The 262,188-nt window shown below is 43.9% G+C and overlaps 1 protein-coding gene across 9 annotated transcripts; it reads left to right on the top strand.

The window, feature by feature from the left end:
• Positions 1-80,224: 80,224 nt before the first annotated feature.
• Positions 80,225-230,390, top strand: TENT4A (terminal nucleotidyltransferase 4A). 9 transcript variants are annotated; one of them, XM_048839540.2, is made up of 14 exons: positions 80,225-81,252; positions 99,370-99,493; positions 102,247-102,293; positions 103,391-103,511; positions 106,358-106,465; positions 132,366-132,494; positions 134,237-134,450; positions 137,635-137,761; positions 148,029-148,129; positions 148,713-148,882; positions 160,724-160,838; positions 161,025-161,082; positions 161,552-161,710; positions 179,438-179,570. In XM_048839540.2, the coding sequence occupies exons 1-13, from the start codon at positions 80,486-80,488 to the stop codon at positions 161,688-161,690; spliced, it is 2,220 nt and encodes a 739-aa protein (XP_048695497.2). In that variant the 5' UTR covers positions 80,225-80,485; the 3' UTR covers positions 161,691-161,710; positions 179,438-179,570. The 9 variants fall into 9 exon arrangements, with proteins under 9 accessions (XP_048695497.2, XP_048695496.2, XP_048695491.1 ...); XM_048839539.2 differs by lacking the exon at positions 179,438-179,570 and adding an exon at positions 168,416-168,548 and having other exon boundaries at positions 80,226-81,252; XM_048839534.2 differs by lacking the exons at positions 160,724-160,838; positions 161,025-161,082; positions 179,438-179,570 and adding exons at positions 168,416-168,580; positions 230,282-230,390 and having other exon boundaries at positions 80,227-81,252.
• The last annotated feature ends 31,798 nt before the right edge of the window (positions 230,391-262,188 follow it).

The raw sequence follows: 262,188 nt of genomic DNA, 5'->3' as shown, positions 1-262,188 counted from the left end.
AACAATCATTCATAACTTTGCTCAATTACAATCTATTTTGATCACCTATAGCCAGAGCACAGGTTTTAAAGACAACTTAACTAGGTGGAAAGTTTGAAGAGGTAATAAGCCCCTTTTGAGCAAGAGGGAGAAGCAAACAACATTTAAAATCAATGTAATTTTTAATTATATGTATTTCAACAATACTTTGAACTACATTGAAGCTTTCAGAAATACTCTCGTCTTTAGTGTAAATTATGCAACTCTTAAGCCACTCCAATTTTCTATGCCAAAGTTAGAAGAACTAGAATTGGGCTTTACAATGGAAACAGGTTGCAGCTATCTCTTCTCTGTAATAATCTGAATGCTGGAAAGGTAAATGTGATTGTCATAGGTGGGACTGCTCCATAGCACCTCCAGGGGAGCCAAATGTTGTACTGCAGCCATGCCCTGCCTTAGTCCAAAAAGTTACAGCTGCCTGCTTGAAACTGGGTGGCCTGTGCTGTAAATTCAGCATCAGTCTCTAAACAGTTAAATAAAGAGAAGATCAGAATGTGGCTGCCTGCACTTTTAAATAAACACAAATCCTGAAAGGCAAGGGCTTGGTTGAAGCACTTGAAGACAAGACCCTGACCTGACTCTGGGGTTCCAGGTTAGCACTCAGTTGCTCCTTCTCTGTTCCAGTCTCACACAGCACTGCCCTTGAGAAGAAGCAAGCATGCCTTCTTAACTGGCCTGCTAAGTCCCAAGTGGTCAAGGTCTCCTCCTGGCCCTTCTAGGCCTCTGGACGAAAGTCTTATTGGTAGCTCAACTTGAGTAGGTGGGCATCAGGGTGCCAATGCCTTCAGCAGGTGGCAGAAAAGCTCCAATAGACTCCATCACATTGGTTTTGTTGAAAGAACAAGCTCCTGAATAGCCACTGGCTGATACTGTGAAACCATAGCACTCCAGTTTAGATTGAAGAATCCTTAGGAATTGGACAAAGAGTCATGCCAGGGATGCATGTCCACAGTCTTCCTCCCGTGAAAATGTTCTATATATTTAACCATTGCCAGGAGTTCCTTTTGGATGATGCAAAGATTTCTCTCTGGAGAACTTACATTTTTTCTGAAATAAGCCACCACTCTCTCAAGTCCTTTGTTCTTGTGTCAATAATGTCCTAAAACGATAAGCACTAGCACATGCGATGTGTCCAACATGACTAGAGTTTTGAAACATGGTGTCATAAATATAAAGGGAAGGGTAACAACCTTTATATATGCAGTAACATAAAATACCTTCTGGCCAGAAGTACAGACAGAGGTACAGAATCATTTTACCTGTAAGGGGTTAATCAGTTCAATTAACCTAGTTGGCACCTGACCAGAAGGACCAATGGGAAAAGAAAATACTTTCAAATCGGGGGGAGGGGCATTGTTTCTGCTCTCTTTGTTGGTTCCCTCTCAGAACAGAGTGAGAGACCAAGCAGGTAAACCAGCTCCTAAAAAGATCCTGGAATGATACATCTAAAATTACAGAAATTGTAAGTAATAGCAAGGAAATCATAGAATATCAGGGTTGGAAAGGACCTCAGGAGGTCATCTAATCCAACCCCCTGCTCAAAGCAGGACAAATCCCCAACTAAATCATCCCAGCCAAGGCTTTCTCAAGCCTGACCTTAAAAACTTCTAAAGAAGGAGATTCCACCACCTCCCTAGGTAACGCATTCCAGTGTTTCACCACCCTCCTAGTGAAAAACTTTTTCCTAATATCCAACCTAAACCTCCCCCACTGCAACTTGAGACCATTACTCCTTGTTCTGCTACCACTGAGAACAGTCTAGATCCATCCTCTTTGGAACCCCCTTTCAGGTAGCTGAAAGCAGCTATCAAATCCCCCCTCATTCTTCTCTTCCGCAGACTAAACAATCCCAGTTCCCTCAGCCTCTCCTCATAAGTCATGTGTTCCAGTCCCCTAATCATTTTTGTTGCCCTCCGCTGGACTCTTTCCAATTTTTCCACATCCTTCTTGTAGTGTGGGGCCCAAAACTGGACACAGTACTCCAGATGATGCCTCACCAATGTCGAACAGAGGGGAACGATCACGTCCCTCGATCTGCTGGCAATGCCCCTACATATACATCCCCAAATGCCATTGGCCTTCTTGGCAACAAGGGCACACTGTTGACTCATATCCAGCTTCTCGTCCACTGTAACCCCTAGGTCCTTTTGTGCAGAACTGCTGCCGAGTCATTCGGTCCCTAGTCTGTAGCAGTGCATGGGATTCTTCCGTCCTAAGTGCAGGACTCTGCACTTGTCCTTGTTGAACCTCATCAGATTTCTTTTGGCCCAATCCTCTTATTTGTCTAGGGCCCTCTGTATCCTATCCCTACCCTCCAGCATATCTACCTCTCCTCCCAGTTTAGTGTCATCTGCAAAATTGCTGAGGGTGCAATCCACTCCATCCTCCAGATCATTTATGAAGATATTGAACAAAACCAGCCCGAAGACCGACCCTTAATCATAGAATATCAGGGTTGGAAGGGACCTCAGGAGGTCATCTAGTCCAACCCCCTGCTCAAAAGCAGGGCCCATCCCCAATTAAATCATCCCAGCCAGGGCTTTGTCAAGCCTGACCTTAAAAACTTCTAAGGAAGGAGATTCCACCACCTCCCTAGGCAACGCATTCCAGTGTTTCACCACCCTCCTAGTGAAAAAGTTTTTCCTAATATCCAACCTAAACCTCCCCCACTGCAACTTGAGACCATTACTCCTTGTCCTGTCCTCTTCCACCACTGAGAATAGTCTAGAACCATCCTCTCTGGAACCACCTCTCAGGTAGTTGAAAGCAACTATCAAATCCCCCCTCATTCTTCTCTTCCGCAGACTAAACAATCCCAGTTCCCTCAGCCTCTCCTCATAAGTCATTTGTTCCAGCCCCCAATCATTTTTGTTGCCCTTCACTGGACTCTCTCCAATTTATCCACATCCTTCTTGTAGTGTGGGCACAGTACTCCAGATGAGGCCTCACCAATGTCGAATAGAGGGGGACGATCACGTCCCTCGATCTGCTCGCTATGCCCCTACTTATACATCCCAAAATGCCATTGGCCTTCTTGGCAACAAGGGCACACTGTTGACTCATATCCAGCTTCTCGTCCACTGTCACCCCTAGGTCCTTTTCCGCAGAACTGCTGCCTAGCCATTCGGTCCCTAGTCTGTAGCTGTGCATTGGGTTCTTCCGTCCTAAGTGCAGGACCCTGCACTTATCCTTATTGAACCTCAACAGATTTCTTTTGGCCCAATCCTCCAATTTGTCTAGGTCCCTCTGCATCCTATCCCTGTCCTCCAGCGTATCTACCACTCCTCCTAATTTAGTATCATCCACAAATTTGCTGAGAGTCCAATCCACACCATCCTTCAGATCATTTATGAAGATATTGAACAAAACCGGCCCCAGGACCGACCCCTGGGGCACTCCACTTGACACCGGCTGCCAACTAGACATGGAGCCATTGATCACTACCCGTTGAGCCCGACAATCTAGCCAACTTTCTACCCACCTTATAGTGCATTCATCCAGCCCATACTTCTTTAACTTGCTGACAAAAATACTGTGGGAGACCGTGTCAAAAGCTTTGCTAAAGTCAAGATACAAGACATCCACTGCTTTCCCTTCATCCACAGAACCAGTAATCTCATCATAGAAGGCGATTAGATTAGTCAGGCATGACCTTCCCTTGGTGAATCCATGCTGACTGTTCCTGATCACTTTCCTCTCATGTAAGTGCTTCAGGATTGATTCTTTGAGGACCTGCTCCATGATTTTTCCGGGGACTGAAGTGAGGCTCACTGGCCTGTAGTTCCCAGGATCCTCTTTCTTCCCTTTTTTAAAGATTGGCACTACATTAGCCTTTTTCCAGTCATCCGGGACTTCCCCCATTCGCCACGAGTTTTCAAAGATAATGGCCAATGGCTCTGCAATCACAGCCGCCAGTTCCTTTAGCACTCTCGGATGCAACTCGTCCGGCCCCATGGACTTGTGCACATCCAGCTTTTCTAAATAGTCCCTAACCACCTCTTTCTCCACAAAGGGCTGGCCATCTATTCCCCATGTTGTGATGCCCAGCGCAGCAGTCTGGGAGCTGTCCTTGTTCGTGAAGACAGAGGCAAAAAAAGCATTGAGTACATTAGCTTTTTCCACATCCTCTGTCACTATGTTGCCTCCCTCATTCATTAAGGGGCCCACACTTTCCTTGGCTTTCTTCTTGTTGCCAACACACCTGAAGAAACCCTTCTTGTTACTCTTAACATCTCTCGCTAGCTGCAGCTCCAGGTGCGATTTGGCCCTCCTAATTTCATTCCTACATGCCCGAGCAATATTTTTATACTCTTCCCTGGTCACATGTCCAACCTTCCACTTCTTGTAAGCTTCTTTTTTATGCTTAAGATCCGCTAGGATTTCACCGTTAAGCCAAGCTGGTCGCCTGCCATATTTACTATTCTTTCGACACATCGGGATGGTTTGTCCGTGTAACCTCAACAGGGATTCCTTGAAATACAGCCAGCTCTCCTGGACTCCTTTCCCCTTCATGTTAGTCCCCCAGGGGATCCTACCCATCCGTTCCCTGAGGGAGTCGAAGTCTGCTTTCCTGAAGTCCAGGGTCCGTATCCTGCTGCTTACCTTTCTTCCCTGTGTCAGGATCCTGAACTCAACCAACTCATGGTCACTGCCTCCCAGATTCCCATCCACTTTTGCTTCCCCTACTAATTCTTCCCGGTTTGTGAGCAGCAGGTCAAGAAAAGCTCCCCCCCTAGTTGGCTCCTCTAGCACTTGCACCAGGAAATTGTCCCCTACGCTTTCCAAAAACTTCCTGGATTGTCTATGCACCGCTGTATTGCTCTCCCAGCAGATATCAGGAAAATTAAAGTCACCCATGAGAACCAGGGCATGCGATCTAGTAGCTTCTGCGAGCTGCAGGAAGAAAGCCTCATCCACCTCATCCCCCTGGTCTGGTGGTCGATAGCAGACTCCCACCACTACATCACTCCTGTTGCTCACACTTCTAAACTTAATCCAGAGACACTCAGGTTTTTCTGCAGTTTCGTAGCGGAGCTCTGAGCAGTCATACTGCTCCCTTACATACAGTGCTACTCTCCCACCTTTTCTGCCCTGCCTGTCCTTCCTGAACAGTTTATAACCATCCATGTCAGTACTCCAGTCATGTGAGTTATCCCACCAAGTCTCTGTTATTCCAATCACGTCATAATTCCTTGACATCACCAGGACCTCCAGTTCTCCCTGCTTGTTTCCAAGGCTTTGTGCATTCGTATATAAGCACTTGAGATAACCTGCTGATTGCCCCTCATTCTCTCAGTATGAGGCAGGAGCCCTCCCCTCACAGACATTCCTGCCTGTGCTTCCTCCCGGTATCCCGCTTTCCCACTTACCTCAGGGCTTTGGTCTCCTTCCCCCGGTGAACCTAGTTTAAAGCCCTCCTCACTAGGTTAGCCAGCCTGCTCACAAAGATGCTCTTCCCTCTCTTCCTAAGGTGGAGCCCGTCTCTGCCCAGCACTCCTCCTTCATGGAACACCATCCCATGGTCAAAGAATCCAAAGCCTTCTCTCCGACACCACCTGCGTAGCCATTCGTTGACTTCCACGATTCGACGGTCCCTACCCAGGCCTTTTCCTTCCACGGGGAGGATGGGCGAGAACACCACTTACGCCTCCAACTCCTTTATCCTTCTTCCCAGAGCCACGTAGTCCGCAGTGATCCGCTCAAGGTCATTCTTGGCAGTATCATTGGTGCCCACGTGGAGAAGCAGGAAGGGGTAGCGATCCGAGGGCTTGATGAGTCTCGGCAGTCTCTCCGTCACATCGCGAATCTTATCCCCCGGCAAGCAGCAGACTTCTCGGTTTTCCCGGTCAGGATGGCAGATAGATGACTCAGTCCCCCGGAGTAGAGAGTCCCCGACCACCACCACCCGCCTCCTTCTCTTGGGAGTGGTGGTCGTGGAACCCCCCATCTCAGGACAGCGCATCTCATGTCTTCCAACCAGCGGAGTCTCCTTCTGCTTTCTCGCCCCAGACATATCATCTGGTCCACTCTCCGCAATGGTACCTGTGGAGAGAACATGAAAGCGGTTAGTTACCTGTGTCCGCGTTGCTGGAACCCGGACATTCCCCCTTCTTCTTCTGGAGGTCACATGTTGCCAAGCTTCTTCACTGGCCTCTTGGCTCCGCTGTGCAACCTGCTCTAAATCTTTAGAGCTTTGTGCCCGTAGAAGCATAGCCTGACTTTTGTCCAGAAAATCCTCCGTTTCTCATATGCAACGCAATCTTCAATCTTCTCTTCCAGTATGGAGACCAGCTTGCACTTTGTACACACAAAGTCGCTTCTGTCCTGTGGAAGAAAGACAAACATGGCACATCCAGTGCAGGTCACAACAGCTGAACCCCCCGCTTCCATATCACCTTCTTACTATGAGCTTCCTCAGAGAAGTTGGCAAGATGTAAGCCTCACTGGGCTCACTCCAGGCGAACTCCCAGGCAAACTCCTGCTGTGTGCTGCTCTGCTGTCCCCCGCTGCTCAGCCGCCGCTCAGCTGGTTCGCGAAGCTCTGGCTATTTTTGAACTGCCAGGCTCCCCTGAAACAGACAAACAGACAGCCCCAGTGCCCGCCCCCTGCAGGCTACCAGCCAATCAGACACTCGCTCAGGCTCTCACACTGCCCTCCCAGCAAACACACACTCGGATACTTACTCAGCAAACACGCACTTGGATACTCACCAATCCCAGGCAAACTCCTGCTGTGTGCTGCTCTGCTGTCCCCCGCTGCTCAGCTTGGGGCACTCCACTTGATACCGGCTGCCAACTAGACATGGAGCCATGGAGCCATTGATCACTATCTTAGATTATCTTTTGATTTTGTGTGTGAATTTTCCCTATGCTAAAAGGGAGGTTTATTCCTGTTTTTGTAACTTTAAAGTTGAGCCTAGAGAGGAATCCTCTGTGTTTTAAATCTTTTATTACCCTGTAAAGTTACCTTCCATCCTGATTTTGCAGGTGTGATTCTTTTACTTTTTTCTTTATTATAAAGTTCTTCTTTTAAGAACCTGATTGGTTTTTAGTGTCCTAAAAACCAAAGGGTTTGGTCTGTGCTCACTTTGTTAATCTATTCGTTAGTATATTATTCTCAAGCCTTCCCAGGAAAGGGGGTGAAGGGCCTTGGGGGAATATTTTGGGGAAATAGGGACTCCAAGTGGTCTTTTTCCTGAATCTTTGTCTAAATCACTTGGTGGTGGAAGCAATACCGTCCAAGGACAAGGAAAGGATTTGTGCCTTGGGGAAGTTTTTAATCTGAGCTGGTAGAAATAAGCTAGGGGGGTCTTTCATGCACTCTCCACATCTGAACCCCAGAGTTCAGAATTGGGAGGGAACCCTGACAGATGGGTAGGCTAAGAAAGTCACAAAAGCCTCTTTGCACTGAAAATTCTAAATCACTCTTTCAACCGCTGAAATGGTTTCCTTTTCTCACCCAACCTATTCAATGGTTTTGCAGTATTGGCAAACCCACAAATGAGCCTTCTGTAATAGAAACAGGGCCCTACCAAACTCTACAGATCTGAGTGTGGGGAGTCAGCCAGTTTTGTACAGCCTTTTTCTTTTCTTATTTTGAGTGGAAATGTCCCCCTCTCTGACTCTGTACCCAAAGTTAATTACCTCTTTTTGAAAGAACTCCCATTTCTTTTGGTTCAATTTCAGACTGGCATCCTTAAATTTATCATGAACCATTTGTAAATGTACCCTTCCTGTTCAAAGGTTTAGCATTCACCAAGATATCTTCTAGGTATAACAAATAGGCTGAGGGTGGAATGCAATAAAATACTCTCCTTTAGCCTTTCAGACATGGCTTGTGATTTACACAGGCCAAAAATAAACATGTTAAATTGCCACAGGTTTTTGTCCTGCTCTGAAAGCAGCTGTCTCTCTCATGTGGATCTACTTGCATTTGCCAATACCCACTAAGATAAGTATGGAAAACCAGATTGAACCAACAACAATATCTGGATGACCTTGTAAACTGGAGTAATAGGATGAAATTTAATAGTGAGAAGTGTAAGGTCATGCATTTAGGGATTAATAACAAGAATTTTAGTTATAAGCTGGGGACGCAGCAATTAGAAGTAACGGAGGAGGAAAAGAACCTTGGAGTATTGGTTGATCATAGGATGACTATGAGCTGCCAATGTGATATGGCCGTGAAAAAAGCTAATGCGGTCTTGGGATGCATCAGGAGAGGTATTTCCAGTAGGGATAAGGAGGTTTTAGTACCGTTATACAAGGCACTGGTGAGACCTCACCTGGAATACTGTGTGCAGTTCTGGTCCCCCATGTTTAAGAAGGAAGAATTCAAACTGGAACAGGTACAGAGAAGGGCTACTAGGATGATCCGAGGAATGGAAAACCTGTCTTATGAAAGGAGACTCAAGGAGCTTGGCTTGTTTAGCCTAACCAAAAGAAGGTTGAGGGGAGATATGATTGCTCTCTATAAATATATCAGAGGGATAAATACCGGAGAGGGAGAGGAATTATTTAAGCTCAGTACCAATATGGACACAAGAACAAATGGATATAAACTGGCCACCAGGAAATTTAGACTAGAAATTAGACGAAGGTTTCTAACCATCAGAGGAGTGAAGTTTTGGAATAGCCTTCCAAGGGAAGCAGTAGGGGCAAAAGATCTATCTGGCTTTAAGATTAAACTCGATAAGTTTATGGAGGAGATGGTATGATGGGATAACATGGGTTTGGTAATTAAATATTCATGGTAAATAGGCCCAATGGCCTGTGATGGGATATTAGATGGGGTGGGATCCGAGTTACTCAGGAAAGAATTTTCTGTCGTATCTGGCTGATGAATCTTGCCCATATGCTCAGGGTTTAGCTGATCACCATATTTGGGGTCGGGAAGGAATTTTCCTGCAGGGCAGATTGGAAGAGGCCCTGGAGGTTTTTTGCCTTCCTCTGTAGCATGGGGCACGGGTCACTTGCTGGAGGATTCTCTGCTCCTTGAAGTCTTTAACCTACGATTTGAGGACTCCAATAGCACAGATATAGGTATGAGGTTTTTTGCAGGAGTGGTAGGTGAAATTCTGTGGCCTGCGTTGTGCAGGAGGTCAGACTAGATGATCATAATGGTCCCTTCTGACCTAAATGTCTATGAATCTATGGTATCATCTACTCATGGTGATGGATAAGAATCCCTTAAAGCAAGGATCTCAAACTCAAATCACCACAAGGGCCACATGAGGACAAGTACATTGGCCCGAGGGTCACATCACTGAAACCTTTTCATACAACAATACAAAAGTATAGTGAAAAATGAAGAGTAATATAGTATGCTATTAAAAGTCAATGTATTAACTTTTTAAAAACTGTAATGCAAAGAGGGGTTTTAATAAAATATAAACACTCAATAATGCACCTCACTCAAATGACAAAACATGCATTTACTTTTAGAATTACTTCATTTAAAGCCCCCCCTCTGATCCCAGCCCCACCCCCACTCCATCCCTCCATGAGGCCCAGCCCCTGCCCCACCTCGCACCACCCCTTCCTCACCCCCATTCCAACCCCTTCCCCAAAGTCCCTGCCCCAACTCCGCCCCCTCCCTGTCCCTATTCCCCAAATCCCCGCCCTGGCCTTGCCTCTTCTCCACCTCCACCCCTAAGCGCGCCACATCCCTGCTTCTCCCTGCTCCCTCCTGGAAAGTCCTAAGTGCCGCCAAACAGCTGTTTGGCGGCGGGAAGCGCTGGGAGGTAGACGGAGGAGCAGGATGTGGCGCGCTTGGAAGGGGGAGGACAGCTTGGCTGTCAGCACCTATGGCAGGCCGCATGTTTGAGACCCCTGCTTTAAAGTGACTTCATTTAGTTTTATATGATCCACACAGAATCTGCTGCTGCCATTTTTTTCTTAACAAGAATTATGGGTAAGGCCCCATGACTGGTTAAAACCTGAATTATTTTACTTATTTTACATTAAATTCAGCAAATATACATTATAAACAGCAAATAAAAAGCTTATTTCTACCAGCTTAGGTTAAAAACATCCTGCTTCAGACCTACAAGGTCTCTAGCAACTATGATTTCCCCCAAGACCCTTGTTCGTAAAGTAGGTCTTAACCCTTCCTAGCTTTCTATTACTGGAAAGCTACTACAGCATATAGCTGTTATAATCATCTCTGCTCCGGGGCAGGACAATTTGTTCACCTGGAACCAATTACCCACAAATCACTTGCTTCACCTGGGTCACATCTTTAAAGGAAATAGCCATAGACGGAATTTGTCAGACAACTTTTCCTGGCATGTATTATACATTTACTAATCCTAATGAAATTCAAATGGACCATTAGCTCATCCACTACCTTGGCTGTCCAGACTTCTTTCTCAAATTCCAGAGATCACTTTCTGTATTTGAGACCAATTAGGTGGTTCAGTTTTGGATCCCTTATTCCCTAGAATTTTGTAACATGTCGCATATAATGTTGATGTAAGCAGAGTCTGAATAAGCTTTCCCCTGACATCTAGTGGCAAGCTGTGGAAAAAACTTCAGGAGCTGATCTCGTCTGCATGGTCACACCCACCCTGCCTAGGTGCTCAGCATGATGGGCTGGGATGATTTAGTTGGGGATTGGTCCTGCTTTCAGCAGGGGGTTGGACTAGATGACCTCCTGAGGTCCCTTCCAATCCTGAAATTCTATGATTCTATGATGGGATTGCTTGCCCAAATTGTCACTTTTAGCTTGTGTGGGATCCCCAGTCTCCTGGTTATTGGGGCAGGAGTAATAAAGGGTTGCAATCCTTGTTGTATGAATCAAGGGCAGCAGAACCGTACTTGGCATTTCCTGATTGAAGGACCCACCCTCAACTAAACAGCACTCGCTAGGCAGGGGGCATGGATTCCAAAGCCCAGTGAGTTGAGAGAGGAAGGGGAAGTGGGTGCCTTTTGCCCCAGATGCTATTTGATCCTTTCTCTCTCCACTGTATAACAACAGAGCTAATTTAGACTCAACTGAGAGTCTTGTTACATACTGCAGAGCTGAAATCACTGATACCTAGTTTAAGTATTAGACCTGCTTTGGGATAGTGTCTCTGATGCAAGAGACTTTCCAGTGTACACCAGCAGTGAGGCTCCTCCACTAACAGCTGAAATCACTAAGCGTTATGTTAAGTGGGCGGCCCTGAAGACATCTTGGCCCAGGCAGCTGGTGGAGAGTGCCAGAGGAGAGCCCATCAGAGAGTGGTGCTGAATGAGAGCTTGAACAGCAGAGTGAGTAAGGTGCCTCCTAACTGCCTGCCCCCGCTCCATCCAGGGTGGGAGGCAAACTCTGCAGATGCACCTCTAAACTCTGGGTCTGCACTGTCCAAGGGCAGCAGTTGGGAGAGGGGTGTAGAGAAGCGATGGGCATGTTGTCAATGTTCCTTCCCCATGCTGAACTCTAGGGTACAGATGTGGGGACTTGCATGAAAACCTCCTAAGCTTACTTTTACCAGCTTAGGTTAAAACTTTCCCAAGGTACAAACTATTTTACCTGTGGACTTCCACTGCAACCACCAAACTTTATCAGGGTTCCTGAAAACACATAGTTTGGACACGTCTTTCCCCCCAAAATCCTCCCAACCCTTGCACCCCACTTCCTGGGGAAGGTTTGGTAAAAATCCTCACCAATTTTCATAGGTGACCATAGACCCAAACCCTTGGATCTTAAGAACAATGAAAAAGCATTCAGTTTCTGAAAAGAAGACTTTTAATATAAGTAGAAAAGAATCACCTCTGTAAAATCAGGATGGTAGATACCTTACAGGGTAATTAGATTCAAAACATAGAGAATCCCTCTAGGCAAAACCTTAAGTTACAAAAAAGACACACAGACAGAAATAGTCATTCTATTCAGCACAGTTCTTTTCTCAGCCATGTAAAGAAATCATAATCTAACACATACCTAGCTAGATTACTTACTAAGTTCTAAGACTCCATTCCTGTTCTGTCTCTGGCAAAAGCATCACACAGACCCTTTGTTTTTCTCCCTCCTCCCAGCTTTTGAAAGTATCTTGTCTCCTCATTGGTCATTTTGGTCAGGTGCCAGCGAGGTTACCTTTAGCTTCTTAACCCTTTACAGGTGGGAGGATTTTTCCTCTGGCCAGGAGGGATTTTAAAGGGGTTTACCCTTCCCTTTATATTTATGACACACGTTAAAGGGAATTTTGGGTTGCTGGATTTAAGAACATGAGGGGAAAAGGACACTGCCCAACTTACTTGGTGGTGGGTCTTTTGCTCATGGTTTATGTTTATAAACCCTGTTTGCAGTGTTTCCCCCAAATTAATGCTGCATTATTTCCCTCCTTTTATGAAAAGTTTTGTGCTACACTCAGACTCTGTTCTTGCAAGAGGGGAAGGCACCCTCTTAAAGGCGCCCAGAGGGTGGTGTGTAATTGTCCCAGGTCACTAGGTGTGCGCTCGAGCCGGTTTGTGTTGTATTGTTGAAAAGGAACCCCTAGATGCTGAACCCAGCCCTTGTTGCTGCCAAATCTGACTGGTAGAAGGGTTACATTATGTTTGAGCCAGTACCCACTACTTATTTCCTGTACTCTTTTTTCAAATTGGGTGAGAGCCTTTCACTAGACACTTGTGACATTCTGTCCTGGCCTACCTTATATTTATAACAATCCTATTTATGCCATTTTTTTTTTCACAGTACCAATATTTAACGGAACTGCTTTCCCTTAGTTTTTGCATTATTGGCTTTTTTAATAAAGTGAATTTCACTTTTTGTAATAAAAAAATATCATGGATGAGATTAGAATCCCCTCTTGCATTCTACATATTAGACACAGAACTGTACTTGCAGAAAGCTGATCACCACAAGTCCATCTTCCTCAATAGTGACTGCTTCTTCTTCTGGTGCACTGCTGCCAAGAACATGTGTCTTTGCAGGTCTTTTGCCAGTGCAGGTGGCATCTCCTCTTTCCCACTCTTTCTAGCGCTGGGCTCTGCCCTGGCCAGCTCACATTGATGGCTGGCTCCAAACTGCACATTAAGTACTTGTACCAGATCTGAATAACTGAGTCTCTTTTTGAGGATAAGTTTTGCAGCACCATCAGAGCTGGGCCACTCAAGCTGGCTGCTAGAAATCCCCCTTTCTGTTCACCTTCTCAACCATTTATTTGGGCTATGATTTTGAACTGAGCCAAATAAGTGTCCAGGGGAGTTTCCCACTGAAAGACTGTGGGGTTTTGCATTATTTGAGCGGGGAGAGATTGACGTCTCACCTCTGGGCCTTGGGGTGGAAGTTTACAAATCAGGTAGAAAAGTTTGTAAATGTCTGGTCTTAACCAAGTCCTCTGACTGGCCAGTTCCACATCCAGGCAGCTGACCACTGTGGTTTCTGATTCTGATTTCCTTCTCTAGGTGATATCTCAGCTCTTTAAGTCCCTGCTGCAACTCATCTCTGTTAGCAAGTTCCAGTTTAGCTAAGGCCTTCCTGACCTCCTCTCTTTCATAGAAAACCTTCTGATCTCATGGATCCATCTTGCTCATCATCTTGCTGAGATCTTTGTAGCTGGGCTTCCCAATCTGTCCAGATACTTTGTAGTTGCTGCTCCAACAGAGATTTTTCTTCGATTAGTGTGCCTGTAAGTGCTCTACTCTAGGTGTATCCACGTCCTTGCATCTCAGATTGAGATTGTGTCCGTTTGGCCCACACATGCGCTCTTCTCATCTCATGCCCTGCCTCAGGGCTATATAGAGCTGCACAAGCTAGCAGCTTTCAGTACCTTCTCAACCGCCTTTGGCCTGAGATGGAGCCTCAGCAGGGTCCGATTTGAGAATTCCTCATCTATATCTTGCTTTCTGTTCTTGATTAATAATGTTAGCTCATAGAGTTTCCATTAGTTAGTTGTAATACACCTCCCTTCAATACTCGGCACCAACACAATCTCAGTACCTGCCACATCTCAGTCCCTTGACATACATATAGTACCAAGAGAGTCTCACTCAGCATACATGATGGCTCCACCTCTGTCAAGCAGCTATAAAGGGGATGATGATGACAATTTATATTCAGTCTCTGTGGAAGGTTCTCCATTCCAATACCAAGGAGCGAGCCAACCAGTAACCTCTAAAGAACCAATTTACCACCACGAGAGAAACCCAGTTGGTACAGACACCCTTGGATGCCCCCACACATGCCACTCAGTGGCCATAGTGGGACCTCTGGGTGGCCTATAGGCACCAATTCTCAAGGGCCCCCAGTGTCGCTCATTGGGATAGCGGAAGACAATCTCCTTCAGCTTCTCTATCAGAGCTCATGATCCACAAGAGGAGATGTTTGAGGAACAGGAAGTGAGGCTAGACAAAGATTACTCAAACAACTAACTTCATCCTCTCCTGATGAAGCCATTATATCTTCTCCACCAACCTTGGCAGATGACTTCAAACAGTTTCAAGATCTCATTAAGAGTAGTAGATTTTCTACAAATTCCAGCTGAAGAGGTGAAGGAACACAAGCTGCTCAACATCCTACATACACCATCATGGACTCGCATTGCACTCCCTATCAACGAGACCTTGCTGGACTCAGCAAAAACGCTATGGCAGACATCAGCCATAATAACTCCTACATTCAAAAGACCAGACAAAAATTATTATGTTCCCTCTAAGGACCCAGATGTTTTATTTTCCCACCCATCCACAAATTTCCTTGTTGTCAATGCTATGTGGCAGAGAGCACCACACTAAAATCAAAACCCTATGATAAGGGCTAGAAACAACTGTATTTATTTGGACAAAAATCATATTCATCGGCAACCCTACAATTTAGGATCACTAATTACCAAGCATTTATGGCAAAACACAATCATATAATTAATTTTTCTAAATGAAGCACCTTCATTGAACACCTTCCAGCTGATCAAAAGGAACAGTTTCAGGCGGTCATTTCTGCGGGTCAGCTTCTCACAAAGACATTGTTGCAGGCCTTTCTAGACTCCACTGACACAGATGCGTGCTCCATCTCAACAGCAGTGGTCATGTGCAGAGCTTCCTGGCTTCACCCTTCTGGCTTTCCGAGAGAGATTAAGACTACCGTGGAAGAACTTCCATTCAAAGGATCCAAGTTTTTTACAGAAAAAATTGATGAATCCCTCCACACACTAAAAGACTAGAGCCACATTGCATTCCCTGGGAATTTACACACCTACACAAAAAAGGAGATATAGTAAATCCCAGAGCACAGAGATCATAGAAGATTAGGGTTGGAAGAGATCTCAGGACAACCCCCTGCTCAAAGCAGGACCAGCCCCAACTAAATCATCCCAGCCAGGGTTTTGTTCAGCTGGGCCTTGAAATCTCCATCCTTAAAGGTTTTACCACCCTCCTAGTGAAAAAGTTTTTCCTAATATCCACCCTAGACCTCCCCCACTGCCACTTGAGACCATTGCTCCATGTTCTGTCATCTGCCACCATGGAGAACAGCCAAGCTCCATCCTCTTTGGAACCCCCCTTCAGGAATTTGAAGGCTGCTAACAAATCCCCCCTCACTCTTCTCTTCTGCAGACTAAATAACCCCAGCTCCCTCAGCCTCTCCTCATAAGTCATGTGCTCCAGCCCCCTAATCATTTTTGTTGCTTTCTGCTGAACTCTCTCCAATTTGTCCACATTCTTTTTGTAGTGAGGGGATCAAAACTGGACGCAGTACTCCAGGTGTATCCTCACCAGTGCCGAATAGAGGGGAATAATCACTTCCCTCGGTCTGCTGGCAATGCTCCTCCTAATGCAGACCAATATGCCATTAGCCTTCTTGGCAACAAGGGCACACTGCTGACTCATATCCAGCTTCTTGTCCACTATAATCCCCAGTTCCTTTTCTGCAGAACTCTTGCTTAGCCAGGTGGTCCCCAGCCTGTAGCAGTGCATGGGATTCTTCCTTCCTAAGTGCAGGAGTCTGCACTTGTCCTTGTTGAACCTCACCAGATTTCTTTTGGCCCAATCCTCCAATTTGTCTAGGTCCCTTTGTAACCTATCCCTACCCTGCAGCATATCTACCTCTCCCCCCAACTTAGTGTCATCTGCAAACTTGCTGAAGGTGCAATCCATCCCATCATCCAGATCATTAATAAAGATGTTGAAGAAAACCGGCCCCAGGAATGATCCCTGGGGAACTCCGCTTGATACCGGCTGCCAACTAGACATCTAGCTGTTGATTAGTACCCGTTGAGCCTGATGATCTAGCTAGATTTCTATCCATTTTATAGTCCATTGATTCAATCCATTTTTTTTTCACTTGTTGGCAAGAATACTGTGGGAGACCGTATCAAAAGCTTTGCTAAAGTCAAGGTATATCACATCCACCACTTTACCCATATCCACAGAGCCAGTTATCTCATCAGAGAAGGCAATCAGGTTGGTCAGGCATGACTTGCCCTTGGTGAATCCATGTTGACTGTTCCTGATGCTGGCCTGCTCAAGTTCCTCCTGCCCACAGGCATTATGAACCCCAAAGAAAAAGACTACAAAAGCGGAAACCAGCTGCCTCACAATCATCAACATCACAGCTATCTACATCTAAACACCAATTTTCATGTGTTACCACCCCCACATTTATTTGCTGCAACAATCCAAACATCTTTGGCAACCGCCTTATTCTTTTTCTTCAAAACTGGGAGCATAGAACAACAAACAAGTGGGTATTGGAGATCATCTTCACAGGATAAGCAATCTACTTGACCTCTCTTCCCATCCCACTTCAGGGACCCTTCCCATGAGCACTTTTTACATCAAGAAACAAACCATCTTCTGAACCTAGGTGCTATAGAACCAGTTCCCACTAAACACAGAGGGAAGGGCTTCTATTCCAAATACTTCTTGCTATATAAAAGGAACGGTGGTTGGAGAACCATTCTGTATCTAAGGTCATTCAATAGATTGGTAAAGATACAATGCTTCAAGATGGTTACTTTGGCAGCAATAATCATATATTTAAACCAGGGGCACTGGTTCTTGGCCCTTGACCTACAAGATGCTTACTTTCACATCACAATCCACACATCCCACAGGACTGTTAGCATATAAGCCTATTTGTCAGCCTGAGATAGAATTTTGGGTTTGACCTTTTGATACTCTTATATCTCATACTAATATATGTAAACAAAGGACAAAGACACTGGGTTACATCTGCCCACAAGCAGATGGGGTGAAAAGAGATAAGAGATGGAACTAAAGTGTTACAGGTTGTCAAGGCTGAATCCCCACTCTGGCACCTCAAGTAAAGCAAGGTAAAGTAAGTAGAGAACAGACATCAAGAGGGATTTTACAGCTAATTGGCTGGCCATAAGGGAGCTCCCCCACTTCAGTTATCACACAGGGTATGGTGGGAGTGTAATATATGAGTCAACAGTGTGCCCTTGTTGCCAAGAAGGCTAACGGCATTTGGGGCTGTATAAGTAGGGGCATTGCCAGCAGATTGAGGGACGTGATCATTCCCCTCTATTCGACATTGGTGAGGCATCATCTGGAGTACTGTGTCCAGTTTTGGGCCCCACACTACAAGAAGGATGTGGAAAAATTGGAAAGAGTCCAGTGGAGGGCAACAAAAATGATTAGGGGGCTGGAACATATGACTTATGAGGAGAGGCTTAGGGAACTGGGATTGTTTAGTCTGCAGAAGAGAAGAATGAGGGGGGATTTGATAGCTGCTTTCAACTGCCTGAAAGGGGGTTCCAAAGAAGATGGATCTAGACTGTTTTCAGTGGTAGCAGATGACAGAACAAGGAGTAGTGGTCTCAAGTTGCAGTGGGTTTAGGTTGGATATTAGGAAAAACTTTTTCACTAGGAGGGTGGTGAAGCACTGGAATGTTTTACCTAGGAAGTGGTGGAATCTCCTTGTGTCATAACCATACAGCAAAGGGTAGCCTAGAATTCCTCCTTACCTGTAAGGGGTTAAGAAGCTCCAATAACCTGGTTGGCACCTGACCAACAGGACCAATGGGGAAAGAAGATACTTTCAAATCTTCGGGGGTGGGGAGGAGAGGCTTTGTTTTGTGTGTCCTCTTGGGAAACAGAGAAGCATCAGGTCAGAAAACTCCTTCTCATATAAACCATCCTAAAAGTCACTCTTATTACAAAAATTGTAAGTAAAAGCCAGACAAGGCGTGTTAGATTATCTTTTGTTCTGCTTGTGAATTTTTCCTTTGCTGGAGGGAGGTTTATTCCTGTTTTTTGTAACTTTGAAACTAAGCCTAGAGGAAGTTCTGCTGTGTTTTTGAATCTTTTGTTACCCTGTACAGTTATTTTCCATCCTGATTTTACAGAGGTGATTTTTATTTTTTTTTTTTAAATAAAATCCTTCTTTTAAGAACCTGACTGATTTCTCTATTGTCCTGAGACCCCAGGTTTGGGTCTGTGATCACTTTGTAACCAATTGGTTAGGATATTAGGAATTATTCTATTATTCTCAAGCCTCGCCAGGAAAGGGGATGTAATGGCTTGGGGGGATATTTTGGGGGAATAGGAACTCCAAGTGGTCCTTTCCCTGATTCTTTGTTAAATCACTTGGTGGTGGCAGCATACCCTCCAAGGGCAAAGAATTTGTGCCTTGGGGAAGTTTTAACCTAAGCTGGTAGAAATAAGCTTAGGGGGTCTTTCATGCTAGTCCCCACATCTGTATCCTAGAATTCAGAGTGGGGAGGGAACCCTGACACCTATCTTTGAGGTTTTTAAGGTCAGGCATGACAAAGCCCTGGATGGGATGATTTAGTTGGGGATTGGTCCTGCTTTGAGCAGGGGTTTGGAATAGATGACCTCCTGAGGTCCCTTCCAACCCTGATATTCTATGAAAGGCTGCCTGGCTCCTTTCTCAAGCTAAGGTCAAGCAACCAGTTAGGAGGGGAAATGGGGGAAGCAGGAGGCATAAGAAACACTAAAAGGCCAAATAAATGCCTGGCCTTCACCAGAACACAACCTCACTCCTTACCCCTCCCATGGGGTACAAAAGAGGTGGGATGAAGACCCTAGACTCATGACCCTCCAAAGCAGAACATAACCATAAATTTTAAGGGGTGGGACTGTGGGCGTGCATTGCAGGTATGTATGGGCCTGCTAAGAAGGAGGAAATGGGAATGGGGAGAGGGGGCAATGGGGACACAGGCAAGGCTCTGTGGTGTCAGAGCTGTGAATCGAACATGGGAAAACAAGACTTTCATAGAATCATAGAATATCAGGGTTGGAAGGGACCTCAGGAGGTCATCTAGTCCAACCCCCTGCTCAAAGCAGGACCAATCCCCAATTAAATTATCCCAGCCAGGGCTTTGTCAAGCCTGACCTTAATAACTTCTAAGGAAGGAGATTCTACCACCTCCCTAGGTAACACATTCCAGTGTTTCACCACCCTCCTAGTGAAAAAGTTTTTTCTAATATCCAACCTAAACCTCCCCCACTGCAACTTGAGACCATTACTCCTTGTCCTGTCCTCTTCCACCACTGAGAATAGTCTAGAACCATCCTCTCTGGAACCACCTCTCAGGTAGTTGAAAGCAGCTATCAAATCCCCCTTCATTCTTCTCTTCTGCAGACTAAACAATCCCAGTTCCCTCAGCCTCTCCTCATAAGTCATGTGTTCCAGACCCCTAATCATTTTTGTTGCCCTTCGCTGGACTCTCTCCAATTTATCCACATCCTTCTTGTAGTGTGGGGCCCAAAACTGGACACAGTACTCCAGATGAGGCCTCACCAATGCCGAATAGAGGGGGACAATCACGTCCCTCGATCTGCTCGCTATGCCCCTACTTATACATCCCAAAATGCGATTGGCCTTCTTGTCAACAAGGGCACACTGTTGACTCATATCCAGCTTCTCGTCCACTGTCACCCCTAGGTCCTTTTCCGCAGAACTGCTGCCTACGCATTCAGTCCCTAGTCTGTAGCGGTGCATTGGGTTCTTCCATCCTAAGTGCAGGACCCTGCACTTATCCTGTCTAGGTCCCTCTGTATCCTATCCCTGCCCTCCAGCGTATCTACCACTCCTCCTAGTTTAGTATCATCCGCAAATTTGCTGAGAGTGCAATCCACACCATCCTCCAGATCATTTATGAAGATATTGAACAAAACCAGCCCCAGGACCGACCCCTGGGGCACTCCACTTGACACCGGCTGCCAACTAGACATGGAGCCATTGATCACTACCCGTTGAGCCCGACAATCTAGCCAACTTTCTACCCACCTTATAGTGCATTCATCCAGCCCATACTTCTTTAACTTGCTGACAAGAATACTGTGGGAGACCATGTCAAAAGCTTTTCTAAAGTCAAGAAACAATACATCCACTGCTTTCCCTTCATCCACAGAACCAGTAATCAGAAACCAGAACTTTGCCAGCATGTAGAGCTATAACTATACTTGCTTGGAATTAACTCTAATAAACATTGCATTGCCTGCACTTTGGACTTCTGGTCTTCTGCTTTCTGTCTGCATGACAAGAACCAGGGAAGACGGTGAAGGGAAAGTCCTCTAACAAGGAGGTTTCTAAGATTCATTCTGGGTCAAGACCACTTTCACTACAAAGTGCTCTCATTCAGTCTATCATCTGCATCCAGAGTGCTCTTAAAGGTCATTTCTGTAGTAGCAGCACACCTTTGCAAACAAGGAATTAGGATATTCCCATATCAAGATGATTGCCTGTTCAAAGCACATTCCTTCAACAAGGCCTTGAGAGCTACACAAAACACTACTGATTTATTCCTACATATGGGACTACAACTAAGTGTCCAAAAGGCTACTTTAACTCCAGTACAACGTCTGGAATTCATAAGGGCCTACTTAGATGCAGTAGAGGCCAAAGCCTTCCTCCCCTCACAGAGTTTTCAACACTTAGCCAACTTAATCTCGATAGTCCAGGCCAGTCCTCAGACCTTCACCAACAACTGTCTTCAACTACTGGGACACATGGTGGCTGGCACCGTTTTAATAAGTCTCATGAGACTCCACATGTGCTGCTTTCAAAAGTGGCTCAGAACGGTGTATGTACCAAGCAGACAGGCTTAAACAAACTTCTATCAATGCCCTCAACAGTCAAAAACTTCTTCTACTGGTGGTAAGAGCCCCACAATGTCTGGGCAATGTCTACCCTTCACTCAACCATCCCCAACATTAAAATTGGCAACAGATGCTCCCCTCTTCGGATAGGAAGCCCACCTGGACACCCACACTACTCAAGGCAAATGGTCCCTGTTGCAGGGCAAGTGCACCCCATCTCCCCTTTGGCACGGGGAAGGAGCATTATAGCTCTGTGGCTGAGCCCACCTGACCACCCTTTGCCTCAAGGCTCTATGGCCTAGTGGTCAGAGTCAATATGGCTGCCTTTCTTTGCAGGGCTGTGTGGACAAGTGGCCAGAGCCAATAGGCTGCCCTTTGCAGGGCTTTGTATAGCTTAATGGCCAGAGTCAATATGGAAAAGAAGGAGCCAGGTTATTCTTTTAGCTCCCATGTGGCCAAAACAGACATGGTTTCCGTTATTCCTCACCTGACTCCACTACTGTGTTCCCTCTAAGCTGTACAGTTAGGCAGCCACCCAGGAGTGATTCAAGTGCTGTGCACTTGATTAGTGGAGCTGAACACATCTGGCAGTGTGTGGTCAGGTGCCCCTTCCCCCGGTGCTTTTCAGCCATGTTGCTCCTGCAGCTGCTCCTGGGACCCTTCTGCTGGCTGTGCAGAGCGTGCGGGATCGTGATATCAGGGTGTCCCCTTCCCCCACCCCTGCATCCCATCTTCACAGAGCAGGGGACAGGGCTCAGGACTTGGAGTAGGAGAGAGCTTCTGAGGTCTGAACAAACCTTCCAGGTGGTGAGTAAATGCCTTAAATAGACAGCGCACAGTCTCTCAGAAACTTCCCCAGCACCAGTACACACACTGTCTGTGTGTGTGTCTGTCTCTCTCTCACACACAGAGAGAGAGAGAAAGAGTCTTTCACACTCACCTCCCAACACACACTTGCTTTATTGTTGTTACTTGGTACTTCCTACAATGCACATATATTCTCTGTAATTTTATTCTTTCAAAGTGTGTTATTTTAGTGTTTTGACTGGTCTATGCATTTCATAATTTTTATTTCTCTCTTACACTTAACTTTAATTCTTTGAGTAGTGAATTCTAAAATGCCTAACCTGTCCTGGCTGGAGTAATTATCCCTATGGAAACTTTTTAAAAATATATATATTATATCTAAGTTTTTTGTTTCTACTGGTGGTGCACATCCACATGTTACCTCAGTGAACACAACAAAATTAATTCTGCACCATGGATGGAAAAAATTGGAGGGAACATTGCTCCACTAGTGATTTAACTGCCAATCACTCTCCAGCCTGCTCCTCATCTTCTCTCTCAGGACACTGACCAGATCTGTCACCCTAATCTACACGTTCTTTGATTTAAGGCATGGCTCCTCAATGGTTCCAAAGTTTAGAAAATACCTGCTCTGAAGATGTACAAGAGTTGGTGTTGCATAGCAGGAAACAAACTACTCGTCACACGTATATTCAGAAGTGGAAGAAATTCCAATTCTGGTGTGACTCAAGACACATTAATGCTACCATCCTCTCCAGTACTGCTTGTGCTAGATTACATCCTAGAACTAAAAATATCAGGATTAGCTCTAAGCTCCATAAAAGTGCCAGTTGCAGCCATCACTGTCTTCCATCATAAGATAGATGGTTATTTTGTTTTCGCTCATCCTACAACAAGAAGGTTTCTCAAGGATATGGGTAACCTCTTCCCACAAAGCAGATGTCCTACATTGGCATGGGACCTCAACCTTGTCCTCAAGTTCCTTACAAGGCCTCCCTTCAAACCCCTGGCCACTACTCTCTTCTACACCTCTATGAAAACTACATTCATACCTCTGCTTGGAGAGTAGAAGAGATAAGAGCTCTAAGGTTGTACCGTCCTATACAATCTTTTTCAAAGACAAAGTTGCATTATGATCCCAAATTCCTACCAAAAATATCTTTAGACTTCCACATAAATCAGCTTATTCTCTTCCCTGCTTTCTTTCCCAAACCACACAGGGACAGAAGGGAGGTGGCATTATACACACTCAGTCAAGAGAGCACTGGTCTTCTTTTTGGATAGGACAGGACAAAACCTTTTAGAAAATCTCCTAGACTATTCCTCTCCATTGTAGACAGATGCAAGGGATCTGCAATCTCTAATCAAAGACTCTCTAGTTGGATATTGGACTGCATCACCTTTGCTATCATGCTCACAATCTTCAACCTCCTTCTGGAGTTCAAAATCACTCCACGAGATGTCTTTACACTTCCATAGCCTTCCTCAAGAATGTTCCGATCCCAGAAATATGCAGAATCACGACTTGGACATCTGCTCATACATTTGCTCAACATTATAGAGTATTGTGATTAAATTGTACAAAACTATTATCAATGTTAGGCCTCAAACTTCCAGATGCTTCAAAAAGCAAGCCTTGCAAAATTAAGCTTAAACTTGTAGTCAGGATGCGCTGCAACCAGATAACATTTTATGCGACTCTCAGGTACTTATCAAACCCACATTTAAGACACAATTGGCTACAGAAGATAAATAGGCCTAAATTATACGACTAACTGATAATTGCCTACAAGGAAATAAATATGCATCAATTATACGATTAAGGCAACCACAATAACAATGTGGTCCACTCTGATTGGCTGGTCTGTTTTAAAACACGGCCATCAGACCAGATAAAAATTACTAAGGCACAGAACCAGTGTGTGTTTTCGGTCACAAGGAAAACCTGACCCACACCTCCTGAACCGAAGGGACGTGCACTTCTCGACTGTCTGTACCTGGCCAGTGCGGAAAACGGCCGACTGAAGGGTAATATATTTTCAGACAAATGCAGGGTAAGATTATGGAGTAAAGAAGTCTGGTTGCTCAAGCTGATTTGATCTTAATAGTACTGATACTGTAGTGTAAAACCAGTGATAGGTAACTGGTGGATAATAGCTTTACTTATGCTTGTCTTCAGGGCTTCTATTATAACCTGCCAGGACCAGCATATGTAGGGTTCCTAGTCATTAACTCCCAAATGGTCCACAACTTTACATGTACTTCTGCTTGTCTTCAGTATAACCTGCCATTTATATTTATTATTCAATGCTGGTATTTTCTTTTGCTTTTCTTATTTTGCCTGTGTTGCGTTTATAGTAGAAAATCATTAAAAACCTTTTCGAGGAATAACCAGTAGTTCTTGTTTATCTTATACGGACACTACTCGACCTCATTACATCTGTGTTGGGTGGTGGGAAGTAGCAAACACCTAGGGCTGAATTAGGGCTCTGAGGCGTGTCTCTTTTTTCCTTTATCTCCCCAAGTATCACATGACTTAGTTTCCAAAGCCATATTTGGCTTCACAGTCTTATCCTCAATTTTAGACTTGTCTCTGAAGCTCAACCTCTCCATTAGGGGGGTACTACCGCAGAGTCACTTAGAGTGAAGCATCCATGGGATACAAGAAGAAGAAGAAGATGAGTTACTCACCTTATGCAGTAACTGTGGTTCTTCAAGGTGTGTCCCACTATGGGTGCTCCACTAGCCACTCTCCTTCCCTCTGCTTTGGAGTTGCCTTGTTATTCACATTCTAAGATGAAATGATGCTCACTACATGAGGAGAACAGGTATAATCCTTTCTCAAATGGTACCTTCATGGTAGATGGGCATGCATAATCTAAAGTCAACAGAAAAAGAGTACTTGTGGCACCTTAGAGACTAACCAATTTATCTGAGCATAAGCTTTCGTGAGCTACAGCTCACTTCATCGGATGCATAAAGTGGAAAATACAGTGAGGAGATTTATATACACACAGACCATGAAAAAATACACATTGTAAGGAGAGTGATCACTTAAAATGAGCTATTACCAGCAGGAGAGTGGGGTGGGGGGAGAGAAAACCTTTTGAATTGATAATCAAGGTGGGTCATTTCCAGCACATTTCCAGGAGTTAACAAGAACTCTGTCTGAGGAACAGTTGGGGGGTGGGGGGGGGGAAGAGGAATAAACAAGGGGAAATAAAGAAACTACATCATTTGCTCAAGAAACTCCCTGAAAAAGCACAAAAACAAATCCGCACAGACACACCCCTGGAACCCCGAGCTGGGATATTCTATCTGCTACCCAAGATCCATAAACCTGGAAATCCTCTCAGGCATCATCTCAGGCATTGGCACCCTGACAGCAGGATTGTCTGGCTATGTAGACTCCCTCCTCAGGCCCTACGCTACCAGCACTCCCAGCTATCTTTGAGACACCACTGATTTCCTGAGGAAACTACAATCCATCGGTGATCTTCCTGAAAACACCATCCTGGCCACTATGGATGTAGAAGCCCTCTATACCAACATTCCACACAAAGATGGACTACAAGCCATCAGGAACACTATCCCCGATAATGTCACGGCAAACCTGGTGGCTGAACTTTGTGACTTTGTCCTCACCCATAACTATTTCACATTTGGGGACAATGTATACCTTCAAATCAGCAGCACTGCTATGGGTGCCCGCATGGCCCCACAGTATGCCAACATTTTTATGGCTGACTTAGGACAATGCTTCCTCAGCTCTTGTCCCCTAATGCCCCTACTCTACTTGCGCTATATTGATGACATCTTCATCATCTGGACCCATGGAAAAGAAGCCCTTGAGGAATTCCACCATGATTTCAACAATTTCCATCCCACCATCAACCTCAGCCTGGACCAGTCCACACAAGAGATCCACTTCCTGGACACTACAGTGCTAATAAGCAATGGTCACATAAACACCACCCTATACCGGAAACCTACTGACCGCTATTCCTACCTACATGCCTCCAGCTTTCATCCAGACCACACCACACGATCCATTGTCTACAGCCAAGCTCTACGGTACAACCGCATTTGCTCCAACCCCTCAGACAGAGACAAATGCCTACAAGATCTCTATCAAGCATTCTTAGAACTACAATATCCACCTGCTGAAGTGAAGAAACAGATTGACAGAGCCAGAAGAGTACCCAGAAGTCACCTACTACAGGACAGGCCCAACAAAGAAAATAACAGAACGCCACTAGCCGTCACCTTCAGCCCCCAACTAAAACCTCTCCAATGCATCATCAAGGATCTACAACCTATCCTGAAGGGCGACCCATCACTCTCACAAATCCTGGGAGACAGGCCAGTCCTTGCCTACAGACAGCCCCCCAACCTGAAGCAAATACTCACCAGCAACCACACAACAGAACCACTAACCCAGGAACCTATCCTTGCAACAAAGCTCGTTGCCAACTGTGCCCACATATCTATTCAGGAGACACCATCATAGGGCCTAATCACATCAGCCACACTATCAGGGGCTCATTCACCTGCGCATCTACCAATGTGATATATGCCATCATGTGCCAGCAATGCCCCTCTGCCATGTACATTGGTCAAACTGGACAGTCTCTACATAAAAGAAAAAATGGACACAAATCAGATGTCAAGAATTATAACATTCATAAACCAGTCAGAGAACACTTCAATCTCTCTGGTCACTCGATTTCTGATCTAAAAGTGACTATTCTTCAACAAAAAAACTTTGAAAACAGACTCCAACGAGAGAATGATGAATTGGAATTAATTTGCAAATTGGATACAATTAACTTAGGCTTGAATAGAGACTGGGAGTGGTTGAGTCATTATACAAAGTAAAACTATTTCCCCTTGTTTATTCCTCCCCCAGTGTTCCTCAGTTAACTCCTGGAAATGTGCTGGAAATGGCCCACCTTGATTATCACTTCAAAAGGTTTTCTCTCCCCTCACCCCACTCTCCTGCTGGTAATAGCTCATCTTAAGTGATCACTCTCCTTACAATGTGTATTTTTTCATGGTCTGTGTGTATATAAGTCTCCTCACTGTATTTTCCACTTTATGCATCCGATGAAGTGAGCTGCAGCTCACGAAAGCTTATGCTCAAATAAATTGGTTAGTCTCTAAGGTGCCACAAGTACTCCTTTTCTTTTTGCGAATACAGACTAACACGGTTGCTACTCTGAAACCAATCTAAAGTCAGTGTGCTATCCTTTTGATATTCAGTTATAACAATATGTCTATTTGGGCCAAGAAATTAACATGCACCACCATCAGAAAGGTGAACTTGCGCAAAGAAAGAAAGCTGGTTGACGCACATGCAAGTCTATCAAGGATGTCCTCCAAGGAAAAATCAACAAGGCAATACACGCCAACCTCTTCAACTTAACAGTGCTGCCGGCTATGTTGTATGGCAGCGAAACATGGGTGCTGACAAAGATAGAGGAGTAACAACTGAATGTTGTGGAGAGGCCAATGGAAAGAAGAACTCTGAGGATTTCAGTACGTGACTGAGTGCTCAATGAAGTGATCAGACAGCAGAGTAGAGTGCAGGATGTTGTTGTTGAGAGCAGGTACAGTAAAATGTGATGGGCTGGGCATATAGCCAGGCTCACTGACAATTGATGGACTATAGCTGTCACCGAGTAGTACCCACAGGAACTGAAACCACCACTCGGCCAACCTCCAAAGAGATGGGAAAATTTGATCATGAAAAAAACATGGCCACACATGGAGAAGGAAGGCCAGGATAAGAGAAGAATGAAAGATGTGTTGTAATCAGCGCAATCCATATGAGGACTGAAGGACCGACTGATAAAGGTGATCAAGGTTATAACAACACCCCCTTAATAATTAACATTAAATCCACCTTTTACCATAGCTATATTCTTGTTACAATAATTAAATATTTTGTACTTTCTCATTGGCTATTCAACATTAAATTTGATCCTAATTAAAATCAGTGTAAATTCCAACCAGTAGAGATAGCATTTTCCAAAACATTAACATTTTATCTAAGACACTTGTAAAAACCATTTAAGACCAAAACATGTTTACAACATGAACTGGGGTTATGATCTGCCTTATCTTCAACTTGCTTCTTAACTGCCTTACTTCACTTTACTCATATTTTACCAGGCCTCACTTGACTATTGTCAAACCTATTTTTAGGAAATAGATTTTGGGCCTACTTACATTTCATAGATTCATAGATATTTAGGTCAGAAGGGACCATTATGATCATCTAGTCTGACCTCCTGCACAACGCAGGCCACAGAATTTCACCCACCACTCCTGCAAAAAACCTCTCACCTATGTCTGAGCTATTGAAGTCCTCAGATCGTGGTTTAAAGACTTCAAGGAGCAGAGAATCCTCCAGCAAGTGACCCGTGCCCCATGCTACAGGGGAAGGCGAAAACCCTCCAGGGCCTCTTCCAGTCTGCCCTGGAGGAAAATTCCTTCCCGACCCCAAATATGGCGATCAGCTAAACCCTGAGCATATGGGCAAGATTCACCAGCCAGATACCCAGGAAAGAATTCTCTGTAGTAACTCAGATCCCACCCCATCTAACATCCCATCACAGGCCATTGGGCTTATTTACCATGAATATTTAATTACCAAACCCATGTTATCCCATCATACCATCTCCTCCATAAACTTATCGAGTTTAATCTTAAAGCCAGATAGATCTTTTGCCCCTACTGCTTCCCTTGGAAGGCTATTCCAAAACTTTACTCCTCTAATGGTTAGAAACCTTCATCTAATTTCAAGTCTAAACTTCCTGGTGTCCAGTTTATATCCATTTGTTCTTGTGTCCACATTGGTACTGAGCTTAAATAATTCCTCTCCCTCTCCGGTATTTATCCCTCTGATATATTTATAGAGAGCAATCATATCTCTCCTCAACCTTCTTTTAGATGGCTAAACAAGCCAAGCTCCTTGAGTCTCCTTTCATAAGACAAGTTTCCATTCCTCGGATCATCCTAGTAGCCCTTCTCTGTACCTGTTCCAGTTTGAATTCATCCTTCTTAAACATGGGAGACCAGAACTGCATACAGTATTCCAGGTGAGGTCTCACCAGTGCCTTGTATAACGGTGCTAAAACCTCCTTATCCCTACTGGAAATACCTCACCTGATGCATCCCAAGACCGCATTAGCTTTTTTCACGGCCATATCACATTGGCCGCTCATAGTCATCCTATGATCAACCAATACTCCAAGGTCCTTCTCCTCCTCCGTTACTTCTAATTGCTGTGTCCCCAGCTTATAACTAAAATTCTTGTTATTAATCCCTAAATGCATGACCGTACACTTCTCACTATTAAATTTCATCCTATTACTATTACTCCAACACATTTCTATATAACATAAGCAAGAACCATCTCTATAGGCTACATAGCTGGTCACTAATTCAATTACCTGGCTTATTCTTGACTGTTCATCAGTCCTGGATGATCATCATGAATCCAGTAACTGATCCTTCAGTACTTTGGGGATGCCATAATTTCATTTAAGATCGTGTCAATTTCACCACCCCCAAGATTTTCAGATTTTATCAGCTCCTGATTATGAGTATATTCCGGGAAACTTTAAAGAAAGTTCTTTTTTGTAATCTGTCATATAGACTCTTACTATCTTATTCTGATCATAAGACTCTCTTGGATATGATCCTAATTGCTCTCCTCAGACTCACAAGAATCAGTTACTTTATACAGATTTGTAGCAAAGACTTCATATGTCTCCTTGTCCTTTAGCCAATGCAGTTAAAGTCATGCTCTCCCATTTAGTTCTCTTTGGGACAAAATACACATTATATTTTGGTACAACTTCATCATTATCATCCTCATTCTTTTCTAGTGAAGTGTATTGATATTAAAATATACTTCCCTTCATATTGCAAGAGGTGCAAGAGCTTATCTAAGCAACTCCTGTTTCTTTGTAAATGGATTAAAGCTGACCAATCTTTGTTGCCATCCTAGCCACTCTGAAGGATGAGAAAAAATGAAGGATTTTCAAAATTCTCTTTAGTCTGTCACCACAGGCACCAGGCCACGGGGGAAAGAAAAAAAAAAAGAGGTACTCTGTTTTTTAGCAACCATAGCTTTCTTGCAGTACAAAAGATTCTTCACACACACACACACACACACACACACGATTGCAGCATATAACCTCTAATTAGCTATACTGTAAACCATCATTTGATGGCAATCATTAGTACAGCATATGGTGCTTTTATTGACTAGGTCCTATTTGTCTGATAACACAATTCTGAACTGCATGAATCCAAGAGTTAGCTATCTGAACAAAAGTGTGATAACATGACTTTGCCACAGGAGTTTTTTCTGAAGTATTCCATTGCCCCAGTGTTCACTATTGAAACATTTTATCACTCAGGAAATAAAGCTATAATAGTTTTTTCAAATATTGGTTATCACTTCAGCCCTTAAATGATGTTGGATGAGAGGGCTTTCTGTGATGCTCCAACTCGAAAGGTCACTACTGATTTTCATTCAGAGTGGAGGTTGGATGGTGTGCAATGAATGAAGCTAGGTCCACTCCCTGAACAGAAAGGATAAACATAAATACTGAACAGTTTCTTCATACATTGCAACTTATCAATCTTGTGCCTGGAATGAGGTAGGGGTCTGCAGAAATAATAGAATGATCATTCCTTAAAGACTGCATCCTAATGCATATGCATAAGGGGGCAGAATTAAAGTCACCTATGCAGTTTCAACTTAGGCATTTTCTGCTTAGCCATGAAACCTTACAGTTCTTTTAACTCAGATATTTTTAAAGTCAATTTTAAACAGTCCCCTACAATGGTTTGTCACTTACTGAGGATATTAAAAGCCTGATTTTTATATTTAGATCTATATTTTCTTTGTGCATCTAGTTCACCATCAGCTATGAAGGAAAGGCCTGGGTTGCTTAGTTTTTGTTTTTTTAAACACAGCAATTAGGTAATGAGTGAATCTCCAAGAGTCTTCACGTGATGTAATTTTAAGGGCTTCGGTGATAACCCATCTGTGGATAATGATGTTTTTATTCCCCTCAGATAAACAGAATAACCTGCTTTTAAAATCAAAGATCACCTCCTTTTAACAACTAAACTATATAATTACAGCAAGGCTTATCAATACACTCTTGTTTCAAAAGCATCGGTTTTCTTAGCTAATCCTACTTTCTAATGAAGCTAGAAATAAACAAACAAACTTAGGATCCAACTAAAAACTGCCCTCTCCATGGTTCCCATCAAGGGCATCATTTGCTATTGGAGGGAGGGGGTCAGTTGCACACCAAAGACTTTGATTTGCTCTCCCCTCCCAGACTTTTCATAGGTCTATACATTCCGCTCCCCTGACTTAGCAGGATATAATATAATCACATAGAATATTATATGTGCTGACAACTGCCCCCTCCTACCCACCAAAAAGATCTGAAATGGCAATGCTGGTTCTCATAGATCTCATCTCTTCCAACCCATTTTCCCTCTGCTCATCTAGCTCTAAACTCCTCTCTGTTCCTTCACACAGTCTAACCACTGTTCGTGCAAGACCCTCTTCCTCTAACCTCCTTTCCTTTTGGAAATTATCCCCATCTCTCTCTGCTTCATTAATTTGCCAACTATTTTCAGATCTCTTTGGAAAACATTTCTTTTCTCCCCCATCTCAACCACCTTAATCTAGGTTTTTATACTACCCTGGTCACCATACAACTTCAGCCCACCATCAGAGGTCACCTTCAAAGCTGATTGTTTCATGTCTACACCATGCCCTGCCTCCACTGTCCTATGCAGGCATCCCAAGTTAAAATCTGGATTTCCAACACAGCATAATATGCAGCTGCTAAATAACTAGGTTACTTTTGCTACTTATCTTGAATATTTTCTATTTCTGATGTAGAAACAAAAAAGTTGAAATCACAGTATATGAAAAAGCAACAACTTCCTACTGTGCTGCTAAAAGCAGCACCTTTTAACACTTGGTGTCAGCACTAGTAGCAGGTCCGTCAGGAAGCCAGCAATGGCTATGAAATCTGCAACAGATTTATGGCTCCCAGAAGGAACAACATTTATCACGTCTACACATCTTGAACTACTCTACATTAAAATTCACATGGATCTGTTCATCCTGTTGTGACCCTAGGCACCCCTGTATTCACACTCTACACATTACTGCAATGATTTTTGTACAAAATATGCCTTGTGAGGTATAATTTGAAAATAACAAACTTGTCAATAATATCACTATTTATATATATATATAAATAAATAAAATAATGCTATATGTGAAATTATGAATACTCACTTATGCCCTGACGTCTGTGGCTAAAAGATTTTTAAATCAGGCTGTGATGGGATATCCACCACACATAGGACTGGAAGGGGTTAAGATGGCCAGGTGGGCCAATAACTTAACAGGCTGTACCTGGAGGAGGAGCCAGGGAGCAGGGAATTGATTGAAAACCACCTCAGCTGTAGGGGCCTATATAACCCAGGAAGCTGGCAACATAAGGGGGTACAAAAAGGTGGGTAGTAGTCACCCCTGGGAAGAATGTTGGGATGATAGAGGTATTCTACAGTTGGTCCCTGGGAGGAGGAAGTTAGAGGCTAGCAATCCAAAGAGGAGGGGAAGCTAGGAGAAGGCTCTGGGGAATAGCAGCAAGGACTAGCAGTGCAGTCCTTGGCTGCTAACCAGAGGGCCCCTGAGCTGGAGTACAGAGTGGGCCTGGGTTCCCCTATGAGCCACTGGGGATGTGGCAAATACCAGGCAGAGGACTGCCTGGGATGATTTGATTCCCCTGCCTGTGATAAGGGGGAACTACGTTGTGACCTGGCCAGAGGACTGAGTCACGAAAAGGTGGTTGTAGTTTCTTGAGAAAGAGGGGCTGCAGGATGAGAGGATGGTGGGAGAGATACCACCCATAGAGGGTGCACCAACTGGCCAGAACTAATCCTCAGAGGGACCAGGAGGAGGTCTCACCTGCAGTTAGTAGAACCCATGACATAGGCATGTCCGCAGGAGTCCGATAAACAGGTTTTCTCCAAAGGAAAGAGGCCAGCACCTCAACCAGGTGTGGCCCAAAGTCAATGGGCTATTGCTTTGTATCAAAGGTTGCAGCAGGAAGAGATAATTTGCATAGTAGCAACAACTAGCAGGGAAGGAGCCAGCATTGAACTTTATCTTCCAGACCTCTTGGCTCCTTTATTTGAGGATACCCTTCAGAAGAATACATTTCAAAGGTTCACTGTACTATAAAAGAGAGGGTCAAAGAACCCTGTTATCTTTCACCTAAGAAGACAAAGGAACTGAGCACCTTGGACTTTGTGAGAGATACTGACCAAGGGATTGGTCAGCCATCTTGATGGTAGGAGGTGTTGTGAGAATCTTACCTTGAACCAAGATTAGTTTTCTCAAGTCTTGGTCAGTAAAAAGCATTTTTCACTTGTTTGTAACTATTTCTGACTTTATCCCCTTATAGAATCATAGGACTGGAAGGCACCTTGACAGGTCATCTAGTCCAGTCCCTACACTCAAGGGGAGTCACTTAAAACCACTTTATTATTAAATGAACTTATTTTGCTTTTATTCTAAATCAGCCTAGTGCTGTGTTTGACTTGCAGTGATTAACTCCAGTAAAAGCAACAAGCTGCTGTGTTTTTTCTCTTTAAAGGAGTAATGGACCTTTATTACTCTTTTTCGAATGTTCCAGGAGAGGGCTAGACATTTCAGGGCAATGGTTTTGGGAAAATTCAGGACTGGGAGTGTGTTGGAGTCATTTGGTTAGTGATTAACCAATGCTGGTGGAGACCAGAGTGTGGCTGTGGTGTAACAAGCAGGCTGCTAGAATAAAAACTGCTGAACCAGGGCTGCCCAACACACAGACACTCAGTGCATGCTTTATGCTGACTAGGAGCATCCAGAGAGGGAGCTACAGGAGCAGTGGATTTTAAGGCACGAAGGGCTACAGAATAAGCAGTGACACAACCTCACACTGGGTTGAACCCCCATATGCAACAGCTGTGTTGTATACAAAAGCTTTACTAGAGCGTTCTGCTCAATCAGTGAGATCCATCCCAACATCCAATATAAAAAAGGTTGATTTGTATGCTGTGTTGGTGAAACATTCATGGTCTGTGTATGTTGGTAAGAATAACAGTGTGTATACATGTGTACAGTAAGGGTCAATACATTTATTATAATGCTAGTCAAATGAACTGTGACACACAAAAACAAGCGTAAACATTACATGTGGTGGCCTTTTTGGAAACAATTTGCTTCTTCTCTTGGAATGAGACACTAGTACAAAACTAAAATGGTAGGCATGTTGCCAGAAATTTAGGCATTTTATTGGTCTCAAAAGAAATGTTAGAAGTATTGTCCCATTTTGTTGACCTCTGAAGCTGTGTAATACATATATTTTTCACTTTCCAGTCCGTGAGTGAAATAAAATAGAGTGCACTCTACAATCTCAGATCACATCTGTTTAGATAAATAAATGCTGAATTAATAAATGTTAGTTACTACATCAAGTGTTTGTTTTCTTGTTTCCTAATGCCTTCTCTAATTTTGTGTTTCTTAAGAAGAGATTGATGATGGCATGTCTAAGAACAGCTTCCACAAACACCAGAGGTTAACTCAGTTGTTTAGGCTGCTGGAAGTCTGCTCAGTTTAGAATAACTGAAAACAAGGAGAGAATGACTCTTACAAGTTTTTAAGAACAAATCTCTTGGAAGGAAAAAAATAATCTTGGTAAGTTTGAAAAATACCTTAAGTAGAAATTGAATTGGCTGTTTGGGTCATAGGACTGCAAAAGTGTGGCCAGAATTTTAATTGTGAAAGATTATCCAATCAAGATTCTCAGGCAAGCTTTTTGGCATGAGGGAATGTCACACTGCAAGGGTGAAACTGGCTTGCTCATGAAACAGAGAATGAATATGTATTTGGAAGAAGTTGTTTGACCCCAATGGCAAATACACAACAAGCTGTTTTCTTCACATCTGTAGTGTACTTTCTCCCACCTAATAAGTGTTTCCAAAAAGCAATAATACTTCAAAGTATCCTAATGTCTAAGGAGTTTATTCTGGACTTTCAGATCTGGCCTACATAAGGTATTTGGATAGAAGAGGTGCTGCAGAGGTGCTCTACCCAAGCAGGTGTACTTTATCAGGGGGTATCAAAAGGAATGCAGTGCATTGGGGTTTGTGACTTTCAAGGGTATCCTCCTTCCTACAGAGTGGGTTTTGAGAAATCTCCCTTCTGGGCTTCTAAGTCAGGTTTAGTCTGTCTGGCTCACTTTGGGAGTTCACTGCATTCTCCATAGGGTCAGGATGAAGGTCTCCTGCCTAGGAATTCTCTCCATGGCTTCAGGAGTCACTCCTACAGTCTGCTGTTAAAGGCAATCCTGCTCCTCCATCTCCCCCTCTCCAGCTGACTACAGTTACCTCCCTTTTTAATAGTTTCCCTCCTATCATGGGTGATTGACAGGGCCAGGAGGTGGGGCTAGCCCTGCCCCAAGCACCTCTGGCACCTTCCTTGTCTGTGTGGGATCTATACACCCCATCACAGTAATGTTTAACACCAACTTTGTACTGGTGTAAGTGACTCCAGAAGGTGCAGAGTAACGGTAAATTAGGGTCTTATGAGCAGCAGAATAGCAATTGCTAGTACAAGAGATACTGCCCTTTGAAGGGCTGTGCAATGTGGGCTATGAGCATGCACAAACAGCTTCTTACTGCATTTTGATCTACTCTTGTTTGAAAGCTCATTTGGGAACTGTTAGTGCACATCAGTAGGGGCCACATGGACAGATAATTTGAAGCAGGGTTGTGTGGGGTAAAATTACAGCTTGCCGTGAACTAAATGGTCATGTAGACAAGCCCATATATGTCTGCCCAGTTGTGAATGGTTAATGCAGAAGGGGATAATTTAAACTAAGTGTATTAAACCAAACAATCTTATGTGTAAAATAAGATAAAGCAATAATGGTTTAGAATAAGTTAACAAATAGTAATGACCCAGCTCCACCCTACCTATGTTACTCTTTCACATTATATGAGCTAGACACACCAATAACCATGCTTTTAGAGTGTCTCTCTCAACATGCTAGCCCAATGAGTATTTAGGCTTGACCTCCATACATGGTAATATTTATCCTGACTTCACTATGAGCCCACAGAGCAAGGCATAAACATTTTGTTCCAAGACTTTTCAATTACATTTTCATTGCAACTAGATCCTTATCCTCTGGTTTGATTGCTTTACACTGAAGAACCAAAGAACAACAAATCTGTGGTGTTCATTTTTATCAATATGAACTGTAACAACTTTACCAGATAGATTTGGTGCTAATTAGAGATGGGCTTGAATTAAATCTCCAGACCAAAACAAATGCAGACTCTGAATTTTGGACTCTACATGGCATTTTGTAGCTTGAATCAACCCCTCTTATTGATCTTCTCTCTCATCTCAAGAAAATTTAGATGCTAACTCTTCTGCCAGTCTGGCCCTAGGATATAATAAAGCTATGCTTTTTTTTTTTAAAATAAATAGTTTGCTTACTGTTACTATGCTGCAATATCATTTAAGGTCTGGTAACACCCTGAATTTGGTCAAACACTACAGATGGGTTGTCTGTTTTAGGCATGTCGATGCTCTGCATGAAAGGAAAGGTCTGAGTGCAGTCCTCACTATACTCACCCCATTGAGCATTTGCCCTCACCATTTTTTTATTATGAAGATTAAACAACAAGTGATACTAAACATTCTGTATTTAATGTTGTCATGAAAAAAGGTACCAGGAAAGACTTCCTCTTCTGTTCTTTTTTTTTTTTTTTTTTTTTAAGTAGTGCTCCAGAAAAAGCCGAAGGGTCAATCATGATCACCAACACATTTTCAGGAGTGTGGAATCCTGTCTATACTTGTGTTTTAAAACATTCTGAAAGCCATTAATCATACAGGATCGACTTCGGAGTATAGGATTCTCACTAATGGCTCTGGCAAGAAGGTAACATCTATATTTTTTATAAGACACTTAAGCCTGGATCCTGCAAGTTGTTCAGTGTAGGCAGAACCTTGCACTTGTGGTGACCTCATTAACTTCAGTGTTGCTCCATCTGGGCATAGAGATTCATCTAAGTTCAGGGCCAAAAACTGTAGCCCTCTTCATGCCCTGCAGATCTGTCTTTGAATTAGTTTGTGGGAAGTCTGGGGGAGGATTTCAAATTAATGTCTAGTTTGCTGGAAAGCAGAAAATGATCCCCTTTAAAAAAAACAGATTAAATCATAAACTCAGATAAAGCCATGGTGCTAATATATTTAAGAAAGATTCATGATGGGCCTACATAAAACCTCACCATCTTCAATGTGCACTAATTCTATCATCAAATTTTAAAAGGCACAGGAAGTTATTTGGCATCATCATCACCCTTTCCCCATCAATTTTGTCAGTGGGATAGAAAAAAAATAATGTTCAGCCAAGTCAGTCCAAAACACATCCATCATATAATATTAAGCAGGATATTTGCACTTTCAATAAAAAAATTTGTCCTCTAAGCCTACCTTAAAAAAACCTGAAGAAAAACCTGGTTGATAAGAGTAATTTTACACATATCAGGAAGGCCTCAGGGTGTGACTTTATTTCAATGTAGGCACACCTCGTTGCCTCCGGGCTACCTCTCTGTGCCCAGAGACAGCTTTGCTGGCCGCTGGCCACCCCCGCTTCCTCTACGGACCACACATTCAGTCTCAAGGATAAGCCCTGGCCCAGCCATCCTCTGGCCTCTCTGCCAGGGTCTTCTGCAGCTCAGCCCCCTGGCCAAGTCACATACAGTTCAGTACCCTTCAGGGTTAATTAAAAGGTCTAATGTAAAGTCCAAAACCAAATACCCCAAACTAATGGTCTTTCTGCCTGTGTGGCTCCACCAAAATCTCCTGTTTCTTCTCCAGTAGGATTCCCCTGCTACCTCCCTTCCCCAGGGATTCCAACTGTTTTCCTTAGTGTTCTCCCTACTGCAAAGATTCTCTTATAACTACTAGCTATTCTGCCCCATCTCAGCTGCCCTTCCAGTCTCTTCCCATTTTAGGCCCTAGCTCCAGGAGCCTACTCTGCTCCCTAAAAGTTTCTCAACCTGTCTTCCTCAGGCTTCACCAAAGGGTCTCCTCCCTTCTGCCAAGTTCTCAGCTCTATTTAAGGCATAGCTCCATCTCTTCTGAGCAGGAGGCAATTAATCAATTGACAGATACAGAGCATGACTAAATGGGGTTAGTTTCTAAATAGGCCCCATTACACTCAGCTGGAGTCACTAATTAGCTCCAAGGCTGCCAGCTCATGGGGGAGGCTGAGGGATAGCTGCTAATGAATTTATGATGACATGGGTCAGAGCAATTCCCAAAGTCTGTTAGGTACCCATCATGGTTATTTGCATGTTATGGGCTTGCTGGCCCTTTGAGGCAACCTGGGCTCAGCCTGGGCCATAACTTAGTAGCTATCCCTCAGCCTCTCCCATCAGCTGGCAGCCTTAAAGCTAATTAGTGACTCCAGCTGGATGTAATGCAGTGTAAATTCAGCTTCAGTCTCCAGTGTCCCCAGATTTGTGACATTTGGTATTGGGGTCTGAGCATTCTCCCTCTCACATGCTGATGTTATGATTTCATATATCTAGAGATATGCATTGGGGATCTGAATTAAAAACCTAATGATGAGTTAGTCACTAGCCAGGCCCAGTATTGATTTTGTAAACACATAACTTTGTGGTTTCAAATCAATTTTCTTCAAGCAAGTCAAGGGTTCCAATCCTCATCAAAATGCTGGATCTAGTGCACTGCTAACAATTTGCAATAAACAATGTATATTTCTGTTCACAAATTATCTCTAAACATACTATGTTTTTTTTTTTAAAAATTGTTTACAAATTGCATGCATTCAGCAAATAACATTTGGAAAATATTTTCCAAAAATTAGCTTATGGATTTCTTGTAAACTGTTCGCTACAAGTATTCCTTCGAATATCTGATATTTGCAAGTCACTTTGTGTGCTTGATCAGCTAAAATATTATTTTTGTTTCGTCCCTGGAAAATCTAACCCAGATTCTTCATTATTGGCAAGCTTTAAGTGAAGAATGGGGGGAGGGATAGCTCAGTGGTTTGAGCATTGGCCTGCTAAACCCAGGGTTGTGAGTTCAATCCTTGAGGGGGCCATTTAGGGATCTGGGGCAAAAATTGGGGATTGGTCCTGCTTTGAGCAGGGGGTTGGACTAGATGACCTCCTGAGGTCCCTTCCAACCCTGATATTCTATGATGTTTTTCTAAGAGATAAAGTTCAAACAGAAATTAATTCAGGGAATTGCCATGGCATGTTTTACTCATGAGGATGTATGATCACAGTGGGCCAGATCCTCTGAGTAAATACTTCTGAGGATCTGGGCCAATGGTCACTTCCGGCCTTATAATCTATGAAAAATATTTTTACCCAAAATGAATTTCATTTTGTCACAATGTGTTTCAGTTAGTGATTATTTGAATCTCAGGGACAAAGTTCACTTTCTGCAACCATTCCGATAAACCAAATTATCTGATGGTGGCCACTGATAGGAGCTTGTTTGCTTGGATGTGGGCTGAAGGGCTGACAAGTGCCCACCATTAGACTTGAGCATTTGTGCTAGCTGCCCTCTTTGTTTGCAGTTCTAGCCAAGGCTACACGAATATTCATTAAAAGGAAATCAAAGGAGGCATGCAAATGATCAAAACAAAATGTAATTTAGAAGTTACCCAAATGTTCTCAAATAATTTTTCCATGTTCTCCTAACTGAATCTATAGCTTAACCCTGAAGAGATGAAGCTTTACTGCTGCTAGAGTTATAATAAGTTGTTGATATCATGCTTTTTAAAATCAAAGTGATGTTTCTGCAGGGATGTTACTGTGGGAGAAGACAGCAATGTTTATATGAGGCATTCAAAGGGAGTTGCCAGGTACTTAGTTGAAGAAGAATTTGGCCTTACATTTGATAATAATTTATTTTTAAAGTATGTTCTGGAGGGCCAGATAATGGCTCAAGACACAGCTTTTTGAGCTGCTTTGTTGCCATAGGGGCCATAAAGCAAATCTAATTGGCCAGCCAAGGAATCTCCAGCAGGTATACAGCCACCTCTTACCTTTACTCCACTTTTTCCCAGCCTCTCGCTCTATCAGGCATGGCCCAAATACTGCTGAATAGTTCTCATTCCTCATATATGGAGATGGGGTGTCATCTGTGGCAGTGTCCCCAGCCCCTTCCAGATTTTTCTGAAGAAATACTTGGGGACTGTTGTTTTATATTCAAATAATCAAACGAAAATTCATTGCTAGCAACTTAACAGCCACCTTTATTAGAGATGTAATTACCACGTATACAGAACATCTGAACTTGCTCAATCTAACCTAAAACCAAGAGCATCCTCCAGCTGTCAGCTCCCACACCCTGGAGATTCTAGTCCAGCTCTTAAAGCCACAGTAACACCACAGGGACTTTTTCCTTGGTCATCTCAAAAGGTCTCCAGTCCAACATCTCCCCACATAGAGAAAGGGGATTTCATCAATGCACAGTTCACCACAGTCACTTTATAGATGTCCGAGTAAACAGAAACCCTGAGTATTTCTCAGGATAGGTCTCATGCCGGCATCCATGTATAGGTCCAGACAGCTGTTTCGGTGAAGCTAGTATTTTTTTCCCTGCCAGTTGCAGGAAGACTGGGAATGAAAGAAAGAAGGTGGCAAGCGAATCAACTACTGTGCAGCTTTGATGGCTGATGATTTATTTCCAATAGACATTAATCCATGCTTTGAGTTTACTCCAAACTGTTGGTGGCAAAGATCCCCCTCTCCCCCCAGACACACACATAAGCCAATCCTCCAGAAGAAAGCTCACATTCCCAGGCTGTGATTGGTATTTTCTGCCTACCTGATATGGCCCTCTGCAGCTGGTGGTAACATCAGCTCTTATTATTCACTTGCACAACTCAAATGCATGTTTTGTAGAACTTGGACAAATATACTGAAGATCATCTTCTTGAGGCAGGGAGAACATTGATGATTGCTGGGGGAATTAGGTGAGGGTTTCTGTTGCCTTTTAGTCCATATGGACATATACTATGCATCAACATAAAGATTGAAAGAATTGGATATGTTTAGTCTAGAGAAGAGGGACATGACAACAGTCTTCACAGTGAAGCTGGAAGGGCATATTGAATGGGGTCCCATAGGAATCTGTCCTGGGGCTGGTTTTAACCAATATCCTCAAATCACTTGAATAATGGCATAGAGAATACACTTCTAAAGTTTGTGGATGATACCAATCTGGGAGGCGATGCAAATGCTTTGAAGGACAGGATTATAATTCAAAAAAGATCTTGAAAAACTGGAGAAATGATATGAAATCAACAAGATGAAGTTCAAGGACAAATGAAAAATACAATACTTAGGAAGGAACAATCAATTGAACAAATACAAAATAGTGAATGACTGCCTAGAAAGGAGTACTGCAGAAATGATCTGGAGTTATAATGGATCACAGACTAAATGAGTCAATGTAATACTGTTGCAAAAAAACAAAACAAAACAAAACAAAAAGATCATCATTCTGGGATGTTGTAGTCAGGAAGCAGGGTCTCCTACCTAGTGGTTAGCACAAATGGCAGTGGTCACCGCTAATGGGTGTGGTTCAGGTGGCACAACTCCACCTAGTTGTGGGGTAGGGAAACTCAGGCCCTCTCATTTCATTGGGTTCCAACCCAAGGCACTGGAACACTGGTTTGGCTCCTCGTCTGACAGCCTCAAGTCAATTTCCTTGAGGCACTTCCTGCATCGGTCTGCACCCCCTCTAGAGACCGCTTATCCCTAGGGAGCATTGCCTTTGGGTTTCCAGCTCCAGTCCCATATCTGGGTGCTTGGCTCCTCTGCTCCCCAGCTCAGTATGGGCTCAACTCATGTTCTACACTGGAGCTCCCAGGGCATGCACTTCCCCCTGGCTTGCCAGCCCCTGACTGAGCTGCCTGGCTGGCTTTTAAACTCCACCTCCAATTTCAGCATGTTTGGCATGGGCAGAAAGGCAGGGCCTCCTTGGCCCAGAATTGCTCCTTAACACCTTCCTGTCCAGTGAAGTGTTTATACACTCCTTCAGAGATGTATTAGCAGAAGTGGTGTAAACAAGACAAGAAATAATTCTTCCACTCTACTCAGCACTGATAAGATCTCAGGTGGAGTACTGTGTTCAGTTTTGGGCCTCACACTTCAAGAAAGAGGTGGACAAACTGGAGAAAGTCCAGAGAAGAGCAACAAAACTGATTAAAAGTATATAAAACATGAGCTATGGAGAAAGATTGAAAAAACTGGGTTTGTATAGTTTAGAGAAGAGAAGACTGAGGAGGGACATGATAGTAGAGACACAAGTGGGTGAGAGTGACAAGCATTCAAGCTACACAAAGCTCTCTTTCACCAACAGAAGTTGGTCCAACAAAAGATATTACCTCACCCGCTGCCTTTCTAATGTCCTGGGACCCACATGACTACAACTACACAGGGGACATGATAACAGTCTTAAAGTTGTTATAAAGATGATGGTGATAAATTGTTCTCCTTATCCACTGAGGACAGGACGAAAAATTATATGTTTATATGCAGGAAGGGAGATTTAGGTTAGAGATTATGAAAAGCTTCTTAACGGTAAGGGCATTTAAGCACTGGAACAAATTACTTAGGGATGTTGGGCAATGTCCATCAGTGGAGGTTTTTAAGAACAGGTTAGATAAACACCTGTCAGGAATGATCTAAATATACTTAATCCCACCTCAAAACAGGCGAATGGACTAGACAACTGAGTCCCTTCCAGACCTATATTTTTATGAGTCTACATCTCTCATCTCTTCCATCTGCCAATGAAGTCATACAGTAAAGATTATGCTTATATTAATAAATTAAGTCTCACCTTTGTACAGAAGTACTTAATCCCAGAGCAGAGATAGGTTACTTTCTGCAGCTCTTCCATAAGATTTGTGAGAAAAATTATCTGTAAACATTTCTACTCTAGCAACAAACCACATAAAAATAATGAAAGGCACCATTAATTTTGTTGTGTCTGTCAAGGATTCAGGAAACAACTGAAAAACAGAAAAACCCACACCCACATACAGAGAACCAGAGTGCCAGAAAATTACTCAGGGTCATGAAATTCAATGGAATGCAAGCTCTTAAGTCACGTAGGACCAGATCTGTAAAGGTATTTAGGCACCTAACTCTGGAATTAGTATTTTTAAAAAGTTAGTACCTTAAACATCAACTTATTACAAGTAGATCTTTTCTAAAAAAAATCATTTAATGGTAAAATTCAACATTTCAAAATTACTTTCCATTCTAAATTAGAACAAAAAGTTTTAAATTTTCACATGACAAAAACTGAACTGAAAATGTCAAAATGGAAATTTGAAACAGAACATTTCAACATCTTTGAATAAAGTGCTTGTTTGAAATCAACATTTCAAACTTGAGATTGTTTTGATTCACTCAACAGGAAGATTGAAAAAGTTTATTGAAATTGACATTTCCCCCTGGAAAACCACATTTGCTCTCAGGGAAAAAAAAGTCATTTAAAAAAAATTCAACCAGCTCTAATAAGAATCCTAGAGAAACACTACTACTCTACTGTCACAAATCCTTCTGAAAATGCTAGTTTCCCATCTGCTCAGTTTCTGCCCTCACTGTCACTGGTATATATATATATTTGTGTGAATTTGCAAAACAGATAATTGATTAAAAACACCCATAAACATTCCTAATCAAAACTTCATCTGGAAAACTCTGCACACATCTAGTGGTTTAGGTGTAGAGAACTATCATTTTGAAAATTGTCTGTATGTTCATTTGATGGTATTATGTGTTATCATTTAATTTAATCTACTCTCTCCACAAGAGCCTGCAATTACTATATCTGCAGTGGTTGATATAAGGACCTTCCAGCCCACTTTTCTGCCCCAAACCTATTGGGACCAAAGGATTTCACCCATGGTGCCTAGCCTTACCCTACTCCCTCAACATAGAGAGGAGCAGCAGAAGAAGACAGGAAGAGCTTTCATAATTTTGATATAAGATTATATTTCAATGACATCAGTTTGTTAGTATCATTTAGTATTAACCCTTTTCATCCTTGTTTAGAATCTTTAGGATATTAACAAAGAGCATGTTGAATTCTAAGGCCCAGAACATGGTCCTTGACCAATAAGTAACCATACTCAAGAATTCGATGTGTTAGAATGTATTTAACAATCTTGGGCATCTCTATGTCCATAGAACTCTAGATAGACTGGGAAACCATTCCTTTAATGTATATATTGGTTACATAAGCATATAAACCTGGGAAACTGATAAGGGATAATTGTTACATCAGATAGAGTAATTATGGGACAAGAAAGACCCACTGAAATATATTATCTTGATAGTCCTCTCAGCTGTAAATAATTATGCTTTAACAAATAAATCAGGTAAATGGAAAACAAATAGAAACGACATCAAAACTTGGGTTTCTTTGGCAACAGAGCTTTTCTTTGTTTGGAAACCCTATATAATTAGACTGGAATAGCAATTTAGTTGGGAAATTGATCTGCTGCATCCTTCCAGCTTCAGTGAAGGAGAGACACAGACACAGCTCTTTATCATCATTACATCAAAGGGTGGTAATGTATCTATTATTTCTGTATAATGCTGTACTAATCTCTGATTATTCAATCAAAGATTATCAATTCCAATTGAGCCTGTTATTTGACAATCTTGAGTTGTAATTAATTCAGACATGCAACAAGTTTTTAAAAACTGTATCAATAGATTTCAGAGTAGCAGCCGTGTTAGTCTGTATTCGCAAAAAGAAAAGGAGTACTAGTGGCACCTTAGAGACTAACATGAAGTCTTCATTGGACATCCGATGAAGTGAGCTGTAGCTCACAAAAGCATATGCTCAAATAAATTGGTTAGTCTCTAAGGTGCCACAAGTACTCCTTTTCTTTGTATCAATAGAATGCATCTTGCAATCATTTTCCAAACAAATGTCATCTGGTAAAGAAAACGTTGTAAGTAAGCTTTGAAGGACTTGACTTTATCAGTAATTGTCAGTAAATGTTGATTTCACGGTAAAACAAACCAATGAAAAATATTTCCATAAATAATCAAAATTTAGAGATAGGCAAAGTAAGAAAAATGCCACCTGAGAATTTAGAATTTGATGTACAGTAGAGATCCATTTACGCGTGAATCTGCTTAACACACGGTAGCGCCATGCCTCCCAGTGCTACCTATTTAAAAAGTGAGACTTGTTAACACGCGATACAGGAACTTGCTATGTAGCGCTACAGATTTGCTCACTAACTCACTGACACAGAAATCGACAGGAAGTGCGGAGCGGAAGCGCGTTGTCCATCTTTACCAATATTGGTAAAGACGCATCATGCACACTTAGTCATTGTCACGCTAGAGAGATGTATAATATACAGTAGTTATATAGTAATATATATATATACTACATTAGAAAATTTTAACCATAGGCCTAATATAATGGCAGAGGGCAAGTGTCAGTGTTCCTATACCGTAGAAGAAAAGCTAGCTGCAATAGATTGAGTAAATAGCAGAGAAACCCAGTCCAAAGTTTCAAAAGATACTGGGATTGCCGAATCTACTCTGCAAGCATGGCTAAAAAATTAATCTAAACTGAATGGCTTTGTACAAAATATTGATTCTGCTGCAGGGCTTAAGTGAAAACGTGTGCGCTATTCAGCAAAACCCACAATAAACAAAGCCATGCGCATGTGGTTTGCTCAGGAAAGGCTGAAAGGAATGCTGCTAAGTGGGCCAATTCTTCAAGCACAGACGACAAAATTTGGAAATTTAATGGGGGATGAATCATTCCAAGCCAGCAAGGGGTTTATAAGTCATTTTAAAAACTATCATGGCATAGCACAGGTATCGATTTCTGGAGAAAGCCGATCAGCTGATGAATCGGCCATGAACGCGTTTCATCTGAGGTGAATGACAGACTTCATAAGAAAGAAAAAAAAATGTGAGCCAGAAAGAGCAGAAAATAATGGCGTTTTTTTCTAAGAGAATCTTAGATACTTTTTTCAGCATGGACCTCTTAACCCGCAGTCTGTTAACATGCGATCGTGACGGCTTGACTCCTGACATCGGCGCGTAAATGGGTCTGTACTGTAGTGCCCACCTGTGTGGTTCCAAATGCAGTCTGTGTCTCATGACTGGTTTGTTTTTTTGTTTGTTTTTGTGGGCTTTCCTAAAACACAAGGCAGGCGCAGCATAAATCGGAGAAGAGAAACCCATTAGCTACAAAAAGCCGTAACATTGTTACTGTTCTTTTCCCTCATTATCCTCACCAGAGACTCTCAGTAGGTTTGTCAGGGTTCCCTCCCCACTCTGAACTCTAGGGTACAGATGTGGGGATCTGCCTGAAAGACCCCCTAAGATTATTTCTACCAGCTTAGATTAAAAACTTCCCCAGGGAAAAAATCCTTTCCTTGTCCTTGGACAGTATTGCTGCCACCACCAAGTGATTTAGACAAAAATTCAGGAAAAGGACCACTTGGAGTCCGTATTTCTCAAAATATCCCTCCAAACCCCTTTACACCCTTTCCTGGGGAGGCTTGAGAATAACATACCAACCAATTGGCTTTAATATAAGTACAGACCAGACCCTTTATCTTAAGACACTAAAATCAATCAGGTTCTGAAAAGAAGAACTTTATTATAAAGAAAAAAGTAAAAGAAGCACCTCTGTAAAATCAGGATGGAAGGTAACTTTACAGGTTGATAAAAAAGATCTAAAACATAGAGGATTCCCCTCTAGGCTCAGCTTCAAAGTTACCAAAAAAAAAAAAAAAAACCCAAAACAAAAAAACCAGGAACAAAACTCACTCTTAGCATAGGAAAAATTCACAAGCTAAAACAAAGGCTAATCTAATGCATTTCCTTGCCTTACTTACAATTTTTGTAAACTTAGATGCTCATTTCAGGTATGTTTCTAGGAGATGTTTTTCCTGCCTGGACCCTCTCTCTCTGTCCAGAGAGGGAACAAACAAAGAGAGCACAAACAAAACCTTCCCCCATCCCAGATTTGAAAGTATCTTCTTTCTCCATTGGTCCTTCTGGTCAGGTGCCAACTAGGTTAATTGAACTGATTAACCCCTTACAGGTAAGGCAATTCAGTACAGCTTCCCTGTGTATATTTATGACAAGGTCCCTCACCAAAGGCTCTTAAGCAAAGTAAGCTGTAACAGGATAAGAGGGAAGGTCCTCTCATGGATTGGTAACTGGTTAAAAGACAGGAAATGAAGGGTAGGAATAAATGGTCAGTTTTCAGAATGGAGAGAGGTAAATAGTGGTGTCCCTCAGGGATCTGTGCTGGGACCAATCTTATTCAACATATTCATAAATGATCTGGAAAAAGGGGTAAACAGTGAGGTGGCAAAATTTGCACATGATACAAAACTACTCAAGATAGTTAAGTCCAAAGCAGACTGTGAAAAACTACAAAAGGGTCTCTCAAAACTGGGTGACTGGGCAACAAAATGGCAGATGAAATTCAATGATAATAAATGCAAAGTAATGCACATTAGAAAACATAATCCCAACTATACATATAAAATGATGGGGTCTAAATTAGCTGTTACCACTCAAGAAAGAGATCTTGGAGTCACTGTGGACAGTTCTCTGAAAACATCCACTCAATGTGCAGCGGTAGTCAAAAAAGCAAACAGAATGTTGGGAACCATTTAGAAAGGGATAGATAATAATACAGAAAATATCATATTGCCTCTATATAAATCCATGATATGCCAACATCTTGAATACTGCATGCAGATGTGGTCACCCCATCTCAAAAAAGATATATGGGAATTGGAAAAGGTTCAGAAAAGGGCAACAAAAATGGAACAGCTGTCATATGAGGAGAGATGAATAAGACTGGGACTTTTCAGCTTGAAAAAGAGAAGACTAAGGTAGGATATGATGGAGGTCTATACAATCATGACTGGTATGGAGAAAGTAAATAAGGAAGTGTTATTTACTCCTTCTCATAACACAAGAACTAGGGGTCACCAAATTAAATTAATAGGCAGCAGGTTTAAAACAAACAAAAGGAAGTATGTTTTCACAGAACACACAATCAGTCTGTGGAACTTTTTGCCAGAGGATGTTGTGAAGGCCAAGACTATAACAGGGTTCAAAAAAGAATTAGATAAGTTAATGGAAGATAGGTCCACCAATGCCTATTAGCCAGGATGGGCAGGCATGGTGTCCCTAGCCTCTGTTTCCCAGAAGCTGGGAATGGGCTACAGGAGATAGATCACTTGATTACCTGTTCTGTTCATTCCCTCTGGGGCACCTGGCATTGGCCACTGTCAGAAGACAGGATACTGGGCTAGATGGACCTTTGGTTGGACCCAGTATGGCTGCTTTCATATTCTTATATTCTAAGAGATTAAGGGGGAATATAATAACAGTCTTCAGATACTTGACAGGCTGACGTAAAAACGATGGAGAAAAGTTGTTCTCTTTTCCCACAGAAGGCAGAGCAAGAGGCAATAGGTTCAAACTACAGCATAACAGATTTAGATTAAATCTCAGGAAAAACTTCCTAATTGTAAGAACAGTAGGACAATGGAACAGACTGCCTAGGGAGGTTGTGGAAGATCCTTCACTGGAGATTTTCCAAAGGAGGCTGGATCGCCCTCTATTTTGGATGGTTTAAACACAACAAATCCTGCATCTTGGCAGGGATTTAGACTGGATAACCCTTGCAGTCCCTTTTACCCCTATGATTCTATGACTTTGTCAAAGACTTTCTCTAAGTCCAAGTTCTCAACACCACTGGATCACCCTTATCCACATTTGTTGACACCCCCAAAGAATTCTAATAGATTGGTAAGGCATGATTTTCCTTTACAAAAGCAGTGTTGACTCTTCCCCAACAAATCATCTTCATCTATGTTTGATAATTCTGTTCTTTACTATAGTTTCAACTAATTGGCCTGGTACTGAATTTAGGCTTACTGGCCTGTAATTGCCAGGATCATCTCTGCAGCCTTTTTAAAAAAAAATAAATTGTCATTACATTAGCTATCCTCCAGTCATCTGGTACAGAAACTGATTTAAGTGACAGGTTACACACTACAATTAGTAGTTCTGCAATTTCATTTTTTAGTTCCTTCATTACTCTTGGGTGAATACCATCTGGTCCTGGTGACATATTACTGTTTAATTTCTTGATTTGTTCCAAAACCTTCTCTATGGCCACCTGAATCTGAGACTGTTCCTCAGATTTGTTACCTAAAAAGAATGGCTCAGGTGTGGAAATTTCCCTCACATCTTCTGCAGTAAAGACCAATGCAAAGAATTCATTTAGCTCCTCTGCAATGGCTTTGTCTTCCTAGAGTGCTCCTTTAGTACCTCAATCATCCAGTGGCTCCACTGTTTGGCAGGCTTCCCGCTTCTGATGTACTTAAAAGAAGCCAAACACTGGATGTTAAATTACCAAGCGATTCAGCTATATTCAGCTCTTGGACCAGATTCTATGCTCCACTTAGGACTAAAATCAACAATTGCCTCCCCTTTTGGGTTCCAGGACTAGTTGTTTCAAGATGCAGTCACTAACGGTGTTTAGAAATTTTCTCTCTGCATCCTGTCCTGAGGTGACGTACCCATTTCAATATGGGGATAGTTTAATTCCCCCATTATTACTGAGTTGTCTATTTTTATGGCCTCTCTTATCTCCCAGAGCATTTCACGGTCACCATGACCATCCTGGTCAGGTGGCCAATAGTATACTCCTACTGCTATATTCTTATTATTCAAGAATGGAATTTCTATCCGTAGTTATTCTATGGTACAGCTTGATTCATTTATGATTTTAGTCTATTTTATTCTATGCTTTCTTTTATATATAGTGCCACTTCACCCCCAGCATGACCTACTCTGTCATCCCTATATGTTTTGTACCCTGGTATTACCATGTCTCATTGATTATCATTGTTCCACCAAGTTTCTGTGACGCCTATTATGTAACTATCCTCATTTAATACCAGGCACTCAAGTTCACCCATCTTAGTATTTAGACTTCTAGCATTTCTATATGAGTATTTACAAAATTTGTCACTTTTTAGCTGTCTACTATATGTTATGCAATTGAATGGGACTCGTTTGAATTTTTCTCTTCAGTTCCTACCTGTACTTTATCTCCTCCTTACTAGGATATAGAGAATCCCCATTGTTAGATTCTCCACAACGGATGTCTCTGTTTGAACCAAGTGCTCCTCTGCACCTGTCGACTTTCTCCCAGCCCTTATTTTAAAAACTCCTCTACAACCTTTTAGATTACTACAATAGTGTGTAGGACGTGAATGTAGTGTTGCATTCTGTCACATTGGAGCTTGGATAGGAGGGGAGGTGATAAAAGAAAAGAAAAATAGGAGAATAAAAGTAGGGGACTGGGAAGTGAGAAGGAGGAAAAAAGGAAAACAGGAAAGGTTTCAGAGGACAAGCAGAAAAAAAAATAGACTTGAGCATTTGAGCAGATACTGTTAGAAAAGAGAAGCAGAGGGAAATAAAATCTTCAGACTTACCAGAGAGCTGATATCAATGGCAAAAACTGAAAGGAAATATAATTGGTGACAAGGGAGATTGATCAAAAAGCTCTGGACAGAAGCGGTAAATGAAAAGCCCATCCACAATGGACCTGAAGATTATGAACAGAGAGAATGACTGAACATCTATTGACAGAATACAATTCAAAGGTGCCTAATGGACAAGGGAGGGCCCACTAAATGAAGAAACCGCACTTGTGAATAAACTTGGTGAAGAGGTACAGCCACAGGAACATCAGATCTAAGGAGCACTTCAAGCTGAAGAGAAGCAAAGAACAGGACAGCAAGAGTGGAGCTGGACTTACAACCAGGGACAGGAAATATTGATTCTTCTGAAATGACAGAATATTGTAGAGCAATCTCTTGTGTTCTTGTTAATCACAATGCGTTTGGTACTAATTGCATAGCGTGCACAAGCTCACAAAGGTTAATGAGTTGGTAACATATAGCTTATTATTATGAACAGTAAGTCTTTGGTAATGTTCTATATCATTTACGCTCCTGTTACAATTTGGGGGTTTTCTCTTATAAAGTACAAAAAAATTAAAATGTTCCCTTTTGTCTTGGTTTGCCTTTCCTCAGAGTTAATATAACCTAGCCTAGCTGGGCCACCACCGTTTCACTAGCATATCAGATAGACCTGCTACAAATCACTCTCACAGTCACTGTTTAGACTAGAATGCACTTTAAGAACTAGAGGTTGTGGAAGTGTAGACTCATCACTGGAATGCCCCCTTGTGGCTAAGCATGGCATAATAGGCTCTTTCATTTCTAGCAATCCTTTCCAAGGGTCACTCTGGTAGTCTCTCTTTGTGTGACTTGGCCCTCCAGCGAGGTCAGGTTTTGTCCCACTCCTTCCAGGATAACAGAAAGTCCAACAAATAATTTCAAAACATTGTGTCAGGTCTCTGGCTCCTGACACACTCCCCAGCAGTCTGGCCCCACACTACGGTCCCAGCAGTCATCATGTCCTTTGGTCCAGGTTCTGAATTGTCCTTATCCCTTTACACCAGGGAGCTTCATGCTACTTTCCTAATGGCTGATAGGGGAAACACAGGCCCACCTGCTACACTGAGTTCCAGTGCAGGGATCCTACAACAAGTAGCCAAGGTCTGCTCCATTCAACACCTTGCTGCTGCCTCCCTGGACTCCTTCCTACCATTAACCTTTCTTCAGGCTTTCATCCTTTCCCCCTTCCTGGGCTCTTTAGAGTAAGCAACGCTTACCCAGGCTTCTCCCCAGAGGTTTAGTTCCTACCCTTGTATCAGGGCCAGCCACAGAATTTTATCCTAATCCAGAGGTTCCAAAACTTGGTTCGCGGCTTGTTCAGGGTAAGCCCCTGGTGGGCTGCGAAATGCTTTGTTTACCTGAGCGTCCGCAGGTATGGCCGCTCGCAGCTCCCAGTGGCCGTGGTTCACCATTCCCAAGTTTGGGAACCCCTGCCCTAATCCTGTGTGTTCTAAGCATCTTCCCTCATGAGCCTGTCTATTCCCCACAGGTCTCTCCACTTTTAACTACTCTACTTCCCAGAAAGTGACTGCAGAGTTCTTCTTCCTCTCCCTGCAGCCCTTCAAACTTCAATCCCAAATGCAACCTTAAGTTTTATCATCACAGCTTTGTGTGCATTACTGCCTGCAGTTTCCTATGACAGAGGGCCTCACTAGCTCAGGCTTCTCTCTGCCTTTAATTCAAGTGAGGAAACTCCCAGCTGCCCCTCTCCTGAGTTTTCTCCCTGGTCTTTGTCCCGATGCTCTGTGCTCTTCCCTTTATGAAGACCCAGCTCCTGCCACCACTACAGATGCCACCCAGTGGCCTAATTGGGCTCAAGCTCCTGTTAACCCTTTCGTTGCATGTGTGGGATACACACCCTATCACATATGTTAATAATACATTTCCATTCATACAATAATTCTTGTTCAGCTGTGTACATTTAGGCTCAGCTGTGCAAATGAAACCCCAGTGTCCTTGGGTGAGAGATGCGGTATTATTGTCTTTGAGTGGAAGGAGTACACAGGTAAATAAATGAAGAGTTTTTTCCTGCTGTCTTTTCAATTAATGGCCTTCATGTATTTCTGCAAATATTTTATTGGTTATAACATTTTATTAGGAATAATTTTTAAAAATAGAAGCAAAAATATTGTAGTTAGACTTCTCAGAAATTTTATCACTGGAGATGGCTGTTTTCTTGGGCTTCTTTTAGGAAAAAAGGCAAAATGAGAAATTATATTAAAAGGTTACTTTGACATAATTCTATTTGGAGTTATGCCACAAGAGTCTATTGTGGGGGAGGGATAGCTCAGTGGTTTGAGCATTGGCTTGCTAAACCCAGGGTTGTGAGTTCAATCCTTGAGGGGGCCATTTAGGGATCTGGGGCAAAAATTGGGGATTGGTCCTGCTTTAAGCAGGGGGTTGGACTAGATGACCTCCTGAGGTCCCTTCCAACCCTGATGTTCTATGATTCTATGTATTGTTGATTCTCCTATCATACATATAAATGAAAATATTTAACTTATAATCTGTATTCCCTGTAGAAATATTTCACTGACTATTGAAGGGAGCCTCAAAGTATCATCTTGGGACTCACAAGGGAACTGGCATAATGACAAACCATGTTGTGAATATGAATGTGCTTTTTCTCTCCAATTTGTATTCTTAAAATATGGATTCCTAAGTAAGTGTTGTATAAAGTCCCCTCTAAGGAATCATTATAGTGGCACTGCTGCACTATAAAGTTGCATCACAACTTCTGTTTAAAGGTTGATCTTTGTAAATTTGGGGTCATTTGAGCTTGAGGTTGTGGAGATATAAGTCATGAAAAAAGGCATTTTTCAAAAAGTTTCTAGGTGTTTTTTGTTTTTGTTTTTTGCAGAGCTGGAGATCAAACTAAAAATGTGATGTGGGTAAAAATAGTCTCAGTTGGTCAAGTTTTATGTAAGATAGTGCATGGCACTCACTAAATCTTTGGGGAATCCAAGAGAATGGTATTTATGAAAATGTATATTTTATTGCTTGCATGTGCCACAATTAAACAGCTAAAAGGTCTTCCTTCTAGACATTTTATATGCTTTAAAGCTTGACTTTTGTAAGTGCTCTAAAATTTAAATGGTTACTCAGATTGCTTTGAAATTTGCGGTGCTTCATGGGGGCACAAGATAGCATTATTGATAGAACCCTCAGGGGTTCCTGAATTCCATCCCCCCACTCCTCTCCAAAAAACCTGGTTCCCTTCTGCTACTTTCTACTGTTAAATTGAGAGGTACTAATGACTGGATAAATCACAAGACCTCTTGATGCCTTTGAACTCACCCTTCAATCAACATAACTAAGAATAAAGTAATCATAACCACCCACTAACACAAAAAGAATTTTGGACTTAAGGTATGTCTATACTACAATTAAACACCCATGGCAGGCCCATGCCAGCTGAAATGGGCTTGTGGGACTCAGGCTAAGGGACTGTTTAATTGCCAGTGGGCTCCAGAGCCTGGGCTCCAGTCTAAGCCTGAACTTCTATACTACAATTAAACAGCCCCTCAGCTCAAGTCCTGAGTCAGCTGGCATGGGCCAGCCCGGGGTGTTTAATTGCAGTATAAACATACCCTGACTGGCTGGTGATTTTTACAATTTGTGAGTCATGGGGGGTAATTTTAGTTTGGGAGGAATGTAATCCAAGTCTTTGTGGGGAAATTGGGTGGGTGACTGCTTCCTAGGAAGGGATGGGTATTAGGGGGCAAAGGAGTTGGGAAATAGGGGGAGAGGGATTTGGGGCTTCAGCAAGGGAAGGGAGGTTATGGAAAGGGAGGGGGATAAATGGAGATGGGTGGTAGGGGAGGGGAGAGAAGTTGGAGACTTGGCATCCCAAAGGTCTCCCAGTGCTCGAGAGCAGTCCCTGGCCCATGTCCCCACCCCTTGGGGTGCACCACCCAGGACAGGTGGAAGGTTCGGGGCTCCCTACAGTGGCCTGGGCTCCCTGGGCAGCTCTTACCACTGCCCAGCTCCAACTTCTGACCTGGCCAGGGCATGGGGTGAGAGGGCGGGGGAGCAGAGGTGGGGCCATGGAGAGGGGCCAGGCCTCATGGTGAGGGGCAGCTAAGGCCCACCTCATTCCCACCACTGGGAATTAGCTCCCCCACCATGAAGCACAGCCCCTGTCGGCACCACTCTGTGCTAGCCTGAGGCTTGCAGTTTGAGGGGGCAATGTGGCCCCCTGTCCCCCAAACTACACCCATGTTAAAAAGTGGATGGGCATGGCCCCCCGGTCCCAACACCCCTGTCTGCAGCTAATCCTGGAACTGGGGGTTGCTGATTCAATAAGCTGCAACCCAAGGCTGGAGCTCTGTCAATCAGGCTTCAAAGTGAAAGTGGAGAAACATAGCAGGGGCATGGAGGAGTGGAGAGGAGTGGGGAAGGAAGCAGGTCTTCTGGATCTTTTCTCTACAAAGCACTGACCTTTCAGGTGACTAAAGGGAGCTAGGCAGGGAGAGGAATAAAAATAATAAAGTGGGAAAGAGGATAGTCAAAGAAAAGTAGAAACATTAATTGTAGATATAGCTGATATTATTGCCTATACTTACAGTTGCCCAGCATTTTTCATTATAAGACCCTATTTTCAGTTGCTTATAATTTTGCCAAACTGTAACTATTTTGTGCTGAAATTCTCCATGCTGGGTGTTTGTCTCCCATTGAATTTATTATTTGTTTATTGTTGAATTCAGGTAAAATGGTTCACCCATTTCCAAGGAGAAGACTTGGGGAAAATACTGTTTTGCCAAGGTTAAAAAAATTCATTAATTATTTCACAGAGAAGCTCTAGCACTTCTGTGCTTTGGAGCAGGGACTTGAAATTTAGCAGTACGGTTGCACTGTGTCAGGGATATGCCTTAGTTGCTCATATGAACAACTGCCAAATTTGGTTAAGCTATAAATTTCAAAGAAAAAAAATCTCTGTTCACTCATGCTCAGTAGAGACTTGTTAGAATTTGCCTGTTAAATCCCCCAAAGATTCTATGCACACACAGCATGCTCCAGCCCTTCATTGTTCCCATCTTCTGACTGAACAGAGTATGTGCCACCCTCTCAGAGCAACTGAGGAACACCAGCATCTGTGATGCTCTGTACCTCGGGGGAACACCCTACACACCCATGTTCATCTTTATAAAATGATGGTGTGATATCCAATACAAAGTTTGTCATGTTGGGTGTCTTCGGAAGGCTCATAATGCACTGAGCATGGTTGTTATAGTGATGTTATCGTAATTGTTACAGTAATGTTGTAATAAGGTTATAATTTCATGTGTTATGAGGCTAAAAATGTATCCTCGTGGCTTAAAGCAAGCCCAGACAAAAACTCTCCAAGAGCAGAGAGGCGGTTCACACCTCGGCAGGGCAGGTATGGGAAAAACCCAGCCCAGCTTCACAGGAACAAAAGATGCTGGCCTAGGCAGCAACAAAAGAATCCGTTAGACTCTCGAAGGAGTCATCCCCCTTCCTTTGGTCAATTTGGAACTGCAATGAGATAATGCTCACCTGACTCTGAAAGAGGGGGGCAAAGCCAAGAGGGAAGAAAGGACATAATAAAAGGGAGAGACATTTGCCATGCTCTTCCTCTCTATTCCACCTACCTCTACAGACACCACACCAAGCAACTGAAGGGCTGATCAAAGGGGAGATTCTGGCTGAAGTGCAACCTAGGGGCAAAGAGGCAGAATGTTCTATGTTGACTAGAATACATTCCCCTAGAGAATCTGGAATTCAACCCAGGAATCTCAGTCTTGACATTCCTTTACTGTCAGCAAATAGCTGTGAAAATCACTGGCAAAGTGCCTCTCTCTTGCTCTAGTGACTGGTCCACAAGGTGAATAACAGGTACCTACTGTAGTTCTGGGAGACAGCAGGCCTAAACCTGTCCATAGCTAAAGTCCCTCCCACAGTGGAGCTGACAGACAACAAATGAAAAAACAGCGATGTGAGCGATGATCACAGGGCAAAAATCAGGTAAACAGCTGGAGAAACTGAGCAGAGAGGCCCCAACAGCACCCAATGCTCCTCAAAGGCTTCTAGGGAGTTAGTGGACACTGCCCAGAGGAGCTCTACTCACAGGAGTGATTGGACAAGAAAACAGAAATAGACCCCACAGTCACAAAACCAACTTCCTCCTCCTGGTGTGATGGATGGCCATCTTGGCCAGCACCAGGAGGAGGTTGACGAAGAGGTCCCATGATTTGATGGGCCCATGGATGGGGTATGCCAGGATGAGGAGCTGCAGGGAAAAGTGAAGCCAGAACATTAGTAAAAGATTCTGGAGAAGCTGGAAGAGGGGCTGCAACCTGATGCACTCTATGTAAATCTGCACCAGGGTCTTCCTCTCACTGCAAAAGGGACAAGTATCGGGTGAGTTTGTGAACTGCCCCGGGTACATCCCCATGCTCATAGCTCCATGAAGGAGCTGCCAGCTGATGTCCTCTGCAGGCCATGAGACCAGAGTGGAGTACAGGCTGTCCCACTGGGGATCCTCTTCCTCCTCAGGTTGCAGCAGGTCCTGCCACTTGGGGTGGGACACAAAGGTGAGGAAATGAATAGAATGAAGCATGAGTTTGTATAGATGTTTCCTGGGTGCAGTTCAGAGGTGGATCATCTGGATGACATTCAGTCAACTTAGATTTTGTGTTAGGGCGGCTGGGGAGGCTCCAGGGGCAGGAACCCGACGACAAGTTCCCAGAAGGCCTCAGGTAAGAAGTGGGTAGGGAACACCCTCATGCAGGACCCTCTAGAGGAAAATAAGAGAGGAAGGAGGCAAGGTTGCCCTCCCCTCCTGGAGCACACAATGGGGGATGTACAAGGTGGGCAGCCCCATGCACTGGCTAAGTGCCATGGGATCCACCCAGTCCCTCTGACCATAGTCCAGGAGGTCTCCAACTCTGGTGGTACCAGCCCTGACCAACCTCCAGAACACTGGGATTATTTTTCCACCTGCACAAGTAGATGGGCTTGTGTAGCAGGGGTTCTGCAAGGAGGTCCTCCCCCTCAACAGCTGCTCTAGACCTGGTCTCTGAGACTAGCTTCCAGGTCCTGAGGAGGTCCTGGTAGAAGACTAGTGGCTTAGGAGAGACCTCTCAGGTAGTGATAAAAGAGCTGCTGGTCATATTGTAGCCCGTGGAGGTGGTGGAGGAAGGCATGCACCAGCACACTCAACACCAGACTACCTGCAGGGTGAAGGAGCCACTGAAGGGCCTGAAGGCAGAAGGCTTGGACCTGGCTGCGGATGCGACCAGGCCCTGTTTGCCCTCCCACCCAGGGGGAGAATCAGGAACTCCACAAAGAATCAGTGCATTCCTGGCCAGAAAAACTCCAGGATTTTCTTATGGAGACTGGCCAGAGCTTCCAGGGATGGGCTCAGGGTGTTGGATAGGTACCAGAGCACGGACAGGACCAGCTGGGAAAGGCACCAGAGCATCCCTGTCCTCTTTCGCAATCAGTCATCCACCCTGGCCTCGAGATCACTCCAGTTCTCCAGCCAGGAAGGATTGGTGGCAGAAAAGTAGATGCTCAGATAGAGCAATGGACCTGCACCCAACTGGATGGCCTGGTGCAGGTGGGAGGGAGCTAACCTGTCACCCATCCCCAACCATCAGGCCAGAGCTTTTGACCAGTTGACCCAGGTGGAGGAGGCCACCAAACAGATAGTTTGGCAAGCCTCCATCCATATCAGGTCTCCTGGGCCATGAGGAGCATGCTGTCAGCATACACCAACAGGACCACCCACAAGCCAGTTCTCAAAGCATCAAACACATCATCCTCTTACAGTAAAGATAGAGAAAGGGCTCCCTTGTTATGGTATAGAGCTGGCTAGACAGCAGACAGCCCTAATGCACCCCTCGACCAAAAGTGACGAGTTCGCTCAAGGCCCAGTTGAGCTTGACCAGACACCCCACAGAGGCATACAGAACCTGGAGAAAGCCCACGAACAGGGCCTGACGCCAAAAGCCCACAGAGTGCCCATGAGATACCCATGCTCCATCCTGTCAAACCACCTTCTTCTGGTCCAGAGAGAGGAGGGTGAGAAACAGACTATCCCTACATGCTAGAAGGAGTATGTATTGGACCGGAGAGAGGTTATCAAAGATGGTCTGATCTGGGATGATGTAGGTCTGGATGGGGTAGATGACATCCACCAGCACAGACCCCAGATGCTGTGAGATGGCTTTCACTATGACATTGTAGTCCATGCTGACAAGCAAGACTGGGTGCCAATTCCTTAGTCACATAGGTCTCCCTTCTTAGGCAGCAGAGCAAGCACAGCCTACCAGCACAACTCCCTATGGACTCGGCCCTGTACATGGCAAGGTACAGGCTGAGGATGTTCCAGAATATGCCATAGAACTCCATGGTCAGCCCATTGATGCCCAGAGATTTATTAGTTGGCATCATACGGAAGTCTTCCAAGAACTTGGCCAGAATGAAAGGTTCGTCTAGCTGGTCCCCGTCACCCATACGGACCATAGCGAGTTCATCCCACAGAGCCCCACAGGTGTTGGTTGGATCCAGGGAGAAGAGGCTGTCATAGAAGGTCCTGGCTCTTCCCTGTATTTCCACTGGATCCGTGAGAGAGCGGGGCGGTCCTCTGGTAGGTGATGTGCTTTTTGGACCCCATCTTTTTCTTCATGGCATAGAAGAAGCAGGACCTGCAATCCATCTCCTTAAGGATTGGGCACCCTGGGCCCAATGGTCATGAAGGGCCCAGAGCTCATCCCACTTCCCCTGATGCTCTCTGCAGAGGAATGGATCATAAGGTGAGTGACCAGTTCCAAAATCTCCCATTGCAACTGCTCTATCACCATGTCCTTCCTTCAGCTAGCCACCCCCCACTCCCAGTGTAGTTGCAGCAGAAGAGCCAGGCACATAGTTGCCCCACGTCCCACCACCCCCTCACTGAATGAAAAGCATACCTCCACCTCTGCCAGGCCACCCAGAATACCTGGAAGGATGCCACAAAGCCCACATCCTCCATCAGGCTGTTACTGAAATGCCAGTAGGCCCACCCCAGCCTCTAGGGTGTTAGCAAGGCCATCATAGTCACCAGATAGTGGTCTGAGAAGTTACTCACCTTGTGCAGCAGAGATGGTTCTTTGAGATGTGCGTCCCTATGGGTGATCCACTGTAAATGTGCTTGCATCCCTGTGCTACAGATTGGAGAACTTTGGTCCCAGCGTCCATTGGGCCTGCACATGTGCTGTCTCTCCTTGTGCTCCACCATGAGGCTAACCAGTGCATGTGAGCTAACCCCCTTTAGTTCCTTCTCTACCACAGAGCCAAAGACAAGAACTTCCAAAGTAGAGGGGAGGAGGGTGGGTTTTGGAGCACCCACAGGGACACACATCTCGAAGAACCATTGTTACTGCACAAGGTGACTTCTTTTTCTTTGAGCAGTGTCCCTTTAAGTGCTCCACTGTATGTGACTCCCAAGCAGTATCCCCCACTCTATCTGGAGGTGTCATGTTGTGAAACTGGTAACATTGTCTAATGCAGTTTGAGACCCACTTGGAGAGTCTCTGGGCTCATATTGCTTAGGGGACTTCTTAAAAGCCTTTCTCCTGTCGAGATAAAAGGCTAGGGCTCTCCTAACATCTCGCTTGTGTATAGAATAGCCTCCCTACTATCATGAAAAGAAAAGGAGTACTTGTGGCACCTTAGAGACTAACCAATTTATTTGAGCATAAGCTTTCGTGAGTAACCTACAGCTCACTTCATCGGATGCATTCAGTAGAAAATACAGTGAGGAGATTTATATACACACAGAACATGAAAAAATGGGTGTTTATCATGCACACTGTAAGGAGAGTGATCACTTAAGATGAGCTATTACCAACAGGAGAGTGGGGGGAGGAGGGGAGAAAACCCTTTGTAACCAGAGTGCTAATTTGATGATTTTAAATATCATTGATGAACAAAGAGATAAAGAACGATTGATATGTGGAACCCAGTAATTGTTGGTCATTGCGTAGCTTGACCAAAAGGAGGGATTGTGAAAGTAGAATGAATTATATTGAAATTATAATTCATTAAAGAAACGCTGCTTGAAGGGTTTGTTGAAATATAGTTGTCAGGAAGAGAAACATTAAAGAGTGTGAGACAATGGGTCCTCAAACTAATTAACTTAGAGCTCCTACTGAGCTAGGACACTGGTAAATGTTAGTATGCAAATACGATATATATGTATATTTGTCAGTTTCTGCTTCCTTTTGTCTCTTATGTTAAATTGGCTTTCCCTTATCTGTTTAAATAAGTTAGCTTGAGCTTTTGCAGGAGGCTCACATATCTGGGTGCATTGGCAAAGCGCTTTCCGAATAAACAGAGTGGTCTGACAAATTTTGTGAGTCTTGAATCTGACTTCCTCAGACGTTCTTGTTAACTGCTGGAAATGGCCCACCTTGATTATCACTACAAAGGGTTTTCTCTGCCCCCTCACCCCCCACTCTCCTGCTGGTAATAGCTCATCTTAAGTGATCACTCTCCTTACAGTGTGCATGATAAACACCCATTTTTTCATGTTCTGTGTGTATATAAATCTCCTCACTGTATTTTCCACTGAATGCAGCCGATGAAGTGAGCTGTAGCTCACGAAAGCTTATGCTCAAATAAATTGGTTAGTCTCTAAGGTGCCACAAGTACTCCTTTTCTTTTTGCGAATACAAACTAACACGGCTGCTACTCTGAAACCTGCTATCATGGTGAGCCTTGGGATAAAAGGTCAGAAGATGTATCAGCTGGTTCATGTGAAAGAGGAGGGTGAATTTCAAGTGTAGCCTGAGTGTGATTTTGTCCTGTAAGAATACTGTGTAGGGGTTATGTACCATCATAGATGCTATTTCCCCTATTCTCCTGGCCGAAGTGATCTCCACCAGGAAGGCTCTTTTCATTGACAAGTATGTAAGAGTCACCATGGTTTCAGAGGGAGGTCTAGTCAGGGTTTTCAGCACCAGGTTATGTCCCATGTAGGGATGGGAAGTTAGGGTTGTGGAAAAAGGTTTACTATACCCCTTAAGAATCGTTTTGTGATTGGGTGTGATAGCACTGAGTATCCCTCTACTGATTGGTGGAAGGCTGTTATAGCTACTTAGTGGACCCTGAGCGAACTGAGAGACTGTATGGACTCTTAAAAAATCAGGACTTAGTCTAGGATCTTTGGAAGAGTCACAGATATCTGATAAATTTGTTGAGAATTACACCAAACCTGAAACCTGGACCACTTTTGTATGTAAGTATGATGTGTTGAGGACTGTCTACAGTGTAGTAATACCTCTTGTACCTCCTTCATGCTTTCTATGCACTTGAACCATGAAGGAGCCAAGCTTTGAGGCAGAGAATCCCTGGGCTGGGATGTAGAGTGCATCCTTCATTCTGGGAGAGGAGTTATCAAGTGGATAGGAGAGAGATCAGTGGGCACCTCACAAATTGTGACAGGTAATGGTACCAAGTCTGTCTCGGCCAAGTGGGAGCAATCAGTATGATGTGTACGCCTTCTCTTTTTAATAGGACTTTCAACAGTGGGGAAACAAGAGGAAAGCCATAGAGAAAGCCCCTGTCCCAGGGAAGATCATCGCCCAGGGAGTGTTGCCCAATCCCAGCTCTGGAGCAATAGCATGGACATTTCTTGTTCAGATAAGTAATGAACAGGTCTGTGGTTGGTGTGACCCAGTATCTGAATAGGTTGTGAAGAGATGTTAGGGGGCTTATTCCTTCACCCACTTACTTCCCTGGTCCTTCTCGCATGAACAGAGAGCAACAATACCCGAAGTCCAAAGGTGCAAACAATTCGATGTTTATTGGGGTGAACTTCCAGCAAGCATGATTCCAGTTTCCTTCCTTAGTATCCTCCTTCCCAGCTCTGACACCACAGAGCCTTACACCTGTGTCCCTGTTCCCATTCCTGCCCTTAGCCAAACATGATTCCAACTTCCTTACTCCCATTCCCTGTTCCCATTTCCCCCTTTAGCAAAACATGATTCCAACTTCCTTACTCCCATTCCCTGTTCCCATTTCCCCCTTTAGCAAAACATGATTCCAATTTTCTTACCCCCATTCCCTGTTCCCATCTCACACACCCACATGCCCATCCACACCCAGTCACTTCCTCATTGACTACAGATTATATAGTAAAACTTGAGTTCTGCTTAGCTATACCTTAACCAATCATTTTCCTGAAATTTAACTAACCAATCCTAACATATTGTAACATGATTATGTAACCAATTATATCCCACCACCTCAATTAGTTTACACCCAGCAAAATTAATTATACAGCAGACAGGAACAATCACAGAACCAGACAGAGATTATACAGACAAACAACAGCAAAGTGGGAACTATAATGACAAAACAATACAGAAGTGAGGATTTCACATCCCAGCTATTGATAAGCGAGTTCTTGCCAGACAGGATGCTATCAAACTAAGTTTCCTTTTACATTTTCTAGGCACTTCCCTTTCTCTGGAGGTGATAGGAATACAATCCTGTCCTGATAGTGCCTAACAGCCCAATAGCACCTTATTTCAATGTGACTAGTTTGGAATGTGAGGATGTGACCGTTCGCTTCCCAGCTTATGGCTGCCTCTGCTGCTTAGCCAAAGGCCTGAGCCTAAGCACAGGGCCACAAACTGTCACAGTAAGAGAAGGCCCTTACACTGGCAGACAGTGGTTTTGATTCTTTCTTTCTTTTATACCTCTATCACTAGCCAAGTGATAAGAATACACCTAAATTCTTAGAGTATAGGCCTTTACAGACAGGCCTGAATATCTATATCCTAACAGTGAAGTACTGCTGGGTTTATCTCATATTTGTGATCGTGTGGGAACTTGCGACTGAGACTGTCTGCTATCGAGCATTGTGTGCCCATGTCATAAATATAAAGGGAAGGGTAACCGCCTTTCCGTATACAGTGCTAAAAAATCCCTCCTGGCCAGAGGCAAAGTCCTCTTACCTGTAAAGGGTTAAGAACTTCAGGTAACCTGGCTGGCACATGACCAAAAATGACCAATGAGGGGACAAGATACTTTCAAATCTGGAGGGGGGAAAAGGCTTGTCTGTCTGTGTGATACCTTTGCTGGGAACAGATCAAGGATGCAAGCCCTCCAACTCCTGTAAAGTTGAAGAAAGACCGAAGGAATATGAAAGACAGGTAGAACTCAGACAGATGGAGATTGATGCACAAGCAGCCAAAGAAAAAGCAGCTAGGGAGGCAGAAGCAGCCAAAGAAAAAGCTGCTAGGGAGACAGAAACGGACAGAGAAAAAGCCAGGGCTAAGACAGAGGCTGCCCACAGGAGAGCTATGGAGACAAAAGAAATGGAGAAGAGGGAAAAATAGAGGAAGCATGCCCTGGAGATAGAAAAGGCAAGGGCTCAGCAGAATATACCGAATAACCCTAACAATCCTTCCCCAACAATCCACAAATATCACTGGATATCCACAAATGGGAGCGACTATGTCATAGAATCATAGAATCATAGAATATCAGGGTTGGAAGGGACCCCAGAAGGTCATCTAGTCCAACCCCCTGCTCAAAGCAGGACCAATTCCCAGTTAAATCATCCCAGCCAGGGCTTTGTCAAGCCTGACCTTAAAAACCTCTAAGGAAGGAGATTCTACCACCTCCCTAGGTAACGCATTCCAGTGTTTCACCACCCTCTTAGTGAAAAAGTTTTTCCTAATATCCAATCTAAACCTCCCCCACTGCAACTTGAGACCATTACTCCTCGTTCTGTCATCTGCTACCATTGAGAACAGTCTAAAGCCATCCTCTTTGGAACCCCCTTTCAGGTAGTTGAAAGCAGCTATCAAATCCCCCCTCATTCTTCTCTTCTGCAGGCTAAACAATCCCAGCTCCCTCAGCCTCTCCTCATAACTCATGTGTTCCAGTCCCCTAATCATTTTTGTTGCCCTTCACTGGACTCTCTCCAATTTATCCACATCCTTCTTGAAGTGTGGGGCCCAAAACTGGACACAGTACTCTAGATGAGGCCTCACCAATGTCGAATAGAGGGGAACAGTATGATGAGTCCACAGTATGATGAATCCAGTGATATTGCTGAATATTTTCTCACCTTTGAGAGACTGTGCACACATGCCAGAGAGTGTTCCTTTCAAGTAGGAGACCAGGTCATGGTCTTGAAGGCACTCCAGGCCCATAAAATGGAAGCCTCGTGGGAAGGGCCATTCACGGTCCAAGAGCGCCTGGGAGCTGTTAATTATCTCATAGCATTCCCCACCTCCAACCAAAAGCCTAAGGTTTACCATATTAATTCTCTAAGCCCTTCTATTCCAGAGAATTAAAGGTTTGTCAGTTTACAGTCCAGGGAGGAGATGATGCTGAGTGGCCTGAAGGTGTCTACTACAAAGGGAAAAATGATGGTGGCGTGGAAGAGGTGAACCTCTCCATGACCCTTGGGCGTATGCAGCGACAGCAGATCAAGGAGCTGTGCACTAGCTATGAGCCGACGTTCTCAGCCACCCCAAGACTGACTGAGCGGGCATACCACTCCATTGACACAAGGTAATGCTCACCCAATTAGAGCCCAACCTTATTGGGCGTCTCCTCAAGCTAAAACTGCTATAGAACAGGAGATCCAGGATATCCTACAGATGGGTGTAATCCGCCCCTCTGGCAGTGCATGGGCATCTCCAGTGGTTTTAGTTCCCAAACCAGATGGGGAGATGCGTTTTTGTGTGGACTACCGTAAGCTAAATGCTGTAACTCGCCCAGAAAACTATCCAATGCCACGCACACATGAACTATTGGAAAAACTGGGAAGGGCCCAGTTCATCTCTATCTTGGACTTAACCAAGGGGTACTGGCAGGTACCGCTAGATGAATCCGCCAAGGAAAGGTCAGCCTTCATCACACATGTCGGGCTGTATGAATTTAATGTGCTCCCTTTCGGTCTGCGGAATGCACCCACCACCTTCCAAAAACGTGTAGATGGTCTCCTAGCCACAGGCAGGTGCAGTATAAACTCATGGGGCATTGCCCTATTAAGATGTTTCCAAAAGTTAAATGATTTATTCCAAGTTTGGTGAATTGCAACAAGTAAGTAACCTATATTACAGAAAATAATCTAGATTTTTCTACAATTGTTTCAATCGTTGTATTCAAAAGTTGGTATAACGAAGTAAGAACATACTTTAAAATTTTAAACTGAAGCAGCATCCCTTAAGTGACCTGCCACAAGATGTCAGAATATGTTAGAATTAGAGTTGAGTGGGTCTAATATTTATTAAGGCTGTCAACTAATTGCAAGTAACTCACACAATTAACTCAAAAAAATTAATCACGATTAATTGCAGTTTTAATTGCACTGTTAAATAATAGAATACCAATTGAAATTTATTAAATATTTTTGGATGTTTTTCTACATTTTCAAATGTATTGATTTCAGTTACAGCACAGAATACAAAGTGTCCAGTGCTCACTTTATATTATTATTTTTGATTACAAATATTTGCACTGTTAAAAAGATAAACAAAAGAAATAGTATTTTTCAATTCATCTCATGCAAGTACTGTAGTGCAATCTCTTTATCATGAAAGGGCAACTTGCAAATGTAGGGGTTTTTTTGTTACATAACTGCACTCATAAACAAAACATTGTAAACCTTTAGCGCCTAAAAGACCACTCAGTCCTACTTCTTATTCAGCCAATCGCTAAGAGAAACAAGTTTGTTTACATTTCCAGGAGATAATGCTGACTGTTCCTTATTTACAATGTCACCTGAAATTAGAACAGGCGTTCGCATGGAACTTTTGTAGCCGACATTGCAAGATATTTACATGCCAAATATGCTAAACATTCGTATGCCCCTTTATGCTTCGGACACCATTCCAGAGGACATGCTTCCGTGCTGATGATGCAAGATAAAAAAATAATGCATTGATTAAATTTTGCCTGAACTCATTGGGGGAGAATAGTATGTCTCCTGCTCTGTTTTACCTGCATTCTGCCATGTATTTCACATTATAGACGTCTCAGATGATGACCCAGAAGGTTGTTCGTTTTAAGAACACTTGCACTGCAGATTTGGCAAAATACAAAGAAGGTACTAATGTGAGATTTCTAAAGATAGCTACAGCACTCGACCCAAGGTTTAAGAATCTGAAGTGCCTTCCAAAATCTGAGAGGGATAAGGTGAGGAGCATGCTTTCAGAAGTCTTAAAAGAGCAACACTCCGATGTGGAAATTACAGAACCTGAACCACCAAAAAAGAAAATCAATCTTCTGCTGGTGGCATCTGACTCAGATGATGAAAATGAACATGCGTCAGTCCACACTGCTTTGGATTGTTCTTGAGCAGAACCCGTCATCAGCATGGATGCATGTCCTCTGGAATGGTGGTTGAAGCATGAAGGTACATATGAACCTTTAGTGCATCTGGCATGTAAATATCTTGTGGCGTTGGCTACAATAGTGCTATGCGAACACCTGTTCTCACTTTCAGGTGACATTGTGAACAAGAAGCAGACAGCATTATCTCCTGCAAATGTAAACAAACTTATTTGTCTCAGCGATTGGCTGAACAAGAAGTACAGATGAGTGGACTTGTAGTCTATAAAGTTTTAAATTGTTTTATTTTTGAGTGCAGTTTTTTTGGTACATAATTCTACACTTGTAAGTTCAACTTTCATGACAAAGAGATTGCACTACCATACTTGTATTAGATGAATTAAAAAATAGAATTTATTTTGTTTTTAAGAGCGCAAATATATGTAATAAAAATAAATATAAAGTGAGCACTGTACATTTTGTGTTCTGTATTGTAATTGAAATCAATATATTTTAAAATGTAGAAAACATTCAAAAATATTTAAATAAATGGTATTCTATTATTGTTTAACAGTTTGATTACTAAAGCTGCCTCACAGCATGATTTTACATGTGGTTTAGCTATGTAGAGGCTGGGTTACTCTCTGTTTCCATATGTGGTTTGGCTAGGGTGAGGTTAGTTTAGTGTATACTCTTACATATAATGTAAGGTTGACAAAGGAGGTGCTGTTGTCATCATGAATAGGTCGGAATATGAACAAGAGGCTGCTCGGCAGCTCTCCAACACCACTTTCTACAAGCCATTACCCTCTGATCCCACTGAGAGTTACCAAAAGAAACTACAGCATTTGCTCAAGAAACTCCCTGAAAAAGCACAAGATCAAATCCGCACAGACACACCCCTGGAACCCCGACCTGGGATATTCTGTCTACTACCCAAGATCCATAAACCTGGAAATCCTGGATGCCCCATCATCTCAGGCATTGGTACCCTGACAGCAGGATTGTCTGGCTATGTAGACTCCCTCCTCAGGCCCTACGCTACCAGCACTCCCAGCTATCTTCGAGACACCACTGACTTCCTGAGGAAACTACAATCCATCGGTGATCTTCCTTATAACACCATCCTGGCCACTATGGATGTAGAAGCCCTCTACACCGACATTCCACACAAAGATGGACTACAAGCCATCAAGAACACTATCCCCGATAATGTCACGGCTAACCTGGTGGCTGAACTTTGTGACTTTGTCCTTACCCATAACTATTTTAGATTTGGGGACAATGTATACCTTCACATCAGTGGCACTGCTATGGGTACCCGCATAGCCCCACAGTATGCCAACATTTTTATGGCTGACTTAGAACAATGCTTCCTCTGCTCTCGTCCCCTAACACCCCTACTCTACTTGCGCTATATTGATGACATCTTCATCATCTGGGCCCATGGAAAAGAAGCCCTTGAGTAATTCCACCATGATTTCAATAATTTCCATCCCACCATCAACCTCAGCCTGGTCCAGTCCACACAAGAGATCCACTTCCTGGACACTACAGTGCTAATAAACAATGGTCACATAAACACCACCCTATACCGGAAACCTACTGACCGCTATTCCTACCTACATGCCCTCAGCTTTTACCCTGACCACACCACACGATCCATCGTCTACAGCCAAGCTCTGCGATACAACCGCATTTGCTCCAACCCCTCAGACAGAGACAAACACCTACAAGATCTCTATCAAGCATTCTTACAACTACAATACCCACCTGCTGAAGTGAAGAAACAGATTGATAGAGCCAGAAGAGTTCCCAGAAGTCACCTACTACAGGACAGGCCTAACAAAGAAAATAACAGAACGCCACTAGCCGTCACCTTCAGCCCCCAACTAAAACCCCTCCAACGCATTATTAAGGATCTACAACCTATCCTGAAGGATGACCCAACACTCTCACAAATCTTGGGAAACAGGCTAGTCCTTACCTACAGACAGCCCCCCAACCTGAAGCGAATACTCACCAGCAACCACATACCACACAACAGAACTACTAACCCAGGAACCTATCCTTGCAACAAAGCTCGTTGCCAACTGTGCCCACATATCTATTCAGGGGACACCATCACAGGGCCTAATAACATCAGCCACACTATCAGAGGCTCGTTCACCTGCACATCCACAATGTGATATATGCCATCATGTGCCAGCAATGCCCCTCTGCCATGTACATTGGTCAAACTGGACAGTCTCTACGTAAAAGAGTAAATGGACACAAATCAGATGTCAAGAATTATAACATTCATAAACCAGTCGGAGAACACTTCAATCTCTCTGGTCACGCGATTACAGACATGAAAGTTGCTATATTACAACAAAAAAACTTCAAATCCAGACTCCAGCGAGAAACTGTTGAATTGGAATTCATTTGCAAATTGGATTCAATTAACTTAGGCTTGAATAGAGACTGGGAGTGGCTAAGTCATTATGCAAGGTAACCTATTTCCCCTTGTTTTTTCCTACACCCCCCCCAGACGTTCTTGTTAAACCCTGGATTTGTGCTGGAAATGGCCCACCTTGATTATCATACACATTGTAAGGAGAGTGATCACTTTAGATAAGCTATTACCAGCAGGAGAGTGGGGTGGGAGGAGGTATTTTTTCATGCTTTGTGTGTATATACAAAGATCTTCTACACTTTCGACAGTATGCATCCGATGAAGTGAGCTGTAGCTCACGAAAGCTTATGCTCAAATAAATTGGCTAGTCTCTAAGGTGCCACAAGTACTCCTTTTCTTTCAGTGTATGTTTGTTTTTTACAGTATTCTCCTTCTAGTTATAGTTCACATGAATCAGCAATGCTTTGGAAACTGATGTAGTCCTAATGAGAAACAAGCTGACTTATCTAGTACCACAAAATGACCAGCAACAAAAAACATTATAGCCTCAACCTCGCTTCTGTTGCTCATAATTCTGGTTTAAAGCCTCATATTCCTTAACTTGCAGGTGCAAGCTCTGATACAAACCACTGTCTTCTTTCTGCAGGTGGAACCAGAGGGCATCCATCCATCCCTGCCAGTCCATTTCTGGGAGAGACTTTTCAAAGGCACAAAAATCAGTTCAGCTCCCAGTCAATGTGAGCTGGGTGCTTCAACTGCCATTTAAGTATCTTTGAAAATTCCTACCCACCCACCCACCGCATTTGCATCGGACCAGATATGTCTGTGTATGATTATATATTATAAAGTATCTGACTACGGTGACTTCAATTTCTTTATGCTTAGAGTATGTTTTCAAGACTGTTTATAGGAAGAGCTGTGGATTAGGACTAGTGATTTATTTTGTTTAATAAAATCAGAGTCACAGAAATTGGTCAGAATTGACCCTTTGCCACAGAAGGGTCCTCTGAGAGGAGTGACTTGTCCTAGTCTCTTCAATGGGGAAACCTAAAGATATCAATTTAAATGTCAGCATTGCTAACTATAAGTTCTGATGATTGTAACAGGAACATCCAGCTAATGTGTTTATCCCACAATCCCAAATTGTCTACATTACTTCTCAAGAGGTAAAAACCTCTGATTGTTGCTCCAATCCTAACTGCTTCTATCTAGCAGCTGTGTGTCAACCCAAAAATCTGCAGAGTTTTAAAAAAATGTGTGGACAGCATAAAATAAATTGAATCTTTTATCAAAATAAATAATACAGTATTAATTGTATTTAATATTTAATTCAATAAGTATAGATTTCTTAATTTAAATGAAACCCCCACAGAACATTCTGTATGCTGCAGAAACCAAAGGTGCTTGCAACAAAACATAGGTCCAGCTCACTATTAAGTATGCAAAGCCTTGAATAAAAGTTATTTTAAAAGGATAACTTGAGTAAATGGACAAGCTGCAGGCAAAGCTCCTCAGGACTGAGGGATGGAGGACTCTGAATTCCATTTAGTGTTGAAATAATAAAATTAAATAAATTTTGAGTAGGGAAGGGAATACACAGGTGTAAACCCCAGTTGCTCATTAAACACTGACCATATTTGTCTTCAGCGTAGTTGCAGCTAAGTCAGTCATAAGAACATAAGAATAGCCGTACTGGCTCAGACTAAAAGTCCATCTAGCCCAGTATCCTCTCTTCTCACAGTGGCCAATGACAGGATATTAGAGACACAAAATGGGTGAGGTAATATCTTTTATTGGACCAACTGTTGTTGGTGAGAAAGACAAGCTTGTCTGATACACAGAACTCTTCTTCAGGTCTGGGAAAGGTACTCTGAGCCTCATAGCTAAACGCAAGGTGGAACAGATTGTTTATCATAAGTAGGTAGTACATATTCTAAGGGACTTTTCAAGATAGAGTGGTCTGTTAACCCCTCTGCAGTCATAGGACAAAAAGAGGTGGTTAGTGGATTACAGGTTGTTGTAATAAGCCATAACCAGTGTCAGTTCATTATTTTAGTGTCCCGAAGAACAGCTCTGTATGGCTTGAAAGCTTCTCTCTCTCACCAATAAAAGATATTACCTCACTCACCTTATCTCTCTCTTGGAAAGAGAAATGGGATCTAATAAGGAGTTTCCTGAATTATTAACTCTCTATGAGTAAATGGAACAAATTTCAAAGGAAAAATTGACCTATCTTTTTAGTTTTTTGCAAAGTCTGTATGAATCTTTGTATATATTTTTACTTCAGACAAATAATTCAATACTGTTCCCCTACATTCCCCCCACAAAAGAAAACAGTATATGTAGCTTAGCACATAAATACACAACAGACCAAACATATTTCAACAAGAAAATCACTGTATCAAGCCTACAACTACAAATTATTCAGAGTAGAAAAAAGGACTATAAAAATCTTGAATATTACATTGACTGTAAACTTTTATAGCTGAATTTCTTCACCTACTGAAATGAAATCTGAGTACAGCTGTCTTATTGAAGTCAATGTGGGTTTTGCCTTTGGCTTCAATGAGGCTACAATTTCACTATGACCTTTATAGCTGCTGAAATTGTGGAAGGGGAAGCAGATGTTTTCAGGAAATACGTCTTCCTGATGCTTAGTTTCCCTGTCCCTCCAAAATGTAGGTGACTCAGAGTTGGTAAGCTCCTTAGAGAGGAAAGCTCATATAAATATCTCTCCGCTTCCCCATAACCTTCTAGAACTATAGGTTGCTGTGAACAAAGTAAATGACTATGTAAGATTTCCTCTCTTTTAATGCAGCCCATCAAGCTATTCTCTTCTTCAAACTCCTCCCCCAAATCCACTTTGTTCTCTTCTCAGAGAAGGGAACGCCTACACAAAATAATCCCTCCAAAGAAAATATTCACATGTGATAGCTCCATATTCTTCATAGAAATATTGTTATGATATGAATATGGGATAATTAAGATATGATCTATGCAAGATTGGTCATATGAGATGTCATTGGAAAGGTTGTGATTGACTGACTGTGATTATACTATTTGTATGCATGCATTATTTATCTGAAGTTATGAATATGGACTATGTATCATTTACAAAAGTGCTTGCACGCCCACCAGACAGTAAGCAATCAGCCTGGATGGGCCATTAGGAAGGGCACTAGGACTTTGAAGATGCTAATCTCCCTCCTTCCTAAGAAGTTTCCTGGGATACTGCTTTAACAGGGTCAGGTCATCATGTCACCTGGTACTGGACATCATTTAGGACTTCTGGTATTTTTTCACTGACGGGGGTGAGGGTAAAATTAGGAAACAAAGGATTCCCGCCACATGTAAATCCTATTTAAGGCTGGGGAGTGAGTTAATCTAGGCTCTTCTCCACTGCCTCCCCGTCAAGATGGAAGACTGCTGAAAACACATGAAGAAACAAAGGAACTAAGCTGGTGGGGGGTGAGGGCAGGGGCTGAGCCAAGGCAAGAAATGTCAGCCTGTGAAGGGAATACCTGGAGATTTAAGCTGCAAGCAGTGCAGTTTACCTTCAAGAAACTCTGCAACCTGCATAAAACAACATTTAGGGTTAGAAATTAATATTTATAGCCAAATTCTTTAAATTATTAAGGCTAGTTTGCATGTTTGTTTTATTTGCTCAGTAATCTGCTTTAATCTGTTTGCTATCCCTTATAATCACATAAAATATATCTTTTGTAGTTAATAAACTTGTTTTTTTGTTTATTCTAAAACCCAGTTTGTACTACTCATAACTCGGGGTTGGGGCGGGGGAAGCTGTGCACATCTTCCTCCACAATGAGGGAGGGAGCCAACTTCATGAGGTTACGCTGTATAGGTCTCTGCAAGACAATATAATTTTGGGTTTACACTCCAAAGGGTGTGTGCACTTGAGTGCTAGGCAATCCCCGAGCTCAGACTTCCCACACAGAGCTGATTGCAGACTCTGTGTGATTCTACAACTGGATGTGTCCCTACCTGTGTCTGTGTGCCTGGCACAGCAGGACACGGTGAGGGAGCCCAGGCTGGTGGAACGGGCGGGCTGAGTGGGAACCCAGCATATCAGGTGGCACCCTGAAAGGGGGGTCCAATCCCTCATAGCATGTTGAACTAACAAACTGGCTGCATTTTAAAGAAGCCTTATTGGGAGCACAGGAACATACCATCCCGATGTGCAGAAAGAATAGCAAATATGGCAGGCGACCAGCATGGCTTAACAGTGAAATCTTCAGTGAGCTTGAACACAAAAAGGAAGCTTACAAGAAGTGGAAACTTGGACAGATGACTATAGAATATAAAAATATTGCTTGAGCATGCAGGGGTATAATCAGGAAGGCCAAAACACAACTGCAGTTGCAGTTAGCAAGGGATGTGAAGGGTAACAAGAAGGGTTTCTACAGGTATGTTACCAACAAGAAAAAGGTCAGGGAAAGTATGGGACCCTTACTGAATGGGGGAGGCAACCTAGTGACAGATGATGTGGAAAAAGCTGAAGTACTCAATGCTTTTTTTGCCTTGGTCTTCACAGACAAGGTCAGCTCCCACACTGCTGTCCTGGGAAATACAGTATGGGGAGGAGGTGAGCAGCCCTCAGTGGTGAAAGAACAGGTTAAGAACGATTTAGAAAAGCTGGTCATGCACAAGTCCATGGGTCCAGATCTAATGCATCCAAGGGTGCTGTGGGAGTTGGCTGATGTGATTGCAGACCCATTGGCCATTATCTCTGAAAACTCGTGGCAATTGGGGGAGGTCCCGGACGACTGGAAAAAGGAAAATATAGTGCCCATCCTTAAAAAAGGGAAGAAGGAGAAACCGGGAAACTACAGACTGACCAGCCTCAACTCAGTCCCTGGACAAATCATGAATCAGGTCCTCAAGGAATCCACTTTGAAGCACTTGAAGGAGAGGAAGGTGATCAGGAACAGTCAACATGGATTCACCAAGGGCAAGTCATGCCTTACCAAACTGATTTCCTTCTCTCATGAGATAACTGGCTCTGTGGATATGGCGAAAGCAGTGGATGTGATATATCTTGACTTTAGCAAGGCTTTTGGTATGGTCTCCCACAGTATTCTTACAAGCAAGTTAAAAAAGTACAGATTGGATGAATGGACTATAAGGTGGATAGAAAGCTGGCTAGATTGTTGGACTCAACAGGTAGTGATCAATGGCTCGATGCCTAGTTGGCAGCCAGTATCAAGCAGAGTGCCCCAAGGGTCAGTCCTGGGGCTGGTTTTGTTCAACATCTTTATTAATGATCTGGATGATGGGATGGATTGCACCCACAGCAAGTTCACAGATGACACTAAACTGGGGGGATAGGTAGATATGCTGAAGGGTAGGGATAGAGTCCAGAGTGACTTAGACAAATTGGAGGATTGGGCCAAAAGAAATCTGATGAGGTTCAACAAGGACAAGTGCAGAGTCCTGCACTTAGGATGGAAGAATCCCATCAGATTCAGGCTGGGGACCGACTGGCTAAGCAGCAGTTCTGCAGAAAAGGACCTGGGGATCACAGTGGATGAGAAGCTGCATATGAGTCAGCAGTGTGCCCTTGTTGCCAAGAAGGCAAACGGCACATTGGGGTGCGTTAATAGGAGCATTGCCAGCAGATTGAGGGAAGTGATTATTCCCCTCTATTCGGCACTGGTGAGGCCACATCTGGATTATTGCATCCAGTTTTGGACCCACCACTACAGAAAGGATGTGGTCAAATTGGAGAGTGTCCAGCAAAGGGCAACAAAAATGATGAGGGGGTGGGGCACATGACTTATGAGGAGAGGCTGAGGGAACTGGGCTTGTTTAGTCTGCAGAAGAGAAGAGTGAGGGGGGATTTAATAGCAGCCTTCAACTACCAAAATGGGGGTTCCAAAGAGGATGGAGTTCAGCTGTTCTCAGTGGTGGCAGATGACAGAACCAGAAGCAATAGTCTCAAGTTGCAGTGGGGGAGGTCTAGGTTGGATATTAGGAAACACTATTTCACTAGGAGGGTGGTGAAGCACTGGAATGGATTACCTGGGGAGGTGGTGGAATCTCCATTCTTAGAGGTTTTTAAGGCCCGGCTTGACAAAGCCCTGCCTGGGATGATTTAGTTGGCGTTGGTTCTGCTTTGAGCAGGGGGTTGGACTAGATGACCTCCTGAGGTCTCTTCCAATCCTAATCTTCTCTGTATCCTATCCCTACCCTCCAGCGTATCTACCTCTCCTCCCAGTTTAGTGACAACGGTGTCATCTACTGCCTATCAACACCTAGAAATGGTGCAGTATCTGGGGTATTTTTATTTTAGGTTTACTTGTTTATTGCCAGGGAACCTATTTGGTTGGGCCTGGGTTTTAAACTCAAACTGTCAAACCACATCTCACTGTTGTTTCTTATTAAGTTACCTGTTTAAATAAAAGCTGTTATCTGTTTACTTTATTCTTCTCTCTTCTCTATCCAATTGCATCATGGGATAGGGAGGCACACTATCTTTCCCTTCTAACCCCCAGGTGATAGATACTGGATACAGGTCCAAGATCCTGCTAATTAGCTGCAAGGTATAGCTGGCCTATACCATCCTCACCAACATAGTTAACATTGCAGGGTTAACACTTTGCATCCCTAGTTTTGAACCTATGACCCCTCACTCCTGAACCTATTATTCCTTAGTTGTTCCCCATCATCAGTTTAGTCCTAGGTCCAGTGGCTCCTTCCTCAAGGCTGGGGGAGGGGCCTTTAGACACGGGTGGGCTTGCACCTGCCTGCCTCCCAGAATTTCAATAAGGCTGAATGAAGTCAAGGCTCCTCTCACCCACCTGTGTGTGTGTCACCACTCTGCAAAGATTGCTTCCCCAACCCCCATGGAATAAGCCATGGTCTAGCTAGCCCCTTTAAGTTCGTAAAAGTTCTGCATTGGTAAGGACTGTGACATTAGGTCAGCAAATTGTTTTAAATATAAATTTAGGCTGATACCATAATTACAACTTCTGATTTAAAGGAAAGACTCATTTATGCTTACTATGGTGCAATGCAGGAGGAACCTGCTCCTGGCTAATGCACCAGTCTCTTCCGGGGGCTCTGGCCCTGCCTCTCTCCCACCTCAGCTAGCAAAAGCTGGCGTGGGGCTGTAAGGTGTTTTTGGTACATGGTTATATTCTGTTATGAATGTTGCTACAATTCAAAATGGAGTTTAGAAATTCAAGATGGCGCATATGATAGGAAGGGTTTGAACTCCATCTTGGTACCCTTCTTCATGGCATTTTCCCACCAAAGCTCTGATTCCCGCCAGAACTTGAGGGACTGAGAACTGGCTGGAACTGGTTGGGAGAAGTGCCTGTCAGAGTGTGCCTCAGGAATATGTGCCACAGAGAGCATATAAGGGACTGTCAGTAGTGATGCAGGTGCTGTCTACCATCGAGGCAGCCATGTCCAGGTTCTTTGTGCAGCATCGGATCAAGACTTAGGCTACGAACATTTGTTAAGGACTCTGATACTCACCTGACTCCTGTAATCCACCAAAGTATCCAGTGAAGACTTTGCTATCAGCCCAGATCTGTTGATCTCCTGCTTTGGCAGTAGAAAGACAGATCCTCCGATGTTCCAGAGATCCTGAGACACACCATCCATTGCCGCTGTCCTCCATCTGCAGCTAGAAGAGAGACAGTAATTATTTTTTGGGCATTTATTAGTTCAACCAAGGGACAGTTTAAGGGTCTGGGCTTTATGCCCTCTTGCTGGAATCTATTTGTGGGTATTTGTAGTGTTCCCCACAGTGAATCTTTCCCCAGTTGTATCTATCCTTTAATAAATCTTCTTTCTGTTTAAGGTTATATTCTCTCTATCCTTTATTTCAATGCAACATGGGAAGGAAGCACACAGATTTCTAATTCTCCCAGTTGATAGATGCTGGTAGGAGTTGAACCTGTTGTATATGTCACCTCCTTATTATTCTACTCAGAGATTTTGGGGTAACAGGGCCATGAATACACTTATATGTTGCCCCTATGAGATTTGTACAGCATCTGAACTCCCTGAGGACTGGGGAAAACACTGAGCCTACCTTTCAGAATTGCTGCAGACCTCTGCAAACCAGCCCGTTGTGACTGTGGGAGGCTCAGTGCCTCCAAGAGCTGGTGCTGAAGGGTCATCGCCCCTGTCTGCAGGCTGCAGCTTAAAAGGCTGTTTGACTTAAAGTATGACAGGTTTCAGAGTAACAGCCGTGTTAGTCTGTCTTTGCAAAAAGAAAAGGAGTACTTGTGGCATCTTAGAGACTAACCAATTTATTTGAGCATGAGCTTTCGTGAGCTACAGCTCACTTCATCGGATGCATACCGTGGAAACTGCAGTAGACATTATATACACACAGAGACCGTTTCATGGTTGTTGTTTTTTTTCCCCCCCCCCGGGGACACACACACACACACAAACTCACTCTCCTGCTGGCAATAGCTCATCCAAACTGACCATTCTTCAAGTTTAAATCCAAGTTTAACCAGAACGTCTGGGGGGAGAGGGGGAGGAAAAAAAATAGGCTACCTTGCATAATAACTTAGCCACTCCCAGTCTCTATTTAAGCCTAAATTAATAGTATCCAATTTGCAAATGAATTCCAATTCAGCAGTTTCTCGCTGGAGTCTGGATTTGAAGTTTTTTTGTTTTAAGATAGCGACCTTCATGTCTGTGATTGCGTGACCAGAGAGATTGAAGTGTTCTCTGACTGGTTTATGAATGTTATAATTCTTGACTTCTGGTTTGTGTCCATTTACTCTTTTACGTACAGACTGTCCAGTTTGACCAATGTACATGGCAGAGGGGCATTGCTGGCACATGATGGCATATATCACATTGGTGGATGTGCAGGTGAACGAGCCTCTGATAGTGTGGCTGATGTTATTAGGCCCTGTGATGGTGTCCCCTGAATAGATATGTGGGCACAGTTGGCAACGGGCTTTGTTGCAAGGATAAGTTCCTGGGTTAGTGGTTCTGTTGTGTGGTATGTGGTTGTTGGTGAGTATTTGCTTCAGGTTGCGGGGCTGTCTGTAGGCAAGGACTGGCCTGTCTCCCAAGATTTGTGAGAGTGTTGGGTCATCCTTTAGGATAGGTTGTAGATCCTTAATAATGCGTTGGAGGGGTTTTAGTTGGGGGCTGAAGGTGGCGGCTAGTGGCGTTCTGTTATTTTCTTTGTTAGGCCTGTCCTGTAGTAGGTAACTTCTGGGAACTCTTCTGGCTCTATCAATCTGTTTCTTCACTTCCGCAGGTGGGTATTGTAGTTGTAAGAAAGCTTGACAGAGATCTTGTAGGTGTTTGTCTCTGTCTGAGGGGTTGGAGCAAATGCGGTTGTATCGCAGAGCTTGGCTGTAGACGATGGATCGTGTGGTGTGGTCAGGGTGAAAGCTGGAGGCATGTAGGTAGGAATAGCGGTCAGTAGGTTTCCGGTATAGGGTGGTGTTTATGTGACCATTGTTTATTAGCACTGTAGTGTCCAGGAAGTGGATCTCTTGTGTGGACTGGACCAGGCTGAGGTTGATGGTGGGATGGAAGTTGTTGAAATCATGGTGGAATTCCTCAAGGGCTTCTTTTCCATGGGTCCAGATGATGAAGATGTCATCAATATAGCGCAAGTAGAGTAGGGGCTTTAGGGGACGAGAGCTGAGGAAGCGTTGTGGAGGGGGGTGAGGGGGTGAGAGAACCTGGATTTGTGCAGGAAATGGCCCACCTTGATTATCATGCACATTGTGTAGAGAGTTGTCACTTTGGATGGGCTATTACCAGCAGGAGAGTGAGTTTGTGTGTGGGTGGGTGGAGGGTGAGAAAACCTGGATTTGTGCTGGAAATGGCCCAACTTGATGATCAATTTAGATAAGCTATTACCAGCAGGACAGTGGGGTGGGAGGAGGTATTGTTTCATGATCTCTGTGTGTATATAAAGTCTGCTGCAGTTTCCACGGTATGCATCCGATGAAGTGAGCTGTAGCTCACGAAAGCTTATGCTCAAATAAATTGGTTAGTCTCTAAGGTGCCACAAGTACTCCTTTTCTTTTTGCGAATACAGACTAACACGGCTGTTACTCTGAAATCTGTATAGCTGCACTCCATTAAATGCTTAAACAGCTACTATGCCATTGAAAAACTTCAGCCTAAATAAGCACATGGTTTGGTAAGTTCGAGACAAAGAACTGGCTGGAACTGGTTGTTCCAGACAGTTCCAGCCTCCCTCCCTCACCACTTAAGCATCTCACCAAATAAAGGGACCCATCCTGCTTCCTTAAAGCCAAAGGAATGTTTGCAACTACTTTATCTGGGATGGGGGTGCGCCCTTATTTATCCAAATCTCAGAGTGGGGTTAATCTGGGAGCTCTCTCCAACATACCAGCCAGATTGCCAATGCACCTTCCTTTACTCACAGGAGGTGACTGAACAGATCGGACTGAAAAACCGTCCTTGCGTGTGGGAAGTGCAGTATAACGCCGACAGGCCGGCCTGGCAGCTCGGGCTACAGTGGGGCTGTTAGGCAGAGCGCTTGGTAGAGATGCTGCAGAAAGGCTCTCGTGAGTAGGGCGCATGGACCAGCCACGCTGAGGCTGCTGCTAGGGCCTGCCCTTGCTCAACACTGCGGAGAGGCTGGCTGTGCAGGCGCGCGCCACACCGCTGCCCCTCAGGGAGTCAGGGGAGCCCACGGCTGGAGCAGAGGAAACCCCGCAGCAGCAGCACGACAGGCCGGACTCCCTCCGGAGCTACATAAAGTTCCACGCGGCAGTGCGCAAGCGTAGTGGGGCAAAGACCCTCGGATTTTCTGAACAGTTCCAAAATTCCACGCGCCGGGAGCGCGCGGGGAGATGCTGAAGGAACGTTCCGAGCCACCTCCCTCAGCGAGGCAGCGCTGCTCCCAGTGCGCATGGTCGGTTGCCAGGGCGGCCGTATCCAGTGAAGGTTTAAAATCTGCTGCGCATGCGCACTACTGGTTCTGGCTCCGGCGAGGGGACGCCACATTAGGACAGCGACCGCCGCGCTTCAGGCAAAGCCGGGCCGGGCCGTTCCGCGCGGCCTCCCCTCTCCCGGGCACGGGGCGCCAGAGCCAGGCTCTCCCTGCCGAGCCTCCCTCCCGTCCCCTGCCAATGCCGCTGCCCGCGGCGCGTGTCTAGCGCCGCTCCGGACCCGGCGCCGGGCAGAGGAGCCGCGGTGAGCGGGGCCGGCCGGGGGCGCGGGCGGGGTGGATGGATCCCCGCGTGGCCTGGATCCAGCCCGAGCAGAAAGGCCCCGCCAATGCGCTGTGGATGCAGATCTGGGAGACCTCGCAGGGCGCGGGTGGCCGTGGCTTCCCGCACTACCTCTGCCTCAACTCCCCGGCGCTGGACCCCGTCGCCTCCCCGCCCACCGCCTGCAGCCACGCCAGGCTTGGGCCGCTCGGGGGCGGCGGCCTGTGCTGCTCCCCGCCGCCCTCACTCTCTCCCCCGGACCTGCTGACCGGGCTGGTCCCCGCCGCCGGCTCCGCGGGGCGCAGCAGCGAGGGAGGGAGGCGGCTGCAGAAATCCCCCTCCGTATCCTCCTCGTCCTCTTGCTCCTCTGTAGAATCGGGCACCGAGAGCCCCGGCTTCTCCTCCTCGGGCTCCTGCAGCAGCGGCTCCTCGTGCGGCCGGGCCGGGGCTCGCGATAGCGGGGCTGGACCCGGGGAGTTTTTTAACTTCAACGAGAGCAAAGTGAGTAGCCAGCGCCCCGCGCACCAGCCCCCGCAGCCCGCGGCGAGCAGCCCGCACCAACCTCCGCCCGCCTCCCCGCAGCAGCAGCATCAGTATCACCCGGGCCGCAGGAAACGGGAGAATAAAGCTAGCACGTATGGGATGAATTACCTGCTATCCGGCAGTCGGGGGGCTGCGCTGAATAACTGTCCCCGCCAGCAGGCGCTTCGGCAGCCGCCACAGACAGCGCCGCAGAGCCCCGGCACACCCTGGAAAACCAGGCAATACAGCTCGGGGGTACAGGGGTGAGTACCCCCATCCGGGGGAGGGGATCAGCAGCCCCCCTAGGAGGGGAGAGCCTGGAGTGGTGGAGAAACGGGGCTCTGCCTCTTGTCGCCATAAACTGTAGGAAATGGCCTCTTCCCCTGTTGTAACCAATTCGGGGGGAAGAGAGAAGAGTGTTGGCTCCTGCCAGGGGTAGGAGTGGGAGGCACAAACTAGTCTGGAGCGGGCTCTGAGCCGGCTGTAAAAATAGTAAAAGGGCAGGAGGATTAAATGAACCTCTTATAAAAAGCATTTACATAAATTACTGGTTTGGGCCCTGTATTGCGATTATACGGATTTGAGGAGCTCCATGCTGGCAGGACAGCCCCTGAGAGGAGGCAGAATTAAATTTGTATGGCCTTCTTTGGCCACAGACATGAATATTGTAGAGTGGGCATTGGCAGCCAACCTGCGTATTGGCAGCCAACCAGAAGAACTGTCACAGTAGAAGCTGGGCCCCGTTTTCCAAATCCATGAAGGGAAAGGTTGAGATTGAAATGTCATGTCAAACCCAGTTTTGGATTAAAGGTGCATTGTAAGGAAATAACGGCAGTGTACTGAATGATTTGAAAAGCCATTCTGAGTTATGAACAACAATTGTAGATTATATAAAATAATTCATTATATTGCTTGAACAGTTGAATTGATGAATGTTTGAATGGAGTTCTCTTTTTTTTCCCCTTCAAAAATAGGAAAACACTTTAGCTAGAGAAGTCTCTACTACTCCATAATGCATATTTCTCTTAATAGGTTGATATTGCCATTGATAGGTTTTAAGGCAAGAAAGGGACCATTCGATCTTCTGGGCTCCTGCATAACTAGCTGTAGAATTTCACCTAGTTACCCTTGCCCTGAGCCCAGTTACCTGTTGAATTAAAGTATACAATGCACATAAATTAATCTTTCACTTCATTTACTCAGCTTTCCTTCTCTCCCATCAATACTTTTTGTACAAATACATACATTTTTTCTGAACACACTTTTTTCATATCAGCTTCGGAGAAAGGGAATGAATAGTCTTTCATAAACTTACTTTTGGAATCTATGAAATCCAGAGCTGTTGAATGTAGATAGAAGTAACAGATGCAATTCATTTTTACAGAAGATTTAGAAAATAGATAAATGTCTCTTATTGTGGTTAATATACAATGAGAGACAAGGAAGGGGTGGCTGAATGCAATTTCTAGAGGTACAAAAGATTACTCATTAGTAAAGTTAGCAAGATCAAATTAATCTAGCAGCAAGAATAACATTTCCTTGGTTGTGTTATGACTCAACAAATTATGCATCTTGGCAGGGGGTTGGACTAGATTGCTCAGGGTTCCTTCTAACCCGATGATACTATGACTCAAAGTAGGAGGTTCTCATAGTGCTATAGTGCTTGTCAAAAATTGTGAAAGGACAACCTTAGGAGTGTTATTTCTTGTAACTTTAGAGAAGAGCCATACAACTTAATTAAATTGAAATAGTTTCACTTATTTAATTTTCTGGGCCAATTTTAGATTTCTACTGAATGATGTTTATCAATGTTACTAAAACATGTTCTTCCTCTGTACCACCCACACTGACACTTGAAAAATAAAAATTCATTGCATGCACTGAAAACAGATAAGGGTGTTTCAGAAAGTATTCAGTTGTGTTCTGTGTTAGAGCTTTGGGTTTAGTTCAGACTTTCTTCACATTGAAAATGCAGTTAGCTTCTATTTCAGTATTTCTTTTTACTCAGTCTCACCATTTAAATGTTTTCTGTCTTCGGGCATGTCTACACTTGCCGTTTAAAGCGGAAAAAGTCCTTTTTTGTGAAAAACTGTGGGAACATCCACACTTGCCAATGACTTTTTGTGGTGAAACGCCGAAGTTGCACCACAAAAAGAAAACCACTTCCACGAGAGGTGTGCACTTCTTACCAGTGATGCTTTTGTGGTCCTGTGCAAGTGAAGACATGTCCTTCCTGTTTACATAGCTTTTAGCCGCTGGAGGATATCCCATAGTGCCTAGGTGACCACTCTGGCCAGCAGTTCTGGTGCTCTGATGCCAGGTAAACAGACATTCACTCCTTCCTCCATAAAGCCCCGGGAACTTTGAAACTCCCCTTCCTGTTTTCTTGGCAAGTGCTCACTTATCTGGCCAGTTGACAATGCCTGCTCCACTGAGCATAGGGTCCCCTGCTTGGAGCAGTGCTGAGCTACTGGAGCTGATCAGTGTTCCGGGAGAGGAGGCTGTGCAAGGACCACGATGCCCCATGATGATTCCCCCCCCCCCACCACCACCGCCACTTTCCACAAGACCCATCCTCAAAATGGAGAGAGCTGCACTGTGGGATAGCTGACCTAGAGCGGATGGAAGTGCTGCTAATGTAAACACAGTCTGATGCTTGAGGAATTAAGTGAGTACACAAACCAGCGCTTTACTTTCAGTGGTTCCCTAACACCAGTGAAACTTACACTTGCAGAATTTTTGCACTGTAGACATACCCTCAGGCTTTAGCTACACTTGCACGTTATACTGCAATAAAGCCTCCCAGAGTGCTCTACCTTACTTCCCGTCCACACTGGTAGAGTGCTCTGACTCCCTGGCTGGAGTGCTCCTGGTACTCCATCTTCCCGAGAGGATTAACAGCTATTGCTCATTGGTGGAGATGCTCCAGTGTAAATGGGGAGTTACGTTATTATGCACTGATTGTCCTCCGGAAACTCCCCATAATCCTTTTAACTGAAGCGTCCTGTCTTGTTTTGTGAACTCCGGATGCGGAAGTGCCCTTTCAGAGCTTCCTTTCAGGGGCTGCTTATCAAACAGCTACTGTTTGCTTTGAATGTGTGAGAGGCAGTCAGGGGACAGCTAATGTTCACTTGAGGGGTGGGAGGGGGAAGAATTGGGGTTTGTTTCCAGGAGTGGCTGCTTATCTCATCTATGACAAAAAAAGTGGCTGCTTATCTCATCTGTGCCATTTGCTTTCAGTGAGTGTGTGTGTGTGTGTGGGGGGGATGTCTGTACTTATGAGACAGTGTGTTGACACACTCGGTACCCCAAAAACCCAGTCTCTCTCCCCTCACGCTCCCTGTCACACTCCACCCCCCCACCCCTCTATTTGAAAAGCACGTTGCAGCCACTTGAATGCTGAGATAGCTGCCCATAATGCACAGCTCCCAATGCAGCTGCATATGTGGCCATGACAGTGCGCTCTCAGCTGTCAGTGTGGACAGACTGCAGCGCTTTCCCTATTCAGCTGTGCGAAGGCGGGTTTAACTCACAGCGCTGTACATCTGTAAGTGTAGCCAAGGCCTTAGTGTTAACTGCCTTATACTCTTCTTTCCCTCTCTTCTGGGTAATTCACTTTTATTCCTTGTGGGAGTGTGTGGTTTTTTTGGAAGAACCTTGTTAAGTTGACACTGATTCTTGAAAGGATGGGTGAGATATATTGTAACATCCTTTATGTCTGTCTCTTCAGACTTACCAGTACTGTGAATACTATGCATGTAAGTAGGCATTCCACACATTTGAACAGTCATATTCATGTAATATAGGATGTCTATAAAAACTTGTTAACTTCTATCAACATAATTTTTTAACTAGGAATAGTTCTTTGACAGGCGGTCAACTCTCCTTGTAAATAGAGAAACCACTACAGTAAAAGCTTTTTTTTTTTTTAACTGGCATGCTGGGGCAAGTGGGGGTGCTGGTAAATTAAAAATGTGGGTTAACTCAGAGGGAGGAGTATGGAGTGTGTGGGGGGATGTGGGTCACGGGCAGTGTGTCATGGGCTCTAGGAGGGAGTTTGGGTCTGGGAGGGGGCTCGGGGTGCCAGATGTGCGGGGGGGGGGGGGGAGTGCTCACCTTCGGTGGCTCCCTGTCCCTGTTGCTCCCGGCAGAGGCGCAGCTAGGCAGCTCTGCAAGCAGGCATGCTGCCTCTGTCTGCACCGCCCCCCGCAGCTCCCATTGGCTGCGGTTCTCGGCCAATGGGCTGGGAGCCACAGAGTCTGTGCTCAGGGAGGTGGGATGGAGGCAGCTTGCCTGCAGAGCCTCCTGGCCGCGCCTCTGCCAGCAACAGCTGGTATGGGGAGCTGCTGGAGCGCCCCTCCCCACCATCCAGCACCCTGAGCCCCTCCTACACCCCAATCCTCTACCCCAAGCTCCCTCCCAGAGCGTGATGTGCCGCTCCTCCCATGCTCCAACCCCCTGCCGGCCCCGCACCAACTGCACTATAAACCAGACTTTTAGTGCAGATCGGAAATGTTGGTTTATAGAGCTTGCTGGTTGAAGTGTTGGATAAAAGAGCTTTTACTGTATTTATCTTACAGCAAGAGTGGATTAGGGCTGGTTCTAAAGTCTAGTGCAGACGGAAATCAAGTATTTTTACCAGTACAATAAAAATACTGCCCAAGTGAAAAAATATCTGAACCCTTTCTCTATTGTTGTTTACACGGTTGCCAAGATCGGTGCAGCTGCACCATTGGTGACAGAGGCTGTAAGACCGTTACTAACATTTGCTGTGTAGACAAAGCTATTGAATTCAGTGTGTGTTGCATTCTAAGTATCTGAAGGTACAATTTGTCCTTTAATCTCTTTAAAGCATTGCAGTGATAGACTGGACCTATTTTGAGAATAATAGCATTTTACTATATAAATATTGAACATCCAATCTGCCTAGTTCATGTTTGTTTTCATAAATGGAGAATGGAATCACTGCAAGTGATGCAGCCACAAGTCTGGTGAAAAGCAGTACACAACTATATTCAATTTATGAAACAATACAATGAAATGTGAACACTAAAACTAACTTAAACATGGTCTGAAATTTTGAATTTATGTCCATGTATTGTAATTGGAATAATCTCATTACTAGTAACTGAAAAGTAGCAAATGCCTAGCAACAATTCTTACAATTTCATAGTTGCTCTTTTAAAATTAATATTTGATGCTTTCATTTATAAGGATAGGCATAAAGTTCTCACCAGGCTGAAAAAGATCTAGTAGACTGCCCAAGAAAAAGCCAGGTTTCAGAGTAACAGCCGTGTTAGTCTGTATTCGCAAAAAGAAAAGGAGTACTTGTGGCACCTTAGAGACTAACCAATTTATTTGAGCATAAGCTTTTGTGAGCTATAGCTCACTTCATCGGATGCATACTGTGGAAAGTATAGAAGATCTTTTTATACACACAAAGCATGAAAAAATGGGTATAAAAAGATCTTCTATACTTTCCACAGTGTGCATCCGATAAAGTGAGCTGTAGCTCACGAAAGCTTATGCTCAAATAAATTGGTTAGTCTCTAAGGTGCCACAAGTACTCCTTTTCTTTTCAAGAAAAAGCCTTTCAGCGTACTCTGCCACTCCTTATTGGAAAGAAAGACTCATTAGGTAAGGTTCTATTAATTCAGATGCCACTACATTATTATTTTTAACTGTTTATAATTAGGGCCTTACCAAATTCACGGCCATGAAAAACGTGTCACGGACAGTGAAATCTGATCTCCTCCCATGAAATCTGTTTTTTTGTGTGTGCTTTTACCCTATACAATACAGATTTCACAGGGGAGACCAGCATTTCTCAAATTGGGGGCGTTTCCCAAATCTGAAGGTGGCGCCCTGCTAGCAGCTGTGCAGAATTAAAGGTGGCAATACCATGCCATGCCATCCTTACTTCTGTGCTGCTGCTGATGCACAGAGTAAGGATGGCATGGCATGATATTGCCACCTTTTCTTCTGCGCTACTGCCTCCAGAGCTGGGCCCTCAGTCAGCAGCCACCCCTCTCCAGCTTCTCATCTCTGAAGGCAGCAGCACAGAAGTAAGGGAAGCAGTACCGCAAATCCGCCCCTTTCTCCCCCCCTCTTCTCCCAATAACTTTGCCACCGCCCCACAACTCCTTTTTGTGTCAGGACCCCTACAGTTACAACACTGAAATTTCAGATTTAAATAGCTGAAATCATGAAATTTATCATTTTAAAAATCCTATGACCGTGAAATTGACTAAAATGGACTGTGAATTTGGTAGGGCCCTATTTATAATGGTAGTCATTGGTCATTTAAGGATTGCTGGTTAACCAGTAAGATCAGAATTTAAGTGTAAGAGTTCCAGAAAACTTACTTGTAACATTGTAAGAACTTCTGTTGATGACATTGAAGTTCTGGTGATGGAGAAAGTGTCCGGTTTTCTATTTTACTATTTTAATCATCTACTCTTACACTTCATTGGTTTGCATTTAATAGGATTTACTTGTGCCATTTATCAAACTTGTGTTTTAAAGAGAACTCATATAAAGTTTACAGTAAATTGGCCTAACTAAAGCTTGTAAAAATATTCAGTTGCATTTCTCAGATTGCAGTGTTCTAGTCAGACAACTTGGATGTTTCAGCGTTAATTTAAAATATTACATGGCAAGGCCTAGAGGCGTTAACTTAATTAAGTTAAGGGAATTAAGTTAATCAGAAAAGTTTAAAAAATTAAAAAAAAGATAGGGCCTAAAAGTCTATTTACTTACCCCTCAAACATATAAATTCAAAAAGAAAATCTTCAGCATCATGCAGAAGGTGTCCCAATATTCCTTTTCTTGTGAGTACACTCCAGAGTCATGAGGCCTTCAGCTGAAGAGTCTGCCTTGGTACCTTCTGTGAGGATGATCAAATTGTCCAAATACTATTGACAGGAGGAAGGTGATTCCTTACATAGGTTAGTCTCCTACTGTTTAAGGCATTATGAGGCCTCTAGTGCAGTGGTTTTCAAGGTTTGGGTCGCAACCCAGTACTGGGTCACGGAATGCAAGGCACTGAGTCGCCTTGCCCAGCACCCAGGGACCCTGGTGGCCGGGCAGTAAAAAATAGTAGTAAAACTAGTAGTCCCTACCCGGAAGCAGACAGTGGCAGGCCCAGCTTGTAGGCAGGGGACCATGGGGCTCCATGCACTGTCCCCGCCCTGAGCACCGGCTCCACACTCTAGGGGAGCTGGGGATGTTGGTGCCTGCGGGCAAGAGCTGTGTGGAGCTGCGTGCACGTCTCCACCCCTCCAGCTAGGATCTGGGCTTGCTGGCCGCTTCCGGAATGCAGCGCAGTTCGCGGTGCCAGGACAGGCAGGAAGCCTGCCACTGCACCCTGGCTGCACTGCTGACCGGGAGCTGCTGGTGGTAACCCCGTGCCCCAATCCCATGGAGCCCCTTCTTGCACCCCAGCCCCCTCATCCCTGGCCCCATCCCAGAGCCTGCACCCCCAGCCCAGAGTCCTGACCTCCTCCTGCACCACTGCCCCAGGCCTGAGTACCCCCAAACCTGGAGCCCCCTCCTGCACCCCAAACCCCTCAGCCCCACCCAGAGCCCTGACCCCCTCCCACACCCTGCCCCAGCCCAGGCAGGGCTCCCTCCAACATCCCAAACCCCTCATCCTCAGCTCCGTTTGGTCATGGGCATCAACAATTTTCTTCAACTGGGTCGCCAGAAAAAAAGTTTGAAAACCTGTTTAGTGCATTGAAGTTAACCAGTTAAGTTCAGAATCACCGAGTCCTGCCCTTCATAAGCATGTGAGAAACTCAGCTTTTGCACAATGCAATGGTAACAATCTACAACTAGTTTTCAAGTCATTTTATTTAACTTTATAAAATGTAGATAATTGAAGCCCCTGGTAGAGGCTGTGGTGGTAGTCTAGCCTAGAAGTCATGAAAACAAGGATCACCATGGTGCCTAGAAACAAAAGCTGCAACTTTGGAGCTGAGAAAAAGCTGCTTTGGACCACTTTTGAAGCCTAAGCCTACATATTTTGGCTTGTAGTTTAAAACAGGCACTAAGTTACTGTCTGCTTTTATAGGCTTTGCTTTAGTAAATGGAAAGCAGATACTGAATAGACAAGAACCACCAGTGCTTTCCCTCAAACCTATTAACAATTTTCTCAACCAGTATTAGTCCTGGAAGAATTCTGCACAAGTGTAGAATTAATGTTCCCTGCTTATTTTACTCAATCCCCGCAGAACAAATGATTCACATGCCCCTCCTGGGCAGTGGTCCGAAGCATGTGTCTGCTTCTGGTGTCGGGAGCAGCCAGGGGAAATGTAAATCACTGCTTTGGGAGGCAGGGCTGGCTGGGTGTGCATGTGAGAGACTGTCCCTTTGGCTCACTATTGCGGTGTGCTAGGGGTGCCCTGGCCGGTAGCTCCTAAAGTGTGCCAGGCTCCAGACCCAGTGTGTCAGACCCACCCCCAGAAACCTCCCCCGACTGCAGTAAGCTCCACCCCCCCACTTCCTGCCCCCCTTGATCCCCAGCTGTAGGGAGAGGGGTCACTGTATGGGGAGTGCACTGAGCCCTGCACTCGAGCCCCAACCCCACTAAGCCCCAACATTTTGCACCCAGACGCTCCCTCTGAGCCCCAGCCACCTTCACCTGGACACCCCTTTTCCTTCCCCTTCCCCCTGCAGAGTCCCATTCCCCTGTACCCAGAACCTTCCAACAAACCCCTGCGTATTCAGATTCCTGCTCCCCCACTGACTTGCCCACACCCAGATTGCCCCCCACAGAACTTTCTTACCCCACACTTGCGGCACACCTGGATTGGAGTGTGGGGGGCAGGGGTGGAAGACTCTGTCCTCGCTATTGTGGTGCACCCTATGTGGAGGGGCAGGGCCCTGGGATGTTTCTGGGGTAGGCCCGGCCCTTGTGCTGTGTCAGGGTTGGGTGCAGCCGCACTGCCAAGCCTGTGTCCTGGGGGAGGGGAAGGGGGCTGCAGGGTGATCCCCACCCTCCTCCACCTCTGTGCTGCCAGTGGATCCCCATTACCATGCTGGAGCCTCCACTCCCATTGCCCTTCTGATCTACTGTCTGTAACAATTTCAATTCTAGTCAGGTGACTATACAGTGTCATATACTTAGCCATGTCATTCACTAAGGTCCCATTCTGGCAAAGCATTAGTTTCAGTGGGGATACTCAGGTGCTGCATGTTATGCACATATTTAAGTTCTGTCAGATTATGGCCTAACTTCATTCCTAAGGATGTGTTGCTCTTCAGGATATGTCTGCACAACAAAGAAAAACAGACGGCTGTCCCCTTCCAGCTGACTTGGACTTGCTGGGCTCAGGCTGTAGGCAGTTTCATTGTTGTGTAGACTTCTGGACTGGGGCTAGAGCCCAGGCTCTAGGACCCTTTTGGGCGGGAGGCCCAAGAGCATCAGTTCTGCACCACCTGACTGGAATCTACGCATACTAACTACTCTAAAGCAATCCTATCCAAGCAGTTGGTACAATATGCTCTAATAGGATTAAAAGCAATTGATGTAACAAACCAGTATGGAGCGTTGTCTCCTATTCATTTTAGATCAAGGTTCAACTTTTTTCTTCACTAATTCATTTCTACTTAAAAACAGCTTTCTGATTTAAGATACTGATATCCTCTGCCTGAGGTTGATCAATGTTTGCCTTCTCCCTTTTCCAGAGTGGTTCGGTGTCCAGAGTGTGTTAGGATGGGGTGGGGTGAGGAGAAGGATGGAAGCATATCTTTCTAATTCCAGATCTTCAACTGACTCATATGGCAATAGCGGAAGAATTCTTTACACAGTTTCCCATGTGCCTTCATATTTGATATTGTTACTTTCAGCCGTTACTACAATTGTGGAGAAACAATACAATATATGCCACTTAATAGAGAAATGCCTAACTGAGAATCACTTTATTGGGATGTGCCCAAGGGCAGTTCTGCCTTTTAATACCATTAAGATATGCTCAGGACAGTAGTCGCAAAAACTTCACTTTCATAGGACACACTTGGCCAGTGCCAAAGGGTTATGTAATGTTTAAACAGCTGTTGAATCTTAAGATCTTGTATTCTAATGCATTAATAGATAAAATATGTTGACAGTTCACAGAATTTAATCTTTAAAGTGTCTGTAGAGATTTAAAATGGTCTTTTTGCTTTATCTAGAAGTGAAAGTAGGATGATACGCTCTCCACAAGATGTCCCAGTTAGAACGATTCTCTTGTAACATGCTAACAAATTGGCTCATTGTTTCCTTATTAATAATTTTAGTGCCAGACTTTGATGGTATCTGCTGCAAGAAAGAGTAAACTTGAATGAATAAATCAATTTGCTTTTCAGAGTCCCTGTCTTCTGAATGGTGAACTGATTTTAGTAGGTGTGGATTTTAAAGATTTAATGCTGTTTACACAATCCAATAGTAAATATAAGTGTTTAGTTTAAATTTAAGTGAACAAAGAACTAAGGTTCTTTTAAACTCTAACTCTGACTTTAATTTACTACTTAATTCCTCCAGAAACTAAATTTACATATGCTCTAGTCAATTGAATTAGACTAGAAGTCCATGTCTGAGCACTCAAATCTATCTTTGCACTTCAATTTATCTCCTTCCAATTCATCCCACATTTCAGTCTGTCTTTGACAACCTTTTAATGTGGCAAGGTGCGTGAGGCAATCTTTTATTGGGCCAACTTCTATTGGCATAAGACAAGCTTTTGAGCTACACAGAGCTCTTCAGTTGCTTCTTCAGAGCTCTGTGTAGCTCAAAAGCTTGTATCTGTCATCAGCTGAAGTTGGCCAAATAAAAGATTATCTCACCCACCTTGTCTCATATGACATATTAAGCTAAAACCTTATGGCTTTTTTAATTTATTATTATTTAATCTTCTTCCCAAAATCTCTTCTCTCTAAACCCAGTTCTGCCAGTGTTGGAACATACCATCTCTGCTGTCACTTATTTTAGTAACCCAGGAGTTATTAGGTTCCTTCCTCTCCCCACACATTCCCACTTCCAAGATGACTACCGTTCTCTCCATTTTTATACTGTTGAAATTTGTGTCAGACCTTAATTTCCTATTTTGATTACTCTGACCTCATCTTGGCTTCCCTGACATCTCTCCAGTTTGCTTGAGGCACAATTGCTAAGGGGCCAGATCCATAGAAGGACTTAAGTGCTTACTTGCCATTTAAGATGTCTATGTCCAATCTTTAGGCGCTTGTGAAATCCCAAAAACCTTTGCTCAGCTGCCGCCCAACCCTAGAAGTGCCAAAAATCCCTAGATGCTTGTGTTCTTGCCAGCGAGCACATGTGCAACCACCTCAGTCTCCACTTCAGCCCCAGGGGCATCCTCACACTAGGGTCTCCCTGCTTATTTTGCCTGCAGGGCCTGATTATGGTAGGTGTTGTTAGAGCGTGCCTAACCCCCCATGATAGCAGGGTGGATGGGGGTAGGGAGTTGCTCCCCAGGAAGCTTTAGCCCATTGATTAGAGTATTCAGGATGTGGGATACCTGGGTACTGTTCCCCACTCTGCCTAATGTGGAGAAGGGATTTGAACTTGCGTGTCCTACCTCTCAGGTGAGTTCCCTAACTCACTGGACTATAGTCATTTCTCTCTGGCCCAATGCATGTTTAGTTAATTATACAGTGTGGAACAGCTTCAGCAGTAGAGGGAGAAACCCACGCAAGAATATCCAGTAGCCCTGGTTTGGGTACTCCCATGAGTTGGAAAACCAAGGTAAAATCCCTTCTCCACATAATCAGTGGGGAAAATGAATCCAGGTTTCCTGCATGCCAGTGAGCACAGTGCTAAAAGTTGAGAGAAGCTATCACCATCTCCTCCCTTCCCCCCTGCGTTTATTGCAAAAAAATGGCTTGGATGCTGAACTCCAGGAGAGGTTCCATGGCTAAGAATACCAAGCAGAGGTAGGCACCTCCCTTCTGCTTGGATTTACGTACTTAACTCCCTAAGAGGGGTGGAGCTTAGGCTTTACCCTTCTCCTTGGCTTTTTCTATTGGCTGTCTTAGGTGACTCCCCATTTAGCATGCTGGCTTTTGTGGATCCCATTCTTAGGCACCTATCTCCAAGCACTACATAGGGATCCCGAGTGCCTAAATCAGGATGTAGATTCCATTTTGTGGCAAGTGACCTAAAAGTTAGGTGTAGTAACACCTAAGTCCTGTCGTGGATCTGGGTCCAGATCATTTTCCTACGTGGTTACTTTAACCATGTCACTCTGTTTAAAATTCTCTATTTCCTTCTTTTCTACCATATCCATTTCTTTGCTTTATGTTCCTGCTTTCAAGATCTAACTCTATCGTTCCCTACTTATCAACCTACATCTGTTACTTTGCTACTCTCCTTTGCAATGCCAATGGTGCCAACTTCTGTGCCACCTAAGTAAGGGATATATCCTCCTTGATCTAATTGTACTGTTTGCATATTCTTACTTGTAGAGGCTTCTTTAAAGAGAAGCTACTTAACAGCAGCCCTGGTTCTTGAGGTGTTTCTTTTGCATATTCATATTACCTTAGCTTCCCCTCTGCCTCAATTTTGCTTTCATAGGACTCTGGGGTTTGGTTGAAGGAATTTCAAGTTTTGGGTCTGCATGATCTGTTTAACATCTGCTGAACATTCAGTGCCTTAAGAGGGTACTTTAATTCCAAAGGGCACTTTTCCTGGAGCTCAACAGCACAGTTGTGTGTATTCCACAAGTGTGAATAATCAGAAATAACTCTATGGACAACAGTTCATTAACATGATGGCTTCATTGTTATGATAATGTTGACACACCAATGAGGAGTGAGGTCCTGTTGTGTTATACAGAGTCCCTATGCTTTTAGGCCCTAGTCTAGGGGCATGTCTATACTTGCAGTGCTGCAGTTGTGAGCTGTACTGATACAGCTGTGCTGCTGCAGCGTATGTGGTGAAGACTCTCTATGCCAATGCGGTAGCTTTTCCGTCTGCAAAACCATCCTTTTGAGTGGTAGAAACTGTCAGTGGGAGAAGCTCTCGCACCGTCATAGCTCTGTGCACATTAGCGCTTATGTCGGTGTAACGTATGTTGCTCAGGGAGGGTTGAATATTCACACCTCTGAGCAAGGTAAGGTTTGTTGACATAAGTGGTAGTGTAGACATAGCCCTTAAAGGCAAACGGGGTTGGAAATGGGGATATAGTGTGAGTTATTGAATATGGTGAAGAGTTAGTACAGCCTTGTTATATATTTTGTTGGCTTATGCATTATTTGGGGGGTAGAAACACGATGAGAATGGGATAATTAGTAAGTGATGAAGTAGGGGAAGGAAGGAAGGCAAAGAAGGGACAGTCACAGCTAGCCACATCCCTTGTCAGGATCAGCAGGTAAGTTTTGTTTTTGTTTTTTGTAGGTGCCTTGGCAGAGGTGAATTTTAAAGAGGGACTTGGAGGAGGTGTGCCGAGTTAGTGGCTGAACAGATTTTGTCTGAGTCTTTCCCAGGTGTGTGGGAAAAGGTGGTATGGGAAAAAGCACACACTGTCTGAGGGGGAAACTGATTAGTAGGTAGGAAAGGCTGGGAACACTGGTAGAGCAAAGATAGCATTTGATTTGGTGGTAACTCATTAGGTTCTTTACTGTCATTCTTACCTAGCCAAACTTGTATTTGCAGAAGTGAAGGGGCAGCCCATGTAGGGGCCGAGAGAGGACTGATGCACTCTGAGCTATGAACCAGGAAGAAGATGTTAACAGCAGCATTTTGAATAGGTTTGAGAGAAATAACTTGGTGGTCATAGTAAAGACTGTAAAAGAAGATGCAGTAGTCAAGAACATGAAACGAGGGGGACTTGGGGGAGTTGTAGGTGTGTGGACAGGAAAAATGCTTGTTTGGAATGAGTGTTTAGGGAGGGCAAAGTCATAGAAAATGCCTGGGTGAAGAAATATCTTCCTAGTCACTGAGGCCATGTTCTAGTTGGTTATGCAGAAAGGAGGGTGTGGTGGTAGAGGGTGCAGTAAGATGAAGAGCTCAGTTTTTGGGTATGTTGAATTATTGGTGTACACCTCTTCTTGCAGTAGAGCCATGATCTTTTTTTCATAAGCATTGCAATAGAGCTTAACAGCTGCAATCAGGGACCCATTATATGAGGCATAGTATACAAACACATAGGAAGATCTTAAATGGAAGCATATTATCCATTTTGTGGTGTATTAACCTGGTGCTAAATTGTTATCAGGGTGGATTTGATTTAAATCACTAGCCAGGAAGACTCAATTTAATAATGGATTTCTACATAAAAGTACATTCTTGTTGTTTATAACCGTAATACATATTCTTCACAACTTGGAGATAGATGTAGGTTTCATTTTTAGAAGGTACACAATATACATTTTTAAAGTGATTTGTTTTGAAAACTTTTCAGATTAGTTTTACAGCTATATTAGAAAATGAATGATTGTTTGGTTATTTCATTTACCAAAGGTAATTGAAGCAGATATTTATGAAGTTATTGGGAGCTGAACTATCTCCAATTCAAGAGGTTAATCATCAATATTTGGAGGATTTTTTTGCCATGCTGTATTAGGAGGAGAACGTCACCAGACAGACATTTAAAGTGTTTTATTTAACTAAAACAACGTTATGTATTCTGGATTTTTTTTCTTCAACAGCAAACATATAATATTTTAACAAAACAAGCATATGAATTTTTGAATTTAGTTAAAGATTAAAGTTTTTAAAATCAGGTTTGTTTTTGTTAAAATTGTTTAACTAAAATAGTTAAAATATTTTAAAAAAAAAAAAACAAAAATTAAATAGACTGTGTCAGCCAGGTCAACATGAGGAACTTAAAATACTGGCTTCTGCAGCTAACTCAGTCGTCTTCACCTTCATTTTCCTGTTTGTTCATAATCTGGAAAAGAAAAACAAGCTTTCCTGCTTTTTCAGGTCCCAAACGATTTCTCAATTTGGAATGAATTAGTCCAAAGGAAGAAAACAGTCTTTCCACACCAGCAGAAGAAGCTACTGCTGTTAAAAGTGAGATTATCACTTCAACAGTCTCTGAATCCAAGTGCTTAAGTGACTTCCACCAGTTCACTGGTGTGACTTTCTTTAAAATATCATCAGCAAACAAACATATTTCTTGAATGGTTCACACTTAGCTCTGAAGTTTATTATAGTTGGCATTATGGAAGGATGATTGCTGGATGTCCATGTCATAGCCAACTCCTCTTCTTTAGCAGTTAAGGTTTAACCCTGCTACCGAGTATTGAGAATATTTGCAAGAAAATGAGCTGGGGGTAGTGCTTGTCCTATTCATTTTTGTAATGCTTGTAATTTAACTCTGTCATTGCATATTTCTCTCTTTAGGATCTCACTCAGTTCCTTCCAAATTTCAACAGTGTCAGCAATATAACCGCTTTTTCCCTGCATTTTGTTCAAGGCTACAGAAATAGGCTTCAGGGTGTATTCGGCATGTGTTCAACATTTCTCTTAAGCCCAATGTTGAGAACTTTGGCTGTGCCAGTGCCATCTATTTTTCAGGATTTTGTTCAAACTGTCATCCGATTAGGCCAGTTCTTGATATAGTGCTCAAAACTGTCCACTACTGAGTTCCATTGCACGTCTTGTGGGAGAGTTAGCTTGGTTCCTCCCACTTTTTTCAGAGCAGCTGCTGCAAAGTGGTTATTACCGAAATATTTTGCAATTTGAACATTAGCCTTTAGTTCTGGAACACTGAAGTCTTTGGCTAGGAGATGCATCAAATGAGCACTGCAACCATATGTTATTAGCTTGGGACTCTCTTCTAAATAATTTCTTCTCATCTTGAATACATTTGCAGCGTTGTCTGTGACAAAGCTGCGTACTAGACATTTGAATTTTTTTTCCACAGTTTGTTATAGCTTTTGCTGGTACTTCTTGTAAGTATTCTGCTGTGTGTGCATTTCCTGGTGTATCAGTTGTTTCTGTAAGGAAGACATTTCCTTCTGTTGTCACACAAGCACATACAACAGGATCGTTGTGGACATTGCTCCACCGATCAAGACTCAGGTTAACAATTTTATCCTCTAGACCTTTTTCACACTGCTCAATTTCTCTTTCATACACTTTATCCAGGAATTTGCCTGCGACATCTGCTCTGTTGGGTGGTCTGTATCCTGGTCTTAATGACTGAACCATGTTAATGAAGTGTGGGTTCTCAATCATACAAAAAGGAGAGTTTGTTGCATAAACAAACTGGACAATTTTTCCATCAATTACCTCTTTTTGTAATCTGCTGGTTCTTATCACACAAACTTACCTATGGTTGTTTCCGAATGATGGAGATTTTTTTTTCTTTTTGCCACAGGTGATATACTGTGGCTATGTGACATACATGATGTGACTGAAACACTATCGTTGGCTGATAACTCTGAAACTATAGAAAATGATAGTGATCTTGAAGGTGGATAGTCTTCAGAATCCTGTATGTTGAGGATGGATTCTCCTAAATAAAATAAGTCAGTGCAGTTATTTAATTATTATTGCCATACTGCTCATTTAATATTGTTCATTGCATTCACTGACACTGAGTACTACTTTAAAGGTGAAATTATAAAAGGAAGATCTGCCTATTTCAGCTATTTATTTTTTTTATCACCACTGCATCTAAAATGATAGTACCATAGAGTAACAACTATATTTTTTGCTCAAACATGAGAATTCAAGAATAGTCCAGAAGGAAGACAGGCAGTCATTAAGAAAGAAGTATAAAATAAAAGTTTACCAACCTGAAGATCCTGCATGTTCAGACATGTTCCTTTCATCATCTTCAACACTGCTTCCTCCTCAGAAGGAACACTTCTCATGATGTTGTTTCATTCAGGAAACCAGGCCTTGCATTTCTTTGTTGCACTGTTTTCATTTTGCTCTCATGCCTGTCTAACCCACAGGTAGAGGAACTTCATTAAAATATTCTCAACTGGGTCTCTCTTACGGCCTGCTGCCATTGTAGGTTTTCCCTTCTAGTGAGAGACTGGTATGGTAGATCTCAAATCAATGAAGGCTACAGTCAGAAAGACCTCAAGACTTCTGGAATATGCTGCTCAAACAGTTTCACTTTTGTTTCTACTGCCTGTTTCTCCCTTCTCACATTTATCTCCAGACTTCTTCTCCGTGTCCAGATCTATTCCGCCCCCAACAATCATCTATTTATTTAACTTTTTGAAGCTTTGCACTTCTAGAGAGAGGTAAGGGATTGACTCTGTGTACTCAAATTTGCAGAGGAACAATAGGGTTGAGGTCTGTTATTTCTCTCCTCTATATATTATTTATTATTTATTTAAAAACATTTTTGCTGTTAACAAGCATGTTATCTCTGGCGACACAAATCAACAGTTTGAGAACTGCAAAACTAAGCACCCCGATAGTATTTTCTAGACTGAGCACTGAATCCCATTGGATAGATAGAAAGATTAACCTAAATAATCTATACAGTAGCCCCTGGAACCTACAAGATTGGTTCCCTAATCCATGAACTATTGGAACTCATTTACAAAACTTTTCTTAAACATTATATGAATATATTGTCTCATGGTATAGAATTAGAATTTATAATCCCTATTCCATGATGAGATATCTTTTAGCTATAATGTATGTTAATTAAAACTTTAGGCTTTTTTCCTCAAAAAGCTTTTCAGCAAAAAAAAAATCATATTTAAATTAAAAAAATCTGATTTAAAAAAAAAAAATTGTAAATAATTGATCTTTTCCACCCTGGTGAGAATCCTGCTAGATGCCTTTAGAGAAGCCGAATTTACAAGGCAAGTACAGGAGAAATTTACATTTCCCATGCACAAATTAGAATCTCTGTAAGACTAAAACTAGCTTAAACTCTGTGGAGCTCACCATTTAAGAACCCCATTGTGTAATACCCAGGATTTTATGCATCTTGCCATTTCCCCCTCATTATTTTGAAATAAATAACTAGCCAAAGTTGATCAGGCTTAAATTAGTGAGCTAACGGGAATAGAAATAGGAATGTCTACCAACAAAAGTATTTGTTGTAACTTGCTTCTGTTAAACTTATACATGTTTCTGTTCTGAATGTATGGAGGCTATATAAACTATAAGGTACCAATACCTTGTGTCTAGACTGTTAGCGTACATAATTAAGGTGATAAAATACACATCAACTTAAATAAACTATTTTTGAAACAAGGGGTCTTTTTTTGGAGAGTAGTATCATAAAACTTAATTCCTAAAAATGATTTTTGGTTGAAAGGTAATTGACTTAAAAACAAAAATGCATACAAGTATGTGGTGTTAGGGTATAAACCATTTTGTTTATTTGTATTGGATAGAGAAGTTCTGTCACCACTGTCATAGCTGATGCTACTGTTTTATTCCCCACCCTCACCTTTAGGCTCCATGAAGAAATAATTGACTTTTATGACTTCATGTCCCCTCGTCCTGAAGAAGCAACGATGAGAAGAGAAGTGGTGAAAAGAATAGAGACTGTCATCAAAGATCTTTGGCCTACAGCTGATGTGAGTATATCTCAAGTTTCAAATCAAATTTACTAGTACGCTGTAGAACAGAGTTCATTTAAGTTACATTTTGTCTTCCTAATGCAACCTTTTTTGAGTTCTCTCTCCATTTAACTTTTTAAAGATGAACTTGTCACAACTCTTGTATTACAGTGTAATAACCATTGCTGGCACTCACAACAAGCTACTCTTAATTGACACAATCAAAGGAGTTAGAAGCTTAATACAAGAATTTCAAACCTAGTAGTTATCTTGCTCTCTAAATCTTCAACAATAGCCAAACTGACTAAAGCAAAATTACATCCAAATAAGAAATTCTTGTGTGTATCATTTCTTGAGTAATAGCTTATGATTAAGTTGGTTACCGACATATGAACTTAATTCCTGATATTAGAGTGTAGACTTGCTTTCGCAACACTAACTAAATGTTGGACATTTGTTTTTTAGAACTTTTTAATTTTTGCAGGATTGGTATTGTAAACTATAAAAGAAACATGTAAAACCAAGCACTGATAGGCAGATAATTTTTATACACTATGTCTTGAAGATCCCCACAGATCTTCCTACATTATGGGAGCAGTAGGATATCAATATCCTGTGGGGAAAATGTGATACAAAAGTATGACTAAAATATGCTTAAGGATTATTGAGGGAAAAGGAGGTCAGAGGAACTAAATCACAATGTATAACCTCTACCAAGAAGTCTAAAGAAGGAAATTAGTAACACCAAGGTGAGATGCTCAATTGCTTGAGGCCATGTTTTGGACAAAATTCTAGGTCCCTTTCTTTTGCTTTTCAATAGCTTAAATAGTAACATTTTTACAAGCCCTTTCTGGAAGACTGTTCTTACTTTTTGTAGTTCCTTTTGCTGTTACTTTTGCCTACTATCGGTGAGCCTTATAGGAAGCAGCCTTTAATCAGATTTATTTGCAGCTGTGATGGTCCGCTGAAATGACCAAACATGAAGCAGAGAGACATTTTTATATAAAGTACATTAGTGTAATGGCAGGGAATGCAGGAAAAGTTAAGTGGCATATGTCTGAGAGAAGTTTGTCTCAGAAATGGTATTACACATCTACTGTTTGTCTAAGTTAATTATCCCTCTAAACAGATGGAGAAAATTTAACTGCTGTTGACTCTTCTGAATTTGATATGACAAGGTGGGCAAGGTAATATCTTTAATTGGACCAACTTCTGTTGGTGAGTGAGACATTACCCATACACCTTGTGTTTCTAATATCCTGGGACTGACACAGATACAACTACATTTCATACAACAGTTGAATTTGCTAAGTCAGTCTTACATTATAGGTGATTTATTTTGTTTCTGTTAAACTGTTAGCATTCATGTATTGTGTTTCCTACTTAATACTCATGTGTATGCATAAAACTTAGACACAACTACTTATTAGACAAGAACTTGTTTTTAATGTCTGTTTAAATTGGTTGTGTTTTCAGCATGTCTACAGCATTCTGAATTAGCTTTACACAGAAGAAATATGATCCTTAGAGTAGTTTCAAAAGAGATCCTGGTGAAAGTTAGGTCTTGGATACTATGTTCTTCATTGGTTTCACTTAAAGCCCATTTGAAGTAACCCCATTTACCAAAAATAACCAGTAACATATCCAGTTGATTAGTTCAACCCCAGGAATTGCCATAGCAGATCGGTGGTCCACCTAATCTAGTCTTGCCTTGCTCGAGATTCTAGTGGGGTGGCTTGCATATTTCAACCAATAAATATGGAGCTATAATGTGGATGTTTGAAGTCTTTCTACAGTTCACTGGCTATAGAATTAGTGTATTTACTTTGCTCAAGGTATTTTAAATATCTATTCCAAGACTGGCTTCTTCTCTTGTTTTGTCTTTAAAATTCATTACTACTGTCTTCAGATTCTAGCATCACTGATTTAAAAGTAAAGCTATCCCTGAGACCTGTTTTCCTCTGACTCTCCAATTATGCTTTTCTAAAAGGAAGGGATTGTTCTTCATTAGCATAAACCTCTCTAGGTGGGGTTGAGAGTTAATGTGATAAATAACTTAGGCCAGGTCTACACTACAGATTTCTGCTGGCATGGTGTTTCTCAGGGGCGTGAAGAAGTCACCTCTGTCTGATGTAGCTGTTATAGCAGTAGTTGCTACTGTTTTTACAGTAATACTGGCAAAGCCACACTTTTACAAGTATAGCTTACTTTGCATGTAATGGGTGGCTTTACTGTAGTGGTACAAAGTACAACTTTGCCAGTGTAGCTGTAAGCACACTAGGAGGGCTTTGCTGGTGTAGTATACTGGTATACCTATACCATAAAGTGCTTCTGGAGTAGGCATGGCCTTGGTTGCACTAGTCTTTGTTCTGCTGCTTATGGTGCTAGGCATGGTTTTCCTGAACAGAAGTGACCACGCTTTCCTGTTAAGTCTCCTTACTTTTAAGTCTAAAGATAATATCAAAATTAACATTTTTAGACTTACTGTATTAAACTGCAAACTTCTCTCAACACTTGAGTGGGTTAGGTGGGGGACAGAGTGAGGCTAACTCCACACCACCTCTTCCTTTATGATGTATTAATCTAAACTTGAGAGAACTTGAGCTGGGGTGGGTTAACATTTGTTTACATTGGTCAGATGGAGTCTCAAGGAATAGTTTAAGTAAACTCATGTTTTTCTGGACCTATTAACAGTAAGACTTGTTTGGCTGCATTTTGCTTTAATATTAATCATTGCAGGATGTGTTTTAGTATTTAACTTTTCCTTTCAGGTTCAGATATTTGGCAGCTTTAGTACAGGGCTTTACCTTCCAACTAGGTAAGTAACAAGTTACTTTGGTACATAACCTTTTTGGTCTGTCTTATGAAAGTGGTGATAAACCTCTAGAAGAGAATTGGTTTATTTTCAAATATTTGCAAACCAGAATGTGAAAGTGTAACAAACATTACTCAAAGTTTGTATCTAATGTCCCACCTAACCAGGGAAAAACCACTGAACATACTATGAACTTTGGGAAGTACATAAACATTTTAATATTCTTTGTGCCAGTATCCATACCCTCCACTGATTGCTGACTCTTGATTGAAAAAGCTTCTCCTAGATGCACTCTGGGATAACACTTGTTATCCTTTGAGATAATTCATGTCACTTACCCATACAAATTGAGCAGTATTGTGAAATATTTCATACTTGGTGGGATAGCTAATATTTACTGTCTAAGCCATATAATAACTGAGGTAATCATTGAACATTAATCATTAAACAATCATTGAAAATTAATTTCCCTACCTCTTACCAATATATAAATCTTTTTAAAACTGAAATTTAGTTTGTAGAAATTATGCCATTTATCTTTTGCAATTCAGTCAACTCAGTGTTTAAAATTGTCTAGCTAGTTTCACTCGAGTCACTAGCACAATGCACTTGTATCTTTATTTACAATATTCCAGGCTCGTGCATACTTCCAAAGCTGCTGCTTCTAGTGTTTGTTTAAAACCTTTATATTCATTTCATATTATTTTTTATAAAGTCACATTAGTTCTTGAAAACATTTTGGACTCCACAATTCTGTAAACTGCTTGCTTAACAGCATAATTAAACCTGAGTCCGCAGAGGTAATGAACCATATCATTTTTATAGAACTGTATTGTTTCTTGTTTTCAAGTAGGCTTCAGTAGGAAACCATTGGAGAAATTGACTTAATTATTTTTATAGACTTAATTGACCATTCTTATATCCACTTAAGTTGCAGTATGCTAGAAAGTATTGCAGAACTACCATACTTAAAGATTTGAGCTTTTTGGGAGCTCTTTCAAAGTATTGTGCAGAAGGTTAGTGTTGCCATTTATCTACAGGGGAATATGACTCTCTCATTTCAGTGGACTTTATTGTTATATTTTGTTTCCTGTCTATAGTGATATTGATTTAGTTGTTTTTGGGAAATGGGAACGCCCACCTCTACAACTGCTGGAACAAGCACTAAGGAAACACAATGTGGCTGAGCCATATTCCATTAAAGTACTTGACAAAGCTACGGTGAGTAATGAGAAACAAAATTCCTATTTGGAAAAATAAACTGCTTTGATGATAAGGTGACATAAATACAACATAAAGAAAAAAACTTGTTAAAGATGGCACATGTACCTATTTTGGTGCTTCCTGCATATTGACTTGCTGTGTTCATTTATCCCATGTTTTCCTGTTTTCTGGATAATGCTTTTGTAGAGTATGTGTTTGACAGAATCCAGCTAATAATGACATTCATAACCACTGTTCCAGAGATCTAGCTTCTTAGGAATTTTATTTACAGTGCTTGAAAGTTGTTAAAGGACTTCCTCAATTACTGCTTGGCAGCTTGGCTTGCTATCATGTTGCCCTTGTTAAACTCCCTGTCTCTGAAGGTGGACCATTGTGTACTGATGGCACAATGCTCTTTTACTTCAGCAACCACCTTGTCTCTGGTCATAACTACTTGGCTAACTAATCTGCAAAGTCTTCTAGAATTCAGAGAACTGTGATCCTATAGACTGTACAACCTTGACTTTGTGGGCAGAGGGGAAACTGGACCAAGAGAAATGTGATAATGGTTCTAGGTGCTGATTAAACCTTTTTAGCACTACTACATTGGTTGTGTAGCACTTAGTGTGGTAAGCAACTCAGAGAATACCTTGGGGATGGATAACCATAGGCTCACTTCTTTTCCAATGTAGTTTGGTTTTAGTATAGCTGTCTCTTGCAAACCAGAGAGACACAGAAGGTGAGATAATATCTCTTACCAGACCAACTTTTTGGCTCTGCAAACATCTCTAAACACTAGTTCTTCATTGCCTAAGTTTTGAAAGCTTTCACAAGAGTGAGTTAAGCTTAAGATGGAATCTTTGGTACAGTTATTCTGGCATGGAATGTTATTTCTTGAACTGATTTGAGAAACTTAACTAGTTGCCTCTCAAATGTTCCCTGTTTGTGGATAGTGGTATGGTCTACAACATGGGTGGGCAAATTTTGTGGCCCTTCGGCCACATCCGGGTATAAAAAGTGTATGGCAGGCCATGAAATTGAGGGTTGGGGTGCAGGGGGAGGGGGTATGAGGGCTCTGGCTGGGGGTGTGGGCTCTGGAGTGGGGCTGGGCATGAGGGGCTTGGGGTGTAGGCGGGTGCTCCGGGCTGGGACCAAGGGGTTTGGAGGGTGAGAGGGGGATCAGAGCAGGGAGTCAGGTGGGCATGTCCCCCCTCTGACTCCTACGCGGAGGCGCGGCCAGGTAGCTCTACGTGCTGCCACGTCTGCAGGTGCTGCCCCTGCACCTCTCATTGGCTGTGGTTCCTGGCTGCGGGGAGCTGCGGGGGCGGTGCTTGGGGCGGGGGTACCATGCAGAACTCCCTGGCCGTGCCTCTGCATAGGAGCCGGAAGGGGGACATGCCGCTGCTTCCGGGAGCTGTGCGGAAAGCCCCCAACTCTGCTTCCCGGAGGGAGCTCAAGGGCCGGATTAAAAGTTCTGATGGGCCGGACACAGCCCGCGGGCCATAGTTTGCCCATCTCTGGTCTACGGGGCTTCTGTATCTAGTGCCTTTCAGGAGATATAAACTTACTGGAAAACACCTAAACGTCTAATACTATTTGTTTAGATTCTGTGTAGCAGATTTGAAGCCACTCAGTTTTAGATGCAGTGGTTGTTGTGTCTTTGCTATTTATGCAGGACTACAGAGTGGCCTTAAGCAAGGACACTTAGCAATCTTGTAATTCCAGGTGAAAACACTAAAATCAACAACTTATTTTTCAGAATGCTTCCTAATACCTATGGAATAGACAGGTGTTCCATAGTGATGGTTTAGCATTTCAGTGCATGATAATTTCTAGCAGCCAGCTGTTTACAAGGCATGTGTCTCACACTGTTCTTATAACCCTGATGAATCAGGTGTCATGCATGCAGAGAGACTTTCTGATGGAAATTATGTAATTGCATGATTGGACTGACTTTAGGGAAATACTGTACAAAAGTATAGATTAATTCTTCAGGGGATAAAATGTGAACTCCTAAATCCCCTCTGAAAATAAATGAGTTGGCAGTGTCAAAAGCAAATGCCCAGAAAGGTGTTATTACTGTACTGTGATAGCAGAGCTAGTGTAGCCCACTGAGGTTGTGGCATGTTATCTTAGTATTTTGAAACACTTTGGAAACTGTTAGGACTCCTTTTGCTGGTTAGAGGTGCTAAAGCTCCACCACTGCTTGGCATTTAGTAATCTAGAAGCCACTCTAATCTGCATGAGCCCTTCCTTAATTACTTCCTTCCACTATTAGTGTGGATTAATGAGGTTATAATTGAAAACTGGAAAATGATAAACCTCTAATTGAAAATGAACACATGTAAAAAAAAAAATTCATTTTAGCATAGGAATGTTTTGTTAGTCTGGATTTAGTTGGTCTTCTAATCCAGTCATTTCAAGAAGTAATTGTCCACTTTAATTTAAGATAATAGTTCTCTATGGGTGTGTCTGCACTGCAGTCAGAGGTGGGACTAGGAGATGTAGACATACTCAATATAGCCAGTTTGAATCACAATAGTAGTGAAGCTGCCACGTCTTGAGTTAGCACTGGGTACCCAGGGAACCAGGTGGAGTTGTACAGCCTGTGCTGCCAGGGTTTCACTGTTTCTGCTTGAGCTAGCTAGATCAAAACTGTCTTAGTAATTTTTACATGTGCTGCATTCATACCCTCAATCAGCCCCTTGCAGACCTCCACCTGATGTTCAGTAACATAGTGTCTGTTTAGGCCTGTTGTGTCTGAATGTTGTAAATTAAGGAAATGTGTAACTAATCAAATATAGAAAAGCTTCAGCCTAGTGTTTGGGATGTATAAAATGTCTCTCTTCTACAAATATTTGCAGGTACCAATAATAAAACTTACAGACCAGGAGACAGAAGTGAAAGTTGACATAAGTTTTAATGTGGAAACTGGTGTGAAGGCAGCTCGATTTATCAAGGAGTACATGAAGGTACAAACTGCATAATTGATGCTACTAATCAATAAACATCAGTATACTGTTTTGTCCTTTACTTTACTCTAGGGCATGTAAATTTGTGTCTTAAGAACTCTAAAATATTTAAACACAGGGAAATGTTATGGGTCTCTACCTGGAAGAGAATAACATTAAATTCCATTAACTTTAACCAGTCTTGTGTTTTATAGATTGGAGATCAGCTGTGGAAACAGTTAAACTTTTAAAGGGCAGTGAGTTTTATGAAGGGGCCCTAATAAAATTGGACTAGAAACTGTTGGCTTTAGTTTTCTGGCTGTGTTGTTCTAAGCATTTGCCAGAGGTGGTTAAGAACATAAGAATATCCATACTGTCAGACCTAAGTTCCCTGTAAGCTCTGCAGCTACGCAGCAGCCTATTTAGTTCTGCACAGGCGCTCAGTGAACCCACCTGGCCGGGACCTGCTGCGACCGGGGGAGAGGTGCCACTCCCCCTGCTGGGACCTACCCCGGCCCCTAATCTGCTGTAGCTGGGGAAAGGGTGGCCTGAACTGAGCCCTAGCCCGGACCTGCTATGCCTGGGGTGCCCAGTCCCTACTCAGCCCTGGACCTGCTGCGGCTGGGGGAGGGGTGGCTTGAATTCAGCCCTGGCCTGGACCTGTTGAGGCCGGAGCGCCCCTTCCCCAGACCGGCCGGGGCGCTTATCCCACGCCCCAGCCCTGGAGCTGCTACGGCAGGGAGAGGCACTTCTCCCACCCAGCCCAGGTGCTGCTGCGGGGAGAGAGCTGGGAGAAGTCCTCTCTCCCTGTTGTAGCCCTGGAGCACTCCCCTGCACCCCAACCCTCTGCCTGAGCCCCTCATCCCCTCCCCCACCCTGGACCCTGCACCCCAATCCTCTGCCCAACCCTGAACCCTTTATCCATGGCCCCACCCCAGAGCCTGGACCCCTACTCGGAGCCCTCACATCCCTGCACTTTAACCTTCTGCCCCAGTCCTGAGCCCACTCCTACACTCCAAACCCCTTGGCGCCTCCCCCACCCCACACATGCATTTTGTTATGTGCACCGATATGAAGGTGATGTGTCACACGTCACCTCCATATTGGTGCATATAACAAAATTCAGTCCACGCACGGGTGGTAAAAATGAGAGGGAACACTGTGTCAGACCAATGGACCATCTAGCCCAGTATCCCATCTTCCAACAGTGACCAGTGCCAGATGCTTCAGAGAGAATGAACAGAACAGGCCAATTATTGAGTGATTTATCCCCTGTTGTCCAGTCTTAGGTTCTGGCAGTTGGAGGTTTAGGGACATCCAGAGCATGGGTTTGGATGTCTGACCATCATGGCTAATAGCCATTGATGGACCTCTCCTCCAAGAACTTATCTAATTATTTTTTGAACCCAGTTTTACTTTTGGCCTTCATAACATTACCCTGCAACAAGTTCCACAGGTTGATTGTGCATTGTGTGAAGAAGTACTTCCTTAGGTTAGTTTCAACCTGCTGTCTATTAATGTCATTGGGTGACCTTGTGTTACTTACCCCTTCACATAACACTTCCCGATTCACTTTCTCTATACCATTCATGATTTTATAGACCTGTCATATCCCCCATCCTTAATCATCTCTTCTCTAAGATGAACAGTCCCAGTCTTTTTAATCTCTCCTCGTATGCACACTGCTCCATACCCCTAATCCTTTTTGTTACCCTTCTCTGTACCTTTCCCCATTCTAATATATCTTTTTTGAGATGGGGTGACCAGAGCTGTGCACAGTATTTAAAATGTGGGCATACCATGGATTTATATCATCTGCCTTGTCCTCATCCATCTTTCCACGAACGCAAGTCGATGCTACACCATTCCATTTTGTTGTGAGCATGTTCTTTCCATTTTTGGCCAAAGAGTTTTGCCATGTGATCCGCCCAACTCGTTTTCGTTCTGCCCAGCGGTCGCTTGTGGTCTCTGGGGATCCAGTCACTGATGCAGGTTGTTCACCTGTTGTCTTGCCTGTGGACTACATGACCCACCCATCTCATTGATCACCTCTGTACGCCTTCTGATCTCCTCATTTGTTGTATGATCATGGAGCAATGTCTTGCACATTTGCCTTTCCATTGCTCTCTGGGTGACCATCAATTTTTCTTCCTCCCCTTTTGTCGTTGACCACCTTTTTGCTCCATATATCATTGCTGGCAGAACAGTGGAGTAAGAAATGATCGCGGAGCATCTCTGGTTGCGTTCGCAGAGGCAAACCATCTCCATGTAATGAACATGTTTCAAAAAGAACAAAGGCAGTGGACATGGAAAAGCTGGGATGGAGTCTCACTGAATCAGATTGATTATGTATTGACAGATACTAGAAGAATCTTCAACGATGTACCAATAATAGGCGAATGAATCATTAGCACAGGCTCAGACCATCATATTTATATAGTAGCATTATGATATTTTATGTCTTCTCTTTCCTAATGATGCCTAGCGTTAGCTTTTTTGATTATTGCGGCATGTTGAGTAGACATTTCCAGAGAATTATCCATATTGACTCCAAGATATCTTTGAGTGGCAGAGCTAATTAGAACCCATCATTTTTATAGGTAGTTGAGATTGTTTTGCAATGTGCATTACTTTGCACTTATCAACATTGAATTTCATCTGCCATTTTGTTAACCAGTCACCCAGTTTTGTGAGATTCCTTTGTAACTCTTTGCAGTCTGCTTTGGACTTAATATATTAAGTAATTTTGTATTGTGTGCAGACTTTGCCACCTTGCTGTTTACCCCCCTTTCCAGATCAGTTATGAATGTGTTGAACAGCACAGGTCCTAGTACAAAACTGACCATTTATTCTGACCCTTTGTTTCCTATTTTTGAACTACTTACTGATCCATGAGGGGACCTTCTTTTACTGCCAGGGCCTGGGAGGACTGTCCACAAACATTCATTCTTCATATAATGTAGAAGCACAAGACCCTGATGTAAGACTATCAAGCCAGCTCCTTTATAGTGGAATCTTGTTACACAACTATAACTTTAAAATAAGATGTCCTAATTGGCTTGTAAGAGCTACCTTAATCTTATCAGAAAGTTTCAGTATAGTAGAATAAGACTTCTATCACAGTGAAAAAGTAGCCAACTTGAATATTATACTTACCTGAAAGTTTTGTGTCCCCTATGGTTACATGTAACATGTAAGGATACTATAAAAAGAAAATGAAATATCTTTCCCATTCTGTTTTGCTGTGCTTTGACAGCACTTCTTGTTTAGTCGGTTATTTGCTCATGTGTAGTCAATGTCTCTATTGCAGAAGAACCCTTAAACATAAAGCCTTTCTGCTCCACTGTTTCTTTAAAAAAAACAAAAAAACCCAAACTTTTCAAAACGAAAGGTGAACACTTTATACCATCTTATCAGAAATCAGATTTTTTTCTTTAAACTGGTAATTTGAAGGGACTGTGCCAACTTGAATGTTAATGATGGGAGGTATTAGGTTAGCTAGAGGGAAAATACGTACACTGAAGAGATTTGCATGGTCACATTTTGATCTGCAGTCTTTTTTTACTTTGTTTAAAAACATTAGAGAACTTGAATCTCACTAAAATACTTGACTATTATATCTTAGATTCTAAAATCACATATTAGAATATTATTGTAATAGCATTCCCAGTGAAGGTTAAGAAAGTACTTCCTTGCCAAACCATATTTTCTTCTTCAAGTAGCGTCCCCATGGGTACTCCACTGTAGGTGTGTGTCTTTGAGTGCTGTTCCCTATGTGGATTCCAAATATGGGTACGCTTGAGTGCCGTGCGCCACAGCTGGAACTGTTCGTAGTAGTGTCCTCTGACGGGTTGGATCACAGAAACCCCTTTGGGACTGCCATCTGATGTGCCTAGACTACATCTGAGCCCGTTTTCCCTGCCAGCTTGGGACTTCAATACCTTGCCTTGTTTAAGCCAGACACGCTTTCCTGTTGCAAACAGAGGTCCAAGTCTGAACCACATCCCCCACAAGCTGCAGGCTTAACTGAAAACGGCTTAAGAAGAGCTTCTGTCTCCAGCATTCAGATACCCAGCTCCCAATGGGGTCCAAACCCTAAATAAATCCGTTTTACCTGTATAAAGCTTATACAGGGTAAACTTGTAAATTGCTCGCCCTCTATAACACTGATAGAGATATGAGCAGCTGTTTGCCCCCCCAGGTATTAATACTTACTCTGGGTTAATTAATAAGGAAAATGATTTTATTAAATGCAGAAAGTAGGATTTAAGTAGTTCCAAGTAATAACAGACAGAACAAAGTAAATTACCAAACAAAATAAAATAAAACACACAAATCTAAGCCTAATGCCGTGGGAAACTAAATGCAGGTAAATCTCACCCTCAGATGTTCCAATAAGCTTCTCTGACATATTAGCCTCCTTCTAGTCTGGGTTCAGCAATCACTCACTCCCCTGTAGTTACTGTCCTTTGTTCCAGTTTTTCAGACAGCCTCTCCACCCCCAAAGGATATCTCTTGAGCCAGCTGAAGACAAAATGGAGGGGTTTCCCAGGGGCTTATATAGCCTCCCTCTTGTGGGTGGAAACCCCTCTCTCCCCCTCTGTAGAATTACAGCTCCAAGATGGAGTTTTGGAGTCACATGGGCAAGTCACATGTCCATGCATGACTCAGTTCTTTACAGGCTGACGCCATGTTAGCCCGAACATTCCCAGGAAGGATCTGATGTGGATTGGCGTGTATCAAGGTCCATTGTTGGCCACGTACTCCCAGTTACTTGAATAACCCCTTCACGCTATGTTGAACAAGTCTGCTGTAGGTACTTTCTACAGCAAACACTTGAAATACAAGCATAGAGCCAATACTCATAACTTCAGATATAAAAAATGATACATGCGTACGAATAGGATGAATACATTCAGTAGAACATAACTTTTGCAAAGATACGTTACGTGGCATATGTAGCATAAAACATTCCAGTTATGTTACATTTACAGATAGCTCAGTGGTTTGAGCACTGGCCTGCTAAACCCAGCGTTGTGAGTTCAATCCTTGAGGGGGGCATTTAGGGATCTGGGGCAAAAATTGGGGATTGGCCCTGCTTTGAGCAGGGGGTTGGACTAGATGACCTCCTGAGGTCCCTTCCAACCCTGATATTCTGTATTTCTGTAAAGCATTATGGGGTGCAATGTCACATGTCCGTTGACCCGCATGGCTTTAAGAGGCTGTGCAGGTCGGCACCGCTCTAGTTCCTTCTTCCTGCTGAATGGCCGGAGTTGGAACCACTGTCCCTTAGTGCTCTTAGCTCGCTAAGAGAACTACTCTTTTCGTTGTATATAGTTTTCCCCATAGTTCTTAGTTGTCTGTTAGTTGTACCCCTTAGTTCTTAGGTTTCTGTTGGACTTTTCCCTTCCGGGGACCTTTCCCCAGCTCAGGGACTGTGCCCCAGTAAGCCGGTTTTAAATACTGTGTTTCCTGTCCATGCTCCATCTCTGTGAGTGACTAGCACCAGCACTGAATCTACTGTCTTGGTGAGAATCACATTTCCGCCTGCTGATCATCTGTCGCTCGTTCCCGCCACATACCTGGGAAGTCAGAGAACTTCACCTCTGCAAATTCCTTATTGGAATTGCACCCATGTGCACAATCGGATCTTGCAACCATGGATCTGTCAGCGACGCCCAGTACTGGCAGTCAAGTGCCTCCCCAGGCCTTTGCTGCCCGGCTTTGGTGACACTGGCCCATCTAGCCAAAGCCGACTGTGTGCACGAGAAGCATGCTCATGGGCAAAAAGGCAGCTCCCTGATGGGGACTACCTTTAAGCACAGTATTGCCTTCTTGAGCCATGCCAGGTTGGATGAGAAATTGTGCATTGATCCAGATGCTCCTGCTCCAAAGAAGCCTCGCATGGAGCTCAAGTCCAAGCACTATGCCCCATCGGTGCCACCGCTGGCCTTGGTGACTGATCCACCGCCAGAACCATTGGGACTTACAGCTCTGCCTACGCCAGGCAATCTTTCCCCTCTTAGGCCCACAGCTGAGTTCATGCTGCCATAAGCTAGGGCACCTCCATGTCTCTGTCCTTCAGGTGTCTTTTGTCTGCTGTCTTCTGAGGATGACGCTCCTGATCTAGCTCTGTTCCACCTTTCTCCACAGTTGCCCTCAGATGCACCCTGGCTTCTCTTGGACTGTGCGTCCTTCGCTGCACTGATGGTACCACTGGGTCAGACAGCCCCACCCTTACCTGACCAGTCTTCAGGCCTCTAAACCGGACACTACCTTCAGGCCAGCGTACTCATACAGCCCAAATCCCCAGCACCAACCGTATCCTCCAATATATGCTCTGCCGGCTGATCCATGGTTCCACTACCCGCGAGCTCTGTCAGTGCCTACTGGGTCACTTGGGACCCCTGCCATTCCTGCATTCCATCCCTCCACCCTTATCGTCGCCTTTCTCTAATGCATACCACTTCTTCCCACTCTACCGGAACCTCTGACCATTCCCACTCCTTTCGCACCGGTGGTACCAACAGCGCCATCGTCTCCTCCAATTTCTCATCCACATCTGTCCCCTGATAAGCTTAAAATCATAGAATCATCGAATATCAGGGTTGGAAGGGACCTTATCAGGTCATCTAGTCCAACCCCCTGCTCAAAGCAGGACCAATCCCCAACTAAATCATCCCAGCCAGGGCTTCGTCAAGCCTGACCTTAAAAACTTCTAAGGAAGGAGATTCCACCACCTCCCTAGGTAACCCACTCCAGTGTTTCACCACCCTCCCAGTGAAAAACTTTTTCCTAATATCCAACCTAAACCTCCCGTACTGCAACTTAAGACCTTTGCTCCTTGTTCTGTCATCTGCTACCACTGAGAACAGTCTAGATCCATCCTCTTTGGAACCCCCTTTCAGGTAGTTGAAAGCAGCTATCAAATCCCCCCTCATTCTTCTCTTCCGCAGACTAAACAATCCAGTTCCCTCAGCCTCTCCTCATAAGTCATGTGTTCCTGTCCCCTAATCATTTTTATTGCCCTCCGCTGAACGCTTTCCAATTTTTCCACATCCTTCTTGTAGTGTGGGGCCCAAAACTGGACACAGTACTCCAGATGAGGCCTCACCAATGTCGAATAGAGGGGAACGATCATGTCCCTTGATCTGCTGGCAATGTGCCCCTACTTATACATCCCAAAATGCCATTGGCCCTCTTGGCAACAAGGGCACACTGTTGACTCACATCCAGCTTCTCATCCACTGTAACCCCTAGGTCCTTTTCTGCAGAACTGCTGCCGAGCTATTCGGTCCCTAGTCTGTAGCGGTGCATGGGATTCTTCCGTCCTAAGTGCAGGACTCTGCACTTGTCCTTGTTGAACCTCATCAGATTTCTTTTGGCCCAATCCTCCAATTTGTCTAGGTCCCTCTGTATCCTATCCCTACCCTCCAGTGTATCTACCTCTCCTCCCAGTTTACTGTCATCTGCAAACTTGCTGAGGGTGCAATCCATACCATCATCCAGATCATTAATGAAGATATTGAACAAAACCGGCCCCAGGACCGACCCTTGGAGCACTCCACTTGATACCGGCTGCCAACTAGACATGGAGCCATTGATCACTGCCCGTTGAGCCCGACAATCTAGCCAGCTTTCTATCCACCTTATAGTACATTCATTCAGCCCATACTTCTTTAACTTGCTGACAAGAACACTGTGGGAGACCGAGGCCAAAAGCTTTGCTAAAGGCAAGGAACAACACTTCCACCGCTTTCTCCTCATCCACAGAGCCAGTTATCTCGTCATAGAAGGCAATTAGATTAGTCAGGCATGACTTTCCCTTGGTGAATCCATGCTGACTGTTCCTGATCACTTTCCTCTCCTCTAAGTGCTTCAGAATTGATTCCTTGAGGACCTGCTCCATGATTTTTCCAGGGACTGAGGTGAGGCTGACTGGCCTGTAGTTCCCAGGATCATCCTCCTTCCCTTATTTAAAGATGGGCACTACATTAGCCTTTTGCCCGTCGTCCGGGACTTCTCCCGATTGCCATGAGTTTTCAAAGATAATGGCCAATGGCTCTGCAATCACATCCGCCAACTCCTTTAGCACTCTCGGATGCAGCACATCCGGCCCCATGGACTTGTGCTTGTCCAGCTTTTCTAAATAATCCCAAACCACTTCTTTCACCACAGAGGGCTAGTCACCTCCTCCCCATGCTGTGCTGCCTAGTGCAGTCGTCTGGGAGCTGACCTTGTTTGTGAAGACAGAGGCAAAAAAAGCATTGAGTATATTAGCTTTCTCCACATCCTCTGTCACTAGGTTGCCTCCCTCATTCAGTAAGGGGCCCACACTTTCCTTGACTTTCTTCTTGTTGCTAACGTACCTGAAGAAACCCTTCTTGTTACTCTTAACATCTCTTGCTAGCTGCAACTCCAGGTGTGATTTGGCCTTCCTGATTTCACTCCTGCATGCCCGAGCAATATTTTTATATTCTTCCCTGGTCATTTGTCCAATCTTCTACTTCTTGTAAGCTTCTTTTTTGTGTTTAAGATCAGTAAGGATTTCACTGTTAAGCCAAGCTGGTCACCTGCCATATTTACTATTCTTTCTACACATCGGGATGGTTTGTCCCTGTAACCTCAATAAGGATTCTTTAAAATACAGCAGGATCTCCTGGACTTCTTTCCCCCTCATGTTATTCTCCCAGGAGATCCTGCCCATCAGTTCCCTGAGGGAATCAGTCTGCTTTTCTTAAGTCCAGGGTCCGTTTTCTGCTGCTCCCCTTTCTTCCCTGTGTCAGGATCCTGAACTCGACCATCTCATGGTCACTGCCTCCCAGGTTCCCATCCACTTTTGCTTCCCCTACTAATTCTTCCCGGTTTGTGAGCAGCAGGTCAAGAAGAGCTCTGCCCCTATTTGGTTCCTCCAGCACTTGCACCAGGAAATTGTCCCCTACATTTTCCAAAAACTTCCTGGATTGTCTGTGCACTGCTGTATTGCTCTCCCAGCAGATATCAGGGTGATTGAAGTCTCCCATGAGAACCAGGGCCTGTGATCTAGTAACTTCTGCGAGTCGCTGGAAGAAAGCCTCGTCCACCTCATCCCTCTGGTCTGGTGGTCTATAGCAGACTCCCACCACGACATCACCCTTGTTGCTCACGCTTCTAAACTTAATCCAGAGACTCTCAGGTTTTTCTGCAGTTTCATACTTGAGCTCTGAGCAGTCATACTGCTCCCTTACATACAATGCAACTCCCCCACCTTTTCTGCCCTGCCTGTCCTTCCTGAACAGTTTATATCCATCCATGACAATACTCCAGTCATGTGAGTTATCTCACCAAGTCTCTGTTATTCCAATCACATCATAATTCCTTGACTGTGCCAGGACTTCCAGTGCTCCCTGCTCCCTAATCATAGAATTTTAGGGTTGTAAGAGACCTCAGGAGGTTATCTAGTCCAATCTCCTGCTCAAAACAGGATGAACACCAACTAAATCATCCCAGCCAGGGCTTTGTCAAGCCGGGCCTTAAAAACCTGTAAGGATGGAGATTCACCACCTCCCTAGGTAACCCATTCCAGTGTTTCACCACTCTCCTAGTGAAATAGTGTTTCCTAATATCTAACCTCGACCTCCCCCACAGCAACTTGAGACCATTGCTTCTTATTCTGTCATCTGTCACCACTGAGAACAGCCTAGCTCCATCCTCTTTTGGTACCCCCATTCAGGTACTTGAAGGCTGCTATTAAATCCCCCCTCACTCTTCTCTTCTGCAGACTAAATAATCCCAGTTCCCTCAGCCTCTCCTCGTAAGTCATGTGCCCCAGCTCTCTAATCATTTTCGTTGCTCTTCGTTGGGCTCTCTCCAATTTGTCCACATCCATTCTGCAGTGGGGGGACCAAAACTGGACACAGTACTCCAGGTGTGGTCTCACCAGTGCCGAACAGAGGTGAATAATCACTTCCCTTGCTCTGCTGGCAATGCTCCTACTAATACAGCCCAATATGCCATTAGCCTTCTTGGCAACAAGGGCACACTGCTGACTCATATGCAGCTTCTTGTCCACTGTGATCCCAAGGTCTTTTTCTGGAGAACTGCTGCTTAGCCAGTCGATCCCCAGCCTGTAGCAGTGCATGGGATTCTTCCTTCCTAAGTGCAGGACTCTGCACTTGTCCTTGTTGAACCTCATCAGATTTCTTTTGGCCCAATCCTCCAATTTGTCTAGGTCACTCTGGACCCTATCCCTACCCTCCAGCATATTTACCTCTCCCCCCATCTTAGTGTCTTCTGCAAATTTTCTGAGGGTGCAATTAATCCCATCATCCAGATTATTAATAAAGATGTTGAAGAAAACCGGTCCCAGGACCGACCCCCGGGGCACTCCACTTTATACTGGCTGCCAACTAGACATCGAGCTTTTGATCACTACCCATTGAGCCCGACAATCTAGCCAGCTTTCTATCCACCTTATAGTCCATTCATCCAGTCCATACTTTTTTAACTTGCTGGCAAGAATGCTGTGGGAGACCGTATCAAAAGCTTTGCTAAACTCAGGATGTATCTTATCCTGCCCACTCTCCTCCCAGCGACTACATGCAGCACCAGGACTTGCTTTAACACATGGCTACAGCCCTCAACCTGCCTGTCGAAGATGTCCATGATCCAGAAAACCAATTCCTGGACATCCTGCAACCCCCTGGACTCTCCTATACCGCCTTCCCTGTTCATGGTGCCCTCATGCAGCCAGCCCAAGCTATTCGTCCTAGCCCAGCATCTTGTTCCCCTATCCCAAAACTGGCAGAGCACCATTATTTCATCTTCTCTAAGGGCACAGACTATGTTTACAACCCTTTACCCCCAACTTGCTGGTCTTGCAAGCTGTGACCGAGTGCTCCTGCCAACAACATTTCCGCTCTACGCTGCCTGACCAGGCTGCGAAGAAGCTGGACCTGTGGGCTGCAAGGTCTACTCATCTGCTAAGCCTCTAATTTCATATTGCCAGCTACCGGGCCATCCTGGCGAAGTACGAATTCCTTTCGTACTCTAAGCTGGCAGACTTTCATGACTTGCTTTCCCTGGAAAAACAGCAGGACTTCCAATATCTTGTGGATGAGGGCAGGCTGGTAGCTAAAGTGTCTTTCTAGGCCGCGGTTTATGCCGCCGACACCACCTCCTGCTCCTTGGCATTTGGGGTCGTCGTCAGCTGGCTCTAGTTCAGCGACTTTCCTAAGGAGGTCCAAACTACTCTGGAGGACCTTCCCTTCGAGAATAATAATCTGTTCAGTGACAAAATGGATTAAATGCATTCTTCAAGGATTCTTGCCCCTCTCCAGTCCCTGGGCCTCTACTAAATTCCCCCACCCCCCACAGCTTACCAACAACAACAGTTGTCCTTCAGACCCATGCCATGTGCAGCATTACCCCCAGCGCCTGCCTGACTCTTCCCGCCATTGCCCATATTCACAACGGCCACGCTCCTCCACCACAGCTACTTCTTCCACATCTATCTTCCCGCATTGTCCTCCCAAGCAACCCTTTTGACTCTTTACTCAAGAGCTGCGAACCTTCCCCCAAAACCACCTGTACTAGGAGGGGTGGAGGATCACCTTGCCCCCTTAGCTTGCATTTGGGGCCAGAGTACCACCGACCGCTTGCTGTTGGACATTGTCCAGCAAGGCTATATTATTGAATACTTCTCCTTTCTGTCCCGCTACCCTACCCCAGCATTGCCTGGACACTCCCTTGTAGTGCCACCTTTTCAGAGAGGAAGCGGATACCCTCCTGCGGAAAGACTCCATAGAACTCGTATTGCACCGCTATTGGGGACGGGGCTTCTATTTTCTGGTACCAAAGAGAGGGGATGACCTACGCCCTATTCTGGACCTCAAAATCTTGAACAAATTTATCTGCAGATTCCATTTCTGGATGGTCATTCTTCCCCTCATTCTCCCCTCCGTGGAGCCTGGTTTGTGGCTCTCTACTAAACTCCCCCACCCCCCACAGCTTACCACCAACAACAGTTGTCCTTCAGACCCATGCCATGTGCAGCATTCCTTCGATTCACAGTGGGTCATTCCCACTCTCCTTCTGGGTCCTCCCCTTCGGGATCAGTACTGCCCCCTGCATGTTCACAAAGGTCTTTGCTGTTGTGGCAGCATACATGTGTTGACTGAGTCACTCGTTTCCTTATCTGGACGATTGGCTCCTTTTAGCACTATCCTGAACTGGCCTTCTGACTACCATTCAAACCCTATGTTCCCTCCTCGATGCCCTAGGAATCCTGATCAATGAGGACAAATCTGTCCTCATCCCTACCCGCCTTCTTACCCTCATAGGAGCTTGTCTGGACTCTGTCGCGGCACCTGTCTTCCTTCGTACTGCTCTCACCACACTCATTGCTCCGCTGCTGCCCGCGCATGCATCAGTGCCTTTCTTTTCTGGGTCATATTACAGCGTGCACCTCAGTTTTGCTGTATGCCCACTTCCATGCGCTCTGCCTCCAGTTGTGGCTCCGCTCTGTTAACAACCTAGTCAGACCAAGTCAGCAAGCTGGTTCTTTTCACCCCCGACTGTCCTTGCCCCTCTCACCTGGTGACGCAACCTGTCTTACAGCAGCCTCACGAAAGGCGCCTCCCTCATCGGCTGGGGAGCTCATCTGGACGGCCACACAGCTCAAAGCCTCTGGTCATCCGGGGATGACCATCAAGGCAGACAGCCCACAGTTCCAGGAAGTTATCTGCCAACGCTTTCTACCCTTTCTCCGCTCTTACCACGTCCAGCTGCTGTCCTACAAAATGGTGGCAGTCATTTGTATAAACAAAGCAGTGCTCCATCCCTCTTTTTGTACAGAGGCCATCCTCCTTTGGAACTGGTGGCTCCAACGCAACATTACAGTACATGCCGTTCACCTTCCATGCACCAGCAAGTCCCTGGTGGACATGCTCAATCGCTCCTTCCATGCCAACCACGAATGGGAACTCCACAATCCCATTCTCTAGATTCTCTTCTGTCTCTGGGGCACACTGTGCTGGCAATTCTTTTGCCACTCTGGAGAACCAGAAGCTGGGGCTTCCAGGGCTACTCTCGCCTCTTGTCCTGGACCACCGGCCTCCACTATGTATGCCCGCCCATTCCCCTGCTTCCCCAGGTGACCACGTGACTCTTCTCCTCATTGCCATCACCTGGCCTCGCCGGTACTGGTACACAGATCCCCTACATCTCTCCGCTTGCTTTCTGCTCCGTCTCCTGGATCTTCTTACGCAAGCTAGCGCCTAGCTATGATACCCCAATCTGGGCCCTCTCCAGCTCGCAGCCTGGTATTTGGATGGGGCTCATGCATAGATATTGCGTGCTCCTCCCCTGTCCACGACATCCTTACCCATAGCCTGTGCCCGTCCACTCACGTGTTACTGAGCCAAATGGCTCCGCTTTCCCATCTGGGTGCAGCACCGCTGACACCACCTGCATTCCTGTCATCCTCAACTACCTGCTCTCTCTCCGGAGATCAGGCCTCATCCACTCCCATCCACATCCACCTGGCCATGCTTAGTGCCTTCCTTCCACCTTTGGATGGGTTTTCCATCTTCACCCACACTACTAGCTCCTGCTTCCTTTGTGGCTTTCTCAATGCTTTCCCTGCCGTCCAGAAGCCTACTCCTTCCTGGCACCTTAACCTCGCCCTTTGCAGCTCACCAAGCCGCTCTTTGAACCACTTGCCCCCTGCTTCCTTGCTCATCTTTCCAGGAAGGTGATCTTTTTGGTGGCCATCACATCCATGAGACGCATTAACTAACAGACTGCAACGATAGCAGATACACCTTTCACTGTCTTCCACGAGCCAAGGTCTCCCTATGCCTCCATCCCAAATTTTTGCCCAAAGTGGTCTAGTCATTCTACCTTAATTAGTGCGTATGCCTCCCGACCTTCTACCCCAAACCGCATGTCCCCCTCGAACATGCGCTCCAGACTCTTGATGTTTGGCGGGCACTAGCCTTTTATCTTCAGTGTACCTGCCATTCTCTTCACAGTGACTCTCTCTAAATAGGGGTAGTCAATTATACTTTGTCCAGGTCCAAATTTCTTGGTCAAGGTATAGCTAAGGTCTAGACACCAGAGAATAAAATAAAAAGATTCTGGGGTCCATTCAGAAGCATCTGGTGGTCCAGATTTGGCCCAGCATCCACCTATTGACTGCCCTGCTCTAAATGGATCACCTAGTGATTTGCCAATTGCTAGGCGCTCTCCTCCCCCATTATGACCAGGGGGGTCACGACCCACTCAGTGTGGGCATATGTTGCTATGTCTGCCTTCCTTGCAGATGTCACATGGCATAAGATTTGTAGGGCAGCCACCTGGACCTCCATCCACATCTTTTCTGCCCATTATGCTATCGTCCCTGACACTGCAACGGATGTGGCAGTTTGTCATGCTGTCCTACAGACTGTCTCTTCTCGTGAGCCCCTGCTTCCACCTTCTCACTGCTACTCTCCCACCTTTGGAGTCCACATGGGGACCAGCACTTGAAGGAGAAGAACTTACTATAAGTGGAGATTCTTCGAGATGTATGGTCCCTATCTGGATTTCAATCCAACCTTCCATCTCTTCTACTCTGGGCTCCCCTTGCTTCTGGGTGGGAGGGAGTTGGAGCATTGTCAATTTGCACAGCTTCTTAGATCCTTGGACGTGCCACACAGTCAACACGTGTGCGGGTCAACAGACGTTACTGTGAACAGTTCTGGCTCCGGCACATGGCGTGCATGTGCACTCACGATTGGAATCCAGATAGGGACCACACATCTTAAAGAACTTCCAGTTACAGTAAGTAACCTCTTGCGTCCCTGCACTGTTGATCAGAGAACTTCGGTAGCAGAGTCAATTGGGCCTGTACATGTGCTGTCTCCTCGTGCTGTGCCAAACTGTCCTCAGTTCCTTCTGAACCACCCTGGCTAGAGACTGAACCATTAGCAGTCTGTTAAGAGTATCATCTTAATCTATTTACCTATAGTTAGCCTCAGAGTTATAGTTGTAGTCCGCCCCCCCCCGCCTTTTTTTTGTTTTTAATGATAAAATAAACAACTTTTTTTTTTCTTCCTGCCTTTTTCTCCCCCCATCAGGGACCCTTTCCCCCAATGGGGTATGCTCGGTTTCTGGGCTTCAAGAAGTGCCTCAATTGTAAAAAGGCAATCCTGATTGTGGATAAGCACTCAGTGCATTTGCTGCTTTGGGGAAGGCCGCATACAACAGAAGTGTGGTCTTTGCCCACAGCTCCGTCCAAGATCCCGCAACGACAGAGAGCTCTGCTAGAAGATTATCTTAATGGAGGCAGCTCTTCAACCCCAGTTGCCTGGTAGACGCGAATCTTCCCCACCGCCTTCAACCCACAATCCTTAGACGTAGAAGAAGCAGGCTGCAGATCCCTCTCACACAAATCTTCTCAGAAGAGAGCGGGAATCTCCCATAGTGAGCCCCAAGATAGCTGCAAGCAATCACAATCTCACTTGGAATCTTCGGCACTGAGGCCATCTCAGTCCGGCACCCATAGTTTACAGAAACTGACAGTAACCGATACCACTGATTTGCATATGAACCTGATAGGCACCAAGTTCGGCGCCAAAGGACAGGAGTAAGCACTTTTCTAAAAAGACATTCCCGGTATGCAAGCCTGCATCATTACCTCCAGCGGTGGCTCAACCGGCGCAAGAGTGACTGGTACGTATCAGATTCCTGTCCCCCTGGCACCGCCACCAATGCTGGGACAATCTGTAGAGGTGGAACTCTGCCATTCAAGAGACCTCAGCATGCCAGATGCACTGGAGTCCCCTCCTCTCGGTACAGAGACCTCTGCACCAAACCATTACCAAACACAGGAAATATCCCTGTTGCCATGTCCTGCCCCTCCGCTCTTTAGTGAGAGTTCAGACAGCAAGCTTGAAGAGGTAGTGTTGCTGTACTCCTCCCAAGCTCCATATGGTGCGCGCTACCAACAGAGCCCAAGGATATACCTGCAGATGGCCCAACCACCACCATCCTGGTATGTCCACCCATGGGCGCCACCGCGGGGCGGCACACTCCCTTGGCCACACCATCCAGGGCTTTGGGACTGCCTTGAGACTTAAAGGATCAGGAAGCCAGTACCAATGAGGGAGTGACTTCGAGGACCATATTGTCTTCCTCCAGACGAAGTTGCCATTCTCCATCATCTTGGGGGATACCCATCATCAACTCCTTAATATCTTCTATTCTTCTACCTCCTCAAAGATCACCCTCCTGATTAATGAGGCCATTTTAGACCTGGCAAAGACCGCGTGGCAAACCCTGGCATTAGTGGCCCTGACCTGCAAGCGGGTAGATAAAAAATACTATGTCCCTGCAAAAGAATATGAATTTCTATTCTCCCACCCGCCACTTAAACGCCATCATGGTGGAAGCTGTCAACTTTTGCGGCCCATATCAGTCAAGGATTTCTCCTACAACAGGGATTGGAAGTACCTTGATCTGTTCAGCAGAAAAGCTTACTCCTCAGCCACTCTGCAAGTTTGTATTGCCGACTACTAGTCCCTCATGGCTAAATACTATTCTATAAAACGACTCAAAGCTGAATGACTTGATTGAAAAGATGCCAGAAGTACATCGTGAGTCATTCAAAGTGAAGACATTGCTACAATTTGCCCTCAACATGGCTGCTAGGTCCATCTCCATGGCTGTGGTGATGCTACAATATCATGGCTTCATTTGTCGGGATTCCCGAAAAAGGTGTAGTCCGCGATTGAGGATTTTCCCTTTGATGGAACAAAACTCTTCGCCAAGAAGACTGACACCTCTCTTCACACCCTGAAGGTTTCTAGGGCTACCGTCTGTGTCACTGGGTATTTATACACTAGGGCAAAGACTAGTCCCCAACTCCAGAATAGATCACATGGATCTCAGTACCAACCTCAGCACCACTACAAGCCACAAAGAGAGGGAAACTCCCTAAATTAAAACCATCTTGCCCACAATCTTTGTCTATATCTAAACACCACTTTTGTCGGGCAGGTCAAGGTGTCATTAGACCACTCCCCCTGACTGACATGGCTGACCATCATACCACATCCATTTGGCCACTGATTTGGCAGTGTTCCGCAGTGTCTGGGAATGCATAACATCGGACCAATGGGTCCTAGAGATTGTCCGAACCCAGTATTCCATTCAGTTTTGCCTCCCTACTTCCTGCACAGCACCCTTCCCAATCCCTTTTGTGGGGTCTTTCTCATGAGACTTTATTATGAGACCAGGTGGATTGCCTCCTCAAGCTGGGAGCCATAAAACCAGTACCTCAATATCTATGAGGCAAGGGGTTCTATTCTTGTTACTTCCTAATACCTAAAAGGAAGGGAGGATGGAGACCCATACTAGACCTTGGAGCTCTCAACAAGTTTGTCAAGGCTCAAAATTCTAGATGGTTACCTTATCAATGATCATTGCAGCACTGGAACAGGGAGACTGGTTTTCCACCCTTGACCTCCAGGATGCCTATTTTCACATCTTGATGCTACCAGCTCAGACTGTTTCTCAGGTTCACTCTGGGACATGACCAGTACCAATGCAGAGTGCTCCCCTTCAGGCTAACATCAGCCCTCAGGGTATTTTCCAAGGTTCTCTCAGTGGTGGCTGCTCATTGACTCTCTCAAGGGATAATTTACCCATATCTGGATGATTTTTCTCCTCAGAGCCCGATCTCTCTGGGAGGCTCACCAAGTAACCAATACTATGATACATTTGTTTACAGAACTGGATCTACAGGTCAATGCCCAGAAGTCAACCCTCACTCCAGTGCAATGCCTGGAATTCATAGGGGCCAACCTCAATGCATTATAAGCCAAAGCCCTAGTACCTCACAGGTTGCTATCCTTAGTCACACTCAGACACCGTTCAGAGTAGCCCACAAGTACCAGCCAGGCTTTGTCTCCAACTATTGGGACCTATGGCAGTGGGCATGGTGGTGCTACTTCATGCCAGGCTCTATGTGTGATGCCTCCAGATGTAGTTTGGCTCAGTTTACAGACTGAGCAAGGATAGGTTGGACAATTCTGTCACTACCCACCAGGATAAACTCCTTAAACTGGTGGAAGGACCCAGCCAATGTTTGTAAAGGGATCCCCTTCTTGCAAACATCAGTCATTGCTCCTCACAACTGACACATCACTCATAGGGTGGGGCGTGCACCTAAACATCCTCGTGACATAAGGCAAATGGTTGCCTGTGGAGATATTCCTCCACATCTGTCTCCTCGAGCTGAGAATGGTCAGGAATGCCTGCGCCTCTCCTCCTGCTGACACAGGATCTCATACAACGATCCTGACAGACCGCATTGCTTGTGTTTACATCAGTCAGAGGGGGGAGCCAGATTGCCCTCCCTTTAAGCAGAAGTGATGAGATTATGGAATTGGTGCAATCTCCCACAACGTTACACTGTCTGCGGTGTACCTCTCAGGTACACACAACTTAAAAGTAGACCGTCTCAGTCAGAAATTCTCTCACAACTGCAAGTGGGAGATACACCCGTCAGTACTCGCAACCTATTCAGATGACACAGTCTGCAGATCTGTTCGCTGCTCGCCTGAACAAGAAGTGTCCACGCTACAGCTCTACAGAGGAGATGGGACAACACTCTAGGTGAGGCTCCCCCAATCCTCTGGCACACGGATCTTCTCTACGCCTTCTCTCCCTTTTCTTACTTTCAAAGGTCTTGCTGAAAATAAAAAGGGACAGAGCTAATGTAATTTTGATCGCTCCTACTTGGCCAAGACAGACCTGATACCCTTACCTGTCACAGCTTGCGCTGATCTCTCTCCCGGCTATTCTGCACCTCCTCTCACCGAACAAAGGACATACCTTACGTGCAGAAATGGTCTAGGTTTCAGATTTGGTGCACGTCCCAACAAATCTCCCCAGAATCTGTGACTCTTCCACATATCCTAGACTGTGCTTTACCCTAAAACGGTCTGGATTATCTCTAAGCTCAGGGTCCACCTAGCAGCTATTAGGGACTTTTACCAGCCTGTAGAGGGGTCCTGAAGGCCAAATAGAGGCTGCTAGGTAAAAGATTGAAGTCCAGGACCTCTGTGGTAGCATTCTCTGAAATACCTCCAGTTCCATGCGCAGGGGCATTACAGGCAGAAGAGCAGGGTCTCAATGTGTGGATGAGACGATGGTGTAGGGAGGAGTTTAGATTTATTAGGAACTGGGGAAACTTTTGGCAAAGGGGGAGCCTATACAGGAAGGATGGGCTCCATCTAAACCAAAATGGAACCAGATTGCTGGAACTTAGTTTAAAAACTGTTCTGTGACCTTCTTAATTTTAAGGGCTGGGGGAAAGCCGACAGGTGCAGAGGAGCACATGGTTTGGACAGAGACATCCCTTAAGGGAGGATCTATTAATGGAGTTTCCCTATGCCTTAGTAAGGAGGAGAGGATGGAAGATGATAAAATACGGGTAGGATCTGATGAGTAACAGTCAAATGAAAAAAGTCCCATTCAATTACATCATGTAATGGCACGCAGCTAAAAAGTGACAAGTTTTTAAAGTGCTTATATATAAATGCGAGAAGTCTAATTAATAAGATGTGTGAACTCTAGAGTGTCTTGTATTAAATGAGGATATTGATATAATAGGGATCACAGAAACTTGGTGGAGTGAGGATAATCAATGGGACACAGTAATACCAGGGAACAAAATATATCTGAAGAATAGAATAGGTCATGCTGGTTAGGGATTGGTGCTATATGTGAAAGAAAGCGTAGCATCAAATGAAGTAAAAATCTTAACTGAACCAAACTGTACCATAGAATCTCTATGGATGGTAATTCCATGCTCTAATAAGAAGAATATAGCAGTCGGGATATACTACCAACCACCTGACCAGGATGGTGATAGTGACTGTGAAATGCTCAGGGAGATTAGAGAGGCTATAAAAATAAGAAAATAGGGGATTTCAGCTCTCCCCATATTGACTGGGTACATGTCACCTCAGGACGGGATGCAGAGAGAGTTTCTTTACACCTTAAATGACTGCTTCTTGGAGCAGCTAGTCCTGGAACCCCCAAGAAGAGAGGCAATTCTTGATTTAGTCCTTAGTGGAGCACAGGATCTGGTCCGAGAGGTGAATATAGCTGGACTACTTGGTAATAGTGACCATAATATAATTAAAATTAAAGGCCCTGTGGCGGGGAAAACACCACAGCAGCCCAACACTGTGTATCATTTAATTTCAAGAAGGGGAACTACACAAAAATGAAGACGTTAGTTAACTGGAAATTAAAAGTTACAGTGCCAAAAGTGAAATCCTTGCAAGCTGCACGGAAACTTTTTAAAGACTCCATAATGAGGCTCAACTGAAACGTATACCCCAAATTATAAAACATAATAAGAGAACCAAAAAAGTGCCACTGTGGCTAAACAACAAAGTAAAAGAAGCAGTGAGAGGCAAAAAGGCATCCTTTTAAAAAAATGTAAGTTAAATCCTAGTGAGGAAAATAGAAAGGAGCATAAACTCTGGCAAATGAAGTGTAAAAATATAATTAGGAACGCCAAAAAAGAATTTGAAGAACAGCTAGCTGTTCAAAGTAATAGCAACAAATTTTTAAGTACTCCAGAAGCAGGAAGCCTGCTAAACAGCCAATGGGGCCACTGGACAATCGAAATGCTAAAGGAGCCCTCAAGGATAAGGCTATTGCGGAGAAACTAAATGAATTCTTTGCATCAGTCTTCACGGCTGAGGATGAGGGAGATTCCCAAATCTGTGCCATTCTTTTTAGGTGACAAATCTGAGGAACTGTCCCAGATTGAGGTGTCAGAGGAGGTTTTGGAACAAATTGATAACAATAATAAGTCACGAGGACCAGATGGTATTTACCCAAGAATTGTGCAATTTCACATCTGAATTCCTTCAGAAGTACTAACTGTAGTCTCAAAAAGAAAAGGAGTACTTGTGGCACCTTAGAGACGAACAATTTATTTGAGCATAAGCTTTCGTGAGCTACAGCTCACTTCATTGGATGCATACTGTGGAAAATACAGAAGATGTTTTTATACACACAAACCATGAAAAAATGGGTGTTTATCACTACAAAAGGTTGGGGGGCTGTCTTGCCTACAGGACAAGGAACCCTAACCCAGGAACCTATCCTTGCAACAAAGCCCGTTGCCAACAGTGCCCACATGTCTATTCAGGGGACATCATCACAGGGCCTAATAACATCAGCCACACTATCAAAGGCTCGTTCACCTGCACATCCACCAATGTGATATATGCCATCATGTGCCAGCAGTGCCCCTCTGCCATGTACATTGGTCAAACTGGACAGTCTCTACTTAAAAGAATAAATGGACACAAATCAGATGTCAAGAATTATAACATTCAAAAACCAGTTGGAGAACACTTCAATCTCTCTGGTCACTCGATTTCTGATCTCAAAGTGACTATCCTTCAACAAAAAAACTTCGAAAACAGACTCCAACGAGAGACTGCTGAATTGGAATTCATTTGCAAATTGGATACAATTAACTTAGGCTTGAATAGAGACTGGGAATGGTTGAGTTATTATAAAAAGTAACCTATTTCCCCTTGTTTATTCCTTCCCCCCCACACCCCCACTGTTCCTCAGGCGTTCTTGTTAAACCCTAGATTTGTGCTGGAAATGGCCCACCTTGATTATCATACACATTGTAAGGAGAGTGATCACTTTAGATAAGCTGTTACCAGCAGGAGAGTAGGGTGGTGGGAGAGAAAACCTTTTGTAGTGATAAGCACCCATTTTTTCATGGTTTGTGTGTATAAAAACATCTTATGTATTTTCCACAGTATGCATCTGATGAAATGAGCTGTAGCTCATGAAAGCTTATGCTCAAATAAATTGGTTAGTCTCTAAGGTGCCACAAGTCCTCCTTTTCTTTTTGCGAATACAGACTAAAACGGCTGTTACTCTGAAACCTAACTGTAGTCTGTAACCTATCATTTAGATCAGCTTCTGTACCAAATGACTGGAGGATAGGTAATGTAACGCCAATTTTAAAAAGGGCTCCAGAAGTGACCTTGGCAATTACAGGCCAGTAAGCCTGACTTCAGTATCAGGCAAACTGGTTGAAACTATAGTAAAGAACAAAATTGTCAGACACGTAGATGAAGATAATTTGTTGGGGAAGAGTCAACGTAGTTTTTATAGAGGGAAATCATGCCTCACCAAATCTACTAGAATTCTTTGAGGGGATCAACAAGCAAGTGGACAAGGGGGATCCAGTGGATATAGTATACTCTAGATTTTCAGAAAACGTTTGACAAGGTCCCTCACCAAAGGCTCTTAAGCAAAGTAAGCTGTCATGGGATAAGAGGGAAGGTCCTCTCCTGGATTGGTAACTGGTTAAAAGATAGAAAACAAAGGGTAGGAATAAATGGTCAATTTTCAGAATGGAGAGAGGTAAATAGTGGTGTCCCCTGCAGGTCTGTATGGGGCCCAGTCTTATTCAATATATTCATAAATGGTGTGGAAAAAGAGGTAAGCAGTGAGGTGGCAAAATTTGCAGATGTTGCTCAAGATAGTTAAGTCACAGGCAGATTGCGAAGAGTTACAAAAGGATCTCTCAAAACTGGGTGACTGGGCAATAAAATGGCAGATTAATTTCAATTTTGATAAATGCAAAGTAATACACATTGGAAAACATAATCCCAACTATACACATACCACTCAAGAAAGAGTCATTTTGGATAGTTCTCTAAAAACATCCACTCAATGTGCAGCAGTAGTCAAAAAAGCAAACAGAATATTGGGAATCATTAAGGGATAGATAATAAGAGAGAATATCATATTGCCTCTATATATGAATCCATGGTATGCCTACATCTTGAATACTGCGTGCAGAAAAGATTCAGAAAAAGGCAACAAAAATTATTAGGAATATCGAACAGCTTCCGTATGAGGAGAGAATAAGTGGAAAAGAGATGACTAAGGGGGGATATGATAGAGGTCTATAAAATCATGACTTATGTGGAGAAAGTAAATAAGGACGTGTTATTTACTCCTTCTCATAACACAAGAACTACGGGTCGCCCAATGAAATTAATAGGCAGCAGGTTGAAAATAAACAAAAGGAAGTATTTTTTCACACAACACACAGTCAGTGTGTGGAACTTTTTGCCAGAGGCAAAACTTTTTGTTGTGAAGTCAAAGACTATAACAGGGTTCAAAAAAGAACTAGATAAGTTAGTGGAGGCTCTGCCCATCAAAATTAGCTAGGATAGGCAGGGATGGTATCCCTAGCCTCCATTAGTCAGACGCTCGGAATGGGTGATGGGATGGATCGCTTGATGAGTATCTGTTCTGTTCATTCCCTCTGGAGCACCTGGTATTGGCCACTGTCAGCAGACTGGATACTGGGTAGCTGGACCTTTGGTCTGACCCAGCATGGCCATTCTTATGTTCTTCTGCAAGGAGAATTGTTTGTTTGAAAAGGTCTGCTTTAAAATGGCATTTAGATGGTTGAGTAACAAGTGTAGCAAGAAGTCTCACTTGTTGAAATTTTGCATATATAGTACTCGTGTGTGCTTAGCCAAGTTTGTTTGGAGAAAACACTGTAATAAACTGTTCATTTCCAATGTTTGAAAAATCTAAACATGGACATTATCTCAGTTCTGTACAGAAGTGTAATTTGGAAAGGTGAAGGACAAATTTGTGTCAGTTTATTAAATCTTTGTGACCTCTTCTGCTGATGCCTTAAAATATGGTCTTTGTACTACATATTTGCCAAATTATGCAAATAAAAATTTCTTAATATACAGTAACTTACAGTGCAGTACATAATATCTTTGAATTTGGCTTAAGTTTTCATTAAAACTTTAAAAATAAACAGACCCTCCTCCCCCCCCCCCCCCCCCGAAAAAAACCTCCCCAAGAATCTGAACTTGTAGAAAACCGCAGTAGCTTTTAAGTTAAACATTTCTGACCCAGAACTTGTCACAATCCAGTTTGAAGTCACACTGTCTTTGAAGGTGCCTTAACTTTAAGATTTGAAATATCAACAATATCGGGCTTTCACTTTTTTCTTTATTGATGATCTGAATTGTGATGTCCCCTGACTTAACTAGGGGTGCTGATTTACACCCACCTCTTTAGGCTTCAGAGCCTGAGCTGAACCTTGGAAGAGTTGTCCACACGGATACTTCTAGAGCACTAGGATGACCTTCAGTAGCCTGAGTCTGTTGCTCCAGGGTGGGAGGTTTGCTGCCATGGGCTATTTAGACGTACCCTTAGTGTTTTGTCTCTAAATCTTCAGTGCCCCAGTATTCCAAACTCCTGTAGGTTTTTAGGTTAATATAAAAAATTGATTGCAAATTTCTTTGATATAAGTTAGTTTGATGACATTTTTGGTTTAATGTTTCAGTCAAAAATTGAGTTTTTTGTCAAAATAAATTTTCATGTGTTCAGTTTCTGATGAATTTTTGTTTTTTGATAAGCCTTTCAAATTTGTAGAACAGTTTCTAGAAAACCATTTTTTATTTCTGTTGAATTTTTCCCAAGAAGGGGAAACATTTCCCAACCAGCTCTAGTTAAAACTACCAAAACCAAATTAGGGTTTTTAATGCATTCAAAACTCAAACAGCTGAGCTGTCTATTCAAAACTAGCAATTGCTTGTAGCTAGAGAGCAAGCTTGGAAACTGTCAGCCCAAAATGAATTTGATAAAATTCCGAAGAACTTAAAAGGTGTGCTAGGATAGAAACTATAGCTCAGGATTTTTGTTGTTTGTTTGTTTGTCATTTAAAGAAATGGGATGGGTGTTTCACCCAGAATTGAAGTGAGCTGCACTGAAGTTAGTCTTAAGTGAGGCAAGGCTCCACATAATATGCTGCTTAAGAAACTATTAGCTAAATTAAGCATGTTGCACAGTAAAGATTACCATCATTCTGAACATTAATACTTTATTTCCCACCTTTCCATGAATGACATGCAAAAAGCCTAGCTTTTACAGAAGTGAATAGCTTCTGTATATGAAATATGTAAGGACTGAAAGGCAGTTCTTTCGTGCTGAAAAGCAACTTTTTTGCATGATAGGTACTCTTCCTCTGTCTGTTAAAGAATTCAGCAGTGTGCCCACTGCGGTGCACCTTCAGTGTGCTAGCATGCTGCTTTAAAGTCTCTACCTTAATATGGTATCAGAAGGGTAGCCATGTTAGTCTGGATCTGTAAAGGTGGCAAAGAGTCCTGTGGCACCTTATAGACTAACAGATGTATTGGAGCATAATCTGTTAGTCTGTCTATAAGGTGCCACAAGATTCTTTGCCGCTCCTACCTTAATATAGCCCTCCTTTGTATGGTGTCAACACAAGTCCTTAGGAGCTTTTATACTCCATGAACTGAACTGTTTTCCTGGAGAGCTTAAATAAATGTGAAGCTGGTATACTTTAATGCATTGTTTCTTCACAACTTTGTTACGATGCATAATAACTAACCAACTTTAGTGAAATGTTTATATTTTTGATCTGGTTTGGATTATTAGTTATACCTATACAGCAAAGCGTTAGCTGTCATCTAACTATTACTAAATCAGCTGTTGTAGTAGTTATTGCTGTTTATATCCCTCCTGCAATATAATTTGATGATCACTTTGGATAATAATGTCTTGGCTGATAAAGGAGTTTAAAAAAGTAGCTTTCTCTGTTATGTTAGGAAGATACAATATGCCAAATTAAATACCGTACTTACACAGAAATAAAATGTGAATAGAATAAAATAAAGCGTTAACTGTTCCTTTGGGTAAAGGGCTAGTAAAAAGACTTTTAAATAGCCTGATTAAAAAGTCCTATAGTCATGCTTTTGAGGATAGAATTTGACATGTTAATGCATCTTAAAATCTTTATAGAATTTGTAATAGATTATAACAGACCTATTTTTCTTATTTACAGAAATATTCATTGCTGCCTTACTTGATTTTAGTATTAAAACAGTTCCTTCTTCAGAGGGATTTGAATGAAGTTTTTACTGGTGGAATTAGCTCTTACAGCCTAATTTTAATGGCAATTAGTTTCCTGCAGGTAAGTTCTCTATTTTGTTTTAGTTACGCTGTTCTTAAATTTTAGTCTCTGCAGTGAATTCCCCAATTTTCAATTGGCTTTTAGTGACACACAGCTCTCCCTTTGTTAAGGCTTTGTGATCTCTATTCCCTGCAGGCTGCCTCTCGTAGCTCTGAGAGCTCTCCTCAGAGTATGGATGAGAACAGCAGCAGAGGCCTCTGAAAATATTATATGATATGATCAATGTGGAGAGTGGCATAATGGCCCTCTCTACATGTCCTTTTTGTCGAACCTGCTGCCTAGAACTGTCCCTTCTTCTGGCAGAGGCTGCCAGTCGTCTGCCCCACCCCCTATCTGGTTGGGCTGCAAGCCAGCAGGCCACCCAACATGGTAGTCATTTCGCTAGAAACACTGGAAACGAACTGTAGTCAAATGAGGGTAATGTTAGAGAGCCTCACTGAGTTCTCCACGACTACTCCTCCCTGATCTCTTTGTTACTCCTTCCTCCCTGTTACCAGATCGAGGATGGATGGAGGGGTTTCCCTGAGGGTCCTTGCATGCCCCTGAATTCCTTTGGAATCTTCTCTGCATCCTTTGCTTTCTTGCTTCCCTTGTCAGCAGACCTCCTGCTGTGCTAATGGGAGTAGGGTTGGAACCAGGACAGCTGGGCCTGGCTGTTCTCTCACCCAAATGCCTGTTGTGATAAAGGCTACTTCTGACATACAAAGATGTATGTTTATGGAGCACACACAGAATTTTGATACCTTGTTAAAAAGGTAAATTTTATGTGTGAAACTTGTGTTCAGTATATTATAGGTGAGTCCGGTTGCCAAACACTTTCCATTATAAGACCTAGTTTTCAGTTGCTTATAGCTTTGATTGGGCTGAAACTTTTCCATTCTAGGGGTTTCCTTCAGACTGGCTCATTGCAAATTTCAGCTAAAATGATTTAAGCAGTTTCTTAGAACAAAGCTATGGAGAAATACAATCATAATTCAGTCCCTTTGTGTGGATGCACTATGATAGTCTTTAATTACATACTTTTTCCATATGGCCCATTTGTAAATGTTTGCAGAGTTTCTGGATTATTATAAAGACTAACTACAGTGAGTTGGCAGTCAGTTAACTCAGATTAAAAACAGGGCCTCACTCTGATCTAGGCATATGCTCCAGCATAGGCGTTCTTTATGGGTAGCTTTGAAGTTTAGTTATTGGCTAGTTGTCTGCTGTGTGAGGTGTCTTCAAGTGTGTACATGTGGTAAAACATGGGGATGATGGTGAGAGGCCAGCATTGCGTATCTGCTCTAGAATGCATAAGCATTTGCAGGGGAAACACGGAGTTCTATTTTCTGTCCACCTTCTGAAAACTGCCACCACTGCAGAATCCTTATGAAAACTTAAACCAATATTCCTTCATTAACTACGCATCAAATCTAAGCGGCAATTCTTCTCTGTTGCTTTTGGACTAGAAAACTAGACTAAGCAGAAAGATTCAGTTAAGTACCTATAGGTTCCATATAGTATTCAAGTGCTGCCCACTGTTGGTTACATTAGTGAAGCGAAGTTTAAGGAAAGCTTAGGAGAATTTAGTTGGGAAAGGTAATAGAATTTCAACTTTTAGGTTCATTCTGAGCTTTTTAATGAAGTGGCTGTAATGGACCAGTTTTATGTCTCACCGTTAGTACATGGCTTGTCAGTTTGCTAGTATATGCCTATCATCTACCCTCACTCTTTTAGTAAGTATCAGACATTCTTCTTTACAGTTGCATCCAAGAATTGATGCCAGGAGAGCTGATGAAAACCTTGGAATGCTTCTAGTAGAATTTTTTGAACTGTATGGAAGAAATTTTAATTACTTGAAAACTGGTATTAGAATAAAAAATGGAGGTGCCTATATTGCCAAAGAAGAAATCATGAAAGCCATGACCAATGGATATAGACCATCCATGTTGTGCATAGAAGATCCTCTCCTCCCTGGTAAGATTACATAACTTTTTTTAAATACTTTTTTTTTAAATCAGAAATGTAGCGTATGATAAAAAGATCAAAGTTGTTCTTTGTTATGTGAAGGAACTACATTGTGTTGCTTTAAGATGTCCACGGGGGGAGGGAATAGCTCAGTGGTTTGAGTATTGGCCTGCTAAACCCAGGGTTGTGAGTTCAATCTTTGAGGGGGTCATTTAGGGATCTGGGGCAAAAATTGGGGATTGGCCCTGCTTTGAGCAGGGGGTTGGACTAGATGACCTCCTGAGCTCCCTTCAAACCCTGAGATTCTATGCTTCTATACCTTGTATTCAGTTAAGTTTACAAAGTGCTAGACTAAAAGCGCACACAAGAAAAAAATTATATATGATATGTAACATTCAGAATTATGTTGGTATATGTGAAGAAATGAGCTTACAATTTAGAATATTTACCTGTGTATGAATTTTACCTGAATTGTAGCTTCATCTGTTTGGTTATTGTATTTGTCTATTCAGTTTACCTGTTTCTGAGTCACTGACAAATCAGAAAATGACTGAATGTTTATGGATCAATGTCCTAAAAAAAGCACAAGATAGTCTTTTTGGGAGTACGCTACATACCACCAGATCACACTAGAGAAGATGATGACTGGTTCCTTAAGCCCCTATCTGCAATATGTAGGAAAAAAAGATTATGGGGGACTTCAATCTGAGTGACACCTGCTGGAGATCTTGTGCTGCCAGTGCTAAACATCGTTGAAATTTCTAAATATTAAAGATGACAGTTTCCTAACTCAGAAAATTTTGCATCCAACTTGGGTGGGGGAATTTTATATCAGACCGTGCTTGACAGATAAATAGGAATTAATCACAAAATTAAATAGTGGTAGTTTAGGTACAAATGATCATGACTTCATTACATGTCATCACTACATTACTTAGTCTGCAGAAGAGAAGAATGAGGGGGGATTTGAGAGCTGCTTTCAACTACCTAAAGGGGGTTCCAAAGAGGATGGATCTCGACTGTTCTCAGTGGTAGCAGATGACAGAACAAGGAATAATGGTCTCAAGTTGCAGTGCGGGAAGTTTAGGTTGGATATTAGGAAAAACGTTTTCACTAGGAGGGTGGTGAAGCACTGGAATGGATTACCTAGGGAGGTGGTGGAATCTCCTTCCTTTGAGGTTTTTAAGATCAGGCTTGACAAAGCCCTGCTGGGATGATTTAGTTGGGGATTGGTCCTGCTTTGAGCAGGGGGTTGGACTAGATGACCTCCTGAGGTCCCTTCCAACCCTTATATTCTATGATTCATTCTTTATGCAAACAGAATAAAGTCCAAACCAGTTATGTATGTACAAAGGGGCCAGTTTCACAGAGCGGTAAATGATTGAGCCAAACCAGGTGAGAGGATTTAAATGTACAATTAGTAATGATTTATTAGCAACTGTTCTAGAGTATTTCACTAAATGCCTAGCAGGTCTGTCAAAAGAAGGCCATGCTAGTTAAAAACCAACATGGGTTGGAGGGGAAGTGAATGCAGCTATAAAAATTTAAACATATATAACAAATTGAAGCAAAAGGAAATGGATAGTAATAAATAAATTGGTAGCTACGAATTGTAGGAAAGTAAGAAGGGAAGCAAAAAGAACACATATCTGCCAACAGAGCTGAGGATAATATCAGGAACTGAAAAGAATCTTAACCGTCCTGTTACTCAGTGGAAATGGTAGAATTGTCAATAATGCAGAAAAGGCAGAATGATTCAATTTGGGGAAAAAGCGAGATATATTTGTATGACAATATTGAGGGTACACTTTATTTGAACAGTAACTTTGAAGAATGTTAAACAGTAGCTAGAAAAGTTAGACATCTTAAAACTAACTGCTCCACATCCAAGAGTTGCATCCAAGAGTTTTAAAAGAGCTGTGAGAGGAGTCTCTTGTTCATTAAAGTTGACTTTTAATGAGTCTTGGAACACAAAGTAAAGTTGTGCCAATATCTAAAAATGGTAAACAGGATGACATGGGTAATTATAAGCCTGTCAGCCTGATATTGGTCCTGAGCAAAATAATGGAATGACTGATATGGGACTCTATTAATAAAGAATTAAAGGAGGTTAATATAATAAATGCTACTCAATATGGGTTTATGGAATATAGGTCCTGTCAAAATAATTTGATCTTTTTTGACAAGATTACAAGTTTTGTTGATAAAGTAAAAGTGTTGTCATATACTTAAACATCTGTAAAGTATTGACTTGGTACCTCATGACCTTTTTTATTTAAAAACTGGAATGCAAAATCAACATGCACATTAAGTGAGTAAATAAAATATAACTGCAAATGAGGAATAGTCAAGTCGGGGATTTCTAGTCAGGGTTTCATAGGGATCAGTTCTTGACGCTACACTATTTAACACTGTTTATCAATGATCTGGAAGACAACAATTTCTAGTAACAAACTCTGAAGTTGCAACACTAGTTTACAGGCTTTTCTGCCTTTTTGTAAGGTTCTAATTACAGTGCATATCATTCCTTTCTTGGGTCACAAATAACTGAGGTTGTGTTGGTTTGGAGTTTTCTTGCTACGACAGTTGGCGGGTGATGGCAGTTCCCCATCTAACTTATGGACAACTACTAACCTTGTTTTGCTTTTCAATCTCTGCAGCATATTGAGTCTTCTGGTTAGTGTAGATGAGGTGAGAACAGGAGAGGCAGTGAACTCCAAAGTAACTAAAACTGTTAATTCAAAAAGAGAAGAGATTAGTCATGGGGGTGTTCTGGTGTGCTTTATTATTCACATTAATATATAACTTATTTTAAGAAATTTCAGATACCTTCCCCATACAAATAATGCAGGGTAGATTGAAATTACTTTTAACAGGGATTACTTGAAATTTATTTTATAGATTTTATTCTAATCCTCTTTATTGGGATTGAGTTTTTTTACGTTGCCACGCTTAAAAACTGGCATTCGTAAAGTGCCAGACGACAGTTACCTGACTGGCTGCCCTAATTCAGTTTGGCAGTTTTGTTAGCACACTTTGGTGTGCAAGAACAAATTTTCAGCATGAGATCCTTCGGATAATCAACTCATACCATCCGTGGTGAAGCTTCTTTGGTATTGAGCTTTCAGGCTGACAGGATTTTCTGGTTACTAGTTTAAAAATGTGTTAATCGATAATTGTCACATTGTTACAGGAAATGACGTTGGCAGAAGTTCTTACGGTGCCATGCAAGTGAAACAAGTTTTTGATTATGCCTACATTGTTCTTAGTCATGCAGTATCTCCGCTTGCAAGATCATATCCAAATAGAGATTCTGAGAGGTAATAGCCACTTCTTAAATATGCATATGTTTATGTAATCAGATAGGAATATCTAAAAATACTTTTTAAAATCTTCTCAAATATAAGAAGGGGTATTTATTTGTTGTATACTACCATTCTATTGAAATTTGCACAGATTTATTCATACTAAACTTTGTGTTGTAAGAATGCATGTTTTGGTGCACATGACTTGAAGTGTCTGTTTAGGGAAATGTAGCAGACTGCCTAACAAATCTGGTGGGAGGTGGGGGCTTTTATTCCTTTATCTCCCTTTCCTCAGCATGGATGGAATCTAGTAGGTATGCTGGTCTCTGTTCTGGATACATCCTCTTCTTTTCCTCAAGCAATCTATTTTAAACATTACTCAACAGTGTGCACTGCTTTCTTAAGTTCAGTGGCATATTTGTGCATGTGTAGCTATAAGATGCAAAGAATGAGGAGTGATGGCTAAAACAGACCACCTGAACAAAGCCAGGCTAGTGTTTACGCAGTTTTTAAATATTGCTTTAATAAATCACTAAGATAACACTATTCATGCTGTATACGTAATTTTCAAATGGCCATAAGTTTACATGTACTCATTTTTAAGCTTTGATATTTATAATGCATGTAACCTATATAGCATTTTACAGCAAAGTGCTGATGATTCGTCTAAGCTCTCTGCATTTGCAACTCCAGATGGACCTTGTATGTGTTAATGTGTTGAAGTAAATCCCTTAGGCCAGATTGGAGGCAGCTCTGCTGAAGTGTCTTGCTTAAGGCTTACCTATATGGGGAAACTTGTTGGCATAATTATGAGTATAATTATACCACTAGTTATGGAATAAGTGTCTATGTGGGGAGTTACCCCTGTATAACAAGTGGAATCATGGTGGAAAATTTCCCCATGTAGTTAAGCTTCTTGATTGCAGTGTTGGTATGCTCTGAAAGGCTAGACGTGGCAAAATGCCTCTACTGTTTTGCTTTCAGCAGAAAGTCTTAGCATCTCTGCTGTCTACCACAAAGTGGATTCAGTCTTTCACATTTCTGGGCCTACTGCAAGTGGCCTAATTCTTGCTTTTAACATGGTGACTGTGGATCTCCAGGCTTTCTTTTCTGTCATCTGATGTGCAGTCATGACCTCCCTGCTTACTTGCTGCTAGACTGACCCAGCTGGTACTCAGATTAGACTTTCCCCTTATCACTAAGGCAGAGTCTGTCAAGGAGGGGAAGGTAACAAGAGTAGTGCATACACAGCTATACAAAGTTAACCCCTTTGTATTTCGAGGTAATTCTGGGAACTAGCTATCAAAGACTCTGCATCCAACAATCTCTCACTCCCTCTGCTTCGGTAGCAAGGGATGGAGCAATTGAGGGGTCCTTGAGGTTTGTTAGGCCTTTGTGTGGTCATGTAGGGAGTTGCGTTCTGTTCTTGTGCTGCAAGCTCTTCCGATAATCTCTTACTTTGCCAGTGCATTTAGGCATACATGATAGAGGCACTCTAGACAAGGAAGCTTTAGATATCATTTTGTATTTCTTGGTCCTTTCAACTTCTAGCTGGAGAGAACAAATCACACAACCCATCCCTCTCAAACAAAGAACTGACATTTCTGAGGAAGGGCTAACTTCTTTGAATGCAGAAGTCCCGGATTTGGGAAGCACATGAAGGCTCTCCAAACTCAAACAAGACCTATAAGGCTTTGATTATGGGACCAAACTCTAAATCCTCAAGTCCATAAGATCATCTGTTAAAAACAAGGGGGTAGCTCAGTTTCCCTATCCCTAACTTCCATTCCTTAAGGCTTCATCCAGTTTTCTTTCCTAGGACAGAGTATCAGTATGGCTTTTCCTGCATTGTTTTTAGTGTGTTCCTCACTGTCTTGCCTTATCTTCCCCGCTGTTTATGGTATATGCTCTATCTCTTTCCCTTTCCAAATCTATCTCAATAGTTCTCTTAATTCAGGCCACTCTCCGTCCCCTATACTCCTGCACATATTATCGTCCCAGTTTGATTAACACGCAAGCTTGCAAAATTTGCCAACATTAACAACCAGAGAACTAAACTTACTTACTATGTTCGATATTGAAGGACAAATGGTCAACCATTTATATAGAAGGGAAGCTTAATGTCTGAGCAGACTTGGGAGTGAGACTCAAAAGTTGGACCAGATTCTGAAGCTAGGCAGACTCTACCAGACAACTAGATCTCTTCAGATATTTGGATAAGATAAATACGTTTTTTATTGTCGGACATCTTGGTATGCCTTCACCTCTCTTCTCTGGGCCATGGTGGAGCGAAAAATTTATTGTGCTTTGACATACCAAACAAGGTATGCCTAGCCAACTTGTTGGTTTTACCACAGCTTGTGTATGAAAAGTGTCTCTGTGTCACCTAGTGTGGAGTCCAGTCTTGTTTTATATCCCAGGATGATTCTTACATGTAGAACTGAGTGCAGAAGAGTGAATTTAGTATACTTCAGGTAATTCCTTGGTTGATAGACACTCCAATGTTAGTAATTCTGTTACTACATACAAGTAGGTCTGGATAGTGTCTGATGCAAAGAGAGTGGATCTCAAAATTGCACACATTAGGTAGCCTATCCTAGTTCTTAAATTCCAGAAAGACCTTAGTCACAACATCCTGAGTAAAGTTACCAGCAGTGGGAACACTACCTTTTCAGGAGGCGGGAATCTTCATGTATTCTGCTTTTTTAAAAGAAGTCTTCGTGAACAGGATCTGTGAACCTGGTTTTTCAAACACTGACTTTACCTTTCAAATGACTAGGTATGGTTTCCTTTGTTACCTGTAAGGAAATATCTTTGGTGGTCATATCTGCCCTCAGGGTCTCATTTGTTAAAAGGACATTACATTCCTTTGTGCATGGCTGAGACTCAGTTGCTCCCCCTCCAAGGGCAATCATCATCTGAGGATATACCAGTCTTGGGAGAAATAAGATTTCAAGGAATCCCTGTTGAGGTTACAGGGACAAACCATCCCGATGAGTCGAAAGAATAGTAAACATGGCAGGTGACCAGCTTGGCTTAATGGTGAAATCCTAGTGGATCTTAACCATAAAAAAGAAGCTTACAAGAAGTGGAAGGTTGGACATATGACCAAGGAAGAGTATAAAAATATTGCTCGGGCATGTAGGAATGATATCAGGAGGGCCAAATCGCACCTGGAGCTGCAGCTAGCCAGAGATGTTAAGAGTAACAAGAAGAGTTTCTTCAGGTATGTTGGCAACAAGAAGAAAGCCAAGGAAAGTGTGGGCCCCTTACTGAATGAGGGAGGCAACCTAGTGACAGAGGATGTGGAAAAAGCTAATGTACTCAATGCTTTTTTTGCCTCTGTTTTCACTAACAAGGTCAGCTCCCAGACTGCTGCGCTGGGCATCACAAAATGGGGAAGAGATGGCCAGCCCTCTGTGGAGATAGAGGTGGTTAGGGACTATTTAGAAAAGCTGGACGTGCACAAGTCCATGGGGCCGGACGAGTTGCATCCGAGAGTGCTGAAGGAATTGGCGGCTGTGATTGCAGAGCCATTGGCCATTATCTTTGAAAACTCATGGCGAACCGGGGAAGTCCCGGATGACTGGAAAAAGGCTAATGTAGTGCCAATCTTTAAAAAAGGGAAGAAGGAGGATCCTGGGAACTACAGGCCAGTCAGCCTCACCTCAGTCCCTGGAAAAATCATGGAGCAGGTCCTCAAAGAATCAATCCTGAAGCACTTGCATGAGAGGAAAGTGATCAGGAACAGCCAGCATGGATTCACCAAGGGAAGGTCATGCCTGACTAATCTAATCGCCTTTTATGATGAGATTACTGGTTCTGTGGATGATGGGAAAGCAGTGGATGTATTGTTTCTTGACTTTAGCAAAGCTTTTGACACGGTCTCCCACAGTATTCTTGTCAGCAAGTTAAGGAAGTATGGGCTGGATGAATGCACTATAAGGTGGGTAGAAAGCTGGCTAGATTGTCAGGCTCAACGGGTAGTGATCAATGGCTCCATGTCTAGTTGGCAGCCGGTATCAAGTGGAGTGCCCCAAGGGTCAGTCCTGGGGCCGGTTTTGTTCAATATCTTCATAAATGATCTGGAGGATGGTGTGGATTGCACTCTCAGCAAATTTGCGGATGATACTAAACTGGGAGGAGTGGTAGATACGCTGGAGGGGAGGGATAGGATACAGAAGGACCTAGACAAATTGGAGGATTGGGCCAAAAGAAATCTGATGAGGTTCAATAAGGATAAGTGCAGGGTCCTGCACTTAGGACGGAAGAACCCAATGCACAGCTACAGACTAGGGACCGAATGGCTAGGCAGCAGTTCTGTGGAAAAGGACCTAGGGGTGACAGTGGACGAGAAGCTGGATATGAGTCAGCAGTGTGCCCTTGTTGCCAAGAAGGCCAATGGCATTTTGGGATGTATAAGTAGGGGCATAGCGAGCAGATCGAGGGACGTGATCGTTCCCCTTTATTCGACATTGGTGAGGCCTCATCTGGAGTACTGTGTCCAGTTTTGGGCCCCACACTACAAGAAGGATGTGGATAAATTGGAGAGAGTCCAGCGAAGGGCAACAAAAATGATTAGGGGTCTGGAACACATGAGTTATGAGGAGAGGCTGAGGGAGCTGGGATTGTTTAGCCTGCAGAAGAGAAGAATGAGGGGGGATTTGATAGCTGCTTTCAACTACCTGAAAGGGGGTTCCAAAGAGGATGGCTCTAGACTGTTCTCAATGGTAGCAGATGACAGAACGAGGAGTAATGGTCTCAAGTTGCAGTGGGGGAGGTTTAGATTGGATATTAGGAAAAACTTTTTCACTAAGAGGGTGGTGAAACACTGGAATGCGTTACCTAGGGAGGTGGTAGAATCTCCTTCCTTAGAGGTTTTTAAGGTCAGGCTTGACAAAGCCCTGGCTGGGATGATTTAAGTGGGAATTGGTCCTGCTTTGAGCAGGGGGTTGGACTAGATGACCTTCTGGGGTCCCTTCCAACCCTGATATTCTATGATTCTAAGATCTTCAGTACAGAGGCTATGAAGTAGAACAGATTCTTCAAGATGACCATTTGAGGAGAGGAGATTGTAATAGAGGCTTGCAAAAGCATTCCTCTGATGTGAGAACTTGCAGTTTATTCTATGTTAACTTGATGGGTAGTAGAACCAACATCCCCTGTATTTGTATGCCAGTAACACTGGTGTTCCTAGGCTTTCCCCAGTCATTACAAGATAGGCTGCTATTTGTTGTTTAAGAGTTTGGGTTATACAAGCATAATGTTTAATTACATCTAAGCTTGGAAGGATTAGATTTATTTATATCTAAATCTGGATAACTGTCGATTTCGCCATACACAAACTGATAAATATTTCCATCGATGATCAAAATTTACACGTAGGCAAAGAAAGAAAATGCTGCTTGAGAACTTATTTGAGTTTGATTTAAGGCTATTTATTTTTTCTGTTTGGACATGACTGTTTGTGTTTTAATAGTTATACAGCGTTTACTTTTTGAATCTGTCTCTATTGTCTGACCCTCCCCCCATTATTTTGGGCCACCATGAAAATTTAGGTCAATAGAAAATTGGACTTCCTACTCTTGTCTTAATTTGTCACGAACCTATATCCATTCTGAGGTTACTTGCTGCTATCTGTTTTATTTGCTTAGCTTTACATGTTGAATTCTCTGGAAGCATTATTTGAGATGTATTGAAGGTCTAGTCTAAGCTCTATTCCCTTTGGAAAAAATCTTCAGAGCTGCCACAGATTGGTACTAAAGAACAGCTCTTGTTCAATAATGACATCTAATCCATCAATTGTTTCAATGTTGGAAATAACACACCAGGGTCTAGGCATAAATAGTAGGGTTTTAAAAACTATATTCTATTCCTTCATAAACACTTAAGGAAACAAACAGGGTTCCATTTTTCAATGACCACACCGTGATGTAAATGTTTCAAAATTTAAAAGTAGTACTTTAACACTCCATCTAATCACTTTAAAAACACTAATGGATCACCTGGTGTAGGCCTGATCCCTATTTTAATGATGAGGAAACTAAGACCTACTCTACACTGCGTGGTTAGGTTGACATAAGATGCCTTGCATTGACCTAGCTGTGGAAATGTCTTCACTTTAAATTTGGCTCCCACCATGTAAATGCCTCTGTCGTTTTAGTAACACCACCTCCCCAAGCAGCATAGAGTTACAGTTGATGTAACTACATCTATGCGGTATCAGTGCATACACTGTTTTTTACATTGACAGTTACTAGCTTTCAGGAGCAGTCCCACAATGCCCACACTGACCATACACTTGATACAAGCGCTCTTGGTGAGGACGTGCATCACAGAAACAAGGAGCCAAGTCTGCGCACACAACAATTTTATAACTGCATGGGCTGTATGCTGATGTAAGTTAGGTTAACATAATTTTGAAGGTTTCTGAGTAGCAGCCATGTTAATCTGTATCCAGAAAAAGAAAAGGAGTACTTGTGGCACCTTAGAGACTAACAAATTTATTTGAGCATAAGCTTTCGTGAAATACAGCTCACTTCATCGACACAGCCTTAGGAATAGACTTGCCCAGTGCAACACATGGAGTCAGTGCTAGAGGAAAGATTTGTCTTTGGGTTCTGCTGTAGCTCATGCTTTGAGTCTGTTTTTCTAAAATACTGTTCAGTCTTCTAAATTAGAGGGCTAAGTGACTGTGGACTGCTGGTAACTGAATCTTCTTAGTAAGATTGTTTACTCAGATGTATTTTTCCCCCTTTTCTCTAAACTTAAAAGAAAAAGCTACCACAAAAAGGTATGAGGATAGAGGGCAGGTGTGAAGTAGGGAGGACAAGCCTCTTGTATAGTACAGTGGTTTTTCAACCTTTTTTATTTGCTGACCACTACAAAATTTCAAATGATGGTGCAGACCCCTTTAAAAATTCAACTTGTGGCCCACAGACCCCTACTATAGAAGTCTTACTGTAATAGGGTCAGAGTCCACCTCTTGTGAGCACCCCTCTGGTTGGGTGTGTCTGCGTTCTTTCAGTTGTGACGACCCCTTTCGGTGGTTCTCAAGTGGCTTCCCCCCTGTCGCGTCTCAGCTTTCCAGCCGAGTCTCTCCCACACTGTCTGCATGAGAACCAGATCAGGCCTCTTCCAGGGTATACAGTCCACCAGGGCCTATCTCAGCACCCCTCTGGTGGTGTCTCTCTAGCCCTCCCTGGGCTCAGTCTTTAAGTAGTCACAGTCCTGGTATGGGGCCATATCCCTAGGGCTTCCTCCCCAGAGACACTATCTTCCTGCGGCCCTCCCCATGCTCTGTCCCTGCTTAGTCCCAGCAGCTTGCCAGGAGCTCCTTCATTGCTCCCCCAACCCCTGCCAGCAAATTGTCTTTGGCTCAGTCCTAGCAGCCAGGTAGGAGCCTCTCACTTCCCCAGTCCTTGCCCCAATTTAGCTGTCTGTGGTCCTGCTGCTCTTCCAGCCAGGCACTCAGTCCTTTCTTCTCCAGCTCCAAGCAGCAACTAGTAACTGCTGCTCTGTTGTGCTGCTCCTTTTATATGACCCTCCTGGCTCCTGATTGGCTGTTGCAGAAGCCCCTCTGATTGGTTGCTTCCTTGCAACCACTCTAGGCTGCTTGGAGGACTTCTCCACTGCTCCTTTGCTGGGATGGGTATGGCAGAACCATGAGGCCTCCAGCAGGGAGCCTTTGGTCTAGTCTACTCCGTCTCACCCCTCCCCTCCCCAGTAGGATTTGGGTGGCAGTTGTACTAGTCTCTTGCCCCACTTTATCAGGGTCTTCTCTCTTCCTGACCTCTCTATCTAGAGAGTGTTTTTGTGTGTCCTTTTGCCCCCTTTAGTCAGGGTCTACTCTCCCAGGTCTCTCTTACCTGAGAGCATTTAAGAATCCTTTCAGTTCACCTTTGCCTCCTGGACTTCGGGGTCTCTGCACGCCACAGCTTGTCCATCCCTGTGTGCCGAGCTGTCTCGAGGTCGTATACCAAGTGGAGCAGGTGCTTTTCCTCCTCCTTAGCGAACTGGAGATCCATGGCCAGCTGCTCCCTTTGGCACTTAAGATCCTCTATTTCACTCCCTGTTGACTCCAGCCATTTGGTTAGCTCGTCAACACCTAGGAGGGAATTTGTAGAACTGGCCTGCTCTACCTTTTTCCCTTGGGGCGACCCTGTCTGAGACCCTATGCTAAACTGTTCACTGTGAGGTCCAGCTTGGGTTCCCACCATAACTGGTGACCTTGACAATCCGTTGGGGTCCCAACTGTATCCTGTTGTTCCTGAGAATCTGTCTGGGTCCCTATGTTATCCTGTACTTGAGGCTCCGTCTGAACCCCTTTTGCCATTCTTCCTCTGGTTCTCAGCTCCTCTGCCTCCTTACTTAGTTGGTTCCAAACCCTTCTGGTCCTAGGCTGCCATCTTGGCCTCTCCTGCATGAGGGCTGAGAAACCCACCCAGTCTCTCTTTTGACTGTCTCTGTCTTGCCTCAACCTTGGATATCCTTCTTTTCCCTTGTTGCCCCTCCTTTCTCTAAGAGGGCAATATCTCTTTAAATGCCCTGCTATCCTGCAGGCAAAACACACTGCCTTTTCCCTTGCTTTGGCCATGGGGTGTGTATTTCTTGGGGCCCTTGCAATAGCCCTACTGTCCTGCTGCCCAGAGTCACCCTTGCCTGGTTCCCCTGTCAGTTCTGGAGCACCTACCGCTAACTCATAGGGATTTGCACCCAGCATCCCCTTTTCATCTGGTCTGTCACTGGGGTTCTTGCCTTTCCCCTTGCATTGAGCCCAGCTCTTTAAAGGGCAAAATCTTTTTATGTGGCCCAACTCTCCACAAAAGCAGTTAAACTTTGCAGTTCCTGCCAGGGCAAGCCCTTCTTAAATTCCCCAACTGTCCACACCCTAACATCTCAGTGGCTGGGCTTCAGGCCTCTTGCCTGCTAAACCCACTAAGTTACCAGATGTGACGTGGCTGAAGTCTCTCTTTCCATTCCTGCTTCTTGGAGTGGATCTCACACCACTGCTGTTGTGTTGCAAACTTGGCCTCCTTTTGCCTCTGCAGGTGCTCGATCAAATGCATCAGCAGGGTCTGGGTGCACTGCTGCTGTTCTTGCTGCTGTTGCATCGCAGCTATCTGTAGTCTGTTGGTCTGCACCAACAAGAGGATCACCTACTCCATGATCATGCCCCTTGTTAATCAGGGGTTGGTCCGAAGAATCCCACTGCTGGTACCAAATGTAACAGGGTCGGCACTCACCTCTCCTGAGCGCCCCGTCTGGTTGAGTGTATCTGCTTTCTTTCAGGTCTGGTGACCCCTTTCAGTAGTTTTCAGGTGGTTTTTTTCAGGGACTCAGCCCTCCAAAAGAGTGTCTCACACTGTCTTCATGTGAACCAGAACAGGCCTCTTCGGGGATATACAGTCCACCAGGGTCTCAGTACTCCTCTGGTGGTGTCTCTCTAGCCCTCCTTGGGCTCGGTCTTTAAGTAGTCCTGGTCCTGGTGTATCCCCGTGGTCATCAAAGAAGCTTGTACGTGTTATCTCTGCAGTCTGAATCTCAAAGATTTAAGATTCATTCTAATAAATGTAAATAGTATAGTTGCCAGAAATATAATTCTGCTTCTTGGAGTTCAGTAGCCAGGCAATCCCACACCACTTGTACCATTTTTTCCTCTATTCCTGATGTCTCCAAGCAACTGTATGCTGAACATTGTGCATTTTTTGTAGGGATTGAATATCCTTTAATTCCCCCATTTTTTAAATCTACAGCAAAAGATTGAGGGTCTTTCAGTGTCAAAACCAGTCTGAGACCAAGATGTGTATTAACTTTGAGGTTTCTATTCCATGAATTCCTTATAGTCTAATTGAGAGTCCATGAAGGATAAAAGGAAGCCATGATTATGTAGTTTCCCTAGGGAATGCTTGTAACCTCTGAGGTGCTCTTATTATCTAGTACAATTATTTTAATTATTAAAGGTGTTACTACGGACAAGTTTGGTTGAAACTTGTGCTTCTGACAGAGTCCATTTCAACTATAGTGTCACTAACACTAGTAAAGGTAGAAAGTGCAACAAATTTCACTTAATAGCAAGTCTGCATTTCCAGTGCTTAAACTGAATAGTAAGCAAACTAAGTCATAGAAGTTAAGATAATGCCTTGGTTATTTTTTTAAATCTTAAATCAATCTAGTTCACTTGAGTAGTTGTACAAGTAGAATAGAGTTTTTGAATATCTAACCTCTTTGTTTCCACACTAATTTTTTTTTTTTTGGTCTACAAGTATAACTTTGTTTCTAGTACATTAGGTAGAATCATCAAAGTGACACAGGAAGTGATTGATTACAGAGCATGGATTAAAAAGACATGGGGAGGCAAAAGTAGTCTGTCACCTGATATTGGTAAGTACAGGAGTTGATCTCAGAAGCTTCAAATTACTAAAATACTTTCCAAGAAACACAGAACAAGAACTTTCTTAGACTGATCCAATTGTAAATATGTTTTCTGTACTGAGCTATTCACGAAATTCAGGTGCATGAGACCTTACTGCAGAATTTTATTTCAAGATGGAGAGCTTGTGTATGTGGCTATGTATATTTGGACTGTGGGGGTTTGAATAGCCATGCGCACCACAGTGCTGCACTGAAACTCCCCTGTGTGGATGCTGCAGGCATGAATTAAAAGGTTTCCAGTTCTCATTATTGTAGCCTTTGTTAAAGGTGACTGTGGTAATGTGAACTAGGAACCTTTTAGTTCATTCCCTTAGTGTCTTCATATGGAAGTTACCATAGCACTTTTGTGCGCACAGTTATTCACTCCCATGTAGTCCAAACAACAGGGCATCGTAGACGTAGCCTGAGACTCTTGCTGTTGAAAACTTTTAACATTAGCTAGTTAATGAAACTTTGCGAGATACTTTTTTCTAAACTACAAGGTGATGGGGTTTCATGTGCTTCTAAATGATGATCCTGTTTTTATCAACAGACAATAGAATGAAAGTAAGAGAGCACATAACACCGTGCAGTGCAGAACAACACAACAGAGGCTCTGAATCACCCTTCAACCAACACTTGGCTTTGTCATTAACTAGTACCCAACAGTTGTCCTCTGGTTCGTCTGCCTCTTCTGTATCATCACTCTCTGGCAGTGATATTGTAAGTTGTTTGGGTTTTTCTTCCTTAATAGATTAAATTACCAGAAAGTTCCTCTACAAAGCTACAGTGGTCTATTAGCTAAAATGGCAGCACTTCGTGCACTACTTTATTTTTTTTAAAGTAAAGTTTCAATATATCATTCTAACCTGCCATAAGAAGTTGATATTCATTTGTGTTCTTGTGACTTCATCAAACTTACTAAAACATAAACTAGTAGTCAGTAACAAGCTGTTTTCCCCCCTTTTGTAACTAAGAATTAAACAGACTATCTGAAGCTCTAGGCACTCTTTGCAGTTTTCTTTAAAACATCAGCAGATATAAAACCCCAAATCCATCAGTAAACTGTAAAGCAAAAAAGTGTGGGGAAAGTACCACTTCCTGATGTTGCCCATCAAGCAATATCTTCCTCATAAAACCCCACATGAGGAGATGAGCCTCACAGCATGCCATGAAAGTGAATAAACTTACTATTTTTGGACCAAGGGGTGGGGTGTAAATTCCAAAGCCAAGGGGCCCTCATGAATATAGCCATGCTATCTGCACCTTCTCATATGGAGATTTTGTGCAGCTGCTGAACTTAACTGCAACAGTATGACATGAAAAGAGATGGTTTGTCATTAGATAGCCCCTCATCCTTTTATGACTCTTTAGGTCAATAACAGTGCCTATAAACTCCACACCAAAACCCACAGGTGGACAGTATAGCTTATAAAGCAATATTGTAATATGCTCATAGTGAGATGCTTCGCTCAAGCCCACTGCAGCATTCTGGGCGAGGTACAGATTTTGAATGGATTAAAGATGTAGTGCTTAAATAGAACACATTGCAGTAATCTAGTCTTGAAGTGTCAAAACCATGAACCATTGTAGATCTGTAGCTAGAGAGATGATTCAACCTCCTGGCCAGAAGCAAATGAAGAGCACCTATTCTGACTACCCCTAAAAGCTGCTAAAACAAATTTGGAATTTAGTGAGACTCCCAAGTTGCAAAAGAAATTAACACCTAGCAGACAAACCCCACTTCTCAGAGGTTCATCTAACTTCACTATATCTTCTTGTCACCATTGCCAAACAGAAATTCTAGAAGGCATTCTGAGATGGTAAGAGCCACAAAGGGCAGCACCATCCTTCTGCCTTGAGGTACATCACCTTGTCACCAACTGTATAAAAGGCAACTGATCTACATATCAGCAGATACTTGATCTTCATATGTTGTTAGGAGACTAAAGTAGTTTCTGTATCCTGTCCAGATTAACACAGATCAAGGAAATTAAGGCATCTAAGACAGCTGTCTTGTCACAGTCATCAATCTTAATCACACAGGAAAGATTAAGCACACAGCAAGTTAGTCAGGTTGTCATCAAATGGATGGCTCCCTTCAGCAGTAGTGCCAACCACAAGCATTCAGAAGCAGATGCCAAAAAATCAAACTTCAAAAAGTTAATACATGGTTTTACATTTTTTTTTCATCTCAAGCGTAAATAGCCCATCCCAGATTTGTGTTCATTTCAGGTTCAAAATTCAACCTTAAATTTATACACAACATGTATCTCCCTACTCTGGCCGCTTGGAATATTCCTTTCATTTTGGGTTTGGGGAAGGGGCTATACCTATCTTTCTCTCATTCTCTTGCCTTATGACTTCATAGTCACTTCTTCCCCTCAGTTTCCTACTCCTCACCTCGCCTCTGCAGTTTCCTCCCACATTTCCCTGTTCCCTTACCTTGCCTGAGTGCAGTCTGTTACTTTAAATGTGAGACTGAAGTCAGAGCCCATTTTTAAATAAGAACAAAAATTCACAAGGCTTCAGAAGATCATGAGACTTAAAAAACCCCAAATAACATGATTCACAAGTAAACAGGTAATTCCGCAGCAGCATAGGATGTACTTAAGAAGTTGGCAGCCTGCCATTATTGGATGCACTGACAGTTTCCACTAGAAATGGGCTAAGCAATACACCAGCCAGGAAAGTTGTGGATCCAGGTGGTAGCACCAAACTTCCTCAATCCTGTGGAGCACTGCTGGCTGGAACTAAAATCAATGAAGAATTTGTTTCGTCTTCTCATGGACAGTCTGGTTGAACCCAATCAGTTTTTTTTCTCTGCAAAATAATAGGTATTTTCTTCAAAATAGGAGGTAATGTAATCTGCTAATGAGCAGGGGCATCCACAATGAACCAAGCTGTTCACCTGAGATATATCTGTTTTAAGATCTGACAGAAGCTGTGGTGAAAGGCAAAATATTTCTCTGTCTTCCAAAAAACCACAGGAATTTTAAAGAACTTTTAAACAATTGATCACTGGATATTTTCAAATCAAAATTGGATGTTTTTCTAAAAGACATGCTCTGTTTTGCGCAGGAATTAACTTGGGGGAAGTCCTGTAGCCTCTTATGTAGTCTGACCTCCTGTATGATCAGTCATCTCTGGCCTTATCTGCAAGTCTGAGATCAGATTCAAACAGTTCTGCTACCCTGGCTCCACCCACCTTCCCTTCAGCTTCCTTGGTTGCGGATTAATTTCTCATCCAAGATGACCTGTGATGACTGAGCCTGAGAAGAGCGCTCCTGGGGATGGAGAACAAAAGGGTTTTTTTCATAAGCCCACCCAAATAATTGATTGTCAAAAGAACTCTCTCTCCCTGTTGGTGATTAAACCATAGCATTTTTAGAGTGCTCTGAGGGCAGACTCTCCAATAGGTTTACTGCCCTGACACAGATGTGACCTAGCTTCAAAATAAAAGGTAGTGACCACTTCAGGCCATGGAAGAAATCCAAGTGCCTCACCTCAATCCCATCCCAATCACTATAGATCAAGAATGTGGCTGGCCATAGGAGTTGAGCTAATAACCACCTTGAGTACTCAATAATAGTCATGGTTTGGAGAGGGGTTGGGGGAACCACACTTGTCGTCTGGGGATGTTAATCAACAAGCAGAATTATCCTGGGCTATTGCAACACCATTGCAGTGAAGAGCTCACTAATTTATAAGAAGTCTTCGTGTCTTTGAGGTAATCTGAATGCCAAAACTACCTTCTTTTCCACCCTGTATCAAGGACACATGAGAAGGACACCATCCATTTCAGGGTGGGCAAGCATCTGCACTAAATGTACACCTAAATACATTACATTAAAACAATATTAAGCTTGCATTCAGGAGGTAGAGGTGAATTCTCTGTAACTTGAAGTCTTTAAACCATGATTTGAGAACTTCATTAACTCAGCCAGAAGTTAGGGATCTATTTCAGGAGTGGGTAAGGTTCAGTGGCCTGCAATTTGCAGGAGAGGGATACTAGATGAACACGATGGTCCCTTCTGACCTTAGAGTCTGAGAAGTTAACACTTGAACGGAAAAAGGAGAATGTGATACATGCAACACCTGTTGTAAACTTAACTAATTGAGTTCAATTGTACAGCTGTGATATTGGAATATGGCATCTTTATTCATTTTCTGTTGGTTTGTTCTGGGCTCTGTCTTCACAATGAAACATAATTTACTTGAATTAAAGCATAATATTTACAGAATATTGTGTAATGCAACAAATTGCAGAAATCCTTAAATTGAGGTGCACTGTTTTCCATGCCTGCAGATCTTTCCTTTTCCTAATATTAAGGTTGTTCACATATGTTGAATGTCAACAAAACAGCAGATGAGCTTAACAGCCCACATTCAGAACTGACAGAAGAGTGTGCAGTGAAATTAAAGGAGTATTATGCATATTTTTAAAATCTTAGTAGTGGCCAACTTGGTATATTCAGTAAACTTTCAGTTTAGTCTTCTTAATAATCCCCCCCACCCCACCCCCAAAAAAAACCACCAAAAAACAAAGTAAAGGCACTAATCCTCAATGACTGACCAATTTCAGTCCCCAACTCTTGCTCCAGCCCTGCTACTTTTCAAAGTACTTTTTTCTTACAATGGTCCTTCCCGTAATTTAAAAAATGACCAAAATCTTGTCCATTTGTCAGAAATTTACCTACAGGCAGAGAATTTACCTACAGTTGCAGTCCTAAATATGAAGGCTTTGTAAAATTGGGGGGTGGTTGTTTTTGTTTTTATTTTTTTTAAAAAGCATTTATAATGAAAACCATACAACATTAATGATAGCATATGTTCATAAAATCCACACCTCATAACTTACTGTGGATAGAAAAGCTTTCTTGGGTATCTCTCCTTCCCACTTTGCTCCAGTGGTGATTAGACAGTGTTATGGCTCCACTTACCAAGAAGGAAAGAGACATGATGATCCTGTATATCTCATAGAAATGATCCCTCAAAGCATATCTGAAGGAGAAATCCAGTGCAGTGGCTAGTGCACTGAACTAGGAGTGAGGCCACCAAGGTTCTATTCCTGCTTGTCAGTGAACTCTTGTGAAGTAAATTGCCCAAAACTGCACATTGCTGCCTTGTAATACTTACCTTCCTCTATCAAGCACTCTGAGCTCTTGATATGAAAAATGCTATGTAATAACCAAGTATTAACATATAAACACCGGTGTGCTTGCTTTCTTTCCATTTTTTTTTTCCTCCCCCTTTCTGGGCTGGTAGCATGAAGTGCAGCCCTATGCCTCAATTAGCTCCCACTTGGCCTCTCTGGCTACTTATCACTCCTGTAAATAAGGGAAGAGGGAGGGAGGGAAAAATTCCAGTTCACAGGGTAATGTGGGCAATGGGGAAAGAATGGAGACGGGCAACAAGGAAAAATCCTTTGGTACAGAGACCTCCTACCTATTCAGCCACTAAAAAGGGCCTACAGGGAATCAATAGGAAAATTCCATTTTCCCCAGTATATCTTCTTTTCTGGATCCTGACTTCTCCCTGAAGTGCACACATGAGCTGTACCCTTTTCCTGAAAACAGGCAGTCCCGTCTAGTCCACAGGACTCAAGGGCTTGACCATACTCCTTTCACCCTCAGTCCAGATTATTTTCCTCTGGCAGCACAAGCAGCTTGGCAGTTCAGCACTCCTGGTTTTATACATTGCAGTGTTAGCTCTTACAGCTGATTTTTTTTGGCGCAGCAACACATGAAATCTCCAGTTCCTTTTAAGTGACCAAAATTTACAGATCTTAGTCCTTTTGGGAAATAAAGCAAGCTAAAGGTCAGTTCACCTGCAAGGAGTCCCTTTCAGGAACTGTGGAAGCGGGGAGTGTTGCTATAACTTCTTGACCACAAAAATCCACAATATTGAGGGGAACAGGTTTGGTCTGCATAGCTTCCTGGGGATTTTGTATTCTTCTACACCATCTGATACTTCACAAGATGGTAATTTATCCTCATCTTTTGGGACTCAACAAACAGAATTTTCTGTGACAATTTGAAGACTTCTCAGGATTGGGTTCAAAACTATTTGTCTAGTCTACCTTTTAAAGGTCGAGCATCTCATTTCAGGCTTAAGTGGGTATTCTAATCATGTTTCAAGTACTCAAGCATCCTTTCTTTCTCTCATTCTCAACAGGAAGACCTCTGAAGCTCTTAACAGGTGTTTTTCTTAACTTTTTCTCCAAATATTAGATGAGGAATGCTGGGATTCAGGACCCCTTCACTAGGCTATTGGCTAAAACCCAAAAGCAGATTTTAGATAGTAAATTAGTCTTCTGCTGAAGACAGCCCCCCTTCCCTCCCCCCCCCCCTTGAAAGACAAGGGAATAAAGATCTCCAAAAGCTAAAAATTTCACAAAGTTCTGGAGGCTACTCTGAAAAAATTAAACCATTCAAATTTGGATCATAATACTGAGACAAGGAAACAGGAGAGACTATTTCTCTGTTTCAAACCATGGAGGGGAAGTGGATGATTGCCATTGAGAGCTTGGCAGAAGATGAGAATGGCTGAACAGACTAACACAAAAGGCAAATATCTATCATCCAAAATCGAAGCGGAAGTTGCCATCCTCCCTTCATTTATCTTTTGAAGAATTTACTCAGGAGGGTGAGACACTCCCACCAAAGAAGATGGCTTACTCAAGCCCATAAGTCTTGCAGGGTACTAGGTCAAATAACTTTCTTGTCCTACCCAAGGTGGTTGTAGTAGTGGTATCCCTTTCAGAGACATGGTAATTCCCGTTGAGGGCATTCCTTCCCAGAAGGCTGTATGCAAAAAGCACCTGAGAAGGGACTTTAAAGCTGCTTTGGTCTGCCAGTGTACTTGCACAGCTGCAAGGTCCCAGTAAAAAAAACTAAAATGCCTACACTCCCAAAACCAGGACAAACTTTTTTCCTAATTACTGTGGTGGTGGGGGACGAATCTATGGACTACATGGCCACATCTCACCAGGCAGAAAAGTGTGCTTTTTTTAAAATCATGTTAGCCTACATCTTAAACATCAAGAGCTTAACACAATTGAAAAACTAATATAATTGAAAACCTTCTTTTTCTGCCAGTCAAAGCAGGACTCCTGAGGCTGGTTGCAAGACCTGTTAGCTAACTCAGTAGCCAGGCACCAGTTCCAGAAAATCCGATGTGCCTCAGAATTCAGGTGGGATCCTGTCTGGAAGAAGTTTGACACAGTCATATCAGATAAGACAAGCCAGATTGTCTTCCCTACTCTTTTATAAGGGAAGATGCTCCTTTTTTGTTCCTTGTTACAGATAAGGGACACTTTCCATAAAGGAAAGATCTGGAACATGAGGGAAGTCTGTCATGGAAAGGATTCAGCCCTCCATCTAGTCAAAGTAGTTAGTATGACTATAACAAAGGGTTTGCCTTTGTCCAGACACAAGGACAAGTGATACCACATTTTAAGAATAAATACATTCTGGAGCTCCATGATCCTTCCTCCAACTGCAAGAGTAATAAAAATCAGAGATCACGCTTCCTTGAGCCAAGAGCAAAATAGAACTTGTCCCTCCAGATGATAGGTGCTTAGGGCCCTGTGCTTAGTCATAAGTGGCTGAACTGGTTGATGAAAGGTGAAATTCAGGCTGAAACTACTCTAATATTGCAGTAGACCATCTGACAGAAGTTTTATCCATCTATTCTGGTCAGGCCCAGTCCCTGGCAACTTCTGTTCACCAACAAAAAAAACTCAGACTAAATAGTAGTGTTTTATACTTTCTGGACTACCAGTGTTCATAAATGTGTTATTTTTTAATAAACTGACTGAGGGTTTAGGGACTCATGTATATACCTGTTTTTACACTGCATTCATCACAGCAAATGATGTGCAAGAAAAAACTTGCAAGTAGCAACTTAAAAGGCTCCTCTCCATGCTTCAGGAACATAAGTTGTGTTAGACTGAGTTCCTCAGGTTTTTTCTCCACTTAAGCTTGAGAGCCAGTGTCTTCCAGGCACAGGAATGGTTTGACAAGATCTAGGCATTGATTTGACGTGTCAACACAATATTATCCATATATCTTTACCTGCAGCTCATAGGCTATTTACACTAGTCTAGTGTCAAGTCAAGATGGCACATGAAAGCTTCAGGGATTTTGCTTGTGTCTAGAACTGTTCCCAGCTGAAGTTGTAAAACAAAAGGGAATATACCATTCAGAGCTTCAATCCCTCAATTAATGGTGACAGCCCATGCAATAGGATCCTCCCTCTACAATCCAGTTCCCAGTAGTCTGACCACAAATGTCAGCCTTTCAGATTGAGGAAGACAATTGAAGTAACACAGTACCTGGGGAATGCAGTCAGTGCTGTAGGATCCAGCACATCAACTTCGTAGTGATGAGTACAGAGACAAGGTGGGTGAGGTAATATCTTTCATTGGACCAGCTTCTGTTAGAGATGAGTAGTCAGGTTGGCACTCAGGATCAACTGAGAGGGAATTCAATCACACAATATGAGCATGTCTTACATAAATCACCAAGGGGTCACAAGAAGTTGAAGTTTAAACATTGAACCAATAGAGTTTTTTTTCTCATGGGCTGATAGTCAACACAATCATATAAGGATGGGGACATTGTTTGGCCAGACTTTTTTTGCATTTAGCTGAAAACTTGAAGCGGCCCTTGAAAGATTAACTGTTTTAGCAGATACCTGGGGAGCTAGGCTACCTTAGATATTCTTGCATCCACAAAAGTGAGATTCTTTTTCCCCAAGGAACAGATGCTTTGGCTCACATGTCTATCTGCTGCTTGGGTTTTCTCATCTTCTGCTTAAAGATAAAAAGCTCATTGATTAGAAACCAGGTGCTCCAGCTCTTCTAGATTCTTAGCATAGATTCTTACTGAATCACCTAATCTTGGGATTACAACACGTCACAACTATTTTTTATGTCCCTTTGTTAAACTGAGTCAAAAGTGCAGGCCTGTTTAGGTGTCTTGTAGGTCATGTGGTGGTAGCCTCTGGTAGGGTAGTGTGTTGGTTTGGATCTGCCTATAGTGCTACAAGTTTGAGAACTCTTCCCTTCAAATTGGTCAGCTAACTCCCTGTACTTCCTTTGCATAAGGATGTGGTTCCTGGTCACAGTTGTTTTAGCAAGAATTCCCAAAATTTCTGCTTCCAGTCTAGGTTCTTGCCCTTCATCCTAATATCTGAGTGCTTCTGACACTAATGGGTTTATCTTCACAACTATGTGAGCTTTAGTATAGTCCCATTTTACAGATGAGGAGCTTAAGCAAAGTGACTTGCCCAAGGTCACACAGGAAGTCTGACAAAGCTGGGAATTGAACCCAGATCTCAGAATAAGGCCAGAAGGGAATCTCAAGAGTAACTCTAGCATCTTAAGGTGAAGTCAGTCTTTTTAGACAATAGAAGACTTAAGCCCTCCTACATCTTTCATGAGCACAGGATAGTTCTTCTTCAGAATCCTTTGTGAAAGGTAGATTCTCTTGCTTCTATACTTAATGTGGAATATTCTTGTTTTTGTTCAAATTAACATCCACACTGTTATGTTACTTGCTATATATGAGAAGCAGTAAAAATATATCTTATGAGAGAGCTATATTTTATTAAAACATCTTTATTTCCGTTCAACGTATCTGGGCTTGAAAATATCCAGTCTTCCATAGCTCGCTGAGTCAAGTGCTGTGTCACAAGCCTTTTCAGCTGCAGATAAACTGATTCCAAATGGCATAAGACCTCATTCAACAAACTTAACTGCAGCCTTCTGAGCAGAAAGGGCCTGGACGCCACAGTGGAAATCCTATTAAACTACTATATGGTCATCCACTAATCCCTAATAAAGTGCTACAGACTTTACTTTAATTCCTTGCAGAAGCATCCTGAGCAGTAAGGTGCTTTAAGCAGTGGTCATGACTAAAGCCTGATGATTTGTTGGTTGGGTACTTTTTACCTCCTGGTCTCTCTCTGCCTACTAATCTTTCTTTTATTACATCCCAAATATGTTGGTTTGGGAGAGAAGTCAGGATCAAAGAAAACGGGATGACAAATTTTCATTCCTGGAACCAATCTCTCCTCCAGTCTGTCTCACCCAGATTAAGTGCTTCAGGAAACTTACAGATCTCAGCCCATGTATTTAGTTAAGTTGCCAGTGTCTTTTAAAACAATTTCCATACAGCTTTGGAATAACTATTTTCAGCACAGAGGTTGAAAGTGATGTGAGCAGGTCCCAGAATCCCATGGATAATTCTGAATGGCCTCTGAACTGATCTCTCCTCCAATTTGAAACACTTAGTCTGTGCCTTCCTGCAAATACCAAAGGGGAAATACTTATTTTCCCCTTCCCCCAACCCCTGTTGGGCTCTAAACTGACTGCTCAGAATCAGTCTTCTCTCATTCATAAAGTACTGTTCCAGAGTCTTGGCCTCATCTTTCTGCGTTGTCTGGTTTATGTCTATGTAACATGCTATGATAGCTTGAGAGCTCTTCATCTGGCTAGACCCCTCTGGAGCCTATAGATTTGAGTCTTGGCCACCATTAGCCACCAGTAAGACCCACTGTAGTGGCTCTGTTTTTGGAAGCTTTGTGTTTCCATATATTCCTTCTCTTCTGTATGTTGTCTGCAGTCTCTTTTGCCTCTCTCAGGAGAATGGGGCAATCTTTTTGGATTCCTGTAAGCCAAACAGCTGCCAAAATTTGGGAAACTCCCCTTTTGGCCATGGAACTACGTATCCTTTTAGTAGGCATTCCTGCATTGCTACTGGCTCCTCTCTCTCTCTCTCATCCCTCAGAGGTTGTCTGACTTCAAAAGGATTTCAAAGGAGTGTTCTAGTCCTGAGACAGGCTGCTATTTCTGTCCACCACTATTCCTACTTGATGGGTTGACTGCCCTGGAGTTTTGTTTCAGGTCCTCCCTTTGGAATGATCTGGCACTGACTGCAACTAGAACCTGCAATAGCACAGAGTTCAAACTCTGCATATCTTTTAAGGGTTGCAGGTCCAACAGTATCCATCCTCCCACCTGCTGCTTCTGCCTCTCTACCTAAATTAGTGTGATTTATGGTAGCTTCTGGTCCTTGCTTGGACTTATTGTCCATTGAAATTCTTCCACTCCCCAACACACACACACACCGCCTCTAATGCAACACCAAAGCTACACATTGTGGGGGAGGGGGGAGTGTGAAATTTCATCTACCCATCCATATAGTCTAGCTGTTTTACCCGTTAGGATTATAGTGCTACATCACATAGGTTGCATGTTCAAAACTGCCTGAGAATTTCAGACTGCATTTGTTGCATGGCAGGTATCCATTACCATGTCTGTGATCTGGTAGATAGCCATCTGTGCACTGACTTATCACTAAACTATCTCCCTGTGGAATGCAAAGATCTTTCTTCAATGAGTGAATTCCTTCTGCCACTTTGCCTCAAGATGCAAACAGACCTGAAGATATAGCGGTTTTCTGTGCCTTCAGAAGTCTGCAACAGTAACTTCTTCCCACTGCTCAGAGGTGCTTGGGGAGTGTCTCTATTTTCCACTCCTTTTTCTGTGGCAGCCCATTCTTGTAGATAAGTGCTTTGTTCAATACATTCTCATAAAGAGATGACTGTACTCTTGTTCTGGATGTTGATAGGCTTCTCATCTTTATTTCCACGCCACCCAACATTGGGTTTTGAAGGTCTATTTTTATATCCCAGTCCACCCAGCTCATTGGCACTACTTTATATTGCCCTGGGATATGCTTGACTTAGTTCTGTAAACTTTGTTCCATTCTCTGTCAGAAGGGGATCAGCATACTGCTTAATTCTTATGTGGACAGCATTGTCATTCAGACCTCTCTACTGCAGAAATCAAAGGAGAGGATTCGTCACTATCTGGATTATGGAATTCTCATCATTTGGAGAAGATACATCTCTGACCCGCTTGATAACTTTCCAGTTGGGAATTCTTTTTAAACAGACTACTGGGGAATTTTTGCCTCCTAGCAAATCATCACACACCAGTCTTCACTTTAGTAAGCATGTCTGTCAGCCAAGAGTCTCTGGCTAATCCTCTCCTCACTCCAAGAAAAATGTGTTAGCATTATACTCCTGGAGCATCTGGTTATAAGACTGATTCTTCAGTCTGGGAACCTTTCAGTTCTTACAACATCCATGTGAGCTTACAGCTGGATAGTGACCCATGTTAAGAGGGAGTCCACTGCCTTGTTCACTTAGTCTGGTGTATCTGATGCACCTATATTTGTTTTCTCTTTTGAAATGGAGGAAGATTTTTTTTCCCCTGGATGTCAAGTAAGCCCTGAATTAAACCGTCTTACATTAACAATTTTAGAAAAACTACCTGTTCATTCTTTTTAACATTTGTCAAGACATCAGTGGATTAAAGATAGTCTTTTATGTCCAAATGACTAAAATCTTCTGTAAGATGCATGACAGTTTCTTGGACTCAAAGTAGAAGAATCAATCATTAATATTTGAGACAGCTAGCTGGCTGTCTCCTCACATCTTCATCTGATATTAATAGGTGGAACTGTGCTTGTCTGCTTATTTTGTTGGCAGTTAAGTGCTCCAAGCACCATAGTAGTAAGACCACCGCCTCTGGCTCACCACTTGTCTGTAATTGATGTTGGTCATGATGGGAGAAGAGGGCATATGGAAAGCAAATTACTGACAGGTAATTGTCATAGTATTCCTTTCTATCAACCTTAATGCTTCTCTCTTCCCCTAGTACAGTGTCATTGTCTTCCAAAGGAAAGTAGTAGATAAGATTAGAGAACTTTAACCAGAAAGGAAGTGGATGATTTGGTTCTTGTATTTTAGTCATGACTGGCAGATCGTCTGTCTCCTTGTTTCTTGGTAGGTGGAGCCCTAACTTTGCTGTTGCTGGGTAGGATGGGAGAAGACTATAACAATTACCAGTGAGTAACTTCTCTGTACAGATAAGTACAAATAACTTGAATTACCAGCAAACTGCTCAAAGTTCTGATCCTATACCAACGATTAAAATTCCAGATCCTGTGTATCTACCAGTGCTGCTCTCCTTGTTTTCTTCTTTCCTACCTTTGTCCCCATGACTTTTAACTTGGGAGAGTAGAGAATTTAATTTCACATATGGCTGTAGTCTGAGCTGAGAGGAAATTGATCTGAGATCACCACTGATATTGTTAAACTGTTTTTCTCAATGCAGATTTTTAGAGTTAACTCTTAAAACTGCTACATAAAGTAAATATAGTGCCAGCGTGTATTTAATTTCACACTGGCTTTAACCCAGATCTTACAGTATTTACACTATCAGTTATTGAATCATTGCATTTACAGATGCATAGTCTGTGTATACTGTACTTTCTGTAAAGTTGCTTTTCTTTTCCCCTTTTTCTTTGCCAAAAGGATTCTGATACGCCACCTTGCACAGCTCCTAATGTTTACCAGTTCAATCTGCAAGCACCGACTCAGCTTATGGCCAGTTTACCACCAGCATTGCCTATGCCAAGTGGTAAACCTCAGTCTGCACCTACGAGAACCTTGATAATGGCCGCCAGTAATCAGGTATGAGCCAACTAATTGGAGTAACTTTTTTAATGAGGTAGTATTCAAACCACAAGTATAGGCCATTTGCACTGTGCTGTACTAGTCTGATTTTAAAGAACTCTGAACACTGTAGAAGCATTTCATAAAAAGACTCGTTGGGCTTGCTGAAGGTGTTAACAAAAAAGTGCATTTCTAACAGCAAAATGAAAAGAAATGAATTATTTTAAGATGCGTCCCAATACGTGTGGCCCATCTTACAACATGCTCTTTGACTTTCATAAGAATAAGACTAAAATGGAAAGTGTCAAACTTCTTATTGCTTTTTGCAAGATCTGGGATTACCTGTGAGCTCTCCAAATTTTCAAGGCTTATTAACTTCCTGTTTTTAAAAATTGCAATTCTTCCTCCATACCACCTTTCTAAACTAGTATTTGGCTTATCTTAAGAACTATGAGTCTTGGAGTCTTGTTCTATCCAGGACTTGAGTGGTGTTCCTGAGAATTTTGGGTCACTACAAAAACTTCATATTTTCTATACTAAGTTTTGGAAGATGACTGCAAAGTTGTATGCTTGTCAACTGTTCTTTCTTCAGGGGGTTATTTGTAAAACACATTCTGGGTAGAACCCTTATCGGTTTCTTGTTTGTATTAAATCTATGCCAAAAATGTTGTACTGACAAGCAGACGATCACAATATGTGAAAACATACTATGTCTCCCCTACAGCCCAGTGCCCTCTAGTAAGGAGTAAGAGCTAATATGCTGAAATGAAGACTGCCCTTCTAATGCTTGCAGTTATGGGCTAGTTGACATTTTACAGTTTTATGGGTTGTATTGAAAGCTGGTTGAGTGGTTGAGAGAGAGGAATCTGAAACTGTTGCAGAGTGGTGAACTTCAGGGATAGTATATTTGGCTGTGTAGTTACCTTTTCAGGGAAGAAGGGCTTTTGTGGTTTTTTTCCCCTTGGTTTTTGTTAGACTCTGAAGCCTGGTCCCAGTTACAGGACCACATCAGATAGTGTTTCTTGACTCTCTAGCAGGGATGAGAGGTCTGCTGTCTGTGGGATTTTTATGGTCGGAGGATAACTTTATCAGGGTTGAGGACATTAATTGGATTCATCTTGACAGTTCAGGTTTGTATTTCATGGCCCTGGTGTGTAATATATCTTGGTCTGGTATGACTCGGGTGGGAAGATGGCCTATGTGTTATGCTTTCAAGTCTACTTGTGCACCCAGTTATGCCACATGTTATGTGATGTTTATGGCTCTTCAGTGGCAATCACATGGTGACAGGGCTGATATCACTGTGGTCGCTTGGAGATATGAAGGAGCATAACAAGTCTGTAGTAACTACACTGAAACCATTTCCTTCAAATGGCGGGTGACCTAATGAGTACACCTGCTTGGCAGTGATGTCTATAGAAAGTACTCTGTAGATTAGACCGCTGTAGATATCTTTGTGAAATGAATCATTGCCCTCATAGCTCAAATGTGAGAGTTGTGCATAGTTGCACATTTCCCAAAGTAAATGCAGTGATCCAGTTTCTCTCAAACACGTTCCAGATTGAACAACTGCCAAACTACCATCTTTTCTTGAGCTTGTTTTTGTCAGTTTCTTGAAAGATTCTGCTGGCAGTCCCTAGACTTTAACTCTTGGGCATTCCAGAGTCAAGGCATTCTCAATTAAATGACTTTTGCTTTTTGGTCTCACGTGGCAGTAATTAGATCACATTCTTCGAGTGGTGTCCCTGTAGGCGCTCCACTTCATGTGTGCATTCACCTCTCTAGCCCTTGATCAGAGACTTTCCATTAGCAGTGTCAGTTCGGTTCATGCATGTGCTCTATACAACCTTGTGCTGCACACCGAGTGTGTAGAGGGCTGTTAGGGCAAATCGCTCTGTTCCTTCTCTACCACCTTCGCTTGAGGTGGAGCTCTATCATGCCAGCCTTGTGCATGCCTTAGCATGTTTTGCAGTTGTTCTGTAATTAGTTCAGTGTTTTTAGTTAGTGTTGGTTGTTAGTATAGAATTAGTTAGATAGTAGTGAGAGGTTTGGGATTTTTCCTTCTTCCTTTTTCCTTCCCTTTTTCCTAGGGAGCTTATTTGGCCTGGCTGGGCATGCCTGGCTTGCCAATCTTCAAATGCTGCCTCTCTTTTCAGAAGGCTAACCTGGTCAGCAGTGGACACACTGTGTATCTGTTGCTTGGGAGGGCCCATATCTCCCAAAAGTGTAACTTTTTTTGCCTGGCTCTCAAATCTAGGGCATGGAAGAATCAGGAGACCAAATTGATGCTTCTGATGATGGAGTGCTCACTTTGACCAGCTAGGTTAGGAGACCCGTCAGTACATCTGGTTGTTGGCTGATCCAGTGCCCTTTCGACCTCAGCAAAGGACTCCCTTAAGATGGGGAGGACTACAGAAGGCTCCAGAGAAGAAGAGCTCAGTCTCCTACCACAAGGAACCGCCTCTAAAAAGATCCTGATCTCCCTCCAGGTCTATGATGTTGGAGGCCTCGATTTGGCAACTTGCTACCATGGAGATGAAGGACTCTTCTTCCGGTACCAGCAAAGATCCCGGAGTATTTCAGAGAAGCACAGTTCCAGCAGACCCCCAGTGATGTCTGTGAAGGACAGGAAAGCCTAGGACATACACTACTCTAGAAAGGCAACATCTAAATCAGACTTATCAGTGCCTTTGCTTCCACTTGTCTCCGTCAATACCAGCAAAATTGAAGTGCCAGATACCTTCATACCTGGCACATACGCGCTCCAGATCAGTAGTACCATTCACTTCAACTGCTGAGTTAGTATCAACCTGCTTAGTACCGCAGGAATTCTGCAACTCCAGAGACACTTCCGTGTGAGATGAGTAGGACCCTACCAAATTCACAGTCCATTTTTGTTAATTTCACAGTCATAGGATTTAAGAAATTGTAAATTTCATGTTTTCAGCTATTTAAATCTGAAATGTCAGTGTTGTAATTGTAGTGGTCCTGACCCAAAAAGGATTTGTAGCGGGGGTTTGCGATACTGCTACCCTTACTTCTGCACTGCTGCTGACAGCGGCGCTGCCTTCAGAGCTGGGCAGCTGGAGAGCAGTGCCTGCTGCCTGGGATCCCAGATCTGAAGACGGCGCCACCGCCAGCAGCAGCACAGAAGTAAGAATGTAATGGTATGGGATTGTTACCCTTACTTCTGTGCTGCTGCTGGTAGGGCATCTCCTTCTGAGCTGGGCGTCCAGCCAACAGCCACCACTCTCCAGCCACCCAGCTCTTAAGGCAGCTTAGAAGTAAAGGTGGCAATATCACAACTGCCTAAAATAACCTTGCAAACCCTCCACCCTCCCTCCCCTCCACACCTTCCTTTTGGATCAGGACCCCCAATTTGAGAAACGTTGTTGTCCCCTGTGAAATCTGTATAGTATAGGGTAAAATCACACAAAAGACCAGATTTAATGGGGGGAGACCAGATTTCACTGTCCCCTATACGGAGAATACAATTAATAGGGGCATAAATGGATTAATTGGCAGCCAGGACTTTCATTCCTTTCCACAGACAGATTCATAACTTCAGTGAATCTGGTGGAGGACAATTAAAGGGAATCCCTCATACTTCAGTAAGGAAGTGATTGCAGCTCCTGGTTCATATGGCAGCTTACATCTTCATGACCAAGCATGCAACACTCTACCTCCACTGGTTCAGAAGGATCTATTTCTCAACCAGAGAGAGTTTGGACAAACAGTTCCCTTTCTGATGAAGAGCTCCTTAGATTGGTGTAAAAATCAACTCTGCGTGCAGGTGTTGATTTCATCTATCTAGTTCCAAAAATATCTGTAAGAATGGACATGTCACTGTTGGGGTGTGGAGCACACCTCAAAACCCTCACAACTCAGGGCAGATGGTCACCTCAGGAAGTCTGTTTCCATGTTACCCTGTTGGAACTCAGTCAGGAACACATGCCTTCAGTTCCTATCACTTAGCAGGGGCAAATCAATCAAGATCATCACAGACAATATAACTTGCATGTTTTATATCATCAAACAGGGAGAAGCAAGATACCCCTTCCTGTGTGGTAAAGCTATGAAATTGTGGGACTGGTGTATAGCCCATCAGATTCAGATCTCAGCTGTTTACCTTCCTGGAGTCCAGAATGTCTCATCTGATATGCTCAGCAGGTGCTTCTCTCAGGACAACAAATAGGATTTGGACTGTCAAATTTTTCACGGGATGTTCCAAAGGTGAGGACTTCCAGAGGTGGACCTATTTGCCCCATTCAGCAACAAGAAATATCCCTTATTCTGATCAACAGAAAGCATAGGTCATCACTCTTTGGGAGATGTTTTCTTCTTTCCTTGAATGAAGAGCCTGTTCTACGTATTCCTTCCAACACCACTAACTGTAAGAGTGATGAACAAGATCAGACAGAGCAAGGCCAGGGTTATCCTTGTAGTATCAACCTGGCTGGGGCAAGCTTGGTATCCTTACCTGTTTCACCTGAGTGTTCAATCAGCATTCAAGCTTCCAACCATCCCTCATCTCCTCTCTCAGGATGCAGGTTGTGTGCCTCACCGCAACCTAGGGATCTTCTGCCTCCAAGCATGGCTCCTTGATGGTTCATGGGATTAGACTCTGCCTGCTTGGCAGGTTTACAACAGGTATTACTAAACAGTAGAAGGGAGTCGGCTCTAATTGCTTACCTTCAGAAACGGAAAAGGTTCAACCACTGGTGTCGTCATTGTCATCGCCTTGTGCCTGAACAGTCTCCATTCTTGGATATCTTGGGTTATCTGCTGAACTTGATGAAATTCAGAGCTATCTGATAACTCTGAATTTCTCAAGGTTCATCTGGCAGCAATATCCGCAATTAATTCCCTTTTAGAGGGGTTTTCTATATTTGCTTATCTTGTGTCATCTAGATTTATTAATTAATTTGGGAACCTTTTTCCCCAGGTTGAGGATCTTACTCCAACTTGGGATTTCAACCTTGTACTTAAATGGGACTTCCATTTGAGCCTGTGGCAACCTGCTTCTTGCTTCACTTATCTGTGAAGATGGCCTTTCTAGTAGCAATTTTGTCTGCCCGAAGGGTTGGAAAGGTTGGTGTCTTGATGGCAGACTCCCTGTTTATGGTATTTTTCAAGGACAAGGTCTTCTTATGGCTTCACCCAAAATTCCTAGCTAAGGTGTTGTTAGATTTCCATCTTAACCAGTCTGTTCATCTACTGGTATTTTTCCCTAAACCACATAAATCTCAGCATGAGACTTCCTTTATAAATTAGATGTGAGACAGGCGTTGACCTTTTATCTGGATAGAACTCAACAGTTTCAGAAATAAGCCTTGCTTGTCTCCATCACAGAAAGATCCAATGGGTCCACAATTTATTCAGTGATTTTTGAGGGGGATCTCTGGGTGTATTATTTCTTTGCTACAATGCAGCTAGTGTTTTACCTTCCCAAAGGATAATAGCACACTTCCACATCTTTGTTCAAAAACATTCCAATATCTAAGAGATGCAGAGTTGCTATGTGGCCCATAGTGCATACTGTTTCTAAAGCACTATACCTTGGTTCATGCTATCAGATCTTATGCAGCACTTGGTTCTGCTTACTCAATCTTGGACTTGATTCCGAAGCTCCCTCCTCCCTGTTGGGGTACTGCTTGGGAGCTACTTGACGTAGAGCACCCATTGGGAAGCTACTCGAAGAAGAGGAGGTTACTCCTTTTGTGCAGGAACTGTGATTCTTTAAGATGTGTCCCCCTATGGATGCTCCACTACCTGCCCTCCTTGCCTTCTGCTTTGAATTGCTTTTTGTTGCATATTCAGATAAAGGATCTGAAGGCAATTTGCCCATGCAACCACCTGTAGCTTCGGTGCACAGCATGAGGTTGTATAGAGCACATGCACAGTCCAAATGGACACGGCTAGTGTAAAATCTCCAATCAAGGGCTTGAGATTCACATGTATCTTGAAGAAAGACAGTTACTGTGAAAGGTGAGTAACCTCCATTTTCTGAGTGTGATGCAAGGCTTGTTTTGGTTTCAGTTTGAGGAGGACTGCTTGAGTATTTTGGTTTTGTATTTAGCTTAAGGGACAACTCTCTTTTCAGGTTTGTTTCTGTCAATTTGACTGTTATAAAGCTCACTAGTAATGTGTCCAGAAACTCTAATGTCCGCACTTCTGCAAATTGAAAAATAGAAACATACAACCCTGTAGATCAGGTGTTGGCAACCTTTCAGAAGTGGTGTGCCGAGTCTTCATTTATTCACTCTAATTTAAGGTTTCGCATGCCAGTAATACATTTTAATGTTTTTAGAAGGTCTCTTTCTATAAGTCTTTAATATATAACTAAACTATTGTTGTATGTAAAGTAAATAAGGTTTTTAAAATGTTTAAGAAGCTTCATTTAAAATTAAATTAAAATGCAGAGCCCCCTGGACCGGTAGCCAGGACCCAGGCAGTGTGAGTGTCACTGAAAATCAGCTCGCATTCCGCCTTTGGCACGCGTGCTATAGGTTGCCTACCCCTGCTTTAGACACTGGAAACCTTAAAGGAAATTGTGAATGAATGCCAAGAAATGTGTGTTTAAATGCGAGATGTAGTTAGTAGTAGTATTGGGTAATTACATATAGTATGCCATACTTTTTTAAATAGAATCTGTGCATTGAGTTCCTGTATAGTGTATTCTGGCCACTTCACTGACATATTTTTCACCCCTCTTTCACTTAGACAAGGTTTACTGTCCCTCCACCTACCATCGCTGGTCCTCCACTTCCCTGCAGACAGGTTGACAGTGAAGGGGCACCATCTCTGAAAGCTGTTCACCACATGCCCTCTCCTGCTGTTCCCTCTGCATCCCCCAATCCTCTGCCAAGCCCCCACTTGTATCAGAAGGTACGTTTTTGTTTTACTTTAATTTTAATTTGATTCCATGAATTCTTTCCTTAAACTATCCTCCGCTGTATCTGGTGTTGGTCCTAGCCTGTGTAAACAACTTTCCTGATGGTGAATTCTTCATATCTTAACAAGAATGTAATAAGTATTTTGCTTTTTAATTAGACTATATAATTGATAACCCATACTGCAAAGTAAGACCTGTGATCATATCAAGTAAATTATTTATAAAAAAAAAAATAAAATGAGCTATTTTAAGTAGCCCATTCTGGTTAATACATAAACTGCAATCCAGCCGGCCTTTTTCCTAACCATTCTTTTTGATAAAAGTAGATTAACATCTTAACCTTGCCAGCAGAGGATATAAATCTGAATCCAGTTTCCAAAGGAGCAGTTAGTGGTATAAATGTGGGTACAAGAGTTCATCTTTCAGTTACCAAATACTTGGAGGATTTTGTGCAAGACTGCAAAGAACAATTGTAAATTTTATGAATAGTTACCTCAGTGTCTTCCAGTAATTCAGGTATTCATGAGGCTATCCCCTCAAAACCATCTGTAATTTCTCCTTGCGCCTTAATTATAAGGAAACAGTTCAGACAATAAAATCCTGAGACTACTTTTTGTGCCTTTTTTTTTTCTTTATTGAGAAGTTTGAGGGCAGTTGTTACCTAGATTCTGTTGAGATCTGAAGGATTTCCTGCAATAATTTGCATTCACAGTTTTTCACCTGTGACCAAGGACTATTAATCGCAGATACTCAGAGCTATATAGACTGACTAACTTGGGAATGTCTCTACAGATGTTTGCTCGTGTTCTATGAGTCTTTTTTTAAAGGATACTTCCTGTGGAAAATGACTCCTTTATTTTTTGGGGGTTCCCCCAGCAGTTTTCTCCCACTCAGTATAGCTTGGCCTCCATCTGTAGAGGAGAGGGTGTTCACCAAAGCCCCAGGGTAGATTCCCAGCTCTTGTCAGTAGATAAGCTCCAGCAGCAGCAAAGGTTTACTGTTCCTGTACTCAAAAGAAACTTTGCACTTGGAATGAAAAACAGCTGCCCTTGGGGCAGATTTTCTTGGCACCAGAGCTTTCGTCTCATTTACCCCCTCTTGGAAAAACCTTGGTGCACTTCCTCTTATAACCAGGGGCATAACTGCTCCTGCTTTGTTGTTTGTAGATTGGGGTCATGCCAAGGATTTAGCAAGGCAGCTTTATTCCTGACATAGGCCTACCTCACTCTCAGGAACACAGTCATGCCTCTATTGCAACTAACTCTTTCACTTCGCTGGAAAACAGTTTGGAGATGCAGTTGGGGACAGCAGCAGACTGGCCTCTGAACCAACATTGTCTTTCTGATCACTGATGGAATCTGTATCAGAGCAAAAATCCTGCAAGCATGTTCAGATCAGGGGAGGAAAACTCCCTCAGTTGTCACCACAATGTCAACTACAACTCATATTCCCAGCTCCTGCCCATTTCCCTTCTCTCCCCAGGGCAAGATACACTTGCCTTCCATGTGCTCTGTCCTGAATCAACAGCTTACTGACTAGTTTTAATCTAGTCAGGAGAGGAGATGGGAGGAATCTGTCTGACTGTGCTTGGATGTGAGCTAGGATTCCATGGTTTCCTTAAAGCAACAGGTCCCTTCTAAATCTTTGACTCAAAATACCGTGAAAGGAAGCAGGACTATTAGAAAACTCTAACTCTTAATTTTTGTCATATTCACATCTGGCCTGCCTCAGTCTTTCCAAATACAATGATGTGAAAAGACAAACTTGAAAGGACTTTGCTAGTATGTCTTTTGATTGAGCCCTCCTCTAAGAAAGGAAAATGGGAGAGGAATTGATACCTTAAGCTTGATTCTGAAGTAATTAATTGAATTGTTTTTATAATTGCAGACCAACTACAGATTGATTTCTTCATATAATTTATTCTGGCCTTGTCTGGCATCTGCCAGTGCTTCATTGTGCTAGTTACTCATACCATCAGCCCAGCAGTGATATTGCTGCTTTTTCCTAGGATAAACTCTGGCAGTAAAAATCAGGACTGACCAAATAAAATAAAATGATTCTGGAACAGTTCAATAGAGTCTGAAGCAGATGAGAAGAATTACTTTTACCAATCTCTTCCATTCTTAAGGCAGGTTTTAGTGGACATTGCCATCAGTCTTTCTTGGGCTTCTCCCAACAAGAGTTTAAAAAAAAAAAAATCCTACAAAGATACCAGAGAAGATAGGTTTGAATTGGGGCCTAAAATCTGGGTTAGGATTGAATATATGTAAAAATGTTCTCTTCAAATGGTGTAGACATGTTAAATGTTTGTCAAGACTGTTTTGTGGGCTACTGTACAAAACATCACCTTTGAAAAGACCAAGAGAGTTGAGGCCATACCTTTCCTTAAAGATGTTGGAAAAGCATGCAGTACTTCAGAATTCCTATTTATAAATAAGTGAACATCAGTCAAGAAGTACTCTTGTTTCTTTCTTCAAGGGTATTAAGTTGTTGGGCAAAGACAGACCTCTCAGAGCCCACCAAGATGTATATGATTTCTAACTTAGTCCACTCATCCATCTGGGATGAAATGCCTCTGTACAGTATTTAGAGTTTCCTTTACTTTCCTATACCTTGTCAGGACAATGTCCTTCAGCCACCTTGTTCATGTGAATGCAGGGTTTCACTTTGACCTACAAAAGACTCTGAATTGATAGGCGACCTTGTTAAATGCAAGGTGAATCTTCTGGTTTGGGATTCCCTAAATCATTTTTTAAACTCTAATTCTGAGTTTTTCTCCCTCTTCAGACAGGTGCTTTCCAAATACTCTAATATAGTAGCTTTTACATTTTGCTGACATGGAGAACAGAAGGGAAGGGGAAAAGATGTAAAAACATATCAGAGTTTCAAGGGCATCCAGTGTCTTAAATGCCATCTAATATGGCAGCAGTTCTCAAACTTCAGCAACTCGAGGACCCCCATTTTTATTTTAAATTTTTCGCAGATCCCCAAGGCCCCACCCCAACTCTTCCCACCCCTGTCCTTCCCCTCCCCCGAGCGCACCCTGTCCCCACTCCTCCCCCTCCTTCCCAACACCTCCTGCATGTTAGGGGACCAAGTGTACTCCTGTGGGTCTGCGGACCCCAGTTTGAAAAACAATGTAATATGTCATAATCTTAGGGTACGTCTACAGTGCGAAATTATTTAGAAATTATTCTATTCGAATTTCTGGAAGCCTTTTTGGCGTGCAGATGGTGGTGTTGGGCCAGGTTCATGCCGTGGAATGCTGATTCTGGCCCCGGGAAACAAGCACAGATTGGTGGGACTGCGTAGTGTTGCAGGTATGGGATGATTCCCAGTGGCTGAGAAACTTTCGTATGCGTAGGGCCACTTTCATGGAACTTTGTGACTTGCTGTCCCCTGCCCTGAAGCGTAAAGATACCAAAATGAGAGGAGCCCTCACAGTTGAGAAGCGAGTGGCCATAGCTCTGTGGAAGCTTGCAACGCCCGACAGCTACCGATCAGTCAGGAATCAGTTTGGAGTGGGCAAATCTACGGTGGGGGTTGCTGTGCTGCAAGTAGCCAACGCAATCATTCACCAACTGCTATCAAGGGTAGTGACTTTGGGAAATGTGCAGACCATTGTGGATGGCTTTAATGCGCTGAGGTTCCCTAACTGCGGCAGGGCAATAGAACGCATATCCCTATCTTGCCCCCGGAACACCGGGGTGGCCAGTACATAAACCGCAAGGGGTACTTTTCCATGGTGCTGCAAGCACTGATGAATCAGAACGGACATTTCACCGACATCAACGTGGGATGGCCGGGAAAGGTGCATGACGCTGGCATCTTCAGAAACTCTGGTCTGTTTGAACAGCTGCAGGAAGGAACTTACTTCCCAGACCAGAAAATTACCGTTGGGGATGCTGAAATGCCTATAGTTATCCTCGGGGACCCAGCCTACTCCTTAATGCCATGGCTCATGAAGCCATACACAGGCACCTTGGATAGTAGTAAGGAGCAGTTCACCTATAGGCTGAGCAAGTGCAGAATGGTGGTAGAATGTGCTTTTGGATGTTTGAAAGCACGCTGGCGCAGTTTAGATCTCCGCATAACCAATATTCCAATTGTAATTGCTGCTTGTTGTGTGCTCCACAATATCTGTGAGAGTAAGGGGGAGACATTTATGGTGGGGTGGGAGGTTTAGGCAACTCGCCTGGCGGCCAGTTTCGCACAGCCAGACAACAGGGCCATTAGAAGAGCACAGTAGGGCACGCTGCACATCAGAGAAACTTTGAAAGCCAGTTTCATGACTGGCCAGGGTACGGTGTGAGAGTTGTGTGTGTTTCTCTTAAAGTTACCCGCCCCCTATATATATATGAAAGGAAATAAAGTCACAATTGTCACAAAAAACGTTCTTTATTATTTGTTGCACAAAAGATTGAGGAAAATCAGAAGCTAGACGGGGGGGGGGGGGTATTGTGTTAGGGGGTGGAGGAGGAGGGAAGGACAGGTCCAGAAACCAAATCAAAATTTAGGATATGTCAGCTTTCTGCTGCTTGTGCAATCCTCTGGGGTTGACTGTGTGCGTCCCCGTAGCCTCTCCCCGCCACCTCACCCCACCCTTGTGTTCTTGGGCGTCTGGGTGAGGAAGCTGTGGAACTTGGGGAGGAGGGAGGGCAGTTATACAGGGGCTGCAGCGGCAGTCTGTGGTCTTGCTGCTTTTCCCGCATTAGATCCACCATACAGCGGAGCATGTCAGTTTGCTCCCCCATGAGCTTGACCATAGCATCCTGCCTGCTCTCATCACGCACATCTCTCCTCTCTTCGTATTCATGTAATGGTTTACGCGACTCCGCAATTGTTTGCCACCGCGCATTCAGCTGGGCCCTATCCGTGTGGGAGGACTACATGAGCTCAGCAAACATGTCGTCCCTAGTTTGTTTTTTCTGCCTTCTAATCTGGACCAGCCTCTGGCACGGAGTAGATAGGAGCCGCGTTGAAACATTTGCACCTGCTGCGGGAGGAGAAAAAGGGAGGGTAGTATTTTAAAAGATACATTTTAGAGAACAAAGGGGACACTCTTTCTCAGTGAAACAGGCAATTCATAGTACACAGCACATGTTCTTTCTGGACAAGGTCTCATTTTGCCTCTTATACTGAAGTGCTTGCCACTTTGGTGTGAGTAAGCCATCACATGCAGCTGGGCAACAGAATTCAGCTTGCAGGCAGCTATGGTAAGCCCTAGGGGCATGCGGGGTTCTGCTTCTTCCGCATTCATTTCAGTGCTTTCAAAATGCCCGGCCCCTTTCCCATAGCAAGCAATGCCTGGTGGGTTTGCCATATAAAAGGAGGGCCTGTGGGCTCTCTGGGATGATCACTTCACACAACACCCTCCTCTCCCTTCCCCCCCCACCCTCCTAACACATACACCCACCCACCACGTGACTCCGATGAGGCTCTGAGCAGGGATGAGTCCTTTAAACTAAACACGAACAGCGCAGCGCGGCTGGGTTTCCCCCCACCGCATGCCTCCAATTAAGCTATCATTCACCAGAAGTGCCTTCTCCAGGGTCATGGTTCGGGAGCATGCCTTGGGAGTGGAGGGAGGCTATTGGCTCCAGTGTTAAGCATAGTTCCTGGCTAGGGCGGGAAACAGCTTCCCCACTTGCCACCTTTGCACTGTCATCGTCCTCCTCCTCCAAAAACTCATCATCCTCTCTCTGTGCTACTCCCCCTTGCAAAAAGAAAAGGAGTACTTGTGGCACCTTAGAGACTAACCAATTTATTTGAGCATGAGCTTTCGTGAGCTACAGCTCACTTCATCGGATGCATACCGTGGAAACTGCAGCAGACTTTATTTATACACAGAGAATATGAAAAAATACCTCCTCCCACCCCACTGTCCTGCTGGTAATAGCTTATCTAAATTGATCATCAGGTGGGCCATTTCCAGCACAAATCCAGGTTTTCTCACATCCCCCCTCCCCCATACACACACAAACTCACTCTCCTGCTGGTAATAGCTCATCCAAACTGACCACTCATCCAAGTTGATTTAAACTTGGAGAGTGGTCAGTTTGGATGAGCTATTACCAGCAGGAGAGTGAGTTTGTGTGTGTATGGGGGTGGGGGGGATGTGAGAACCTGGATTTGTGCTGGAAATGGCCCACCTTAATTATGCACATTGTAGGGAGAATGGTCACTTTGGATGAGCTATTACCAGCAAGATAGTGAGTTTGTGTGTGTGGTTTTTGGGAGGGGGGTGAGGGGGTGAGAGAACCTGGATTTGTGCAGGAAATGGCCCAACTTTATTATCATGCACATTGTGTAAAGAGTTGTCACTTTGGATGGGCTATCACCAGCAGGAGAGTGAATTTGTGTGGGGGGGTGGAGGGTGAGAAAACCTGGATTTGTGCTGGAAATGGCCCACCTGATGATCACTTTAGATAAGCTATTACCAGCAGGACAGTGGGGTGGGAGGAGGTATTTTTTCATATTCTCTGTGTATAAATAAAGTCTGCTGCAGTTTCCACGGTATGCATCCGATGAAGTGAGCTGTAGCTCACGAAAGCTCATGCTCAAATAAATGGGTTAGTCTCTAAGGTGCCACAAATACTCCTTTTCTTTTTGCGAATACAGACTAACACGGCTGTTACTCTGATCCCCCCTTGCAGGTGTTCACGGACAGTGGTGGGGTAGTGGTGGTGTCACCCCCCATAATTGCATGCAGCTCATGGTAGAAGTGGCCTGTATGAGGCTGTGACCCAGAGAGCCCATCCGCCTCCCTGGCTTTTTGATACGCTTTCCTGAGCTCTTTGATTTTTGTACGACACTGCTCTGTGTCTCTGGAGTAGCCTCTTTCCGTCATGGCCCTGGAGACTTTAGCGTACGTATTTGCGTTTCTTTTTTGGAACGTAGTTCTGCCATAACAGATTCATCCGTCCCACATGCAATGAAATCCAGTACCTCCTGCTCGGACCATGCTGGAGCTCATCTGCGAATCTGGGACTGTGTGGTCGCCTGTGATGGTGGACTCTGCATGGTCGCCTGTGCTGATGGTGACCAAACAGGAAATTCAAAAGTTCTCGGGGCTTTTACTGGCTACCTGGCTAGTGCATGGTTGGTTGGTTGGTTAAGAGTGTTGTCCAGAGCAGTCACAGAGGAGTATTCTGGGAGAGCTCCCGGAGGCCAATTACGTCTAATTGTGTCCACAGTACCTGTAATCCAGAACTGTGATCTCTATTTTAGCGCTACTCCACTTGTCGAGGTGGAGTACAGAAATCAGAGTAAAGAGCCCTTTAAATCGAAAAATCTGGTTTGGTGATGTGGACGGAATCAGTTTTATTTTGAAGTAACTCGGCTAATTCCAAAATAACCACGTACTGTAGACTGGGCCTTACTCCGACCTGATGCGTTCATTCGTGCCTTATATTCACTTCCTCAATTTGCAGTTTCTCTTTGGTGGAAACTGGATAGCAACTTTCTTGGTGATAAATGCCATTGTTGTTGCGGCAAAGAGTCCTGTGGCACCTTATAGACTAACAGATGTATTGGAGCATAAGCTTTCATGGGTGAATACCCACTTTGTCAGATGCATGGTGTTTGTTTTGTTTGTAATGACCATATGTTCACTGTTACCGTCCCTAAATGATTAGTGTGCTATGGTTACTGTTTACTATTTCCCATGAGTACGAACTTCTGTACAGAGCAGTGAGTTTATCATGGGAGAACAACAAACAGTTTGCCTGTAATTTTGATTACTCCCGTATGAATCTACTGTACTAGACAGACGTATGTATACATACAGGATATGAAATACTAAGTTTGGTTTAACATGGGATTTGATTATCTTCCAGCTGTGGCAAGAGGGGATGGAGCCTGAAGTTAAAATGCCGCACTATCATAATGTCTCAAATTGTGTTCTAGTTTTCTCTTTAGTTTTGGCTGTATTAGTCTGGGGAAGAGAGTGGCCAGTTCATGCATATTGCCAACAGGCTTTTAATTTAAAAGAAGAGAAACTCTGCTTCCACTCAATTAGACTGGATAAGTGAACATGAATGAATATTTCTGTCCAGGGCGATGAATCTAAAGATGCCAAAATTACAGATAAAATTGATATTTTGTCTTTATCAAGCTACAAAGAAGGGACTTACTTCCTGACTTCTGGTCACTCTGTAGCCAGTACCTAATCACATGAGTCTTAACGTTTTCCATCACTCTTCAGCCCCTCTTGTGACACTAGGAGGCTTGCTTTTTAGGGGTAAGAAGCTACTCTTCAGGCTGACTGAAGACAGCAAGCTGTTTGTGATTAAGAGCCCAATACAATTACTCTTTATGACAGAAAATCTAGATTAACTTTGCATCTATCCATGATAAGATTTCTAGTGTTTTATATAGATCTTGGAAATGCTGTGAGAAGGACAATTGTGCCTGCCTTGGATCTCTCCAAACACTGCTATTTTTAATCTATTTGCATCTATAGCTCATTATGTAAATGCAGCAAACTTTGTACAGGTGAGGCCAAGAAGTGCAGCTAGCAGTTGTCGTCTTAACTTTTTGTAGGATTTTTCCACTCTCCAGCTAACAGAATTGCTATGTTTATGGTATATACTTTGGGTTTTTCCTTCAGCCTCAAGTCTTGGTGCTTCATTACCAGAAGTATTTCCTAAAGAGCCAGGATGAACTTTCTGCTCTCTTCTTGAGGATCTGTCTAGAGGGCAACTTTACTAACAAAAGAAACGGATTCATTTATTTACAAACTTTTTTAGAACAAAAGAAAATTTACTGTGTAGGAGCCAAGAGCCTTGGCTTAATTCCTAATAAAACATTACCTTGAGTTTGCTACTAATGAGAACACCACTGAACAGCATGACTTCTTGCTTCAAAAGCAAACCACTAAAAATTTAGTGTCTCAGAAGCTGTCTGTTTAAAAAAAAAAACCCTAAAATTCACATGGTACGTTAGTAAAGTTCAGTGTTTGAGCCACAGTCCTTAGATTGATGAAGTAATACTTTTGGCAAATGCTTGATCTTTTGGTGATCGTATATTTGGGTAAACATTTGTTCACTCCAGTCTTCTCCAGAGTTGGTGCTTCAGGAGTTCTGTCTCATCTCCCTGTCTTTCCTGATTTTTTTAAATAAAGTGTAACCATTTCTAGTCTATGGATTGCCAAAATGTCTTGTGCAAATAATAATGGGTGTATTATCAAGGTCAGGCTTTATTTGGCTAACTTAGGCTGAGACTAATATGGTAATATCAAGCACCAAGTCACAAATCCAAGAACAAAGCTTTCTAGCTGCCTGATTAGGTTGACTCGCTTTTTTTATATCCTGAATTTTTCATGACACACAGACTTATTCTTTGTATTATCATAGCACCTAGGCCGGTGGTCTGAATGACTACTTCTGGATAAAGGCAGGAATATACATACTGCACCATAGTCCTACACTAGTTCCAAATGAGTTAGTTTAGATTAGGTAAAAATGTGTTTTCTGTTGGCATTATTAATGAGCCCTATCGTGCACTCATTGAAGGAGTCTTCCCATTTACTATTGACCTCAACAGGAGATGGAATGAGCTCTGTACTTCCTGCTACAGTTGCTTTCTTGCCACCCTGCAGCTCATTTTAAACTGCAGCTCGTTAATTTCCCCTGAGGTTTCTAAGTTCACTTTTTTCATCTTTTTCTACTAGATGCAGTCATGTTGGCCTCTCATCTATTTTAATATGTTGTTTGAATAATAAAATACGAGCTAGATAAACTTGATGCAGGCTTAGTTGTACAAATAGACACCGTTTCTAAGATTTACACAATTGCTGTTACTTCGGACTGATGTGGAAATATGTCGTCAATTAGTTGAAGAAACTTAATTATTCTAAGAAAGTAATGGACTAAGTCTTGTAGATCCTGTACACACATGTATGCAGGTGATTTATACTGGTAGTTAAAAGTCTCTGCAATTATGAAAGCCTGTTGTGAAGATTTTCTTAAACTAAAATAGGTGGTAATAAAAGGTACTGAATAGATTTGATAACTTAGATTGATAGTGTCCTCCTTTTGAAGATATCCAAATGCACTATAAAATTATTTGTCTGCATGAAAAGGAGCCTCTGGTCATGCTTCATAGCATACTTATTTCCAAGGCCTTGTGATAAACTGACTTGAGCTGACGGTATTATCAAAAGTAATACCTTATTTTGTTTCAAGGCCTCCTTATTCAAGCAATATCTCACTTAACGTGGACACCTGTTCACAGTTAACTTACTATAGGTGAATAGACTATACCCATGTCACCCGAGATGGTAGCAGATTTACACTGGCTGCCATTAAAACTTTTGCCAGCAGTTACTATGCCATGGTATCTGAGAACATAGTTAACACCTATCCCAGGCACAGGGACTTTGTGTGGTATCTCAGATACCAGTGTGGTAACTGCTAGTAAAAAGTAAACATTTCACCAGCAGTAACTGATCCTATATTTAACATTTACTTGTATTCGTACTAAGTCTCTACAAAAAACTAACTAAATGTGAAACCAATTAATCACATCTCTAGTCAATATATTGAGATGAACTGTATATTTAATGCAAAACTAAAGGGTGCTTAGGACACTTGCCTTTGACCTAGTACCTTTACATTTGAGGAGTATACTTCAGAATACACTCCCTTCCGTAATGGTGGTAGTGCAAGCTAGTTTCCACATTTGACTAAAATATACAAGAAACACCCCATTGGAGAAAGATATTGTTACTTGTTTTGATACGTGTTCTGACAATGAGTAGCACATTGAGAAAGTACAGCTGGTTAGAGAATTGATGCACTTTGTTTCAGCTGACTATAGTACTAAACTGAACACTTCTGTATTTTTAGCAGCACAGTGGAATGAAATTCTCTATGAAAGGAGCTCATAATCCTAACCAAGGGAATGGCTACAGTCCAGTCAGCAGTGGAGGTGTGAGGCAGCCAGTTGGCAACAGAGGACACCACCAATATAATCGTAACATCTGGCGAAGAAAAAAACACAGAGACAGTTTGCCTATTAGTCTCAGCAGATAATGGCTAATGCCAGGATGATCTTCCCCCATTTTACAAACTGAAGCTGAGTGAACGATACTAGACGAGGGAATGGAGACCAGCATTCAGCACATCAGTTTGTGGGTGTTGCCAAATATCTGCAACTGACTTTTTGCATGTTTCTTCATGTGGTGGTGAAGTCCATCTTAAAGTAGTTGTGCTTATTTGTGAAGCCTTATTAAATGTGGAAGGGGTTTTTTGTTTTTGTTTTGGTTTGGTTTTTTTGCCTTCCCATTAATACTCAGACAGTGCTGAAGCAGCTCTGGCCTTAGAACTGCAAGGACATTATAAATACTGTAGCGTTTTTTCCGTAGCTACATCTGTTCCTTTGTGGGGATTTTGTTTTGCTCTTTTGTTTGAGGAGCAAAGGAGCTTCAGTCCTTGACATTTTTTTTTATTGATGATAAAATAGTTTTGCTGCCCCTCCTGTTTTAATTTCAAATTTCAGAACTTTTTTGCTCTGTAAATATTGAAAAAGTATAATTTGTGCAATAACTCAGAATTTTTAATTTAATTTCATTTTGTCACATAAGTTGTATCTAAAGGGAGGAGGTGGTTTTTTTTGTTTAATTTACAGATCCTTTCCCAGGTTGTATTATCTAAGTTGGGTTCATAGTTTGGCAGTTTGTCTGAGCAGTGTTGCGAACATGACATCATTTTTGGTACTATTTGAGGCTTCTTGATTCACAATGAAAGTGCTGATTTGGCATATGGTTTTATGAAGGTATTAAGCTCCAAAGTGTTTTGACCATGCATTTTAGCTCATTGTCTGGCCTCTCTCAGTTGTCTTGCTCTGACCAGTGGGTTTTAATTTATTCCTTGTAATAGACAACAAATCCAGCATTTAAAGTGCCAGAAATGTAACCTCTTGAGGTTGAAAAGGGGTTAAGTCCTGACATGAAATTTAAGAATTGTGAACTATATGCTTCTGTCGGATTTAGTAATGTAACCCATTAATGGTTGGGGCTGAACATCATTATTAAACAAAGGTACCCAGCTTGAAGAATGTGGAGAAAGGAAATATGTTGATTCCATTAAGGAATCTGTATAGCAGTATGCATTCGTTCTGTTAAGAGCAAATATATAAAGTACTTCAGCTGCTCTAAGCATTGCAAGAAGCATCTTTTAATGTATTGGAGGAGAGCACAGCCCAGTGTTGGACACAATCTGTGGCTGGCACTTAATTTACAGATGCATACAGGTATACTATGCAAGTGTGTATTGCCATGACAACCACTGTCTTTGTTAACTTTTTTGAACAAGGAAATATGCATCCTGCCTGACCCTGAGTTTTTAGAGCACCACAGTTGTCCTGGGGGTTAGTTGCATCTCACATGCCCTCTGACTTCCCATTTTTAAAATGAGGGTTCTTAATCCTGCTGGACACTACAGGTTAGTTATCTAAAGTCTAGTTAGTGGGGAAAGCTGAAAAAATTCTATTACCATGACATCCAAATGTATAGAAGTGGAATATTTTAAAACTGATATCTGAATGTTAAGATAAAAATGAGGCGTCTAACATGATGAAGCTTTATAAAGTGCAGTTTGCCTTTGAAGCAGGACTAAACCATATTGTTACTACATCTGTCAGTTGCAAACAGATCTCCTTGAGACAAGAGGGGGCAACATTCCAAAGTAGAGTAGCACATTTGTCTGCAGTACTTAATGATCCAGATTTACCACAAATTATTTTTAAAAAATTGTGAACATATTCATTAACCAATATTTAAGGGCTGATACGTAGGCCTGTACTACTAATCTTTACACACTAGCAATATTGAGCATAAACCTACATTACGGAAACTTCAGAGGCTTTAGTTGGTGTCTTAACTAGCGTTCGTTTTAAAGCAAAATTCATTTAAAAGGAAACAGGTATCATGTTCCATGTCAGTCATGGTGTACCAAATAAATTGGCCTGGCTACTGCTGTGGTTATGTGCTACAGGTTTAAAAAAAATCATGTTTAGATTTTTTTTGTGTGGACAACAATGTGGAAGCTAAAATTGACATATTTTTATGTAAAATTTTCTATTCTTTGATTTTTAATAAACTTTGGAGACCAGTTGTTGTTTTGTGTGTGTGTGTATAGCTAGGTAGATATTCACAAGAAATCTAATGGAAGGGTTTAATTCACTCTTAACCCCACATTTTAACCTTTATTTCAAACATCTGCTTCAAAATGCTCCTATAAAACAATACATCTATTGTCTTTTAAATGTCTCTTTTAAATGTCATACACCTTCCAAGAACAGTAGGAAGGGAAGATCTGGCTCAAAGGTGCTGAAATGTACTAGCACAGGTGTGTTACAGCATTGAACACTTAGTTGTATTTCAGCGTCTGTAGTGACAATGGTTTTTCATTAAAGCAAACCATATATTATAACTTTGGCAAACTGTTCAGTAAATCTTCAGTTAAATTTCAGCTCTGTTTTCTTTGTCCCACTTCATTTGCATAGAATTATTTTGAAGGAAAAATACCTTGCTAACATATAGGGTTTTTTTAGCTTGCCATTTTGCTCTCAGCAACTGGTGCAAGGGTAGGGTTGTCCTGGCAGGCTAAAATAAACGTCAAAGAGAGGTTGCATGCTTAAGGTAAGGATGAAACACGTAGGGAAGGAGTATGGAAGGTATCTTGGTTTCTCATCCAAAGTGTTAACTTAAGATTCCACTGATCTAATGGAGATGGTGTTGCTGTAGTTTATCACATCACCTGTTCAGATGAAAATGCTTTTTGAGAGCAGGAAAATAATGTAATAGTAAATCTCATCAACCCATCTTGTGGTGGTAGCATCAGTGATAGCTATGATGGCAGTTCGAGTTAATTCTTCCTGCCATATGTCAGTTTGTTGCCATACACTCTTTTCTAAGTAAGTTGTCAGTTCTACTTGGAGCTGCAGCTAGCCAGAGATGTCAAGAGTAACAAGAAGGGTTTCTTCAGGTATGTTGGCAACAAGAAGAAAGCCAAGGAATGTGTGGGCCCCTTACTGAATGAGGGAGGCAACCTAGTGACAGAGGATGTGGAAAAAGCTAATGTACTCAATGCTTTTTTTGCCTCTGTTTTCACTAACAAGGTCAGCTCCCAGACTGCTACGCTGGGCATCACAAAATGGGGAAGAGATGGACAGCCCTCTGTGGAGATAGAGGTGGTTAGGGACTATTTAGAAAAGCTGGACGTGCACAAGTCCATGGGGCCGGACGAGTTGCATCCGAGAGTGCTGAAGGAACTGGCGGCTGTGATTGCAGAGCCATTGGCCATTATCTTTGAAAACTCGTGGCGAACCGGGGAAGTCCCGGATGACTGGAAAAAGGCTAATGTAGTGCCAATCTTTAAAAAAGGGAAGAAGGAGGATCCTGGGAACTACAGGCCAGTCAGCCTCACTTCAGTCCCTGGAAAAATCATGGAGCAGGTCCTCAAAGAATCAATCCTGAAGCACTTGCATGAGAGGAAAGTGATCAGGAACAGCCAGCATGGATTCACCAAGGGAAGGTCATGCCTGACTAATCTAATCGCCTTCTATGATGAGATTACTGGTTCTGTGGATGAAGGGAAAGCAGTGGATGTATTGTTTCTTGACTTTAGCAAAGCTTTTGACACGGTCTCCCACAGTATTCTTGTCAGCAAGTTAAGGAAGTATGGGCTGGATGAATGCACTACAAGGTGGGTAGAAAGCTGGCTAGATTGTCGGGCTCAACGGGTAGTTATCAATGGCTCCATGTCTAGTTGGCAGCCGGTATCAAGTGGAGTGCCCCAAGGGTCGGTCCTGGGGCCGGTTTTGTTCAATATCTTCATAAATGATCTGGAGGATGGTGTGGATTGCACTCTCAGCAAATTTGCGGATGATACTAAACTGGGAGGAGTGGTAGATACGCTGGAGGGGAGGGATAGGATACAGAAGGACCTAGACAAATTGGAGGATTGGGCCAAAAGAAATCTGATGAGGTTCAATAAGGATAAGTGCAGGGTCCTGCACTTAGGACGGAAGAACCCAATGCACAGCTACAGACTAGGGACCGAATGGCTAGGCAGCAGTTCTGCGGAAAAGGACCTAGAGGTGACAGTGGACGAGAAGCTGGATATGAGTCAGCAGTGTGCCCTTGTTGCCAAGAAGGCCAATGGCATTTTGGGATGTATAAGTAGGGGCATAGCGAGCAGATCGAGGGACGTGATCGTTCCCCTCTATTCGACATTGGTGAGGCCTCATCTGGAGTACTGTGTCCAGTTTTGGGCCCCACACTTCAAGAAGGATGTGGATAAATTGGAGAGAGTCCAGCGAAGGGCAACAAAAATGATTAGGGGTCTGGAACACATGAGTTATGAGGAGAGGCTGAGGGAGCTGGGATTGTTTAGCCTGCAGAAGAGAAGAATGAGGGGGGATTTGATAGCTGCTTTCAACTACCTGAAAGGGGGTTCCAAAGAGGATGGCTCTAGACTGTTCTCAATGGTATCAGATGACAGAACGAGGAGTAATGGTCTCAAGCTGCAGTGGGGGAGGTTTAGATTGGATATTAGGAAAAACTTTTTCACTAAGAGGGTGGTGAAACACTGGAATGCGTTACCTAGGGAGGTGGTAGAATCTCCTTCCTTAGAGGTTTTTAAGGTCAGGCTTGACAAAGCCCTGGCTGGGATGATTTAAGTGGGAATTGGTCCTGCTTCGAGCAGGGGGTTGGACTAGATGACCTTCTGGGGTCCCTTCCAACCCTTATATTCTATGATTCTATGATTCTATGATTGCTTTTCTGTTCTCTTAATAGTTTTCTAATAGTACTGTAGATAGTCCCCTAAGAGATTTAGCCCAGGGGTGGGGCATGTCCCGATCCTTAGGCTTCAAGCATTATGATTGCTGCAAAAAGCCTATGCTGATCAGCAACCCTCATCAAAGCTGCTTGAAGTATTTGGGGGAAACCCATGTTAGCTATATGTGTTGTATCTGCAAGAGCTTAAAGCCAAGAAATAGAAAAGGAGCTGGACATAAGACTAAGAGTGATCCTCATGGAGTTGGCCCTCCCACCAGTCTCCGAGCCGCTGAGATCAGACTATGCAAGGAGCACAGCAGCATTGGTGCAAAGTGCGCTGCCAGCACTGCCCTTCTGATGCTGGTCCCGGTCCCTGGTACCTGCTAAGAAGCAGAGGAACCACACCAGGAAAGGGTGTTCCCTGACATCCCATATTGGAAAAGGAAAGTCCAAAGAGGAGCATAGGCCCGTGCTGGGCAGCACGTCTCTGGAGCCCAGTCAGGCACCTGCATCGCCAGCTAAGCTATCTACCGATGCACCATCAAGACATAGTCATCTCCAGAGAGAAGCCAGCACTGGGGCCCATGCAATGCTCTCCGTCTGTGCAGCATTGCTCCCTCGAACCGCGGTGGTCAACGCTGAAGCAGTGATCTCCAGGGATGCGCTTCCAACCTGCCCCATACCAACCAGAGTTCCCAGCACCGTTCGCCGGACTCTTAGCACTGGTCCCCTGTGGCATGGCATCGCTCACCCAATGGTCAGCGCAAAGCCATAGTACGCCACCAATCTCCAGAATCATAGCACCGGTTGTCAATGCAGGCATCGCTCCTCGGGGCAATGAGGTTCACCGGGACAGTGCTGATCCTGAGGACTTTGAGACCGGTCAGTCCCTAATGCCAAGACGTAGATCGCTGGACTCACAGCATCGATCCCCAGGGTCGAGGCAGTGTTCTCTGCCATCTCATTCAGTTGTCAGAGTTCCAGCACCATTCCCAGAGCGCTAGGTGTCAATCGCTGATGTACTGTCGCTGATTCGCTGAGCTCCACCCCCAGTCCCTGGACAGGCAGCACCAGGACCCCGAGCCCCAGCCGAGCCAAGCCGCAGACACCGGGATGGTAGGCGTGGAGGGGATATGGACATAACATTGGCACCACAGTGGTCCTCAAGGCAGGAATTTTCCTCCTCTGTCTCTGAGGCTGAGGAGATAGTGGGTCCCTCAGGTCAGGCACACCCAACCAGATCTGGAGGGGCTCCTCCAGGGCCATCAGGCAGAGCATGGCCCCAGGGCCACTGGCCTACCCCATGGCACTTTTGGAACCCATGGGGGTTCCCCCAGGTATTGAAGAGCCAGATGCAGTGTTTAGTGTCAGGGCCGTCAGGCAACAGACTCCCATCCCGCTCTGGACTCAGTGGAGGTCTCCCATACGCGGGGGATGCTGAGCCAGACCCTTCCCCGCCCTCATCTCCTCGTCGTCCTCACCTAATGAGGCAGTAGTGGGACCGTCCCAGACAGTGCCACAGGACGATGCTAAGGCACACCAGGAGCTGCTAAAGCGGGTGGCGGCACACCTAGGATTGGAGTTGGTAGAACCCTCTGACGCTTTTTGACATTCTGGCCACAGTGGCCCCGTCTAGAGTGGTGCTCCCGGTACACTAAGGATTAGTAAAGCTGGTGGAAGCCTTATGGCAGACGCTGTCCTCTCTCCCACCTGTTTCCAAGTGTGCAGAGAGGAAGTATTACATCCTGGCAAAGGGGTTTGAATATTTATATTCCCACCCAGCCACAAACTCTTCAGTGGTCTCTGTGGCCAACGAGAGGGATGGGCAGGGGCCACCCAGCCCAACTCCCAAAAACAAAGATGGAAAGAGACTAGATTTATTTAGCAAAAAAGTTGATTTGTCAATTATTCATCTGACAGCTTCCAACTATTGAGTGGCAAACCATCAGGCCTTACTCAAGAGGTATGATTTCAACGTGTGGCAGTCTGTGGGCAAGTTCGTGGACTCGCTGACGGAGGATTCCAGGCAAGAGTTCCTGGCTGTTTTAGATGAAAGGACAAACGTGGCAAGGGCCTCCCTTCAGGCCGCCTCCAACACAGCAGACTCAGCAACCAGATCCATTGCTACGGCCGTGTCAATGAGGCGAGCATTGTGGCTGCTGTCTTTCTGGCTGTCAGAGGCTCAACAATCAATCCAGGTCCTTCCCTTCGATGACCCAGCCTGGTTTGCAGAACAAACATACACAAGGTTACATGGGCTTAAGGACTCTCAGTCCTTGGGTCTCTATACACCGGCGCCTGCTAGAAGGAGGGTCAAGCTGCAGCAACATCAAAGACCAAGCAGTCAGGTGTGACCAAAGCCCTACCACAAGAAGGGCAAGGGCTATAAGCACCATAAAGACCAACAACCAGCCCCTTCTTCCTACTTCGGCTCTTCTCACTACTCTCCTGGAACAACTAGGCATTTTGAGGATGCACCAAAGGGTGACCTCCCAATCTGCAGCCAGGACCCTGCACGCCTCTTGTTTTCAAACCGCCTTTTTGCTTTCCTCCCCACTTGGGCTGCTATATCCTGCAGTTTATTTCTATGCCCCCACCCCCGACCCCGCCTTCCCTGTCCCTCTACAGCAGGGGTGGGCAAACTTTTTGGCCTGAGGGCCACATCAGGGTTCCCAAACTATATGGAGGGCTGGGTAGGGAAGGCTGTGCCTGCCTAAACAGCCTGCCCCCTGCCCCCGACTGCCCCCCTCAGAACTCCCAACCTATCGAAAAAAAAAAAAAAAAACCTCCCTCCCCCCGCTCCTTGTCCCCTGACTGCCCCCTCATGGGACACCACCCCTACTCTTTGTCCCCTGACCACCCCTTCCCGGGAAACCCCGTTCCTAACTGCCTCCCCCAGGACCTCACCCCCTATCCAAACCCTCCTGACCCCATCCACACCACTGCTCCCCAACAGGCCCCCCGGGACTCCCACACCTATCCAACCGCCCCCTGTCCCCTGACAGGCCCCCTGGGACTCCCACGCCTATCCAACATCCCCTGTTCCCTATCCCCAGACCGTGCCCCCCCCAAAACCTCTGCCCCATCCAACCACCCCGACTGCCACCTGGGACTCCCTGCCCCTTATCCAATCCCCCTGCTCCCTTGCCCCTTACCATGCTGCTCAGAGCAGCAGGACAGAGCCGTGCTACCCAGAGCGCTGTCGGCAAGGCAAGCTGAGGCTGCAGGGGAGGAGGGACAGTAGGGGAGGGGCTGGGGGCTAGCCTGCCCGGTTGGGAGCTCAAGGGCCGGACAGGACGGTCCGATGGGGCCCACGGACTGTAGTTTGCCTACCTAGATTCATAGATATTAAGGTCAGAAGGGACCATTATGATCATCTAGTCTGACCTCCTGCGCAATGCAGGCCACAGAATCTCATCCATCCACTCCTGCAATAAACCTATCACCTAGTCTGAGCTACCGAAGTCCTCAAATCATGGTTTAAAGACATCAAGGTGCAGAGAATCCTCCAGCAAGTGACCTGTGCCCCATGCTACAGAGGAAGGCGAAAAACCCCCAGGGCCTCTTCCAATCTGCCCTGGAGGAAAATTCCTTCCCAACCCCAAATATAGCAATCAGCTGAACCCTGAGCATGTGGGCAAGAGTCACCAGCCAGATACCCAGGAAAGAATTCTCTGTAGTAACTCAGATCCCACCCCATCTAACATCCCATCACAGGCCATTGGGCCTATTTACCATGAATATTTAAAGATCAATTAATTGCCAAAATCATATTGTCCCATCATACCATCTCCATAAACTTACTCAGTTTAATCTTGAAGCCAGACAAGTCTTTTTTGCCCCCACTGCTTCCCTTGGAAGGCTATTCCAGAACTTTACTCCTCTGATGGTTAGAAACCTTCGTCTAATTTCAAGTATAAACTTCCCAATGGCCAGTTTATATCCATTTGTTCTTGTGTCCACATTGGTACTGAGCTTAAATAATTCCTCTCCCTCTCTGGTATTTATCCCTCTGACACATTTATAGAGAGCAATCATATCTCCCCTCAACCTTCTTTTGGTTAGGCTAAACAAGCCAAGCTCCTGGACTCTCCTTTCATAAGACAGGTTTTCCATTCCTCGGATCATCCTAGTAGCCCTTCTCTGTACCTGTTCCAGTTTGAATTCATCCTTCTTAAACATGGGGGACCAGAACTGCACACAATATTCCAGGTGATGTCTCACCAGTGCCTTGTATAACGGTACTAACACCTCCTTATCTCAACTGAAAATACCTCGCCTGATGCATCCCAAGACCGCATTAGCTTTTTTCACAGCCATATCACATTGGTGGCTCATAGTCATCCTATGATCAACCAATACTCCAAGGTCCTTCTCCTCCTCTGTTACTTCTAATTGATGCGTCCCCAGTTTATAACTAAAATTCTTATTGTTAATGCCTAAATGCATGACCTTGCACTTCTCACTATTAAATTTCATCCTATTACTATTACTCCAGTTTACAAGGTCATCCAGATCCTCCTGTCTGATATCCCAGTCCTTCTCTAAATTGGCAATACCTCCCAGCTTTGTATCATCTGCAAACTTTATTAGCACACTCCCACTTTTTGTGCCGAGGTGAGTAATAAAAAGAATAAATAAGATTGGTCCCCAAACTGATCCCTGAGGAACTCCACTGATAATCTCCCTCCAGTCTGACGGTTTATCTTTCAGTATGACCTGCTGTAGTCTCCCTTTTAACCAATTCCTTATCCACTTTTCAATTTTCATATTGATCACCATCTTTTCCAACTTAACTAATAATTCCCCGTGTGGCACGGTATCAAACGCCTTACTGAAATCTAGGTAAATTAGATCCACTGCGTTTCCTTTGTCTAAAAAAATCTGTTACTTTCTCAAAGAAGGAGATCAGGTTGGTTTGGCATGATCTACCTTTTGTAAAACCATGTTGTATTTTGTCCCATTTACCATTGACCTCGGTGTCCTTCACTACTTTCTCCTTCAAAATTTTTTCCAAGACCTTGCATACTACAGATGTCAAACTAACAGGCCTGTAGTTACCCGGATCACTTTTTTTCCGTTTCTTAGTTCCTATTTTTATGTTAGCAATTCTCCAGTCATACGGTACAATCCCTGTGTTCACTGATTCATTAAAAATTCTTGCTGATGGGCTTGCAATTTCATGTGCCAATTCCTTTAATATTCTTGGATGAAGGTTAACTGCCCCACCCCCCCAGATTTAGTCCCATTAAGCTGTTTGAGTTTCGCTTCTACCTCAGATATGGTAATATCTACCTACATATCCTCATTCCCATTTGTCATGCTACCATTATCCTTAAGATCCTCATTAGCCTTATTAAAGACTGAGGCAAAGTATTTGTTTAGATCTTGGGCCATGCTTAGATTATCCTTAACCTCCACTCCATCCTCAGTGTTTAGCGGTCCCACTTCTTCTTTCTTTGTTTTCTTCTTATTTATATGGCTATAGAAGCCTTTACTATTGGTTTTAATTCCCTTTGCAAGGTCCAACTCTACTTGGCTTTTAGCCTGTCTCACTTTATCCCTACATTTTCTACATACCTCTGCTCTACAGGGACCCTTCTCACAAGCAACTTCTCACCCGACAGGTGCAAGCCCTCCTGCGAGTAGGGGCCGTACAGGAAGTCCCCCATACATTAGATAATGGCATAGAGAGTACACTTATAAAGTTTGCGGACGATACCAAGCTGGGAGGGGTTTCAAGTGCTTCGGAGGACAGGATTAGAATTCTGAATGATCTGGACAAACTGGAGAAATGGCCTGAAGTAAATAGGATGAAATTCAATAAGGACAAATACAAAGTACTCCACTTAGGAAGGAACAATCAGTTGCACACATTCAAAATGGGAAATGGCTGCCTATGAAGGAGTAGTGCGGAAAGGGATCTGGGGATCATAGTGGATCACAAGCTAAATATGAGTCAACAGTGTAACACTGTTGCAAAAAAGCAAACATTCTGGGATGTATTAGCAGGAGTATTGTCAGACAGCATGAGAAGTAATTCTTCTGCTCTACTCCATGCTGATTGGGCCTCAGCTGAAGTATTGTGTCCAGTTCTGGGTGCCATATTTCAGGAAAGTTGTGGACAAATTGGAGAAAGTCCAGAGAAGAGCAACAAAAATGATTAGCGGTCTAAAAAAACATGACCTATGAAGAAAGATTTGAAAAAAAATGGGTTTGTTTAGTGTGGAGAAGAGAAGACTGAGAGGGGACATAACTGTTTAAGTACATAAAAGGTTGTTGCAAGGAGGAGGAAGATAAATTGTGCTTCTTGACTTCTGAAGATAGGACAAGAAGCAATGGGCTTATGTTGCAGCAAGGGCGGTTTAGATTGGACGTTAGGAAAAACTTCCTAAATGTCAGAGTGGTTATGCACTGGAATAAATTGCTTAGAGAGGTTGTGGAATCTCCATCATTGGGGATTTTTAAGAGCAGGTTGGACAAACACCTGCAAGGGATGATCCAGATCATAGTTAGTCCTGTCTTGAGTGCAGGGGACTGAACAAGATGACCTCTCGAGGTTCCTTCCAGTTCTATGATTCTATCTAAAGGGGAAAGGATTTTACTCTTGGTACTTTGATACCGAATAGCAAGAGTGGTCTGCACCCCATATTGGACCTGTGAGGCCTCAACAAATATCTCAAGATGTTGAAGTCCCGTATGGTCTCCCAGGCCTCCATTATCCCTTCCCTGGAGACTGGTATGCCGTTCTCAAGTAGAAGGACGCATATTTTAATATTTCCATTTTCCATAGACACACAAAGTTCCTGCACTTGTAGTGGGACAAACCCACTTCCAGTTCGCAGTGCTTCCATTCGGCTTGGCTACAGTGCCAAGGGTATTCATGAAATGCATGGCAGTGGTCGCAGCCTGCCTGAAGTGTCAGGGTGTTCAAATCTAACCAGACCTAGACGTTTGGCTCATCGAGTCGTTTGTGGACACAAGTCCCGTGCAGTATCCGGTTGGTGCAAACTACATGTCAAGCACTGGGTTTTTTGATAAACGAACAAAAATCCACGTTGGTCCCAGCAGAGTTCATCGGGGGCAGTTCTGGACTCTACCTGAGCTAGTGCCTTTTTCCCAGGACCCAGATTCAAAGCAATGGCAGGTCTCATTGCCCAACTCACCCACCATTCTGTCACCGCAGCCAGAGTATGCTTCAGGCTGCTAGGGCATATGGCGGTGTGCACTTATGTAGTTCAATATGCATGACTACATCTCAGGCCCCTACAGATGTGGCTGGTGTCGGTCTATACCCTAGCCAGGCAGAGTCCTCACAATTCTGCCGCAAGTACTTATCACTCTGGAATGGTGGTCCAACCCAGTATGCTCAAAGGAATACCTTCTGTGATCCCAAAACCCACAATGGTTCTAATGTCACATGTCTGACCTGGGATGGGGAGCCCAGCTCTGATCACTCAAGACCCAGAGGCTGTTGTCCCAGAAAGAGCTGGCACTGCACATCAACATCAGGGAGCACAGAGCCATTCATTTGGCCTGCGTAGTGTTCCTTCTGCAACTATCCCATCAGGTGGTACAGGTGTTGGACTGTACAACCTCCATGTTCCATTTGAACAGATGAGGAGCACAGTCCTCGGCCCTCTGTCAAAAAGCCTTCTGACTGTGGGACTTCAGTGTCCAGCACGCCATACACATCGAAACCCTACATCTCCCCAGCATCCGAAACACGGTGGTGGATTGCCTCAGCAGGTCATTCTTTTTTCACCACGAGTAGTCCCTTCACTCGGACGTCGTCAGAATGATCTTCAAGAGGTGGGATACTCCTCAAGTGGACCTGTTTGCCATCAGACAATGCCATTCTCGCATGACATGACTGACTATCTGGTTTCTTAAGGGCCTTGAAAGGCTTTTTCCGCTGATCTGGGATCTGGTTCCCCAGTTGGACCTCAACCTAGTTTTCTTCTTTGAGTGCTTGTTCTCTTCCATTCCACTTTAGGTGTGCGCGCGCCATGTACACGAGTGTCGGAAACTTTTTCCCTTAGCAATTCCTGGCGGGCCCGCCGAGTGGCGCCACTGTGCCCTACATATATACCCCCACCAGCCTGACCCACTCCAGTTCCTTCTTACCGTCCGTGGCAGCGTTGGAACAACTCTCTCTCTCTCGTAGAAGAGCAGTCCCTTAGCCTTAGAGTAGCTGTTATCAGTTTGTTTACATATAGATTGTGAACACTTAAGTGATTAAGTCCTTGGAGGCCTCCAGCACCGGCCCCGGGCCGCGGGGCATGCTGCAGGCCCACAGCTTCAAGGCTTGTGCCATGTGCCGCAAACCTATGACAGTTAGTGACTCCCACGACTTGTGTCTACGTTGCCTGGGGGATGGACATCAAACTGAAAAATGTAGGATTTGCAAGGTGTTCAAGCCAAGGACAACGAGAGAAAGACTTTTGCCTAAAGCAACAGTTGATGGAGGCCGCATTGCAGCCACCGGGCCCGGAGCGTCCAATGCCAGCTCAGGTTACCTTGGTGCGTAGTGCCCCGGAGCCGTCGGCAGACCCAGCACTGGCGAAGCACTGTAAACTGTTGGCCCTGGAGCGCTAGGCGAGGTCCTGGCACTGATCGTCCTCCCCGGTGCGGCCCCCGGTGCAGCCTAAGGGAAGGTGTTGTTGTTCCCCACACAGGAGGCTGGCGCCTCCCAAGGCACCAAGCAACGACAAGAGCGGGAAGGCCACGGTACCGGTGCTGACACAGGCGGTCCCAGCGGCACAAGCCCCACTGAGCCCAGACCTAAGTGAGCTCAGTGCGGACGATGGGCTTGAGGGCATAACAGATCAGCCCTCTACACCTGGCACATTTGAGGCCGCAAAGGACCTCATTGAGCTGTCGGCGGCAAGCCCCCTCCCGTATGGGGAGAGCCCTCCGGCACCCATGCCTTGGGTGCCGTCAATGGGTAAGCCGACAATGGTGTGCTGCTCGAAGACACCGTCCTGGCACCGCTCCCAGAGTTGGTCCCGTTCGAGCTCCGACTCCACAGACTCGCACTTGCCAGCGGCCCAGAAGGAGGTTGCGGCACCAGCAGCGGGTCAACGTGAAGAAGCGCCAGGAAGGGCACACCCCTCTCTGGCACTGCCCAGAGACCGGCACCGGGAGGAGTTGAGACGGCCCTCACCAGAGGTCTCCCGCAGATGGTTCTGGTCCAGGGAAAGCTGATCCCGCTCCCAGTCCCAGGGGTTCCGGTACCACTCCCGGTCCCACTCAGCTAGGAGCCGCTCATTCTCCCACCAGCGCAGATCATTGGCATCGCCATAGCCTTCGTGATCGGCTTGGCCACAGTCCGGCGCCAGCTCCGGCCGCTATAGCTACCCGCACCGGGGCCTGGACAGTAGGGACCTTCAGGGGAGCTGGCAACCTCAATGGGGGCTGCCAGGCCATTGGCCCTTCTGGACCCTCTGGGCCTATCAGGAGCACCAAGGGGCCCTTTCCAGGGCAAGTTACTCGGTGCAGCGGTCCCGGTCCCTGCACCAACGCCAGATGGTGCCAGAGACAACAGTATCCAGGCCTCCAGCATCTCTCCAGCTTAGACTGGAGAGTCCGGCACCGAGACCGGTGCCGTCCCATGGACTCCCGCCCCGGCCTGAGCCGGGGGCCTCTGCCACGGGAGATGGGGAGCAGGAGGACCAACCAGAGGGGGTCGAGCAGCAGCTAACCTCCTCCTCTTCCCCCGATGAGGTGGTGGCGGGTACAGAGGTATCCGGCCCTTTGCCAATAGACCATAGAGCCCACCAGGAACTGCTGTGCAGAGTTGCCCAAAATTCGGGCTTGCAGGCCGAGGAGACTGTTGAGCAGGAGGACCCCATGGTGGACATTTTGAGCCCCAAAGGGCCATCCAGAATAGCGCTCCCGCTCATTAAGACTATTCAGTCTAACTATAAGACTATATGGCAGACCCCGGCCTTCAGCGCTTCAACAGCTAAAGGAGTGGAGCGTAAATGCTTTGACCCATCTAAGGGCTATGAGTTCCTATTCTGCCACTTGAGTCCATGCTCCCTAATGGTTTCGGCGGTGAACGAAAGGGAGCGCCATGGATAGCAGGCCCCGACCCCTAAGGCCAAGGAGGCAAAACGCCTGGACCTTTTTGGTAGAAAGGTGTACTCATCTGGGGGCCTTCAGTTGAGGATTGCTAACCAGCAGGCCATCCTCAACAGGCACAATTTCAACTCCTGGGCAGCGGTGGGGAAGTTTAAGGACAACCTCCCGCAAGGTTCCCAACAGGAGTTCATGGCCCTGGTGGACGAGGGCAAGGCAGTAGCCAAGACCTCTCTCCAGGCCTCCTTGGATTCGGCAGATGCGGCGGCTAGAACAATCGTGTCAGGGGTGGTCATGAGGTGCTTGGCGTGGCTCCAGGAGTCAGGCCTGCCCCCCGAGGTCCAGAATACGCTCTAGGACCTCCCCTTCGAAGGGTCCACACTCTTCTCGGATCAGACAGACACGAGGCTGCATAGCCTCAAAGACTCGCGGGCTATGCTCAAGTCGCTGGGTATGCACACCCCAGCGACCCAGAGGAAGCCCTTTAAGCTGCAGCCTCCCCCTCAATGCCAGTACCAGCCTCGCCATAGGCATGAGCCTTACCATAGGCGAGGCAGGGATAACAGGCGACGGGGCAACAACAATAGCAATAATGCGCCGGGCCAGAACCAAGGCTAGCACAAACCCCATCCGGGCGCTAAGCCAGGCTTTTGAAGATGCATTTGGGGATAGCATACCAGACCAGTCACTGGATCCACCCCTTTGTTTCCTGAATCACCTGTCCCGTTTCTCCTGTGCGTGGTCCACCATTATGTCGGACCGTTGGGTCTTACGCATGGTGCGGAACGGGTACTCGCTGCAGTTTGCCTCCACCCCCCCCCCTTCCCTCTTCAAGGACCCCTCTCATGAGCATCTCCTAAAGGAGGAAGTCTGCTCACTGCTACGGGTGGGGGCAGCAGAGGCAGTGCCTCACAGCCTAAGGGGAAAAGGGTTCTACTCCCGGTACTTCCTCATCCCCAAGGCCAAAGGGGGCCTTCGCCCAATCCTAGACCTGCACAGGCTCAACAAATTACTGGTCAAGGCCCGGTTCCACATGGTCTCTCTGGGCACCATCATCCCTTCCCTGGATCCGGGGGACTGGTATGCCGCCCTCGACATGAAGGACGTGTACTTTCATATCGCCATTTTCCCAGCACATCGGCGATTCCTACTCTTCACCATGAGCCGAGAATATTATCAGTTTGCGGTTCCCCTGTTTGGTCCAGCCGTGGCCCCAAGGTTGTTCACGAAGTGAATGGCAGTGGTGGCGGCCTTCTTATGGAGGAAGAGAATCCAGGTGTACCCCGTACCTCAGTGACTGGCTCCTGGTGGGCTGATCCGAGGCGGAGGTGTGGAACAATCTTAGGGTCACCTCCACATGGCCCTGAGATTGTTCCGCGAGCTAGGGCTCCTGGTCAACATCCCCAAGTCCACGCTCGTACCCACACAGACAGTGGAATTCATAGGGGCGGTCCTGGATGTGGTGCAGGCCAGGGCAAGCCTTCCGGTATCCCAATTCTGGGCTATCCAACAAGCAGTGGCCTCTCTGCGCCAGTTTCCAACAATGGCCAGGTGCTGCCTGCAGCTGCTGGGCCACATGGCAACATGCACGCACGTAGTCAGGCATGCCAGACTGAGACTCAGAACTCTGCAGGTGTGGCTCTCTCAGGTGTACCGCTTAGGCAGGGACCCCCTGGACTTGGTAGTGACAGCCCCAAGGGACGTGCTAGACTCCCTGCTGTGGTGGCAGTCCCAGCCTGTGGTTTGTGAAGGCATCCCCTTTGCTGCCCCACTTCCAGACCTGATGCTGGTGACGGACGCATCAGACCACGGATGGGGGGCTCACCTAGGGGACCTCATGACACAGGGGTTGTGGTCCGAGGCAGAACGGTCACTCCATATCAACGTGAAGGAGCTCAGGGCAGTTTGTCTCGCCTGCCGGACCTTTCACGCCACTCTGAGTGGTCACATCATGACAGTTCTGACAGACAACACTACTGCCATGTTTTATATAAACAAGCAGGGCGGGGCTCATTCCTTGCCACTCCGTCGCGAGGCTCTCCTCCTCTGGGACCTTTGCATAGCCCATGCGATTCACCTCGAGGTGTCCTATCTCCCGGGGGTGCGGAACGAGCTGGCAGACTCCCTCAGCAGGTCGTACCGCATGCAAGAGTGGACGCTCAGGGTGGACGTCTTACTTTCGCTCTTCCGAAGGTGGGGGTTTCCCCGGGTAGATCTGTTTGCCACCAGGGCCAACACCAAGTGCCCATGGTTTTGCTCGTTCCAGGACTGCAGCCCTAGCTCACTCACGGACGCATTTGCGATCCCGTGGAGAGGGGGCTTGATGTATGCCTTCCCCCTGCTCCCCTTGGTGCACAAGGTCCTGCTCAAGGTGTGCAGGGACGGGGCGGCAGTGATCCTCATCGCCCCAGCCTAGGCCTGCCAACACTGGTACACATCACTCCTAGAGCTGTTGGTGGACACCCCAGTAGTCCTGCCCCTACACTGGGACCTCATTACACAGGACGGCGGGTGGCTTCTCCACCCTGACCTGCAGTCACTGCACCTGACAGCATGGAGGCTCTGTGGCTAAATGCCCTGGAGAGCCAATGCTCCCTTCCTGTGCAGCAGATTCTGCTTGGCAGTAGAAAGCCCTCTACCAGGGCGGCCTATATGGCCAAGTGGAAAAGGTTCTCGTGTTGGTATGAACCCTGACAGGTGCGGCTAGGCCAGGCCATTCTGGAGTACCTCCTGCACCTCAAGCAGCAAGGGCTAGCCCCGTCCTCACTCAGAGTGCACCTGGCAGCCATCTCCGCCTTCCATCAGGGGTTCTCGGGGGGCTAGGTGTTTTCCCACCCAATAGTGGGGCGGTTCCTTAAAGGGTTGGAGAGGGTGTTTCCGTACTCCCGCCCCCAGTTCCTCCATGGAACCTTAACCTGGTCCTTTCTAAACTCATGGGACCCCCTGTCAAGCCCCTCACTACCTGTTCTCTCCTCCACCTTTCCTGGAAGGTGGCATTTCTGGTTGCCATTACCTCAGCCAGAAGGGTGTCCGAACTGAGGGCCCTCACCTCTGAGCCACCATACACAGTATTTCACAAGGACAAGGTGCAGCTCCAGCTGCACCCCAAGTTCCTCCCTAAGGTGGCCAGGACATTTGTCTGCTGGTGTTCTTCCTGAAACCCCATACGGACCCGAGTCACGGCAGCTTGTACATCTTGGATGTGCGTTGAGCGCTGGCATTCTATCTGGAGCACACCAAGCCCTTTTGAAAATCCATGCAGCTGTTTGTGGCTGGCCGAGAGGTTAAAAGGCCTCCCAGTGTCCGCACAGCAGATTTCGTCTTGGATTACAAGCTGTATCCAGGCGTGCTATGAGCTCGCAGGTGTTCCGGCCCCGGCGGTCACAGCCCACTCGACCAGGGCGCAGGAGACTTCCATGGTGTTCCTGGCACAGGTCCTGATCCAGGAGATCTGCAGAGCAGCCATCTGGTCCTCGGTGCACACCTTCACGACCCACTATGTGGTCAACCAGCAGGCCAGAGAGTACGCGGCAGTTGGCAGAGTGGCCCTCCGAGCAGTTGTTCTGTGACTCTTACCCTCCTCTAGAGGTAAGCTTGTAATTCACCTAATGTGGAATGGACATGAACAAGCACTCGAAGAAAAACGGTTACTTATTTTCTTGTAACTGTTGTTCTTCGAGATGTGTTGTTCACGTCCATTCCACCACCCACCCTCCTACCCCTCTGCTGGAGTTGCCGGCAAGAAGGAACTGGAGGGGGTTGGGCCAGCAGGGGTATATATGCGGGGTGCAGTGGCGCCACTCGGTGGGCCCGCCAGGAGTCGCTAAGGGAAAAAGTTTCCAATGCTCGTACACACAGCGCGTGCACACCTGATGTGGAATGGACGTGAACACCACATCTCGAAGAACAACAGTTACGAGAAAGTAAATAACCATTTTTTCTCTAGGCTCACTGGCCCTCCTTTGAGCCTCTAGCCTCCTGTTCTCTTTCCCATCTGTTGTGGAAAGTTGTTTTCCTTGTGGCTATCACTTCAGCAAGGTGAGTCTCCGAGATTAAAGACCTTATTTCGGAACCCCCATATATGGTGTTCTACAAGGACAAGGTTCAGTTGCGTCCCTATCCTGCTTTCCTGCCAAAGGTGGTGGTGTCTTTTCATATTAACTAGGACATTTTCCTCCTGGTATTCTGCCCAAAGCCTCATGTGTCCAATGAGGAGAGGTGCTTTGCACACCCTACATGTCCCAGGGGCTCTGGTTTTCTACATAGAGCATACTAAGTCCTTCTGTAGATCAATTCAACTCATCGTCGTGGTGGCTGACAGGATATCTTCTCAAAGGCTTTCATCTTGGATTGCTTCCTGCATCCGTACTTGCTATGAGTTGACGCAGGTCTTACCTCTACCGATAGTGATGGCCCATTTAACTAGAGCTCAGGTGTTGTCAGAAGCCTTCCTAACACAAGTCCCTATCCAGGACATCTACAGGGCTGCAATGTGGTTCTCAGTACACACCTTCATAACCCACTAAGCCATCACCCAGAAGGCCAGAGCTGAGACTGCTTTGGCAGAGCTCTGTTGGAATTGACATGTCCATGAACTCCTACCCGGCTCCAGATACTGCTTGGGAATCATCTAACATGGAATGAACACGAGCAAGCACTCAAAGAAGAAAAGACTGTTAATAACCTTCCATAATTGTTGTTCAAGTCCATTCCATGACCTGTCCTCCTTCCCCTCTGTCGGAGTTCTGGCAAGAAGGAACTGGTGTGGGCAGCGGCACCCCTTATACGAGCTCATATATGTACCATTCTAGAGGGCACCAGAACCAATCCCCTACAAATACCACTGAGGGAAAAAACTTCCAATACCAGTGCATGTGGTGAGCGCACACACCTAACATGGAATGGACATGAAGAACTCATATCGAAGAACAGTTATGGAAGGTTAGCAAACTTTTTTTCCATCACTTCTGTCTTCAACTACTGTTGATTTTTTTATAAACAGTAACTATTTCATAAGTTTGGTAAAAAGATTCCCGATATCAGTTTTAGCAAGGTTCCTGGCCTATAGACTTTTAACACAATAGTACCACTTTATTACAATGTATCTACCACAAGCAAGTTCCTCAATTGTCTTGCCTGATTAGTGCACCGTTCTACTGAAATATTGTTAGTCTATTGCTCCTGTGGTCCTCTTGGATACTGACAGTAGTGTGAGCAATTGCACTGACTTTGTCATTTTGCTATTTTGACTTTATATTTCATTTAGAAAATTCCCTAGTTACATTTACAAAACTTCAAAGTGCAAAAATCCAGAAATATTAGGATATATTAAACTGAGAAGTGGAAGGGATTTTTTGTTTTGTTTTTTTGTTCATCTCCTCCTGTCCAGGAAAACAATTTCTACAGTGTCATGCTCTTCACATTTGAGACGGAATGAGCTGTTACCCATCACAATCTGAAGAAAACTTTTTGCACATTTTGACACGTAAATATTATGGGTTAAGTAGTAAGTCATCATGAACTCTACACATCTTACTTTAGAAATGTTAGTTTTTAGTTACTAATTCCCTACCAGTTTTTTCAAGTGACATTAAGTAATCACTAAACACCTCTTTGCAGTCATAATAAAATCTTTCACTAAATAGAGCAAGAATGAAAAACCAGTTAAGACTCAGCTCTATGAACATTTAGTATGCAGCAATCTGGTATGAGAGATTCAAAGATGACTAGATCAAAGCACATTAATGCATATCAGCAGAGTCAAGATGGACTGTTCATTGCAGGCTAGTGCGGGGTATATTAACACTCCAGCTTGCCACAAACTAAGTGTTCATGTAGACAAGCCCTTAGTAAATATAACACCATGAAGAATGAAAAAATATCATGTGTTCAGGTGTCTCACCTTTCAAAAGGTAGAATCTAGCAATCCAAGCTTTGCTAACAGTTCAAAGCATTGTCTGCTCCCCTCTCCAGCATCCAATGGCAATTGATTCCCACCAATTGCCATGTCCCATTCCAATCATCAATCATTCCGCCCGTTTCCCTTACCAACGAGGCTGCCATATAGCGCGAAGCTTCTTGTTGCTTAATAGGCCTAGTAAGAAGCTTTATCTTCTCATCACTTTAAAATGTTGAGAGGCTGTAGTTAGTCAAATATTTGAAAACTTTCAAGCATGGTCATGTAAATAGTTTAGTGACTGAAATGCCAAAATTAAAAGCAGTAAAACTGTTGGGGCTGAAAGTTCTTGTTTCCCCTGATGAAATTCAGGTTTTTTGGGGGACATAATGTGTTCTTGGTCTCCCATGTTGCAGGAGAATGCCATAACTACCAGGCTATAGGGTATACTGGTGTGGGGCTTGTCTCAATTCTATTAAACCTGTTGCACTGGGTATATTCACTGGGCTAGAGATGGAACTAGAATGACTATTGCCCAGTTATTTTTCAGCTGAAGTGTGAGAGACCCAGGTTCCAGTCCCCCTGCTCCAATGACGTTATATATACTCAAATAGCTTCAACCAGAGAGATTGATACCTGTCTTAGAGCAACCCATCGCCCCATGATCAGGGTACTCACCTAAGAGTAGGAGACCCAAATTCAAATCACTTCTGCAGATCAGCTAGAGGGTCTGAACCTGGGTCTACCCCATCCCAGGAGAGTATGCTAACCACTGGGCTATCAGTTATGAGGGAGACACCTCCTACTCTTGCCATTTGGTGACCATTCCAATTTAAAAAAAATTAATTTGTGAACTTGTATCAAATTCACAAATAGTTTTAGGTCAATTGAAACTCCACTTTTCAGCACAAATTATTTGTCCAAAAAAATGTGCCCAGCTCTGCAAAGGAATTCTAAAGGAGGACATGTTTTATGTTCACATATTGATGAACTGGCTTTGTTCTCTAAAGATACAATAGAAGATCTTTCTAGGTCTTTCACTATCCTGACAAAGGGGGAGCAGAATGAATGGCTGCTCATGTTTTGTGCCCGAGGATGCTTCCCAAAACATATTTAGGGCTTGTTCCTGCACAACAGAGGCCTAGAATCCTCAGTCCTTAAGCAGGAGTTAACAAGGAAAGAGGTAGATAGGGTGCTGGGGAGAACTCTATCCTGCTTAATTATTATGCTGTTTTATTGTTCATGAGCTGCTACTGCCAATTAGGTTTAGAAGTGAAACAAGAGAGGAATGTATAGTTGAGGATGGTTCTTATGGGTGTGCCCCCTACAAACCTTTTCTTCAGTCTAACCCAATCCACGTTTTACTCTGTATTCTTAAGCGCAAGAGAGCCAGCATGCAAGAAACAGACACTTTCTTCTTTTCAGTGTGAAGGATGACACCAAGTGATGCATCACTTGTGCACATGAAGCCTTTACTAAGATTCACACTGGGACACAGTAACCTTAAGCTCCCTGTTACCACCCAAGCAAAATATCAAGTATTTCTTTGAGTATTTCACAGTATTTCTTTAAGTATTAGGGCTTCTAGCTACTGACCCAGATAGCTAGAGCTTATGCACAGAGGATGCCTTGGTTAGAAGCTATTTATTATTTGTTTTCTGATAGCACCCAGGAAGATTAGTCATGGATAGGATCCAGTTAGTCTAGGCCCTGTACAAATACAGAACAAAACTAGTCCCAGCCCCAAAGGGCTTACAGAAAAAAGAAATGACGGTGGATACACACTGATGGGGGAGTACAAGAAAATAATAAAACCGACGATGTCAGCTTGATAGGCAGTGGACTCAGCACATGGGCAGCCTAATTATTATTGGTTTTTTTGACCATTTGAAAAAAGGCAATGAAGTGGCTTTGCAGAGGTTTATGGGAAAGCAAGGGAGAAAACACAAAGGCTTATTTGAAATTTTTACAAGTAGGGGAAGAAGTCTAGCATTATTGGCAGAGCAGAAGTGGGAGCTGACAACTTGCTAGTGTATGAGAGATGATAGACAGGCCACAAAGGGTCTTGAAAGTGACTACATTTCTATTTGAGGCAACTGAGAAGGGGTAGTCAATGGAGGGATACAAAGAGAGGGAGATGGTATTAAAGCCAGCAATCTGCTTGAGCCAGGAACATTTTCAGGGTGGCAGTGTTTTAAATGGATCTAAATGGGGCAAGACTGCATTTGCCAATGCCGGTGAAAAGGATGTTGCGGGATTTGAAACAAGGGATGAGAACCTGGACAAGAGTTTTAGCTGTGTGGATTGAGAGGAAAGGCCACATTTTGGAGATGTTATGCAGCAACATTTACGGGCAGTTTAAATGTGAGGATCTGGACCAAGGACTAGGTGAAGGTGAAGCCCACTATACAGGTCTGAGAGGTCCCTGGTGACAGAGAGGAGGTGGCGATTAAGAGCTCTGATTTGATCATGTTGATGTGAAGATGACAGCTGGACATCCGCAAGGAGATATCAGAGAGGTAGGCTGAGATCTTAGTTTGGACAGAAGGAAGTTGATCTGTGAGTCAGCCGCCTAGAGACAGAAGTTACATTTGTGTTTGTGGGTGAGATTGTCCAGAGATAAGGTGTAGAGGGAGAAAAGAAAGGGAACCACCACAGAAACTGGAGTGGGGAGGAGGAGGATTCTCAAAAGGAGACAGTGTGGGAGTGATTAGAGAGGGAGGAGAATGTCATGGAATCCAAAGGGCAAGGCTTCAAGACGAGTATAAAAAACTATGTCAAAGCTTGCTGACAGGTCAATGAGGATGGAGCTCTGGTTTTGAGTATTGACCTGGAATGAATCAATAGAGTCTTTGGCAAGAGATTTTTCAGTGGAATGCAAGGGGTGGAAGCTAGATTGGAGAGGGTTTAGGGATGAAACTGAAGGAGAGGAACTCCAGAAAGTGAGTGTTGACAGCAGAGTCAATGAGTTTAGAAATGAAAGAGAGGGGCGAAGGGGTGATAATTAGAGAGGCAAGTGGGATCAAGGGTGGTTTTTGGTTTTTTGAAGATGAGGGAGAGTAAAGGTGTTGGGACGGTGTTCCAAGAAGGAGTGCTAGGCAGAGTTGGGCTCCACCTAACGAAGAGAGGGAAGAGCATCTTCGCAAGCAGGCTGGCTAACCTAGTGAGGAGGGCTTTAAACTAGGTTCACCAGGGGAAGGAGACCAAAGCCCTGAGGTAAGTGGGGAAGTGGAATACCGGGAGGAGGCACGAGCAGGAGCGCATGAGAGGGGAGAGCTCCTGCCTCATACTGAGAAAGAGGGGCAATCAGCAGGTTACCTCAAGTGCCTATATAGAAATGCACAAAGCCTGGGAAACAAGCAGGAAGAACTGGAAGTCCTGGCACAGTCAAGGAATTATGATGTGATTGGAATAACAGAGACTTGGTGGGATAACTCACATGACTGGAGTACTGTCATGGATGGATATAAGCTGTTCAGGAAGGACAGAAAAGGTGGGGGAGTTGACCCAACACTCTCACAAATCTTGGGAGACAGGCCAGTCCTTGCTTACAGACAGCCCCCCAACCTGAAGCGAATACTCACCAGCAACCACATACCACACAACAGAACCACTAACCCAGGAACCTATCCTTGCAACAAAGCCCGTTGCCAACTGTGCCCACATATCTATTCAGGGAACACCATCACAGGGCCTAATAACATCAGCCACACTATCAGAGGCTCATTCGCCTGCACATCCACCAATGTGATATATGCCATCATGTGCCAGCAATACCCCTCTGCCATGTACATTGGTCAAACTGGACAGTCTCTACGTAAAAGAATAAATGGACACAAATCAGATGTCAAGAATTATAACATTCATAAACCAGTCGGAGAACACTTCAATATCTCTGGTCACGCAATTACAGACATGAAAGTTGCGATATTACACAGAAAAACTTCAAATCCAGACTCCAGCGAGAGACTGCTGAATTGGAATTCATTTGCAAATTGGATGCAATTAACTTAGGCTTGAATAGAGACTGGGAGTGGCTAAGTCATTATGCAAGGTAACCTATTTCCCCTTGTTTTCCTAACCCCCTCTCCCCCCTTCCTCAGACGTTCTTGTTAAACCCTGGATTTGTGCTGGAAATGGCCCACCTTGATTATCATACACATTGTAAGGAGAGTGATCACTTTACATAAGCTATTACCAGCAGGAGAGTGGGGCGGCGGGAGAGAAAACTTTTTGTAGTGATAAACACCTATTTTTTCATGATTTGTGTGTAGAAAAACAAACATCTTCTGTATTTTCCACAGTATGTATCCGATGAAGTGAGCTGTAGCTCACAAAAGCTTATGCTCAAATAAATTGGTTAGTCTCTAAGGTGTCACAAGTCCTCCTTTTCTTTTTACTGTATGTAACGGAGCCGTATGACTGCTCAGAGCTCAAGTATGAAACTGCAGAAAAACCTGAGAGTCTCTGGATTAAGTTTAGAAGTGTGAGCACCAAACTGATGTCGTGGTAGGAGTCTACTATAGACCACTTGTCCAGGGGGATGAGGTGGACGAGGCTTTCTTCCGGCAACTCGCAGAAGTTACTACATCGCAGGCCCTGGTTCTCATGGGAGACTTCAATCACCCTGATATCTGCTGGGAGAGCAATACAGCGGTGCACAGGCAATCCAGGAAGTTTTTGGAAAATGTAGGGGACAATTTCCTGGTGCAAGTGCTGGAGGAACCAACTAGGGGCAGAGCTCTTCTTGACCTGCTGCTCACAAACCGGGAAGAATTAGTAGGGGAAGCAAAAGTGGATGGGAACCTGGGAGGCAGTGACCATGAAATGGTCGAGTTCAGGATCCTAACACAAGGAAGAAAGGAGAGCAGCAGAATACAGACCCTGGACTTCAGAAAAGCAGATTTTGACTCCCTCAGGGAACTGATGGGCAAGATCCCCTGGGAGAATAACGTGAGGGGGAAAGGAGTCCAGGAGAGCTGGCTGTATTTTAAAGAATCCTTATTGAGGTTACAGGGACAAACCATCCCGATGTGTACAAAGAATAGTAAATATGGCAGGCGACTAGCTTGGCTTAACAGTGAAATCCTCGCTGCTCTTAAATCCAAAAAAGAAGCTTACAAGAAGTGGAAGATTGGACAAATGACCAGGGATGAGTATAAAAATATTGCTCGGGCTTGCAGGAGTGAAATCAGGAAGGCCAAATCACACCTGGAGTTGCAGTAGCAAGAGATGTTAAGAGTAACAAGAAGGGTTTCTTCAGGTATGTTAGCAACAAGAAGAAAGTCAAGGAAAGTGTGGGCCCCTTACTGAATGAGGGAGGCAACCTAGTGACCGAGGATGTGGAAAAAGCTAATGTACTCAATGCTTTTTTTGCCTCTGTCTTCACGAACAAGGTTAGCTCCCAGATTACTGCACTGGGCAGCACAGCATGGGGTGGAGGTGACCAGCCCTCTGTGGAGAAAGAAGTGGTTCGGGACTATTTAGAAAAGCTGGACGAGCACAAGTCCATGGGGCCGATACGTTGCATCTGAGAGTGCTAAAGGAGTTGGCGGCTGTGATTGCAGAGCCATTGGCCATTATCTTTGAAAACTCATGGAGATCGGGAGAGTTCCAGATGACTGGAAAAAGCTTAATGTAGTGCCCATCTTTAAAAAAGGGAAGAAGGAAGATCCTGGGAACTACAGGCCAGTCAGCCTCACCTCAGTCCCTGGAAAAATCATGGAGCAGGTCCTCAACAAATCAATTCTGAAGCACTTAGACGAGAGAAAAGTGATCAGGAACAGCCAGCATGGATTCATGACAAGGGAAAGTCATGCCTGACTAATCTAATTGCCTTCTATGACGAAATAACTGGCTCTGTGGATGAAGGGAAAGCAGTGGACGTGTTGTTCCTTGACTTTAGCAAAGCTTTTGACACGGTCTCCCACAGTATTCTTGCCAGCAAGTTAAAGTAGTATGGGCTGGATGAATGGACTATAAGGTGGATAGAAAACTGGATAGATTGTCGGGCACAACGGGTATGATCAATGGCTCCATGTCTAGTTGGCAGCCGGTAGCAAGTGGAGTGCCCCAGGGGTTGGTCCTGGGGCCGGTTTTGTTCAATATCTTCATAAATGATCTGGAGGATGGTGTGGATTGCACCCTCAGCAAGTTTGCAGATGACACTAAACTGGGAGGAGTGGTAGATACGCTGGAGGATAGGGATAGGATACAGAGGGACCTAGACAAATTGGAGGATTGGGCCAAAAGAAATCTGATGAGGTTCAACAAGGACAAGTGCAGAGTCCTGCTCTTAGGACAGAAGAATCCAATGCACCGCTACAGACTAGGGACTGAATGGCTCGACAGCAGTTCTGCAGAAAAGGACCTAGGGGTTACAGCGGATGAGAAGTTGGATATGAGTCAACAGCGTGCCCTTTTTGCCAAGAAGGCCAATGGCATTTTGGGATGTATATGTAGAGGCATTGCCAGCAGATCGAGGGACGTGATCATTTCTCTCTATTCGACATTGGTGAGGCCTCATCTGGCGTACTGTGTCCAGTTTTGGGCCCCACACTACAAGAAGAATGTGGAAAAATTGGAAAGCGTTCAGCGGAGGGCAACAAAAATGATTAGGGGACTGGAACACATGACTTATGAGGAGAGGCTGAGGGAACTGGGATTGTTTAGTCTGCGGAAGAGAAGAATGAGGGGGGATTTGATAGCTGCTTTCAACTACCTGAAAGGGGGTTCCAAAGAGGATGGATCTAGACTGTTCTCAGTGGTAGCAGATGACAGAACAAGAAGTAATGGTCTCAAGTTGCAGTGCGGGAGGTTTAGGTTGGATATTAGGAAAAAGTTTTTCACTGGGAGGGTGGTGAAACACTGGAATGCGTTACCTAGGGAGGTGGTGGAATCTCCTTCTTTAGAAGTTTTTAAGGTCAGGCTTGAGAAAGCCTTGGCTGGGATGATTTAGTTGGGGATTTGTCCTGCTTTGAGCCAGGGGGTTGGACTAGATGACCTCCTGAGGTCCCTTCCAACCCTGATATTCTATTGTGGCAGCCTCCAAAATGTATGGCAAGGTCGTCTTTTTCTTAGCATTGAAGGCCACCACCCAGGAGGCAGTGGAAAAGGGCCTGGCAGTGGGGGGGATGTTAGTCCCCCTGGAGCCGCTAGAGGACCTGGGTGTCCGCCTGGTCCTGACATCTGTCCCTCCCTTTTTTTCCCAATGCCGCCCTGTTACCCACCCTCTCCACCCTGGGGAAACCCATCTCTGTCATCATCCCTCTCCCGTTGGGCTGCAAAGACCCCACCCTCCATCACATCCTCTCATTCCGCCGGCAAGTGCAGCTTCAACTGCTGCTGCCGCCGGCGGGTGACAGAGAGGCGCTCCAAGGTTCCTTCTTGGTCCCCTACCATGGGTCCCATTACTGGGTGCATTACTGTATGGGGGAGGCCCGGTGCTACCTCTGCCGGGCGATGGGGCACCTCTGGAGGGACTGCCCCTTGGCCCGGCAAGAAAGGGCATCCGGGACCCCCGAGCCCCAGCAGGGCACCGGCCCCGTCATCGCCGGCGCCGCTGGCTGCCCAGCCCCCGAAGCCACCCCTCCTCCTTCCCAGTCCACCACTGGACCCGCTCAGGCCCAAGTGGCAGGCCCAGATGAGCGGGAGAGCCCTGCCCCCTGCTGCTTGGAATCTGGCGGGGCCTGTGGAGGAGGGTGCAGCAGGGATACCGCTGGGTATGGGAGAAGGCCCGCCTCAGGGGGAATCCTCCCTCCCTCATGAGTCCCTGAGCCATCGCCTCTGCCCCCTGACATGACCCCTGCTAGCCAGCCCCCGGATGATGCCATGGAGGGCTGGGCCCTAGTCCAGGGGATGTGGGGCAAGCAGAAGGCTCGAGCTCCGCTCCTCCCATCCGATGAGGAGGCCCCCCGGAAGACCAAGAAGGGGGGCACCGATGCCGAGCCTTCCGCTTTGCCCACGGGTGTATTCCATCCAACAGTGCCAGCTGGGGAAGACATGGCAGCACCGGAAGGCAGTATCTCCCCTCCATGGGAGTCCCTCCCCTCCAAGACCCCTGAGGGAGCCCCTTCTGCCCTGGTACCATCTAAAACCTCTGTAAGCCCCGAGGCGAGCGTCGCATCGGGTGCCAGTGGGGAGAACCCCGTGGTGGCAGAAAGCGATCTCCCCTCCATATACGAGGAGATCGAGGCCCTGGGTCTGACCCTGGTCACCCAGGGGGAGGATGACCCTATGCCAGTGGGCCTCGATCTGGGCGACCTCACTCCAGCCCCCCTTTTCCCATGCTCCCTTCCCCTAACCGTTGCTTCCACTCCCACCACCGAGGAGCCCCTGGACTCCTCCATCAACCCGGCCGCAGAAGGCACCCCGCTGACGGCCACTGAGCCTGTTCAGGCGACAGCCAGTGCCACGTGGCCAGGACCCGAGCCACCAGGGGCACCCCCCGTTGGTGTGGAGCAATCGACTTCCTTCCCGGGCGGGGGCCCTACAGAAGATAGTCCACCTCCTATGCCGTGGCTTCCAAATCCACCATAGAGCCTGCACCCTGCATCGCTGAGAGCCCCATCTCCTCAACCCTTGAGCCTGATCAGGAGGTGCCACTATCCTGCTGCTTGGCCTCTGAAGCCCAGAATTTCATCTCTGCCCCTGCCCCTATCCCGTCTACCTCCCGTGATGTTATTGTCGCCCCAGGGCTGTCTCCTTCCCTTTTCCAATAGATGACCCCCAGGGAGTGGCCTTTGTGTTTCCCTGTCCTGATCCACTAGGGGCTGCTATTCTCCCTCTGCCGCCCCCTACTGCACCAGGATTCGAGGCGGGCCTAGTGGTGCCAGCCCATCAGACGCCCCGTCGGGTGTCCACACCCTGTCTTCTCGTCTCGGTGGGCCACGGGGCTGTATAAAGGGCCCTGTCAGGGGATAAGCAGGAGACCGTAACCCCGGCCCCCATGCGCTGTGAGAGGAGTTGCGGGAGTTTTTAGAAGACGTCCGTGGCTCCCGCAACAAGGTACAGCTTGCTCTCCAGCAATGGGGGGACTTTCATCAAATCCTCTGGTCTGCGAGGGCCCTCACGGGGGAGGGTAAGAGGACCGGGAAGCAAGGCGCTGCGGCCTACCGGCGGGTCCGCATCTTCCGTGACTCTTTACTCACTTACGGGGTAGGTCACGGACTGTTGCGCGGCCTGTCAGGAGACACGAGCGTCCCTGCCGGCGAGGATCCCCCCCAGCCTTCCTCATGGCACTTCTCACCATTGCAACATTGAACACCTGTGGCTGTGGGGGGGATGTTAGTCCTAGGTGCTCTCCTTCCTTCGGGGGGGGGGGGTACTCTGTGGTTTTTCTGCAGGAGACCCATACGGATCCGACCGCCAAAGACAGCTGGCGGCTGGACTGGGGGGACAGGGTCTACTTTAGCCATCTCACAGTTCGTACAGCTGGAGTGGCGACCCTGTTCTCCCCGACCTATGGCCCAAGGTGCTGGGGGTCACTGAGGTTGTGCCGGGCTGCCTGCTGCACCTCTGGGTCCGTATGGAGGGGCTCGTGGTCAACCTCGTTAACGTCTATGCCCCAACATCGGGCCCGGAGAGGCTGCAATTCTATGAACAGGCGTCCGCCTTCCTCAGCACCTTGGATCCTCGTGAGTGCCTGGTCATGGGCGGGGACTTTAATACTACCCTTGAGGAGCGGGACCACTCGGGGACCGAGCAGTGCCCGGCCGCAGTGGACGTCTGGCGTGACCACCACCTGGATGACGTCTCAAAGTTCACCTTTGTCCGGGTGGAGACCCATCAGTCGCACCACTCCTGGTTAGACTGCATCTACTTATCATGTTTCCACCGTTCACAGGCCCACTCCTCGAGCATCCGTTCTCCGATCATCACTTAGCCACCGTGACGGCCTCTCTCTGCGCAGAGAGGCCCGGGCTGGCCTATTGGCATTTTAACAACAGCTTGTTGGAGGATGTGGGCTTCCTGGCATCCTTCCGGGAGTTCTGGCTGGCCTGGCGAGGGCAGCAGCTTGCCTTTCCCTCGGCGCGGCAGTGGTGGGACCTGGGGAAGGTGCGCTCCCAGCTCTTCTGCTGTGACTACACCCGGGGCGCCAGCCGACGGAGGGATGCGGTGATAGGGCAGTTGGAACGGGAGGTCTTAGAGCTGGAGAGGAGTCTGGCCGTCAGCCCTGAGGATCCATCACTCTGCGGGATGTGCCGGGAGAAGTGGGAGGAGCTCCAGGCCCTCAAGGACCATCAGGCCCGGGGTGCCTTTGTTCGATCCCACATCCTCCTCCTTCAGGAGATGGATCATGGCTCCCGCTTCTTCTACGCCTTGGAGTAAAGGAGGGGGGCCAAGAAGCGTGTCACCTGCCTCCTAGGAGAGGCTGGCACCCCCTTCAAGGATCTGACGGAGATTTGCGGGAGGGCCAGGGCCTTCTACGCAGGCCTTTTCTCCCCTGATCCGACTGATCCTAACGCTTTCAGAGTGCTCTGGGACAAACTTCTGATGGTCAGCACGGGCGACCGAGACCGGCTAGAGCTGCCTCTCACTCTGGCTGAGTTCTCCGAAGCCTTTCGCCGCATGCCCACCAATAAATCTCTGGGCATGGACGGGCTGACCGTGGAGTTCTATCGCGTGTTCTGGGACGTCCTTGGCCCAGACCTAGTCACCATCTGGGCCGAGTCTTTGCAGAGCGGGGTCCACCCTCTTTCGTGCAGGCTAGCTGTGCTCACCTTATTGCCAAAGAAGGGGGACCTCCGCGATTTACGAAATTGGCGTCCCATCTCACTCCTCAGCACGGACTACAAGGTCGTAGCAAAAGCCATCTCACTGCAGCTAGGGTTCGTGGTGGTGGGCGTGGTCCACCCAGACCAGACCTACACCATCCCAGGCCGCAGCATCTTTGACAACCTATATCTGGTCTGGGACCTCTTGGAACTCGGGTGTAGGGACGGTCTGTCATTCGCCCTCCTGTCCCTGGATCAGGAGAAGGTGTTTGATAGGGTAGGTCATGGGTATCTCCTGAGCACTCTGTGAGCGTTTGGCTTTGGACCCCAGTTTGTGGGTTTTCTCCAGATGCTGTACGCCTCCGCAGAGTGTCTGGTCAGGCTCAACTGGACCCTGACCGAACCAGTCAGCTTCGGGTGAGGAGTATGGCAGGGGTGCCCCCTCTCAGGCCAGCTGTACGCTCTGGCGATTGAGCCCTTCCTCTCTCTTCTGTAGGAGGTTGACAGGGTTGGCGCTGCGGGAGCCAGAGCTGCGGCTGGTCCTGTTGGCGTACGCTGATGACATGCTTCTCGTGGTCCAGAACCCGGGCGACTTGGCATGGGTGGAGGCTTGCCAGACCATTTACTCGGCAGCCTCCTCCGCCCGGGTCAACTGGGTGAAGAGCTCTGGCTTGGTGGTCTGGGACTGGTGGCAGGCGAGCTCCCTCCCACCCGCGCTTCAGGCCATCCGGTGGAGCATGGGTCTGCTGCTCTATCTCAGCGTTTACCTTTCTGCCACGCATCCGTCCCCACTGAAGAACTGGCATGGTTTAGAGGGCAGGGTGGTAGAGCGGCTCTGGAGATGGACAGGACTACTCCGGTGTCTATTCCTTTGAGGGAGGGCACTGGTGCTTAATCAACTAGTCCTGTCCATGCTCTGGTACCCAGCTCAACACCCTGGTCCCGGCCCCGGGTTTCCTGGACAACCTCCGGACATCGATTCTGGAGTTCTTCTGGTCAGGACTGCACTGGATCTCTGCAGGGGTTCTCCATCTACCACTGGAGGAGAGAGGGTAGGGCCTAAAGTGTCTACACACTCAGGTCCATGTCTTCCGCTTCTAGGCCCTGCAGAGGCTCCTTTATGGTAGTCTGGTGTGGAGTGTACTGGCGCATGCCTTCCTGCGCCGTTTCTGAGGGCTCAGATATGACCAGCAGCTCCTTTATCTCCATCCGAGGGGTCTTCTGCGAGACCTCTCTGGGCTGCCGGTCTTCTACCAGGACCTCCTCCGGACCTGGAAACTGTTTTCAATGACCAGGTCCGTGGCTGCCACCGAGGGGGCAGATCTCCTTGCGGAGCCCCTGCTACACAACCCCCAGATCCTTGTGCAGGTGGCAGAGTCCCCCTTGGTGCACCAGAGTTTGGTCCTGGCAGAAGTGACAAGAGTCGGAGACCTCCTGGACTATGACCGGGGAGACTGGCTGGATCCCCTGACGCTTGCTCAGCGTATGGGGCTCTCCAGACCTTGAACTCCCCTGCGCGTACTTCAGGAGGTGAAGGCTGCTTTGCTGCCCGCTGCTTGGGTTTACCTCGAACGGTCCCTAAGGGAGGGCATACCCCGCCCACCCTCCACCCCAGACCCTCCTGACCTTTTCATTGGCCCCTGCCCCGTGGACCCGACCGACCCCCGTGCCCCTTCACCGTGAGCCAGCTAAACGAGCTGCAGCCAGTCTGTTTCCAGACCACACCAAGGAAACATCTATACAGACTCGTGCTCCACACCCTTCACGTCCTCACCCTCACGGCCTGCCCTGACACAAAGTGACGGGACCTCCCCGGTGGGCAGCCTATATTCCACCCTGGTCCCGAGGCCCACCGGGGATATCAGTTGGCAGCTCCTACACGGAGCCGTGAGCACGGGCGTGTACTTGGCGTGGTTCACCCCAATCCCAGACACCTGCCCCTTTTGCAGCATGAAGGAAACCCTGGCGCACGTCTATCTGGAGTGCGCCAGGCTGCAGCCCCTATTCCGGCTCCTCACGAATATTTTGTTAAGATTTTGGTTGTACTTTTCCCCTCACCTCCTTATCTATGCATTCCCTGTCCATGGCCCCACTAAGTCACCGGACCTCCTGGTCAACCTCCTCCTGGCTCTGGCTAAAGTGGCCATCTATAAAACCAGAGTGAGGAGGTTGGCCAATGGAGTCTCCTGTGACTGTGGGGCCTATTTCCGATCCTCGGTCTGTTCACGCCTCCAGGCAGAGTTCCTCTGGGAGGCGTCCACTGACTCCCTTGACGCCTTTGAGGAGCAGTGGGCACTGTCCGGGGTTCTCTGCTTGGTGTCCCTGTCCGGTTCCCTTTGTTTGACCCTTTACCGCTCTCCTGTCCTTGTTGTTCATTAGTTGTCCCCCGTAATTATTTGGTTTTCCAGGTCCTGTGGACCCCCCTGTTAGGCTCAGGGGGGGTGGAATCCTTTAGCAGTGGGTGGGCTTTGCCCGCCCACTTCCTGGATCCCAATAAGATCACTCTCCTGTAGCCATCTGGCCTGACCCTGTCACAGCTAGCATTGAGGCTCTCTTTGGATAATAGATTCATTTTGAAAAACTGGGCTAGGCATTATTATAGCATGCCCCACAGCACAAAGTACATGAGGAATAAAACAGAAATTTGGAGTAGTGACATTACAGGTGAGGCCACAATATATAAATTCCTTGTAATCAGTCACTGCACCAGTACACGTTTCAAAGTGGTTGCCTTGTTAGTCTGTATCAGCAAAAACAAGAAGGAGTCCTTGTGGCATCTTAGAGACTAACAAATGTATTTGGGCATAAGCTTTCATAGGCTAAACCCACTTCATCAGATGCATGGAGTGAAAAATACAGTAAGCAATATATATATCACAGCACATAAAAAGATGGGAGTAGCCTTACCAAGTGAGGGGTCAGTGCTAACAAGGCCAATTCAATGAAGGTGGACGTCTCCCATTTCCAACAGTTGATTAGAAGGTGTGAGTATCAGCAGAGGGAAAATTACATTTTGTAGTGACCCATCCACTCCTAGTTTTTATTCAGGCCTAATTTGATGGTGTTCAGTTTGGAAATTAATTCCAATTCTGCAGTTTCTCATTGAAGTCTGTTTTTGAAGTTTTTTTGTTGAAGAATGGCCACTTTTAAGTCTGTTATTGAGTGACCAGGAAGATTGAAGTGTTCTCCTACTGGTTTTTGAATGTTACAATTCTTTGTCTGATTTGTGTCCATTTATTCTTTTGCATAGGGACTGTCCAGTTTGGCCAATGTACATGGCAGAGGGGCATTGCTGGCATATGATGGCACTAGTACAGTCCATCCACATTATAGGCCACCCTTACTGCTGGTTGTTACATCTAGTACACTTCATCAGGAGACAGGAGCTGCTAGCTTCTCTGTCCCATTGTATTTGTTTAAGCCATTGTGGCTACACAATGAAACATTCCTGGCACAAGAAGCCTCATGCAGTGTTTTTCAGATTTGCATTGCTGCATGATGCACCAGTAATTGAAGAAGGTCCAGTTGTTCCTTGCCAGATGCTGCCTTTCAGATAGCTACTGTCCACTCAGTGTTAATTTGTCAAATATTATTGTGTCAGGATCCAATGTTGGTATACCTGAAACCGGACATTGAGCATGATTGTTTTGAATAAATAACATGTGCCTCGATTTAGGATGTGGTGTCACTGACCACATATTACAAATGGCACCAAAGGGGATCTGTCTACACAATTTAACACATTACCAATTTACCACTGTTTCTATTATATAAGGAGGACAATACCATTTAGCTAACTGTTTCTCACTTATACAGTTAAGTAATTTCCCCTTTTCCCCAGAGAGCTGGTTATGGTAGTTGACATATAACTCCTATAAGCAGCACAAATAATTTTTTATCTTCCTGATTTTCATTTACTTTTTTATTATTTGTTGTGATTAGTTTATTAAGTTTTGCTTGTTTTTGGTTCAACAGTTTAGCAATGTTAGGCATATTATACACCGTATACTATTTTTAGTAGCTAGTCCACAATGTGTTACCAGATTTGCCCATTACTTTGGGGTATGCTCATTTTTTAAGGTTACTCTTCTCGGGGGGAGTTCTGTACTTCTATCAGTGTACTGATTATGTCACTTGTGTTCTCATACAGAGCTCTACTTCTCCCTGCTGCAAGTTCCCTCCCAATGGAGCTATTGTGCAAGACCTAGGTTCCCCAGGGCTGGTTTTTCCAGCCCCAGAATCAGAGGAACATGCACACACACACATTAACAGAGAGCGTTTGAGAAGAGCGGGTAAATCAGCACTCCCAAACTGACCCCTTCTATGTCCCTGAACTCAGCAGGCTGGGTCGAACAGCACCTCCAAGCTGCCACCCTCATATGCCCCAGGTTCAGTACATCCCTCTCCCCACTTTCACATTACAATTGTTCTGGTAGTAATCCACTTGATGAGCAAACCCCACAAGATTTTTGGGTACTGCAGGGATCTTTAGCTTAGGTGTGAGGATGTTGCTGCAGAGTGAACGGGGAAGCCAAAAAACACCCACACGGAGGGGGGGGGGGAGAGGGAGAAGAGAGAGAGAAGCTACCAGTTTAACCATGAAAGTTATTCATTGCCAGGTAATAACCATACCGGGGAGCCCAACAAACAAAAGTTATAATATTAAATCTAACTTAAATTTGATTATAAAAGTCAGTTTTAGAAAACTAAAACTGATCACACAAGTCAGGGTCAGAATGCTATACCTAGAGAGAGATAGCTGGGTTCTCACCACTCTGCGAAGCTTGAATCGATCAGGGGTCCCAGGTGGTGGTGGTAGCTGAGGGTCCGTAGTACTGGAGACAGGCAGATCCCCCAGCACAATCAGTCAGGAAAAGATGAAGTCCCAATGGAACTGATAGGTTTCAGAGTAGCAGCCGTGTTAGTCTGTATTCGCAAAAAGAAAAGGAGTACTTGTGGCACCTTAGAGACTAACAAATTTATTAGTACTCCTTTCTTAATGGAACTGATGCAGATTTTTGATCCAGGTGTCAGAGCACTTGAGCACGGGTAGGGGTTTTTGTAGGGAAAGAACAGTGGATCAAGGGAGAACACTAGATTTGTTTATGGGTAAACTGATGGCTCAAGGGAGTATACCAAAGTTGTTTTGTTCAGGCTAGACAATAGGAACTGATAATTCCTGTCTATGGGTGGTGTTCCTTTGAGGGAGCTCACAATGCATTTAGGTAGCTTCAGGATTTTGGATACCAATAAAAGATTTATTACTAGAATTGGTCTGATAACTACTGAGCTGGGTGAATGTAGGTGTGAGTTCATTAACACCTGGAGCAGATTACCCATCATGCATTGCTTTCCTGGTCCCACTGTTCACTGCAGTTCTTGCCTTGGAATCTCTGTTCTCCATTCTGTATGCTAATAGAGATGTCTCCCTGTCCCATCTTTGATGCAAATGAGGCTAGGGGAGTTTCCTTAATCCTGACACCCTTGTCTGGAGGGGTTTAGGTATGTCTTCCACTGCCTTTTCATTGCTTTTTGTAAGTCTTTCTTCTGATTGAATTTGGTTCAAGCAGAGGGTGTGTGTGTGTGTGTGTGTGGCAGAGGTCTTTCGTGAGTCACACAGGCTGGGTACTGTGCCCTGATTCCCCAAAAACAGAGCTGATAGGTAACAAATGCCATTAATTCTGGCTTTAGAGATGCTCAAAATAATTTTTTTAATTTAAATATATTTTTAATATTATTCCTGTTCTAAATATACTTCCCAGGTTCAAATAATCCTGAAATGTAACAAATAATTCCATCTAGACTTTGGAGTCTCCTATTTTGAGAGATACCAGATTGTGGAATGGTCTTTTGACTAGCCATAGAGTTTTGTGCACATTCCTGATAAGATGCTATTATATTAATTAACAAAGTATACAGTAATGATACATTTGCTTTACATGATAACCAAATTCAGCCATACTCCAAAGAGAGATTTAAAACCTCAAGTAAATGAATAAACTCATTTTGCTTAATAATATACAGTTTAAATAACGGTTAGATCTGGCCCAGCTAGTGGTCTTTATACAGTAAAACCTCAGATTTATGAACACCAGAGTTACAAACTGACCAGTCAACCACACACCTCATCTGGAACCAGAAATATGCAATCTGGCAGCAGCAGAGACCCTCTCTCTTCCCCCCCTCACCTCTGGACACCCAAAAGTAGGGCTGTTGATTTAACCACAGTTAACTCACACGATTAACTCAAAAAAATTAATCGCAATTAAAAGAATTAATTGTGATTGATCAGTTTTAATCGCACTGTTAAACAATAGAATAACAATTGAAATTTATCAAATATTTTGGATGTTTTTCTATATTTTCATATATATTGTATCCTGTGCTGTAATTGAAATCAGTGTATGTTATTTTTATTACAAATATTTGCACCATAAAAATGATGAAAAATATAATTTCTTTTGTTTAATTCACCTTATACAAGTACTGTAGTGCAATTTATTTGTTGTGAAAGTGGAACTGGAAGATGTAGATTTTTTTGTTTTGTTATGTAGCTGCACTCAAAAACAAAACAATGTGAAACTTCAGAGCCTACAAGTCCACTCAGTCCTACTTATTGTTCAGCCAATCACTAAGACAAACAAGCTTGTTTACATTTACAGGAGATAATGCTGCCCTCTTCTTATTTACAATGTCACCAGAAAGTGAGAACAGGCATTTGCATGGCACTTTTGTAGCCAGCGTTGCAAGGTATTTCCATGCTAGATATGCTAAACATTTGTATGCGCCTTCATGCTTCGGCAACCCTTCCACAGGACATGCTTCCATGCTGATGGCATTTGTTAAAAAAGTAATGCATTAATTACATTTGTGACTGAACTTCTTGGGCGAGAATTGTATGTCCCCTGCTCTGTTTTACCCTCATTCTGCCATATATTTCATGTTATAGCAGTTTCAGATGATGACTTAGCACACGCTGTTTATTTCAAGAACACTTTCACCGCAGATTTCTCAAACTCAAAGAAGGTACCAATGTGAGGTTTCTAAAGATAGCTACAGCACTCGACCCAAGGTTTAAGAATCTGAAGTGCCTTCCAAAATCTGAGAGGAATGAGGTGTAGAGCATGCTTTCAGAAGTTTTAAAAGAGTAACACTCCAATGTGGAAACTACAGAACCTGAACCTCCGTAAAAGAAAATCAACCTTCTGCTGGTGGCATCTGACTCAGAGAATGAAAATGAACATGTGTCATCAGCATGGACACATGTCCCCTATAATGGTGGTTGAAGCATGAAGGGACTTATGAATCTTTAGTGCATCTGGCACGTAAATATCTGCTGTAGCTGGCAATGCGAATGCCTGTTCTCACTTTCAGATGACATTGTAAACAAGAAGCGGGCAGCATTATCTCCTGCAAGTGTAAACAAACTTGTTTGTCTGAGCAATTTACTGGACAAGAAGTAGGACTGAGTGGACTTACAGGCTCTAAAATTTTACATTGTTTTATTTTTTAATGCAGGTCTTTTTTTTTAAACATAATTCTACAGCTGTAAGTTCAACTTTCATGATAAAGAGAGTGCACTACGGTACTTGTATTAGGTGACTTGAAAAATACCATTTCTTTTTTTTTTCCACAGGGCAAATACTTCTAATCAAAAATAAATATAAAGTGAGCACTATACACTTTGTATTCTCTTTTGTAATTGAAATCAATATATTTGAAAACGTAGAAACATCCAAAAATATTTAAATATATATTATTCTATTATTGTTTAACAGTACGATTAATCACGATATTACCTTTTTTAATGGCACAACAGCTCTAAAAAAAAAAGCAAATACAGTACAATACTGTGTTAAACATAAACTACTATAAACTAAAGGAAAAGCAGCATTTTTCTTCTGCATGGTAAAGTTTCAAAGCTGTATTAAGTCAATGTTCAGTTGTAAACTTTTGAAAGAACAACTGTAACATTTTGTTCAGCATTCTGAACATTTCAGAGTTATGAACAACCTCCGTTCCTGAGGTGTTTGTAACTCTGAGATTCAACAGTAATAGTTGATTGCATATTCAGTTGTCTATATATGGTAGACTGAAGTGTAGTTGACCAGTCCATTTTATAATGCACATATATTTTCTTATTTGGACACCTGGTGATTTTGTCACTGTGCACCGATATCTTCTGGTATCTCCCATCTGTGGAATGCACCAAGGCCTGGTCTACAGTAGCCGGTTATTTCGGAATTAGCTGAGTTACCTTGAAATAAAACTGATTCCGTCCATATGACCAAACCAGTTTTTTTTATTAAAGGGCTCTTTACTCTAATTTCTGTACCCTACCTCTGCAAGTGGAGTAGTGCTAAAATCGAGATCGCAGTTCTGGGTTGCAGGTACTGTGGCTGCAATTCGACGACATTGGCCTCCAGGAGCTATCCCAGAATGCTCCCTTGTGACCGCTCTGGTCAACACTCTGAACTCCGATGCATTAGCCAGGTAGGCAGTAAAAGCCCCGGGGAACTTTTAAATTTCCTGTTTGGTCACCATCAGCACAGTCCACCGTCACAGGTGACCATGCAGAGTCCACCATCACAGACGACCATGCAGTCCCAGATTTGCAGACAAGCTCCGGCATGGTTCAAAGGGGAGGTACTGGATCTCATCGCATGTTGGGGAGATGAATCTGTTATGGCAGAACTACATTCCAAAAAAAAGAAACACAAATACGTACTCTAAAGTCTCCAGGGCCATGACGGAAAGAGGCTACTCCAGAGACACAGAGCAGTGTCGTACAAAAATCAAGGAGCTCAGGCAAGTATATCAAAAAGCCAGGGAGGCATACAGGGGCTCTGGGTCACAGCCTCATACGGGCCGCTTCTACCGTGAGCTGCATGCAATTATGGGGGGTGACGCCACCCTACCCCACCACTGTCCGTGGACACCTACAAGGAGGGAGTAGCACAGAGTGAGGAGGATGAGTTTTTGGAGGACGAAGAGGAGGAGGAGGAGGAAGACAGTGCACAGGTGGCAAGTGGGGAAGCTGTTTTTCTCCCTAGCCAGGAACTATTCTTAACGCTGGAGCCAATCGCCTCCCCCCACTCCCAAAGCATGCTCCCGGACCATGACCCTGGAGAAGGCACTACTGGTGAGTGAGAGCTTGATTGGAGGCATGTGGTGGGGGGTGGGGGGAAACCCAGCCGCACTGGGCTGTTCGCATTTAGTTTAAAGGGCTCATCCCTGCTCAGAGCCTCATCGGAGCCCTGTGGGGGGGGGGGTGTGTGTGGCGGGGGAGGGTGTTGTGTGAAGCAATCATCACAGAGAGCCCACAGACTGCCTGCAAGCTGAATTCTGTTGCCCGGCTGCATGTGATGGCTTACTCACACCAAAGTAGCAGGCACTTCAGTATAAGAGGCAAAATGAGACCTTGTCCAGAAAGAACATGTGCTGTGTACTATGAATTGCCTGTTTCACTGAGAAAGTGTCCCCTTTGTTCTCTAAAATGTATCTTTTAAAATATAAAATACTACCCTCCCTTTTTCTCCTCCCACAGCAGGTGCAAATGTTTCAACGTGGCACCTATCTACTCCGTGCCAGAGGCTGGTCCAGATTAGAAGGCAGAAAAAACAAACTCGGGATGACATGTTTGCTGAGCTCATGTAATCCTCCCACACGGATAGGGCTCAGCTGAATGCGTGGTGGCAAACAATTGCGGGGTCGCGTAAACCATTACATGAATACGAAGAGAGGAGAGACGTGCGTGATGAGAGCAGGCAGGATGCTATGGTCAAGCTCATGGGGGAGCAAACTGACATGCTCCGCTGTATGGTGGATCTAATGTGGGAAAGGCAGCAAGACCACAGACTGCCGCTGCAGCCCCTGTATAACCGCCCTCCCTCCTCCCCAAGTTCCATAGCCTCCTCACCCAGACGCCCAAGAACACGGGGGTGGGGTGAGGTGGGGGGGAGAGGCTACGGGGACGCACACAGTCAACCCCAGAGGATTGCACAAGCAGCAGAAAGCTGACATATCCTAAATTTTGATTTGGTTTCTGGACCTGTCCTTCCCTCCTCCTCCACCCCCTAACACAATACCCGCCCCCCCGTCTAGCTTCTGATTTTCCTCAATCTTTTGTGCAACAAATAATAAAGAACATTTTTTGTGACAATTGTGACTTTATTTCCTTTCATATATATATAGGGGGCGGGTAACTTTAAGAGAAACAAACACAATTCTCACACCGTACCCTGGCCAGTCATGAAACTGGCTTTCAAAGTTTCTCTGATGTGCAGCGTGCCCTACTGTGCTTTTCTAATGGTCCTGTTATCTGGCTGTGCGAAACTGGCCGCCAGGCGAGTTGCCTCAACCTCCCATCCCACCATAAATATCTCCCCCTTACTCTCTCACAGATATTGTGGAGCACACAACAAGCAGCAATTACAATTGGAATATTGGTTGTGCGGAGATTTAACAGAATCAGTAAACTCTGCCAGCGCGCTTTCAAATATCCAAAAGCACATTCTACCATCATTCTGCACTTGCTCAGCCTGTAGGTGAACTGTGCCTTACTACTATCCAAGGTGCCTGTGTATGGCTTCATGAGCCATGGCATTAAGGGGTAGGCTTGGTATCCAAGGATAACTATAGGCATTTCAACAGCCCCAACGGTAATTTTCTGGTCTGGGAAGTAAGTTCCTTCCTGCAGCTGTTCAAATAGACCAGAGTTCCTGAAGATGCGAGCGGCATGCACCTTTCCCAACCATCCTACGCTGATGTTGGTGAAATGTCCCTTCTGATCCATCAGTGCTTGCAGCACTATGGAAAAGTACCCCTTGCGGTTTATGTACTGGCCACCCTGGTTTTCCGGGGCCGAGATAGGGATATGCGTTCTGTCTATTGCCCTGCCGCAGTTAGGGAACCCCAGGGCATTAAAGCCATCCACTATGGTCTGCACATTTCCCAGAGTCACTACCCTTGATAGCAGCTGGTCAATGATTGCGTTGGCTACTTGCAGCACAGCAGCCCCCACAGTAGATTTGTCCACTCCAAACTGATTCCCGACTGACTGGTAGCTGTCAGGCATTGCAAGCTTCCACAGGGCTATCGCCACTCGCTCCTCAACTGTGAGGGCTGCTCTCATTTTGGAGTCTTTGCGCTTCAGGGCAGGGGACAGCAAGTCACAAAGTTCCATGAAAGTGGCCCTATGCATACGAAAGTTTCTCAGCCACTGGGAATCATCCCAGACCTGCAACACTATGTGGTTCCACCAGTCTGTGCTTGTCTCCTGGGGCCAGAATTGGCGTTCCACGGCATGAACCTGGCCCAACCCCACCATGATCTCCCAATCGCCACATGCCATGCTTCTAGGAACGTCTGTGTCCGTGTCTCATTACTATCATAATCGCGCTGTTGTCGCGTCCTTGCCTGGTTTTGCAGGTACTGCACATACTGCTGGATAAAGTGCAATGTATTTACAATGGTCAAAACTGCAGTGGAGATCTGAGCGGGCTCCATGGCTATGGCGCCTGCATGGGTAATCCTGGAAAAAGGGCGCGAAATGTAGGAGAGCAGAGTGGCAGTGGAAGCTGTACTGTTTGGTTCACAGTAGCCAAACTAAAGCAGGAAATGGTTGTTTTCTGTAGCTTTCACGGAGGTGGGAGCCCAGGACAGACAACATGGAGAAGCTCAGAAGCGCGGCAATAGCGGGAGAGCAGAGTTGGCGGTGGAAGCTGTGCTGCTTGGTTCACAATGGCCGAGCAGAGTTGGCAGTGTAAGCGTTCGATGAAGGAGAGAGAGAGTAGATAGTAAAGATTACATAGGAAGATGAGGGGAAATGAGAGGTGGATTCATGGTAGCAGGAGAGCAGCGGTGCACCGTCTGCTGAAAGCAGTATGGTGTCTGCACGCCAAAAAGGCACGAAAAGATTGTCTGCCGTAGCTTTCTGATGACACACACCCAGAAGCACCCATGAGAATGTTTTTGCCCTATCATGCACTGGGAGCTTAACCCAGAATTCCAGTGGGCGGCGGAAACTGTGGGATAGCTACTCACAGTGCACCACTCTGACATTCGATGCTAGCCTTGTTACTGTGGACGCACTCTGCTGAATTCACGCTCTCTAGTGGGGACACAGAAGACTGAATGTATAAAATAGCTTCTGAATATTCAAATAGAACAATTTCGAAATAATTTCATACTGTAGACGTACCCTAAGTTAAAGGTGCATCCCACAGACTGGAGATCCCAGAAGACATCAGTGTACTTAAGCAGTTGGCTAACATGATGATAAAACATTTTTGTTTTTTAAATTTCTCTTGTTTTTAGTAACCCTAATTTATACACAGATGAACTTCATTTATTTACAAACTTAATGTATTTAAAATGTAATAGGGGCCAAATCATCTTTAGCACAAGATATGCTTTTGATGTTGTTTTTCCCAATTCTTTAGCATAAATAGACCTATTTTAAATGCTTTTCCAGTTTTTGTGTAGCCATTATTTTTATTTCCTTAACATGTCACCAATTTTCGTAATAAATATAGCACTTGACTGTTAAAACAGTCATTCACAATCTTCTTTCAAAAGATGTATTGCTCCCCCCCACTGAGTACTCTGTTTTAGCAAAAAAGTTAGCAACAGAATTTTTATCCAAGCTTTTCAGAGTTAATTTACTTGTGCTTGGAGACAAAGGTAGAAACCTGTTTAGATGTGTTCCGTTAACTTTAAACCTTTGTAACATAACCAGACATAATATATATTGTTATTTTTAAAGATTTTGGTTATAACATACTTATAACTATATTTTAACATTTGATAAAGGCAAAACCAAGTTTATAAACAACTAAAAAAAGTTATGAGTTTATCAATATTACCTTTGCACTAATGTTGAGGGTTTTCCCATAAAGTTTTTTCCTTTGAACAAAAAGCATTTTATTAAATCAAAGGAAAAAAAAATATTTTCATTTGTGTTATTTATTAAAGCAGAAATATATGTATGTATATTTATAACAAACGTTTTTGAACTGTGCAAACAAATTAAATTTGGTGTTATGATTGTTATGACTGAATCATAAGAAAATAGTGTGATACCATTTATGTTAAGAAAGGATTTTTTTATAATTGAGTGTAAAATTTGCGTTTGTTGGAACAAAATTAAACCAAAAATTAGGCGTGTCGCATAACATGTGACAACATAGGACAAAACATACAGGAAAAACTTACAATCGAAGATGAATGTTACCAAAATTATATTATATTGTAACAAAAGGCAATAAGAGCTTAAAGTTATTAAGGAAATGCATTTTAGAAAACAAAAGTTAAAAAAATTAAACATTTAATTAGGCATGTTATTTGTTACTGTTTTATTTAAAATGTTTAATAAGAACTGATAAAATTGCTAAGTTATTGGCCCACTTTATTGTATGTATTTAATTAACTTAAGTTACTTTACATTACTTTTTATTACATTTACCTTAAGAATAGGGCTGTCGATTAATCGCAGTTAATTCATGCGATTAACTAAAAAAAAATCATGATTAATCACAGTTTTAATCGCACTGTTAAACAATAGAATACCAATTGAAATTTATTAAATATTTTGGATTTTTTTCTACACTTTCAAATATATTGATTTCTATTAAAACACAGAATACAAAGTACATGGTGCTAACCTTATATTATTTTTATTACAAATATTTGCACTGTAAAAATGATAAAAGAAATAGTATTTTTCAATTCACCTCATACAAGTCATACAGGGGGTTGGACACCTCATACAGGGGGTTGGACTAGATGACCTCCTGAGGTCCCTTCCAACCCTGATTTTCTATGATTCTATGATTCTAAGTACTGTAGTGCAATCTCTTCATTGTGTAAGTGTAACTTACAAATGCAGATTGATGAGGTGTGGACCATGGACAAAAAGCATGGATCAGGTGTGGAGCATGCTTTCAAAATTTTTAAAAGAGTAACACTCCAGTATGGAAACTATAGCACCCGAACCACCAGAAAAGAAAATCAACCTTCTGCTGGTGGTATCTGACTCAGGTGATAAAAATGAGCATGCATCAATTCGCACTGCTTTGGATCATTATTGAAGAGAACCCATCAGCTGCATGGAAAAGCATGTGCTCTGGGGTGATTGAAGATGTCTGTGTGCAGTGGGAGACTGAGATTGGCATGTAACTTTTCTACCACTCTGGCTGTAGACTCTCTGTGATGAATGTGTGGAGGGCCTACGTTGCTTAGAACTGATAGCCATTGAATAGGAGTGGGGTACAGGGTGCCTGTGATGATGTGCATGCAGGGCTGGCCTTACCATGAGGCGAACTGAGGCGGCCGTCTCAGGTGCCAGACTGTGGGGGGGCACCACTAGGACTCAGAGTGTAGAAAATTGTGTCTGCTGCTGGTGCATATGTATTCTCTCTGCTCTAGATGCACAGAGATGGTGGAGTGCTGTGCTGGAGGAAGGAGGGCACAAGAGACATAACAGGCAGGCAGGAGAAAAGGTGAGGGGGAATAACAGGAAGCAGCAGGAGCTGCAGGGAGACAGAAGAGGAGGAGGAGCCTCATATGTACCTCTCTAGCACCCCCCAGGAGCCTGGGCTAATTAACACCGGCTTCTCAGTGAGCTTCCTGTTTCCTGCTGCTTCTCTGAACCCACTTGAGGAGAACAGGCAGTCAACTGAAGTAGTAGGAGCCAGTTAGGCCCTTAAGACACTGATATCTTCCCTCACTCAGGCCCTGCTACCAGCCTGCTTATTTGTCCCCTTCAACTGAGTGTTGAGAACTGCTATAGCTGGCACAGAATAGCAGTCATGAGTGAAAGAAGAAAACACCCCTCTGGGGCAGCATTCAGAAAAAGAAAGAAAGCAAAGGAAGCTTTTGTAACTAAGCAGGAAAGAGCTCTCCTGAGATACATAAACACAAATGTTCACGGTGAGCCTTCTGGCCTCAGTGAGGATGTCAGTGGTGAGGAGATGCTTGATCTTCCAGTTAATCAACCTGCCAGGTGACCTGGCCTGCAGGTACTGCAGCATCCATATCTCCATCTCAAATGGATGTAACCATGCACATTCCTGAAGAAAAGTGTAGATCAGAGAAGAGTGTGGTGGAGGCACAAGAAACAGCTGCTGCTGAGTTTAGTTCCTTAAGTCTAGATGCTCCAGGACTGTGGACCCACTTGAGCAGTAGCCTGAGGGACTTCCTTGTACTGCATGCACCACAGCAAATGAAAAACTTCATGTTCCCCAAAGACAATGAAAATAGAAGTTTACATCCCACACATTACTGGTGTGAAATCCCAATGGTGACAAAGTGGAGAGGCTATGGCTTATGTACTCAAAAGCCCAGAATGCTGCATACTGTTTTTGTTGCAAACTCTTTCAGTCTAATGTTCCAGCCACCTTGGGTTCTAAAGGAACAAAGGACTGGAAAAATCTGGCCACCATAGATGATCTGCATCAAGAGAAGATTGCATCAGAGTCTCTTTACTGGCAAAATGTTCTGAAAAGGCTCATTGCCATTGTGAGAATGCTTGCTACTCAAAACCTAGCACTGCATGACACTTCAGATCAGCTGCATGTGCCAAACAATGGAAACTTCCTTAAAATTGTGGAGCTGATGGCTGAGTTCGATGCTGTACTCTAGGAGCACCTAAGAAGAGTCACCACCCAAGAAATGTACACACACCACTATCTTGGAATAACATTCAAAATGAGATCATACAGTTACTGGCAACAAAAGTCAAACAGAAGATCTTGGCAGATCTGAAGTCAGCAAGATATTACTCTGTTATTCTGGGCTGCACACCTGACATCAGCAATACGGAACAAATTACTTTAATGGTGTGTTTTGTAACAACAACAGAACCTAGTGAAACTGTCCCTGCAATGATGACTGTCAGAGAACATTTTCTAGAATTTATTGACACTGATGATACTACAGGAGCTGGTATGACAAATGTGCTTCTTAAAAAGCTGGAACATACGGGAATTGCAATAGCGACATGAGAGATCAGCGCTACGATAATGGTGCCAACATGAGAGGAAGGAACAGAGGAGTGCAGACATGGATCCGAGAGTTAAACCCTTGAGCTTTTTTTGTCCCATGCAGTTCTCATTCATTGAACTTGGTGGTCAGTGATGCAGCATCAGCTTCTAGTGAGGCTGCGGAATTTTTTAATGTAATTCAAAGCATCTATGTATTTTTCTCTGCATCAACTCATTGATGGCAAATTTTGAAGCAACATCTGGGAACATCCTCTCTGAAACTGAAACCATTGAGTGCCACACGATGGGAAAGTCGAGTGGAGGCGATAAAGCCTATCAAACACCAAATTGGGAAGATAGATGATGCCATAGTTGCCATTATGGAGGATAATGCAATGACAGGAATTGTTCGTGGGAGAACAGTGGCAGAAGGAAATGGAATCACCAGACACATACATAACTTCAGATTTCTGTGTGGCTTAGTGCTGTGGCATGACATACTGTTTGAAGTAAATGTTGTAAGAAAGAGACTCCAAGGTGTTGACCTTGATACACCTGGAGCAATGGAACAACTGGACAAAGTAAAGTCATAACTACAATCTTACCGGTCAGATGAGGGATTTCAAAATGTTCTGAAGAGTGCACAGAAGTTGGCAGAGGAACTTCACACTGAAGCTATTTTGCCACCCATTCAAGAATACAAGAGTCACTGAAGAAGATGACATTTTGATTACGAGGCATGGGATAATCCCATAAGAGACCCCCAAACAATTCAAAGTTGAATTCTTTAACCAGGTGCTAGCTTGTGCAATACAGTCAGTTGAAGAACGTTTCATGCAGCTCAAGGAACACAGCAGTATATTTGGGATGTTGTATGATATTCCAAAACTCCTCACTGTACCTGAAGAAGACCTACACCAGCAATGCAGGGCACATCGCGTTGACACATGATGACATGCGTGATATTGGTGAGAGTGATTTAGGTGATGAACTGAAAGCCCTTTCGAGATGCATTTCAGCAGGATCAACTCCAAAGGCTGTTCTGGAATATATGTGCACAAATAAGATGACCACCCTCCTTCTAAATGCTTTTGTTGCTCTGCGCATTCTTCTAACACTTCCTGTAACAGTTGCCAGTGGAGAACGCAGCTTCTCCAAGCTGAAGTTAATAAAAACACATCTATGCTCCACAATGACACAGGAGAAGTTGGTCGGCCTTACAACCATCTCAATAGAGCATGAGCTGGGCCAGACTGTGGACCTTCAGGAAGCAGTTCAAATCTTTGCAACCAAGAAGGCACAGAAAGCACCACTTCGATTATTCACACAGATAAAAATGTCAGTGTTTACTATGCAGACAAGAAAAGTTACATTTGCTGTTCAGGCATTTGAAAGTTGAGTGTTACTTAAAATTTTTGAACAAGGCATTTTAAGTTGTTAGTTCTCCTTTATCAGGGTAGGTAGCAGAGCAGTACCATGAGAGGATTAGAACAGGAAGAAGGCAGAATTGAGACCTTTCAAAGTTTTAGCCCAAGCGAGGGGGAATGGGGAGCTCCCTGCCTGAGGTGCCAAAATGTTGTGGGCTGGCCCTGTGTGCATGCTCGAATTCAATTTGATGTCAACCAATCTAGTATGAGGTGAATGACACCACATGGGCATGGTATTCCACTGAGGAATAAAACGGTGCTAGGACTGATGTGAAATATGTCTGTGTGTCTGTGCCCTACGTCAAACCAGCTAATTCGCTGATTACATTATTCCTGGTCTTGACTTCGGCAGCATTTTTAGATGATTGTGGTAAATCAAAGAGTGGTCCAGTGTAATATCAAGGTAAACTGGTTTTGCAGGGAGAGGTGCAGGCACAGGTACAGTCAGGGTCAGTTTACCATTGTTGCTATAATAATGGAATTTCTTTCCACAGATCTAACAGTGCACAAGCACTAAAACCCATACAGAAAGGGTAAGAGAGAGAGAGAGAGAGAGTTACAAGTGTGACAGCCAGAGAGATCAGAGACCATCAGCAAAGCCCAGGAGCCTCTGGAGAAAGTTCACACTCTGCCTTGCACCCACACCTGCTCCAGCAGCAGAGAGTGAATTTTGTGTGTGTCATCTTTAGGGCTGGACTGTGAACCCCTCACTCCTGTTACTCCTATATCACACAAATAGTCCCATTGACTTCAGTGGAACTAACTCAGGCAGCGCTCAGCTGGGTGAGGGTGGGCTTCACCAACCAGCCCTTTGTCTGTCAGTAATTTGGGGCAGGGACATACCATGTCTGTGTGCTTGGTAAAGTGCTGTGTATATTTATGGTGCTACATCAGGGTCAGATTCTGTCAGCCTCCCTCAGGCTGAGGAATCCCTTACTCTGCAAGAAGGGCCACTGGAATAAAATGGGCTGCTTGGAGAGTAAGGTACTAAGAGTGAGGAAAGAGGATGAAACATGGCCCTATTTCATTTTTAATTCCTCCCCTCCAACGTCCCAAATCCCTCACTTTCGGTCCTTGCAAAGAAAACAAAGGTCTGATTTGCTGCCTCAATTTAGCGTCTGTATTGTGTGTGTGAGATAACAAGAAATGCTCAGGCTTTCAACTGATCACGAGCACTGGAAGGACTTCTTCCTCCTCCATTCATAACTGGCCAGGAGTGTAATAGTTGTTGCCAACTTGCTATTATAACATACAAAAAGATATTGAAGTCTTTTTTAAAGAAACAGTAAACACTCTACTTAGCTTCTTGTTAAGAACTGTACAAAAGCATGTTGCTGGCTTGTCTGCCTGGCTCCAAGTGCAAGCAACCTGCTTCTGTTGATTAGGCTCACAACATAATGATTCCCTTCATACAACGTGACAGGTAACTTTGGTTTCTACTCCAAAGTTCTTACTATCGTTATAAGAGGGATTATGGGATTTTCCCTCCTTCCTTGGAAACATCAGATATTTGCCACAGGTGGAGACAGAAGGGCAGACTAGATGCACAAAGGCCTGATGTGGTGCAGCAAATCCTGTGGTCCTAAGTGTTTTGCAATATGACTCTTGCTCATGTGCTCAGGGTTAAACTGATCACCAGATTTGGGGTTGGGAAGGAATTTCACTCCAGGTCAGATTGGTCTGCAGGTCATGCAGAATCATTGGGGTTTTGTTATTTTTTTGCCTTCCTCTGCAGCACTAAGCAGGGTTCATTTGCTTGGATCATCTGGGCCTGTCTCACACAGCTATTTCCTGTCTTTGCAGGGGCCTCCGACAATGGGGACACATAGGTCCTTCCTGTTTCTATCTGTGCCTGAAAGCAATGTAGTGTCCTGGAGACTCCAGCTTTTACAGGATAATTGGCCTATTTGAATTTTGTAATGATGAGTTTGAATCAATAAAATTAATTTGGAAAAACTACGAAGTGAGTTGTATTTAATCTATAGTCCTCTCTTTGAGATGTAAACACATTTTCTCAGATACTGTCACCCCAGAGTTTGCAGCCAGAGTTCAAATGTCCTTTGTTCTTTTAGTGACCATCCCTCAAAGGCACTTAGTTCTTATGAACTAATGGAACAAAATGAATAATTTGATGAAAGTACAGAGAGGTTTCACACTGAGACCATGGGGAAAATAAAGAATGACTTCTTAAGTCTTCATGGAGCACCTAGTGAAGATTTTAAGTGTGAATATAAACTAAATGCTGTCCAGCTGGCCATGTGACACTGAAGTGACATGCTTTTCCTTGATCTGAAAGATTATGGATCTGGGAAGGCATTTCAGGGTAAAAAGTGGGGTTTGGAAGGTCACTTCCCTTTTAATGTAACCTGATGTTCTGGGGTGACAAACGGAACTTGTTTAAATAACACAGTAGAAACAGGCATCTTTCAAATCCACAGAACAAAGAAAGTCACCTAGGAATAGAGAAAGGAGAATGGATCTAGTTTTCTCCAGACAGAATCATGACATTGCAGATCTCCTTGTTGAGGAGGTGCATATCAAGAATGTTCTGGAACCCCCATTTGTTTCCAAATCATGAAAAGCTGGGAGTAAAATCTCATATCTTCCTCCTCTAGAGAGACATCAGCAATGGCTCTTTTGTCGAGGCAGCCTGATGGAAGGCTGGTGACTGGGGGAGAATTTGAATGAAAACCTATTGAGGATCATCACCCATGCTCTGGTATTGTACTTCTCATGCAGACTCATTTTCATCTTTCTGTATGGACAGCAAACAAAACTTCCTTCTTTGACTCAGATGAGTTTTGGCTCAGAATTGGTAGTGCCTAGAAGTATTTCCTGTTGGCTTAACCATACTGTGACCTATTGGCCCCTTCGTACCAACTGGCAGATATATCCATAATAGTTTCCCGAAGGGTGGCATGTGAGATCTCTACCAAGAGCCAGTAGCCTGCTCGTCATCATAGCCATTGGAACATGAGGGTAAAGATAGTAATTGAGGAGTTGTGGATCTAAACTGATAATTATGTTCTTATGAATTTGGGATTAAGAGAGGTTATGAGGAGGTGATGTACCTCAGGATGTGTTCCTTTCAGGTAGTTTCTCTGTCTGGCCACAGTAGTATTGTGTACTGTCTCTCTCACAAAGAAGGACTATTTGCAGACTGAGCCATGTACCAGAAAGTCTGCAAAAGACGGCAAGAGAAAATCTACAGGGAAAACCAATTAGTTGGATGGTGTCCTGTTTATGCCTAAAATCAAAGGATTAGTCTTGTAGGTCACTGAGGAGACAGCTGAAAGCATAGGTTGTCTTTTGAAAAAGGGGTCAAAGCCAGCCTGGCTACAAAGCACTGTTGAGCAATAGTTTATTAGATATGAGAGTATCCTGTTAATTAAGTCTAGGCTCTGGAATGCACATTATACTTTTTATGTGTAATTGTTCATTTCCAGTGCTTCTTGTTATTAATTGAAACCCTATGCTTTGCTAAATAAGCTTACTCTTGATTTCATTATAAACATTTATCTAAGTGCTATATGCAGTGTTGTTATAGCCATATTGATCTCAGGATATTAGCGATGTTAGGATATTTGTCTTTCTCACCAACAGAATTTGGTCCAATAAAAGATATTACCTCACCTACTGTGTCTCTGTAATATCTAACTGCTGTGAATTAAGTGGAGCAGTGATCTGAGGTGGCATTAGTAAGCTGAGGTGTACTGCTAGTTTGGAAGCTGCAGATCTGTGAATACTGCAAGTGTCCAGCAGATCAGGGCTGGACACTCCATGGAGATGCTTGTTAGGCTCTGGGGTTGGAGTGCTCCTATCTCTAACCTGCAGAGAGACAGCAGGTCTTGCATAGGCCTAGAGGAGAGTGCTTGAATTGCCTATGGTGGGCGGAGTCAGGGAGCTGACTCCTGACAGGCACAGACAAGGCCTCCTTGCACTAAGGACAGGTGGTAGTGAGGTGCCTCACAGCCAAGGGTACATCTGGGAAGCATCACACACACATTTATTGTGACGAGCCATTAAAATTATGTGTCACTGTTTCCTTTGCTGTAACTCCATTTTTATTTAATTTGTGAAGTATTTACATCTTAAAGAGGCAAACATAAGGCAGGAAGAGTTTATTTTGATGCACTTTTTTCTTTATCTCAGGCTTATTAAAATGTACCTGCAAATTCTAGATCATAATACTGTAGTCAGAAGAAACGGTCTTCTATTGAGGGTAACATCAAAAGCTGATGTCCCAAGACATTGATATTAATCAAGATGAAGCCAATAAATCTTCAACTTGGCTGAAAACAAGTCAATATCTGATGTGAGGCATCCACTCTAAATTGTATGATTATCACCAAATATGTTAATTACACATGGTTTTCCCTTCTCGTTTCAATGAAAAGGATGTTTGAAGCAGCCTCACAGAATACAGGTATTTGTGACTGTATGTAGGGGAAAGTGGAAGGGAGTAGTCTGATTGTGCAGGGATTTTGTCAAAGAAAAATTAATAGAAAAGACTAGTACCTTCACTTTGCTGATGAGAACTGCACAGATTCAACATTAAAATTGTTTTGATATAAAAATATCTGCTTCCTTGCATTTATTTCTTGAAAAGACAGTAGCAGGTAGGGGAGGAATGAGGGTGGCGTATGCTTGGGGGAGGGGGCGGGAAGATGAGGGGCAGGATGGGCATTAAGGGTGGAGGGGGGGTGGGGGTGGGGCCTGGAGTGGAGCAGAGGTCGAGCACTCCTGGGGAAATGAGGAAGCCGGCACCTTTGCCTTTAGGATAAGAGTTTTTATACTCTGGGCTTTCCTGAGACTTTCTAACAAAGTTGCGGCTAGACTTACCCTTGAACCCTTCATCCCTTTTAAACTGGGGGATGCTTACTAAGAGCCCTGTTTTCCACATATTTATCTGCTATTTCTGCAGCCTGTAAAAGTGAATCAGGTTCCCTATCACACACTGCAGCTTTGATATCTTCTGGAGCTATTTTTAGCAGTTGCTCCAACATAATCAAATCTAGCATCTTATCAAAGTTATCATAAGCTTTTGCCCCCATAACCCACTTTTTACATAACCCAACAGTTTATGAACACACTACACAAGTAAAATCATTAGACATTTTGAGATTTCTAAATTTCAATCTATGACTCAGGAGTGGCCGTAAGCCATTTCAATATAGTTTCCTTAATTTTTACAAAATCCTTCTCCATCCCCATCTCATTAAATACCTCTCTGGCCTCTCCAGTCAATTTGGTTAATTGGACAGGCATCTGTTGGCTGTCAGGAATCTTGTGAATATCATGCAGATGTTCAAAGGGAGACAAAATTCCCCCCATATCTTCAGATTCTTTATAAATACGGAAGATTCTATCTCAGTCTCTATTGTTGAGAGGAGATGGCATTCCCGGCTGTGGCAGACTCTTTTGCTCTCCCAATATTTGGAGTTGGTGTGTGGCAGCTTCCACCTGCTTTTGATAGGCTTCTTTCTCAGCTTGCAGCAGTTCCATTCCCCTCTGATGAGCAGCTTCTTCCTGAGCAGCTTTCCTCCGCTTCTTTTCCTATCTCAGCTAATGCTTTTTTCTCTTTTAACCGAATGTGAGCCACCTTTGCTTTATAGCGAAGTCTCTTCTCATCTGCCATAATTTATAACAGGATCCTATCCACTTCTGTCATAAATATAAAGGGAAGGGTAACCACCTTTCTGTATACAGTGCTATAAAATCCCTCCTGGCCAGAGGCAAAGTCCTTTTATCTGTAAAGGGTTAAGAAGCTTGGGTAACCTGACTGGCACCTGACCCAAAATGATCAATGAGGGGACAAGATACTTCCAAATCTGGAAGGGGGGAAAAAGGCTTTTGTCTGTCTGTCTGTGTGATACCTTTGCCGGGAACAGATCAAGGATGCAAACCCTCCAACTCCTGTAAAGTTAGTAAGTAATCTAGCTAGAAAATGCATTAGGTTTTTCTTTGTTTTGGCTTGTGAAATTCTCTGTGCTGGAGGAAATGTGTATTCCTGTTTTTGTGTCTTTTTGTAACTTAAGGTTTTGCCTAGAGGGATTCTCTATGTTTTGAATCTGACTGCCTGTGAGATTATCTTCCATTCTGATCTTACAGAGTTGTTCTCTTATCTTTTTTTGTTCTTCTCATAAAGTTCTGTTTTTTTAAGAATCTGATTGGGTTTTTTGGGTGTTAAAAATCCAAGGCTGGTCTGTGTTCATCTTGTTTATTCTCAAGCCTTCCCAGGAAAGGGGGTGTAAGGGCTTGGGGGGATATTTTGGGGAAATGGAAACTCCAAGTGGTTCTTTCTGTGTTCTTTGGTGGTGGCAGCATACTGTTCAAAGAGAAGGCGAAGTTTGTGCTTTGGGAAAGTTTTTAACCTAAGCTGGTAAAAATGAGCTTAGGGGGTCTTTCATGCGGGTCCCCACATCTGTACCCTAGAGTTCAGAGTGGGGAAGGAACTCTGACAGCTTCATTGGCTTCTGCTCTTTGATCATAATCCAGGAGCAAATCTCTCATTTTCTGATCTGAGTTATCCCCTTTTTAAGGGTTATTTTTCTTTCTTTACATAATTGTTTGTGGCTCAAAGAAGCTTAATCTGCATATGACAGAGCTTCACCCATTGTCAGAAGTCTTTAACCCTTACAACTCTGAATATAAATTTTTAAACTTTTTAATAGTATGGAGTCCTGATCCAAAGCCCAATTAGCAAACATTGATAACTTCAGATACAAAGATGATACATACATATAAACAGGATAATCATACTTAGCAGATTACAGCTTGTCCATTGATACCTTAAATGACATATTTTGTTTCTGATTTAGTGCAGCTGTGCAACAGTGATATAAATGGTCATTTTCCTTGTCATACAGCATCACATATACATCTAAGAACAAAGAATGTAGGCCATATTGCTAATATTTTTCTTGTTGCTAACAGGTATGTCAGTAACAAGAGAAAGGTCAGGGAAAGTGTGGGACCCTTAATGAATGGGGGAGGCAACCTAGTGACAGATGATGTGGAAAAAGCTGAAGTACTCAATGCTTTTTTTGCTTCGGTCTTCACAGACAAGGTCAGCTCCCACACTGCTGTCCTGGGCAACACAGTATGGGGAGCCCTCAGTGGTGAAAGGACAGGTTAAGGACTATTTAGAAAAACTGGATATGCACAAGTCCATGGGGCCAGATCTAATGCATCCAAGGATGCTGAGGGAATTGGCTGGTGTGACTGCAGACCCATTGGCCATTATTTTTGAAAAATTGTGGCAATCGGGACAGGTCCTGGATGACTGGAAAAGGGCAAATATAGTGCCCGTTTTTAAAAAAGAGAAGGAGAATCCAGGGAACTACAGACCTGTCAGCATCACTTCAGTCCCTGGAAAAATCATGGAGCACGTTCTCAAGGAATCCATTTTGAAGCACTTGGAGGAGAAGAAAGTGATCAGGAACAGTCAACATGGATTCACCAAGGGAAAGTCATGCCTGACCAACCTGATTGTCTTCTATGACAAGACAATGGGCTCTGTGAATATGGGGAAAGTGGTGGATGTGATAATTCTTGACTTTAGCAAAGCTTTTGATATGGCCTCCCACAGTATTCTTGCCAGCAAATTAAAAAAGTATGGACTGGATGAATGGACTATAAGGTGGATAGAAAGCTGGCTAAATTGTCAGGCTCAACGGGTAGTGATCAACAGCTTGATGTCTAGTTGGCAGCTGGTATCAAGCATAGTGCCCCAGGGGTCGGTCTTGGGGCTGGTTTTGTTCAACATCTTTATTAATGATCTGCATGATGGAATGAATTGCACTCTCAGCAAGTTTGCAGATGACACTAAGCTGGAGGGAGAGGCAGATACGCTGGAGGGTAGGGATAGGGTCCAGAGTGACCTAGACAAATTGGAGGATTGGGCCAAAAGAAATCTGATGAGGTTCAACAAGGACAAGTGCAGAGTCCTGCACTTAGGAAGGAAGAATCCCATGCACCGCTACAGGCTGGGGACCGACTGGCTAAGCAGCAGTTCTTCAGAAAAAAGGACCTGGGGATAACAGTGGACGAGACGCTGCATATGAGTCAGCACTCAGCATATGAGTCAACAGTGTGCCCTTGTTACTAAGGCCAATGGAACATTGGGCTGCATTAGTAGGAGCATTGCCAGCAGATCAAGGGAAGTGATTATTCCCCTCTATTCGGCACTGGTGAGACCACATCTGGAGTATTGTGTCCAGTTTTGGGTCCCCCCCACAGAAAGGATGTGGACAAATTGGAGAAAGTCCAGCAAAGGGCACCAAAAATTATCAAGGGGCTGGCACACATGACTTACGAAGACAGGCTGAGGGAACTGGGCTTGTTTAGTCTGCAGAAGAGAAGAGTAAAGGGGGTTTGATAGCAGCCTTCAACTACCTGAAGGGGGGTTCCAAAGAGGATGGAGCTCAGCTGTTCTCAGTGGTGGCAGATGACAGAACAAGAAGCAATGGTCTCAAGTTGCAGTGGGGGAGGTCTAGGTTGGATATTAGGAAACACTATTTCACTAGGAGGGTGGTGAAGCACTGGAATGGGTTACCTAGGGAGGTGGTGGAATCTCCATCCTTAGCGGTTTTTAAGGCCCAGCTTGACAAAGCCCTGGCTGGGATGATTTAGTTGGTGGTGTTCCTGCTTTGAGCAGGGGGTTGGACGAGATGACCTCCTGAGGTCTCTTCCAACTCTAATCTTCTATGATTCTATGATATTTTCAGGTTGGGAGACTCTGTCTTGGGAAGCAGTGACTCTGAAAAAGATTTGGGAGTCATCGAGGATAATCACCTGAACATGAGCTTCCAGTGTTTAATGTGCTTCATGTACGTTTTATTAAAGAAAAGGGCTTTACTGGATTCTTCAGTTGTAAGGTTTGGTTTATCACTGTTGGATAACTCCAGAACAGTGAAATTAATTTTACATAAACTTTTGAGGCACACATTTGCTCACAATTAAATAATCACTAAAAACATCACCTTCAGAAACAAAATCCCAAACAAACCTTTAACTTCTAGTCTAAAAACAACGCTGAGAAATTTTACCCCAAAATAATAATTTTAGGAAAGTTACAATACAGTGTAAATTCCTGTAAATGGATGCTTAAAATATAAATCTCACCTCAATTCTAAGTGCATCATAATATTGTGACATCTCAAATATCTTTAACCCTTTTAATTTAATATGTCTCAAGTAGTTTTTATTAAGGAAAAGGGCTTTACTGGATGTTCTGATTATGTTGTGTTTACAATAGTCAGTGCACAATATGCCATAGTCTTATAGTAAGATGGATGTTAGGATGTTAGTAAGTAGGATGTTAGATGGGGTGGGATCTGAGCTACTACAGAGAATTCTTTCCTGGGTATCTGGCTGGTGAATCTTGCCCACATGCTCAGGGTTCAGCTGATCACCATATTTGGGGTCTGGAAGGAATTTTCCTCCAGGACAGACTGGAAGAGGCCTGGGGGGTGGGGGGAGGGAGGTTGCCTTCCTCTGTAGCATGGGGCACAGGTCACTTGCTGGAGGATTCTCTGCACCTTGAAGTCTTTAAACCATGATTTGAGGACTTCAATAGCTCAGACATAGGTGAGAGGTTTATTGCAGGAGTGGGTGGGTGAGAATCTGTGGCCTGCATTATGCAGGAGGTCAGACTAGAGGTTCATAATGGTCCCTTCCGACCTTAATATCTATGAGTAACGATGGGATGACTGAAATCTACTTTTACAGTTTACAATTACTTTTGCTGCTTAGTCTCCATTTAGGCAATTGTTGGATTTTCAAAGGAACTTTCCCCTCTACATACAAAATCAGCATTTAAAAATGGAACATTGCACATAACGATAATTTTGTTAATTGCAATATTTTTAATTTGCCTGAGTTGGAGTGGTTTGTTACTTGGTTTGTTTTTAGTTATCTCTGCACCGGCTTAAAAGCGTTTCTACATCATTTGCTAGAGGAAATTCTACTCTTGCTGAGCTGTCTTGCTGTAGATAGGGGGCACTCTTGCATCAGAGTTTAATCCCTACCACACAATAAATACAAAATGCCCATTTCTATTCATTTTGGTCATGTGAAGCATGTTGAATATTCTTTTCTGAGGCAGGGGATAGCTTTCAAAGTACTTTCATTTTATAACTTAAATTGATGTTTGAATATGTAGAGAACATTTTATTTACAGTAACCACTCTAATGGCGAAGTGACTGAAGCAATTGTTTTCGTTTTGAGGGGGCATCTGTGAAGCCTTACCTTTGATTCATAATATGCTGATAATCATAACATTTTATAGTTACAGATACCAAAATATTGCTTCCTTCTTGCGCGTCCCTGAGACGATTAACTACATAAATGCAGCTCAGGTGCTCAGATTCATAATTATGTTAGCATCCAGTGAAGATTATTTTTGTTACCCTTGTGAAAAGTGCTGTGTGATACTGACAGCTTTGCTAGCTAATGAGAAATAGCTGTTTTGTCCAAACTTGAGAATGTTGTCAGCAGAAATTATTATAATACACTAACATTGGAATGTAAAGGACTCTCTTGAAAACAGCCCTTAATGCCTCTCAACCATTAGGGTCTGCTGCTTTTGCAACCACGTACCAACAATTTTGCATGATCCCGCTCTATTAAATTCACTATTAAAATATTAATGTTCTACAGGATAAATACAAAGGTAAAGTACACAATGGGACTCTGACCTCTGGTTTGGGCCTCCAGGCACTACTGTAACATAAATAGCAATAATTAGCGTATATCTATCCACTGAGAGTCTAGAATAAGAATGGGCAGGACTGGCGTTTTAAAGGGGGGAATGGTGGCCTATCATGAATCAATGGAAAATGTAGGAAGCTATCATGTAGACAGCAGTCAATCCTTTCACTCAGTCCAGGCCAGGACACAGGGAGATTTGCTAGGATGTGTAAGTCACTTAGGAGCTTAAGGCTATATGTGGAAGCCTCAATTAAGAATGTCCTTTATATTCCCTGTAAGCAAGTACTATTTCTTCCCTTCCACAAGAGAGAGAACAGGATTTAGCTGAACTAGTGATGGATGAACCTCAAAAGGTTCCATGCAGATAAACACCCCAAAGGTTAGATGCTCGTTCTGATGCATGGTGGTTGTCCAGAAATTTCCAGTTTTGTTTTTGATAACTAGATAACCTTAGAGCAGTGTTCCCAAGTAAGGTTGCCAGCTTTCTACTAGCACAAAACCAAACACCCTTGATCCGCCCCTTGACCTGCCCCTCCTCTGAGGCCCTGCCTCACTCCTTCTCGAAGGCCCCGCCCCCCCACTCATTCCTTCCTCCTCATTCCATCCCCCACTCCCGCTGTTGCTCACGCTCCCTCTCACTCACTCATTTTTACCTGGCTGGCTCAGGGGGGTTGGGTGCTGGAAGGGGTGCGGGCTCCAGTTGTGGCCGTGGGGTGGGGTCAGAAATGAGGAGTTCAGGGTGCAGGAGGGGACTCTGGGCTGAGGCAGTGGGTTGGATTGTGAAAGGGGGTGAGGGCTCTGTCTGGGGTTGTGGGCTCTGGGGTGGAGCCAGGGATGAGAGGTTTGGGGTGCAGAAGGGGGCTCCAGGCTGAGGCAGGGGGCTGGGGTCCCGGGGAGTAAGGGCTCTGTCTGGGCGTGAGGGATTTGGGGTACAGGAGGAGGCTCTGGGCTGGGGCAGCGTGTTGAGGTACAGGGGAGTAAGGGCTCTGTCTGGGGGTGGGGATGGGGATGAGAGATTTGGGGTGCAGGGGGGGTGCTCCGGGCTGGGATTGAGGGATTAAGAGGGTGGGAGGGGGCTCCGGGATGGGGCAGAGGGTTGGGGCACCGGGGAGGTGAGGGCTCTGCATGGGGGTGTGGACTCTGGGGTGGGGCCAGGGATGAGGGGTTTGGGATGCAGGAGGGGACTCCAGGTTGGGACCCAGGGGTTCAGAGGGTGGGACGGGGATCAGGGCTGGGGCATGGGACGGGGTCCAGGGTGCAGGCTCTGGGTGGTGCTTAGCTCAATCAGCTCCCAGAAGTAGTGGCATGTCCCCCCGTGGCTCCTATGTGGAGATGTGGACAGGCGGCTCTGCACGCTGCCCCGTCCTCAGGCACTGCCCCCACAGCTCCCATTGGCTGCAGTTCCCAAAGGGCGCAGTGACCACAGGGTGCTCATTTATCCCAAACTTCCTTTCAATAAGTGTTTATCATTTGGATCCAGCAAATGATCTGTAACATTTTTGTTCCAAGAACGTAAGATGTTTAATATTACTCCTAGGTTTTTTTTAAAAAAGTTATTGACCTACATTTCATAGTTACAATCTTTATTTGTAGTTTGGGCTTGTAGTTCAACTTGCCACTCTTGCCACTAAACTATAGACGCTGTGTAGAAGTTTTTTGAGACTGGAGGATGTAGGCCAGTTGCTAAAAAGTACTGATATAGACATCAGAAGGGCAGAGTTCTAGTCCTACTACAGGCAATAAATCATGATATGATCATGTACATGTAGCTAACACTGTCTATAAATAATGACAGGTTTCAGAGGAACAGCCGTGTTAGTCTGTATTTGCAAAAAGAAAAGGAGTACTTGTGGCACCTTAGAGACCAACCAATTTATTTGAGCATAAGCTTTCGTGAGCTACAACTCACTTCATCGGATACATTCAGTGAGTGCAGTGAAGTGAGTTGTAGCTCATGAAAGCTTATGCTCAAATAAATTGGTTGGTCTCTAAGGTGCCACAAGTACTCCTTTTCTTTTTACTGTCTATAAAATTAGGATAACGATACCTTCCCACCTTTAGTAAAGTGCACTGAACTCCTTGAATCATAGAAAATTAGGGTTGGAAGAGACCTCAGGAGGTCATCTCGTCCAATCCCCTGCTCAACGCAGGACCAATACCAACTAAATCATCCCAGCCAGGGCGCTGTTAAGCTGAGCCTTAAAAACCGCTAAGGATGGAGATTCCACCACCTCCCTAGGTAACCCATTCCAGTGCTTCACCACCCTCCTAGTGAAATAGTGTTTCCTAATATCCAACCTAGACCTCCCCCACTGCAACTTGAGACTATTGCTTCTTGTTCTGTCATTTGGCACCACTGAGAACAGCTGAGCTCCATCCTCTTTGGAACCCCCCTTCAGGGAGTTGAAGGCTGCTATCAAATCTCCCCTCACTCTTCTCTTCTGCAGACTAAATAACCCCAGTTCCCTCAGCCTCTCCTCATGAGTCATGTGCCCCAGCCCCCTAATCATTTTCATTGTCCTCCTCTGGACTCTCCCCAATTTGTCCACATCCCTTCTGTAGTGGGGGGGCCAAAACTGGACACAATGCCTCACCAGTGCCGAGTAGAGGGGAATAATCACTTCCCTTGATCTGCTGGCAATGCTCCTACTAATGAAGCCCAATATGCCATTAGCCTTCTTAGCAACAAGGGCACACTACTGACTCATATCCAGCTTCTCGTTCATCGTAATCCCCAGGTCCTTTTCTGAAGAACTGCTGTTTAGCCAGTTGGTCCCCAGCCTGTAGCAGTGCATGGGATTCTTCCTTCCTAAGTGCAGGACTCTGCACTTGTCCTTGTTGAACCTCATCAGATTTCTTTTGGCCCAATCCTCCAATTTGTTTCGGTCACTCTGGACCCTATCCCTACCCTCCAGCGTATCTGCCTCTCCCTCCAGCTTAGTGTCATCTGCAAACTTGCTGAGAGTGCAATTCATTCCATCATGCAGATCATTAATAAAGATGTTGAACAAAACCAGCCCCAAGACTGACCCCTGGGGCACTCTGCTTGATACCAGCTACCAACTAGACATTGATCACTACCCATTGAGCCTGATGATCTAGCCAGCTTTCTATCCACCTTATAATCCATTCATCCAATCCATACTTCTTTAACTTGCTGGCAAGAATGTCAAGCACTATATAAATGCTGAGTATCAAAATGTAATCCGGAGGAATGTGTTACAGGAAGAAACACAAAATGAAAATACAAATGTAATTTAGTGGGCAATTCATGGAACACTTTGAAACACAACTAGGTTTGTTCCTTTTTGTCCATAAGAGGCAGAACTGTCCATAAGCTTCTCTTTCTTTTTGCCTTTCAGAAATCAGGATGCCTTCCAGCTGCTTCTATGTGGAATTTTTTGGAATTAGCCCTTTACCTGCATTGTTCTCTGCCACCCTTCTGTAACTCTTAATTTCTTGATTGAAACAAACTTACTGTTTTTCTTTATTACTGTAGCAGAAAAGAGCCAAAAGATAAATATACTGTATCTGATCTCACTTGCACCAGTTTTATGCTGATGTAACTCTGTTGACTTTAGTGAAGTGATATCTGGTTTACACTGGTGTAAGTCGGAGGACACTCATTCCGAAAGCATATAGAAACTTTATATTGGGTTTTTTTTTTATTTATTGGCATGAGAGCAGAATGCTGCTTCACTCTTGCATTTCCTGCCTCTCAATTCCAGAGGTTGGAGTTTACTACCCTGGAGTAGAGGGGGCATCCATTCTGCTCACCATCTGTTACTCCTTATCCAAAGCAACATCCCAGATCTTAATGGAAGTTCCCAAGTCTGATCCTGCTTTCAACTCTTCTCCAGGCCATATGTCAACTGTTCCTCCCAATAAAACATATGGATTAACACAACATAGCAGCAAGCCTTTTGCTTTATGTCTATAAGGTGTGCTATAATTTTTTAGTGTCTGCCTCTTTATGGTACAATATTTTTATAATGAAATCAATACAATAATACAAATTAGACAAAGTAATTTGAGAAAGATATACGAAAGTGAAAAGCTACCCTACCAAACAGCTTCCAGCAGGTCAGTCCAGTTGCCACCTGCACATCCCCTCACTCCCCAGCAGCTATTTCCTCCACCTCAATGGCTCAATTTAGATTAGCCCAGCAATTTGCCATCTATACAAAATATGGGTTATAATCTCCTGAATTTGGCTAATTTCTTTTTGGTAGCAAAATCTATTTAACTCACTGGATCTTGACCCATCTCCATTGTTGGGAGATCCATTTTTTTAATCTGAAATTTGTCCTGCCTTCAAATTTCTGTAATCTGGTGTACCTATATTTTAACCCCTACTTCTCTCTGGAGATATATATTTATATGTACCTACTAATTGGAGATTATTTTAGATTTGGTCTGGCACTTGCCTTCTGATTGCTGCTGTCTGGTTCTGCTATTGCCACAAGCTCAAACTAGTAAGCAGTAGTTACATGGAGGATGCACTGGGAGAAGCTGGTGGTGTTATTTTTTTCATAATAATTAGCTGTATTTCTGGAACCTGGGAATGAAACTAGGGCTAGAAGGTGGGATTCAGTGAGGAGCAGAGAATGGAGATCACAGCTTGTATCTTAATTTCTTCAACTGTTGTGGTTTTTGGAACTGGAAGGTCAAGGGTAAAGACAGAGGGTAAAATCCCGGCATTACAGAATGGCAAAACTCCTATTGACTTTAATGGGTCCAGGTTTTCACCCAGAGAGTTTTAGGACTTGTCATTAAACAATGCACCTGCTTTTTTATTCAATTGGGCACACCGCAGTGTCAGCACAACAAGCTCTCTTTGGATGCCTCAGCCTGCTAGACAGAAGATATATTTTTATATTTATTTCAAGTTAACTGAGCTGATTGCAGTTGGGACAGTTTCTTGCATTTGATCCTGTTCTCTTTAGCATCTGTGCTTGAGGAAAAAGGAGAGCACTTACCATACAGCATCTGTGGGAATCACACTCTTTTCAGAACAATCCTGTTTTGCACAGCACCTTTTTAAATGATTCAGTAACTGGAATGACACCCAAGGTCTGTTCTCCAGAATTCGCAATGCATCTTCTCATACCCCTGGTCACAGGGTGACACAAAAGCCAAGTCAGGAATGCAGCATTCTAACGGGGGAAGAGAAATGGAAAGGGACAAACTGGTTTATTAACTCAGGAATTGTTTTGCACCTTTCTCCTTCAGCTTTTCCATCAGCATTACCTACAGCATCTTGTGCTTTTCTCACCTTTACAAAGCTTGAAGATTCAGGCACATCCTGAGCAGGTATATGGCCTGGTGGATGGAACATGGGGCTGGGATCAGGATTCCTGCATTTATGACTCTGCTACCATGTTGTGTGACTGGGAGCTAGTTGCGCCCTCTGTGTCTTCGGATAGTGATCTGTCAATCAGTTAGTTAATACTTTATCACCACGATGTGAGGATCAATTAAAGTTTTGTAAACACGCAGAGATCTTTGACAGTAGGTGTCATAAATATAAAGGGAAGGGTAACCACCTTTCTGTATACAGTGCTATAAAATCCCTCCTGGCCAGAGGCAAAATCCTTTCACCTGTAAAGGGTTAAGAAACTAAGGTAACCTCGCTGGCACCTGACCCAAAATGACCAATGAGGGGACAAGATACTTTCAAATCTGGAGGGGGGGAAAAGGCTTTTGTCTGTCTGTCTGTGTGATACCTTTGCCGGGAACAGATCAAGGATGCAAACCCTCCAACTCCTGTAAAGTTAGTAAGTAATCTAACTAGAAAATGCATTAGGTTTTTCTTTGTTTTGGCTTGTGAAATTCTCTGTGCTGGAGAAAATGTGTATTCCTGTTTTTGTGTCTTTTTGTAACTTAAGGTTTTGCCTAGAGGGATTCTCTATGTTTTGAATCTGACTGCCTGTAAGATTATCTTCCATTCTGATCTTACCGAGTTGTTCCTTTTATCTTTTTTTTTTGTTCTTCTAATAAATTTCTGATTTTTAAGAATCTGATTGGGTTTTTTGGGTGTTAAAAATCCAAAGCTGGTCTGTGCTAATCTTATTTATTCTCAAGCCTCCTCAGGAAAGGAGGTGTAAGGGTTTGGGGGGATATTTTGGGGAAATAGGAAGTGGTCCTTTCCCTGTTCTTTGTCTAAAACACTTGGTGGTGGCAGTGTTTTTCCTAATCCAAGGGCAAAGACTTTGTGCCTTGGGGAAGTTTTAACCTAAGCTGGTAGAAATAAGCTTACGGGGTCTTTCATGCGGGTCCCCACATCTGTATCCTAGAGTTCAGAGTGGGGAAGGAACCTTGAAAGTAGGCAATACAAAGTATTACTATTTCTCTGGTCACAATTTAATGTCTTTCCTGGCATACACCGTATTTACTAATAAGGAAGAATCTCTTTTTAAAGAAGTCACCTGCTACAGGACAGGCCCAGCAAAGAAAGTAACAGAACACCACTAGCCATCACCTGCAGCCCCCAACTGAAACCTCTCCAGCGCATCATCAAGGATCTACAACTTATCCTGGAGGATGATCCCTCACTCTCATAGACCTTGGGAGATAGGCCAGTCCTCGCTTACAGACAGCCCCCCAACCTGAAGCAAATACTCACCACCAACTACACACCACACAACAGATACACTAACCCAGGAACCAATCCCTCCAACAACCCCGTTGCCAACTTAGTCCACATATCTATTCAAGGGACACCATCATAGGATCTAACCACATCAGCCACACCATCAGGGACTTGTTCACCTGCACATTTACCAATGTGATATATGCCATTATGTGCCAGCAATGCCCCTTTGCTATGTACATTGGCCAAACTGGACAGTCTCTACACAAAAGAATAAATGGACACAAATCCGACATAAAGAATTGTAATGTTCAAAAACCAGGAGGAGAGCCCTTCAATCTCCCTGGATACTCAATAACAGACTTAAAAGTGGCCGTTCTTCAACAATTTTTTTTTAAAAAACAGACTTCAATGAGAAACTGCAGAACTGGAATTAATTTGCAAACTTGACACCATCAAATTAGGCCTGAATAGAGACTGGGAGTGGCTGGGTCACTACAAAAAGTAATTTTCCCTCTGTTGATACTCACACCTTCCTGTCAACTGTTGGGAATGGGCCACATCCTCCCTGATTGAATTGGCTTTGTTAGCACTGATCCCCTACTTGGTAAATCAACTCCCATCTTTTCATGTGCTATATATTTATACTTGCCTACTGTATTTTTCACTCCATGCATCTGATGAAGTGGGTTATAGCCCACGAAAGCTTATGCCCAAATAAATCGGTTAGTCTCTAAGGTGCCACAAGGACTCCTCATTGTTTTCTCTTTTAAAAGTGAATATTTACCATTTTCAGACTATAGTCTCCTGCAACATGACCCTAGTTTGAAGTATTCTGTTGGGATTTAAAGGCTATCCTGGTTTTGTAAATATGCCAGTTGTGAAGATTTTATATATTTAATAGCAAATAAAATAAATATCCTTAGATTTTCCAAATGTTGGCAGGTAACACTGTTTTCACTATTTGACATAGATACCATGTTTTTCCTTTTCAAAGTTTCTGATTATTGTGGTTATTTGCTTTGTCCTATCTCCATTCATCTGAAAACAATTTCCAGTTAGTAACATGGGAACAAAACATATGGGCCTTAATGACTGTAAAGTTATTTTGGTTCATCAATGAGGTTGAGAATAGGAGGGTAATGTGCTTTATGGGGAGAATTTCAGTCCCTAAAAGTGGAATGTTTACAGTGAAATCAAAATTTCTAGATAATCAGGGAGAATGTTCTTCTTTACATTTTATACATTCTTTATCATGCATAGAAAGAAATATACAGAATACCTGATTTTCAATCTAAAAGGCCTGTCCTTGTTTTATTTGACTTTTGTTCATTCAATATCTTTGCCTATGATCTTGACTAGGGAGAATGTTGTTCCTTGTTTACGTTATAAAGGACAGTTACGTTAGTTACCAATTTAGTCTCTAAGGTGCCACAAGTACTCCTTTTCTTTTTGCGAATACAGACTAACACGACTGTTACTCTGAAACCTGTCATTATAAAGAAGTTAGATTTTTATTTTTAATCACTTTTACAAGAATGTATTGCTCAGATAGAAATGCCTGCATATTGCTATCACATTTGCTGTGGGTGATCTATCCTGTGTTTCCTCCAAGGCTACTCCGCTTTTCGCTGCCATGTCTTGTCCAAACTCCTCTGGGAAAGGCAAACCAGACAGAAACATTGCATTTAAACAGGTTAAATTTTGCTGGGACCATATGGGAACACACATGCTGGGAATATATGTGTTATGCTATGCATAGATGCTATTAATTGAGGAAAGCACAATACAGTCAAGTAAAAGCACTAATAGCAGTAGTAATAACCAACTGTTGGGTAAATGGTGTCAAAGGTTTCCTCACAGTAGAAAAAATGGTAGCCTGTGGATAGTCTATTAGCTTTTATGGAGAAGTTGGCTGTAAAATGACCTTATTGTTAGAACACTTTAATAACACTTTAATCATAGAATCATAGAATCTCAGGGTTGGAAGGGACCTCAGGAGGTCATCTAGTCCAACCCCCTGCTCAAAGCAGGACCAATCCCCAATTAAATCATCCCATCATCATCACTTGATTATTTGCACAGAGGCTTGTAACGTTATGAATTCTTTTTATGAAATCCCTGTTATATAAACTAAAACTAGCATAAAATATGCTCCAGGCATTTTTCTTTTAAGATAAGGAGGATGATAACAGAGGGCAACATGAATTAGTCCATCAAGCCAGAGAATTTCATATTATATCGCTTTTTCTTACTCTTGGCTGTGTGATTTTTCATTGCTGTTTTATATTTGAAGGGATAAAGTCTTTTTTTGGCAATTAACCTTTGAAGCACATTTTCATTATCCATATTTGATTTCATTACATTTGTAATTACCATACACTGTGTGGGTAGGGCTGAGGACTTTGTACATTTCTGAGTACTTCAGCAGTGAACTGCGAATGGCACATTCCATCAATGATCAAATTTTAGAGTAATACAATCTCAGTTCAAGGGCTTCTCAAGACTATTAGGTGTTGCATAGCATACCTCTGAATTAGTTTCTAACTGCTTTCTATTGTGCAGCATTTTTAAGATGTACTTCCTTGACTCAGTTACTTAAAAGGACTCAGATGGAAAATAAATTTCAGATTAAGGATGACTTTCATTCTCCAGGAAATGTTCAAGGGGTGCTTTATCTGATCAAAAAACAAATCTTGTTATTCGTGGCAACTGCTAACTTGGTTGTACAATCTTGCCTCTAATTATGAAACTGTAAAATATTGTGCCAGAGTCCCTTTTGTCCTCTCTCTGCGTATGGAATGATATTTTTGGAACTGATGCAGGCACAATGATTTTTCAAATGAAAATGTTGTTAATTTTAATTTTATTTAAAAATCCTTTTTTTCTATACATTATTTTGCATAGTACAGTGAAAATAATAGAGTGTAGGCTAAGAGTTACAATAAGCAATAGCTCATGAGTAGAGATAGCAAATATCAAATGAAATTGTCCTGACATACAGTTCAGTGCCTATGAGGGGTCTGAATTAATATGGGATTTAATATTTTTCTTGTCAGCCACAACAAACTGCATAAATCTGTCATCAATGAGCCAATTTTATATAGCCCTGAAATTATTAGGAAGTGAAAAGTTATCCCACCAGAACAAATATATGAATGTCACTTGTTCCAAATATTGGCAGGAATAATTGAATTAAGTGGAAGAAATGCATAAACATCAGCTTCATGACTGGTCTTAAGACATAGCTCAACCTTATGGACAGGTCTTGAGCCCATTAAAGTCCATGCAACTACTCACTTGCTTAAATATATGTGCTTAAGTGCTTTGTTGAATCAGGCCAGAGTGTTCAGCACCTTGCAGAATCAAACCCATGGTCCATAAGCTAACTTCATGTCAGGTCATAGGCGGAAGCCCATCTCACAAAAAGATGGCTTAGATGCTTAACTCCAGGAGAGTTTTTAGAGTCGTGAACTCCAAACAGAGGGAGTCACTTCCTGTCAGATACCCAAAAGAAACCTGACAATGGTATTGGTCCATTACTAGATGAAAATAGTAGAATTATCAATAATAATTCAGAAAATACAGAAATATATTCAATAAATATTTCTGTTCTGTATTCAGGTAAGAAATAGATGCTACAGTCTTATGATATTGTGATAACACTCTTTCCATTCCACTAGTTGCTCTGGTTAAAGCAGAAGCTACTAAAGTCAGACATTTTAAAACCAGCAGGTCCTGATAACTTGCATTCAAGATTTTAAAAGAGCTGGCTGAGGAGCTCACTCGACCATTAATGTTGATTTCCAATAAGTCTCGGTGCACTGGGGAAGTTCCAGAAGACTAGAAGAAAGCTAATGTTCTGCCAATTTTAAAAAAAGTTAAACAAGATGACCCAGGTCATTATAAGGCTAACAGTCTGACATTGATCCCAGGCAAGATAGTGGAGCAGCTGATTGTAGACTCAATTAATAGTGAACTAAAGGAGGGTAATGTAATTAGTGCAAATCAACATGGGTTTATGGAAAATCAATCCTATCAGCCTAACTTGATATCTTTTTTTGATAAAATTACAAATTTGGCTGATAAAGGTAAAAGTCTTCATGCAATATACTTAGACTTCTGTAAGATGTTTGACTTTGTACTGCACAATATTTTGATTAAAAAACTAGAATGATATACAGTAAACAAGGCACATTCTAAAGGGATTAAAAACCGATTAACTTATAGGTCTCAAAATGTAATTGTAAATGGGAAATTATCATACAGCAGGTCTATTTCCAGTGGGGTACCATAGGGAACGGTTCTTGTCTCTATGCTATTTAACATTTTTATCAATGACCTGGAAGAAAACACAAAAACATCACTGATGAAGTTTGCAGATGACACAAACATTGGGGGAGTGGTAAATAATCAAAAGAACAAGTTACAAATTTAGAAAGATCTGGATCATTTGGAAAGCAAGGCTTAAGCAAACAATATGCATAAATGTATATATCTTGGGACAAAGAATGTAGGCCGTACTTACAGGATGGGGGAATCTATCTTGGGAAGCAGTGACTCTGAAAAAGATTTGGGGGCTGTGGTGGATAACCAGCTGAACATGATCTCGCAGTGTAACTCTGTGGCCAAAAGAGCTAATGCAATCCTAGGATTCATACACAAGGGAATCTCGAATAGGAGTAGATAGGTTATTTTATATCTGTATTTGGCACTGGTGCAACTGCTAATGGAATACTGTCTCCATTTCTGGTGTCCACAATTCAAGAAGGATATAGATAAATTGGAGAGGGTTCAGAGAAGAGCTATGAGAATGATGAAGGGATTGGAACACATACCTTATAGCGATAGAGTCAAAGAGATGAATTTATTTAGATTAAGGGGTGATTTGATTACAGCCTATAAGTAACGACCTGGGGAACAAATATTTAATAGTGGGCTCTTCAATCTAGGAGAGAAAAGGTATAGCATGATTCAATGGCTAGAAGTTGAAACTACGCAAATTCAAACTAGAAATAAGGAAAAACTTCTAACAGTGAAGGTAATTAACCATTGGCACAATTTACCAAGGGCTGTGGTGAATTCTCCATCACTCACCACTTTAAAATCAAGATCGGATGTTTTTCTTAAAGCTGCACTCTAGGAATTATTGTGTGGGATTTCTGTGGCCTGTACACGAGGTCAGACTAGGTAATCACAGTGTTCCCTTCTGGCCTTGGAATCTAGGAATCTATCAAACTCCCTTTGTAGGACAGGTCTTAGGCCCCATCCCTCTTCTTGGCATTTTCTACTGGCTACCTTAGGTGACTTCCTGCTCAGGTTTCTGGCTTCTATTCCTATAGGCCTAGCTCTCCCCATACTTGGGGCTGTGCATTCCGCTAGGCAGCCGGGCACTAAACATTAGGTACTACAACACTGAGCCTAAGTCTCCATTGTGGATCTAATCTACAGTGGTTACTACAAGAAAAGTGGGAACATTTTTGTGGGACACCCCTTGCTGAACTCTTTGTAGCACATCACTGAAAGGCGGCCTGTAATTCACTGGGCACACATGATACCATATACTCATCATTTTGAAAATTGGTGCAATGGTATTTACTAGGTGGCAATCATACAGTTTGAAGTTTACAAAAAATAAAGATTTTTTCAATGAAACCTTGTGCCAGCATTTCAGTTTATTATTATGTGCAGTGTGGTAATGTGGGCATGATTTTTTCCCCACTGAATGGTAGGAAATTAGTAGCTATTCTGAGAGAAAGTGCTATAGCAAACTGCTGTGCAGAGTCAAATTATTAACATGGATTTGAATTGTTAAAAGACTTATTAATTCATATGCTTATCAAGGTTATGACTAAAGATTTTTCTTCACAAAATGTTTGATTTCACATGCTTGGAATAGTAATGATCCTATTTCTACATGAACTTTGAGAAATGGAGTCTAGGTGACTATTATAGCTTCATTATAAAAATATGCAGTATGTTTCTATATGGAAGGAAAAAACAGATCAACCTGATTTTCTGATGCAGTACAATAATTCTGTTGCTCTTAGCTGTAATTAATAATCATTTACGTTTCTGTGAAGTATTCAAAATTGGGGACAGTTCCTCAGCTGATGTAAATTAACATGCATTAATAAAATCAATGTAGCTCCATTGATTTACACCAGCTATTTTAAAATACAGTAATTAATATTTAGCATTTTACATTTTCAAGGCATTTTACAAACATTAATAAGTCTCACAAAAAATCTAAGCAGTAGGTATTCTTAAAGGCTGCAAATCTTACCAGTCAGAAAAACTGCACAACTCACCTCTTTGACATACATTTCCTAAAATAAATAGATAATTAAAGTTATTAATATATTTAAAATCTGTATGGGACAGAGAAAATTAAGTTGTTTGTAAAGAAATATTGTGTGGTGCTTAGAGACCATAGCAGATGAGCACAATATAAAAATTTAGAACTAGATCCCCAATATGAAGAAGATGCAGCCAAACCAATTTACACCAGCTGAGGATCTGGATTTTACAACACTCATTTTACAACTGTGAAAACCAAGGTACAAAGAGAGTAGGTGACTCATCTAGTAATTAATTTCTATGATTCTGATCATCATGTGTTTTCCTTTTTCCTTTTGCATCTTTTAAATAGGTGATCATATTTTCAGCCATCATTATTTGTCCTTATTTCCCATTCACCTCCTGATTGGAGCCATGCAAAAGAAAAGCAGTGGCCCCTATGTGGCCTGACTGCCTTGTGTACCAGTTTGTGGTCTCCAGTCATTTTCAATTCTCCATTAAAAGAACCCCAAAACTTTTAAAAACTCCCAATCCAAAATTTTTTGAAAGTGACTATTCAGTGTGGGGTTGTATTTCTGGTTGTGCCGATGACTTGATGTAAGATCTTGAGCAAGTCATTTTGCCTCTCTAAGCCTGTGTTTCCCTTGCCACCCTTTGTCTATTTAGACTGTAAACTCTTTGGATGAGGACTGTCTTTCACTAGGTGTGTCATAAATATAAAGGGAAGGGTAACCACCTTTCTGTATACAGAACTAAAAAATCCCTCCTGGCCAGAGACAAAACCCTTTCACCTGTAAAGGGTTAAGAAGCTAAGATAACCTTGCTGGCACCTGACCAAAATGACCAATGAGGAGACAAGATACTTTCAAAGCTGGGGGGGTGGGAACAAAGGGTCTGTCTGTCTGTGTGATGCTTTTGCCGGGAACAGAACAGGAATGGAGTATTAGAACTTGTTAGTAAGTAATCTAGCTAGAAATGCATTAGATTTCCTTTTGTTTAAATGGGTGGTAAATAATCTGTGGTGAATGGAAAGTATATTTCTGTTTTTGTGTCTTTTTGTAACTTAAGGTTTTGCCTAGAGGGATTCTCTATGTTTTGAATCTGATTACCCTTTAAGGTATTTACCATCCTGATTTTACAGAGGTGATTCTTTTACATTTTCTTTAATTAAAATTCTTCTTTTAAGATCCTGCTTGCTTTTTCATTGTTCTTAAGATCCAAGGGTTTGGGTCTGTGTTCACCTGTACAAATTGGTGAGGATTTTTATCAAGCCTTCCCCAGGAAAGGGGGTGTAGGGCTTGGGGGGATATTTTGGGGGAAAGACGTGTCCAAGTGGGCTCTTTCCCTGTTCTTTGTTTAACACGCTTGGTGGTGGCAGTATAGGGTTCAAGGACAAGGCAAAGTTAGTACCTTGGGGAAGTTTTTAAACTAAGCTGGTAAGAATAAGCTTAGGGGGTCTTTCATGCAGGTCCCCACATCTGTACCCTAGAGTTCAGAGTGGGGAAGGAACCTTGACAAGGTGTTTGTGTAATGCCTACTGGAATGGAATCTTGGTTGCAGCTCGAGCCACTAGCCGCTACTGTATTACAAAAAATAAATAACAACAAGAAGCCACAAATCTTTGCTGAAAGAGCAGCCAGGCACATTGGGCAGAGAAGGAATAAGACACCTGAAAAGAGTCTAGGAAACCTTAAAAATTGGTGATAAATATTAACATGTATTCAAAAGTGTAGGGAAAGTGTTTTGAACATAACAGCCTTCCATCACCTTCACCACATTGGTTGTTAAAAGGATTTTTGAAAGAAATGTATTTTAAAGTTGCTATACTCTAACAACAAAAGGGCAACTCAATTTTGGCATTAATAGGTTGCTAGTGCAAGCATCTGAGACATTATCAAGAGGCCACCAAAGTCAATGGAAGTCTTCAGTGTCCTCTTTATTAGCTCCCAAATATACAATATATACAAGAAGTGTGTGATGAATGTGTTACTGCATACCCAGTTGTGGCAGAGCGACACATTTGCCAGTGGTTCTCAAACCTTTGTACTGGTGACCCCTTTCACACAGCAAGCTTCTGAGTGTGACCCCCCTTATAAATTAAAAACACTTCTTTATTTATTTAATTCCATTTATAAATGCTGGGTGCAAAGCAGGGCTTGGGGTTGAGGCTGACAGCTTGCACCCCCACCCCATGTAATAAACTCACAAACCCCTGGTTTGAGAACCCCTGTTCTATACTAACTGATGATGTCCCACTGTGAGAAACATGACCATATCCAAAAGCAAATGGGACAAAGTCAATATTTAAAAACATACTGTGTTAGAAAACACTTGCAGATCTCTTGAGTGTGCTCTCAGTCTTACAACCCACTGAGCTGCAGTTCTTCATGTCTGTGCTTCTGACAAATATCAAGATTTGAAAGTAGATAAGATTTTGATCAAATGTGGTTCACTCTCAATTGTCGCCACAGGGATGTTCTGTGTAGCTTCCTAATTTAAATCCTGCTGCTGCTGAGGCTGTCAGCTAGTCAGCTCTATGATACTTTAGTCTAAAAATTATAGTTCACCATGGGAAGTCCCAGAATATGAAACGTCCAAACACAGGATGCTAATTAAGCAGAAATAACTAATGTATATTTTGTCAAATCATCTACTGGAAATAGTTCAAGCTACTTTGGCTTGGATTTTTATTCTGTGCAGCTAGCAAAAGTTATTTTTATAACTAAAAGCTGAAAACCACTTATTTTCTCTCTGAAAGGGTCACACAGAAATGACTTGGATTGAGTTGGGCAATGTTGAATAAAACTCATCAAGCAGGCCTTTGTGTTTGCTTCTCACTCCAGGTGTGGAACAATGGGCAGATGTAATCATTGTCATGCAAATGCAGAAGCAATCTTTTAAACGGAACACGGCAATATAAAGCTTGCAATTCAAATTTATTCGATTTAATTACATAGCCTACAACCAAAATAATTTTCTTTGGTTTGCTCAGAACTAAAGGCATAATCTGACCCTTATCAACAGGACAAGGCCTCTACAGGATTGGGGGTATCACGGTTATCAATTCATGCATGCCTTTCTGACTCATACTAGCTGAAGGCAAGGGAATGTGGACTTTTTACATGAGAAATTAAAGCAGAAAGTCACCTCTGTCTTACTATTAGTTCTTCAAAAGTCTGCAAGGGGGTTGTGCACTCCTGTGAAGTATTGAGTTCCCTGAACTTCCCCAACTTCAGTAGTCACTCACCTGACAGGAGTGTTCAGCAATTACTGGATGAGCTCTGAAGGAGCAGGCTTTTCTCTACAGTATTGATCAGATAAATATATGCCTCCCAAAATACAAAATGAAGGAAACTGGGTACTGACCTGCAGTTGTACGTTACCTTGTTTAGGGCTGGGGACTCCATTTTGCTACACTTGAACCTGAAAAAGTCTGAGCTATTAGTCCTGGCTTCCTGTTTTGGGCCATCTCCTTTCTTTGTGACCCTGTCACAGGTGCTTTGAGCACTCTTAGGTGGTGTGGGTTTACTATATTCTGTTCTCCTGCACTACTGTGATTTTTGTACTGTAATAGGAACATGGTTGTTCTGGGTACAACTTGTCAAAAAACAGGGCAAAAACTTTGCAAAGGAAGTCTTGATTTTTTTTACGTTGACTAAATTTTTCTGGCCAGCCAGCCAGAGGCTTAGAAATACTTTTATGCACAATGTGCAATTAGCCTATGAAAATCTTTAAGTTCTTGACCTCAATGATATCTTGAGGCAGAGTCCAAAAAAGGATTGAATATATAGGTATTAAGAAATCTACAGTAACATTATATAAGATTGTGAAAATGCATCTAAACAAAAGCTTGGCAGGACACACCATCAGGTCTCAGGACATGAGCCAACCTCTAAGAGAAGGGGTTAGGAAGAGACCTCCCCTATGGGCAACTTAGCCCATAATTGCCTAGTTGAGTGTTTCTTGCACCTTCCTCTGAAGCATCTGGGTACTTGCTACTGTCAGAGATGGGATATTGGACCAGATGGACCATCAGCCTGTTCCAGTACAAAGATTCAAGTAAGTTGTTCCTGGATTATTAGAAAATGGAGAACAAATATTTTGTAACCATTTAATGATTTTTCTCACCCTCCTCTAATTCATTTTTCACTGGGAAAAATAATCTGATGGCAATTTTCTGAGCAGCTCTAATATGGAGTAGATTAAAGCACAAAGCAGAAGGCCCTGAGTCACAAAGTGTGGATGATAAGTAAACTTATTGACGTTTTCTTTAATGTAATGGGTTTTTCAATTTTTTAATGCAGTTAATGGAGTCCCAGCCTCTGGTTCATAGAATCATAGAATATCAGGGTTGGACGTCAACTAGTCCAACCCCCTGCTCAAAGCAGGACCAATCCCCAACTAAATCATCCCAGCCAGGTCTTTGTCAAGCCTGGCCTTAAAAACCTGTAAGGAAGGAGATTCCACCACCTCCCTAGGTAACCCATTCCAATGCTTCACTACCCTCCTAGTGAAAAAGTTTTTCCTAACATCCAACCTAAACCTCCCACATCCAACCTAAACCTCCCAGGTGTTTTGATGTAAAGTCACTTTTCCCTGACTGGGGTTATGCTGGATATTGGTAGAGTCAGAGTTTCATAAACTGATTACTAAAATAGGGCCAAAGATGTGTACATGAAACTCCCACTGAATGTAGTAGAAAACCCATGCATATGTCTCAGATTAGAATTTGTCCATTAATGCCTATTTTATTATTTTATTATATTATTCAAGAGCCTGAATCACCACCGTGAATCAGTGTGTTCTGAACAAAAAAGTATACTTTAGAATGTGTAAGACTTCCAGTGCAGGGGGCAACTACACCGAAAGAAACTTAGTAGGACTGGCACAGGAAATAGACTTTTAAAATTGATATGTTGCTGACATAGAGATACTGTGGGAATATGACCAAGCATTTCAACAGACGATAACAGCAGAAGTACTGCATCCATTGAATGGGAAAAACCAGACTCATGAATGAAGCTTTGTTAACTGTATATAATATACATAATGTTGTGATTGCTTTTAACGAAATATGGAATTAAGTCAATGTATTCTAATAACAACAGCATGTGTAGTATGTGTGGGATACATGTTATGCAAAGTAAAAGGAACCTTAAGTGATATGGAGCAAGAAAACTTGCCTTCTTCTCTCACCACAGAAAAAGTTAAACATTTGGTACAAGAGACATGACAGCATGACATACTGTTGCAAGACAATGCAAGGCCCCAGACTTCTACTGCTGTTTGCACCTGGGGGACACTTACATGTGCAGGTGTAATGTTTTAGAGTAAGAGTAGTCGGCATGTGGGTTTACTTTGGGGGAACAGTCTCCAAATTGCGGAGAACCGTTGAGATACTAGGATGTTGGTAAACTAAAAGCTGCCTATGCTGGTGATAGCAATTATTGTGCAGTGGCTGAAAAGTACAACCTCTGGTTTGGACCCAGGTAATGTTATTGTAATTGGACTATGTTCTGTTTCACATCTAAATTTCCTGTGGTGATAAAAGATCTTTTCTATGGAAAGATTTTTATATTTTGTACTAGTTTTTTTTATAAGTAATAAAAGCAAAATTAAAATTACAAAGGATGCTTTAAAGACAGAGCAAGCTTATAATGTGGAATTATACCCTGGTAGGCTATACTATAGGAGGTGATCTTGCACCTCCTTGTTCATAATTTGAGCCTAGTATTAATGGTGGTTCAAATGATTACAACTACCTTGGTTTTGGAAATGTGTTGCTGGGTAGTGAATTTAAAAAGAAAGCTCAGAAAGACAGGAATATGATGTAAATGAAACAAACGATAATACAAAAAAGAAAAACAAAAGCAGTGGAATGTAGGGCTGACTTGATATAAGGAATTGGACATGTATGAGGCCTCATTTCTTGCAGGACAGGAGTAAGCAGGCTGGAAACAGAATGTCTTTATTAGCTAAGGTCAGAGGGAACACCAAGGAACCATTCACAATGGACAAGATAACAATGCATCAGAGGTGTGCTCAGGAATTCAAATTTCACATCTTTTGGAGGGGCACGTTCCATGCCCACACTGTGGCCCTGGGCTGGAGGAGCTGTCAGCTCCCACTGCTGCCCCCGGGCCAGAGAAGCTTGTTGCCCCTTGCTGTGGCTCCTTGGCCAGAGGAGCTTGCTGCCCACTCTGCTTCCCTGGGGACAGAAGTGCTCTGTGCCCCAGCCAATTGGGGTGGAGGGAAGGGCTGTGACCCTACTTGCCCCCACTTGTGCACTCTCCTTGATCAGATAAGCCTAGAATGTAAAATAAGGTAACAGGTCAGTCATAGGTAGACAGTGTGTGGACAGAACATGCTCTACAGGGACTGGTTCCTCCAGAATGACCAAGCCATCTTACTGGGAAATAAGCATCTGTTACATTCTACCCAAAAGCAGCCTGTCAGAGGCAAGTCACCTCCTGGTGACCTGCCTTACTTTCAAGACTCTAAGAACATAATTTTTTGCATAGATACTTACCTCCTTAAATATTTTCTGTACATACATTATGCAATGGATTATGATATCTAGTGGACACTGGCTCTCAGTAGAGACCTCATGTGCTACCCTTTGGTGAACTAATATATACATCTGACACAGGCAATCCCTGTAAAACCCTGTAAACTCTTGTACCCACTGCCAGCTGGCACCAAGCAGTCCTGGGTCACACTCACAGACTGTCTTTTTGTTCTGTGTTTGTACATCACCCAGCATAGTGGGGTCCAGGTGCATGACTAGGGCTCCTAGACACTATATTAATATAAATAATAAAAGCACTGTCGCTACCACCACAGTAATGGACCCCATATAATTGTCAAAAACAAGAACAACTAATAGGTAACTGTTTCCATAATTGTGATATTATATTTTTAAATCCTTTGATTTTACTGAAGATAGTCACAAAGATGACTATGAAATGGTTCTGGCTCTGTTTGAGGCATACTATATACCACCAAGACATGTGGTTTATTAAAGAGCACGTTTTCACCAGAGAATTCAGGAAGCAGGAGAAAATGTTGAGTCTTTTACAAGGACTCTGCATGCATTGGCTGAAAAGCGATTTTGGAACTGCAAAACGAAGATATCAGAGACCGTCTGGTTATTGGATTAACAGACAAAAACCTCTCACAGCAATTACAATTAAAGGCACACTTAAATCCATCTACAGCTATACAGATAGAAAAGCAGTCTGGACTAGTCAAACAGCAGAACAAAAGGCAGGAGTAACTTGAAAAACCTGAAACTATCTTAGAAGTTGTAAACAGACACAGCATGATTGCTGAAAGTCATTACTGTAAAAGTCCTGAGGCTATGGGGGAGACCCAGGGTAACTACACAACTTTTCAGACTAAATGCACAAAATGTAGAAAATTTCTTAGCTCAAGATGTGTGACCACATAAAGGTGCAAGATGTATTAAATGAGCAAAACATGGACATTCAGTCAGGGAAGTGAATACTACAGACAGTCAAAAGCCATTGTTCCTGAGATCTACCACGTGTGATGACGCAGCCTGCCTGGAGAATGAAATATTAATGGAAAGACTCTTGACTTTAAAATTGACTCAGGAGCAGTGATCATCATCTCAGAGGGGACTTACAATCATCTTCATCCCCTGCCAGAGCTGAAATCACCTGACACAGCCTTGAGTAGCCGTGGAGATATTCTGAACTGTATGGGCCAGTTCACCACAGAAACAACTTACAAAGATAAAAGCTTTGCATACAGAGTGCATGTGATCAAAGACCAACAACCTTCTCAGTGCAGCATGGCAGCCATAATGGGTCTAGTGAGGAAGGTGGAAGAACTAGCAGAAGTTGGTGATATTTTCAGGCTTGACAAAGCCCTGGCTGGGATGATTTAACTGGGAATTGGTCCTGCTTCGAGCAGGGGGTTGGACTAGATGACCTTCTGGGGTCCCTTCCAACCCTGATATTCTATGATTCTATGATATTGGACTTTTGAAGCAAGATTCAGAACAAATAACTTCAAAAACAATGTTGAACTATATAGTGTAAAAACACCTCTCCCACACAGCCCTTGGAAGAGACTCGATGCAGATTTATGCAAAGTCAGAGGCCATCATTACCTGGTCATAGTGGACTATTTTTCTAGGTACATGGAAATAATGTACTTGAAAGAAATTACATGCCTAGCGCTATTGAGAAACTGAAGTGCACTTTTGCTCATTTCCGTATTCCTGATCAAGTCGTGGCAGACAACAGACCACAATTCACTGTAGCAGAATGTAAATAATTTTGAACAAAATATAATTTTGATCATATTACTAGCAGCCCACATTATCCACCAGCAAATGGAGAAGCTGACAGAACTGTACAGAAATCTTGAAAATTTTACAGCAGAAAGATCCATTCCTAGCTCTTCTGAGCTACAGATCAACATCATTAGCAGCTACTGGATATAGTCCAGCACATCTGATGGGAAAACAACTGAGAATGACTGTTCCAACTTTGGAAAAGAACCTTTCTCCAAAGTGGCCAGACTTGGAGAGTAGCCAGATTGGATTAAGAGGCAAAAATAATTTACAAACACTTCTACAATAGTTCAAGATCTTCTATACCTAGAACCTGGTGACTCTGTTTGTCTCAAACTGGCTGGAGAAAAAGGATGGACAACTCCAGCTGTTTTAAAGAAAAAGTATTAATTGTCCATATCAAATGTGATTGAGCCTGACACTGGAACGTTCAACAGAAACTGTAGACATTTTCAGTTTGTTCCTCAGAATGACCAATTAACAGAGGAAACTCTACAGATGGCAGATGTAGAACAAGACGACTAAAAGATTCCAAACCGACCAGGGACAGTTGCAACTAATGGACCATGAAGGCCAAATTGGTACACTTTGAGGTGTAATTAGAAAACCAATGTGATTCAGAGACACTGAACAGACTGATGCATATTGAACTTTAAAGGTAGTGTGATAGTGTAAATTTTGTAAATGGTAGGAATGTAAAACTTCAAGGGGGAGAAGTAATGAAATGTTAAATTATATTATACTGTTCAGCCACGATGTGGTGCAATGTGTAACATACTTCAGCCATTTTCACAGTGCATTAAAGGAATGGGGCCAAAAGAATGGGGGGGAATAATCCTTGACTGGGGGGGGAATATTCCTTTACTTTAGGAAAGCTTTTGATACAGTCTCCCACAGTATTCTTGCAATCAAGTTAAAGAAGTATGGGCTGGATGAATGGACTATAAGGTGGATAGAAAGCTGGCTAGATTGTCGGGCTCAACGGGTACTGATCAATGGCTCCATGTCTAGTTGGCAGCCGGTATCAAGAGGAGTGCCTCAAGGGTTGGTCCCGGGGCGGGTTTTGTTCAATATCTTCATTAACGATCTCGAGGATGGCGTGGATTGCACCCTCAGCAAGTTTGCAGATGGCACTAAACTGGAAGGAGTGGTAGATACGCTGGAAGGTAAGGATAGGATACAGAGGAACCTAAACAAATTAGAGGATTGGTCCAAAAGAAATCTGATGAGGTTCAACAAGGACAAGTGCAGAGTCCTGCACTCAGGATGGAAGAATCTCATGCACTGCTACAGATTAGGGACCATGTGGCTAGGCAGCAGTTCTGTAGAAAAGGACCTAGGGGTTACAGTGGACGAGAAGCTGGATATGAGTCAACAGTATGCCTTTGTTGCCAAGAAGGCTAACGGAATTTTAGGCTGTATAAGTAGGAGCATTGCCAGCGGATCAAGGGATGTGATCATTCCCCTCTATTTGGCATTGGTGAGGCCTCATCTGGAGTACTGTGTCCAGTTTTGGGCCCCACACTACAAGAAGGATGTGGAAAAATTGGAAAGATTCCAGTGGAGGGCAACAAAAATGATTAGGGGGCTAGAGCACATGACTTATGAGAAGAGGCTGAGGAAACTGGGATTGTTTAGTCTACAGAAGAGAAGAATGAGGGGGGATTTGATAGCTGCTTTCAACTACCTGAAAGGGGGTTCCAAAGAGAATGGATCTAGACTGTTCTCAGTGGTAACAGGTGACAGAACGAGGAGTAATGGTCTCAAGTTGCAGTGGGGGA

Source organism: Caretta caretta, chromosome 2, assembly GCF_965140235.1.
Source record: "Caretta caretta isolate rCarCar2 chromosome 2, rCarCar1.hap1, whole genome shotgun sequence".
Lineage (NCBI taxonomy): Eukaryota > Metazoa > Chordata > Testudines > Cheloniidae > Caretta > Caretta caretta.
This window is presented reverse-complemented; position numbering and strand designations above follow the sequence as displayed.

What these genes read in the sequence shown, in the direction of transcription:
- TENT4A (XM_048839531.2), top strand. Translation starts at nt 80,486, where the DNA reads ATGGATCCCCGCGTGGCCTGGATCCAGCCCGAGCAGAAAGGCCCCGCC. An exon ending in TGGCAATTAGTTTCCTGCAG is followed by an intron (nt 132,495 to 134,236) that starts GTAAGTTCTCTA and finishes TCTTCTTTACAG; the next exon opens with TTGCATCCAAGAATTGATGC. An exon ending in AGAAGATCCTCTCCTCCCTG is followed by an intron (nt 134,451 to 137,634) that starts GTAAGATTACAT and finishes ACATTGTTACAG; the next exon opens with GAAATGACGTTGGCAGAAGT.